Source organism: Astatotilapia calliptera, chromosome 13, assembly GCF_900246225.1.
Source record: "Astatotilapia calliptera chromosome 13, fAstCal1.2, whole genome shotgun sequence".
NCBI lineage: Eukaryota > Metazoa > Chordata > Actinopteri > Cichliformes > Cichlidae > Astatotilapia > Astatotilapia calliptera.
Genome location: NC_039314.1, coordinates 22,196,015 through 22,455,872, shown reverse-complemented (window position 1 = coordinate 22,455,872; position 259,858 = coordinate 22,196,015). Strand labels below are relative to the sequence as shown.

General features: G+C 38.1%; 6 protein-coding genes and 1 long non-coding RNA gene across 13 annotated transcripts; 4 read left to right on the top strand and 3 right to left on the bottom strand.

The window, feature by feature from the left end:
* Positions 1–2,133: 2,133 nt before the first annotated feature.
* Positions 2,134–12,319, bottom strand: LOC113034853 (myelin and lymphocyte protein-like). Of its 2 annotated transcripts, none has more exons than XM_026189958.1 (4): positions 9,695–12,319; positions 5,016–5,180; positions 3,306–3,467; positions 2,134–2,664 (listed from the first exon to the last, which is right to left on the bottom strand). In XM_026189958.1, exons 1-4 carry the CDS (start codon positions 9,779–9,781, stop codon positions 2,590–2,592), a joined length of 489 nt encoding a protein of 162 aa, XP_026045743.1. In that variant the 5' UTR covers positions 9,782–12,319; the 3' UTR covers positions 2,134–2,589. The 2 variants fall into 2 exon arrangements, with proteins under 2 accessions (XP_026045743.1, XP_026045744.1); XM_026189959.1 differs by having other exon boundaries at positions 5,112–5,180.
* Positions 12,320–18,480: 6,161 nt separating this feature from the next.
* nphp1 (nephronophthisis 1) lies at positions 18,481–31,690 on the bottom strand. Of its 2 annotated transcripts, XM_026189956.1 has the most exons (21): positions 31,527–31,690; positions 31,140–31,201; positions 30,734–30,794; positions 30,343–30,476; positions 29,898–30,105; positions 29,242–29,343; positions 28,881–29,017; positions 28,634–28,679; positions 28,409–28,496; positions 27,451–27,545; positions 27,240–27,368; positions 25,766–25,840; positions 25,511–25,621; positions 25,354–25,436; positions 25,097–25,173; positions 24,879–24,978; positions 24,586–24,698; positions 24,432–24,505; positions 24,139–24,183; positions 22,889–23,195; positions 18,481–18,510 (listed from the first exon to the last, which is right to left on the bottom strand). In XM_026189956.1, exons 1-20 carry the CDS (start codon positions 31,590–31,592, stop codon positions 22,917–22,919), a joined length of 2,085 nt encoding a protein of 694 aa, XP_026045741.1. In that variant the 5' UTR covers positions 31,593–31,690; the 3' UTR covers positions 18,481–18,510; positions 22,889–22,916. The 2 variants fall into 2 exon arrangements, with proteins under 2 accessions (XP_026045741.1, XP_026045739.1); XM_026189954.1 differs by lacking the exon at positions 18,481–18,510 and having other exon boundaries at positions 22,377–23,195.
* Positions 31,691–32,657: 967 nt separating this feature from the next.
* On the top strand, positions 32,658–35,549 carry LOC113034852 (C-factor). Its single transcript, XM_026189957.1, has 4 exons — positions 32,658–33,094; positions 33,414–33,591; positions 34,218–34,312; positions 34,963–35,549. The coding sequence occupies exons 1-4, from the start codon at positions 32,768–32,770 to the stop codon at positions 35,152–35,154; spliced, it is 792 nt and encodes a 263-aa protein (XP_026045742.1). The 5' UTR covers positions 32,658–32,767; the 3' UTR covers positions 35,155–35,549.
* A 10,771-nt stretch (positions 35,550–46,320) lies between these two features.
* Positions 46,321–73,739, top strand: pank1a (pantothenate kinase 1a). 2 transcript variants are annotated; one of them, XM_026190318.1, is made up of 8 exons: positions 46,321–47,252; positions 61,013–61,159; positions 62,382–62,587; positions 64,233–64,486; positions 66,185–66,361; positions 68,641–68,764; positions 70,996–71,121; positions 71,277–73,739. In XM_026190318.1, exons 1-8 carry the CDS (start codon positions 46,964–46,966, stop codon positions 71,334–71,336), a joined length of 1,383 nt encoding a protein of 460 aa, XP_026046103.1. In that variant the 5' UTR covers positions 46,321–46,963; the 3' UTR covers positions 71,337–73,739. The 2 variants fall into 2 exon arrangements, with proteins under 2 accessions (XP_026046103.1, XP_026046104.1); XM_026190319.1 differs by lacking the exon at positions 46,321–47,252 and adding an exon at positions 47,321–47,946.
* Positions 73,740–79,620: 5,881 nt separating this feature from the next.
* LOC113035482 (monocarboxylate transporter 12-B-like) lies at positions 79,621–88,836 on the top strand. Of its 3 annotated transcripts, none has more exons than XM_026191082.1 (10): positions 79,621–79,702; positions 81,081–81,157; positions 81,281–81,514; positions 83,126–83,229; positions 83,777–83,920; positions 85,913–86,008; positions 86,233–86,389; positions 86,727–87,446; positions 87,541–87,602; positions 88,161–88,836. In XM_026191082.1, exons 3-10 carry the CDS (start codon positions 81,366–81,368, stop codon positions 88,346–88,348), a joined length of 1,620 nt encoding a protein of 539 aa, XP_026046867.1. In that variant the 5' UTR covers positions 79,621–79,702; positions 81,081–81,157; positions 81,281–81,365; the 3' UTR covers positions 88,349–88,836. The 3 variants fall into 3 exon arrangements, with proteins under 3 accessions (XP_026046867.1, XP_026046866.1, XP_026046868.1); XM_026191081.1 differs by having other exon boundaries at positions 87,541–87,800; XM_026191083.1 differs by lacking the exon at positions 87,541–87,602 and having other exon boundaries at positions 88,161–88,233.
* Positions 88,837–116,321: 27,485 nt separating this feature from the next.
* On the top strand, positions 116,322–147,892 carry LOC113034972 (uncharacterized). The gene is made up of 4 exons (XM_026190183.1): positions 116,322–116,473; positions 118,922–119,307; positions 125,929–126,050; positions 142,239–147,892. The coding sequence occupies exons 1-4, from the start codon at positions 116,463–116,465 to the stop codon at positions 142,389–142,391; spliced, it is 672 nt and encodes a 223-aa protein (XP_026045968.1). The 5' UTR covers positions 116,322–116,462; the 3' UTR covers positions 142,392–147,892.
* A 36-nt stretch (positions 147,893–147,928) lies between these two features.
* LOC113034562 (uncharacterized) lies at positions 147,929–258,662 on the bottom strand. Of its 2 annotated transcripts, none has more exons than XR_003274196.1 (5): positions 258,405–258,662; positions 233,815–233,861; positions 203,224–203,268; positions 194,257–194,369; positions 147,929–148,018 (listed from the first exon to the last, which is right to left on the bottom strand). It is a non-coding gene; the product is annotated as an uncharacterized LOC113034562 (long non-coding RNA). The 2 variants fall into 2 exon arrangements; XR_003274195.1 differs by lacking the exon at positions 147,929–148,018 and adding an exon at positions 182,606–183,889.
* Positions 258,663–259,858: the final 1,196 nt, after the last annotated feature.

Here is a 259,858-nt window from a genome sequence, read left to right as displayed (position 1 = left end):
GTGAGGGCTGACAGGCCTCGCATCTCCCTTTAGCATTTATAGCAACATGTTTCTAGTTGCTGTTTTGGCTTATGAGCTCAAAGTGTTAGTGTTCTACATCATTACCTCCCCTGGTATCAGTTTCCAGCAACAGTAGGCAAACAAAAAACTTTGTTTGCAACTAGCTGGTGGTGGAGCATTTAACTGCTAACATTGGATATTTTTCTAGGAAATGAGTTTCTGTTACATCAGCTCAAAGCAGTCTGGTTGTTCTTCTCTGACCTCTGGAAAATCCCAACAGATCAGCAGTTTCTGAGATACTCAGACCAAGCCATCTGGCACCAACAGCTCTCAAATTCAGTTAAATAAACTTTTGTCCCCATTTCTGATGCTCAGTGTGAACTTTAGCAGGTCGTTGCCTATAGATACGATCCTGAATGCACTGAGATGCTGCCATGTGACAGATTGATTGGTTATTTATGTTCACCCACAGTTGAACATGTTTACCTAACAAAGTGGTGAATAATGTTATAACAGTCCCACGCAAGGGACCATTTTTAAGTAGAGTAAAATGTAATATTGGATTACAGTGTTAGTTAAATTACAACATCCAGTGTCTCTTTATCAGGCATCAGTTTACTGCTAACTTCAAAAGCATATTTCCTGATGCTGCGTATTACTAAAACAACTCGCCTTACTCTATTTTATTATGTAGGTGAGTGATAAAGGGAGAACAATAAACCAATGGGATGGTTCACTGACTCCTTGTTCTATTTTATAAAGGGTACGACTGGTATAAATGTTCTTGGAACATTTACATCTGTATTAAAGCTGTATTTTACACCATTTGATTGGACAATCTTCACCAGCCTGTAGTTTTAATCAGTCAAGTCAAATGGGGATTGTATAAGTTTTTGTTGTCTTTTTTATCTCTGTGCAATTAGAAGATTTACCTGACAGCTCAGGTCTGTTGTTACATAGTATTTCATTGTTCGAAACAATGAAAACAATGAAATTGACGCTGTTTGTTTTCTCCCACAACATGTGATCTCTGACTCATTGCATGACATGCTGTCAGTCTTTGCTAATGTTGACACCCTCAACAAACAAAACACATAATATTCCAATGTCCAATTCTTTTATTTCACAATGGAGATTCCAAGACAAAAGTGTGAAGTGAATCATCTAGACATTTACATCATCAAATTTCAAATCGCCAGCCATGCCATGCATAAACACCAAGCCTTTGAAAAAGGCACAAAATCTAGTGTATTGAAGTTGGTTTAAAAGGCTGTCAGCAGGAAGCATTATCTCCTTTACAGAAATGAAGCTCTAATAGTGGTTACACTGCAACACTACACTGCAGGTAACTGCTACATCACTCTATGATTGAAAGAAATAAGATGAGAGCAAAGAAACAATGAAACAAATTAATATATCTATATAAATAAAACTCAAGTGTTGCTAATCCAAGACAATTTAACATTGTAAACACAGTCACTGCGGAACTATAGACAACAACACATGCATCTGACAATGCCTCTAGTGTCAGTCCAATCATACCCTTGTAGCGGCTCTCATTTTAGCTGAATAAATGGGTAGATCACCATCAAAGTGATCATTATTTTAGCTTGGGCCATCAAGTTGCAACAGATGAAATATAGAGCCCATTCCATTTATCGTTGGCCTTGTCTTCTGTAGGAACTAAAGTCACAATCGTCCTGCTTTTCCTGCTTCAGTTTTATAAATGTTTTTTGTGAGAGCAAACTAAAAGTCTAACTGTGTTAAGCTGTAGAAGTAAGTTGTGTGACAAATGTTGGAAATATTTAAATGCTGTGGTGCTGGTTTAGCTCACACGATGAACAGGTGACTGTATGCCACAAGGTTAGATGCAATTCTGTTAAACTCTAGCCTAAGGCTGTATGTCTTTCCCTTTTTGTCCCTTCTTCTCTCCACTATCTAATTCAGGCAAAACAGATATATAGCAAATATTGAAATTTCAGCTATCATATTAGGTCATGTTACTAGTATGGTAGATGCAGAAAGATTTGTCTTTAAGCCAACATCATTGACGTGGTTTACTTACAGAAATTGAAGGAAACATCTTTTTTTTTTTAAATGTCTCAGAAATATATTTAAAGAAAATTAGGACAGATCTTGAGTTTTAAAAAATGCATTTGTGTTTTTTTGTGTGTGGGTGTAAAATTTGTGAACTGAGCTTTTAAATTGTATACTATTGAAAGTTACAGTGAAAAATCAAAGAAATCAAAAGTTATGATAATATCATTCCTGCTTCTGTTTAGATTAGTAATTTCATTAGTTATTTACACTCATCCATCTTCTTTAAACAACATTTAATTCTGAAAACTTGTAATTCTCACTTCACATGGATGGATTCTAAAAAACAACATTGAAAATTGTGAGGTAGGCTAATGTGATAATGTAATTTTTGTTTGAGTGTGTTTTCCACTTTTTCATCAATTTGATGTTTGGGCATATTGATTCAAAATAAATGCATAAAAATAATTTTCTTCTCAATGTATTTGTGAAAGCTATGTGATTATTCGTTTTTTTGTTGTTGTTGTTTTCCTCTTGAGTTGGTGACTTGTTTTAGGACCTCTTCCATCGAATGGCAGAGAATATGGCATGGAGGAAGTAGAGAAGAGTGGCCACATAGGACATCACCTAAAAAACAGACAGAAACACAGATGGATGATGGAGATGGTCACTTTGAGGTACAAGACTTTAAAGATTTTAACTTAACTTATAACTTTGATTTGATAACTTTCCTTGTTTTAGCAATTACAATTTGAGACACATATACTTTACTTGCATATTTTCAGTATCTTCCATAATTACATTTTCAATTCCTTGACATTAGAGAAATGTTTACACATCTACATTTGTACTGCTCAACAAATTACATTGTTAAAACATTTTAAAGCTGTGTTCTTTTACAACTACTTTAAAAATTACCAAAAGAGTTGGATAATTTCAGTATGTTGTGCTAAAATTGTCCAGAATAAAGTGAATTTGTCAGAAATACAAGTACAAGATTCGTTATTTCCACTTGTTTTAGTAAATAATGATATAATATTACCATCAAGCGGTTCATTTATTATATAAGAACTTATCTTATTTCATATGCTGCTCAAAAAATCATAAATAAATAAACAAATTAGGGAACAGCAGTCATTGTAGAACTGACATATTTTTAATCCAATTTCAAAATATGTCAGTACATACTTTTAATTTGGATATCTCATTCTTCAAGATCTGAGAGTTCCCTTAATGTTTTGAACAATAAATTTATGTGTTTTACGTACCACTGCAGAAATGTACAGTCGGTATATTTTGAGCAGTTCAGCTGGTAGTAATGCTAGAACTTGTGCAAGTTTAACTCCTTGTCCAATCCCATAGGTAACATAGGCCAGATCCACTGATGCACTGAGGAAGAAAACCACCGCCACAAAATGATAGCCTGCATCCTGCAAATTGAAATATAGAGAAAAAATAAGAAGAAGGAAATTTAAAAAAATAATAATGATAATAATAATAAATGGAGAAGATACTATAGGGCCTTCGCACTCTCAAAAAGAGGAAGGGGAGCAAAAGGGAAAATTTTCAAATAAAGTGGGGACAGGTTGATGGACTGTGTAAAACTTGTGGGAAAGTATCCCCCAAAACCCCAATTGCCACCCTGTGGTACCTCATTTTTAAGAATATTGCCAGGTAATAACCCTTCTTTAAGATAGGCCCTAAAAAATGTCCTTAATTGTCAGGTTTTCTGCTTATCGCTGCATTTTTAATAGCAACATTCAACAACAGTGTCCATTTTTCCTTAGTGGCAACAACAAACACCAAAGGTTAACTAAGACTGTTTATTGTTTACACTGAGTAAAGACAGTTCAAATTCTCAAATGCAAGTACCAATTTTACTTTAGTAATAAATTAAATTTTCTTCTTTTTGTTGTGGTATTTTTTCAGTGTTTGATGTCTAATATATTGGTGCACATTTCTCAATGTCTACACTACAGTCACATGAGAAATGGAATTACACCTTTTATTATTTATTTATTATGTCTAAGTTTTTATGTAACAAGACATAAAAGAAATCTGGTCCTGAGCAGGTTCTAAAATAATTTAAATATAATCTCAGATGAACAACAACATATTTATTTATCAAAAATTAAGCCTACTTTTAGCCCCAGTAACTAGAAGTCATCGTTTTCTGTATGACTTTATCAGTCTTTCATATCATTGTGGCGGAATTTTGTCCCACTGTTCTTTTACAACAGCTAATTGTAAAGAACAGTGGGCATTCATTGAGACTGGTATGCATTCCTTTGTCTAAAGTCCAACACATTTCAGTCAGATTAAGGTCTGAACTTTAACTGGTGATTCCAACTCTTGGATTTTTTTGTAGATTTACTAATGTGTTTGGGATCATTGTCCTGTTATGTGACTCGTTTTCAGCCAAGCCCTAGGGGTTGGACAGATGGCCTAACATTTGACTCTAGAATACTGGTATACAGAGAAATTCACAGTTGGCTCAATGACTGCAGGATACCCAGCTTCTGTGGCTGTAAAATAATCCCAAATCATCATTCTTTCACCACACATAAAGTGTTTGTTAATGTTGTGTTTGGTTTTTACCAAACACTTCATATCCCGCTAACACATAACAATGCTCCGGACCAGTACACTTCCAAAATGTCTCTTTTTCCAGAGGTGGCCACACTTGCTGATGATCAATCGATCAACGAATTTTCATTACTACTTGCTCTCTTAATTCCTATAAAAGCATTGCTTTAGAGGAGCATACATTGCCTCTGCATTTTTGCTTAAGTTCTGTTAAATTAAAAAAAATACTTTTTAATATGTCAAGCATTGTTCTTCATGTGTGGTTTGATTTACATAACTGTAAGATCTGCTGAGCACAAGATGATTTGGAATTTAAAGAAGGTTTACTTCATCGATCCATTATTAACTGCTTATCTAATTAGGCTATTAAGCAGTCAGTGGGAGTGTCTAACCAGTGCTGGCCAGATGCTGCTCTGATTGCCTCCGCAGAGGAAGATGAAGAACCAGAGTGTTGTCATTACGAAGCAGAAGATAGACACAAACATCACCCAGCCCAGAGGATTAGCCGGATCAACTTTAGCCGATGCCACCAGGATCCACACCAAACCACCAAACACCTGCAGGGTCACACAGAGGAGGGGAAAAGAGACAATGATTGATGATATTGCAATTCAGTGGCTTGGTTTCCACAGAGAGGGAATTCTACACACCCACTTTGTAAAGTTTTTTATTAGAAATTTATAGTGTTGAGTGTAAGCTTTAAGCTATTTTCCAGCCCTCTGAAAGGTTATTCAGAGCTTCATGTAAATTGGTACAGTGCCCTTTAAACTAAGGCTTGGTCACACAAACACACACATAATGGCCATGTTGTCACTCTTGGGTGTATTGCCTCAGCCTTTACATCTCCTCCTTTGGCAAACATTATGCTTGAAAGAGTCTTTGGTATTTAGATGGAGCATGAACCTTCCACCGTTTGTTCCTTGATAAGAGGCACATTAAAATGCTTTACCATAGGTCACAGATAGTGTGCGCAGGAAAAACATTTTTATTCATTGTCATTCCTTATTTTTAAATAAGCAACAGAAATTTTTGACTGTTTCATGTTAGGCCATCTTCACAGAGAGACGCCAATGTAGGAAAGCTCAGGTGTAAATAATAACATTTCTACATTTTATTTAGCACATTCAGTTTCGAGGTCCTAAAGGCTTTCTGAGACACACTCTAAGACTAAACTTGTGCTTTCACACTAAAACAAGTGAACATGTCTGCTATGAAAAAGATCTGTTTTTATCCTGTCTTTATATTAAAGGCTTCATCCAGACACTCTTCAAGCCAATCAGCTTCGAACCTTCAAGTATCAGGTGCGCAGGAGCTGAGCAAGAGGAAACAGCAGCTGAGGCTCATTCAGTCGAAACTGGCATCTTGGTGTTCCAGTGAGGACATTTTACACAAGCGCCAAAAACAAAAAAGCCCTTCTGCTTCTCAATAGCTCAGTAGTATATCATATCTTCTGGGAGATAAAACAAAAGCCTTTTTCAGTTTTATACTTTTTCTCAGATGAGTATTTTGGGAGGATATCTGTAATAATTTTTATTATTTTATTAATAGTATATACCCAAGAGAACTTTAGTCAATTTATTTTAGGTGAAGATCTAAAATGAACATTCTCCATCACTTATTTAATCTTCTGATTTTTCAGTTGCTACTTAAGGAACCTGAAACAGGTCTGTTTGTATTCAGAACTGCTCGAGTCTCCTCAATCAATTTGTCTAGCAATCATTTTTATAAATTTAGCTGGACTCAAGTCTAGTTAGGTTAGTTCGGTATAACGTAATAAAAATAATAAGAACTAAAATAATAATCCTTCCCATAAAAACAACAAAATCATGTTCAGTCAGCTGTGCAAACACAGAGAGCTCAAATTATGAACAGCCTATTCCTAATCTATGTATTTTTTTTTTTCAGTGCCCATGAAGAACATGCAATGTCCTGGATTAAACACTGTGAAAGACAAACATTGCTCTACTCTGCTTATTCATCTCAAATGGTATATTTAAAGTGAGACATGTCTCCTCCAAGTAAAATAAATAAAAATAACTGCATTTACTTCCATTTATGTAGTGCTTTTCTGGTCTTGGTGGCCACTTGAGGTATGTTAGAATGCTTCTTAGCTGTCATTGTCAATTGTTGTTTAAACAATCCACATCACAAAAAAGAGTAAAAAGATGAATAAAGAATACACAATATTCATGATATCATTTTTTAAATGCAAAGAAGTTTTGGTTTATTCACTACTTGTGAATCTTATTTGTACAATGTCAGAATATTTTTTTAATTGTCAAAATGTGAAGTAACAACTGCCTGTTTTTTTCTTTAAACCTTTAATAGGCGAAACTCTGGCGAAATTTCTGACAGTGAATCATGAAGGAAATGGAGAACAGAGTAGTAAACAATAGGTGCTTCTACATACAAAAATTGTTTTAATATATGGACAAATATTACACAAGCCTTATCGCAACTTATCTCATCTAAAACCACACAGGTGAAACATATCCATTTTATATCCATTCCAGGTAAAAGGGAACGCACCGTGAATATACAAATTTATACAAAAATATATGCAAAAAAAAAGGTGGGTGGGGCTTCTGTACTCGCAGTCAAAGCTTGACTGTTTACTCTGACTGAAAACAACAGGAAAAATGTTTATAATGGAGCATTTAAGTCAGTGTGAAGACTTAATCTATGACTCAATATTTTTATCAACCTTTTTCCATCTTTAATGTGATAAAATTGCTTGTTCGCACAGAGGTAGGTTTGGATAGATTTAATTCCTTAATAAATGAAATCATTATTTTAAAACTTTGACCAATATTAAAATTTGTTTGATGATCTGAAGCCTTTAAGTGTGAAAAATGCTTTTTTCACACAACAGTATGCACACCTGAATGGGTGGCTGGCTAAACCTAAATTAGGTATACTAGTATTTTTTAGCATCTATATCTGTTGTGGCAAATTTGTTGCCGTGACTGAATCACAGCTGAAATCCACTGTTGTCAGTCTAGACTGAATATAACTGCTGTTTCCATGCCAACAGGGGGTGGTGAAAGCGTTTGAGTGGAGTATACCTTTAAATCAGCTGGGCGTGGATCCTACAGCCATGTGGTCTGAGTTTATGGTCTCGGTGATTATTTGAAATAACTAAGCTTCAAGCTGAAAACTAGTGTTGAATATGTTTGTGTGTGATGGTAAGTTAGCTTTGAGGCACAATTCATTTGAATTTCAGTAGTGGGACCACACCTCACACACTCCCCTTCCACTCATATATCGTGAAATGTCCTCCTGCCCTACTTGCAGTTTGTTCTTATTTCTGTGCCCCACCCTCCCAGCTCTTGTCTTATTTCTCACGTCTCACGTAGATACCAAGAGTGCTTTCTGCCCAGAGGGCCCTGAGGCCCTCACCAAATCGACAACTTTGCTGACTCTGTCCGCCATTTTCTGTCAATAAACACTGTCCAGTGAAGTCTGATCCCTGCTAGTGAATTGTAGGTTTAAGGACAGTTTCAATTAAAAAATGTTAAAAACATCAAGCATCTTAACTGTTGAGGAGATTTTCAATTCATTCCTTCACTTTATTGCCATTGCTTGCCTTGTGCAGGTGTTTTTGTTCTCTAGCGTTTCCTTTTTTTTCCTCACAGTCCTTCACAGTACACAGTAATTCCAGGAAAATGACTTGGTTGCCAAAAACTAAGCCAAACTCACCCACATTTTGCCTTTTTTTATCCGTTATCAGTTAAATTTACACTGACAACAAGAGTAGGTAAACTTTATCAGTAGATTTCCATTCTTGTGCAGCAGCAAATAATTCTGGCACAACAATGCAGGAGCTCCAGCAACACTTAAAAGGAAATAGGAACAACTTTATTAACTGACCAACGCGTTTTGGCTTGTGGCCTTCATCAGGCTGGTGCAGCATAATGTTTCATGAAAAGTGAAAGCCATCCAGTGATCCATGAGGGTTTATGACTACTTTGATATATACTTTACTGCACTTAAATCTAAGGGTTACTGGTGCCTTTCCACGTGTTATGCAGATTTAATCTGTGTGTTGCATGCATCAAAAGAAAACGTAAAGATAAAGCTTGGGTTTGGTATTTACAGCTTTAGTGCCATTTTAATGAGGGGCATGCATGCCAAAAAAGGTGACAACTTGTTTGCTTTAATTCTAAAATGTCACAGAATACAAGGTTTTTTCTTTGTGGTTTGAGCAATACAGAGAATGTATTAGATAACAAAATGTCTCTATATGACATTATAAACAAATAAGAAGTACTAATACCTATCCCCGCACTCTCACATTTAAAGTAATAGCTGTTATGCAGGTTTAAAGATATTGCACAAACTTTTTTCAGGATAAGTTTATGAAATATATATTTTTAAAAGTCAGTCCTTCTTCATTAACAGCTCAAAGTTAATACTTTTTTCATCCTATTATTTTCTGGATTGAAAAACTAAACAAAGCCTAATAATCTTCACTTTTCAATATAATACAGTTCAGTCCATCACCACCTGTTACATCCATGATTGTGAGCATAGAGGAAAATCATGGTGAAAGTGAAAGTGAGGATGCCAGTGACAACATAAGTATTGTGCAAATTGCACAAATATTTTTTTTATTCATTTTGAGGGTATAAAAGTAGAACTAATGGCTGATTAGTGCAGATACTGCATCACAGATGTTTTCTGACAAATAAAATGTGTGTTTTTTTGATATTTAGGGTTTTTCTGTTGCTATGGAAACAAATTATTTTCAACAAAAAGGCTGCATTTTATTAACTCCAATTATCAAACAGTGGTTCCAGCTGACCAGCAAAACAAGATGAGAAAAATCTTATCAGAATGGAGACCTGCTCCAACAGAGAAATGAGAAGAAGAAGATGCTACTTTAAATAATGTTGGCCTGGTTGAATAAGGAATGAAATAAGGAAAATGTGTTAAACAAACATATGAAAGAGAATAAAAGAAAAGGCTGTGCAAAAATAAGACATGTCTGAACCACAAAAGAGGGTAAAACTCAACATGGAAAAGTAACACATCCCTTCTAACAACACAAATTACAAAACAAGAAACTCACAAACTCGGGGATGAAGAATATGTCAGGAAAGCTGGTGAAGATCCTTCCGCCTGATGGCAGAGCATCACCTGAGGTGGTGGAAGCCATAGTCCAAAACAGTGTGCAAACACGTATGAGGTGTCTTAGAGAATGAGATGTGTAACCTGTTTCAAGGTGCCTTTAAAAACTGTCTTTCTGTCTCGTTTTCCCTCCTGCACCTCCCTCTATTCGTCCTCTACTCCACCTCCCCATCCATTCCTACTGTTCAAACTACCAGTTTGACAGGTGGGTTTCTTTTTGTTTGTGCAACAGGATGATGTATCATGACCCTCTTTGCATGTATGTGGTTCTCCGTACAGTTTTTATGTGTGAGCCTCCATTTCTGTGGTATTTGTTGATGGTTCTCTATTAATAATATCAACCTGTTTACATGCACACAAAAAGGAATAGTGAAGCAACTCTAAGCACTGTTAATTCTGGATATAAAAGGAGTTTCAGCTGAATGTTAGAGTAATGCCGGCTTTACTCCAGCTCTCACTGAAATATGATCACTTCATTTAAAAAGAAAAAACACACACACAGTGGAAGCCAAATGCAAATGCTGAGGCTTCCCAAGCCAGTTGGTGACATGGTTGCTGCTTCCATCTATAATCACTTTACACTTCTAATAACATTTTTAACTGTTGTAGGTAATATTAAAATAAACTCTTATCCAGCTAGTCGTCATCTGATCAGCCTCAAACCATCAAATGGGTTCCAAAATTTATTCTGCAGTGTCACAACAACACCAAACATACAAACAAGAGAATTCACTGCTTAAGAAGAAAAAGCTGTTCTGACCGCCACACAGTATAGGTGGAGGTCAAAATCTTGCAGCCAGACTGGGATTACAGAATATACATAAGCATGGTGGCAGTAGCATAGTATATGGGCATGATGCTTGGAAGCTCATTGTCAAGTACATTAAACATGAAAGTCAATTTACATGTGATTTGAGGATTTTTTTAAGGCTCTGATACCATTTTATATGACTGACCTGTTAATCATAATAGTCACTGACATCTGAGTTAATGTTTGCTTTTGACTTTATGTCTTAATGTGTTTGTGTAGGATCTGACTGAAGTGCATTCCTCTTAAACTAGTGTCTTTTATTAGCTGTCTGCTGAAACTGCAGAAGTTTAGGTCTAAAAGACTGGGCGAGGGATGCATAGACTGAAGTTTTGTTTGGTTTGTTAACATAAAGTGCACATGAGTCTGAACAGGAAAAAGTAGAGACTTAAAGGATCAAACGCGCAGATAGATAAAGAGGTCTGAAATGAAACAAGAGAACAAACGTGAGAATAACCAGCGAGAAACAGGGAAGTTGGGAGTGGCAGGAGTTAAATTGATCAATTGTTACATCATATGTTTCCACTTGGCAACATTTCAGCACTTTGGAGTACAGCACGTTTGTTCCTCTTCCTCTATTTCTTTTTTCCTTCTAAAACAAAGTAATAGTTGCTGATGGTTCTCTATTAATAATATCAACCTGTTTACATGCACACAAAAAGGAATAGTGAAGCAACTCTAAGCACTGTTAATTCTGGATATAAAAGGAGTTTCAGCTGAATGTTAGAGTAATGCCGGCTTTACTCCAGCTCTCACTGAAATATGATCACTTCATTTAAAAAGAAAAAACACACACAGTGGAAGCCAAATGCAAATGCTGAGGCTTCCCAAGCCAGTTGGTGACATGGTTGCTGCTTCCATCTATAATCACTTTACACTTCTAATAACATTTTTAACTGTTGTAGGTAATATTAAAATAAACTCTTATCCAGCTAGTCGTCATCTGATCAGCCTCAAACCATCAAATGGGTTCCAAAATTTATTCTGCAGTGTCACAACAACACCAAACATACAAACAAGAGAATTCACTGCTTAAGAAGAAAAAGCTGTTCTGACCGCCACACAGTATAGGTGGAGGTCAAAATCTTGCAGCCAGACTGGGATTACAGAATATACATAAGCATGGTGGCAGTAGCATAGTATATGGGCATGATGCTTGGAAGCTCATTGTCAAGTACATTAAACATGAAAGTCAATTTACATGTGATTTGAGGATTTTTTTAAGGCTCTGATACCATTTTATATGACTGACCTGTTAATCATATAGTCACTGACATCTGAGTTAATGTTTGCTTTTGACTTTATGTCTTAATGTGTTTGTGTAGGATCTGACTGAAGTGCATTCCTCTTAAACTAGTGTCTTTTATTAGCTGTCTGCTGAAACTGCAGAAGTTTAGGTCTAAAAGACTGGGCGAGGGATGCATAGACTGAAGTTTTGTTTGGTTTGTTAACATAAAGTGCACATGAGTCTGAACAGGAAAAAGTAGAGACTTAAAGGATCAAACGCGCAGATAGATAAAGAGGTCTGAAATGAAACAAGAGAACAAACGTGAGAATAACCAGCGAGAAACAGGGAAGTTGGGAGTGGCAGGAGTTAAATTGATCAATTGTTACATCATATGTTTCCACTTGGCAACATTTCAGCACTTTGGAGTACAGCACGTTTGTTCCTCTTCCTCTATTTCTTTTTTCCTTCTAAAACAAAGTAATAGTTGCTGTAGGTTAAGCCTTAGAGGTTCTAGCAGGTGAATTTCATCACCTTTAACTCTTTAAAGTCACTAAACTTATATGAATCCTTTCAACTAAATCAAGTGACAACCCCAAACTGTGAAGTTACAATATATTGAGAACAAATAGGTCTCTTTGTGCTTTCATTTCCAAGTCAAACTGTCAAGCACAGTGTGACGGTTTCCAGGATGAGGGATTAAAACCCTTTACCATATGCAAAACATCTTGTGTGAGACAAGCTCAAGACCCTTCCACCTTTTTTAATCATTGTCTGTAGTCACCAAACCTGTTTTGTTACCACAAAATAAATAACATAAACAGCATATGAATTTAAATTATTACTGCTACACATGCATCACATGGGTGATCCATGAATTTTACTTCCTATCATAGATACATTGATTAACGGTGAATAATTGTTTTGAGTTGTAAAATCTGAAGCCTAAATATATCTGAAGAATTTTAAAAGAATTCTGATACACTGTGTTAGTGATAATTCAGATCAGGGTTGCAGGTGGGCTGGAGCCTAAGCCAGCTACCATAGAGCAAGAGGCAGGGCATACCCTGAACAGATCAGTCTGCCGCAGGGGTAAGCAACAGACAACCATTCACATATACATTCTCACCTATGGACTATTTAGAATGACAAATTAAGATAACCTGACTAACAGCATGTGTCATTCGACTGTTGCAGGAAGTTGGCAAGAACCCACACAAGCACAGGGAGAACATGCAAATGCAAAAAGCCCCCGGCCAGATGTTGGATTCAAACCTAGGACCTTCTTGCTATGAGGTAACAGTGCTGCCTCTTCAGTGCATTCCATTACTGGTAATATGAGTTGTGAAACAACTCTCTGCCTAAGATTATGTGTAAAAAAAAAAATGTGTGGAGCATTAAAAAAAATTGGCATTTTTAAAAAATATAATCAATATGTGATTTGAAGGTGAGTTCAAATCAATCCACACATGAAGTACATGCCAAATTTCAAATTTCTGATCTTCCCAGCTGTCATTACATATTAGAGGCAAATGATAACTTAAGATTGACATTCAACTTCGCATTTTAATATTTGGATAATTAAGCAAAGTTTGGGTACTCCGGCTTCCTCCCACTGTCCAAAGACATGCACTTAGTGGGGATAGGTTAATTGGTTAATCCAAATTGCCCATAGGTGTGAATGTGCGAGTGAATGTGAGTGCGAATGGTTGTCTGTCTCTGTGTGTTGGCCCTGCGACAGACTGGCGACCTGTCCAGGGTGTACCCCGCCTCTCGCCCTATGACAGCTGGGATAGGCTCCAGCGCCCCCCGCGACCCTGAACAGGATAAGCGGACGCGAATGGATGGATGGATTAAGCAAAGTTTGCAAAGGATGTACATTTTTGTATCTAAATCCATCTGACTTATTTATAAACTTGTAAAAGAGAAGCTTTTGATGATAGCATCATATTGGTGTAGGCAATCACATGAAAAGAGCAGTAAATGATTATTAAAAAGAAGCGGTCCTTAGATGCAACCCTGAGGTACCCCTCTGTGCTGACTAATCATACTTCACACCCTATTGCACAAATAGCAATGAAAACATATCAATTTATTCTAGGAAAGGTTTGTACAAAAAAAGATCATGATTGACCAAATCAAAAGCGTTTTTTATATGAATAAACACTGGTCCTCATACCTATACATTTGAAGTTAGCAACATGCAAGAAAAGGACAGGTTTAAAATAGTGCCATCAGCATTAATCTCGTTAAAATGACGTTAATGCCATAAAATCTCCGTTAGTGAGTTAGCATGGATTGCCCCAATAAGTTTGATGTGTCACATGGCCCTCTTCCTATTGAAAAAACTAAAGTTGTATCCAAGATGGCCGACTTCTAAATGGCCACCATGGTCACCACCCATCTTGAGGAGTTTGCCCCCTCACATATACTAATGTGCCACAAACAGGACTTTAATATCACCAACCATTCCCATGTTATTACGGTGTATCCATATAAATGGCCCACCCTGTAGATTAATGCTGACAGCACTAGTTTAAAATAGAAATAAATGTTTTCATAACTTGGCTCTAAAATGAACCAATACTGCTTCTCAAAACAAGGAGACCTTTCTGAGTACAGCTAGTGGTTCTGTCATGATCCTGGGCCATGTTGGCCCAGCATTCTTAGTTTTCGTATGTTTTGTATTTTGTTCTTTATTTATGCCTTGGTTCCTAGGTGGTTCTGTTAAGATGTTCCCTATTTGTTTTCCCCATGTGACTTTACCCCCTGTGTGCCCATCTGTGTATCGGTGAGTCCTCGTCTCCCCTCCTTGTGTTTTATTCCATGTTTCCCCAGCCCATTATGTCTGTGCCCTCCCCGTGCTCTCTCTCTCTCCTCCTGTCTGCACCTCTTGGTACTTCCTGTTTTACTTTGACAGTCTCCCGTCAGTGTTGTGTTTACTCCTGCCGTGTCTCGTTATGATTATCAGTGTCACCTGTGTCCCCCGTGTGCTCCTACTTCCCTCGTTAACCCTCTGTGTATTTATGTCCACGTCTCCCTCAGCTCAGTGTCGCGTTCTCCGTCATTCAGGGCCCTGTGTTTCTCTGTGTAATACGTTATAGTTTCCAGTTTAGTTTGTATGCTTTTTCTTTCCAGCAATAAAGCTGTGTTTTGAGTTCATGCCTGCCTCCGTGAGCTTGCGTTTGGGTCCAATTCCTGCCTGCCACACAGCCCAATCATGACAGGTTCAGGGTCTTGCTGAGCACAGATGATCTTGTATTATTTAATAGATCTTTGTTTTAATTGGAAACTGACAGCCTACAAATTTTCACAAAAACAGTAATGTGCCTAATATGCTTTGGAACTTTGTAAGATGAATTTCTGAGTTAAAGATTAGAAATTACTGGGAAAAAAACATGGGTACAATTTCTAATTTCATGTAATCTTAACAGCATACATTTCTCTCACCTCAATAACACATTTTACTTGAGTATACTTTGATTTACTACTTTCAAAACTAGTTGTATAACAATGAATTAGAAAAAAAAAGCTTTGAAATTAATGTCTGTTTTCCTGTTTAGTATATTCTGTGATTCCTGTTTAACATGCAATTTCAATATTGGACTGTGAGTCACTCTGAAAGAGTAGCTTTCAAACCTTCCACATGCATGTTCCCTCTTTCAGTGACAAATACTTGTTTTGTTCTGCTGATGCTGACACACCCTCTGTCAACCCATTTGTCTGTTAAAGCTAATACGTATAAGGACATGTTCCTGTTTAACGACAAAACATGCGTCAGGTACACTATTCAAGTGAAACTGAAGCAAGGATTTTGTTTGCCATGGTAATGTGATCACCATGGCAAACATTTCTTCATTTATAGAAAATGTATTTTATTTAGTTTTATTTGCACAAATAATCCTGCTGAGGGTTAAATAATAACAATAATATTAAATAATATATTAAGTATATGACTAGTATTAAAGTATACGTATTAGTATTATTCACAGAAATGCACCATTATTTAAAGTTTTCTAAATAAATCACTCAAGCCTGAAACACACTTCACTCAAGGATAAACTAGTGTTGTGTTTACACATAACAATAAACCAAATTTTCAAATTGTCACTTTGCTACTAGCTGCCCATCATAAAAACATATCATTGGTTCCCATTTCTTTCTTGAATTAGAAAAAACTAGAATATAAATATGCTGTTTGACAAGCATAAAATTGTATTTTGACACCAAGGTGATTCCCAAAACACTATTAGCTCATAAACCTAGCCTCTCATGGCACAGTGTGTCACATGTCCTCATAAAAACTGAGGAAACTGAGCAAGTGGAGGACAAAAGAAGAAGTGGCAACATGAGAAGCTTGAGAAAAACCAAGGACAACACTACCATATTCAGAACAATAGGTAGGATTTTAAATCCCAACCAAGGGCATGCATCCAGTAAGGGCTCCAGTCTAGGTCCCCCCATGTTACCCAGGCCTACCTCAAAATATGATTAACAGACACATAACTGAAGCCATGCTGCCCTTTGCCCATAAGCTGAGGAACCAGGGCACACTGATGAGAAGTGGGCTACTGGAATAAGCTAGTGGACAAGGCATGAGAATAGGGAATTGTTGAAGTGCTACTACGCATCTAACCCCAGCAAAAGGTGATACGTGAAAGAGATATGGAACCTATGGATTTTTTGACACCCAACATCTACACTAACATTGAAACGACTAGTACCTCAGTGTTCGAACATTCGGAATAAGCAAGTGCTGTCACAACTAGAGATTCTCCAGGTACAACACAAATGTTACGGGAGGGCAGAGGTATAATTATCCTCACACTCTGAGATTGGGTACCAAGCCCTAAAGAACAACTGGCGGTCCCTTTTAACAGCAAGAAACCTCCAGCAGAATCACGCTCAGGGAGGGGCGGCTATCTGCTGCGACTGGTTTAAGGTGAGGGGAGAGGGATAGTAACACAGAGAATGAAAAATGTGAGTGAACGAGAAACAGTCAGTGCATCATGGCTGTAACAGCCCAAACTTATTGTAGTGTAACCAATGCAGGATTCAGGTTATCCTATATGCTTGCTCAAAAAGGACTGGTATATGAAGAGAAGGATTTTAAATTTGATCCTGGATTTAACAGGGAGCTAATGAATAGAAGCCAACATGAAATATGCTCTCTCTTTCTAGTCCCTGTCAGTACTTTTGCTGCAGCATTTTGTATCCACTGAAGGCTTTTCAGGGAGTTTTAGGACAGTCTGATAATAATGAATTACAGTAGCTCAGCCTAAAAGTAATTAATGCATGAATTAGCTTTCAACATCACTCTGAGACAGGATATTTCTAAATTTAGAGATATTGCACAAATGCAAGAAAGCAGTCCTACATATCTGTTCAATACATGAGCAGGTCTTGGCCGAAACACCAGAGGGGCAAAACACCAGCTGCTGGTATATATCCAACCGTCATCGGGGTAAAAGCACATTAAAGAACTTAAAACCGCAATCCTTTTCATCTTTGTGCAAATTCATTTAGTCCTCATCTGATTAGTTTGATTTTAACTTGCACAAATAATGCATTTTAGATGTGACTTTGTGGCAAACACAATCTTAGAATAACTGTTGATGTTGTAGCTATCATATTGCAATATAAAACCCCCTCAGTCATTACCACCAGACAAACACACAAGACAGAATAAGCAGACATGAGACAGACACACCTTGCACTAGATCCTCTATTCTGGATCTAGTTACAGGATACACGTGCACACACACTCACATACACAAATACACACAAAGACAATGACAGAAAATGCATTATATTTTGTGTCCTAAGCCTGGACAACAAACCCATTGCACGTCCAGGGACTCAGGACTCCCCCAATGCTGTGAACTGTAACCTCGAGGTAACCTCGAGCTGCACCTATATATAGTAAACTTAGCCTGTTTTTTAATTTACACGTTTGCTCTACTAAGCTTCATAGGATTTATTCTATAGCTGTCAAATGACCTATACCCTCAAACATCATTGAATGCATTACAAACATGTTTTAATCAAAACTGGATGTTAAGATCTAATAACTAGATATGTAGTAAACACTGTGTTCCTGAAAATGTCTGAAGCATTTTAATATCTTTCAGCTCTTTTAGTTGGCTTACTCTCCGTTTGGTTAATGGTCCAAACATCTAAAACTTTTCAGCTGTGTCAAGTTCTTACAAAATGTCCACTGAATGTTACTTGAAACAAAATTAGCAAGAAAGAAAGAAAGAAAGAAAGAAAGAAAGAAAGAAAGAAAGAAAGAAAGAAAGAAAGAAAGAAAGAAAGAAAGAAAGAAAGAAAACTACAGTAAAGATGCAAAACACAAAGGCACACATTGTAACCCATTCACCTAGCAATTTTGTGCACAAGCTCTAATTTCAAACAAAAAGCTGTTTAAGCCATTAAAAGATAGTTAGTCTCCATTTAAATTAAGGGAAAACTCTTTGAAAACATGAGATAGACACCAAATAATTATTCCAGCACATCATAAGGTAACACAAAGTTTCCGTTTCCCAAACTGAATCTGTGATCATGATAATTCTAGATCCTCCACTATGAATCTATTTTTTTTCTTTTAATAACACTGATAGGACATTAAATCTGTGTGTGCATATTCTAGCATTTAACTACTTACTGTGTGAAATCCCCACCACTATCACCTCTTCTACTTCTTCCTCCTTAGACAATAGTCCACCTGGGGCACAAAGAGAACTGGGTGAGAACGTCTCAGTTTTTCCATGTGATAACAATCAGGTCTACAGTTTTACAGTTTTTTCAGTCTGCAGTCCAGTATCATTTATATCTACACAATGATGGTCCGTGTTGAGTGATCTGCAGTGGAGTTAATACATTATCTTCACCTCTATAGTTAGCAAAGTGAGCTCGATATGGCACAGATAAGATTTTTCTTTCCTGTTGACCACAATTTGAAAAAAGGAGCATCTGACAATACACCACTGCTTTCAAATAAAGTCACATTTTACTCTCTTTTTAAACAAACTCTTAGTACCATGAGATTTAATAGTGATGCAGCCATTCAGAGCCAGCCTCTACTAATCGGTGTATTCAGTCTATTGGTGTCTCTGACACTGCTCCCCCAGCCGAGTATCCTACACTTAACACAATTGAGTGATGGATAATCTTAATCACTGCGCTGCAGACTTGAAAAGATCCAAAAGAACCCTTTTCGTATAAAGCCTCTGTGTTGGTTTTCTAGTTTAGCCAGTTGTCCGTGTGGACATCCCAATACTTTTACTCCTCCGCCACATCAAAATCCTGTCCCAGCACAGCTACAGGTCGTGTAGCCATCTTCTTCCATCTGAAGTCAATCATCATCTCTTTGGTTTTACTCCCATTCAGAAGCATATGATTTATTCCAGACCATTAGTCCCCTGTATTCCTCCTCCTGCTCATCACTTATATATCCAATCACTGAAGAATCATCAAAGTATTTCTGTAGGTAGCATGAATCAGAAGTACGAGGTTACAAGGTGATAAGGAATGGAGATGGCACAGACCCCCCTCTACTGCCCACATACTGCCTTATATACCTGTCCACCACCACGTTTACTGACATTGCCTGTAGTTTCTCTCTCAGTAGCAGCATTTACCAATGTCTAGAATGTCTGTTATTATGAAACCATCATATAACAAGAAGAAACATTTGAGCAAACCCAGAAGCTAGATCATTTTTGGCTCACACCCCTGTCAAGCAATTTTCATATATGGAAAAAAGTAGTATATAGCAGTCAGCAAAGAGGCACAGAAAAGAAGACCAGACACCAGCGAAGGAGGATAAGAAGGACAGACGCAACAACATTGTCATCCCCTATGTAGCCGGTGTATCAGAAAAACTCAGGAGAGTTTTCTCCAAGCATGACATCCCATTGTATTTCAGACCCAGCAACACGCTCAGACAGAAACTGGTTCACCCGAAAGACAAAACGCCAAAACACAAACTTAACAACGTGGTGTATGCTGTACAGTGCAGCGAGGAATGCTCAGACCTCTACATTGGAGAGACCAAACAGCCACTTCACAAGCGCATGGCACAACACAGAAGAGCCACCTCCACAGGACAAGACTCAGCAGTCCATCTGCATCTTAAGGATAAAGGACACTCTTTCGAGGATGCCAATGTTCACATTTTGGACAGAGAGGACAGATGGTTTGAAAGAGGAGTGAAAGAAGCCATCTATGTCCACTGTGAGCGACCGTCTTTGAACACAGGCGGTGGTTTACCACACCAACTGTCTGCCATCTATAATCCAGTTTTGAGATCCCTCCCCAGACGCCTTAACGCCCACTCACATCCTGGGCCATCTGACCTCAGGAATTCGCATGATAAGGTGGGGCCAGGTTTCACAATGAACTCACCCGAAACTCTGGCTGATTGGATCCCACACCCAATTTCACACCTTGGCTCAGGCGATTAGAGGATCATCAGGGGGTCCTTTTGTCCCTCTGTGGGGGGTCACTCCCACTAGGTTTATATCTGGGACTCTCCACCATTTGACCTTAGAACTGAAGAAGCTTCTCGGATGAGAGGTGAAACGTCTTCAAGCAACTTAAAGAAGTCCAGACGCTTTTCTTTGCAAGCTCCTTTGACTACGATGACCTGGATGACTGTGAACCTTCACAGACAGTATATAGCAGCTAGTGACAATTAATTAACACATACAAAGTGTCCACAATAGTTCAATATTGTTTCTCCCCCTGGTACTGTCCTCTTTTCTCTTTGAAGCTAGTGGAATTCTACACAGGTGACCTCATCACACAGCGAGCACTGGAACGATACTGTACAAACTGGGAATAGAAGCTGGCAAGGCACAGTGGGCGAGTTTAGCAGTGGTTAGTACTTTGCTGTTGTGTTGTGTGTACATATTTAAGAAAATCACTTTCCCAAGTGCAATATAATATTTTAATAGATAATTTCTTGACTAATCTCAAATAACATTGTCTCATCAACCCTGGAAATTTACTCAAACACATGTTAGATGATCAGACCCATGCTGACTAACTGTATGATATGAGGTTTCGGAAACACCATTAAATGCCACTCTGGATTCTGTTTTCTTTACAGTGTAGCCTCACTACCTCTCTATAGGTACATAGTAAAAGTATTTTCTGTTTAATCTGTAAGACTTAAATTTCATTAATTATTATTTTATTTTATTATTTTACCGTCTAGATACCATGGGAAAAGCACATCTTGCTCATTGCTACTGTCAATCAAGGGATAATCTAAAACCTGTAAATATAATTCAGGACCAAACGCTTCTCTGTCCCTTCTGGGCTTCACAAAGAGTTTCTTTTCCCTTTGTTTGACACAGCCCTGGGATATCTTACTACTATTACCCTGATGGTAATCCAGTTTTGTTTTGTTTTTTCCAAAGCTTATCAACGCTCCGGTCATCAGGGACAGCATACAGCAACCGCAGCAACTGCACTGGAATGTGGAAATACAGGATGTGGAATATGAGTCGCCTGCAAACAGTGCACCAACAAAAGGCTTGGTATGTTTATACACATTCAGAAAGACCACTTTAGGTATTGGGCTGGGGACTTGGAATATCACTTTGGGGGGGATAAAGGCTTTATAGTCAGTGTTCAGTTAAACAAGACAGTTTGAAGTTCAAACAGAAGGTTAAATGTGTGTTAGTTTCAAGGTTAAGATCATGTTAGACGATGAGGGGATGTAATAGGAATTACTAACATGCTAATAGGTGTTTGCACTCTTTGTCATTTTGGAAATATTCTTACTGGCTTTGTTGCTTTTCTTGAGTAGCATGACCTGGCAGATATATTCATGCCTTTAGGGTACAATTAAATTACTGTAGTCAGTTGTCAAATACACATGGGGAAATAAAATATGCCCTTAAGCATTTCTACTCACCAATTAACAGGCTACATCTTATTCCTTTCTTTTTTATTCAGAATGTGTTGGGGGATATATGTGAAGAGTTTAAAGAAACATTTACTAACATCTTCATATTACAAAACCAACAGTGTAAATAATATGGATTTTTTTTAAAGGTCTTATCTCATAAATTAAATTACAGAAGCCTTAAATGCCTTTCAAACATCTTTTTCAGATTTTATTCCCAAAGAAATATGTTTAGTGTGACAATATACAATTTATCATAAAAAAGTATGTTGAATTGCTGTAATAAATGTTGCTTTGGACGTGAAGCCGTAACCGACAGCACCCAAACTGACCCAACCTCCTAGTGCTCCTTAGCTTTTATACCAGGCTATAAAAAGAACACAGCGGGCCAATTATTAACTCCTGTAACCCTACACTACAGACCCTCCCAAACAAGCACATACACACAATGATGTTGAAATAATGGGTGGGGCTCAGTACCCAGTGAGATGACAGGGCTGAAAAAGCACCTTTGTGGATGTAAATAAGTGATAAGAACACAATTTCTATCATAAAATTTAAATTAAAACATGCCAATAATGTTACCATTACTGGCATCAGTGGCACTCATTGTCCCTTTTTTAATCCTGTAACACATTTTTTTATCTTTAAGAGGAAGGACGTTGATTCTGTGATTAAATACAAAATAAATAAAATATTTTATTTCACAGCTACACAGACTACGATCAGTGCCTTTGGTAAACATAAGGTTCGCAAAGACGTGTATGCTCAGTAGTTTAGCAGAAGCAGAAAGGAAGTAAAGCGTGTTGGACATGTGAGTTTTGTCTTGTTTTCAACAAATTCAGTGAAAAACCAATGAAGAATCGCCCTATCTTGTCACATGTTTTATCTTAAGTGTATCTAAAATATGACATATTATATATCATCTGTGCCATGGACCAAAACTAAAACTATAATAACTACATGAAAGACTAACTAGGTTATAGTATGTGATATATTGTAATGAAAAACAGCTACTAAAGAGGAAGCCCGGTCTTTCATTCAAATTTCAACCACTGCTGGTTTTGGTCTTCTTCATTAAAATTTACTAAAAATAATAAACATATAGAATATTGTGAGTTTTAACCTTTAATTATTTTCAAAATATACGTGAAAATTAGGATAATTAACTTCAACCAAATAGCACCTTCAGCCAGAGGGAGATGACGCTATTGTCACCACGCCACACGGAGAAGGTCAAAAGTCAACTCGGTAACATCAAAAGCGAGATGCGTGTGAGCGCCATCAACAAAGACCTCAGGAACTCCTGACTGGCCGGTGTTGTTGCGTTGGTTTTTCAGCATTTCCAGCATTGCGTAGATGACTCTTGCGCGTTGTTCCTCAGAGAGCGGGTCCGCCCAACGATAACAGGGCAGCGATGGAGAGTGGAGCAGGAAATACACAGATGACATGTAGACTTTAACAAACTCCAGTTTTAGATAGGAGAGGTCCCTCTGTAAACACACAGGGAGAAAGCTTTAGTTCATATTCACATCTCAGTGTAAGCCACCCAATCTATTATACTGACAGCATCCTCTACAGGTCTGAGCTGATATTACGCATCCAAAGATGCAGACTGTTACTGTAATAATGTGTAATGTATTAATGTGTATGCGATAGTCCCCGTAGGGAAATTGCTCCTCTGCATTTAACCCATTCACCCAGTGAAGCAGTGGGCAGCCACCAATGCAGCGCCCAGGGAGCAGTGTGTAGGGACGGTACCTCAGGGTAACCGTTCAGTGGAGTCGAACCCCCCAACCTTCCGATCATGGGGCCACCACTCTACCTACTGAGCTATCCCTACCCCACTGAGCTATCCCTAAACTCAGTAGCTATCCCTACTGAGTTTAATTAATTAAACCAGGCAATCAATACTTCTTCAAAGCTACCTTTTACCTAACCAAAACATCCTATTTCCTCTTTGTTCCCAAAAAGAAAGCAGATCCCCAACATATCACTTTGTAATGGGATCTGTGTCCCAAAACCCTGTTTCCAAAAGAGTTGTAATAATGCATAAAATGTAAATAAATCCAGAATGTCTGGCCTGCAAATCATACAATCCCTTATATTTGATTAAACATGACAAAAAGACATATTAAAAACCTGGAAGGAAAAAATAATTAAAATTTTTACGTTTCAAAATAGTTGGTACAGGCCCGATTAATATATTTACAGGTTTGCATATGCTTCCATCCAGACACAGGGGACGCTAGACCACCGAGACAACTACACTTAAACTCAAACTCAGCAGTTTTTCAGTCGTTTTATAATGACTGCCATTATACTATTTAAGCAAATATGTAGTTCAAATAATTTGCATTCCATTTTTTATATTTGCACCGGGCAAAAATGTGTTTGGACACAGAGTTGTATAACTACACACCTACACGCACGCACCTTTTGTGCTCTGTTCATGTTAGTCTCAGCATCCAGCCAGGCACTCTGGAAGAAACACAGTTATTTGAATATTCAGTTGTCCTTACCATCAAACAAATGTGATGGGTCATACCACTTAACAAGCTTTAAACTCTCTCTATATATAATCACACATTATTTTTACTATGAGAATATTAAAAATAATCTCACAGAAATCATCTTCAACAAGCAGAATTTCAGCTGTGTTGATAAAGCAACAAAACAAAGGAGCAGTTGTTGAATCTTATTTGAATGACAAATGTGACTTTTCTCACCCTGAGAGCATCTAACAGGTCTGGCTGGTCCAACAACACAGGGAAGGTTGAAAGTATAGGACTGCATATTAGATCTGAAAGAGAGATAATGGTATTAAACCCAGAGCTGTGAATGTGATCGGTTTGGATAAGAACCACTGACAGTGCGAGCTACCTGCATTCTGCATTGTGGGCCTGTCCATCAGCAGTGCGTCTGCAAGCAGATGCCTGTGCAGAACCAGCAGATGGATGCAGTTTAGGCAGTGGAGGAGAGTATCTGGAAGGACACTGAAGAGAAAAAATGTACTTATTACAAACATATACATGCACGCACATACATACACACAGGGATATATCTGAGATGAGTCAGGAATGAGTCCAAATAAACAGAGGAAGGCTTTATGGATAAGATATTCTACTGCAGGTGTTCAAGCACAGTGGCAGTCTTTTTTTCACTGATCTTCTAACCCGAGCTGTGTTTGCGTCCGGCTGTTGGCTGATTTCAGCTTAACAACAAGTTTGGGCTGCCGCCTGGCTTGGAGCATCTGCTGGAAAACACCACTTGGAGCTGAAAGGAGAGGAGATACACTGATTAATATAACATAAAAACTATTATTTTGTTTCTATTGTTTTTTCCTTATATTATTTTAAGATCAAAATGTACTGAGTCTGCCATTTCTCCTTACATCCTCTAGTGGGTGACGCCTCCACTGCTACATCCTTCTCATATGGAGTGCCACCATTCACAGGCAGTTCATAGGTCCTGTACACAGTAGATAATTCAATTTTGTGCGCGCTTAATAATGTCAGTGGTTTTGCGCTAGGTGTCATTTTACTTTGTTAATCTTTTCACTACTGTAGGTGTCTAAAGAAAAGATATTCTGATATATTTTCGCAGCTTTTTCTGCATATGTCTGGATGAATGTAAAAAAAACACATGTACCTGTTCGGCACAGGATTTCCTGCATCATCGGTCAATTTGAGGAAAGCCCAACCACAGCTTAGGTCTCCTCTCTCCCCAGTAGACTAAAACAGAGACACTTTTTCTTTTCTTTCCTTATATACATTTTTGTAATTCGCAAAATTGTATGCACCCTTACATTTCGTATAAAAGTGACTCCTAATTCAAAGAGGATCCCGAGGTTAGGAGACGCAGAGTTGCAGCGCAGAAAACAGTCTCCATCCAAGAGGGTGGGCAAGATACCGGTCACCTTGAACAGGCACACACATGAACACATGCTAAATTTCACATTTCTCACAATTTCTTTTTTTGTCTTCTTTTGCAGAGCCTCAGTACAAAGAGTCTGCAAATCAGTTTGTGTTGTAAGGTTACAAACATAGCAACCTCCACATACCCTTGGAGAGAAGCTCCAGGTCTTTGGGCTCTTGGCGTTGTAGGCTGCCCTTATTATGTGGATGTTACTCAAAACCTGAAACACAGTGAAACTCATGTTGAAAAAAGCAAGAGACCAAGGGAATTAGATACAAAGAGTTAAATCTGAAAAAAACCCTGCATAAAAATCTTCCTGTTTTATGGCAGAAACGTGTTCTTTGTTGTCTGAGTTGAGCTGAAATGTGACTGTTTCATAAGCTTACACACTTAAAGAGACCAATACATGATTCCTGCCACTAAAGTAATCAAGGATATGAATTACTACATCCACACTAGCCCGGTTAAATTTGAAAACGGCATTTTGGTCTGAAAACGCTCCGCGTCACACTATCGTTTTCAGTTGTTTTCACAGAGTTGTTGATCCATGGCCGAAAACGATTACGTTCCAGTCCTGCGCATGCATGAAACGCAAGACGATTCGACCTGCCTCATTTCTGTCTGCTGCTTATTTACTTTCCGGCTCTCTGAAATGTTGTGACAAAATGTTGAGGAAAAGCACCAAGTTTTTTAAATGGACTAACAATGAGGTGAGTTGTTGCTGCGAGTAACACAAAAGTACAAAGTTGCAAAGCAAGTGAGAATTAAAGAATTTGAAGAAAAGCTATCTGGAGCATGTGCAAACTGATCTTTAATAGGGCTGTCAAAATTGAGAACAAACAAAACAACTGCTGTATAATGCCCTCCGCTATCATAGTTTAATTGGTCACATGACTGCATCACATGACAAAATGTATCATCAACTTCGAAAAAGTTCCGGGTTCGCTGTTCACACTGCTACGCAAAAACGGCGTTTTCGAATGTATCCGCTTTGAAAAGCGTTTTCAGAACGCTGCGCTTTCCTTGACCTGTATGCACCCTTACATTTCGGTCTCAGTGTGGACGGAAGGCCAAAACGGAGAGACAACGATGCCCTAGCCGTAATGTTTGACACCTGTTTTACCTAATACACCAAAAGTATTAATAAAATTCATTATACTCTGAAGACATTTGGAGAAATTAAAGAAGTGCAGTAAAACATTACAGTACAAAAGAACGTAATAATGATCGCTCCAACCAAGGAAGAATGGAAGCAAATGTTCCCCTGATTCTGTTTGTAATAACGACAGTGGTATAAGCTTTCTGCACAAGCAAATATGCTAAGCCATAAATTCTAGATGTGCAGATAAGGTTGAAATAGCTCTTTTTGCAGACGACTGTACACCACTTTATACAGCACATTTGAGTCTATTTAGAGTGACGCAAAAAAAAAAAACTTCATATAATGAAGCGTTCAGGATCTTTCTCAGTTCTCTAAATGTTTGTGACTTAGTACCTTTCTTGGTGTGTGGCATAAATTTATGTTGTAAATATCTCATAATGGTTTTAAATGATTTCTTTTTCATTTTTTGTCATGGACTAGTGTCTAAAATAAAAGTATACAGAGACAACCATGATACCTGAGTTCCGTCAAAGGCGCAGAGGCGGACGTGCCGGCTGAGGACTTGAACACCGACCCCAGGAGTAGGAATCATCCTGCAGCTCCACAAACTGAAACAAACACTCGTGCTGACCTGCCGAGGACGAACCTACACCACAGGAGAATCACACAGTAGGCAGGTTTATGACTATAGTTGCTGGTAAGTGTCAGAAACACAGGGACAAGCTCACCTTGCCAGTGTCTGGGTCCAGGAAGAGGTCTTTAAAGGAGAGCTGTGATTGGCTGAGCTGAGGCTGAATGTAATGACTTCCTCTGTATGTTACACCTAATAAAGGACACAAAGGGTTACAGCTTTGCCCTGAAAGTCATGTAGCATTGGCTTGTTAGATAAATATTACTATTTACAGTGACAGCTGCTTCTATCAATACGGTAACAATAGGGTAAAAATTGTGCATCTAACTCACCATTCAACCTACTGTACCAAAACAACTACAGTAATAAAAATAACATCCAGTATAACTCACCCAGTATAAACTCTTAATTGTTGAAGCCTGTGCAGTTATGAACTTGAATAAATTAAAATGTCTTTTAAACCAGCTCCTTTATCTCACAGTGTAAGCTGTTCAAGCTGTTTTAAGTTTTGGGTGTCATCTTAGTTTAAATCCAAATTTCCATTAAGATGCAACAATTTGTAGAATTGTTGATTTTTCCAAATATAAATGTGACACATCCTGTGATTTCTGCTTCACTGATGCAAGGATTTGTTACTACCTTGGAATACATTACTTAGAATTGGGGAAATGTAATCCACATATTTTGCTGCTTTATAGAAAAATTATACATTGACAAAGTAATTGGCAGAAGTTGAGTAACTGGCAATGAAAACAGTTTTCCCCTAGCCTTATAACAGCCACTTAACCTGTAGGATGATGTCAGGCAGCACTAAGGGAGGCAGGTCTGTTCACCACCAGTGGACCAGCAAGCTCTAGGATTTACTGAATTCTGCCAGTGCTTCCAAAACTGCACAGATCCCCCATTGTGGGCAGAGTTTACTTCATATTAATTTGTGAGTTTATCCAGTCTCTCTCTCTCTCTCACTCACACACTCACACTCTCACACTCACACACTCACACTCTCACACTCTCACACTCACACACACACACACACACACATGCTGCATAATGACCTTCCTCCACCAGTAATTTATTGAGAGTTGATGGTCTGAATCCTGAAGGTATAGCACCCATGGCGGAGAGCACATCTGTTGCATCAATCTGTCACAGACACACGATAAAACCATAAAACGTATTTAACACAGCGCTAAAGATTGTGAATGCAGTATTTGTTTTTGGGAAAATTAATAGCAGTTTCAGTTCTTGTAGTTATAACTGTAGAGTATAGAAAGTCGCACCTCACTCAGAGCCTTTTTGACTGTAGACCAGTTAGAATGTGAAGCACTGTCAACAAAAACAAAAGAAACCAAGAATAATTATGTTATTCATTCACACCAGTAAGTAATATTTTTATGTTGCCATTAATCTGGATAAATGTAGTTTTCAAAATTATCTTCCTTTTAAACAAAGTCTCTCAAGTGTAGGGAAACACAGACCCTGGAAGCTTAATGCCATTAAATAAAAATTAAATAAAAAACTTTCAACCTCCATTTGTCTGGATCATCAGTTAATTCTTCACTATCTTGATTTTCCTCCTCTTCCGACTCCTCCTTGTCATCATCATCTTCTTTTGAATCATTGTCATCATCATCATCATCTTCCTCATCAACACTAGAGCCAATCTAACACATTATGGTTACATTTAAAATATAATCAGAAATCATATCCTGTTATGGTCTTGATCTTTTTTGTCAGTCTATACTAATATTAAAAACACAATGAATAAAGAAAACTGCTGCAGGCTGCATTTTAATGTTCTCAGTAATGTTTTATAATTCCTTCAGCTAAACACTTGTCTAAATGAAAATTCATAATGTTGGACTTGCTATCATTGCAGATTTTGTACCTTCAGGAAGGTTTTTGGAACCACTCCTCTGCTGCCTTTAGTGTTCTGAGCCAGCCACCATCCATCTGCTGCCTTCCTGATAATCCTCAACACCTCCCCCTTCTGAAACAACAGGCCACAGAACACCATGTAAGTTCACATAACTCACACATTTATAACAAACAGATGAGATCAAATGCAGTTCATCACAGACATGTCTAAAATTCAGATGTGAGGATAAACCTATCTTCCTAATCGGTTAAGTACTTGATTAAAAATTAACCGGCAATGGAATAAGATTCATTAACACAAAGGGATATCAAATTGGATAAGTGGAGATGGATGGATGGATGGATGGATGGATGGATGGATGGACATAACGATTAATAAAGCTTATAAATTACACTACAGTGCACTAGACTACATGCCAATATCTACCAGACACATCATAGAAATGTTTAAAATTAAAAAGGTAAATAGTTTTCAGAAATATGTAAATTACATTTGTTACTTAATTCAGGCCTGCAAGACTTGAAGAAGAAGATTTGGATGGCTAGAGCGCCCTCTTCTGTTGAAACTAAATATTATACAATATCGCTTTTAACATGCAAGGGGAAAGAATCCAAGCTCTAAACGTCCTAAATATATTGCTGACATCAAGGCTGTTTGTGTTTTACCCGAACAGACAGATCTCCTTCCTGCTCTCCTTTGAAATCACTGAGGACCATGTAGATGCGAGCATCTGACTGAGATGGCGGTTTCAAATCTCGCCTCTCATCACCGGCAATGTTGTTAACAATTTCTACATGCTCTTCTTCATTGTCGTTACTGTCTTCGTCATCGTCTTCTTCAGCACTATTTTCACTATCTTCCTTTGAAACATTACTGTGGACCAGGGAATAATTCAGTGAAAAAAGGTATTCTTGGGTCAGATTTGTCAATCAATTGTCATTGAATCTGTCAGATAAACTGATGCTTTGCAATGAAGCATGCAGGTTAAATTGTTGTGGGGAAGTCAAGCCCCCTGCAGCATGGACTATAAAGTACATACACAGATCAACAACAAAAAAAACTCTACCGTCCCAGTTTTCCTTCTTTGCACTTAACACACATTTCACTAACCCTGCTTCAGTGCTAGGTCCTGGTGGCGACAGCTCCAGAGAGAGAGTTTTTAGACGCTCCATGATGTTTTGCACTCGTCGCTCCTCTTCCTGTTTCCTCTGATCATAATTGCCCACTGGAGCCAGCTCATCACCCTGAAAGATCAAGCGTTAGCTTATGATGGCTAATTAGCTACACTGCTGTCAACCATGCAACATTTTCCACAAAGATAAATTAATATATCGATTTGCTGCCGTAAGTAATGACAACTGCTTTAATAAAAACAACTAATATTAGTCAAGTAATATCACTGATTGCTTCCAATTGTTGGCATCGAAAGATTATATTAAATCTGTGTACAATAATAGTATTTGAAAAGGTTGAAAAGTTTCTTAAAGATTAGAAAACTAACCTTGCTCAGTTTCTTCAGTGTCCTTAGTGTCTCCTCTGCTGACATTTGCAGTTTTTGGCATCTGTTTGCAAGTAGATATCAAATTTTCAAGCATTCCATAAAGTAGGTGATCAGGGCATGTGGTAGAGAGGGTCATCATGCTGAAATATCCTTGGGCAGACTGATAGCGAACTCACTGATGGACCCATTGCAGTCTGAGTACGTGTGTAATTGTTAGAAAATGTTTATAGATACAATCCTGTATGGATTTGTGCGTGACTGGGTGAGTGACACTTTTAGCAGAAAACCCTTTGAGTGCTCAACTGACTACTAACTACACACAAGGATTTCAATGTTAAAACAGGTGAGGGTGCTCATCTTAAGGACTAAGGAAGGGCACTGCTGGTGCTCTACCACAGTTGGTTACCTTCGAAAGGCCTCTTCAGTGGATCCAGCCTGGCTCTGGACATCCTTCTCCAGACTGTCAACCTGTGAAAGTGTTTAAATCAATGTACAGTTCAGCGTTTATATTGATGATTATGTCGGTTTTTATTCTGGTTTACATTGCTAACTCACAGCAGTGCATCATAATGAATTGTTACGAACAGATGCTAATCAATATTTATGCTAGCGCATGCCACGTCGGTAAAGGGCTTATAAGACAAAAGTGTTTAGAGAAACAGTCGAGTTCAAGCCTCGGGATCACATCATTTCGAAAAAGCTCTGGTGGTACATGTGCAACAACTGTATAACGTTCAGTCCGAACAGTTTGGTGCAGTCGCACCTAAGTTTAAAGCGTCGTTCTTGAACTGACCTGTTTTTTTATTTCATCCACTTCTCTCTGGGCTAGCTGCAAAGGTCCTCTTCTTTTTAGTGGCATTTATACACTTTTTAGGGTCACACGGTACGTGTGTTAGCTGATCTTCTAGCTTGCTAACTGACGCTGGGCTTCCAACAGTTGCTAAGCAACTGACTTCTTCTTCTTCTGTATAAGGTTTATTGGCGGTTGGCAAACAGCAAAATGGTGCATTACCGCCACCAACTGGTGTGGAGTGTGGACCGAAAAAGCAACTGACTTCTTCGATTTTTTTTAAATTGTCAATGTAATTTCCGTGCTCATTGTGGGTTTGTTTTAGTCAGCATATTTCGCTTATGTAATATATTTTTATATATTCGTAAATGAATGAACGCGATATTAATACAAAGACTATGTTTTCTGGGGGGTTTTTTGCAATTATTGGCAGTTTACAAGCTTACATCAAGCTACCGCCGCCTACTGGTCTGGATATTTTCTCACGATTCCTTGAAAAATTACTGACGTTACTGCGACTTCATAATGTTGGAGTTGTTTGTGTTTAATGCGCATTTAATTCAGATTCAATGCCATAAGCGTAAAAATTGATCGGTCTAAAGCCAAATATTGGATCAAAAGGCAAAACTACCATTATTGATTGTAATCATATATGAATCCAAATACCCTCCAAATTATGATGTAATGCATTTCCATTTCCTCTAATACTAGTTTTTAAATCCTAGATGTTTGATGCTTTTACAGGTTTTATGTCCAAAAAAGATAACATAAAATATTACTGATATTTTTACTTCTCTTCCGAATCAAGCGTGAATTCCCCCCCAATAATCCTCAGCTTTTGACTGATCGAACCCATCCAGCACCACATCTACAATACAATACAATCTTGGTCAATACGCCCTGTAAAATTATATCACTCTTTCAAAGGACACTTGCAATGCACAGTTGTGTAAGTGCTTTCAGAAAGACCTATAGGGGGCGTACGTTACGTCCTTTGCCTTTCGTGTTACCTTCACTGTCACTTTTCTTTTCCCCAAATTTCAAATGTATAATTTCAAAACATACCACCACTGTAACAGCGTTGGGGGTTTTTTATATAAAAAAAAGTTTAAAGGTCGCTTATGAGCCCATTTAAGATGTCGTTCGGCAAGCGTCCTCGCTAAATTGCCCCCGATTTTCTAAGTTACGACCCTTTGAGTGGCAGTGAAGGCAGCAAACACTGTTAGTTATGTCATTTATCAACCATGGCTGCACCCGTCGCTCTTATTCAAGGTGCGAGCAGAGGACTGGGCTTTGGATTCTGCAAATATATACTTAAAAATAAATCACTCGCTACTGTTGTAGCAACATGTCGAAACCCGGACGGGGCTGCAGAATTGCGGAGCCTGGCCGGCCAACACCCGGGCCGACTGATGGTCCTCAGACTGGACGTGAACCACGAGGAGGACATCCGCGGAGCTGCAGAGAGGGTTAAGGAGAGTTTCGGTCGGCTGGATCTAGTCGTCAACTCCTCGGCAATGCTTCACCCTTCGGGGAAAGGAGAGACCAGCTTGAGGGATGTTTCTGCACAGGTAGACCTTTGTTTTAGTGTGAGAAGCCACATTTCCGTAAAAACTGGAGTAAAAGTTAGTTTAACTCACTGTCGTGAGTCAAACCGTTGCCTGTGTAGAAAATACATGCACAGAAGTAGTGCAAAAAACTTGGTGAGACACCATCATCATAGAGGCATTTGGATTTCCCCCTGTAATGGTACATACATTGGACTTTTTCTAACAATCTTTGGTGGTCCTTAAACTGTGCTGGTGATGTCTGTGTCCAGCAAGAGAGTCTGAAATCGGCAACACCAAATTCATTAAATCCTTAATTAAGTAACTTTTTTCCCATTTTCAGGGTATCATTTCCACCTTAACGACTAATACAGTGGGTCCTTTGGTCATGGCCAAGTATTTCTCCCCCCTCCTTCTTAAGGGCAGTGGTGGATTTGGTCAGCAGCCTGCAGAGAAAGCCAAACAGCACAGCGGGATCATTGTTAACATCACAGCGAAAGTGGGATCAATTGGAGACAATGGTATCTGGTGGTTCCAAAACACTTTGTGCATACATGTCATGTAGGCAGTGGCACTTCCAGACCAGATTTATCAGTGGGACCAGTGTTTTGTTTTGTTTTTTTAATCGGGGCACAGAACAAAACAAAAAAGTTTTTTTTTTTAATGTATTAAGCACATACTGTACAGGATTGACAGTCTCTGTTTCTGATCTCTCGTTCTTTGCATCCTCTCCAGCTAACTCCTCTTTCTCTCTTTCATCCCCTCATGATCTTCATCCTCTCTCTCTACACTGTTCTTTGTTAACAGGAGAAAAACCCACCAGCTAAACGGCTCCAAATTTAAAAGAGCAAGTGTGCAGCACCCTAAACGGTCCACGTTGAACACCTCAGCAATTTAATTCCAGTTACCGTGCCACTGCATATCACCATAAGAAATCAATTAATTATTATCTCTTGAGCACAGAGGCCAGAGCTAGTTCTACGGGGGCGTTGGCCCCTGTCTAAAACCACCTATGCACGTAGGCAGCACCACTTTTGTTACTTAGCTGAAGGACAGAGCATAGTTACAAAGCAGATATTTATCTTTTGTTATAATGTGCATGCATGCACAGTGGTAAAATGTTCATCTCTAACACTTTTTTTCTCAGGTCTTGGAGGTTGGTACAGCTACAGAATGTCTAAAGCAGCTCTTAACATGGCCACTAGGAATTTGTCTATAGAGCTGGGCCGCAGTCGACCCAAGGTAAGTGTTTTCATACATGCTGCATTAATGTCTTGATGCATGCTCAATCATCAAGTTAAGGAAATCCCAAAGTTGAGTCTATTCATGTGGTTGTTTGTTTGGTTGGCGTTTTCAGTGGGAGAAACATTTCGTCATTCGTCCAAGTGACTTCCACCCTTATGTGTCGGGATTATCAGAACAACTGAGACGCATTTTCTCTTAAGACTGGGTCTCTGTTGGTTTCAAACCCCAAGACACACTGTGCCAAAAATTGGTCCACCCAAAAGATATGTCACAAATAGAGTAATATAGTGTACGCTGTTAAGTGCCAGGAGGATTGCCAGGATTTATACATCGGGGAAACCAAACAACCTCTGGCTAAACGGATGGCACAGCACACAAGAGCTAACTTGTCAGGCCAGGACTCCGCAGTCTGTTCACACCTACAGGCCATGAGATACTGTTTCAATGATGAGGATGTACACATCCTGGACAGGGAGGAACTCTGGTTTGAGCAGGGAGTCAAGGATTTACATGAAAAGGGAAAAACATCTCTGAGCTTAAGGTCTAAGATGCTTGTTACTGGTGTTTGTATCTTTCTTTTAGAGCATGGATTAGGGCATGCCCTTGTACATAGATCCCATAGCCCATAATGATGTTTTTTTCCCCAGGTTGTTTGTGTGTCCCTACATCCAGGAACAGTGAACACAGACCTCTCCAGGCCTTATCACCGGAATGTGCCACAAGACAAGCTGTTCAGCGCTGAACACTCTGTGAACTGTCTAATGAGCATCGTTGACACGCTAAATATAGAAAAGACTGGAAAAGCGTACAGCTGGGATGGAACCGAACTTCCGTGGTAGAATTTCTAAGAGATGAATTTCACCACTTCTGGTCTTAATGGTGAATTTCTGAGCAGTGTTGAGACAATGTGGAGATGAGCTGGACTTCATGCTATTGCTGTACAAGACATTTGTGCTCAAGTGACAGTTCAGATGGTCAATGAAAAAACTCTTTTACTACCTCATAATTATCCAAAGTGCTTAAATCATCTGTAGCACATACAGCTTTTGTGTGAAGCCATTATTGACAATGTATCTGGTTTCAATATTTCATACAACTCTCATATAATTTAGTACTGCTCATTTTAATGGTAAAAATCATGTAATATCTCACTAATCTTGACGTCTTTCCCCAATTCAGTAATATCATCAGGTGGTTTGTATTAAAGGTGAATAAATTATCTGACTGTTTAAAATTTGTGGTTGCATTACACACACAAGCAGTCATTTTGGAAACAAGTGCTGTGGACATACAGTATGTTTTAAGAAAAAAAGATTGCATGGCTGGAGTTAATCTGCTAGTACATTCTACATGCAAATGTTGCACAAAGACTAACTCCTAAAGATAAAATAATAAAATCCTTTACATAGGATCTGTAAGATTTTTTTTTCATCCACATCAAGTCTGAAACTGATTGTGATAAAAGTTAATCCCAAAGAATCTGACTCTTTATGAGATATAAAGATGAAGCTATTTGGCAACTGGAAAAACACTGGACTGCAGCAGTCATGGCTCAGTCTGTTGCAATCTTCCACCAGAGGTGTAGTCACAAAACAATTAGTGCTTTCACTACCTCGTATATTCAGAAAAAGTTAATTTAATATGTAATTATAATAATGGATTGCATTTATATAGCGCTTTTCTAGGCACCCAAAGCGCTTTACAATTCCACTATTCATTCACTCTCACAAACTGGTGGAGTTGTAGCCACAGCTGCCCTGGGGCAGACTGACAGAACATTCCGGTTACAGATGAGCTTCCCAATCCCCTGAGCCACGGTCGCCCCGTAATCATAAGAAAATGAATACAACTCCAATAATGTAAATAGATTACTGCATTTGTAGGCTTTTGGTTTTGTAAGTTGCTTTTTAAAACAAGATTTACACTTTAAATTAGAGATGGCACGATACCACTTTTTTATGTCCGATACTGATACCGATATCATAAATTTGGATATCTGCCGATACCGATATGAATCCGATATAGTGTTTTTTGATCAACAAAACTGTTTTTTAAATATCTTGCTGCATTTTGTATAAGTTCATACTCAAGTTTAAAACAACAACTACACTAAAGCTATTCTGTTATACCTGTATGCAAAAAAAAATATTTCATAGTTCAGCAATACTGTTCAATCTAATAAACTTAAACCTACACCATCCTCCCTATTCTGGTATTTTAAAGAGTACTTAGCATAAATATTAAGCAACCTAACTAATAGGGTTCCAACTCCCAGCAACAACAAAAATAAATAAATAAAAAATAGGGAACCACCCCTTAGACTTGTAGTCAAGACCGCCTAATCCGAGACCAAGACAAGACCAAGACCAGAGGGTATCGAGACCAAGACAAGACCAAGACCAAGACCAAGTTGAGACGAGACCGAGTCGAGACGAGACCAAGACCAAGACCGAGACAAAAAAAGTCTTTAAACTGCAGCCAGATGCTATTCTATATACATATGCAGGACACCTTAAACTAGTTTTTTAATTAAGCAGCAAGGCAGAACAAAGTCGGGCCTGTATCAAGACACAGGGACTAAACCCCAATTCAACCAGACCCAGAACTGATCCGGAATTAAAACAGGACTACAACAGTAACCAAGACAGAACCAGAATCAGAACTAGATGATAGTAGCACTAAAAAATCATCATAGACCTGCACTACACTTATTTTTTAATTCTACCAAAGTACAATATTTAGATTGAGAAAAGTTTATATAATTATTTAGCCTTGTTGTGCAAACAAGCCTGCAGAACTTAATAAATATAGAATTTGAAAAGGAACAAATGGTATCTAAAAAGAAACACTAGGTACATGTTCTGATGAGTTTTGGCAAACAACCATTTGACTAACATGTGTGTCTCACCTGCTCTTGTTCCATCTCTGTTCTGTCCTCATTCTCTCTCTCCCTCTCTGTTCCTCTCTCTCCCTCTCTGCTCCTCTCTCTCCCTCTCTGCTCCTCTCTCTCCCTCTTTGTGCTGACAATCAAGCCAAACACCAACATCATCAAATACAGTGGAAACCAGATATTTACACACTCTTCAGATAAAAACACAAACACTTTTTAATTGTAACATCAAATCAGACTAAATGTTTATTTTTTTAGATTGATAAATATAAAAAACATATTTGTTAACTTTGAGAGTAAAGAGAGAAACTATCTGTATTTCTTAATTGCAAATGGAACCAAATTGTATTCAAAATTGAGCCACACTTATGGAGCTCCACAGTTCTTTTCCTGGTCTTTTGGTTGACATCTCTTGATGTTCCCATGTCACAGAAACAGGCTCTGTGTTTTGCCTTATATGCATCCACAGCTGTGCCACCAGTTTACTCACATGGACTCTACTAACCTATCAGAAACTTCTTCAGCTCAGAATCGAATCGTCTGGAGTTTCTTATTAATTAACAATAAACTTAGTGTATATGTACTCCTAAATTTGATGAAAGTGATTAAAATAGACAGCTCCCTCTTTTTATTCTGACATTCAACTAATTCAAAAGATATTTCAACATTTATTTATCTAAAACAAAAGTTTACTTTAAATTGATGTTTAGCAGTAAAAAAAATTTATGTTTTCTCCCTAAAGTGTATGTAAATATCTGGTTTCAACTGTGAATATACTGCTGTGTATTGAAATTCCTCTTGTTTTGCATAGATATACTAAACAACATCCAAAGCATAATATATAAAATAACATCTACCTGAGTTTTTTCTTTGAAAGAAGCTCCTTATGTCCATTGTTGTGTTCATCAGTACACAATTGAAACCGATTTAGAGAGTTTGTTTAGCCGTGGAGGGTAACAACTGAAAATATGAAATGTAAGCTAAGACTCTCTAAAAAATCAGCATTGCTGTTCGGCTTTTTATTTATCCATTTTTTGATTCACTCGAAGAGCAAGTAACGCACGCAACCAAGTGATCAGTTTGATATCAATCTTTTGTGATACACCGTCATATTTACATTATTAGTTCAGTACGAATGATTTGCTTTGGTACCTGGTCAAACTTAAGCTCTCCTCTGTCTGCAGCAAACTCGCAGGCAGCAGCTTCTCCCCCCTCGCTCACATGGGTGCTGTGCTCAGTCGCCTAGTGCCTGAGCTCGGATCATACCAAAATTAGGGGGAATTTACGACGGTGCGCTCTGTGCTTCGTGTGTTGTTTTTGTTTTATACAGTTGTCAGTCAGGCATCTAACTAAAAAATTACACTCCAAAAGACCCCATGCTTCTGAAAAAATGACCCGGGCTTAAGCCCAGTAAGCCACCCCCCCCGCTCCGCTGATGGTTGACTCCAAATCTCCCGAACACTATGTCGATTTGAGAACGCAGGACCGAAACAGCGAGACCAAGACCGAGACCAAGACAAAAGTCCGTCGAGACCAAGACAAGACCAAGACAAAAGTCCGTCGAGACCAAGACCGAGACCAAGACAAAAGTCCGTCGAGACCAAGACGAGACCAAGACCACGTAAAAGTGGTCTCGAGACCGGTCTCGAGACCAAGACCGGTCTCGAGACATCCAACTCTACCACCCCTCACGCTCCACCTCATGATGCTTAATCGACGTAATCAACCTTAATTTGATGCAGTGTGAAAAAAAATGCACAGAAATCAATTCTTTTTCAAGAAATATTAAATAGATTCAACATCTTTCAGTGTTCCGCGACCAGGACGAAAACCGCATTGTTCCTCCTGTATCCGAGGTTCGACTAACGGACGAACTCTCCTTTCCAGCACCCTGGCATAGACTTTCCCAGGGAGGCTGAGGAGTGTGATCCCCCTGTAGTTGGAACACACCCTCCGGTCCCCTTTCTTAAAGATGGGGACCACCACCCCGGTCTGCCAGTCCACAGGTACTGCCCCTGATCTCCACGCAACATTGCAGAGGCGTGTCAACCAGGACAGCCCTACAACGTCCAGAGCCTTCAGGAACTCGGGGCGGACCTCATCAACACCAGGGGCTCTGCCACCAAGGAGTTGTTTAACTGCCTCAGTGACCTCGCCCCCGGAAATTGGCGGGTCATTCCCCTCATCCCCAGACTCTGCTTCCTCCTCGGAAGACATGTCAGTGGGATTAAGGAGGTCCTCGAAGTATTCCTTCCACCGCCTGACAATTTTCTCAGTCGATGTCAGCAGCGCTCCGCCAGCACTATACACAGTGCAGGTAGAGCACCGCTTTCCCCTCCTGAGACGTCTGACGGTTTGCCAGAATCTCTTCGAGGCAGTCCGAAAGTCTTTTTCCATGGCCTCTCCGAACTCCTCCCACACCCGAGTTTTTGCTTCAGCCACTGCCCGAGCCGCATTCCGCCTGGCTTGTTGATACCTGTCGGCTGCCTCCGGAGTCCCACAGGCTAACCAAGCCCGATAGGACTCCTTCTTCAGCCTGGTGGCTCCCTTCACCTCTGGTGTCCACCATTTGGTTCGGGGATTACCACCACGGCAGGCACCCACCACCTTGCGGCCGCAGCTCAATGCAGCAGCTTCGGCAATGGAGACTCTGAACATGGTCCATTCGGACTCAATGTCCCCAGTCTCCCTCGGAATGCTGTCGAAGCTCTGCCGGAGGTGTGCGTTGAAGATCTCGCGGACTGGGGCCTCTGCTAGACGTTCCCAGCACACCCTCACTACGCGTTTAGGTACAACCGTTGCAAGAGCTTGGTTCGCATTGCCGGCAATAAGTCGGACTCGTTCCCGGTGGGTAATGGGCTTCGCCAGGGCTGCCCTTTGTCTCCGGTTCTGTTCATAATTTTTATGGACAGGATTTCTAGGCGCAGCCAAGTGGCGGAGGGCTTTCGCTTTGGTGGCCTCAGAATCTCATCTCTGATTTTTGCAGATGATGTGGTTCTGTTGGCTTCATCGGGTGAAGGCCTCCAGCTCGCACTGGAACGGTTCGCAGCCGAGTGTGAAGCAGCGGGAATGAGGATCAGCACCTCCAAATCTGAGGCCATGGTTCTCAGCCGGAAAAGGGTGGAGTGCCCACTCCGGGTCGGGGATGAGTTCCTGCCACACGTGGAGGAGTTCAAGTATCTCGGGGTCTTGTTCGCGAGTGATGGGAGAAGGGAGCCGGAGATCGACAGACGGATTGGGGCTGCAGCTGCAGTAATGCGGACGCTGCACCGGTCCGTCGTGGTGAAGAGGGAGCTGAGTGTAAAAGCGAAGCTCTCAATTTACCGGTCGATCTATGTCCCTACCCTCACCTATGGCCACGAGCTGTGGGTAGTGACCGAAAGAACGAGATCGCGGATACAAGCGGCAGAAATGAGCTTCCTCCGAAGGGTGGCTGGCCTCTCCCTTAGAGATAGGGTGAGAAGTTCGGCCATCCGGGAGGGGCTCAGAGTAGAGCAGCTGCTGCTCCACATCGAAAGGAGCCAGCTGAGGTGTTTCGGGCATCTGACAAGGATGCCCCCTGGGCGCCTCCTGGGTGAGGTGTTCCAGGCATGTCCCACCGGGAGGAGGCCCCGGGGCAGACCCAGGACACGCTGGAGAGATTATATCTCTCGGCTGGCCTGGGAACGCCTTGGTATTCCCCCGGATAAGCTGGAGGAGGTGGCTGGGGAGAGGGAGGTCTGGGCCTCTTTGCTTAGGCTGCTGCCCCCGCGACCCGGCCCCGGACAAAGCGGATGAAGATGGATGGATGGATGGATGGATGGATCTTTCTTCAACAAAATTGCAGACTGCACAGATTAGGGCTGCTCGATTATGGCAAAAATGATAATCACGATTATTTTCACTGAAATTGAGATCACGATTATTTGACGATATTTATTTAACCCTTTAAGACCTACCATAGAACCAAGTCCACCAGAGCTTATATTATTTATTTTTTTACATGTTGTAGTGCCATTTGTGGGAGCATTTCAAGTTGCTATACATCAATACAACTGTTATAGCCCATATTTTAATAATATGTATGCATTAAGTCCATAGTAATTACATAAATTGCAAAAAAGTGCAATAAACTACAAAAAAAATTGAAAATCGCTTTTGTTTTGTTTACATATATTTCTACTTGGAGAAATTTAAGAGGTTTATCCCTCAAAACTTTAAATACAATAAAGTTGCAAAAAAATAGTTTCCCACCACAGGAAATTTATTTTGAGTGTCTTCATAGTTTTATTTTGGAGATACAGCAATTTTTATATACTGCAGGAAAAACAAAAAACAATCCTATGATGCAAATTTGCAAAGAAAACAGCATGTGCATCATTTTACTATGGGAAGTGTTACGAACAGCTGATAGGAACGGCAAAGCGTGTTTCTGGAATATTATGTTTTTGTTCCTGCAAGCACTTTTTATGCAATTTTTGCAAAGCTATATGTGGAACGAAACCGTGACCTAGGACAAGCTGATGGCATCAGATGTAAGTACAACTCCTCCGGTTTCATATGCAAAACAAATTATTGCGCTAGCTTACACGGTTCAGATTCTACAGGGATTTAAAAATAGTTACGCAAAACGGAGCGTGCTGCTCTGACCGGCTTTAAAGGGTTAACAATAACTTTAAAAAAATAATATAAAATGATGTGCAACACCACTGAAGTTTTTTTTTTTTTAAACTCTCTTTTCAACCAACGGCAGTCACTCTCCAAATAACTTCTGCTTAGCTTTCCGAGCTTCCCTCAGGTCCTCTTAATCAGCGGTCTCCACCCTTTTTTGCGCCACAGATTTATGCCCGACAATATTTTCACAGACGGCCTTTAAGGTGTCGCGGATAAATGAGGGAGGGGCTAATAATCGGCTCAGTCATTTTTAATGATCGTTGAAAGCCCAGATCGTAATCGTGATTAAAATTCGATTAATTGAGCAGCCCTAGCACAGATGGTACCTTCCCAAAGGAAAAAGTACTATAGCTTACTAGGGTATATATATTAGACTTAATAGTTACTATATACAGTAATTGACTTCTATTCATTTTACATCAAATTAAAACTTTGGGTGTCAGATAATTATTCATTAAAAGCTAGACATTTTAAATGAGAATAAGAAAGAAAAGTATGTCTTTGTGCCCCCTTTTCCCTGTTAATGCCCTATCGGCCCCCCTGGCTAAACTTTGCTAGATCCGCCCCTGCACAGTTACCAGCGTCAGCTACGTAGAAAAAGATCCTGGAGTAGAAAGTAATATTAAATACATTCTAACAATAGCTGATCAAGCTTAAACGTGCTGCTGTTGTTCAGCCGCTGGTTTCCTCTTTCTGGTGCAAAGTGGGCCAAAAGCAAACTAGAGACACGGACTGCGACAGAAAAGCCGATCAGCTGATCGTTAAGCAGTTTCATGATTGAAGTAGCAGCCGGAGAGGCAGTCGCTCCATATATCGCTTGTTAAGATTAACGCAGGAATGCTTTACAAACATTCAGAGATGGACTTACACACTTGCTTTACTTCTCTCGGGGATAACTTTGTCGGAGATGAAATGCCGGGTTGCTAGCGAAGCTCCAAATGCTATCCATACCACCGACAGGTCCCGCATGCCACAGCTGCTCTATCACGTGATGCATACTGCTCCGACGTGCTAACATTCTGAGGTGAGTTACGGCGTGTTGCAAGTTTTGTGAGGTGCTTTCGTGATATTTAATGGATCGGATTACATTTTTTATTTTTCTCCGATATCCGATCCAGTAATTTAGGTCAGTATCGGACCGATACCGATACGTAATATCGGATCTCTACTTTAAATAAAAGATTTCACTACATATAAGATAATATTCATAGTTACACGGTTACTTCTATGACTAGGTGGGTCGGTTTTGCTGTCAATTATAAAGCATGTGTCTTTTTGTTTAATTGTTGTTGGTCAATAATTGTTAGTCAACCTATGTTTCACAAGTAGTAATAAAGTCAACCACACCTCATCACTGTGTTTTTGCACGGAGGATGGTTTTTATTTAGAGCATGTAAAATTACATTAAGGATCAGCTCGGAGCCTCTTCTTGTTTACAGTGGTGATGGACAGGTTGACAGATGAGGTCAGGCTGGCGTCTCCATGAACTGTAATGTTTGTAGACAATGTCAGAGTAGGGAGCAGGTGAACAGGAAGATGAGAGATGAGATAGCCTTTATTTGTCAGTTGCAGGTCTTTTGCCCACAACCGAGATGACAGACCTTGCCTACCGTACATACAATACACAAACATCACATTGGGGAGACAGGTCAGGCTACGTAGCAAGGGGGGGGGAAAAAAACATCGAAATGTGTAACACAAAAGGATAATACAGGAATGCACAGATATCAACACACCATAACACAATAAAACACAGAAAAGTAACATGGGAGAATATTCCAGTGTGTACAGCTGATCTGGGACCGCTGCAATCTTCGATTGCGCCTCCAGTTGATCCGGTGTCCACATCTGTCCGCTTCTTGTTCTTCGATAAGCCAGGTCCAAGCCAGCTCCAATCAGCCTGAACTCTGTTATCGTGGTTCCAAATTGGTAGATGTCGTTCAATGTCCTTCATCGAGAGCGTTGCCAGACACACGACGCAACCGACCATCAAGTATCCGGCAGCAAACGTCTCTGCAGGACAATTGGGCTCTCCCAAGCCCAGCAGGGTGTCAATTCCATTACAGGACCAGTTGATCAAATCCATAATTCTTTAGGTTTTAGAGAACAAGACTGAGAAACTCTTTGAGGGTAAGAGTTAGACGAGACGAGACAAACACAGAAGCACCAGCAGGGAAGATAAGGGAGGGAGAGGGGGAAAGATGCGTCCGCCTCCTCCGAGAGCCAAAGAAGAGCCAAAGAACAGGAACCTGGAGAGGTGAAGGTATGCTCTGCAGAGAAGATGAATGAAAGCCAGTAGAACACAAAACAGATGTGTGAATGAGAGAGAGAGACAGGTGTAACAATGATCGTGGATGAGTTTACAAGATGGCAGTGATACTTGCTATGATGCGTGGTTTTGTGGACAGCGGCACTGAAAAAAAGACAGGTGGCAGAATTGAAGATGTTGAGGTTTTCACTGGGTTTGACCCAATGACTGTATAAAAGATCTTTTATACAGTCATTGGTTTGACCAGAGTGGACACGATTAGAAAGGAACATATCAGAGGGACAGCTCGGGTTGAGTGGTTTGGAGACAAAGTTGGAGATACAAGGCTGAGATGGTTTGGACATGTGCAGAGGAGGGTTGTGGCACCTTTGCACAAGCCAAAACTACTTTGAGAAATAAAATAACTATTTAAAAAATTAATCACATTTTAATCCTGTTAACACAGATTTGTGTTTGCTGTAGAGGAATTTAAGTAGGGGCCCAAAACATTTCTGTAAAGCTGCAACTTTCCAGTTTCTACATAAACCTGGCAGATTTCTTCAGATTTAGAACTTTTGCTTAAGTGCCGATTTAAAATATTTTTTTCTTTGCTAAATGAATCCTGTTTTATAATAAGATTATAGGCAGTTAAATTACTATATTTGTTAAGCTAGTGTGATTTCAACAGAAATTTTGAAACAACACTGAATCTTTGCCAAAGGCTACATTCAGACAGCATATATTTTTGTTTATGTAACTTTGTGGGTTAGAGGTCCACCACAGTCAGAGGAAAAAACCCAGATTTATAAACTGTATAACAGGGAGCATGACACCAACGGGAACAGTTTTGATATTTTAAATAGACTACCTTAGTAGATAAAACTGATTGTTTCCCTTTTCTGTGAACATTTACTGTGAGGGAAAAAATCTGATAAACCACATTCAGGTCAGTATGTTATGGACACATGGACATAAGAAGAGTAGAGAAGAGCCTTAAGGCATAGTGAGCTTCAACTAATTGGCTGGGTAATGACTGAACTCAACCCTGTTAAGAGATTTTTATATAAGGTTGACCGGATTCCTACCAAGTCTTGGTTACCCGGATGTCTTTTAAACCTATACTACAACAATATGGTGCAGCCAGTAAAATAATATACCTAACAGTTACTGCATGGTATATGGTGTTTTTTTGTTTGTTTCCTTTTGTTTTTGGTCCATATCAGTCCATGTTACATTATGTCACTTGTAGTTTCAACAGTGGGTTTGCTCATTTTATTTTTGCTTTTGTTGTTTACAAATGTGTAATTTTACGTTAGTTTGTATTTTTGGCGTTAGTTTTCTTCTTTTTGGTTATTATAATTTGTTTCGTTTTAATTAATCATTGTAAGCTCAGTATAACCAAAGCACCATTTAACCAGAAGATGGCAGCAGTACAAGACTCCATCAATTTGGGGGGGTAAGATAGTTTGGCTTTATCTTAAACTAGCTGGCCACATAATGGGAATTTTGAGATATGCTTGTTTATTGTGGCATGGTGGTCTCAATTATAGTGTAACTATAGTATTTCAAAGAGTGAAAGAGGGACTGCTATAACTTGTATCAATATATACACGTGACTGAGACTGTTCTAAATGCTCTGTGTATGGCTTCTAAAATTATAGGGAGTCCAATTGTAGCATATTTTATTTATGTATTTTAAACCTTTCATTGTATTTATCACGTAATGATATCAGTTTGTGGTGATGTGTCTGTAATGGGATATTTTATGCATTTCTTTTAAGACCTTTACAAACCGTCTTTCTGGTTTGCCGTCCGTATTAGTTGCTCTAGTCTGTAGTTTCTTTTTTCAAGCTGATATTGCTGTTTGACCTTTGTATCTTATCTGAACCGTGCTCATTATATAATGTTCTGTCCATTGTTTTCTCTTTGCCCCAATGTCTTACGTAAATGATTTTTTCTGGCTATTTATTATAGATTATTTTTTAAAATAAAGTTTGTAGGAAATGGATTATAAGAGGGGCATAATAATAAAAAATATCAGATACTGATTTTAAATTATTCTGCGGCAAAAAATAAACAAACAAATAAACAAACAAAAAACACTGCTCAAAAGACAGATTTTTCAGTTGGATGTGCGTTTTTTTGCATGCAACTTCAGGGTCACTACGGTTCATTTTCATGACTGATACATTGACTGGCAGCTTTGTGCGCGCATCACGCGTGGAGAGGACTACGGGGAATGAGGATGACGGCCAACGGCGACGCTTATAAATAAAGCGCCCACCGCTGCACGGAGTGGTACTGTAGACTTTAGTGAAGAGTAAACCAGCAGGGAGCGGCCGCAGTTCATTGTTGCATCGAAGGCGACGGGGAATGAGTCCATTCTTGCATGTCTCTGTGTTAAAGCGAAGAATTGCGGTGCATCTCCTGCAAAAAGCAGAGGAAACCGGTTAGAGGAGGTGAACAGGTTCAGGCCTTGACTGGAGGAGCTGATGTGACGTAGCAGTCCACCGACACACACGCGCGCGCCGGCTGCTGCTGCCTGCCAGGATCTCAGTTTAGGGAAATGACCGCGAGTGACCTCAAGGGAAACACTGTATTTTAGCAGCTGTTCGCAGTTTTGTTTTTACGGACATTATAGTAAAATATACGACACAATTTAGCCACATACTTTAGATTAAAATACGTTATATTTAGACGCTAGCTGGTCGCTAGACTGCCTCATTACGTTGGAAGACGGGCTAGTATTAGCTGGCTAAGCTAAAGTAGCCGGGATAGACACTGCTAGCGGCTGGGGCTCTTACGTTTTGTTTCCCTCACAGATGCTAAGCTACGTTCGGCTAGGGTAGCTGCTGCCATGGATAAAGCCAAGTCAATGGTGGATAAGAAAGGAGCTTCGGGACCCTTTCATGTTAACAATGGGCAGAGCCAGAAGGTTTTTCACAGTCATGTCATGGTGGCCACTAACGGCAGCTGTTGCAGCAGCAGCAGCAATGCATTCGGCTCAAGCACCGTACCCAGCGGCAGCGGCACTTTTGAAAACATGCATCATCTGCACCGCGGGGATGATGCAGAGTGCAGCGGGTCCCCGGCCAAGAGGTGCAGACTACGGAGGAGGACCGAGTCGGTGCGAAAACACAGACCCCGTAAGTTGATTTTTTTTTTCGTTCTGACATGATTTTTCTGTATCTGCTGTCATTTGTGCCAAACATGAGCCGGGTAAATGCAATACCAACCGGCCGGTGTTTGCACAATCGTGCAGTGTTGCAATGACAGGAATGGAAACGCTGTCACTCAGCACGAGTTCTGCCTCATTGTTAACGATTAATAATTTTTATAACTGTGTTATCTGCTTCAGATCATACTGGTGTCCGATCAGAATGCGTTTCGAACTGTTCTGTCCAATCTTCAAGCCCTGCCGTCGCCAGGGAGACCCCCTTTTGTTTTTAATGAACCCTCAGGTTGCATTTGGAACGCTGTGATTGGTCGGTTTCCGGTGGTGAAAAAGCTCCTGATAAGTGGGCCTGGTTTACCGCAGCCAATAAGCACTGGACTCTTGTCTACAAGAGTCAGGGCGAATGAGCAGCAGTCCCGCCCCATTATTTACCGAGTATGTTCTGATGATGGGAGTAGGTTCATCCGGGTAAAGTTGGAAGTTTTAACAGAGAATGTGTGAAAGTCTCGTTTTATTCAACGAGCTAAGTATTTTCTGATCTCCGGGACTGAAGACTTTCTGCGGAGATACAGTTTTTAACGTTTTTCAGTTGTTATTATTATTTTGTTCACACCGTGAGACGATATATTATACCATTATGAAACTCATAAATGAGAAGAAGCCTGGTAAGTTTTAGTTTAATTTTATTTGTTGGTACTGAGGATATCTAGGCATTACAATATATGTAGAATTACTCTTAATTACATGGACATAGCAGTCAGTAATGCTGTCGTGCACAGCTGATTCCCAGCCATACTTAAGCATTCAGTGAAAGCCACTGGGTTTGTTATGGCTGAGTGTGGCTGTCATGGTAAATCTCGTTACTGCTCTGTGGAGATGCTTGCGGAGTGACCACATGGACTTTTGAATGCCTTTGTTTATAAGTAAGCATGACAGCATTGCGTGAGTCTGTTAGAGACTATTTGGGAGAGACAAAGGCTGATGACATAATTCTTGGTTTTCAGTGGATTTTTTGTCACTTTAACCTGTTACAAGCTTGTTCTATATTAATCTCCTCCCTTATGAGATCTCAAATACACTATATGTACACATATTTTTAATAAGTGCTTGGTTTTGTTTGCTTACTAAGAAAACTGTTACATGTTGTTCTAATGCATTGCAATCTTTTTAAAAAGTGATGTGAGTATTGAAATATATTTAATTATGCTCTGATATTTAAAGTTCTTTCATTGTTACTTTGTCACAATATTTTTATAGTACTGCTACACTTTACTCACTGATGGACAGAAATCAACCCATAAAAAAGTTTTTATTATTATAGAATGACATTGCAATCTGTTTGAACGACTTATCAGAGAATAAATATTATCAGTTGTTATTCTGTAGGATGAAAAATCAAGTTCAAAAAGATAAGACAGAATAACTTCTTTTGGTTAGATGTACCCCTGCAGATGTATAGTATGTATTGAGGTTTGTATCTGTGAGTGATATGAGAAAAACTAATCAGAAATTCTGAAAATGACCATGATAAAATGTTACTGTAGAATAATATAACATACTTTTTATATTTCACATCTTGATCTGGCTTTCTGTGATAACTGGTGCATAAGTCATAAGAGAAGTGGTGCCACTGGAAAGAAGAACCTACACCAGAATTAGCCCGGATTACAACATTAAGGACTATTTCATCTGTAAACTTTGAAATGTCCAGTCAGAGCTGCTCTGCTTAATGGTTGAGTTATCCTTGGATGCAGGCCAGCCATTCTGTCAAACGGATAACTTTCTAAGCTTTTCTTCAGTGAGGGCTGAACCTGGAATGTGTTTCCCTCGGGGGTGTGATTTTTGAAGTGGTTTAAGGTTGGGGTTACTTTCGGGTAACACTGCCTGTAGTACCCTTTATTTGCACCAAAAGCAACTTGGCAGCAGTTAGCACATGCAGTTAACAACAAAGCAGAAACTTGTCTTCACAGTTTTATATTAGTTAATGTTTCAATTTGACCTTTTAGTTTTAAACCAGCACATACGATTTTATCCTGTTTGTTCAAAACAGGTATTTGTATAAGTTATATAAGTTGAAGACAATGTTTCAATACAGTACAAATATACAGTAATTACATCCATTACTGAAGTGCACTGTCGCTCTCACCCCAACCAGGTGTGGCAGATAGTTGTCCCTCCCTAAGCCCAGTTCTACTGGAGAATTCTTTCTATTAAAAGTGAGGTTTTCTTTCCCACTGTCACCAAGTGCTTACTCAGAAGGCCATCTGATTGTTGGGGGTTTCCTCTGTATTATTGTAGGGTTTACACTGTAAAGCACCTTGAGGTGACTTTTATTGTGAATTGACAATTCAATAAAATTGAATTTAATATGTTTTAAGCTTAGTTAAATTAGTGTGAGGATCTCATACCAAAGTTTTCCTGAAACTGTTTTGGCATTTGTGTGTATGTCCCTTAATTAAGGGTGTACTAATTGTCATTTTTATTTTATTTTTGCCACTTTAGTAACAGAAAACATATATATCTTATATATAGAAGTGTCTCAAAAGCATTCTCACAAGTGAAACCCTTGATAGTTTTTGGATATATTCAGGTTGTGACTTTTTCATTTAATGTCAGAAACAAACAGACAGACAGAAAAAGTAACAGTGTCATACCCAGTTTCAATCTCATTTGAGTCAGCCTGTTCAACCTGAGCATAATTTAGTAACATAGTTGCAGTGATAAAGAGATACAGGTTCATCCAGGTGTGCCACAGGTTCAGTCAGTGTTCTACTATTGCCTTATTTAATGGATTGTGACTAAGACATGATGACGAGTTTCAGTAAACGTTTAGGAAATTTGGGAAGGTGTTTCAGAGATAATGTAAATTCAGATGACGGGAAGTGCTTGACCTATGAAACCCAAAAACCAACCAAAACTTCTTTTCCAGACTGAAACTTCTCCTCCACGCTGAAACTATGTGGAGTCCTACAAGTCTTCTGATTTCCATTTCTAAAGAGTAGAAAAGTGCTATTTGCCTATATATGTCCCCATTGTCCCAGCGCACTTGAAGGGGTTTTCACCCAATGAAAACTTGCTCCCATGCAGTCCCCCAAAATCCCAACTGCAAATTGCTGGTTTTTGATGATGTTGTGCAGTGGTTGAAAGCGGATTGGTTGACAAGTGTTCCAGAATAGAGAATGGTGTTTGACAGGAATGGGACAAGTGAGGGGAAAAAAAGAGATATAATATAAAAAACATTAGGTATGAAAATTACACACAGTGGCTGCAGTGGACACACTTGGCCTCACTTCAGCTCTTTTATGCTATTACTTTACTCTTCTCTTTAGCTGGCTGACACCAGCAACAGCTCAAGGAAGAGTAGCCCACAGACCGGTTGTACCACATAATTTGTACACTGCCTCCATCAACAACATACAGGTAGAAAGTGGTCTGCAGCTGGTTTAAAATAGAAATAAGTTGTTTCCAGGGTGTGTGTGTGTGTGTGTGTGTATTTTATATTTGTGGTATACAAAATAAATTGCTCAAAGAATAGTCTGCAATGAAAAAAGTAATTTCCTGTGATATCACAAATTGATACTTACAGTACAGAATCTGGAACAAGGGAATACTTGAGATTTAAATCCAGGATTTTTCTTTTATTTAAAAAAATTTGGTGGTCAACCATGAGATTTTTAACATACATTTTTGTTGAGAACATAACAAAAAAATACTCAGGCTTTTGTTTATTGAGGTAAGACAGACTCAAGGCCAGCCTGCCCATGAGGAAACATGAAACCAGACGGACCAGACTATGTGGTAACAGCAGATGATGCTTCAAATAATGACAAAGATTTCTCAGTAATAAATTGATTGTGTTGTTGTATTGGATATAAAAATACACATCTAAGTAAAGTTCAAGTGTGAGAAATGATGGATGTAATTAAGTGTTAGCAGTAACAGTGAAGGTGATGGCGGTACTTCTCTAATTGTAACTATAATAATATGTAGGTAATAGGTAATAGTAAAAGTAAAGTGGATGCAAAAAGAGATGAAGATAATGGTGAAACTCTTAATCTTAAGACTTTAGAATATCCAGAACAAAACATCCTTATTATCGTCGTACGGCTGTTTACATCATCCCAGAATATAAAAAAGGCAACCTCTGGTTAGCATTGTAACGTGTTAAAATCTTTTAAATGAAAAAAGATGTAATCTGTGACCTGAAGTAATGCCCTGTCATTACTAACAGTAAATATATTGTCTAGGGTATGCAATAGTGTACCTTTTTAGTCTCTCTCACTCATTTTTGTCATGCAGGGCAAAAGCAATACTTTTGTGTCATTCCCTCTTCTTTTTACACAATTTGCTTCCACACACATACAAACACCAAACCCTTCTTTGAAACCTGAGCTTAAAGGTGAAGCAATGAGAAATGTTATATGTATGTTAGTGTGTGTGTATGTGAAATCTGTGTATGAAATCTGTGTATGTCATGGGGACATGCAGTGCAATATTGGTGTTTGTTAGGCCAAGGACCTTTTACCTACATCTACACAAATCAGTCTTCATGCCCCAACCTTGCTCTTTGGTGGGCAAAGTGTGTTTGTGTTATATGGCTCTGTATGCTCTTTGAAGCCTTGAATAAGTCAGGTGTTCCTGACTACTTGTTTTTTTGATGACACTGAAATTGCTAAAGAGCAACTCGTAGAGAGATTTAAATGCTTTGGATACCTTACATTTCAACATTTTCAGCAATCACTCACAATCCTGGCACTGCCATGGTATCTGTAGTCTGCATTTACCTTGGCTTGGCTTCCTGATCAATTGTCCACTACCAAAAGGAAGCCAAGCCCTGTGATCACACCTTGTTTTGTTGTAAAGGGTGGCAGGGCTTGGCTTCCTTTTGGTAGTGGAGCATTGATCAGTCGTCCATTGTGGCATCAATGTGATCACACCTTGTTTTGTTGTAAAGGGTGGCAGGGCTTGGCTTCCTTTTGGTAGTGGAGCATTGATCAGTCGTCCATTGTGGCATCAATGTGATCACACCTTGTTTTGTTGTAAAGGGTGGCAGGGCTTGGCTTCCTTTTGGTAGTGGACAATTGATCAGGAAGCCAAGCCAAGGTAAATGCAGACTACAGATACCATGGCAGTGCCAGGATTGTGAGTGATTGCTGAAAATGTTGAAATGTACTCACTCACTTTTTATAATTATTTGTAAAAATGTGTACAAATGTATAGGGGCGATATATCGAGTTTTTAAAACATATCGATATATTTTTATACGAGATATAAGATGTTACAATGTCCTTTGTATCGATATAGTCTATGTTACGTTATAATTATAGTTGTGGAGCCGCAAGTTTGCCTCTCTTTCGTCCACTTTTGTCTCTACGCAACGTTACTCCGCCTCACCTTCACTGAAGACAACTCCCCCTCCTCCCCCATCGCTTCACGTGCAGGCAGCGACAAGACGGACACGGCAAATCTCCGTTAACGAGTTACTGCGCATCGCCCCATGCGTGGGGCTGGACGGCGTCAACGTGCTAACGAGCTAAACATGCTAACGAGCTAACCGCACTAACAGCGCTAACCCTAAAATCCTTTCATTCTCTCAAAAGTTGATAGTGCACCTTATGTATGAATTCTGGTTGTGCTTGATGGCCGCGAACCGATTTTATGTGGTACACGGCGCTCAGCAATCTGTCAAAAATGTTTGAGTACGACTTTGGTAAGCTACGGAGCTGCACCGCTTGATAGATTGTCGGCGCATTACGGCTACCGAGGAGCTTCGCGGAGTGATACGTACTGTGCATCAACGTAATATTACCATATTGTGTGTGTATAAGGACCATAAATGGCACCTGTAAGAGACGTGGTTATGAAGCGGATTTCAAACTCCAGGCTATCAGTCACACAGTAAAACTTGGGAACAGAGCAGCTGTGAAATCTGTCTGTCTTTGTTATTACGCTCAGCGTCTTTTAGTTTACATTTTGACTGCACAATTGTGAGCTCTTTGTTTAGCACAAAAACAACCTTGTTTTCTTTTATTTATGGAGCATTATTATTTAATGAATGCTCATAATTTAATTTTGAGTAATTTTTCATGTACATCTGTGCTGTATGTTAATAAAAGTGCCTGTGTGACATCTGGGACATAGCTTTGACTAAGAACTCTCTTTTTGTTCTTACTTTATGGCTTAAAAAAAATATCGAGATATATATCTTATATCGCCATCCAGCTAAAAAATATCGAGATATGAATTTTGGGTCATATCGCCCAGCGCTACCTTAAATAACTTTCTACATAATAGTAAAAGAGTGATGGAAACAGCTAACAGTAGTTTTCCTATTTGCCTTGCAGTGAATCAAGTTTCAGTATGTAATGAAATCCATCCACTCAACCATCCATTTTCTTCAACTTATCAAATTCAGGGTTCTGGTGGTGCTGGAGCCTATCTCATCTATCATAGTGTGAGGGGGCAGGGTACAACCTGGACAGACTGCCAGTCTATCACAGGCATGTCCATGAAATTCAACAATAACAAAAAAAGTTCTCAAATGACTAGGCTATATATTCATATTTGCTAATAGAGCAGGGCGATATGACCAAAAATATTTATCACGATATACATTTGAAAAGTTGCGATAACTATATAACTGATGATATAATTGACACTAGACAAAATACTTTACAACTCCACAACTTAAACAAGCAGCTGTTTTTTATGTGCATTAAAGTTATATAAAAATTTAACAGTGCAAATGCAAATTCCTTGCTGAAAGTTTAACCAAAAGGCATTTCCAGTGGAAATTGGCCTGCCTACGGTAGCCGTAATGCTCCGACAATCCATCAAGTGGTGCGGGTTCGTAGCTTAGCAAAGTCGTACTAAAATATTTGACAGATTTTTGAGTGCCGTGTACCACATAAAATCGTTTCGAGGTCAGTAAACACAACCAGAATTCATACATAAGGCACACCGGATTATAAGGGGCTCTGTCGAGTTTCAGAAAAAATCAAAGGATTGATTTTAAGTGTGCCGTATTTTCCAAAAAACACTGCAATAACGACGGCCCGCTAGCATGCTCTACCAAAAATAGTGCTTTGTTGTGTATCTGACGGACGAAAGCCAAACCAGTGCCACACCACTGAAGTTGCAGCATTTTTACAAACCAATTCTGATTCGTGTGTTTCATTCAACGTTCCGCTTTCGCCCTTCTCATTCTCGGTCACCGCCATGCTTTTTCCGCCATGTGCGTATGAAAACAAAGGCACTGTGCATGCGCGTTTTACCCATATTCTATCGCGGGATTTCATTTTCTTATCGTTGCCCAACATTATACCGGTATTACCGTGAAAGGTATGATATGGCCCAGCCCTATTTGCTAATAACATCTCTCCCAGGAAAGCATCCTCGCAAGTTGGAGATAAAGACACCCTCAGGACAAAACGGTGACATATCAGTCAGGAAATGCATTTTTCATGAAGTGGAAACTTTGTCCCAACACAGCCAATGTTAACATGTTAGAAAAAGTTGGTGGTAGTCTGTCTTGACCTATTGTGCCAAGCTGGCAGAAGGGAGCATTTGTATAAACAGTATTTTTTGCGTTTAGTTAACTTCATATCTCTTTGATATTCTTTATTTTTTATTTATGCTTTATTTAGTTACAAAGTTCCTGAAGACATACCAGGTCTCTTCTTTTAAGAAGTCCAAGTCAAATAGGCAGTGCAAAAGGTTACTGAAAGAACACAAAAGTAACAAAGAGAAATGGTAAAACAAGAGGGGCTTTACAAACCTTAATGCATTTACTAACAACTTTAATCTCTGCTATCTATTGTCCCCAAACTTTGGATTTACAGTCTTTTTAGCCTCTGATTTCCACACACAAAATTGATGGTGATTGATGACTACCTGTGCTCTATTAGTTCTGTTTCCCATTGATGTAGTGGCCTTGTTGAATAAAATGTAGCATCCCTCATTGAAATCCAAAGAGGTCCCTTTGTTGCTCTTTCCTCGTTTTCCCCTGTCCACTAAGCCCTAAAAGCCCACTTTTAGACACAACCTCAGAAGAACTGTAAAGCTTAATTTTTTAATTTTTATCCTCTCTAAGATTGAGTACATTTATGATAGACTGAGGTGGTATGGAAACTGTCCGGGTGGTCTGTCAAATTAAAAAGGGATTTATTTATTTTTTGCTTTTTAAAAAAAAAAATCATGGATGCTGTGTTTTTTGGGCCAGGGGTAGAGGGACCTTTCCTACTTGTGATCAGCTTGAAGTTGAAAAGCTAGTACTTCTGACTGAATGAGGCGTCATATAGTACGGATAATTTGCACATTTGTGAAGGCTTCATTAATGCTGAACAATATGTAAATATTTTATGGAACAGTGTCTTCTTCAAGAAAGGGCTTATTTAGAAGAATAATGCCACACTAAATTCTCCATGTAATACAACAGCATGGATCTTTCATAAAAGACTGCGACTGGAAATGTAGACCTGTCACTTATTGAAAGCATTACAAAATAAAAAGTATAACTGAACTGCTGAGCAGCTCATATCCTTTATTAAGAAAAAAAATTGGTCAAATCAGTTCCCAAATAGTTAGTTTTGTTAAATAAATGCAATGCAGTATCAATCAAATGGAAGCCACAACTTCTCATTTTCAACATTTAATATCTTGTCTTAATGACAAAGTCATTTTCAATTATTGCATTTTGGCATTACATTTTGTACATTATCGCCAACAGGCTTCAAAACAGGGTTACAGTTTTCTCTTACAATGTATTTGTGATTTTTGCCTCTTGTTCAAGGCAAACACCAGTGTTGCAGGCGCTGTGCCTGATACTTGGATGCCCATGTAATGGGCCAAGCAATTTCAGTGCTTCAGGTTCCGGACATATGACATCAGCAGAAGGGGCTGGAGCTTGAAACACCAAGCTTGCAATTAGTGGACACTCTGCTGTACCATCTGAACCATAACTGACATCTTCCTTACTAACATTATTATTGTGGCTTAAATGTAGTTTAAAGAATTTCCACAATGACAACATAAAACCCTAAAAAGGGAAACAAGAAGTTTGTAGTTTTCACACAGATCATTAAAAAGTCACAGCAGTGATGTTAACATAGTTAGAGTCTCCAAGCAGCTCAAAATTGATAAAATTAAAATCCTTAGATTATTTATGTTTATCTCAGGGAGGAATTCATGATTTTTACAGTGTAATGTTAAATAAATATGTTTGTTTGTATAAATTTAAATTCTGAATTTGAATAATGTCATGTACTGCTTGTGAGTTTGTTTTTTGGCTGGGATTATGGAGAAAAACATGACTGTCACTTGAGACAGACCCTGTCATCTACCCTGGCTGGCTGGCTTTTGTTCCTTTTGCTTGCAGTGTTGCCTTTCATTTTGTCAGAGTGGGTTCATTTCTTTGAAGGTGGAAGGCAGAAATGCTAGTAACAATCCATAATACTTGTGCAATTTTACTTTCTCTTTTAAACCATTAATCTTGATCTCAGTGGTGAGAGCTGCTGTCTCTATTATAAGCATGTATTTCCTTTATTAAAAAACCAGAAAAAGGAAAAAAAATTCTCTTTGTTTGGCAGGATAAAATGATAGTAATGAATCTAAGAATCATTAGTGTCACACTCAACAAGAGGGATGTTTGAGTTAAAAATCTAGCAGGTGAGATTTCCACAGCAGGCATTGGAAAATCAATGTCTGTCAGTTCTTATTTACAGACATGAGAGAAGGTCACTGGGTAAGAGGGCACAGTGGCAAAAAAGTGCACTAGACAATGTGGTGGGTGACTGAAAGGCATTAGCCACTGTAGTGGAGTTGGAGCAGGTGTAGCGTTGGGTTATCAACAGATAACCTTAAAAGGGCTAAAAGTCATAGAGTTGGTTTTGGTTCCTATTAGTTAGCTCAGTTTTCAATAGACAAAGGTGTAAAAGTATTGCACGAGTTTACATTGTTCTGTGCAAATCATTTTATAGATATTAAAAATAATGTGAAACCTGAGTAACCTTTGGTTATGACAGTTTGCTGACATTAAAAGCAATATTAGTGGTATATCATTTACAAAGCCTATCCTTTATGTGTTCAAAAGAAAGTAGATTTTAGTAGGTGTAAAAGTGGAGACTGTGACGTAGTTTCATCAAAAGTGAGATGTTATACTAAAGAGATTAATACTGAAGTTACTGTTGCGCATTCACTTTTCTGACAAACCGTAAACAGTATCGTATAAGGACACATCCCCCTACAGGATCTGCTTGGCCAAAACCATTCCACGAAGTCTTGGTGCACAGTTTTTGTGCTGATGTTTACTCTGAGAGGGTGGTTTGGAACCCTGTAGTTATTGAGTCAGCAGAGCACTCGTGACTTTTACACACTAAGATCCTCAGCTCACAGCAACCCTGTTCTGTAAGTCTTTATGGTCTGCCATTTTGTGGCTGAGTTGCTGTGGTTCCTAAACCCTAGCACTTTGCAATAATACCACTTACAGTTGATTGTGGAATTTTTACAAGGGAGGACATGCAGCAAACTTAGTTTTTGCAATCTTGGCATCCTGTTACAGTACCACACTCGAATTCAGTGAGCTCTTTAGAACGACACATTCTTTCTCAAACATTTTTAAAGGCAGACTACGTTGTTAGGTGCCTAATTTTATACACCTGTGTATAAAACCTGTGGATTTAAAACACCGGAATTCAAAGATTAAGATATTTGGCCCAATACTTTTGTCTGTATAGTATGTCAGTTTGACATAATTTACCATAAACATTAGATCAAGGGTCACATGTGCATATGCTTGTGTTGCTAACACTAATTGCTAACAAATCATAAAGTATGTGTTTACAAGTGATCATCCTCTGAAGTGGAATCCTCAGCTTAGCTGAAAGTGGACTTTGCCTCAGTAAGCCAGACATTCAGTCTGTTCCCTTCACTGGTCAGTTGTGAAATAGTCACTTTGATCATCATGCAAGGGCCACAGTAAAGGCGCAGAGAGGGCAGTGAACAGTCACGTGCTGACCTTTTTAAGTCCAAATGGTGGTAAATTAGTTCAGTGTTTAACTACTACTGTCATGAAGGTAAAGAGTCAAATATATCAATGTTCTAAGTCTGATTTACTTGGATTTGAAACAGTTAATTAATGAATTATTTATGAATGTTGTATTTACTATTTATTCTTTGTGTTATTATTGAGAGTTTTTGAAATTGATAGGAAACTGATGACTGCAGGGACACACTCTTTTTACAGTTAAGTGATTAATCATATGCTGAACTTCTATTCAGAGGTAGCTGCTTCAGTAGAGAAGCTTACTGATCAACATTTACTCTCATTGAAGGTTTAAAATAAAATGTGTTCTTAGCATCTAACAGTATTCAGTGAACCAAATCCAAGTTTATACGCCTGGAGTCTTGAATTGCTTATTCTATATTTACAGGGAAATATATATTGCTCAGAATGGAAATCAAGCTGATGTATAAAGTAAGGACACATCACAAGTGTCAGTGTTTGGGTCCCATAATAAACTGATCAGCCGAGGGGTTATAGAAGCATGCTTCATTTGTTTATCATCTGTGTTTCTGTAGGATTTTGTTTACATGTGAAAGACATTATATATTGTCTCAGTGTGCTGTTTACCAGTTATGTACTAAATGGTTGGCTTCAACACATTCTTTTGTTCAATGCTGCCTTCCACAGCAACACAGTTTAAGTGAGCATGGTTGTCTTGAACACTAGCACATGGTTTCCATTGTACCCAACTACACACTAAATGATACAGCCAGTATTAAATGTCATGTGCGAAACCTTCCTTTTCATATTTGTCTTGCCTCTCTACAGCGCAGCAAAACCTTAAAACTAAACTTGAGGTATGCCGAGTGTTTTTCCTCTCATTTAGCTCTGTGTAACCTCATTTTGTTATCAAACCATTCTTACCAAAATTTCAACCAGAACTTTTCTCTTTGCTGAAGTGCCAATGCAGTTAGCTTCTAAAAATAGAAATACATTTTGTATGTCTTGAGAAAAATCAATAAGAATACAATTTGATGTATTGTTTTTGGAGGCAAATATCCGTTGCTTTGTGGTGAATTAAAAACATCCTGCAGTATCACTTATGTCATCCTGGCCATGTAAATGTTAATTTAATTAAAGTGACTGACAGATGAGATACAAGGGAAAGCTATAAGGAGGAGTGGAAGAGAATGAAGCTGGAAGAAGATGGTGTTCACTAAAATAAAAAGCTGAAAAGACAAAAGGGAAAAATGTGTGGTGAAAGGCAAGAAACTCCAAATGAGAGAATGCTGATGGAGATGGAGGAGGGGAGGAAGTGGGAAAGGTCGAGAAAGGAAGATGGATGGTGTGTATGAGACTGTGATAAAGGCTGAGAGGTGGAGAGGAGAGGAGAAGCTAAGGGAAAGAGAAAATAGGAGGCTGAACAGTGTATGAGATACCGAGCGAACAGGAGATGATGGGGAGTGGTAACTGTTTCTATGGCAATCTTGTTGTGCTGTGGTAGCTTTTTTTCCTAGCCAGTGGTGCTGGAAGATTTTCATTTTTTTGTGCTGAACTCAGCTATAGTTACTATAGCTATAGTACTTTTTCCTTTGGGAAGGTACCATCTGTGCAGTCTGCAATTTTGTTGAAGAAAGATGTTGAATCTATTTAATATTTCTTGAAAAAAAATTGATTTCTGTGCATTTTTTTTTCACACTGCATCAAATTAAGGTTGATTACGTCGATTAAGCATCATGAGGTGGAGCGTGAGGGGTGGTTCCCTATTTTTTATTTATTTATTTTTATTGTTGCTGGGAGTTGGAACCCTATTAGTTAGGTTACTTAATATATATGCTAAGTACTCTTTAAAATACCAGAATAGGGAGGATGGTGTAGGTTTAAGTTTATTAGATTGATCAGTATTGCTGAACTATGAAATATTTTTTTTGCATACAGGTATAACAGAATAGCTTTAGTGTAGTTGTTGTTTTAAACTTGAGTATGAACTTATACAAAATGCAGCAAGATATTTAAAAAACAGTTTTGTTGATTAAAAAACACTATATCGGATTCATATCGGTATCGGCAGATATCCAAATTTATGATATCGGTATCGGTATCGGACATAAAAAAGTGGTATCGTGCCATCTCTAGTTCCTACTAAAACCATCCTGGAAGCAAGATTACTGTCTTGGCAATTTGTACATCGTAACTGCCTTTGGGCAGTTATTTTGCAACTCCTATCTAAATGAACGGGGAGACATTAGTAATAAACTCCATTGATTGAATTACTGGAATTTGCTTCATTTCCTTTATTCATTCCTTTATTATGATATCCATAGACTTGGATAATAATGAGCAGATGTGCCTGTCACATCACAGTTGAAAGTGTGTTATGATTCATGTATCTGTGCAGCAACACAGTTGGCTCATATGTTTCCTGCTTTAGCTTTTAATTGGCTTTTGGCAAAGGGATTGGGGGATAAATGCCTTGCCGTTATTGAGTTCTTCCATAGATTTCTATTAAGGATTATTACTCTGAGTCTCTGGTGCTTATTTCATGCAACTTTGGTCTAGAGCACATCATGGTTCAGGGGTATGTCCTTATCATTTGCAAAGGAAATAGGCCTGTATTTATTTTTTATTAGCATAACAACCAGAATTCAATATGTTATGCAAAAATGTCTGCATGTCTTGTTTTCCTTTTTAAAGTAACAGTTTACTTGTTTTTCCATTACCTTCTCCAGCCTTCCCCTGGTTTGGTATGGACATTGGTGGAACTTTGGTCAAGTTGGTGTACTTTGAGCCAGTCGATATAACTGCAGAGGAAGAACAGGAGGAAGTGGAAAACCTCAAGTCAATCCGCCGCTACCTCACCTCAAACGTTGCCTATGGTATGACTATTTACACATGCAGATTAGGGCTGCCACGATTTGTCGACTAGTCACGATTACGTCAACTATCAAAATCGTCGACGACTGATTTAATAGTCGACGCGTCGTTTGAAGCTTTGTAAGATCACAAAAGACGCAGGAATAAGTGGCAGGATTTAAGAGTGTAATAACGGACTGAAACAGAAGATGGCAGCATTGCATGTACAAGGATGTCAGCTACCGTTAAACCCTGAAGAAGAAGAAGAAGAAGCAGCTGTGTCCCAGAATTCATAGCGCGGCCCAGCGCAGTTTCCAACAATGGCGGCAGCTAGTTAGTTTTAATGTTACTCTTATTATTCTTTCTGGGTCACAAAATAAACGTTTAACATATTTTCAGGCGAGAATGTAGCTGTGTAAACCTCAAATATCTGCTCAGTTTATCAGGACACCACATATTTTCAAAAGCGCTCCAACGTTTTCGGAGACATCTGTTACCCACTAGCTCGTTAGCGAGCCGGGGGCTAGGCTCACTAGCGCCGTGAGAACACCGGACTCCCCGCAAATCGTTTTCAAACCCACCGCCGTCTTTCGCTACTCAGGTTAAATATATATGAGTCACTTAGATAACTTAAAATGTTATTGTTTGGCTTTTTTTTTAGTATTTTATTTGTTCCTGAGTAAATCAGTTTGTCTGAGATTAAAGTTATAGTTTTTACACAGCTGAATAAACGTCAAGCAGACAACTGATTATCAGAAGTGTGAGATGCTCCAGAATATACTCCAGTGTCCTGTTATATTTTAGATAGCAAGGAGTTTATTAAACTTCACCAAAACAATCTGCAAATTTCATTAAAATTTAATAAACTATCTTGTCTTTATTTTTAGTTAGCACAGACCTTAAACACTTAAAGCTGTAAGCTAATGATAGTTATATAAGAGCAGATGCTGCTGGTGCAATAAGCTGTAGTTTTACGTCCAATGGATGATGATCTGATTAGTCGACTAATCGCAAAAATAATCGGTGACTAGTCGACTATCAAAATAATTGTTTGTGGCAGCCCTAATGCAGATGGATATAGGTATCTCTCACTGATATATTTTACAGTTTTACAATTTATGAGATGAATTTTGTTATCAGCTTCAAATTCAGCTTTTGGGTCACTTGAGTGTTCAAACGAAATTAAAAGCATAACACAAATCAGGAGGCAATGCCATATGGTAAAATTATTCTTTCCTTATTCAGGTAAAACAGGTGTCCGTGACGTTCACCTGGAGCTGAGGAATCTGACCATGTGCGGCAGGACAGGAAACCTGCACTTCATTCGCTTCCCAACACAGGCCATGCCCCGCTTTATTCAGATGGGACGGGATAAGAACTTCTCTAGCTTGCACACAACACTCTGTGCCACTGGAGGCGGGGCTTACAAGTTTGAGAATGAGTTCAGAATGGTGAGTGTGCAGTATATACAGAGATAACATCTCAGTATCAGTGGTACTGATTAAACATTGTGACATAATTACAGTGAATAGTTGATTAATCAAATACTTAGTTGATTGAAAATAGATATGTGGTGTAGTGGTTACCACATTCGCCTAACATGTTAAAGTTCCCCAGTGCAAGATTGGGAGGAGACACAAATCCTTCATGTCTGAAAATCTGTGTCAATTCAAATATGCAGATTAATTCACGGTGGTTAACCTTTGCAAATAACGGCAGATTTAGAGTTTTGTGCAGTGACTCTTTATACAGCCCACGACGTAACCAATGCAAGCAACCAGCACTATTGCAAGGATTCATACTTTGCGTGGTGCAATAAGTGTTAATTACATTTTGGTCATGTCCTAGTATTTTACAGTATTTGGGTTTTTTTTTTAACCTCCTAGGACCTGGCGTCCACATATGTGGACGTCACGTTTTTGGTTGTCAAGACCAAAATACTAAATTTTGCTCTACAAGGGCCTGATATCCACTTACGAGGACATTATACTGCCACTGTTCTATCAAAATTTAAAACGAATGCCCTCTTATGTGGATCTCATTTTTCTTAGAAACAAAAATCAGGTTAAAAAGAAAAAATCAGGTAATTCTTTGTTTTTACATTCATCAGGTCCCAATCAGCCCAAATAGCAAAGAGAAATTGAAAATGCATGCCATTTTTCTACATCTTTGTCCATTCTGATAGTTTCAGCAGTCTCTCTCCAGGAGTTTGCTGGTAGTCGTGACTACTTTTATTGAGGTTTTGATTATTTCTTATATTGAGGTGACTTTTAGTCTCTCACTGATCCATTCAAAAGTTGCAGTGAAAAAGTAGCTGGAAATACACAGGAGTAACCACCTGTACAGAACAAGCAAAGGGAATTTACATTTCTAGGGAGGTCAATATCAGTTTGTGGCATATAGGGTTTCAGAAGGGGCCTTTTTTTTTTTTTTTTTTTTGTCTTTGGTGCCCATTTTTGATATGTTAATTCAAACTCTAGATAAACAATCAAGAAAATGGTTAATAGATGAATAAATGGGACAAAAAGTGCAAAAAATCTAGGTCATTTGTTTACAGAATCGTGTTTCAATGTAATTTCATCAGAAATTCTTGCCTTCCCTCACAGTACCTTTTTACCTAGGTTCATTGACCATGTCTGCACTTCAGCAGGATCAGTGAAATCTCTGACACTGCACAAACTGTGCTAAATGTCATCAATTCAACCCCAATGTGTTTTAAAATATTTTAATGTCTCACGTCTACACTCATGTTTTTTTTCTTTATCTCTAAAAGTCATAGCCCATAGTTCTTGGGCTCTACTATTTTCTACAAGCAACCAGTTTTCTTCTTAATTTTTACGCCGTTACCATCATGCCAATTTACAGTAATCCACATTGTATACTTTTATAGGAATGTTGATAGTCTAGTCTGCATTTGGATAAGGAACTTTTTAATTTTTAAAGACCATTTTCAGTGAGGTTTTGAAAGTCATTTTAATACTATACAACTGACAAATCAAGGGTTTCAAGGAATGTTTTACTTTAAATAATCAGGAACAATTTAGCAGATAAAGTAGTGCCTTATCAATGTTTTAAACCTCCTACATTTGTGAGCAGATGGCTGACCTGGAGCTGCTTAAGCTGGACGAGCTAGACTGCTTGATTCGTGGTCTGCTGTTTGTCGATCGGGTAGGCTTCAACGGACACCCTGAGTGCTACTACTTCCAGAACCCATCAGACACCCAGAGCTGTGTGAAGAAGCCCTGCACTTTGGACAACCCCTTTCCTATGTTGCTGGTCAACATTGGCTCAGGAGTCTCCATACTGGCTGTGTACTCAGAGAACAACTACAAACGGGTGACTGGTACCAGGTGAGGAGAATGGGAACCTCTTTAATGGTGCACACAGAATATTTATAAGCAGAGTGGAAGAATATAATAATAAGAATATAATTTTTGAAAATTCAAATTAGATAAGTTTTAAGATAATTAAAAAAAACTGATCAAGAGATTAATGATGCAGTGTGGCTACTGTCACAGGCAAGTGATGGTGTGTAGAACAGTCCATGTCAGTAGAAGACAATACCAATAAGTTATTAACAGAAGTATTAATTAAGTACAGAGAAACTATATTGGAGTTCAGCTCCAATAATAATTTAAGAAAAGTAAAAAATTATATATATAGATAAACTATAACTAAACTATAAACTATAGACAAGTGTTTATTTTTATTTTTCACTCAATAATAGAATATACACATTATTCTTCACATTAACAAACTTGTTAAAAAAATGTTTCTATAACCCGGCTGTGAAATAAACTCATTGTTTGAAGCAAAATTTATGGAAGAAAAAGTGCCAGTGATAGAAAATAGGTGCTGTTTCAACCAAGTGATTTCCAACCTAATAAACAACAGAAGGATTACAGCTGTTTGTTGTTGTGGTGAACTCCTCTTAAGCCCTACATCCGTGTTCTTTGAACATGAAGTTCTGCATGAGAAGTATTTTTCAAGAGTATGTGCAAAAGGTGAAGGTGGCACTTTTATGGCTCTAGTAGATCTGGCAGATATGCCAGACTCAGTTGCTTTAGTTGCGACAGTCATATTCATTATCACCTTGTGTACCTTAGTACTTACAAAGTTGTAGAACTAGATATGATCATAGAATGAACTGTAAATATTTGTAAGAAATTGAAGTTACTTCTACCCATTATGAGTTGTACAAAGAGTTTTTCCTTTGATGATATTAGGATTTACTCAGCCTCCTGAGTATTCTGTAATACAGTGAAATCATATTTGACCTTATAAACAAATTTTTTCAACTATGGCCAGTCGCTGTTGTCGCAGTGTACCTCTGGTCATTCTTTACTTCCTTGTTCTGTAAATGGCAAGTGTGTCTTATTGCAGCTACTCACCGTGACATCAGTGTTTATGTGTGCATGTACAGCCTCCATCTGAATCTATTGCACTGTTCCAGGAAGAGAAACATGATCAAACAGAACTCACTTGTTGTGGGTGTGAGTAGTGTGGGCTAGTTGAGGCACAAAGGCTTTATACATTAATGTTGTATAAAGTATTTTATTTCAAAACAGCTGTCTCATGTTGGCTCTGTTTCTCCTCACTTATTCTGGCACCAACTAGGTGTTTATTTTGTAGCATATTTTAATCGAATGTATTTATATAGCCAGTTTAAAAATATTCTCTAGCATATGCAAAGATACAAAGAAAAATAAAATGAATAATATGGAGTTTAAATAAAGACATAAAAGTATAAAAACATAGTAAACTAAATCTTGAATACTAAAATGACAAGTCACCCAAAAGCCATAAAAACCATAGATGTGTTAAGATTTGTATTATGAGCTTTATTTTACAGTTGAAGCATAATGTGTGAGACATTTTGTTGGCCTAGGACTTAACATTTGTTCCAAGGTTGGAGTTGATATGGACATTTTTTGTGTACTGTCAGTGTTAAAGTGTTCACACCGTTTCAATTGCTTCATTAAACTTCAGTAGCATTTTTCTCCCTTCTTTTTCTTTGATCTATAATTTATGTTGTTTACACCCTTCAGTCTGGGAGGTGGTACATTCCTGGGGCTTTGCTGTCTGCTCACTGGTTGCGAGACGTTTGAGGAGGCTTTGGAAATGGCTAGCAAAGGTGACTCTACAAATGTGGACAAACTGGTGAAAGATATCTATGGGGGAGACTACGAGCGATTTGGTCTACAGGGCTCTGCTGTAGCATCCAGGTAACATCTCTTTTTTTTCTTTCTATATTTAAAGCTTCTTGTTTTTGTTTTTTAGCGGTACAATGAAATACAGACTGATCCCAGGAGTGTTTGTATACATACTATAAAATAGACAATAAATAGAACAGTGTGATGCAATGAACAGAGCTGTGTTTGGTTTGTATTACTGAACTTTGACCAGGATGCACATCTTGTATTTGTCTGGTTGTCCGGTGTCTTCGCTTCTGACATGATAATGAAAACCAGTGAATTCATGTGAAACTGAACATTTTAGTTAAGTGCATTTCATGATTTAGTAGCTTGGAGAACCAGCTTTAGAAGCACTAACTTGAAGTAAGCATTATCTCTGACTATCTGCTTGACATTAAGAGGCCTGTCCCACCAAGTCTGGACTTTGACTGGGCCGTTGCAACAGCTTGATTGTTTTATTTCTCAGGTGTTCTGTTTGCTTGGGATCATTGTCCAGTTGCATGTCCAAATTGGGGCCACGTTTTAAATGTTAGACGGATGTCCTCACATTTGACCTACTTGTTCAGTCTTTTTCTTATTGTAGTGAATTTTAACATGCTAACTGAGGCCTGTAAAATCTGAGATGTAGCTCTTAGGTTTCTAGCATGTCCACTCCTAGGAATATTGTGGCAGTGTGTTAAAACTAACTTGAACACTCCAGAACAGCAAACTGGCAAACCATCTGCTTTTATATAGGTGATCACAGCTGCAGATGATTTATAAAAAATTAATCTGTTGCATTTGATTAGGAGAGTCTGTCTGCTCTTTATTTCTGTGGAAGCAATAAGAGTGTACTGTAGTTTTCACAATGTTATGCTGTTTCACATGACACTGTTTATGTAACACTTGTAATTTTTGTAGATGTCACAGGAGATGTTATAGGAGCTTATTTCAGCTGGCTGCACTGCATCTGTGGTGGACTGCATTGTTTACTGTTAAAATACTATTTGGTTATTGTAACTAGGGCTGTGCGATATGACCAAAATCTCATATTCCAATATAAGACATCTATCGTCCGATAACGATATAAATCACAAAAATTCAAAATTTTCTGAAAATTCTGTGAATCTCGGGCAGCTCGACTTGCGTGAAGTGTTTCAAGCTGGGCGTTGTGTACCTGGAGTCGAATGTTTTAACCGATGCATGATACTATACATTTTTAGACATAAGTTGTAACGGCTGCGGTTTTCTTTGTGAGTATTTATTACACGGCGTGCTGCGGGGAAAAGCCTGTTCTAACGTTTGAGTCAAAGGTTTATTTTTTAGCACCTGACGGCTCTTTTTTGCTTCTCATCCGTAAATACTCTGCATACTCTTTCACGTGATTTAGTTTATTTTGAAAAGTCTCAACAGGATCTTGAGCTTTATTGTGAAAGGTTTATGTGGAAAATAAATAAGCAGACATGGAGTGTTTTACCATCGTCGTTGTTAACGACAACGCATAAAAAACAGGCACTTGTCCATCGGTAGCGTGGTTATATTAAATATAGGAGAAAGAGAGAACTTTAAGAAATTAATATAGCCACTACAGTGACAAAACGATGAAAAAATATTGCCGTAAACAGTTTATTTTGTGACACCACAAAACAAACGATAGCAATGTTTTTATATCGTCATCCGATATATATCGTTATATTGAGCAGCCCTAATTTTAACTATAAAAGATTAATAAAATGGGGAAAAAACACGTTGTAGATGCAGATACAACACTAGAGTAAATCTTAATCTGTGTCTCTGATTAAAAGCTGGAAAACCTAAACTGATATTTACTCACTAAAATGCACACCTGATTAATCAATAATCTAATTGTGTAAAGTGGATGAAATTGCCTTGGAACTTGATGAGTGAGCTAAAAGCTCTGATTTATGTGCTCACATAAATTGCTCATTTAGCACAATGAGATAAGAGGATAAATTATCCAAAATTGTGTGGACATTGTTTAATTGCAAAAAAAAGCAAAAACATACCAATAAATGAACAGTTAGTTATAAATATTTTACACAGAGACACACTGTGCTCATGTTAAACTGAATTTACCATGTATACAGTAAACCTGCAGCTCTGGGTCCAAAGTTGATCCATAAAGCATTGTAAAAACACATGTAACACCCAGTGACAGTTGCTTCAAAAGGTTTTTAAATAATTTATGGGTTCACTTTTTTTTTTTGTTTCCGTTTTTTGTTTGTTTGGTTTTTTTAATGTGAAGAGTTAATCAGACTTTGAGGAAAATGTCTTTTACATGTTGGGTTTTTTTATGGTCTCTTTTATAGTTTTGGTCACATGATGAGCAAAGAGAAGCGAGACAGCATCAGTAAGGAAGACCTGGCCAGAGCCACTCTGGTCACCATCACTAATAACATAGGATCCATAGCACGCATGTGTGCAGTCAACGAGGTACACACACACACACACACACATGCTGAATCAGTCAACTATACCCAGCTAATCATAATAGCCATATAAAGGTTATGTAATACAGATACTTGCATGAGTTTATCTACTGTTTCATAAACCTCTAAGATAGTTTCTTTGAGTTCTTAGAAACAGACACCCAGACCAGAATTTAGTCATTGCATCACCCATCGACACTCCTACACCTAAACTACTCTTTACTGGCTACTCAGGATTACCAAAAACATAAAATCAACTAATTGTTCTTTACAAACACATTCAAAAGTTACATCTTATGGCTTGCTATAGATATTTAACAATAGAAAAGAAAAGTTCTTTGTTGTTGTGTGTGTCCATGGTGGTGGGTATGGAAGCCCGTTTCCGCCACTTAAAAAAAAAAAAAAAGGATCCATAACTCAAAATTTCGAGTTATTTTCTCGAAATTTCGACATATTAACTCAAAATTTTGAGAAAAGCAACTCGAAATTTCGAGTTAGCGCTGCCAATCAGTAATCTACGTGAATGACGTCATTTCCATGTTACCCGGAAGCTGAAGCCCTCAGCTACAAATGCTACAGCTAAGCTACCGGTATTACATCCAGTCGTGAATGCACAGATTGCTGAGTGTTTTCAGCCTGGCTTCACAAATGATGAAATCCCTGTGTTATTAGCAGAATCACATGGTGTTACTATCAGCAAACATACTTTAATTTGTTGGGATCCGTTTTTGAGTGCGCGGTATTGCGCCATATGCTTCCGGGTAACAAGAAAGCGACCTCATTCACGTATATTTTTGATTGGCAGAGCTAACTCGAAATTTTGAGAAAATAACTCGAAATTTCGAGAAAATAACTCGAAATTTCGAGTTATGGATACTAGCTTTTTTTGTTTTTTAGTGGCGGAAACGGGCTTCCATAGGTGGGGGGTGGAACTTTTTTTTTTTTTGTTTAGTTTTTTTGTTTTTGTATTTTTAGAAGTCCAAATATATTCCTTAATTTTAAGTTTTGTTTTTTTTTTTTTGGTAAGGTTGCTGGATTTGTTTATATTTTAAATCATGCTTATGTTTTGGGGGGTTTTTTGCTGGCAAAAACAAAATCACCAGATTTCACACTTATGTTGTAATATTTTGTAAATAGCCAGCTGTAAGCTATAAAACAATTCTGGGATTGGGGTTACTCGTACTATGTGACAACAATTTATTAGTTTTAATAGGCAACTGTAAAATTAATTTAAAAACCAAAACCATAGCAGCTAAAGCTGAAGTAAAGGATCAGTCTGGAGTATTTCTACATGCTGTGAGCTTCTTTACAGTGTTGCCTTGTGGCATGGCGATCAAGCAGCATTGTACAGGGCTATCACTGCATGCAGAGCTGCAGCGAAGAAAAACGTGCATATATAGGGTTATGGAGGGTTTCTTTTAAATGACTTCTGAAAGCCTTAGTAATAAAATTAAGACCCGCATTTTATCATAAACAAAAATCTTGATAACTGGATTTTAGTCCTGTATTTGACCATTATATTGGCAAAGAATTGTGCTGTTTAAGCTACATCGACAAACACAAAGTTACCCTGCTAAATTTTCAGGAGGAATTACATACTTGCATACACCACAGCAGGATGTTTTTCAAGATTTTTGTGTCTTTGGTATTCTACCAGATTTCATCAGTGTTTGTTTATTGGTTCTCTAGCACCACCATGTGGTGGTGCTAGAGAACCTTTATTTTATTTATATTTTCTTTATTACTATATTTGCAGATTATATGCCTTTTATTATAGTCAGTTTTTAATCAAATTTGCATGGCATGGATTAACTGTCAATGTCATAAGAAACATTTACCTTTAAAATATTTTATTTCACCAAATGAAAGACCTGGGATTTAGTATCACTTTGGTGACCGTGTCCAGGGACAGAGCGGAGAAAAATAAGAACTCTGCAGTTCATTATTCCTTGTTAGGTTATATGTAAGAATTTTAGTGTCACACTAATAAAGGATTTTCAAAGCCTATAAAAATATTAGATCTAAAAATTAAGTATATTGGCTGAACTCTTGATAAAGAGAACATAACCTAACATTTTTTATGTGTAGCTATTTATGAGTCATTACTAAGATGACAGGAGCGTTTAGAAATGACCTTTCTTCATTATCAGAACAATTTGTGAATTACTTGTTTAAACTCTTGTTTGTTGGGTCTCAGTTTCTCTAAAATTATTTTTTTCTTCTTTTTCTCATAAGAAAATTGAGCGTGTGGTGTTTGTTGGGAACTTCCTCCGTATCAACACAGTGTCCACCAAGCTGCTAGCTTATGCCATGGACTACTGGTCCAAAGGCCAACTAAGAGCTCTCTTCCTTGAACACGAGGTGAGCAAACGGCTGTCCTTTTATTAAATTAAAGCGATTGCTTAATGTGTTTATAATAATTATAATCATTATATTTACCCTCAGAAACAAACCACTGGTTGGTTACATGATAAAAGCCTATAAGATATATTTATGTGCTTGTCTTTTTGCTCCAGGGTTACTTTGGAGCTGTGGGAGCACTGATGGAGCTGCTCAAGACAACAGAGGACCCCTGAAGGAAATTCTGTCAGGACAACATCAACTCTTGACAAGACGATGTCACCTGCCCTTGAAGGCCGTGATGTCTTAATGCTGTGACATCATCAACTTTTGAAGCTGCTGAAAGGTCCCATTCGTCGAGGCCACAAAAGGAACACTAAGAGAGAACACAGAAACTGATAAAAGCCATTTTTAATAATTTAACACCTGTAAATAACAATGACCTCTAATATTCATCTCTTAAATTTCCCATCATCCCCCTATCATAGACGTTTAATATTGTAATCTTTTATTTATGGTTTCCGTTAATGGGGTCTGCTGATTCGTGTAATCAGCCCTATGTCAGGAAGCAGAAACAAAAAGTATTTTGGTGTATTTTGTTATTGTGTTTGTGTGAATAGCTACTGTAGCATTACATCCTGGGGACAGTAGTGCGCCGGGAAACAATTTGTGCAACAGTTCTTTAAAATGGGATACCTTTGCAGAAGAGTTAACTGCTGAATGAGGGATTTGTACCACCAGCAACTCAAGGAAACATCACCTTTGGGCAGCTGTGGTTGCCGGTTTGTTGCACAAAAAGTAGCCCATTGCTCTACTGTTTCTGCAGAGTGCACTGAAGCCAAAACCTGTTGAGATTCATACTTTACCTGCCTCCTTCAGCTCCAATGGGAAGCAAAAAAACAAACAAACAAAAAACGGTCTTTATTTTGCTCTACTGCATATGGCCTTTGCTTTTTGTTTGTCTCTCCTTTGTCTGCCTATATGTAAGCAAAACTAGCACCACCAGATTGCCATGCATGCATACTCAACCTGCTGAGTTTAGTGTTAGGTGATGGGACCAAGACGTTGTCTTCCAACAGATTGCAGTGCATCATTGATTTCTGTTCTGTTCTGTTCTGATTGGCATCGCCAGAACTACTGTTGAGGACCCAGTCTGACTCGGCTGCTTATGTTTGTGATGTATGAAATACTTGATCTGATCTTTATATTTATTTCTGTTTTTCTTTAACTTCCCTGTTTTCTGTCAGTGTCAGGAAGATGGAAGCTTCATTCATCCTTTTCTGGCTTTTCTGCCACGCTGATGCCTTGTTTGGGGATTTGTAGTGTGAGTTTAATAAATGTTCAGACTCAGAATCCCAACATAAAAAATAGTTAGCTGATGATGCAAAGGTAAAGTGTCAGTTTGGGGGAGACAGCTAGAAGTCATCCCAACATGTTAGACTGTTTACCATTCTGGTGCCGACACTGTTGGTAGCTGTTTTAGGTTTGGACCATTAATTGTATTTTCCCCCAAACCCCAATTACTCATCTCTAAAAACAAGCACTTACAGAATTTTAAGAGTTGCCCAACATTCCCAAGAATTTTAAACAGGTACTTTATGCTTGCTGTGAAACAACCATAAAAACCTGGAAAATATCCAAATCCAAATTGTCTAAATTGAAATAATTGGTGAGTATTAGCCACAATTATGTGGTAGACTTTAAACAGAGAATGGGCTTCATATGCTATTGCTGCCTGTTTGCACTGATCTAAGTCTATATTGACACTAGAACTATAAACAAGTCTATTTTTAACACTTAGGGTAATACCCATAGGATCAGAGACTCAGACCCTTTGAACCGAGAGCCAGTCCAGATTTCTGCACTGAGGTAACCGGGGCTGAAATAACACACTTGTATATTTATCATATACTTGAAAATGGCACATAGAGCTTTAATATGTAATAATTTAGCATTGCCATTTTTTTAAAGGAAACATAGCGTGATCTGCGATTATTTGAGAATGCTGAAACTTAGTTAACATGAGCGCATGTTTGCATGGACACAGGAAAGGTTTGTGTTATTTACTAAGCTTAGAAACAACAGTTGTAGGGAGTCCCACTACTAGTAAGTTTTCCATTTGCTATAAGAATTGTATAGTGTTTTTCGAGAAACAGACCACAAGTGTATTACGCTGTTATGTCCCACCCATCTTCACTTCCTAGCCTGAACCTTTCCAGCCTTTCTTTTTATCATAAAAGCAGCTGAGCTATAAAGCTGGGCAAAGCAGGAAATACTGTCCACTGTTTTATATTAGGCGTAACTGTCTACCTGCCTTTACTCTCCCGAATAGGAACTATGCGCTTTACGCAATCTTGAGTTAGTCGTCGCTTAATTCGCCTTCAATCATTAGACTTTTTATCAACACTCACACTTCCAGCTGTGTTCAGTATTGCGGATTTTTGTGAAAATCTTACCTACAGTACCTGAATAACACAGATATAAACTTAAAATTACAAGGGTAAAATCCTAAGGATCTAGCTTAATGTAGCCTACTAAAGTATTCTGAACATTTTATTGACAAATATTGTCCCCACTTCACCATCTAACACAGCGGTCCCCAACCTTTTTTGCGCCACGGACCGGTTTATGCCCGACAATATTTTCATGGACCGGCCTTTAAGGTGTCGCGGATAAATACAACAAAATAAAACCAGTACCGGTACCGAAAAAAAGAAAATTTATTCATAACGCGTGAAAAGACCCAGGAAAACCAAGTAAACGATAACAAAATAACGCTGAAAACCGATAAAACCCCTGAAAACGATACATTTCACACCTGAGCCTCAACTCTCGCGGCCCGGTACCAAACGACTCACAGACCGGTCCGAGGCCCAGGGGTTGGGGACGCTGATCTAACATACACACTGACTACACTTTGACCCTGACCCTTAAGCTGCTTTTCTGATCTGTTTGTGTTTAACACATAGGAGGGTAGGATCATAGACCACTTTTTAAACGTTTATTTTAAACTGACACCCATAGTGCAATAACATCTAAAAAGATTTTCTTGTGAATTGAAAATGCATCATTGTTTCCCATTTGGTGATTGAACAGAATCAAAATAGATAATTATACTTTTTTTGTGACAAATGGTTTGGGTTATCTGTCTCATTGTAGTCCAGCCAGTGTGATTCATACTAAAAGTTTGTATTCAATTTCTGCTGAAAGGTTAACAGGCTTTATAAGCTTTGTAATGGCTTGAACAATGTAAATGCCGTCACTTATGCAAGTGTTTTGAGTAACAGTGTAGTGAAATAATGGAGGCATAATATTGTGAAGAGAGGTTTTGCAATTGCTTCCTCAAAAATGATCAAGGTTTCCTGATGTTTTCTTTTAGCTGTGATGACACTGCAAACTGTGACACAAGCTATGCTTTCTTCTCTGTGTGTTTTTCTTTTTCTGTTTTCCCCCCTTTGCCTTGTACCAACTGATGTTTGGATGTTAATTAGTGACCTCAATCTGTCAGGTGCCACTCTGCTTTAAAATCAGGCTGGAGTTTGATAACTTGTGCCACCACTTCATTTAATCTAAAAAACCAAATCATTTGCCTTTTAACATGTGTTAGCCTGGTTGCACCGTGTTTGTGTCCTTCAGTTCCCTGCTACTTCACCTCATTTTTACAAGTTTTAAGTTTTACTCTTGCTTTTTTTTTCTCCTTTTCATTTGTACTGTAACAGAAGATTCATTGCAGTTAATACCCATTCAGAGTCTGAATATCAAAGTGTCCACCTGCAGTCCCAAGTGGATCTTGGTACATAAACAACATTAACCTTCAGTGCTAGCTTTGGTTTCCTTTGTTTTTTATTTTATTTTGGTAGAGGTTGTGACTGTCTTTTGTTTTTAATCCTTATTTTTTGTGGCCAGTAAGAAGTGATAATGTGAGTTGGCATCTTTTTGTGTGTGTGTGATTTCAAAATGTCTAAAATGCCTGTTTTGTTTTTTTTGTTTTTGTTTTGTTTTTTGTTTTGTTCTCTATTGATGTTTCCATTGATTTCAGTTGGCACAACAGACCAGTGTAATTGCTTCCAGCCGTCATAATCTGTCAATGTGCAGAAATCTGTGGGAAAGCGTTGAAAGTTTTACTTTTTGAACACATATCACCACTGTCTGCAGAACATTGTTTCGCAGCACAGGGGAACATCTTTTTATGGAAACCAGTGGTTGTATCTTTTTACTTGGTGTTAGGGGAAGCATTTTGAGATGATACATAATCACTGTAGAACATAAATGATATGTTGTTAATTTTACTGTTTACCCCTATATCCCCACTAACAATTGCAAGCTATTACATAATTTTCATACTCCAGAAATTTGAAGCTGGTGTTATAGACTGTTGTGGGATTATGGGATTATATTGAGTTTAGATACGTTTAGTATTGTTGAAACTAACTGGTGTACTTGCATACTGTTGTAGCTTCACTGTTTCTAATGAGAACACTTGCTGGGTTTTAAATTCTTCAGATAAAATGTTTATGGAACTGCATCATGCTGTAGATAAAATGTGAAACAAGAATTAAGTCCTTTTAAGGAAATGAACTACTAAGTGGTGGGTTTTTCTGTTATCATAAGTGATCAGTGTGGGTCTCTGTCTGCTTTCACAGCAGTCTGAATTTAGAGTTTGCTGTTTGAACATCACTAACACTTTTTTGGTGTTTTATTTCCCATAGGAAGGGACCATCTGTATTCAGACCAGTATGTATTTCTATGTACTGTACAGAGTCTTGGCCTACAGCAGGAGTACCCAATCTCAGTCTATGAGGGCCGGTGTCCCTGCAGGTTTTAGATCTCACCCTGGGTCAACACACCTGAATCACATGATTAGTTCATTACCAGGCCTCTGGAGAACTGAAGACATGTTGAGAAAGTAATTTATCCATGTAAATCAGCTGTGATGGATCAAGGACACATCTAAAACCTGCAGGGACACTGGCCCTCGTGGACTGGGATTGGGGACCCCTGGCTTACAGTGTCCACTGAACTGCAAATCTTATGTAATCATAGTGAAATCTAACCAACAAGCTATGCAGTATCTCGTCTGTTGATATCTTTATCCCCACGTCTCTTCTTCAATACCTACCAGAGTTGATTTGACTTGATGTTACTCTAAAAGATATGCAACCCTGTTAGCTTTTCCTTCTGAGAAATCCTGTTTGAATCTTGACAGAGAGTGAGTTTCTCCTCCTGAAGTTTCTGTCCTGCTAATTTAGTTAACACTAATCAAGGTGGATGCTCGTAATCAGGATGTTTCAGACCCAATTATGCAGCAGAAGAAGCTCTTTTTCTTTTCTTTTTTTTCCAGATGTGTGTGACAGTTATTTTTGAATGGTGCCAGGTGTTCTTCTAATCCAGTCTATCATGTTGGATGGATGTTTGAGGGGGAAAAGTATTTTAAATGTCCTGGAGCTCTGTAGTGTTAGTGAAACCTAATATTAAATACAAGCCACTGTGATGACATGTTCCTCTGACCTTTTGCTTGTCTAATATCTTTCACACCATTTTCCTAACATTTCCTCAGAGGTTGTTAATCTGGTCGAACATCCTGGTACGAGAAGACATCCAGCCTTTTAACTGTTTTCTGGAATGCTTGACTGGCGGGGCAGATATTGTGTATTTGATTGTACAGAGATTTTGTAAATATTAATATGATATATTCTACACCAGCAATCTGTCCGTTGATAAAGTTGTTTTAACTGTTCAGAGCCAGGTTTCCCAAGCACGACTCACAATCCCAATGCAGACAGAAAATGCATCATGACAAGACAGAGTTATTACCTTTGCTAATAATTCTATTGGGGCTGTAATTTAAAACTGTTGGCTAATTGTGCTGTGACTGATTAGATTAACTAGATACTAAGTTTTGTGACATTAACATGTAATTGTGTTAAATTTGCTAATTGGATATAGAATTAATATATATATACATTTTACATTTATTACCACTTGTTTGTATACATTTCCCCATTGAATTCAAATCCATTTTACTTCTTTACCAAGGTTATTTCTTAATCTAAGTTCAACTTAACATTAGGTGGCGATGAAAGATGTAGTTGTTGAATCAAAGCTTGTTTGGATGCTCTTTGGTGGCCTCAGTGGGGGGGGGTTGCCTGTTTTCTGTCTGCTGGATTTCAGTGCTGGTTGTTCACCTTGGCTCGCCTGCATTTGGGAAGTTTTGGGAATCCCAGTGCTGGTTGTCAGCGTCAGTTCTGCTGCTGCTTTTAACTCTGATTTGGGGGGGAAATGGTTTTTAAAAAGTCAGTTTAAAAAAATGGCTCCCTGCCTTGTGCAATGTGTATGTACTGAAGTGAAGAGATTTTTTTTTTCTAAAGAGAAATAAAACTAAAACTGGATGAGATTTTTTCTGGATATTTCTTTATTGACCTCGAATGAAAGGTACACTGCAATCTATACAGAAAAAAGATGAAAAGCATGAAGTAGTTAGGAAAAAAACGCTAATAAACTATAGCTAGTTTAAAGGTGAAAGCTACAATTAGAGTCCGTAACTATTTATTTATTTGTTATTTTTTATTTTTAAAAAAAAAATTTTTTTTCAAGCTGACTGGATGAGATCTCATCCCGTGGGGTCAAAATGATCATGAGAACGGTGAGCAAAGATCCCAGAACCACACGGGGGGACCTGGTGAATGACCTGCAGAGAGCTGGGACCAAAGTAACAAAGGTCACCATCAGTAACACACTACAACGGCAGGGAATCAAATCCCGCAGTGCCAGACGTGTTCCGCTGCTGAAGCCAGTGCATGTCCAGGCCCGTCTGAAGTTTGCCAGAGAGCACATGGATGATACAACAGAGGATTGGGAGAATGTCATGTGGTCAGATGAAACCAAAGTAGAACTTTTTGGTATAAACTCAACTCGTCGTGTTTGGAGGAAGAAGAATACTGAGTTGCATCCCAAGAACACCATACCTACTGTGAAGCATGGGGGTGGAAACATCATGCTATGGGGCTGTTTTTCTGCCAAGGGGACAGGACGACTGATCCGTGTTAAGGACAGAATGAATGGGGCCATGTATCGTGAGATTTTGAGCCAAAACCCCCTTCCATCAGTGAGAACTTTGAAGATGAAACGAGGCTGGGTCTTCCAACATGACAATGATCCAAAACACACCGCCCGGGCAACGAAGGAGTGGCTCCGTAAGAAGCATTTGAAAGTCCTGGAGTGGCCTAGCCAGTCTCCAGACCTCAACCCCATAGAAAATCTGTGGCGGGAGTTGAAAGTCCGTGTTGCTCGGCGACAGCCCCAAAACATCACTGCTCTCGAGAAGATCTGCATGGAGGAATGGGCCAAAATACCAGCTACTGTGTGTGCAAACCTGGTAAAGACCTATAGTAAACGTTTGACCTCTGTTATTGCCAACAAAGGTTATGTTACAAAGTATTGAGTTGTATTTTGTTATTGACCAAATACTTATTTTCCACCCTGATTTACGAATAAATTCTTTACAAATCCTACCATGTGGATTCATGGATTTTTTTTTCACATTCTGTCTCTCACAGTTGAAGTGTACCTCTGGTGCAAATTACTGACCTCTGTCATCATTTTAGGTGGGGGAACTTGCACAATCGGTGGCTGACTAAATACTTTTTTGCCCCACTGTACATAAAATGAGATGCTGAGCTTCTTTAGAATAAAATCTGCAAAAATACTGCACTTTGCCAGAGGGGGTGCTGCAGATTCATACAGGTTAATGAGTTTCTGAACATAAATTTCTGAACATATTTCTGAACATAAAACATATATAAATAGATACAGATCTGTATGCACTGGGACTGAATATTAAAGTGGGCGTCCAGTGTATCTCCACTAAAATATTTCGGCAGGCATTCATTGGTAAGTCAGGGCGAAAATTGGCAAAACAATCCACCTCTGGGAGAAAACATTTTAAAATCAATTGCAAGACAGATTTGAAAAAACAAATTTTGAACATTTTTAAATATGGCACTGCAAAAAAGTGAAAATAAAAAAATACATATATTTTTTCATTATTATAAAAACCCAGCGGTATATTAGCTGGCAGATATTATTACAATTGTTTGCCGACCACTATCGGCAAACAATTGTAATTTACGTGCCAATAAATACAAATTTTACAAGTAAAAAGTCGGTGGAAGAAACGCCTTTCGGCCATGTTAAAAGAGTTGACTTTGCATACACAAAACATAGATCTGAGCAGAGTTGGGTAACGAGAAAAAGACTCATTTACGTGTTGTTGTGACATTAAAAAACGTTTAGGGTCGTTGTAAGTACTCATAACTAAATACACACAACAAATGCTTGGGAATCTGCTGGTTTCGTGTACCTGAAAAAACAATATTATTTTTACTGTTATCACTATTTTTGCGTGCATAGCGTTTTGTGTAAGTCTAAAAAAACTCATCTTCAGTCCTCCAATGGCGGAAGCGTAGCTCCACTGCAGCGTGCTGATGCGTCGAAGGATCAGCCAATTAGCTTCCACTTCTTATCAATGGAAGTTCTCTGTGTTACTGATGAACACTTGAGTCATGGAACGGTGACGGAGGGGAGCGGAGATTATCTGGAGGCTGTAAGCAAACACCCGTACTTCTCACTTGTTTTGTGTTTTAGTCTTGTTCAGTACTGCTCTGCTGTTTCTGTTCCTGCTCGTTTTTCTTTCCAGTTCCATTCCTTGACCCTCTAACCCACATAGGCTATGTGTTGATGTTTACTCTGTTTTGACTTGTACTGCAAAAGGCTGCTGCGAAAAACAGCAGAAAAAATGCATTTACCTGAAAAAACAAAGCATGCTTTTAGATGACAGTCATAATAAATGAATTGTACTAATTTACATTTCTTATGGATGCTTTCCCCTTTTTGTTTTCAAATGAATATAAAGTGAAATCAAATATTCTGTGGCCACATTTTACAACAAATTACAGTCTTCAATGACTTAATGTAAACTTTTTAGTGTTTCAGAGCCAAAAGGTTTGCATTTTACTGCAGGGTGGAATTTCTGTGTTTCATACGTTTGCTGGTAGCACAGGCATGCAGACTAACAACCTGTTATTTTGTCAAGATAACATTTTGAGCAACATATGACATAACAAAAGAAGCTGCACACAAACCTTTGGACAAACACATGAGTGGAGTTGCAAAAGCACAGATAGGCCAAGTGCAATACTTTACATTTTAGTCTCTTGTTAAGGTTTTAATTGTCTGTTTTTTTTTCTGGTGTTTTATTTTGAAGGTTTGCTGTTCTACTGGCTATTCTGTTGTATTTGTCACCACACATAAAGCTAAGACCCAGGAGCTGATTTGTAAACACAAATTTAGCTAATGTGAAACCTGGAGCTTAAGAAATGGAAAATACACATTTTGCATATCAACACAATCTGACATCGCACAGACTTTGTACTCAGGAGCTGGCAGGTTAAAGACTGGCTAATGTTCTCAGCTGATCCTCGCCTGTGAATCGAGTTGGCTAATCATATATAGGGTTCACTATTTAAGCTGTTTGAACCTGCCCATATCTCTTGCACTGCTGCAAGCTGTTTTGCAACCCACTTCGACCCCATCCCTTGCTTTCATGCAATATTTAAATAAATAAATATCATATTGGTATCTTTCTACCTGCCTACAACAGAGCCATAACAACACATATAAATTACTTCAGGTAGAAATGACAGTCCCATACTAAAAATATACAAAAGTTTTAACTTAAAGGATCTAAGTGAACTACATATGCACCGTTTGTGGCATTTGCATGGTCAGTGTTTACAATAAATGTACTTTGTTTGAGTTTCTTGACCTACTTTTCAACCATGAAATCTGTGAAGTCGGTAACTAAAACAACTGACTCTAAACTCTAAAGGCCATTATGGTGTCCAAAAAGACTACATCATCTTTCTTTGTTTTTTGTTATTAAAATGTTCAGTAATTGCTTCTTTTGACTGCTCCCATATTAGGAAGGGGTTGGCACAGACTTTTACGCTGCAGCCATCCTTCCTGACACAACCCTCCCAGGGATTTGTGTCTCCTACTGGTATATGAATGTGTAATAAAAAAGTTTTACACTGTGTATTTATGTGACATAACAATAACAAATACATAGGAAAATAGGTTTAATGTTATACTTATTGATAATGTAATTTCTACAATTTCTCAGGAGGTGGCAGAAGGCACACCGACAAATGAGGGTGATTTAAGAGACATGTAACAGACAGGTTTGCTGACATCAGCTGGTTCTGTAAATGGCTGGAGGGATGGCAGTTACCAAGCAGGAGACACTTGAAGGAGGCAAAAGTGCATCTGGAGTCCAGACCGAGCCTGAAGGAGGCTGGGGTTGGATGATTGTCGCTGGTTGTTTTCTCGCTACCATCTGCACCCGAGCAGTAACCAGGTACCAGTCCTCACTTTGAAGCTAATTATGCTTAAAAACTACAAAATCGCTTATCCATAGATTTTGCTGTGATTTTCCCATTGTCACTACTGGGCACACTCTTTATATGCTTGTGATACAGCTTCCATTTAGTATTTCACTGTATGATTTAATCTGTTATTAATTTAAGAGCACCAGGCCAACAGCAAATTATTTCCACTCGTTGGTGCACTTAAATCTTTATTCTCCACAAACTACTCAACATGACTTCACCTCCAGGTGTACAAAGCTCCAGCTTAGCCTTTTGTAGCAGGTGTTGGATTATTACTATGCAATATGCAGTTTTGACATGTAGCTGTACTTAGCAAGACTTTATGTTCTTAGATTATTAACACCTCAAAGTTATTACTTGGCAATAATCCATTCTGACTCACTTCCAAGGTTTAAGCGTCTCAGCAGCCATATTTTTTTTTCTACTAAGACTTTGAAATCCTGCAGAGATGTTTCCACATTTACGTCACTGTACATTACTTTCACAGGTCTGCCACAATCTGGTGTTTGGCTTTAATTGAAGGTTATCTCTAGATTTACACTATAGAAACTGACTGGGTGAACAAACTGGGTGAAATGTGTAATTTTTAAAAAAAGTGACCTGTATAGTTTACAGCATGTGCTGGGAAGAAGACGTTTGGTGAAGTGTTGTGTTTTTCCATGTAATTTACTAACATGTTCTTTATAATACTCAGTATTTCCCAACCACCCCAGCTCACGCAGGACATAATGTCACTTGCCATATATCTCAATAGATAATATAATCTTTCAACCCTGTGAGGTCACCCCTATAGTTTACATTTGATTTTGAAACCGTAGATTTTCCTGGGGGGAAAAAATATGTTTTTTTGTTTTGTTTTTTAACACCTAACAGAATGTTAGAGAAAACGTCTTAGCTTGTAAAATTGAAGAACAAAGCCATTCATCCTCTAGTTTGTTTCTCTGCCTGAAATAAAAGCTAACATTGCTAAAGCTTTTGTAGTACTGGCAAACAAAGTACAAGAAATGAAAAAGTGTGTAATGATGAAAATAATAATGCATCGAATTCTGTTTTAATGTGAATTTTATCAAGGCGGTGAGTGATTTACAGCACTGTTCTTGTCTGAGGCTTCAAGAACAAGAAGTCCTGCCTGGTGTTAAGTAACAGACAGCAAGGGTGAATAAAAATACAGGTCATGGAGTGCAGAGCCCTCCAACTGTTTGATATAAATGCCTGTCATAACCTGATAAACATTATATTGGTTGCCAAGTCTGACAGACTAGGATTTGGCAAGTATTAAATAGTCTAATTAATATTGCATTTGGCCCAAATCATCACCCAAAGTTAATATATACATGATATAGATAGTGGATGTAAGATCCCATCTTAAACTGACCTGAAGATACGGTGTTAGCCCAACTGACAGACTAATTATGTTTTATCTGTTCTTCGATATGAAGACTTTCTCTTTTCTTATTGACTTAATGTAATAAACCTCTTTGAAGTTGTTATTGAGGAAAGCTACTAATCCTATTATCATCAGTTTATTGCTTTATTTCACTCTTCCTTATTCATGTCACAAACAATCTCTCTGTATGCAGATGTGTCTCCATGTTCTTTGTTGAGTTTCAAATGCACTTTGAGAAGGATTACTCCAACACGGCCTGGATCCACAGCCTGATAGACTCCACCACTATGCTTTGTGGTAAGATGATCATTTGCACCAGTTATCAAAAGCACTTCAAAGGCTAACAGTGTATATTGGGCGATCGTGGCTCAAGAGTCGGGAGTTCGCCTTGTAATCGGAAGGTTGCCGGTTCGAGCCCCGGCTTGGACAGTCTCGGTCGTTGTGTCCTACACTTCACCCGTTGCCTACTGGTGGTGGTCAGAGGGCCCAGTGGCGCCAGTGTCCGGCAGCCTCGCCTCTGTCAGTGCGCCCCAGGGTGGCTGTGGCTACGATGTAGCTTGCCATCACCAGTGTGTGAATGGGTGGATGACTGGTTGTGTAAAGTGCTTTGGGGTCCTTAGGGACTAGAAAAGCGCTATACAAATACAGGTCATTTTTTAAAATTTTTATATTCTTATCAAACCATACACAAGTTAGGAGGGTATAGTTTGGCCAGAAGGGGAAGAAACAAATCTTGTTGCGATTAACAGGCGTCTACACAAACTTGCTTTCCTTTTGAAAATGAGGCATTAATTGGAAAGAAAATCTTATGAATAAAACAAATCTACTGAAACTGTCTCTGCAGCTCCTCTGGGCAGCTTTCTTGGGAACCGTCTGTCCTGCAGAGCTACAGTGATTCTCGGAGGCATGCTGTCATCTGCTGGTCTGATTATCAGCTCCTTCGCTAACAGCCTGGAGTATCTTTATATGTCTCTGGGTGTCCTCACAGGTACATGTTCATGATACTCGGCTGTTATCTGTTATCTGTTGTGTACTGCAGATAACAGTTAACAGCCGCATGGGGGACTGCAGCAGTACTCCATGTGCACACGATCCTGTACACACATATCTAACATACACAGCATGATCTTAAATGTAAGCACAGAAGATTAAATGGTAACAGCCATGCGTCAACAGGGAACCTGCCTGGTTGTTGGAGATCTTGTCAAAATCATCTGGAAGGCTCCTGATTGTCATGGAGGGACAATGATGCCACCCACATTGCCAATGCATTAAAAGCATACCTGGATAGAAAAACACGCAGTGTAACATAAGTCATGGACAGAGCCCAAACCTCAACATTATTGAAGCATTGTGGGATCATCTTTATAGTGAATTAGGGCTGCCACGATTAGTCGACTAGTCACGAGTACGTCGACTATCAAAATCGTCGACGACTGATTTAATAGTCGACGCGTCGTTTGAAGCTTTGAAAGATCACAAAAGATGCAGGAATAAGTAGTAGGATTTAAGCGTGTAATAACGGACTGAAACAGAAGATGGCAGCACTGCATGTACAAGGATGCCAGCTGCCGTTAAGCTGTTAGTTTTAATATTAGTCTTATTATTCTTTCTGTGTCACAAAAAACATATTTTCAGGCGAGAATGTAGCTGTGTAAACCTCAAATATCTGCTCAGTTTATCAAGACACCACATATTTTCAAAAGCGCTCTGACGTTTTCGGAGACGTCTGTTACCCACTAGCTCGATAGCTAGCCGGGGTTACAGGCTCACTAGAGCCCGTGAGAACACCGGACTCCCGGCAAATCGTTTTCAAACCCACTGCCGTCTTTCGCTACTCAGGTTAAACATATATAAGTCACTTAGATAACTTAAAAATTTTATTGTTTGGCCTTTTTTTAGTATTTTATTTGTTCCTGAGTAAATCGGTTTGGCTGAGATTAAAGTTATAGTTTTTACACAGCTGAATAAACATCAAGCAGACAACTGATCATCAGAAGTGTGAGATGCTCGAGAATATACTCCGGTGTGCTGTTATATTTTAGATAGCAAGGAATTTGTTAAACTTCACCGAAACAATCTGCAAATTTCATTAAAATTTAATAAACACTATCATCTTGTCTTTACTTTTAGTTAGCACATACCTTAAACACTTAAAGCTGTAAGCTAATGATAGTTATATAAGAGCAGATGCATGCTGGTGCAATAAGCTGTACGTTTTACGTCCAATGGATGATGATCTGATTAGTCGACTAATCGCAAAAATAATCGGTGACTAGTCGACTATCAAAATAGTCGTTTGTGGCAGCCCTATAGTGAATGAAACAAAAGGTGGCCAAAGAAGAACTTCAAAAGTCCTTCAAGAAGCCTGGAGAACTATTCTTGAAGATTACTTAAAAGAAATGACAAGAAAGCTTGCCTAAGAGAGTTCAGAATGTGTTGTACATATTCTGCTACTTATATACTGCATTTCCACACATGTCTGTACATTTGATGTGTGGCTCAAGACTTTGACACAGTACTGTACAAACATCTATATACAAAGACACAAGCTACTTTTGACTGGTCGCTACAGCGGGTAGCTACACATGTTTGATTTGGCACATTTTTACTACAGATGGCCTTCAAAGGGTTTGTGGGTTAAACCATTTAACAGAAAGATACCACCGACAGAACCTCAGGGAGCCTCGACCTAAATTGTGACCACTTGAAGGGAAAGGGAAACAGTTTTTTTTCACTTGTTAAAAAGGAGAAAAAAACAGAAGCATTTTTACAGGGGAAAATATAATGATATGAGCCGTGAACGTTAATGATGATCTTACTGTGGCGTTTAAATATTGTTATACCAAGTTGCTTTGGGGGAAATATTTGCTAAGTAAATAGCAGATTGTAGAATGGCACATATGAGAGCTTCTGATGAGATTTGGCAACATATGGCAGATCTCCCAAACTACAAAAACCCTTTATTCATTCTCTGCAGGTCTTGGCTTTGCTCTCAGCTACACACCAGCCATAGCGATGGTTGGGAAGTACTTCAGTGAGAGGAAAGCTCTGGCTTATGGCATTGCTCTGTCTGGTAGTGACATCTTTACTTGTCTTCATTTTTCTTTCTTTTCACTGATACTTTATTTTTCTCACCTCACCTGTTCATTCTTCCTTTCACCGTTTCCACCTGTATGTATTTACTGTGTTCCTCTGTGCTTTTTTCAGTCTGCTTTTAAGTTCCTCATCCCATATTCCCCCTTCACTCTTTTCGTGTTTTATTTCATTCCATCAAATCCAATGTTACCTCATCTTTAGGCAGTGGCATTGGGACCTTCCTCCTGGCTCCTGCAGTGCAGCTCCTTATAGAGTATTATTCCTGGAGAGGAGCGCTGCTCATTCTTGGAGCATTTGTGTCCAACTTGTGTGTCTGTGGTGCCCTGATGAGGCCGCTGGAACCAAGAGGAAGTCAAAGGTAAGTTCTTGGGTATTTTGGTGTATTTTACTTGGATATGAAAGAAATATGTTGCCAAAGTAAAACTACTGACAGGTAAAATGGATAACATTATTCATCTCATTACAATGAAATGTTCTTCTGGTAAATGTTACCCAAATGGCAGCTCATGACGCAAAAACTGCTCAAAGAGCCACAGTTGTTTACCCCCAAATTCCAAATATCCCAATTCGATTAACTACCTAAAGGATACACTAGGAAAAAAACCTGATCCATCTTGCCACAGATTTAAAAGATCACCTAATCCTTAAAAAATTGAAATCTAATTATTTTCTTATCTTTCTCACTCTATCTGAAGGACATGGGAGAGCAAGCTGACAAAATTTGGGAAAAACTGCATGAAGACAGTGCTGGATTTTAAAGTCCCTGAACAAATATCTGCTGATTGTATCCAAGTGGACCACAAGCAGCTGGATGTAAAGAACTTAAAGGGTCCTCAGGGGCTCCTCATACCAAACGGAACATTGAAAAACTTTGGACTTGAAAAGGGCAAACTAGGTAACATAGCATTTCTTCCAACCCTGGAGCCATCTGATCAGAAGTTAATAGATCTGAAGATAGGGAAATGCTTTTTATTTAGCAACTCACTAACAGACACAATGCTAGGCAACATTGAATTCTCAGATCTTAAGCTACCCAACACGACCGAGGACTTGATATTGGTGGAAAGCATTAGCTTGAGCAAAAACTTGGCAGACATGGATGGAAAGATAGAAGACTCAAAATTTAATGAAGCCAAACAAAGTGACAATAATCCTTTAGTAAACCCTTCATCCAGAGCTCAGTGCTTTTGTTTCGAGTCCAGGGAGGAGTTTGGCTTCCTTTTGATACCCAGCTTCCTGATTTTGTCCATGTCATTCCTGTTTATGGCGTATGGTTGCAGCCCTCCAATAGTTTACCTGGTTCCTTATGCCCTCAGTTTGGGGGTGCAGCCTCAGCATGCTGCTTTACTCATGTCTGTATTTGGAGTCTGTGGAATTGTTGGCAATATCACATTTGGATGGATCACAGATAGGGGGTAAGTATTAACCTGGAGTGTATTTTTGTTAGTTAATAATTAGTTTGTTGTATTAAATTCAAAGTTCAGTGGTGATGGATTTCCTTCGTTCTAGGTGTGTTAGGAGGTTTCGCATGCTGAGCTACACGGTGGCGATGGCCATGGAAGGCCTCTGCTGTATGTTCATGCCTTTCCTTAGCTCCTTCTCCCTTCTCGTGCCTTTTTCCATACTCTATGGGTACTTTGATGGTGCATATGTAGCACTAATACCAGTGGTGACTTCTGACACTGTGGGCTCCACCTATCTCACCTCAGCTTTGGGTGTGGTTTACTTCCTTCATGCCATACCCTACCTGCTCAGCCCTCCCATTGGAGGTAAGGATTCATGAATATACTACAGCAGAGTTAAGAGTCAAACTTTGTTTGTTCATCCTAATTATTCCCCCATGCATGTTCTAGCCTCTATACCAACCTTTTTAGGTCTTTTTTGCCTTCTAGAATCTGCTGTTTGCAAAGAACGAGCAGCTCTCTCCACTTGTTTTTGTTTCATAAGCCATAAGGCACCACCTAATTTTCATTCTTCATGCTTTTACATCCATATTTTCAGAAATAACTGTGCAGAAGTTTGAGCATAAACTCTGTAAAACAATGCCATTTTGGAGGAAAAATAAGTCCTACTTTAAAATATGGATTAAAAAAAAAAGTGTTTATCTTTTTTCTTTCCTATTTCTCCAGGTTGGTTAGTTGATCGGACGGGAAACTATGCAGCAACTTTCTTCCTCAGTGGGGCTTCCTTTATCTTCAGCTCTGCAGTCCTAGCAGCAGCCATGTTAGTCAGACACTGCCAGAGGTCCAAGTTGAACTCAGCTGCACATTTAAACCCCAGTCACACGGCCGCTGCAGCTCTGCAGAGCATCCTATGACATGTCAACCTTGCTTCTTATTCACTGTCTGCACAGGTGCCGCTGGTCTGTGGGTGTACTAAGATAATAATAATAATGTGTGACTGGGCTAAAGATCAAGAAGCAAGTGGCCAGGAAGGAAAAAATATAGAGTTTTAGTTATTTCACAGTGACATTTTCCTGTTTGTTTGTTTTTTGTTGTTGTTTTGTTTTTTTAATGACTGGATAAATATTTTCTATAGTAATTAACAGTATAGTCTACTAACTGTCTGAAGTAATTTTGCTTTTTAAAAGATGATACTTGAGAAGTGCCTTCCAACATAATTTAAAAATGAAAGTTCCTCATGTCTCTTTATTTCTGTTTTTATATTGAAGACCCGCTGAATGTGAAAATGTAAGCTAATCCTAATTGTTGTTGTTTTTTTTTGTGTGATTCTACAACTTCACCTCCAAAAAATGTTGGCACGCTGTGAAAAATGTGAATAAAACAGGATTGCATTCATTTGCAACCCACATTTCATTCACAATAGAAAATAGAAAACATATCAAATGTTTAAAGTGACATATTTTACTGTTTCATGAAAAATAGCTCCTTATATTCAATTTGAAGACACAAAAAAATTGTGAAGACTTTAAATACTTGATGTCATATCTTTTCGAATCTGGAAAACCAGTATTGGATGTCTGTTGTCTTTAGGCTCTGAGACAGCACTGCATTGCAAACAGGCATGATTCTGGCATAGAAATCACTACATGGGGTCAGGAAAACTTACAGAAATCATTGTCTGTGAGCACAGTTCACTTTGGCATCCACAAATAGAGGTTAAATATCATGAAAAGTGGAGTCCAGAAAAACTGCTGTCATCTCTGGGTCAAAACTCATTTAAAATTCACTTAAGCAAATGGAAGCCTGTTCTGTGGTCAGATTCATCAAAATTTGAAATGTATGTTTTTTGGAAACCATGAATGCTGCCTCCTCTGAACAGAAGAAGACTGGGACCATCCGGCTAGCTGCCAGCACTCAATTCAAAAACCAGTCCAGTGTCTATAATGGCCATTTGCAATATAGAAAGACACCATCAAGCTTGAAAGGTATGTGCAGATTTTAGAGCATATTTTCCTATCCAGGTGCTGTTATTTCACCTCATCTTTAGGCAGTATTTTCTGCATATTTCAGCAAGACAATGTTAAACTGCATACTCCAGTTATTAGAACAGCATAGCTTCTCAGTAGAAAAGTCAGGGTGCTGAATTTCCCTACTTCAATTCAGCCCTTTTACCGACTAAAAAGATTGGGAACATAAAGAAATGAAAAAGACTTTATTTATACAGCATCAAATCACAACAACTGTCACCAAGGCGCTTTATATTGTAAGGGAAAGACCTTAGAATACTACATTCAGAGAAAAATGCATCAATCATATGACCCCCTATGAGCAAGCACTTTGGCGACAGTGGGAATGAAAAACTCGCTTTTAACAGGAAGGAACCTCTGGCAGAACCAGGCTCAGGGAGGGGCGGCCGTCTGCTGCGACGGTTGGGGTGACAACACTGCTCTCCTAGAAGTCGAGCAACAGCTCAATTCCCAGACATTTTTCGATTAATGTTAAAACACGAGGGGAAGCTACACAGTGGTAAGCACAGCCCAGTCTCAACTTACTTGACACACATTGCTGCCATCAAAATTAACAATTTTTTTAAAATGATGCATCATATTGATATGTAAAAAAATTTGGAATGTTCTGTTGTGAATAAAAAACGGGTTCACTGCATTCTGTTTCTATTTGCAATTTACGCAGCATCCAAACTTTTCTTGGAAAATTACATCAAGGTTAAGGGGGTTGTTTTTAGCCACCAGGGGGCAGTAGGCCCATGTGTGCACTGTTCACCCTCTGTCACTAAATCATTTAATGCATTTCAAAAAGTTCATTCAAAACAGATGTTCTTGCAGAGACTGCTTATTGATGTGGGGAAGTGTAAATTCAGCTTGAGGAAACCAAAACAACAAAGCAAAATAAATGAAAGTTTACAACCGAAATTCCCTTGTCACCAACAATTATGAAGTCTATGCTGTTTTAGAATGAATCTAAACTAGGACCGTATTTGTGCTGAATGTGCATTGTTTGATCCCTTTATTGGAAAAATAAAGAATACAGAATAGCTATCTTTACAAAAGTGGAAGTCAAATTTAATGTTAGTACAAACTGTAAAAATGGTGACAATTTAAACAGGTTTAAATTTGGACCTTTATGTGTAATAAATAATTCTGTGTGAAAGCAAAATGTCCAGTTAGGGCTTTTGTGAATCATCTGAATGCTGGACATACACTGAATTTGTTTATGATTTGTGGTGTGTTATCTATGGATTTAGAAATGTGCATCGTGTGAGTTGATGCCTGTGCATTCAGGTGTGTGTTTGTTGGTAGGGGTGGTGTGGGGTGGGGGATGTTCACTAAAGAGAACATCCCGTTCTGGGTGTATCCGCCCACACACGGGGAGCCCTGCATTGTTCCGCTGCTGAAACCACCATTTGTGTGTGTGTGTGTCTGTGTGTGTGTGTGTCTGCTGGGTATTTTTTTTCTTCTTTCTTTTCTGCATTCTGAACAGTGACTTTTGTGTGTCTGTCTGTGTGTGTTTACCTATCACACAGTAAATGCATGTGTCTGGCTTTTTAAAAAATTATCAGCACCCTAATATCTTCAGTTATTCTTTGTCATTTTTGTGTTTGTTAAGCCAGAACCAAGTCGTCACACAGAAATGACAATAAATTAAGCATTTTTACGACAAAATACTACACAACTATACTTTTAGATCAAAGGAAAACATCAGTTTATCAATCAATTAAAAATGGTAAATGGCCTGTATTTATATAGCGCTTTACTAGTCCCTAAGGACCCCAAAGCGCTTTACATATCCAGTCATCCATCCATTCACACACACATTCACACACAGGTGATGGCAAGCTACATTGTAGCCACAGCCACTCTGGGGCGCACTGACAGAGGCGAGGCTGCCGGACACTGGCGCCACCAGACCCTCTGACCACCACCAGTAGGCAACGGGTGAAGTGTCTTGCCCAAGGACACAACGACTGAGACTGTCCAAGCCGGGGCTCGAACCGGCAACCTTCCGATTACAAGGCGAACTCCCAACTCTTGAGCCACGATCGACCCAATTATATCAGTATCCGTCAAAAAAAGAATGCCGTCCATAAAAGTATTTTACCTCTACATTTTCACAATGAGCCCACCCGAAACCTTGGCTGATTGTGACCTACATTGTGACATGTTTTCACACCTTGGCAGTGTGATTAGGTAGAGGATCATTAGGGGGTCCATTATCCCTCTGGGGGGGACACTCCCACAGGGCTTAAATCTGGGACTCTCCACCATTTGACCCTAGAACCGAAAAAGCTTCTCGGATGAGAGGTGAAACATCTTCAAACAACTTAAAGAAGTCCAGCGCTTTTCTTTCTGAGCTCCTTAGACCTCTACTTGCAACATAGATTTTGTTGATCTGTCACAAACATCTTTTAACCTTCAGTGTGTGAATGGGTGGATGACTGGATGTGTAAAGCGCTTAGGGGTCCTTAGGGACTAGTAAAGCATTATACAAATACAGGCCATTTACCATTTACCGAGATGACTTCATACGATGCAGTGTGCTGTGAAAAACGATTGATAGCACCCAGTCTAGAAAAGGGTGAGCTATTCAACAAAGGTTGTTGTGGTCTGTCTGTAGCTGTATACAGACGTGTGATGTTTTCTGTGAAGCTAGAAATCTGATAAGGTAGTTCTGTTTCCAGTAAGCAGTTTTGTGTTAAACTATGCTGTAATCCAAAATATACAGTTGCATACATTAGGTGCTCATGAAGGTGAGCCACTGCATTTGGCTATATGGTTATAGTTTCTCACTTTTAGTCTGAAGTGTGTGAAAGAGAATCCACCTCATTGATTCACTTGTTTTTTAAAGCAGCTGGTGAATGTTGTTAGTAGCACACAATTGCTGTCAGATAAATGGTGGCATAAAAAATACACAAGTTCTTACTTCTGTAATTGTTTTGTTAAGTAGGAATGCTAAAGTAAAATACAGATACCTCAAATCTGTAACTGGGTACATGACTTCTGTTAGATCATCTGAAAGCCTTTACAGGTGGCCTTGGTGATTAAACCTTGTGTGTGTGTGTTTGTTTGTGTGTGTGTGTGTGTGTGTGTACTTTTTAGTTAGAAGTTTCCAATGTGTAGGTGGATGCGTGGGAGGCAAGCAGAGGAGGGGTTTCCTCTGAGGTTGGCATCCCCGAAGACACCAAAAAAAAAGAGAAAAAATACAGAAAAAAGGACTTCCCCTGTAATAACTCAAACACACACACACACACACACACACACACACACACACACACACACACACACACACACACACATTTCTCCTTCCTGTTTCATGTTCGTGCTTGCATAAATTTAACTGATTAGGCCCACATTAGAACTCTTCATACATTTGCCTGGTTGCTTGTACAAGAGTTTTTTTTAGTCTCATTGCATTAGCAGATTTTCACGTATTAAATATAACACATTTGTTATGTCATCATGATATTCTTTCTTCTTAATGTACTTCTTACGTTTGCTCCAGGATTCAATTAGATTACTAATCCACATGAGTGGGCAAAAACCATAATGATGTTTCAAAGTGTCCTTTGATACTTTCTTTGATATTCTGGGAGAATTTCAGAATATTAAAGAACAAGTCCTCTGCAATACATTCAAGCACTTTTCAACTTGTCCTTTAATGTGTTTTTCTCTTGTTTTGCATATATTCCTCTTGTTTGTTATTGATTCCTGGTGTCTTACTATTTATATTTTTTGCACTGTTGATGTGAAGCAACCACAACTTTATTGTACATGTTTAATGACAATAAAGGGCTATTCTATTCTAATTTGCAACCATCCCCATTAATGTTATGCTGCTTTGACCCCTGCAAGTAATACAACTGTGGCTGGCTGTGGAGAAGCTTATCTTTCTTGCAGATATTTAAACCAGTGTCTGCTTAATATTTCATTCCAAGAACTCAGTGTGGGTTGTGGCTAACAGAAACCAATATCACACGTTCACAGGAGGCCAGCACATGCAGATTTACTGGGTGCTTACTTACTGCTTTACTGCCTTAAAACAAGATTTTACCTTAGGATTGATCTGCCTTTAAATTCAATAAAGTGAATTATTGTAATTTAGATTTAAATAATATCTTTTTGCTGTTTTAAAGACCGATACTGTCTAACTACAGAACAGCACTGCTGCTGTGCATGGGGAGAGGTGATGTCACACATACGCACACATAGACAGCACCTGCGTTGTTGGTTTACACTAGATTCACTCTCTGATAAACTTTTGTCATGCAGCAGCCAGGTGCATAATGCCACTGTATGTCTCTGTGTGTGTGTGCTTTACCACATCACTCACACACACTTCTCTGTGGGAAGACAAACACTGTGAAAAAACAGAAGATGCTCCTGAGGAAACACAGGTGAGAAGGACAAATGTAGACACGCATGCATGCAGACAGATACTGTATGTTCCCTCAGTTGTTATGTTTACTCTGGAATAGCAACCCGGCTTGGTTATTTTGTAACATTCTGTCTGCCATGTTTGCTCTAAAATAGTGACCTATCCACTGTGTGCCTTGTCTCTTAACCATAGTTAGCTGAGATAGGGTTTAGCCCACGTGGAAAGGGTTTAAAAATATGCATGTATGACATGATCATTTTTCATTAGATGTCTTCATCTTTATTTTCATATTGTTTTGTGTTAGGGTTAAACTTTTAATACAATCTTTCTGTTTCTAGTCCTGTGGCTGGCTGTTTGTGTTTGTTTTGTTTGTGGCCTCAGGTCTTGGGTGTTTTTGGAGGGTTTGGTTCACAGGGTTGTGTTTTATGTGCTTTTGCAGATAAAATGCTCTTGGTTGGCTTCCTCAGCTGTGGTACAGCAATTTTTTCCTTGGCTATTTGTTGTAATTTTAACTGTGACTGATCTGTCCTCTTCACTGAAGTCCTGTATTTGGATTCACGTTTGCTACAGATGTTAAAGGCACCAGTGTGCATAATATGTCCTTATATAAGATAATCAAGCATGTAGGAAACTATCTAGTCCTCATTTAATGCAGTGTCTGCATATCTATTAATTGTATGCATGTATGTTTTAAAATATGATTGCATACCACCTGAACTGATAACAAGCCGGATAAACCTTTTCCTTTTCAGTTCAGAGGACGTGGCAACAGTTCTCCACTTTGCCTCAATCCATTTTATGCTGCTGAGAAGACGGCAGCGTTTTTGGATTGATTTCACATATGGGTTTTAACTTGCATTTGTGAATGGTACAATGAACTGTGTTCACAGGCAGTGATTTCTGGAAGTTGTCCTGAGCCCATGCAGTGATTTCCATATCAGAATCATGCCTGTTTTTAATGCAGTGGCGCCCGAGGGACCGAAGATTGATTTTCGGCTTTCTCCGTGCACACAGAGATTTCTCCACAGTCAAGGAATCTTCTGATGATATTATGTGCTGTAGATGTTGAGATATTCGATGTCTTTACAGTTCACGGGTGATCCGAAGGGCCAGCTCTGTTCTAGGATGCCCTCTGGACCCAGTGGAGGTGGTGAGTGACAGGAGAACGGCGGCTAAGCTGTCATCCCTGTTGGACAACATTTCCCACCCCATACAGCAGACTGTGACAGCACTGAGCAGCTCCTTCAGTGGGAGACTGCGGCACCCACGGTGTGGGACGGAGAGATTTCGCAGGTCTTTCCTCCCCACTGCTGTCAGACTCCATAATAAAGACTTTAACTGATCAAGCACACACATCCATACATATGCAATAATACTAAGTGCAATAATCCTTTCTGTCATCGTTGTATTTTTACTCAGTTGTATATAGTATTTGTATTTGTATTCTATTTTTATCTTATTGTATATTTATTTTATTTTATTCTACTGTATATAGTATTTTATTCTATTCTGTACAGTTGTGTACTGTATTTATTCTTATTGTATTCTAATTTTTGCCTCATAACTTTTGCACTGTCCACTTCCTGCTGTGACAAAACAAATTTCCCACGTGTGGGACTAATAAAGGTTATCTTATCTTATCTTATCTTATCTTATCTTATTTTATTGAGGACCATAATTCTGTATTTGTTCCACAATTTGTGGATGTAGCTTTTTGCAGAGTGGTGAGCCGCTGCCCATCTTTTCTTCAAAGAAACTCTGCCTTTGTAAAATGCTCTGTCATGCTGCTGACTCATTGCCAATTCCAGATCTAATGACTTGCAAAGTTCCTCCAGAAGTTTCATGCCAATATTTCTGACACACATATTTGTTTAGATGTTACACAGCATTCTAACGTTTTTGGAACTGGGATTACAATAATAAGGCTTTCTCTTTAGAGCATTGTAAATAATCAAAGTTTTCTTGGATTCATGTTTCAGAAGTTGCTATTTCTCACTATAAATAACTACATATATCATTTCTGTAATATTTGGAATATAAATGTACTTCTTAACATGCATATTTTGGCTGAGGACTAGCTTAGAAAAGATATGGCTGGACTTTACTCTCTTTGCCTTTTAAAATAGGATTTTAACAAGCCAGAACTCTAAACGGAACTCTTTGTCCTTATGTGCAGCAGGCCACTCTTCACATTCAGTCACAAGGCTTCAGCTCCACTCAACATTTGAAAGCAACTTTTGTCAACTGCTGAAGCCAGAATGCATTAAGTGACCTCTCCCAGTGCAGAAAATCAGATTTTCCTTGCTCTGATGACAAGCAAGAAATTCAGCAGGCTCACTTAGGGTGATGGCTGATCTGTGGAGACATGGCCTTGTAATTATATTAACCCATCACTTTGTACATCTCACTAAAAACCACATAAGACATGCAACTTGCATTTTCAGACCAAATTACAGAACCAGAAAGATGCTTGTTTCTGTAAACAAAAACAGCAGATCTTCATGGGCAGTCCTAAAACAGTTCTCATCAATCCAAGGATAAGGAACAAGCAGATGTGATCCGCTCTTCTTCGACATCAGGGACTGAGTTGTGGTTCATATAGGGCTACTAACACATTGAATAATGATTAAGGTAAAGCTCCACGGAGTGAATAGCTACTGACTCGCTTTCAACCAAGTAACTCAATATATATATAATAATAATAATGGATTGGATTTATATAGCGCTTTTCAAGGCACCCAAAGCGCTTTACAATGCCACTATTCATTCACTCTCGCATTCACACACTGGTGGAATGGTGGAATATATACTACATGCACTTTATATACACTCGTCGACCACTTCATTAGCCACACCTGTTCAGCTGCTCGTTAACACAATCACATAGCAGCAACTCTGAGCATTTAAGCTTGTAGACATTGGTCAATATGACCTGCTGTAATTCAAACCAAGCATAAGAATGGGGAAGAAATGTGATTTAATTGTATTTGGTGCCAGCCAGGCTGATCTGAGTATTTCAGAAACTGCTGATCTGGGTTTTCCCTACACAACCATGTTTACAGGCAATGGGTGGAAAAAAGATAATATCCAGTGAGTGGTAGTTCTTGCTGGAGGAAAATTGTCAAACTGCTTAAGGCTGTTAGGAAGACAACAGAAACTCATCTCAACTCATCTTTGAATGCATAACAGGTGCACATCATACTCCAAAGCAGATGAGTTAGAGCAGCAGAAAACAACCCCGGGTGCCACCCCTGTCAACTAAGTACAGGAGACTGGTTACAATTTACATGTACTCCCCAAAATTGGTCATTGGAACATTGGAAAGACATTGTCTCAGTCTCAATTTCTCTTCTGCAACATTTGTTGCAAGGGTCAAAATTAGGTGCCATCCCACCTTCTATCAACATTTCAGGCTGCTGGTGGTGTAATTATGTGGGGAACAGTTTTTTCCCCTTCGTAACAGCTAGCCATCATGTCAGTTCCTTTATGACTTCAGTGTACCCATCTTGTGATGGCTGCTTCCTGCAGGATAATGTTCCTTGTCACAAAGCTCAGATCATCTGAACATGACAGTAAGTTCACTGTACTCAAATGGCCTCCTCAGTTACTAGATCTCAATCCAACAGAGCCCTTTTGGGATGTGGTGGAATGGGAGATTGATTTCATGGATGTAAAGCCGACAAATCTGCAGCAACTGTGTGATGTTATCATGTTGAATTCCTGATGAATGTTTCCAGCACCTTGTTGAATCTGTGCCACCTAGAATTAAAGCAATTCTGAAGGATAAAGATGGTCCAAGTGGTTGGTGAGGGTAGCATACCATTATAGTGATCATTTAATGAAGTTTTAAAGTCTCTCTCTCTCTCTCTCTCTCTCTCTCTCTCTCTCTCTCTCTCTCTCTCTCTCTCACACACACACACACACACACACACACACACACACACACACACACACACACACACACAGAGAGAGAGAGAGAGAGAGAATAGTCTAAATGGCTAAAAGCAAATGAATTAACCATAATTCTCTCCCCAAACTCACCATCAGTGATTTACCATCTGAGAAACTCTCAAATACTCTAAAAGAGAGTGTTTATTATTTTTGGCCCTATTTTGTTGAATTTTCAACAAATAATATGGATTTGAAGATCTAATGCTTTTCAATGTAGAGAGCACTGGGGATCTAAATAAATAAATTGCACTTAATAACCTTTGAGAGGCGCTGTTTATTTAGTTTAGTGTGCTTGTGTGCTGTAACATGACACCTTACTGAATTGTGTTGCCAAATTTACAAACTAGAATGTGTGATCTGTGAGCGGGAACAATGGCTACTACTACTACTACTACTGCAGTTGAATGTACCACAACTAGTGGCTTAGACACCGTCACATGATATTAATGAAACATAAAGGGGGAAAAAGTGGACAGACTTGCTTAAGATGTGACTCTTCATGGTGTCAAGTGTTCCTGGAGCTGAAGTATACACACAAACACGTATAAAGAGCTGGTAATACTTAAGTTGGTGAACAGCCAGTGTGATACTGCTGGCTACTGATTGTTCGACTAGTTTGTGTGGATTTGGATTGTAAAACTGATGCACTATTAATCTGTAAAAATTAGAATGTGATGTTCAAAATATCAGAATTTTGTCAGCCAGCTTCACACACACATTAAAGCATGATGCTATTATCTCCCGTGCCAGTATCAGTGGTAGTCATGTGTTTCTTTTACCTAAAATTTTGGCAGGGTGTGCAGTAGACACAAAGTTAGATTGTGATTAACTTTATGCACACTGCTTCAGGCGGTCGAGGTAAAGTAAACCACACTTTTTCACACCCCAAAGGCTATAATCTTTCCAGTCCCCTTTCTTTACCCTCCCACACAAAAATGCGCACACCTTTAGAGAGTTGCAAGAGGTTAAAAGAGAAGAGGAAATAAAGAATAAGGAGAGCGCTGATGAGAGTGACAGAGACAGAAAGAGACAAAGAGAGGCAGAGATAGCGAGTAAAAAAGGGATTTGCGTCTAAATTTTAAAAACCTCACAGCGTGCAAGCAACAACACAGATGAAAAACAAACAAGGTTAGAAAAGAGACACAAAAAGAAAAGTTAAAGGTGTGCTGCTTTGTTGTGGGAGATTTCTCTGCCTTGCCGGTTGTTGCCGATTCTCACCTGCTGTTTTATGTTCACCACAAGAGTTTTGATTACAGTATTGCAGTCTTACAGACTGCAATACTGTATGATAGCAACTCAAATTAAAACTTACAAGGCATACAGTGAAGAAGGTTTTACCTGAATGCTTGTGTTAATCTTTAATTACAACTAACACTACACAGTATTTTTTGCCATAATGTATATTTATGTATTTAATATTTTGTACATAATTTGTCCTTTTTTACTCTTTTCTGTCTGCTGTTTAATCTTCAAAAGACGCAGATGGGCAGACCCACCTGCTGAGTGGTTATCACACATAATACAAGTATACATACAAAGTTCTGCGTCTCCTTGGATGATCTAAGGATGTAATACAAGCTAGCCTGGATAATAGTATGATTATGTTCAGAATCAACAAAAAAATAAAGCAATAGATCTTACAGAATATTTATGGAAAAATAATCTTATTATTCCCATTTTGCAAATCTTGCATTGGAAAGCATTTTTATGAGTCTCAAAGGAAGTAAATAAAGATATAAGTCATCTAGAACGGCTATTTTTCTATTACGTAAGGATAACAGAGTATAGATGACAGTTGTTCCATCCATGTGTCATCCCAGAGTCATCCCATTATGTGCTCACGGGCGAGCGTTATCTCTGTCGACATGTCGGGATTTTGCAAGTGTAGCATGAGCAGGTTTTACTCTTTGCAGCAATAGCTCTCCAGCGCAGGGATACTGGTTTCTGGATGGTGTCGTTCAAGTTGATACAGCTGTCTTTCTGCCGCTTCTTTAGTCTTTAGTCCATTTTCCTCGTTTGTGCATCCACCATCAAACTAAAACGTCAGCTTGATTCAGACAAACAAACATACAGCAACCAAAAAGTCAACTCACATAAATTTGGGGCCAAATTCAAAACTGAATACCATCCATGTAAAGTCACATGTCTTGGAAAGCTTACATGAGTTGACACTTTGCTGCAACTCAATTGCAGTAATCTCTACAATGGAGGTGGTGAGAACAACATTAGCATGAACCACAAAGCCACAATAGCCACATTAATGGGAAATACACCAGGGAGAAATGAATAGAAATGATCTGTTAAGACTAACGTTTATGTAAACAAACAAATTGACATTCTTTCAGATTTTAAAATAATGTAAATTCAGCTCCCTCTTTAGACATCTGATCTCTTCTGATGAGTATGTTGGTATTTTAGTTGCTCTAATTTCTACAAAGACAACACTGTGTTTGCCTCGGCTGTTTAATGGTGTGTGATGTTACTGCATGTCGGTTTCACATTACAATATTCATGTGTCAATGTCAGTGTCACTGTGCTTTGGATTCTTTCATTTTTAGTGCATAATCTTTGCATTATTGAATATTGCATGTGTGCATGTCTGTGTGAAACCAGTTTTCCACTCATCTTCTGTCTCAAAGGCTTGTAGAGGAAACAATGAGTTTTCATTTTGAGTCAGCCCACTGTTCTCAATGGAAACTTCACACACAATCACACACAAACAAAGAGATATGGTATATGATGGAACATGCTGCTAACATGTGTGTATCTGTCTGGTTTGTTACCAATAAAACCCTGATATTTTGATATGAACAATACAAACAAGTAATAAGCATGCTAAAGAGTACTGGCTATATTATTCCACATTCAGAGTATGCTGTGTTGTCCTTAAACCTCAAACAAAAACCTTATTTCTTGCATATTGTGTTCCTTTGTACTAATCTGCCCATTTGCAAGCAAAATGAGGCATGTGAAGAGGAATCACATGCCTCACAACAGTTGCAGCAACCTGTATTCAAATTGACCTAACTTTCCATCAGCTTCATAGGAAGCTTTTCTCTTCTTCTCTCGTGCAGACACCATTAGAATTGAGGAAGACAGTTGTTTCATGTATGTTCTTTTTACAGAGTATCAGTTCACAGCTTAATGCAGATTCATTGTTGGGCAGAGAGGTGTATCGGGGGAGATTCTTGTGTATTCCTGAGGCTTATTTTGTGGTTAACCAGTCAGCAGTACTTCAGAGGAGCAGGGAGATGTATTTTACTGCTCATACTGAGAGGATGTAGTGTTAGGGAGTGTCAGTACTTGGCTGATAACATTTCTGCAGGCCAGTGTTAGTTCGCAGCAAAGCTGCTGTAAATCAGTGACATGCAATGACATCTAATCCACTCACAATTTACGCAAAACAATTCCACATAACTGCAGACCATAATCATGATACAGAGAAAACATTTTGCTCATGTCCAGACTGGTTCTGTGGCTTGGACTGCAGCTCACTTGCACACTGCTTTTAATGAAATGCTAAAGCAATAAATGGAAATGGCATCTAGCAGTTAGGCTCACTACCTTTTGGCAAAATGGCAATGAGTTTCCTTTGATCGTAACTGTTTTTTCTAAGTCTGTCATTCATTGAAAGTCAAGATATGATACATTACTTGTGAGAAATCTATCATGACTTTGTGACTGCTTGCAAACTCAAATTGTGTTGCCTTCAGAAGAGTCCAGGTCTATTTAAGGGGAAGTCCACCTCATATTGAGTTATTGTTTCAGACGGTTAGCAATGGCGGTCATCTCCCCCTACACAAAATCCAGCATTTTGGTTTTATGTCTTCTGCTTGTTAGAAATTACATTTGGTTTTTATTTTTCCTTTAATAAACCAAACTGCAGGTTCCCTGTTAAAAATATTACATCTCTTTCAAAAACTTTTGAGCATGCTTATTTTATTTATTTATGTATTTATGTCATAAAAATGCTAATATTATAAACATAAAATCGAATCGCAATTTTAGCTCCAATGTATTAACGTCACTGAAAATACAGAAACTTGCCTCTTATCTCACAATCTCATTAGTTTCCTAATAATAAAAACAAACAAACAACATTTTTAGTATTATAGCACAATGACATTGATATTTTTTGCTCTATACCCCAATGTGGGACTAAAATGACACCAGCCCTCTGCGGGGGGAAACACCGAGTGCATATTCTGTTTCTACTTCTTTCATCTAAATATGCATACCGTCTCAGAATATCACCTTTTGGGTTTTTAGGGGAGTTTGTGGTGGGTTTATTTTTCACATGTGCTGTGCACGTGTGCTGCACAAGACAGAAATTTTAAACACACACGTACACGCACACACAGAGGAAAATTCAGGTAAGAAAATGTTATGAGGTCATGTTGTTGAAATTAGATGGCTCCAAGGTAGACCGCTTTGACATTTCAGCAATCCTTTCTTTGGCAACATGCTTTCGCATTATGTTTTGAAACTAAAACAAAAGCTTTTTTTGGTTGTTGGCATGTTAAATGCCATGTCTTTTTGTGCAAATAACTTTTACAGCAGTAAAAGGGGATGTGTGACTGATCTTTCACATGCAGGTGTATAATGTGTGCTTGCCCTTTTGTTACATTGCCTCATCTCAAAATTTCAAAATACCTGCTTTGAACAAGGCCTGTGGAATGAAATTGTGGTGTAGTGACAACGTGTATCTGCCACCAATTTACCACAAGAAGGCTAAAATGTTGCTAAAATGAAATTTTTGTAAGAAAATTTACTAACGTTATGCTGCTATCTGTATCTACACAAACCCATTTTAAGCCCTGACAAAAGTAATTTTTATTAACCAAACTCGTTTGCTTAGAACAAACAAACATCCTGACACGATGAAACGAAAGACTGAAATGTGCATAGAGAGATGAGCTCAGAACATTTTTTTTCCAATTATTGGGTCAAATGTGATAACAGCACAAAGGTGTGTGTTTTTTCCACTCTTTGATTTGACCACATGTGGCAGTTAAGATACACAAACACAAACATACACAGGCACTGTAGAGACCATCTATTAGAGCAACCATGTCTATTTTTCCATTTCCTCTGTTCACACTAAGCTGTTGAGGTACCTCTCTAACCACGTGCTTTTCTTTTCCAAAAACGAAATTGACTTTCACCTCACAAAACGCAGCTCATTTTCTTTGTTTTGCACCTTTGTGTGAAGCTGTGCACGTGCACTGCTCAGCACCTGACGGTTTTAATAAATGTGCTTTTTGTTTGCTTTGCTGCTTCGTAAACCCGCCGTGGCCCTTCAGATGCAACAGTCCCCAGGTTCAGCAACTGCTAAGGCAAAATTCGCCCACACAAAGTTGCAGCGTTAAAAACAGCCGTGTTCAATATATATAAAATCAAAATAACCATACAAGACTTCGGTTGGAAAGATCTCATGCATAATCACAGGGACAGACAAATTCAGCAGCTGAAGGACTCAAAATCAGTCAATTAAAATACTACTGCAAATACTTCAAAGGTCAGCCTGGAGGCCACAAAAGGAAGCAACAAAGCCATCAGCTTGAACTTGAAGTTTGTAGAATTCACGTCATGGAATAGTAAATGTTCGCATTTTTATTTAATCTACTCAACGCAGATTCTACTCAAGGACCCCTTTGCTATATTAATGTTTAACTTGACCTAAGGTTTACTTAGCAGGAGTTCAGTTAAAAACTGTTAAACTACATGTAGATATGTAGTAAAATATAGGAAGTAGATATGATAAATATATACACTAGTGTTTATGGGTATGCAGTGTGAGTAAAACATGGTCTTTATGATGGCTAACAGTGAGCTGGATTAATAAAAAAATAAAAATAAAAAAAAGACCATATCTGAAATGAACCACTTTGCATGTGCACATCATGAATCTGAAAAAAGCACTAAGATTCTTTGATATTTTGATTTCGATGGTTTCTCTCTGACTTTTCCCTGCAGTCCATGTTGTTGTTGCACTTCTCTTTCAATACCATGAGGGTTCTTTAAAGCTAAGAATTACAGCATGTGTTTAACAATCAAACCAACATGTTGCTTTGAATGTATGTTATTAGTATAAAATCCACTTTGTTGTTGAATGTGAGGAACTGGTAATTTCCCCCAGTCAGCGTCTTTCTGTCTTTTTTCTTCTTCTGCCGCAAGAAAAGAAGCTTAATTTTTTAATTGTATTACAAATAACACATGCAACACTTCTGACAGGATAGTTACAAGAATTACAGAGGCATTTTTTGCGTTGCTTCATGTTGGGCACTTTGTGTTCTTTCATTGTATTTTAGAATGGTTCATTCCTTTAATGGAGGCACAGAACACTTGAACGTATGCTGCCCATCAGTTTACATCTTTGTGGCGTACTAAAAGTGCAAATTTCAGCAGAAATTGCAAACCAGTATTTCTGTTGGTCTTTTATCTGTTAGCCTTTGAGGTTTGTTTGGTGTGTCATGGCCTGAAGGATAAACAATATGCCGAAAGGGGTTCCAACCCAACGTGACAACAGAGTAAAGTATTTAATTAGAATGATCCACGACACAAGGTGTGTGTGTGTGTGTGTGTGTGTGTGTGTGTGTGTGTGTGTGTGTGTGTGTGTGTGTGTGTGTGTGTGTGTGTGTGTGTGTGTGTGCACATGAGTGTGTCTGTCACTAGTGTTTGATCACAGCAAAGTGAGAACAACTGTATTACTGGACTGCTGGAGCAAAACAAGAGTATAAAGGATTATAAGCAGAACTGCGAGATGAGGGTAGAGACAGAAAAAAAGGCAAACAGGGAGCGGTTACTTTGGTCATTGTGCTATACAGCTTCCTGTATTTGTGTCTTGCAAATCAGTAAACAAATTTATGTAGAGTGAGCTTCTTTTACAGGTTAGTTAGGCTTCCAGTGAGGTTAACGAGTGTGGTCATGAAGCAACAGACTGCAACTGACAGTTTCTCATCAAAGCAGAAGATCTCCTACAGATTTTCCAGGTAACAGATAGAGTCTTTTGTCCCTCTGGGGGTAGAATTGCATAATAAATAAGCTTATTCAATTCCCAAGACAAGATGCGTAGATGTATGATCTTAAGCTGCCTCGACTGGATCTAGATTCTTTTGCGTGTTAGTGCATTTTGGGGAATAATTGAACCCTAAATCTTTAAAAGTAAATATGAGTGTAGCAAAGTTTTAAAACATTTTAAATGATTTTGTTCTATTTTTATGGCTTGTTTATTTATTTATTTATTTATTTTTAATCAACATTTTCTGTGCTGGCATAGATTTACCAAATGAACTGGACCATTGAGACGAGACAGTACAGAAGACTCACTATTTGGATATGTTTGAAAACATATTTGGATGAGCTAGTGGACAGACATAATTAGTCCACCAACATACTACGAGCATACTGAGGTGAGCCTAGAATTTCATTCACCAAAAATGGATCACAGATTCTTTAAACACAGTCTTATGTGGCGTTAAACAGAAGACTGCATAATCACTGCACATGAACAAAACCTCAGGAATGCACCAACACCACAAAGTCTTCTGTATCAGCATTTACCCGTCATTCGAAGTGGCCACACCCCTAATTTTAAGCTTTACTTTCATTTAAAAGGCTGAATTAAGAAAAAAAACATACCTTTTTCACTCATCTTTTTCAGCAGACAGGACAGAGGCTACTGGATCACCTGGTATCTGATTATAATCTAAATTTAAACAGATGTCATGGGCAATCACCACAAGTACATGAGCTGGATTCAGATGTTGCATGTGTTTTTTTTATATTTATAAAATGATCTACTGTGCAAGTGCAGGGTATTATATTACTAATGTAACAGCCTCTCAACCTTTATGTACCAATTTAAAAGTATCTCTGTAGCATTGTTTGTTTTTTGTATTTATCTTTAAAGACTTATTAACAGAATTATGGGAAAAAAATGAACCCTTTTACACAAAAATGCTTTGTGTGTCAGGCTGTAAACATTCTTGCTTCTGCTTTGATGCTAGTGATTTTCTCAAGAGTCTAATGGGACTGACTTGCTTTGGAGCCAGCCTCAAGTGGCCACTGGAAGAATTGCAGTTTCCCTTTTTTAGTTGTCCCTAAGACAACTAAATCCTGTTTGAGCAACAAATCTTAAAAGTTACATTATCGTGATATTTTGGAAAATATTCAGCTTCTATTAACAACTTACATTTTTCACATAAGCAAACACGCTGTTTGTTTAGTCTTTTTTGTAGGATAAAAGAAACAGTTCAGCCTCTTTCGCATAAAGTGCCCAACTCTTGATGTTCAGAAGTAAATAGTAAAAGTAAACTGTCCTTTTTTTCTTCTCTTTTCATCATTTTGATATAAGGTGAGTGTCCTGAGTTGCTTCTTTCACAGCGTGTCTTCATCTTGTCTTCCTCCTCTCACCCCAATTGGTCACCCGTCCTTGAGCCTGGTTCTGCTGGAGTTTTCTTCCTGTTAAGAGGGAGTTTCTCCTTCCCACTTTCGCCAAAGTGCTTTCTCAGTGGGTGTCATATGATTATTGGGATTTTCTCTCTTTTCTTTGTATTATTGTATAACTGTTGTAGTGATTTAGAGTTATACAGATAAAAATGAACTGAAAAAACTAAAGTCCAGAGTACTTTGTTGCAAAGCTTAAATAGTTTCAATTGTTTTATGAACGGAAATCTTTTTCATTTTGAAATTTGGTAGAGCTCCACATCCTGTGCTGAATTTTCTGAGGTTAAACCTTGATTATTAACATGGACACATATTTGTGGATTTCCAGTGTAGAGTCCAGAAAAGCAATGTATTACACATTATTGGTAGCATGTTAGTCAACTACTAACTGGAGAAAGTAGCTGCTTACAGTATATTTCTTTTACACTGTTTTCTTGTTAGTCTGAAAAATGAACTGAAACACATTATCTCTTAATGCAATCTGAGACAATATCCATCTTAGACTAAAGTCCCACATAAAACACAAATTCCTATCCTAATGAGGACAATCTTTCTTTTGTTTTTTTTTATGTATGATCAGAAAGCTGACAGCTGCATAGCAGCCTTAATTCAAATCAATTTTATTTATATAGCGCCAAATCACAACAAAAGTCGCCTCAAGGCGCTTTATATTGTACAGTAGATACAGAGAAAAACCCAACAATCATATGACCATAAGAAACTTTAAAGTGATTCTGTTTTAGAAACACAAAGAGGCAGAAATGTCCTGCTCATCACTACTTCTGTTACCTGATCAACATCAGGTTCTGGCTGCTGGACTTAGCTTTGAAATCACTCTAGGTTCTTGGCTAGCTTTGTGTTAGCATGCTGTCTTTGCAAATGTTTGCAAAGAGCCAAAATTTTGTTAGCAGTGTAATAGTTGTTTATGTCCTGCATGAAGTTTCCACTTCACCACTGCGCTCTTGTCCTTTTGGTGCAATAAAAACAAAAGTAATGTCCACGTCTTCACTCTTCAAAAGCTGTGTGGCTGTATTGCTCCACCATTTTCCTCCTCCCACACACAAACTGAAATTAGCTGATGATAGTGTAAGTGCTAGAATACGGCATGTCTGATGTTTTTTCTTTCTTTCTATGTGCCCAGAGAACAGACAACAGAAGAAACTTTGTAATGCAGAAAGAATGAATAAAAGAATGTTCTTAAGAAATGCATTAGTACAGTAATGCGTTACAAAGTGTGTTACTCAAAAAAGGGAAAGTGACTACAGTAATGCGTTCCTTTGTAACATTACTTTACATTACAATATGTTACTTTGTAACGACCCAACATTGCTGATGTCCTGAAGGACACTGTGACTTGCTGCGTTTTCTTTGCCATGCAATCCACAAATCTTATGTTCTTCTCATCATTAAGTGTGGTTTAAATAACAAGAAACAATACACAAGGAGCTAAGAAACATTTAAGAATCAACCAATCAGTTACTTTTGATTCCTTTTTCTGTCTCACATAAAATTCTGTCTGTGTTGCAAATCCGGTAAGCCAAAGTTTATAAATTATTTTTTTTAAAGTCCATGATTTTACTTCAAGGAGAGTGTGTAGAGGCACAATGCCTAATGAAAAAATAGAAAAAAAAAGAAAAAAAAAGTAAATGTGTGTGCACATGTGTATGCGTGTATGCGTGAGTGTGTATGTGTGAGTGTGTATGCGTATGCGTGAGTATGTGTGTGTGTGTGTGTGTGTGTGTATGTGTGAGTATGTGTGTGTGCTTGGAGGTGGGGGTGGTTATCACATAGATGTGACCTCTCTCAGCATGGTGTTAGGTCTTCAGAGTCACAGTGCTATTGTGTCCTGACCTCTCACATTACAGCCGGTCAACACTAAGTATTATGGAAATACTTGCATGCTTGGACACTCACAAACGCACACTCATACACACACTGTTGGTCCAGGTGGTCAGTATTGTCTTCTTGGGGGAGGGGGATGCTTTGCTTCAATGCTTGAGCACTAGCTGGTAGTTTCCATTACCACTCAATAGCCTGGTAATCACACTTTTTTAAAACTCAGACTTAAATATATGCCCGTTGCTCCGCTTCCTTTTTAAATAATTTGTTTTAACTCAGAATGCCTCTAATAATGGTTTACATTATTAATGTATTTTTCAACTAATTAATCATTAATCACATTGTCTAGAAAAGTGCTTGAAAAGTAAAAGAATGTTCAGTGTGAGAAATAGTAATCAAAACTTTTCAGCACCCAAGATGATTTCTTGTGTAACCTGAAGGGACTCAAAGCGTTAATTATCATTTTGCATTGCAGAAAACTCATTTTCTGTCAATCACTGAATCACCAAATAGTTTCAGCTCTAATATTTATTATTTGAATAAATAGGCAGCAGGTGGCAGTAAAGTTGAACTTAGACTGTATAGTTTCCAGTATAAAAAGTGTTGCATGTTATTCTTTCTGATTTCTTCGTTTACAATGTTTGGCAGAAGTGATTTTTTTTGTATCTCTGTAACAGCTGAGAACAGGGCAGGACCAAGTGGGCAGTGTTTGGTAGAGCTTAGGTAATGGGTGATACACAGGACACTAGTTACTTTCTCTCTAAACTGGTTTAGGCAGTGAGTAAAGCTTGGATGGATATTTTATGACGCACGTGGCCCTCTTCCCACACACACACACACACACACACACACACACACACACACACACACACACACACACACACACACACACACACACACACATACAAGTTAAAACTACAATTCCAGCTTTGAGTTCATTTGCAGTATTGATGTCCACAGAGGGAGAAACTGATTCTTCAGTGACCGTTCGGTGAACGTTTGCTTCCTGATTGGGCCTTCTCACTCAGTTACTGTCCTTCCTTGATTCATTGCGCTGAAACAAAGCAACAGAGCCTCTACTTCCTGTTTAGACTGGCACATGCATACCCAGTGAATGTGAATTGTCATGTAACATTGTGTAATAGTCCTTATTTCTCAAATGGTGCCGAAGCATTTTGTAACCTGAGATCGTTTTTGTTCTGCAATGCAGTTTTGAAATGAAAGTGCGTTATCATTTTCTGCCTCTGATGCTGCGATGTCCGTGTACGCCGTACAGATGGAGGTTCAAAGAGCTGGTTACAAGGCTTGCTAGGCGTAACAGTTTGCTGCTGCAACCTCATCTATTGCTAAACAGCTCTGATGCATATGTTCATGTGAATCTTAATGTGTTTCAGAGAATGTGGTGTATCACTGTATATTATTGAACATAGCTCTTTTTTTCTATTTAATGCTCTAACGTTCTGCCTGTGTGTTGTTAAATTTGTTTTTGACTATTTCTAAAGTATATTTGCTTAATGTTTACTTTCTTGACTGATTAAAAAAAGAAAAAAAGCTTCTATGTACATATATTTAAATAGAATATATAGGTTTTCAAGGCCAAAAGAGTCCTGTCTGTACACTATAAGTTGTGTCTTTCTTGCTGAGTAAACAGCGAGAAGCCTGACTCAAATTTTCAATGCTTCATTGACTAACACCTGGGTCGATAAGCTGTAATGAAGCCTGTCCTGAGGCAACATATTTAGTGCAGTGACAATAATCACAGCAGTAAAATAAGCTTTAATTTGTTTATTACCAACATTACCAGCAACTACTGAGGGTGCAGCTGTTAATATCTCCTGTTTCTCAATAGGGAACTGATGCCTGGGGGAGTGGACTGCCATAATAACTGTTATAACACTGATAGAGTTTGTGGACAAACTGTGAAATATTTGTCACCCCCAACCTACTATTTATCAGGTCATATAGACAGGCGACCTATGGCCATCATTTTGTTAGTATGACAGAATTGCTGAGTTGGCACTGCAGTAGAATTAACAGCTATTTGTGTGTATATTGTGTCGACTGTAGTGAATAATCTGTAATTACTGTTAAATTCCCTGGGGGCAGCTGAAAGTTTCAGTGTTCCTGCAGTGTTGAGCTCCAACAATGATTTGCCTGTTTAAACCGATTTGCTGAGGAGAGCGCAGGCAGCCACAAACATCATTGTAAAGCGGGAAGCACTTTAACAGCCGTGAAATCAGCCATGCGTGAACGTCTCTCTTTCTTATCTCGCCCCTCTGTTAACTCAGCAGAAGTGATAGCGTGACAAAGGCCACGTGTATTTCAATTACCTTGATGGCATGTTAATTCCACCCAGCTTCTATGACCACCTTAAAAAATGTCATCATGCTATCATGCTGTTCCTTGAAAGCACATTACTTATCGAGGTGCTTATCTAAGTTTAGCTTGTTAGCATGGTGACACCTGTAAGTACAGGTGAGGTTGTATAATAAAACTTAGTAAGTTTTATTCTCCCTTTCTGATTTCTCATTTTTGTCGCACTTACATCCAAAGCTACCTAGCCCTATTTTAATAAAGTAATTGTGCTCATTGTTAAATCATGAATGAAGAAACCATCGTTTTTAGAAAGCTGAGATCAATTTTACTGGCAACACCCAGGCCTGGTTACTGCCAGACCTGTGGAATTAAGAAATCACTTAAGTAGAACCTGTCTGGCAAAATGAAGCAGGCTAAAAGATCTCTAAAAGCAACATACCATGCCATCAGTTTTAAAAGAAACTCAAGAATAGCTGAGAAACAAAGTCATTTATCAGTCTGAAAGGGTTACAAAGCCATTTCTAAGGCTTTGAGGCTCAAACTGCAACAGTGGTGCAGTGGTGATGATTTCCAGGATTGACCAGCCTACCAAAATTAGTCCAAGAGCACAACAATGGCTCATCCATGAGGTCACAAAAGAACCCAAAACAACAACTAAAGAACTGCAGATATCACGTGTCTCAGTTAGGATCAGAGTTCATAATTCAACAATAAGAAAGAGGCTGAGGAAAAATGGGAGCGTTCCAAAGTGAAAACCACTGCTAACTAAAAACAAGACAATGGCTCAGCTCACATTTGGCAAGAATGCCATACCTGCAGTCAAAGATGTTGGTGTTGGTCTGATGGTCTGGGGCTCCTTTCCTGCTTCAGGACCTGAATGACTTGCTGTAAGTGATGGAACCATTAGTTCTGCTTTCTAACAGAGAATCCTGACAGTTATGCAACAGGACATCGAAAACAAACCAGTAAGTCCACCTCTGAATGGCTCAGAAAAATGAAGTGGAGAGGCCCAGTCAAACATCAGACTTAAATCCAACCGAAATGCTTTTCACAACCTTAAACAGGCTCTTTGTGCTCAAAAACCCTCTAGTGTGGCTGAACTAAAGCAATTCTGCAAAGAAGAGTCCTCTACGGAGATGTGAAACACTCATTTCCAGATATCACAAATGCTTGATTGCATTTCTTGCTGCAAAGTTGTTAGATTAAAGAGTCACTCGTTTTTTTCACACAGGGTAGGTCTGGGTTTAGATATATTTTTTTCCATTGGTAAATGAAATCATGATTTAAAATGTTTTTATTTACTGGGGTTCTCTGTAACATTGTAATGTAACAAATATATATAAACTAAGAAATCAGAGAGAAAAAAATTTTTCTGCTCATTTGCTAAAAGAAACATAATGATGGTGTGTTTTCAGGGTCATGGCTGTTCATTGCTTTCAGCAGACATGAGTATATGTAACATGAGCCAGAATAAAAATACATAGGCCTTTGGGGAATGGATTCCAGTCTGTAGAAATTCCTTTGTCAATTTAAGAAATCTAGACATGTTTCTAATACGGTCTGAAGAATCCAAGACTGTACTTATTGAACCATTCAAAAGTAGCCAATGGAAATAATTAGTGTGTTTTAATATCAAACAAAATCAGGGACACACACATTTTATTTTAACTTTCTTTTATTCAGGCGTTACTGCCCGTGGCATTGTTGAAGTAATAAAACCATTTTAAATTATAATCAAGGAATTGTTAAAGTTATTACACGAAATTAAAGTATTTACCTAATTTCATGCTCATTAGCCAGTGTGTATTTAGTGGTTCCATTGTGTAGTGATTTGTACATTTGCCTAACAAGCAAAGGTTTCCTGGTTTGATCCCCAGAGGACACACAAATCCCTTTGGGGTTGTGTCAAAAAAGGCATCTGGTATAAAAATCTAACATGTGGTGACCCCCTGTGATTAAGGGACCAGATGAAAGCAGCTTATTTAGATAAAGCTCCCATATTCACCACACCCGGTAGCTCCTCATGTTTTGGCAAAGTTTTTCTGGTGAATGCCCTTCCTGACACAACTCCAAAGGGATTTGTGACTAAACCAACAAATTATAAATTCTGTAGCACTACATAAATGGTAATTATATTAGACCATAGTGCTGAAAACCACTGATATAAGATATTCATAAATATATTCTTATCGATATATTTTTTTTATCTTGCTCAATTTGACTTATAACCAGTTATCAGCAGGTGGGTTTTGTAAAACACTTGATGAAGATGAAGGTTATTATGTTGTTTACCACTCTTGCTATTTTGGTCTCGTAGTTCTTTATATTATCTTTCTCATCACTGGCACCATCGACAATATCACCTGCATCATCATCATCACAATAAACAGAGTTGTAAGCCTCCCAATGAACACAAAAAGGCAGAGTTGTAGAGCAGTTCACACACATTTTTCCCACACTCTGAGCAACTGATTGGTATTGATTACATGCAAATGGTACTGAGTGTCTCACTCTTGTCTGTTCATACTGATTTGTCTGTGTGTGTTTGTGCATACGTGTGTGCAACTTTTCCCTTAGTCCTTTATCACTGCAGGTGCTGAAGTTGTGTAGATTGGGCCTCCCTTATTGTTTCTTGGCAGTTGATACTGTAAAGCAACTTTTCCATTTTGCAGCAAAACTCCTCCGCGCCTCACTGTGCACAATACAGAGCAGGCGCTCGCAACGAGATGGGAGACTTGTCTGAATGCAGTAGAAATGTGTAAATGTCAAATGTCTGCTCATATACGGTGTGAACCTTAGCTGAAGAAGGAATACAATACAAACTTATGGTTACCTGTTTGATTAAATTATATGTATATATGTGATCAGAGGTTTCTGAGAACAAGTCTATAAAAACTGAAAGTTTTAACAAGATCTAAACAAATTCTTACAACTCAGGGTCATCGCCTCATGCCCCTTAGGACCATTATCTGTGCTGCTATTTGATGATTTCTCAGTTAAAGTCTTGCTATATTCTCTTGCATGTGCTTCTGTGATGGGCACTTGATCTCTTCCAGTGCGTCGAAATGCTGGTCCTTCGACATGACATTTTTTTTTTTTTTTTTTAAGAAATTGACAAAGGTTGATATAGAGAAATGGATAAAACTGCTAGATTTTTAAAGCCTACTGTGGCAGCATATGCTAGTAAGCACACCACAGTTCCTAAAATGTCTTCTGAATCTCTTTCAATAGAAATCAAAGGATGTTAGAAACTGTGTGCTGACAAACTCACTCTTGTATGCAAAATAGTGATGAGAATGATGAGATTTCTTTCGGTCTTTCATCTCACCTGATTTGAAAGTGTAAGTGTAAGCTCTCATTAATATATTTCATATCACATTTGCTTTCTGCCCAAGTTTGAACTCTCAAAGTAAATTGCGGATTATACAGCAGCCATGCTAGAAGCTGCTTGGTCAAACCTGAGAAGATAAACTTGAGTATGAGACTGGATAACTTTTACAGGTACACTTTTGGACTTTTATGGATCTTTCACAATAAAATCATTAAGCGGTCACGTGGTGAAGGAATATATTATATATTAATTAGAGAATGGCACACCAGAATTTAAGCTTTTCTTACCTGTGTATGAATCATTCCATTATCTTACTGTATGTTGTTAATCAGAATCAGATATATGAACTTCCTGCAGTGCAGATATAAACTGTAAAATCCATGTTTTGTTGCATCCCCAACTAACTTCTTTAGGTGTTTTTTTTTTTTTTAAATATCTATCTTAAGGAATACAGTTATGGTACTAAGACGGCCTTAACGATGATTCATAACAGCAGTCCTATCTCATGTGTACTTTCACGCTAGCAGTCATATGTGTAGGTGTCAGTTTCATCCAGATTGTGAATGTCTCAATTTCAAATGCAGAAGATGCATGAGGCCAAATGGCAGTTAAAAGGAAAAAGTAGTAGTAATTTCAGTTTATGAATTTCTTGAAGAAGTGTGTGGGGGTTGGGTGCACAGGGGCAGGTGTTAATTTTGCAAATCATTCTGTAGTTTTAACTAGACCGAGTGCGAAAGCCTTGAGAGACCAATCAGTTCTTTATATTTTGCTTCCAAGGTGTCAGATGTTCTTCTTTTTTAAAGTGCTCTTCAGCAATATTTCTTTAAGTTTCCTGAATGTCTTTTAGAGTTTTTCTTTGAGAATTGGCTGCTTTTTCATTCATTTTTAATCCAGACCTTATACCTGACAAGGTACTTAACACTACTACAAATCATTCAAGGCACCTAACTCAAGGGATGAACCACTGGACTGTCTACACATACCAGACAACTTAGCAATGAATAAGTTTTAAATGGTATCTTTAAGCACTTTGTAACTAGTAGCGTGTTGCAAAAAGAGATACTTTGTTCCAGTTTCTTTAGTCAAATCTAATAACAGGCCGAAGATATCAAGATGTGAGCATTCTCAGGTTATGTGTCAGATACCTGACACATAACCTGAGAACGCATCTGGGCTTTCAGATGACCCATCTACTGTTAGCTGAAGCCTCATCAGAAATGGTCTCAGTGAAAGTGACTGTCTTATGGAAGGGAAACAGCGAGAAAAAGATTAGGTATTCCAAATTACACAAAAACTGAACTGAAAATCAGTGGTAATCGATCTCATGAAGCGATGAATCCAAAGTTACAATTTTTAGTTCAAATTATCAATATGCAGGGAGGGAGTCAGGAGAGAAATATAACAGTGAGTGACCACAGCCATCTGAAAAACACAATGGAGGCTCTTTGGTACTGATCTTCTCATAATTGATGGAATTATGAATGCAGGCGGTGTCATCAGATTTTGTTCCACTATGTAATATCATCTGAAGAGCTCAATTTCTCTGCATGATAATGATCCCAAGCACACTGCCAATGTGCTAAAAGCATACCTGGACAGAAAAACACACAATAGAATATTATCATTCATGGACTGTCCTCCTCAGAGCCCAGACCTCAGCATTATTAAAGCAGTGTGCAACAAATGCATCCAAAGAAGCTTTAGAATGTCCTCCACAAAGACTGGAGAACTATTCCTGGAGACCATGTAAAGAAATTAAAAGAAAGCTTACCTATGAGAGTTTAGACTGTAGTGAAGAATTATGGCATAGCATTTCAAGCTCATTGTGGTTGCAGAAACTTTGTTTTTGCCTTATATACTGCACTTCCATTTATGTTTCGATGTTTCATGAAAAACTGCTGCACAGATTTCCCATTTTCCTAGCAAAATACAAAGAAATGATGGGTACTGTAATTTTGTATACAAATCCTTACATCTGGACTGTGCCAGTGCACTTTACCAGATTTATGAAACTTGGATGAGCAAACTTGTACTTGCACCTTTTAAAAAGGGTGCAAAAAGAAGAAGGTAAAGTATTATACCATTTATTTTTCATCTTGTTAATGTCCTGCAGTGGAAAAAGGGAAAACCAAAAAATCCAGCAATAGGCTTAAATCTTATAATACTGAATAATGTGTATAAATGTAGGCAGATGTAAAAGTGCCAGAGAGATCACAGAGTGCCCCCTCCCTGTTTTCAGTCATTGTTCCAGCGTGCATACAGCACTTGTTTAAAATTTGGGAATCAATCATTTGCCTTTGCCAAGTTATAAACACAAACAATTGGGGCCAGATAGCCTGTGGCATAATGAGTGCAATGACAATTTTGGTTTAACAAAACTTTTTGTAATTACATTGCAAATTTTGTTTCTGTAACTTTTAATAATTGGTGTCCTTACATTGAGCACAAAGAAAGCCTCATGGGTAGCCACTGGAAATGCTCCTCTTGACATACAGAGGTCGTTCAAGAGCTGTAATAGGCTTTAAAGCATTGGTCCCTCCCAGGGGCGGACCGACTGTTGGAGTAGATAGTGTACTGTTACGCACAGTTTGCCTTATTGACGCGACATAGAGAAAGGGAGAGGAAGCAAACAAAGGGTTGAGTTTGTTTACAGGTTTGCAGACTGATTAAAACACTTCATTCTTTTTTGTTGTGTTTTCATGTTACTTTTTTAAGCTCTACTTGGATTATGTACTCAGAGGCACGATCCTGAAATGCATTCAAGGTGAGTTTTAAGGACGGGCTCCAAAAAATATGTGTGTTACTTAAAAAAAATACACAAATCTTTACAAACGTGCTCTTTAGATGTTTCAGTCGCTGAGTCAGGTGTCACGTTGCAAACAGCCGACACCTGCCTAGTATATTGGTAGATTTGTGGAAAAATCTAGAAATCAGTAGATCTAAATTTGAATTATTCATATTATTGTGAAATGTCACTGCAATCACCATGAAGACATTTTTGTTTAAAAGGTGTTTTAAACAAAGGTGCTCTTCCCACGCATGTCTACTAAGTGGTTACTAAAGCAATTAACAAAGTAGTGCAGTGGGTGTTTGAAACGACCGTCCCGTGTTTGATGGGACTTTCTTCTTTTACATTAATCTGGATTTGGGTGTGAATTTTGCAGCGACCCTCTGACTCCGCCGGTATATTTGGCAACGCGGCGCGCTGGCTCGAGTTCAGCTTATTAATCTGCTAACTCTGTAGACGGGTGAACGTCTGGTTTCACCCGACATCGGTTGTGTTGACTGTAAAGGAGATGCTGTCAATGCCGGTGTCCCCAGGGATGCAGAGAGGGGAAAAACATGCGTTTTATTTGCTCGATAGAGTGACGACAGCTTCTTTCAAGAAATAAGCACACGCTCAGTGGGTTGAGGATTTAAGCGACAATTCTCCATTTAAACTCCTCAGAAGAGCTGATTTTTTTTGTTTGTTTTTTTGTTTCATCTTTCCCTTGTTAAGGGAGGTTAAAGAGTTCGTCCGCGTTTCTACTTAACGGCTACTGTCAGGCGATGACGCCCGCGTGGGAGATTTTTATCCACTCCGGCTAGTTGGCTTGAACTTTTCTCCCATTAATTCTTGTGATAATGGGCAATTACGGACACTAATGGATATGTTTGGGCACGCTACTATGAGACTCCCAGGACTGGAGATGGCGCACGACACCACTTGGTTTTGCAGATAACCATGCGAGGGATAGCGAGTAAAGCCGTACGCACACACGGCCGCTCAGCTATTTTGCTGTTTGTGTTTTAATAGTTAAGTGAAACCTAATATGTTAACCGAGAGGTCACTTTCTTCTATCCGATGATAATGTCAGCCGTCACCCACGAAGACACGGAAACCTCTTTGTGTTCATAAAGTTTCGGTGCAGACGTGTCGCCGAGCGAATTTTCTTACATCTTCTGCCCTGTTGCACCTACATAAAACACACCGAGTTAGTGTTCTCGTACCGGCTTTGCGGATTTTTCTTCCTTCCCACTGTGTTGTTTCCCTCTTGGCGTAGTAGCCGCACGAACGTGTCACTGTTATTTCTCTAGTGCGCAAACTGTCTCCGGAGGCGCTCGGATCGGTACTGAAACCCACAAGGAAAGTAAAAATTTTCATATGGTTGAAGTACGGCCATCGCGCCCGGTTCACACAGTTGTCGCTCCTCCTCTGCTCCTCTAAAAGCAACGCTATGATGAATATTTACATTAGAGATGTGCGAAATAAAAGCGCGAATACCGGCGAATAAAAAAAATGTCTGCCTAGAATTTCATTTTGGCAGACGCCTTGCACTACAGGTCATTACAGCGGGGGATTCGTGGGCCGAGGAAGCTGCAGTTTATTCTGGACAAACAGGAAGTGCCGCAACAAAACATCATTTTCATGATTTTGTTTTGTAAGACTGTCACATTGAGAGTCTGAAGCTCAGTAATCCAAACGGAAAATGGCACATGTGTAAATCGTTGTTATCTCAGCGCAAATCACCTTAAATAAACTGACTTTGCAGAAACCAGTAGACTACTTGAGTGAACTTGATTTCACAAATCCCTTTATTAACTGCTAATAAGCACCGATGTGAGAAATTCAAGATTGTTATATTTTACTTATTTGAAAATGCTGATATGCAGGCTGATTGCGGTCTGTTGCGGCGCATTTATTTCTGGCTGTTTCTCTGTGACGCAGCTGAAGTCACTCTGGGGCTTCCTCATGCTTTTCCTATCAGGCAAACAGAGATGTGCCGCAATCAGCAAATTTATTTTCAAACAATGGAAGCGCACCGGGCAGCCAGTTGGACAGGAAACCTGGGCCACAGAGCAGGAACACGCTCAGCGCACAGCCAAACACTCGCTCCTGAACTCCCTGTGCTTATCTGAGTTTCAGCTACACAGAGAAGTAAGTTACAATACAGTACCGTTTCATAAAAGTCACTTATTGTTAGCACGTTACATCTGCTATGATTTGGCAAAAAAAGGAGAGAAAAAAAGTTGGCGCGTGTGTAAAATTAAGTTAAGTGACAGAAGTCCCGCAGTTCTGATGGGATATTTGGAAACAGAGTCACGTCCTGCCAGCGGATCGCTGGAATACGTGCGCCTGAAACTCCAGACGAAACAACAGCGAGAGGCTGTTGGCTGTTTGAGCACAGGGATGACCAGCCAAACTGACGGTGCCGCTCTGTTCATTCAACAGACCACCAAATTCGTCCGATGGCTCGACCGCAGTAACAGCATCGGAGGCCAGCGGAGGAGATCTACCACCTGTCGGTGCCACAGGAGCGCAAACGTCCCGTTTAAACCGCGGCTCTACCGGAGGAGGAGAACCGGATTCGCCTTCCTGGTGCAGAACCCCGAAGAGCTTTGACGTTTTTCAGAGCCGGACGATATTCCGCTTCCCTCGCCGTTCCTCCAGTGGATATTTTTCCTCTGACTGCGACTCATTGCCAAGCTCCCCGCTCTCCCCGAAGCCAGTGATGTCTGACAAAGCGATACAGACCCCGAGCCTCACCGGACAGGTGCTAATACACGCCCTGCAGCGCATGGGTGAGGTGCACGGTGAAGGACCGGGCACGCAACACGGTGAGCACAGACTCTTCATGTATAACTCCCGCATTAATGTGAGTGCACGCACGTGGAAGATGTTCAGGTGTCTTTTTGTAAAGTCGTTTCCCAAGTGATGGAGTGACAAACCGAGATGCAGGAACTCCATTTGGTAATGTAAGGTGGCTGTACTTCACATTACGGTAAAGGTGTTTCTCGCCTTGCGCCTTTCGTCATGATGTTGCTGTTGTTGTAGATGGTAAAAGAGGACATGCACACAGTACAATTTTCATGCTCACAATAAAGAATGCAAATTAAAGTGTAGGAATTTGTCTAAATGCCTAAACGCACTGCTAATACTGGTATAGGTGTGGGTGAAAGTTTGACCTGACTCAGTCAATAAAGACTACCCTGGACGTAAGACGGCTGTGTGGGTATGCAGCTTAATAGGAAACTAGATAGGAGTCTACAACTAGTTCCCTCACGTTTCCTCTATCAAAGATTTGGGGCTTTGGGCGGTCGGTGGTGTTGAGTGTTACCAATGATAGTGAAAAGATGAACAAAAACATACTTAGGATGTTTTTATATCTAGTTTCATACTTAAGATGTGTTTGTTTTCACCTCTTTCTCACTCTAGAGCTTAGTCATGAAAGAGAGCCGTTTTTCCACTACCTTGATGTGCTATGCTTGCTATTCTCACATGAGTAAGGCTGTTGCTTTTTTGTTTTTGAGATTCTGGTTTATTGACTAATACTCTGCATGTGCTACTCTGTTTGCCCTTGAAGAGAAATCCAACAAATCCAGGTGGAAACATGCTTATATAAAACACACTAATGACTCCTCCATGCTGCTAAATCCACTTCTGCTGCTTCTCTGTTTTCATTCCACTGTAGTAGTACTTTGTTTTTCTGGCGAGTAATGCCTGCTGCCTTCGAGTGTGTAAAACCTTTCTAAAACCTGCAGGATACATTTGAATAACATTCTCAGGTTTAATTTAAAAGGAAACTGTTGACTTGTTTATACAAAGGGTGAGTGATAGTTATAACATTGTGGACAAAGGTGGATCCAATAGGTTGGATGTGTGATTTTGTTTTGCAAAAAACAAAACAAAAAAACCCATAAAAAAAAAGCAGAAACGGTGACAACTTGTATTCACATTAGTTTTCAAAGTCTTAATCCCACCCTTACTCTGTAAGGGTTTGTCATTTTCATCTTCACATTGGTGGTTTGAGGGAGACAAACACATAATGGTGTAATGCGTGATGACCATTCTGTACCATGTTTCTGTTAGGAGTTGTTAATCCTGCTGATGTTGGTTTGTTTCAGACGTTGTCCTGACTCATGGCTAGACTAACAGGGCCATGCCCAGGAATGTGTGCATGTGTGTACTATTCCACACACAATGTAGGAACCTGTCAGTGAACCTAAAGAAACACATTTCTACTGACATCATCGTTACTGCCACGCGTAATGGATGTCAGATTTATATACACTTTTATTAGTCAAACTTAAAATGATGTGAAAGAGTCATAATGTATCAGTATTTCATAATGATAATTGAGTCTGTACTCTTAAAGACTCTTGACTCCTCAAAGTAAGCATTATTTAGCGTTCGCTAAGTATCACTTAGCAAACTTGCAGGTGAAATGCAGATGTGAAACACACAAACATTGAGCAATGGCTGAGCATGATATTTGGTAATGGAATCTTTCTGGTTTCAGTTTGTAGTCCAAGTAGTATTGGTTGGTCACATTTAAGTGGGCTGTGTTTGCATGCTTTAACAGTATTAAAGATGGCTGAAGTTTCCTGCTTTGAAAAGTGACAACACAGAAGTACCTTAAAGCTGCATTCTGTTTAATGGCCAGTAGGGGTGCAACTGAAGGTTGGCAATAAACTTGTAGTTGTAAAGTATAAAAGCCTATGTGGGAAAATAGGCCTCAGCTCTTTTGCTCTTCAACCTCAGAAGAGACTTACCCAATGGGGTAATTGCTGGTTTAGGACACATTTATAAAAAATAAAGTTAGTTTTTGTAAACTGTCATTACTGGAGTAAAAAAGAAAAGTGTTCATCCTGGATAATCTTATTGATTATAAATAATAAGTCAATCATAAGTGTGGATGACAGTGAGCATGTGGTGTCCCCGGGTTTCACAGTCAGATCCACCTCTCACCCATTATATTGCAGAAGTTGACAAAGAACATGCTCAGTTCTAGGATTCATAAACTAAGGTTAAGGTCAGGTTGTGTTTTAGATAGTCTAGGGTTGCATTCGGCTAAAAAAAAATGTGTATAAGCTGAACTACATGTTGATTCTCCAAACTGCACCAATTTCGTGTCATACTTTAGCCTCCATCAGCATTGATGCAGACTCAGGTTATACCATTCCACAGTGTGAAATACTGTTGCTCCTCAGATGCTGCTGTTGTTGCAGAAAAGGTGTCCATTTGGTGTTGGACTCTTGTTGGTTAGGTTTAGGCATCAAAAGTACTCGGTTACACTGAGTTAAAGATGAAGAACTTTGTCCCTTCTCAACATTAATTTAGTATGCTGAAACATAAGGCTTACCGAGTGTGTTTAAATGTGACACTAAAAGTATTGGACCACACCTCTTAATCTTTGAATCCAGGTGTTTTCTGTCTCATTGGTACAGGTGCACAAAAGCATGCACCTAACCAAACCATGTAGCCTGCTTTTACAAACATTTGTGAAAGAATGAATCGTTTTAAAGAGCTTACGTTGATGCCACCTCTACAAGTCAGTTTGAAATGTCTTCCCTCCTAGATATTGCATGATCAGCTGTAAGTGGTATTATTGCAAAGTGAAAGCGTGCAGGAACCACAGCAATTCAGCCACATAAAGTTACATAGCAGGGTCACCAAAGGCAGTGGTGCATAGTGTGTAAAAGTCACCAACTCTTTGCTGACTCAATAACTGCAGAGCTTCACGGCATGGGTTTCCATGGCCGAGCAGCTCCAGCAGGTGTACTGAGTAGGTGGCCTGGTACTTTTGTTCATATAGCATATCTGATGAGTGTGGATTGAGGCCCTTATTGCTAGTACCTTTATCCATATGTCCTCTGCAAACATACCGGTAACAGCAGTATTTGAGGCCTTCAGGATGCTAGCAGGTTGTTACTAAGAATTTATGTATTTCCCTTTTTATGGAATTAATATATCGATTGAGGTGTAAAGTAACTAAATACATGTCAGTTAGCTGTTAATTAGAATGTTCAGTTGATACTAAAGTAGAAGTAGAAGCTGTTTAACTTATCCAAAGAGCTTAAAATGAAATTCAAATTGCCATAATAAAAGATGAAAGCAGATAAAGTTTTAAATATTATAAAACAGGAAGTGCAAGTTATGAGCTTAGATTATATCATCATATAAACACATTTTCAAATGTGGACATTAAAATGTTGTGCCAATATTATTTTTTAATCTCTATACCACAAACTCATTACAAATCATTCGTGCCACCGTTGTATTTAGATGCTCATTAAACGTTAAATATTTAGTGTATACTCCCACAGCAATTTTATGACCAACGGTTTTGAGCATACATTGAGGGATTCCCCAAAATGTTTTTATCGGTTATCACAGCCTGGATCCTATTTTTATTGTTTTCTGTTTATTTCAATCCCAAACAGAAATGAAAGAACTGCCACCTCCAGCATCACTGGTCTAAAATAGTGCTCCAGTTGTCTTGTTTACATCAGCACAGCTTAAAAACAGAAGGCTCATACTTTTAGCTGTGATGCTGTTGGCTAAAGTTGCCCATCCTGTTGCTTGGTAACAAACAAAATTTTGCCAGGAGGTTAAAACTTGGCAAAAAAAAAAAAAAAAAACAGATAAAAGTACTAACAGAGTAAATGCCTTCACAGTGTTGCTGCAGTGGAAGGCAAATAAATCTTCTATGGAATAATGCTGTTCTGTCATCTTAATGAGAATAAACCTATTTGTTTCGCTCAGACTGGTAAAATTGTGCGGTTACGTTACATTACAGTCTAACCCTCTCTGTTTACATCTCAGCTTTAATCCTTCAATTTGTTTTTCTAAACACAATGGGGTTTTATTTTTTTGTAAATATCAAAGTAATCTCCTAAGGCTGAAATAAAACTTCTGAAAACCTGAGCATATTCTCTGCTTTGTATGTGTCGCTATTCTTTTTCATAATAGCAGCGAGTAGCTTTGCTGATTGCCTTGTGTCTCTTTTATTCTCTTTCACTGAAGCCAGACAGACAAGATAGCAGTCAAAACAGAACAGTCCATGTGTGTGGTTACGTGTTGTTTATTAAGTAAGCCACTCAAAAAAGGACTCAGTATGTGTGTTTAGTAGCCAAAATAGGCTTCAGGTCTTTTGTAAGATGCAGACAGTAACTTGCATCTCAATCAGTCCACTGCATTTGCAAGATAGGACCAATAAACACAAACTGACTTGTGCAATAAGTTACACATTGTCCCCCCAATCACACACAAAAGTCTCACTTATCAAGATTGCTAACTTGTTTGTGTGTTAGATATGGTGCAGGGGCTTAAGGAAGATCTGTTTATCTTGTTGTTGCTGCTCGACATCGCAGTACTTCCTCCTGCAGCAGCAGGAAGATCACACTCGCAGTGCAGTCAGGTTTCTTCAGTTTTAGAGCAAAACAGATGCCTCTTGTGAGTTTTTGTCCTTAACACAGTCTAATTATAATACAACCTCAGGGCTGGATGGAACAAAGATAGATTTTGCCTGAGGCTTTGATCTTACAAATAAACTTTAGCTGAAATTCAAGTTACTGAGCTGCACAAAGCCGACTTACTGTCTGTTAGAGGAATTCATTATTTATTCAGGTTACTCTAGTACTCTTTTGACCTAAGATGCGACTGTTTGCTGGCATTTGTTTTTTGCTTTTTAACTGAATGCCCTTCGGCATGAGCAAACTGTGGATTATGAGCCAAAATCGGTTGTCAGCAGATTGCATTACAGCAGCCAGGTTGATGTCTTAGAACTGCTCCTATACAAAATCAGTATCATCATGTATACTATGTATAACTGTCGTTTTGGTTATTGTGGTCATTGTCAAAGGAACATCCTGATAAAGTAAGTCCTCGTGCATGATACAGTATTTAACCCACTAAGTACATGCAGTGTTACTTAAAAGCATCTTGGACGTCAGTACAGAAATCTTTGAAAGGAGGAAACAAGTAACATATGCAAAACTTCATAGGAGTTCTTGTTTTGTGTTTTAAAATTCATTATTTGATGTCTTGAGCATCCTGGCATCGCCTACCTGCACCGTTCGTAGCTTCCAAACCCGAATAAATCAGTGAGATTCAGTGATTACTCAGCATTTATTACACTTTGAGGCATTGTAGCGTAGCTCCTTGCCCATATCGCCATTAAAATCCCTCTTGCTGATGCTGCAGTCAGCAGCTTGATGGATTGATTGCTGTATTGGTCTCGTCAATATCAGAGGATGTGAGAAATATTAAGTCTGGGTTTCATAATGGCGTGCATGAGTCATAAGCGGAGATCGGTAAGAGGTCAGAGCCTTTCATAATCGTATTGTAGTTCAGACTGAAAATCTAACAGATTAACCACGAAAACACACATTCACGCGCACTGACACATGAACGCACTCGCACTTTTCCTCATCCTGGTCAGCTGGCAACTGTAACACCATGAAGCACTCAAAGTGCACTAAATGTGTCTGATAACCTTCTCTACTGTTAATAATTAACAAATATGTTTGTCATTTACCTATTCTGTCTCACCTCGTTGAATAAGTACCCTGATTTACATCTCCTCTGGGGTTTTTATTATGTCACTGTGAGCATGCATCGATTATAACATCAAATAAACTGAACTGGGTCAAAACCAAAGGAGTCTCACTTTATGAATCACACTCTGATTGTTTTTCTTCTTTGTCTGTCGTATAGTTTCTTCAAAATTTTACCATTAAAAGGAGTTTATTGGTGTGTTTTTTTGATAAAAGCAGTCATGGATTGGCGGGAAAGCCGAACATGCACATCACATATGATTTTCTCCAAAACAACAACAACAACAACAAAAAAAAAACGATGAAGGTTTGAGTTACAGTGCTTTTCTGTTACATCTGTTCATGTTTTTTTTTTAAAGATTCAATATCAACAAGTGAATCAAGTTCAAAGGAACTTAGCTTGGCTGCAGTGAATTTGGTGTAACCACAGTCTGAGCCATGTGCCCGGTGATGCCCAAAAGGACTTTATTTTCTTTCTGGGCAACCTATTGTTAACATAAGTTACGATCAGAGAGCCGCCATTTTGAAACACCTCGTATGTAAAGCTATGTAAATACATGCGCTCGGTTTCTGTGTTCCTTTGTGGTTTCTCTTAATCTTACAAGTCATATTTCAAATATCTTTGTGCTGAAGTTTCACAGTGTTTTCAAGTCTGAACCCCTAACCACAAATAAAGCTCCAAATACTTTTTGGTTATGCTTCACTTATATGAAGCATAAATAAACACATATTTTGTCTCGGTGGATAAGTTTTGAGCATTTAACCTCTTCAGAAATGTAATGAAAGATCATGTGAGTTAATGCTGTTGCACCCTGGAACTGACACGCAGGATGTATAACAGTTGTTTACCTGATCATCATATGCAAAGATGGCATGTTTTCTTTTTACTTTGTGTTGCAGATCCGTCACCCAGCCCCTCTAGGACGTGGCAGCAAAACGCAGCAGGGGACATGCAGGCAGAGACATTCGGACAACAGCTCAGACGAATAGGAGACGAGTATAATCATCTCCTATTGCAAAGGGTTAGTGATCACTGACACTATTTCTGTGTGTGCGTGAGAGAGAGAAAGAAGTCATATGTGTGTTAAAACCAGCCTGCAGCAGGATACATTTTTACATCTCTTGACCAGAAGGCTGAACACCCTGCAGCTGTGGTAGTGAAGCTGATCAGCTGACAGACAAGACTGCCATTAACTAAAGGATATAAACGACTTTTGCCAAATCATCTCATCTCAGCAACTCAAAAATATATAGGCTGTTGGAAAATTGCCTTTTTCATTCAGTGTTTCTCTGTGAATCCAGATTTGCAGCTGGATGCTGCTGAAATGAACCACATGTTCAGCAGGGCAGGAAACAAGAAAGGAAAAAAAAAACAGGACAAAATGTGTGTGTGTGTGTGTGATCAGAGTCTCTTAGCAGCTGGTCATTTCCACTCTGCTTTGGTTGATAAAAATAAAAAGACCTGTGATCAAAGTATTACACGAACAGACAGCCTGAATCTGCAGAAAATCCAGATGCCACAGTTACCACTGTAGTTAAAAAACATACCAAAAAACAGGAAAACAGCCTAATGATAGAAAAACCTCAACAGTGCAGGAGCAGGTGATGGATAGGTTAAGCGTAGAGAGAGGAAAGCAATGTTTACAGAAGTTGAAAAGAAACAAAAATAAACCTTGTGATACAAATTGACCTTTTAATGTGGGGAGAGTGAAAGAAGTTCATTATGCAGCACACGAAAACACATATGTTACATAGATGTATTTGTAAATGCCGAAGGTGAAATTCATCAGAGCTTTTTCAGTTTATTAATATATATCGCATTTGAGATGTTAAATATTTTCTGCATGCTATGCTGCTCTAGCCTCTCAGTTACAGTATTCTTGAAACTTCCTACTATATACCCTTTAGGCCAAATCACACACAAAAAATACAGGTTTAAGAAAATTCCTATCACCTTGCTTGCTTCGGTACTTGTTCCATGAGATTGCAGTTGCAGTATTCTGACTATTGCTCTGCTAAAGAGACGTTCATATTATTCTTGGGAGTATAAATCCTGTGAATGGTGCAGTTGTGAAGTTGTAATCAGACTTAATTTCCTCTTGGCTTCTTTTCCTTGGCAATATTTCGGCATATTGCATCACTCCGGCTTTATTTACTCCTCTATCAAAGAGCTGACTGGAGCTTTGGGAAGACAGAGAGGAAGCGAGAAGAAAACATGATCTAGTTTAAATTCACTTTAATCTCATCACAGAAATGGGTTAAAAAATAGAAGTCAAGAAAAATGCATGACAGGCCTATTATATCTCAGTAAGGAGCTTAAAACACTCCCTCAGTGTCAAAAGCTTAACAGTTACAAAGCTGCAAGTCTCCATTCGAGTCTTTTGATGCATGAGAAATCTGCTTCACTCACTGAGTGTTTTTTTTGTCTGTGTAACTAATGAGCTGCAAACAGGAATAGAGTGAACCTTTTCTGCAACTTTGCTTCTGCATTTTTTCCTAACCAACTCATATATCTGATCTCTAGTGACCCTGTGCTTACGTATTAGAGATTCAGCCGTGTAAACTGCTAATGCATTAGTAATATAAACAAGCACAAATGTAGAAATCAATGATTAAAAAATTATTTTTCAACATTTGTTAATATTTCTCAGCATTCTAATGTTTAGGTTTCCTCCCCCACACACTAAACAAACCTAAATTAGCCAGTGCTGTAATCACTGACCATACAGTTACTCAGCTACGGGAGTCATGATTTTGGAATGTTTTCAGTAAAAAAGCAGTAAAAAAGCTGGTGTTTCTCACATCCTCTGTGAGCAATTTCCATTATTCAGTGCTGAAGATGGTGAGGAAAGCAGAGTACAGGCTCTGACTCAGCACCTTGTCACACAAGTTTGGAACGTGTGTGTATTTTAGTGCCTCCGTTATCTTGATTGCAGAACCAACCAGAAAGTGAGCGCATGTGTGTTAGGTAACTTAACAAACTTACAAAGAAATAGGCTGGGGATGTTATCCACTGTCCTGACATTGTGATCGTTCACCCTAATCTGCTCGGCTAACTGGCAGTTGCACTGAAGCACTGAAGCTTACGTAGCTTGCACAGGAAGGTCAAACGTTAAACGTAAGGCACTGTGACTGATTAAAGGCCCAAACAAAGGAGCTCAGGATGCGATACCCAATGAGGCAGAATATAGTTTACTTTTACATATATGTAAGTGACATAAAGTTGCATTTTTTAATGTTAAAAAAAGTAAAGGCTATGTTAGTTCTATTGCATGTAGATACCTTTATGATATAACTATCAGTTTGGGAGGGGTTTTTTTGCTCTTAAAGAAATAAACACACTGACTTTTCGATCAGTCAGTTTAATCAACATTTTAAATTACTGATGTTAAAGTGACCTGTAGTTTGTGGGACTGATTCTATATGTTCCTCAAAAGTATTAGCTTACTATAGCCCACTTTAGTAAGACTGATCGGTTCATTAAGTCATATATTAATGCCACACATGTGTGGAGATTTATAGTTGAATGAAGGAATATGCAGTGCTTGTGGTAAAAGACAGACTGTATATAGCCTTGACACACCCATGTTGTAGTTTTTGTTTCATAACATCTGAAACAAGGCAGCACGGTGGCACAGTGGGTAGCCACACAGCAAGAAGGTCCTGAGTTCAATTCCACCATCAGGCTGGGGTCTTTCTGTGTGGAGTTTGCATGTTCTCCCCGTGTTTGCGTGGGTTCCCTCCGGGTACTCCGGCTTCCTCCCACCGTCCAAAGACATGCAGCTTGTGGGGATAGGTTAATTGGATAATCCAAATTGCCACTAGCTGTGAATGTGGGAGTGAATGTGAATGCGAATGGTTGTCTGTCCCTATGTGTTAGCCCTGCGACAGACTGGCGACCTGTCCAGGGTGTACCCCGCCTCTCGCCCTATGACAGCTGGGATAGGCTCCAGCACCCCCCGCGACCCTGAAAAGGATAAGCGGAAGCGAATGGATGGATAAACATCTGAAACATACATAATACAAAAAGTACTTCCTCATGAACAGTGGCCTCCAGCCCCTTTAGTTTTATAGCCAGCATCACCAAACAATATGTCAGCACCCAGCCTGTAATGTAAGTGCTAACGAGATAAAGTGAAAGCCTTCATTTACCTTTATTTGTTTTTTTTTTTGATGAATTAACTCCATCTGCCTTAATAAAATATAATGTCACTATGCTGTTTTCACTAAGGTAGGTGAGACTGGTTGAACTCAAGAGCTTAACAGATTACAGTATTACAACTCAGTGCACTAACGTCGGGGAAAGTATTTAATTTAGTCCATATGTGAACAGTCCCACGAGCTGGGATTTAGTACGTGATAAGCGTCAGTGGCGTGAGCCTGCCATGGCCTCAACGGCTTCGAAACAAACTTAAACACAAAGAGGCTGGATACATGTGAGAACAAAATGAGTTAAGGCTGTGACTCAACACCTTGTCACACAATCGCACTGCTGTGGAAGACAGGAAGAGATAGGTGTGTGCGTGTGTGTTTTTTTTCCAGTGTGTCTTAGTGGGAAATCATCTGTGAACGTGGTTGCAGAATCATCCAGAAAGTAAGTGCAGGTGTGTTTGTTCTTGCTGTAGAACAATAATGAGACGGAGAAAAGAGGAACGTGGAGACTTGTTCCTTGTTCTCTTGCCAGGTGTTGATGCTGCAGTGTATAAATGCACATGTGTGGTTACACATAAGGTTGACCAGGTTTCTCACTTTATGGGTGATTGCACAGTTTTAATCCCTCGCCTTTCATCCCACATATTGAGACAACAGTGCGCATTTTGATTAGCTCTAGTTTCCAAAAACCAGGACTGCGACACAGGCACACTTCTGATGTCTGGATTTTATCCACTAAAGAAAGCATACAAGGAGGTCATCGTGAGTGAAGTGCTGTTTAATCTACTTGAGCTATAGCTAATTTAAAAAATTGCATGCAATTACAAAACCTCAGGTCATACAGATTTCAGTGTAATATGATGGTAACTACAAAAAGGAAAAGGAAATTCAGCTGTAATAAACAGTGAAAGAGAAACTGCTCAAGTTTCAGTGAAACTGGTGAGAAATGATTGTCAGAGATCTTTTTTCCAGTTTTTAATCATAGTTATCTTGCAGTTTTGCAAGGATGAGAGTATGAAAGCAGTCTTACAAGAAATATGCGGTTTACAAAAAGATCGGGCTATCTGTCGATGCATCTTTATGAAACAGAACAGTAGCTGAAATAAGAGTACACTGATCAACCTTAAAAGCATTAAGTTTCAACATTAGAAATAAACATCTGAGTGCACCAAGAAGTAAAATAAACATATGAACTCATGTTGATATATTTTTCTACCACTGTGAGTTTGTGATGACAATTAATTCATAAAATTAATGATTTTCTGCAGCGTAATTCTCTTGTCTACTTTGCAGCTGCAGGGTTGTATTTTACTGTTATATTATTTCTGTTCTTTATAGATATCTATCACCCGTTCCTCTTGTAGCACCTCGTGCTCAGTTGATCTATTTTGCGCAGAAGAGTCAAATGACCCATCAGAAGCTTTGCTTTATGTGAGTGCACTAAGAGCCTAAAGCAGAAAGCCCGAGTTAACAAACAAATCCGATAACCACCATTGTGATACCAGTTTTCTCTGACTAGATTTTAGACTTTTTCAAGCCAGCTGATACAAAGAAATCCTGGCTATGTTGAGCATGCTTCATAGTACGTCCTACTGGTCACTCAAAATACTTACATTTTCAGAAGGTCAGCAACAAGACATTTTTTAAAGATAATTAAATCCATCTATCTGAATAATGTGGATTATTACCACTTCAAATATTGAAGTTTTACATTTAGCATTCTTTTTATGGTTTTTTTAAAGCCTTTATTATGACAGGAAAGCTGGGAGAGAGCAGGGGGAAGACATGCAGGCTCTAAAATAGCCTTATTGCATTATGAGTCACCTGTTCAACCCGGTGAACTCAAATGGCACTCCATTCTCGTGTAATTCAGAAAGCAAATTCTCAACAGATGTTCTCTCACATCCCTCAGGTTTCTTATGTCTTATCTGAGTGTTTGTGAGTGGCTGTGTCTGCGTTGAGATATCCTGGTGGGACTGCATCCTTGAAGTGACCTGGAGAGTTGAACTTTAGGAAGATTTCTGAATACAAGAAAATATAAGAAGTCTTCAGCACTGCCACGAACTTTACACCGTAATCAAACCGACACAGCAGTAAATGATGAATCATCTGGCTCCAGTACAGCCGGGCTAGACAAGGGTTGAACTGAGGTGATTAAAGCATGTGGTGTGACTGCCTGCAACCCTACACCCTTTTGACCTGTTGCTCCTTAAAACTAAAACAGTTTTCACTTCCAGCTTCCTTAACTCAAAAATGCCAAGCCAGCTGTGAGCATTTCTTCAAGTTGCATTATTTCACATACATTTTTGGATCTCTACTGATCCAATAAAACCATCTAAAAATATAAGATCAAATTATCAGTCTTCTTTTCTGCACATTTACGTGCTCCACAGAGAATGATTTCTACTAATGTTGATGGGCCTCTAACTTTTCTTCCAGCGGATCTAAAATGCTGACATTTTGTTTGTTTTTTTACCAAAATTTCCAAACAGTTTTTAATTACAATGCCACAAAATTTGGTACACGGATTGTCACATTTGGTAAATCACGGTTCCAAGATGATCTATCCTTATGTGACTTTGCTGATATGCTCTTTTCTTCTATAGTTATTAGAATTACGTTTCTGGTCGTGTGTGAAACATTATAACAGTTATAAGAAAGATTAGAATGAACTTAAACTCTTACCACCAGGTCAACAGTTGAGCTTGAAGCTGTCCAGACCTCTGGGTTATGATCAGGAAAACTAATGACACATCCAACCACCCTGTTTAGATTCATCTCGCAACCCTGCTTCTTTGGCACTCCTCAATTTAGGATTGCGAGTCACTGATCCAAAGGTGTCTTGAAATATCTATGAAAACAGGATCCAGTTAACAAAATTTTATACTTAATAGGGGAATTTATTATGTTTTTAGCTTCAAAATGAAAAACATTATTATCAGCCCGTATCACATTACTTTTGAACACTTAGCTGCCAGCATTGCTAAGGTTGACAGAAGAGCTTTATTCGACTTCATTGCCTGAAGCCTAAGAGATGCCTGAAGGATAAGAAACAGTCTGCCTCACTTCAGACTGCAGAGTGACTCACAGAGACGCTACACTGACACAGACTCTGGGTTTAGTTCACTTTACTGCCTGAGAAGTTTGAAAAGCACTTACTACTGTAACATACCATGCAACCATACTATATTATAGTGGTTAATTATTTTGCTGGAAAACATATGCAGCAGTGTATAATCTCAAATGTAATGAGTAAGCATTTGTTTTTTTAGTAATCTTCCACACACTTAGCTTTTTCTCCTTTGCCCTCAGTTAATCCATCCAATCTCTCTCTCTCTTCCTCCCTGTCTTTATATCTGTCTCTCTCTCTCTGTCAAACATTTACACAATGTGTGCATGTTTGTTTTCAGACTTCTGTGAACATGCCCAAAATGGTGTCCATGCCCATGTGTGTTTGTGTGTGTGTGTGTGTGGTGCGACAGCCCAGTGTCCGTGACAGTGTAGATTCATTATGGCTCAAACCTGCGGTTACAGAACTCTAAGGGAGCAAAGCACAAGGTCTAATTATCCTGTCCAAACACACACACACACACACACACACACACACACACACACACACACACACACACGCTTACAGAAACTCCCAACACACACTGTCTTTCAGTAAGAGGTACAAGCCTTTGTCCTGAAGACAGAAATAACTCTGAGGAACACTCTGGACCAGTTGGGTGTCACTGGCTGGCTGCTTGTATTTGTGTGTGTGTGAGAGAGTGATTGAGTGTGTATGAAAGACAAAGGGCAGGACAATATTTTTAACCCTTGCTTAACCATCTAGGTTTGCCTGTTTCTGTGACTACACAGTGCCTGCCGTAGGTTCTGCCTGTTTATGGCCTGCTAGCTGAACAGTTGTTTTGTTAAAGGCGTTTTCTGAACTTAAACACCATTATCAATTTCTGCTGTCAGCTATTGTAACGGAAGGAACTTTGATGTCTCAAAGTTTCAAAGAAACTAGGACAGTAGTCACTGAGAGAGGAAAGTTATTTCAGCATCAATACATTTTTTTTCTATTTGGGGGCTTCAAATATTTCACTATTGACTCATTTGAAATATTGACTAATTTCAGGTTTCTAATATAAATCTTTATAAATGCATAATCACCTATTTCTCTCAGTCATGGCAGTCAACACCACACCTCAGTTTACTTTATTACTGCACGATTTGGCAACTTATCATGGCCTTTTATCAATATTTACCCCACTCAGGATAACATAAAATCTCTAGGTCAATGCTAGCACAGCTTTCCCTCCGTTTCTCGAGTGAGATAGCAGAGAACTGCATCACTGTGATGTTCACCCAATCTGGTGCTTCGAGCTTTCTCTCAGAGGAATAATTTTACTTGTAAATATAGCGACAATGGTGAATTAATGTTATGGTAACTATTTGTTTCTGAATACCACCACCTCTCTAAAGCCCTCAAAAGAATGGTATTCAGAACACCCCAACCTTTCACCCATTATTCAAGTACACACAGAAAAAGTACACAGAAAAAAAATTAAATCTTTCAACTCAGTAGCAAGAGTTGGGCATTGTTATGCAAGTATTTGTAGCCGTTATTATGCATATTTCCCAGTGCAACTCTATGAATGTCAGTTTGGACAGATTGTGCAAGATCAATGAGTAGATGTTCAAGCTGACAGTAAAGACATCTTTTACAGGAACAGGAACTTGTTAATACTTGGTTGCAGTACTTTTGCATTCAGAACTTAAATTTTACATTTATTTTAGCAATGGTATGTGATTAAGTGAAGCTATAGCATGCATGTAAGACCCATGGCATATTTTTGTTTTAAAGCTTTTTTTAAAAAAAAAAAGAGAGACAACTGAAAAAGAAAAGAAAAACACTTTAATTCAAAGTGGCACAGACACCACAGAGATGGTAATAGTAGATAGAAAAATAATGTAGCAAAACCTGAGTCATTTTGCATTGTGTGCATCAGTGTGTGTATGTGTGTGGTTGAAAGTGTAGCCTTGTTTTGAAAGCTATTTTTGAGAAGCAGCATAGTAAGTTGTGGTAACCAAATAAAATCACACGAGCTCTTTGGAAGTGGCTGACTCAATGTTTCCACTGTGAAAGGAACGAGGCAAGAAGAAGAGCAAGATAGAAAGATGAGAAACTTAAAAACCCTTGCATCAGAGATGTCTGTCTTCAAAGACTTTGGGCAGAAACAATCACTTGCAGAATGCGCACAACTTGGCTGTCTTTTCATTCGCATCACCTTTTGCATCCACAATTTTTAGATTCCTGGATCCAAAGTGCATCTTGTCAACTTTTAATATTTCTCAGTGTCATGGTAACACTGCAAAGGTTTTTAAATATGCTGCATTCAAAAGCCAGTGGGGAATCTTCGACTTCAAATCTCCTTTAGTGCTCTAAAACTGGCAGAAAGGCACGATGTTAACAGTAAAGGATTCATTTACCTGTGGCTTCCCAAAACAAACAGACCAAAATAATTCACTGTGCAAACATGAAAGAATCTGCAGTAATTGTGATAAACTGTTTTATCTCTAAGTAGATGAATTGTATCATCTTGTTTGACTGATGGGCTGAATTCTGTTTTTTTACTGATTAAATGCCTGACTGGTGAATTGCCGATGATTGGCTGACTTCCTGCCTTTCTGAATCTGTTTTTGTGAAAGTTTGGCTTTTCGTCCTTTGGCATCTTTGTCACACTTTGCCTGCTGTTACATCCCGCTAGCAATTACTGTGGGTGTGTGCGGGAAAATGCATGCACTGTACACGGTACCTTCGTGTGTTTGCACGTGCTGTTTGAATTACTTGTTAGGAGCCTGCAGAGTTGCAGTGACAGCAGGAAAATGATTTGTGGCAGCAGGTTTTCTATTCTCAGATGAAGGATGAGGTTATTTGAGGTAAGAGTTCAAATGAGGAAACTATTAGAGAATTACCAATGTGTGTCTGGGTGTGCATGTGCGTGTTTCCTTTCTGTAATCCTGAGGTATACAGTAAGCTTGAAAATGAAACGTTTTTTGGGAAACTGGTTTTGGCTTCATGTCAGTCTCTCGGCCCGCAGTTTGTCAGCTAAAGGAATACATCTGCTTCTGATTGCAGTGCAATTCAAACCTCTTATACTGACTGTGAAATACAACCAATCGTCCAGAGTAACAGATCAACCCTATACACAGTGTTTCTGATTTAAGATGTTTATTGGTTTATCCCTGGATTTACAGTAATGTTAAAACAGCAAAAGAAAGTAGTTAAAACATGTTAATGTGTGATATTGTAAAGCACTGTTTGCTGTTCTTTATCATAAGCAAAGCTAAAAACGTTCTGCTCTCATACTCAAAGCATGGACATGACACTGAGATCTTCTCATCAAACTGCCAGCAAGAAAGCAAACAAGTCTGTTTGCCGAAACGGCAGACTATTTCTTTGAAATCTATGAAGTAAAGAAACTTCCAGCATGCATGTTATCAAATAAAGTATTATTAGTCCAGTTCTAATTATAGCTTAGATGCAGTTAATTTGATAACAATGAGAGGTGGTTTTAGATAGTCTGCATACAGGCTCCTCTCAGGTACACCACATCCTCCTGTTATGTTGTCATTCATAGTTTCTCAGCTTTCATTTGCAGCCAAGCATGACTATAGATCAGCACATACTGTGATTTGGAAGGTCATTCAGAAGTGGCATTTTGGCCTTTTTGATCAGGATATGAAATTAATCCAAATCCTTAATTTGGAATAAATTCACATGCTGTGAATCCAAGCAGTTCCTATTGAGCTTCCCTGTTTTTCATTGCACTGGTTTTGATAAACCACATAACCCATGTTCTTCAGTGTACCAAAAACAGCTAATATATTATAATAGTATCTAGACATCAATGGACCATTAAATAAAACGTTATAATGAAAAAAGCTTTCAGTAAGATTGCTTTGCGTCATGAGACCCATACATCTGCCAACAGGAGCCCTTCCCTTACTCTGCAAGCTGAAGACCATCATGACAGTCAAATCATTACAGTGGTTGGTGAGGTGACGAAAGAGCGCAGAAACGCTGCCAACTAAAGCAAAAAAAACAAAACAAAAACCCACAAACCTTGTGTCTGTGTTCCAACGCTGCTTTGAGGAGAGACAAGTCTCTAATGTGCAACATGATAAACATTGCTGCAAGCAAATTAACAATAATAATAATAATCTCACTGTTTCCATAACAAGAAGGTATAATAACATCTCTGAAGGCCTAGAGAAAATAAGCTGCCGAAGGAAAATTGCAACTCTTTATTGCTTTTACAAAAGTTCTTATTCGGGTTGAAATCCAGTGTAATATTCTACTATAAACAAAGGCAAAGCTCTAATGGTAATGTGTGATGTGAGACGCCAATTTTTGATGCCAAATGAAAGGGGAGGCTGAATTAATGGGTATTAACTTCACTCAAGACAAGAGTCTTGATATATAGTAATGGCAGACGTTCAGGTTGCGGAGATGAAACTAAATTGCCAAAAAAATCAACATGTGGAGAATTTACTCTTCACTTTGCTGCCAAATACAACAGTCCCCTGATGACATTCAGGGAAACTGAGCCTTAGAGAAATCAGTCTTACTGTATTGACTCTCTGCCGGTGATCGGCTACTTCCTACACTGGTGTAGCTGAATTGTTGATTTAAAGTTAAAAAGTTCATAAAGTGATGATTACTGGAGGAAAAATCCACAAAGGAAGAAAAAGTATCACATGTCCTGTCAGAATAAGATGTTTTTCCAGATGTGCAATTTTTTTCCCCCTCTGTCATGGTGAATTTGATTTAAACCACTGACAGATAATAAAACTTAGTCTTCAGTCCCACCAGCTCTGTGAAGCTATTCACAAGGGTACTTGAACCCAAATGCTAGCACCACAATGCTAACAGGATAATATTTAACAGATATAATGTTAACACCTTCCAAGCGATTGTCTCCAGATTGCCGTTACCATTTGAGAGCATTTCTGTCAGGAGATGTTAGTAAAGTGGGATTGTTATTTCCATCTACAGCAATTTATATTTGGCACCACTGCTATGTTCTGTGGCCTTCCCACCCTTCTATACCCACACAGGGAAAGCCTCAAGTGGGGAGAGCATTAGCTGGGATGTAAGTGGCAAATGGATCAGTTCTTTTATAGCACTTTTCTACAGTACCTAAGGGGTCAAAGCACTTGATATAACTTGTCTCATTCGCATAAGCACCTTTTTCTATACACGTGCTTCCTATCTAAGAAACATTCACAAAGGATGCATTGGATGGAGAGCAACTTGGGTGTTCCAACAATCCAGGCTCTTAATATCTTGTCGGATATTTGGCACACAAACTAGAGCAACCAGGGATTAAACTAGCAACCTTCCGATTAGCAGATTACCTGCTGAGCTACAGCCACCCCAACTACAGAAACTATATGCATAGATATCTTAAATGGCACACCAACCTGTATGAGATTAGCTCTAGGAATGTTATCAGCTGGTACCCGTGATTTGCCTGCCAGAACTAACCCTACGGTTGACAAGCTATACCCCATTACCTTCACCTGCCATAACTGTTTCAGTGTAAAAAATCAGGGTCATGTCTTCTTCAAATAAGCATTCTGCTAGCTCTTTGGTCATCTAACTTGCTTCTTTGTTTAGTCAGATGTGGAATTAGAAGCACATTGTGATTCATTTCAGGGTTAACTAGTGTTCCCCTCACCTGTTTCCTCCTCTGGCATTAGAGGCTTCTGTGGCTTTTGGCTCACTTTTCAAATTAAACCACACAGCTTTTATATCCCTGTTGCATCTGTAAAGATCCTGTTTTTCAGAGTACAGTGTGGCCTGGGGCAGGCAGCATTATTTTGTGCCAGCGGATATCTGGATGATGTTGCACAGTCTGTCCATCCGGGCTAAATCTGAAAGGCTTAATGCCACAACGTGAGGGAAAAGAAAAAAAGATTCTTCCTACCCTTGTAAATTCCTTAGCTGCTCTTTAAATTATTCATGTATGGCAGTTTAAGCAAACATTTTGTACGGAACTCATTAAAACTCACACCTGAAAGCTGCATTTCAACCAAAACCATCCACTGTTAGCTACTCCGGGTAGTTGTGGCTGTAATTTCCAGCTGTTAATTATATAAGAGAGGATTCAGTTACTCAGGTGTTTTATTCTTAAAATAGGTTTAAAGTGGGTGAAGAAAATACATTCAGTAACTTGCACAACATTGTGTCTGAGTGAAGTAGCTAAAGTCTCTGTTGTTGTTGTCTAAAATGGCTTTCTGTGTACACAAGTTACTACATAATTTTCATTGTGGGGATCCCCTTCCACAGTAACAGGAACCTTGTTGTTTCTGGAGAGAGGTTTTTTTTGAGCATCCACCCTGAGGATGTGTTCCTGTTCTACTGACCAGGGAGATTATTACTGAAAAGTTACTCTTCCTGCTGCTGAAGAAATGGACTGAGGCCAAGACACTGAGCGATCAGCTGCAGGGTTACTGTACAGAAAAGAAAACACCTGTTTCAGTCAACAGCCTGCCAAGTGTATCTAGATGACTGAGGCAAGGAGTTACAAATAGACACAGCTGAGGGGCACAGTGTGAAACAAGGCAGGTGATTTCTGTTATAACATGCAGACAAGAGGACTGGGCACCCAAAATCCAACCAGACTCAGCTTTCAGCTTGTTTGCTTCAACTTTTATTTTTTAATGATTTGAAAAAGAAAATTTGAGCAAATTCAGCTTGACATTGTGATAATGCTTGAATGTGTCACTGGAGCTACAGCAAGTATGGGGATCAATAAAGTATCCATTATTATTATTATTATTATTATTATTATTATTATTATTATTATTATTATTAAAATAAGTATTGAACACATCACCAGTTTCCTAAGGAAATGTATTTCTAAAAGGTGTCATAATTACCATGTAACAGCATTAACCTGAGGCTACAGCCCTACACACCAGCACAAATCTCTATCCAAATGAAGACACGTGTGAGCTTACGTGTGGCTGATTTCACCACAAATGATGGCTCACTTTATCACGGTGCTGTGCAGGGGTCCGCATTTACTCAGCTTTAACATCACCCTGGGCTCTTGGCTAGCTTAGCGTTAGCATGCCGTCTGTACAGGTGCCTGCAAAGAGCCAAACTTATGTTAAAAGTATAATGCAGTTGTTTCTGTCCTGGAGCGGTTTCCACTTTACCATCACACTCTCATCCTTGTGCAATAAAAAAAAAAAGAAAAAGTAATGTCTATATCTATGCTGCAGACTGCAACACTATTTTCCTCCTACACACAAACTAAAATCAGCTAAATGTAACGAGACTGCAAGAACCGATAAGCGGGATCAATAGGCAGGCAAAATAACGATTCCAAGGAATTGGACTACTGTGAGCCATTCCCTGGGAATCCCTGATAACAACTGAGAGTTTCCCTGGCAGTGTGTTTGGGACGATCTTCCTTCTAAAAAGGTCCACCCTCATTTCAACATCATCATCATCATCATCATCATCATCATCATCATCATCCTGGTAGATTGCTGCAGATTTTTTTTAATCACAATATCCTGATACATTTTTCCATTCCACCTTCCTTCAATTACGTGCCAGTGCCGTATGCTGAAAAACAGCCCCACACCATGGTGCTCCCACCTCTAAACTTCAGTTATGTGAAATTGTTTTGGGGTTGATATCCAGTGCCCTATTTTCTCCAAACGTGGTGTGTATTACGGCATCCAAAGAGTTTAATGTTGGTTTCATCTGACCAGACTACATTCTCCCAGTATTTCACAGGCTTGTCTTAATGTTGTTCAGCAAACTTTAAACATGCTTCAACATGCTTATTCTTCAGCAATAGAGTCTCGCGTGGTGTACGAGCACACAGGCCATGGCGGCTGAATGCATTACTTATTGTTTTGTCTTTGAAACAATTGTACCTGCTGATTTCAGATCTTCCTGTAGCTCCCCACATATGTTCCTTAGCTCTTAAATAACACTTCTGATAACTCTTTTCATTCTTCTTGCTGGGAGCACCTGGTTGTGGTCGTCACAGTGAAATTATGTTCTTTCCAACTCCACATTATGGCCCCAACAGTGCTCACTGGACCCTTCAGTAGTTTAGAAATTCTTTTGTAACCAGCACCATCAAGGCTACAACGGTCTGCTCAGTAACTTTATCAATCACAAGCAGTTTCTTGTGTAACACCTGGGAATGCGACCTTTTTATAGGCCAATCAGTTGGGACTGAAGCAGCTGATTTTAATTTGCAAAAATTGGCAGGATTGCTTTCTAATTACCGGTACTAATAGATTTCAGCTGGTGTCATGACTTTGCATGCTTTGTTACGCCTCCCTTTCTTCATGTGTTCAACAGCACATTTAGAAATACATAGAAAATTGGTGACATGTTCAGTACTTAATTTCGCATTTCGGCACTTGCTGTATCAGGCATTTCCTAAGCTTAACCTTAGAGGTTTTCCTGTTTCACATCTTTGTATCTTGCTTGGTTTTCCACCACTGTATGGAAGTGCAACATTAAATTACCATTTTAATACATTCTTGTACTGAACCATTTCATTGTCACTGTAGAATACATACAGCATTAATGTTTGACATCTGCTGTGGGCTTTTCTCAAATGGTAACATGAAGTTTATCAGGCAGCATTGGGCAGTAGATGGGGCTTTTGAAGTGCTGCTAATATCGGCTGCAGCAAACTTTCAGGTTAGCTACTGTTAATTAAAAGTGTGCTGGAGTGAAAGGACTGTGACAGCTTTTGTTACAGTACCACATTCCTTGTTCTGGGAATGTGTATGTATGCTCTCATGTAAAGGTAGTTAATATTCTCAGAGTGTGATCAACTGTATAAATTCTGCTGTCATGCAACATATAAAACAAGATTTTAAAAAAGTCAGAACTTGAAAGATCAGAAGCTTTCATACGAACCCAAAATATAAGAAGACATATACATATATGGGGTGACCGTGGCTCAGGGGGTTGGGAAGCGTATCTGTAACCGGAAGGTCGCCGGTTCGATCCCCGGGCTCTCTGTCCTGGTCGTTGTGTCCTTGGGCAAGACACTTTACCCTACCGCCTACTGGTGTTGGCCGGAGGGGCCGATGGCGCGATATGGCAGCCTCGCCTCTGTCAGTCTGCCCAAGGGCAGCTGTGGCTACAACTGTAGCTTCCTCCACCAGTGTGTGAATGTGAGAGTGAATGAATAGTGGCATTGTAAAGCGCTTTGGGTGCCTTGAAAAGCGCTATATAAATCCAATCCATTATTATTATTATTATTATTATATAAACACGTACATTCAAAAATGCACTCACACCGGGAGATGGAGAGAGTAAAAAGAGAGTTGTGGCAGGATGTTGAGAACTATACTTACATGCTTCCTGTAGACGTAAACATACAGTAGGTGTCTGCCCCTTTGATTTAAAACGTCAAGTGATCACAGGGTGTTTACATGAGCTTTAGATCTACATCACTGCACACTCAGAACATTTTGCGATATGGCAACACACTATGCAAATGCTAATGCAAATTCTTCATGTAGATATAATTTTTTTTTTACTGTACATGTTGTTAAATAAAACAGTTTAACCGTTTTATTAAGTTTAGGCATATAAAACTGCATACAATAAATACTTTCTTGGTAATTACTTGCACAAGGATTAGCATCAAGCACCCTCACCCTAAAATACTTACCTTTTTGTCTTGATTAGACAATGATTAGTCTATAGTTCCACATCAAGAAGCTCTCAAGTGAATATTTAAGACATGTCAAACAGAGTTGTTGTTGTCAAATAACTCAGTAAGAAGCAAAGTTAAGTAACACCAGACTTGTTAACCAACTCATGGAGCATTGGGTTGATTTTATATAAGCCCACATATATACAACAAGATATTCTAGTAAGAACAAGGAGTTAGCTTTTGTTTCAATAACTGGGTTTTTGTTACATTTTAATGCAGTCACACGTGTATTCTATGAAGCATAACTGTCATTAACTAAAATATCTCTTCTTCTCTCTGTTCTTTCTGTTCCAGAGGGCACCTAGACCGGTTGTTCTCCTGCCGAACATAGTGCCTCATATCCACCAGGAGCCTGTCACCCTTATCTGTGTAGGCCTACTGCTGATACTGATTGGGCGATGGATTTGGATACAAGGCAATACAAACACCCAGGACACCCAGGTTTAAAATGAGAGTGGTAGACCTAGAAACCCGGCAGATGTAGCATTTTTTTACTAACTGTTTTTGGATCTACGTTTTTTGGGGGGGGAACTCGTTTTTAGCCTCTACTCTCTGCTTTTCCATTTGCAAAAAAGACTGCTTTTGTCTCCTGGAACTCTAATCCTTTTTTGTGTTTGCACCAATGTTTTTCCGTCATGGCCTCAAAGATTTTGTGATGCTACCAAAGAGGCAAGATTTTGCAATTCTTTGTGGGCAGGGGCAGTCGCAATACCTTAATATGCCTCTGCAAAATGACGCCTATGGAAATTCAAATGTGCCTTGAACAGTTTCTCGTTTACTTCGCTAGCTTTCCATACAATTTTTTTTTTGTACAAAGATTATGTTCTCCCCAGGTCAAAATATCTGTCAAAATGGATGACTTTGGTTTGGAATTGCACCTGCATCACATTCATTGCCATCATGCAGCAGACTCAGGACCTCTGTAGGAATCAGCCGGACCAGACTTGCATCAGTATCCAACATGTTTTTAAAAATACTTGTGGCAGATTGACAGCACACCAGCATTTTAGAACTCAAATGAATTGGGTATTATGTTTTTCTTGAATCTATAATCTGGATTATTATCCCTTAAAAGGTACTTTTAAGTTACTGATATATAGCAGGAGACATCTGTATGAATCTTCATTTGTTTTCTAAACATATATAGCATAGAAATTTGTTGTCTTCTAAAACTGCAAAATTGATGTTTTATCACTGTGTTTCATGACTACTTTAACAACAATTGGTACATAATACACAGCACAACCTGATAATGAACTGAGCCCACCCAAGTAGATTTTACCATCTGCATCTTTTAGACTTTATCAAAAAACCCTTAATCATAACACAAGATGATATTGAACCAACTTCCTGCAGTAGTAGATACAAGTCTTCCAATCTCCACTAGAGAACTCAAAAATGGGTTATACCACCAAATACTATCTGTGTACATGGCTTCCTACAAGATGACATCAAAATGCAATAACAGTTTTCTTCTTTGGTCATTTTGTATTCAGCATTAAAGCAAAGAAAAAGAGTGTGTTAATAACCAAAATCTGAATGTGAGTGTTCCATTTTTGTTTAATAACAAAATTGGAGGAATTGTTACTAAGTTGAAATCCAGTTAGCAGAGTGGTGTTGATGAACAAAGTGAACAACAAAACTATTAAATAGTGTCATTTCACAGTGTCTTGTTTATGCATTATGCAACCTTTAAATTTAAACTAATCAACCATTACTGTCTTCCACCTTCTTCGTTAAGCATCTGGTTTTACCATTAGCAGGCAGAGTGCAATGGTTTCTTGACAAGGTCACGATATCCGTATATTAGCACAGTGATTCAGACCTGGCCAAGTCTCCATACGCTTGCCAGGTCATTAAATAGTTCGTTTGAGTTTTGGACAAACACCAAACATTGAATAGTGCAAGTCAAAGACTCTTAAATAACTAAGTGATTAGCGAACAGCGGAAATAGAGGCTTCAGATTAAAAACATGTATTTGTATCTTTGAACTCTTGATGCCAATGAAAACCTTTGTTGTGTTATAATGTAAGAATTCATGATCCTTAAAAAAATAGATATTGGGTTATGTTACGAAAAAATAAATGTTACCACTTAATCCTGATTAAATCTGAAGTAAATACAAACAACTGAGTACACTTGTCTGTGTTTACAAATATCAGAATTTACTCCCATTTGAATGTTGAGGGTAAATATAAATCAGTCCATTTTCTTGACTTTGAACATTGTTTGCTATCTGAATATAATGTGGTGTCAATGGATTATGCAAAAATACATTTAACCGAAGCACTTTATAATACCAAAAGTGCATGCTTCTACTAGGAAAGTTGAAGGAATCAACTGTGCACTACAGTTTATTGGAGGTGCGAAACCAAATCAACCAATACTTCTTATGTTCTGATTCATGAAAATTAGAGAAAAAGACACAAAGATAGAATTCCCGCTCTGTTTAACTGGCTTTTTTGAGAATAATCACAACATCCCTACCTCCTTTAAAGCATGGTGCACAGCCAACTCCTTGAACTTTTCTGACAAACTTTACCAAGCAAGCAGACTGACTAGGTTTGGTTGGAGTAGTAAGCATTAAACACTGTATTTCAAAGGTCCAATGTGAACACTGACCAATTATATTTGTGTACAACTCGTGTTTTCCATGTTGGTTTGAATGGTACAAGTTGAATATTCCCAAATTCATTGACATAATATACGTTAACTTGATCGGTACCAATAATAATAAAATGACATTGCCTAGTGTGCATGTTTGTTTAAGCATGGCACAAACAAAAATAGGGAAGTATCTTTTATGCCCCCGTGAGCAACCTTGGAGATGTACTGTGCTATTATGTGTGATACATGTGTTTGATTTAAAACTTCAGAATTAACGTAGTTCAATCACTGTTGACGACTCCCTGTGAGGTTAGCCCAAAAGTTTGTTGTAACACAGCAATAATCAAATGTACGTTTGCACAGTTGTGTCAACACCACTGAAAATCACTGATACATTAATGTGCTGGTATTTATCACTGCTACATAAGAATTTCAGCTACTCTGTCAGCTGTGTAATCTTACATTTTAATAGCTATTCATCAGCTATAAGTAATCATTTTCAAGCTTTCTCCTATGATATGATGAGATGGTTTAGGACTGGTCACTAATTGAAGGTTTTGCAGGCGTTATCTAAAGATATTTAGCATTACTTGTAGTGGATAAAGTCATTAGAATAATCTGTACTTGTATTGTTAAAAATCCACTTCTGACAGCAGTGTCATATAGATTATATTTGTCATATAAACATCACCGTACACATCTGGCTTATTGGTACAAGATTAAAATAAAAAATCGCAACAAAGAGACATTAATGGCCATAAAAAATACATTAAAAGATACAAAGAGATGTAACATAACCACAGAAAACCACAAAGAGCTCTTACCAATGTATTGTTTATTTCCGAGAACCACATTTGTCCACTTATGTTAGCAAAACTGCCACAGCGCAACCTAAACAGAAAACGCAAAAGCTGTTTTACACTACTTTCTGTTTCTGGTTGTATTTCCTCTTTGTTCTATCTTTTCCTGTTGGAGTAATGTATTGCATACCATGTAACCTTTCTGATTTGTCTCTGTTTGGAATTGAACACGTTCCAGGTGTGTGTTCATGTGCACCAAACCTAAGTGCTTTTGCTTTTGTCTCTGCTGTGACACTGAGATCGCTGTAACTGCGTGTTGATTTTTGATATCGTGCCATGTGAAACCTACAACCTCATTTTGAAGTACTGTATTACAGCTGGAGTGTGAGAGAAGAGCATGGCAGGGAGGAAACTGAAAGATGAATTAACGGCTTATGAAACTGATATGGAAACCTGGCAATGTGCAGATTCTCCGCCTATCATTTGTAGGTGTTAGAGCACAGAAACACTTGTATTACATTCAGGGTTTTACTGACTCGCTTTAACCCTGCTCAGGCTGCGTTCGCATATTGTGCTGTGCTCTTTGGGGCTTTAAGATAACAGCTATTATCTACATACAGTTATGTGAAAAAGCAAGTTGCAAGTTGTTAGCTTTTTTGGCATATCTTCAGTGCTGACTGATAAAGGTGGTCGACATGACAAGAATTTTTCAATCATGAATTTGACAAAAGCATGAACAGATGTAATGATGTGTGGAGAAAGAGAGTCACCGTTGGTCTTGGTCCCCTTCGGCAGAAATCATTTTTAGCAGGTGTTTTGTATAATTGTTATAACTGTCCTTGCTAAATGTCTAAAGTTGCAAAAGTTTTTAAGGGTTTTACTGATATTGCTGCACTTTTCTAATCCCCCCCATAACTTTTAAATGGGATCATATTTGGGTTGTTTTATATGACCTTTCATGGTTAATCAAATCCATAACCCTCAACATGTTCTTTTTGAGGCATTCCTTAGTAGACTGGCATAATTTATGGCACGTTTGGGCTGCTGAAAGGTAAACATATTTGCAGCTGAATCAAAGACTAGACGGGCAGGCTAGACAATAACCTAGGTGGGAAATCAACAGCAAAATTATTATCCACTATACTCCAGAATTGAAATTGCATAGGCTGAGAAGTTAAAATCTCCCCTGTTTCTGTTTGTTGTCTTGAGTTTTGTTTTGTTTGGGAATAGCAAAGGCTTTTTTATGAATGAATAAATACAGTTGAGGTCCAGTGATGCATACATGTTGATGCCAACAATTATAGGCGATACCTTCAGAGTTTGTGATTACAACTTTTAGATTTATGAAAACTTCAGTTTGCATCAGTCTGCCTTTGTTTGGAATTTAAGGTGGTTCTAAACCCTGGTTGAAATGTTCTGGTTTTTGAAGGTGTGACGAACACCTTTTCCACTCATATTATTTACATGGAAAAATTACATAGTACATTTATCCATAGGCATTTTATGAAATGTTTAACAGATATGCCAAAAGAAGCCAGACTATTAAGACTATTCTCATGACAGGAAAATAAGATAAAAATAAAAAAATCAGTGGAATTGTTAAAAAGATAAAACACACAGTATAGTGGACCCAGAGACATAGCGGTTTATTTTGCTTTTGCTGAAAGTGCTGTACAGAAATGCATCTCTTGGATGGAGGTTGTTTGTGCAAGAACTGAGACAAACAATTCCAAATGACCCAGTAAAATTGTAGCAAATTTGTCTTTTGTTAATATTGTAACTGTACACTGAACATGTAATTATTGCTTCAATTTAAAATAAAGCTTTTTACATTCAATTTAATCAAAAAATCAGAGCAGTGTGATTATTTGTCAATACAAACCATCTTTTTATTCTAATTTGCATATGTTTGGTTATAGAAAGTTGTTTATTTAAATAAAATTTAGTTGTTAATATGAACAACTGTGAATGTGTAACCAATGTAAAGGTCAGACTTTGTTTGAGGCAGTCATGTGTACATTTTCTTTTTTAAAAGAAAACAGAATCCCCCTATTTTTCCCCAGTAGCCCATTTGCAGCTGAATTTTATGCATAAAGACTATGACTTTGAGAGATACTTGTTTGCCATACTCAGCTGAAGGCTTTTATATCACATCCACACACATCCAATATGCTCACTTTATTTGGAAGTATTAGTGAAACATCTAAGTGAAGCATATAAAATCTCTTTATGTACATCTTTCAGAAAAGAAATTATAGAAGTAAAATATATTTTACTAGCAAATATATTTTATTTTTATGAGATCTGTATTTGATCAAACATCAGTTTGTTTATTGGCATAAAATCTCAAAAAAAAGAAAGAAATAAAGTTGTTTCCCTTTCCTTTTGTGTTTGTGTGCGTGCGTGTGTTCGTGTGCTCATCTGCAGTACACGGAAAGTACGGTGCCTTCCAGAACTTGGCAAAAGCACATGCTCAGATAATTATATGTCTTCCACATTCAGACTCACATACACAACTCATTAACACACGCACACTTGGTCACACACACAAATGGTTTCTACACGCCTGCAGGCACACACACACACAGACACACAGACACCAACACAAACACATTCATACACATGTGTGAGTCAGAACTGTAGTCCAGCCGGGGTGGATTCCTCCATCTGTAGAGAAAGAGAGAAGTAACAGTTTTAACTCTTAGTGGTTTGAAGGTAAGAGAACAAAAGGTGTCTAAAATGACTTTCATATAGCAGGTTTGTGTTGCTCAAAGTTCAACTAAAATGAAAATGTATGACTGTTTTCTGACACAGCATACAGATCTGCTTTGTAAACATAATTCAGTATTATATGGTGTGCACTCTTTAGAAGTTCAACATGCACTTCAGTTGCACTAATGTCCTATGTACAGGTCAATGAATTGTCGTATATTTAGTGTTTAGTCTGTTTCGTAATCAGTACTACAGACTTTTGTTCTTTTGAGAAATTATTTTCCCTCAATGTTTTACATAGACCAGGAGTCCCCAATCCCAGCCCCACGAGGGCCGGTGTCCCTGCACGTTTTAGATGGGTCAACACACCTGAATCATGTGATTAGTTCATTACCAAGCCTCTGGAGAACTTAAAGATGGTTATTTATCCATTTAAATCAGCTGTGATGGATCAAGGACACACTTAAAACCTGCAGGGACACTGGCCCTCGTGGACTGGGATTGGGGAACCCTGACATAGACCCTTAAAGCCTAATCCACAACCATGACACATGTTGATTCTATTGCATCTACTATTCCCTAAGAACACCACTGCCCTTTTCAGGATCAGGACAGGTAAGATAAGATAAGATAAAACTTTATTAATCCCTTGGGTGGGTTCCTCTGGGAAATTCGGTTTCCAAAAGCACAGCACCGACAGAAGTTACAGAGTCAGACTTAACTTATCAACAAAGTCTTGATTGTATTTTTTGTTTCTAAAAGAAGAGAATGAATTAGCTCTTCGGAGTGTAATGTGGTAAAGGAATGCTTCACTTTTTGTAACGCTGGTTTCAGTAGTTTTAACAAGGAAGTAGCATTTTGTGTATTGCACCTGACCTGATAAAAGTGCTATCACTTACCTTCAGTATGAAGGTACAGTGTCTGAAGATAATTATTTAGACTGCGCCAACAGTGATTCAGGACAGTCACTTTAATGGTTCAAGTAGCAACTGGTTTGTGGGAAAACAAGTGTGCTCTTGTTTTTAAAATTTGGATTATGCACCACTAAAGTCCAAGTATCAACTGCCATGATTCATTATCTCTTTATGCCTCATCTCAGTTTTATAAGGCAGGTCAAGGACTTCATCGTTACATGACGTATTCTTAAAAATGTTTGTGTAATCAAAGAACCATACTGCAATTTTGGCGCTTTTGCAGTCATTCAACCAACAGTTTGTTGACATTTCTTAAGTATTTAGGGCCAATTGTCAGAAATTCCTGCTAATAAGAAGCAGTTTTAACAATAAAAATTTAACACTAAATTTGAAAAAGTATTTTGATTATGATTTTTGGCAACAGTGGCACTCATGCTGGGCACACTATGATTATATAGGAAGTACTTATAAAAATGGTTTGTGGTTTGACTCCTTCAGACTACACTACCTACTGTGTAAAACACAGCAGGAACCAGGTGTGCGCATAGTTTCCTCACTGCTGCTTTTCACACATACAACTAGTGTAACAGAGTTCTTTCTGTATTAGGGCCAAGAGGAGACATATTCAGGATGCTGTGGTCAGAGACCTCCAGTCTATTCTCTTCCTGTATTGAGTGCTGTTTGTGTGAAAAGTGAACCACAGGAAAAAAAAAAAGTCCTGCATTTAAGGGGCAAGTATATAAGTGTTATCGACAAAGAGCATACATAAAAGTATTCACATCTAATTGATGTAAAACTTTGGCTAGCCTATAATAAGTTTTTATATTAAGTATAGAGTACAAAATAACTACATTTCCACAAGTGCAAAACAATGTATACACTCAAGTAGAACAAAAATGGAAACTACTTGCAGTTGTCAGTATATAAAAACAGATGTTCCTGTAAATCATAACTTAAAAAGAAAAAGTGAACTTGTTAAGTCTGGTGAATTTCTGCTGAATTTGACACTCAGGTTTTCACAACAGCACCTGCATGTGTAAATAATGTACACATATGACTCCAGCAGCACTTTTAGTGAACTTCATGTCTCTGAGCAAAATCTAGATCTTGAAATGTATTTGAACAAGGACATGTAAACATGTTGTTTAGTGCTTTTTTAGCAAACTAATAAAATGCTGGAATTTCTTCATTCACCAAAACAAACCTAAACTCTTGGTTGGGATGTTTTTTTTTTTAAATTTGTCTTCTATTTGGCAAAAGTTGAATCTGATAAGTTCAAAAAAATAACCTTAATATTTGAATAGAAAGTAATCTTTTAAAAACATAAAATAAAGTATCTCATTATGTGGCCTTTACTGAGCAAAATGAAGTAGAGGGTGCAGAAAAGCCACAATGCAATGTCCCTATATAAGTATCAAGGGTCTCATGGTGCAACATGTCAGTTAAAACAGCCACACCACTAATAATGGAAATTTTAAGTCTTCATTTGAACTGGTAGACAGAAATAAGCTATAGTATGTCTGTGATTCTGTACATAAGTTAATGTTCTTATGGAAATGTGGGCATGGAGAGGGACTTGCTTTGCCTATAGTCTCTATTTCAGGAGCTGTGATTTTTGGCACTTTCACACAGGCTTTTATTTTTTGTTTGTTTAGCCATAAAAGTTGCTGCTTTATTATAATATAGATTTAAATTACACCCACTAGTAGAGTATCCTGCTGACCCTTGGCTACTATTTTATGCATCATCCCACCCCTCCACATACTATACAGATCTTTCAGAAACTGTATTATGTTCAAATATATGATAACTTTTTCTTTTTGTTTCACCACATTGTACTCACAAATTGCAAAGTACATCTGGAAAACCTTTTTAAGCATAAGTACTTAATAAGAAAAAAACAACAAAAACAAAATAAGAAAAGCATTTTCTGGTGTTTCTCTATTCATTTATTGTGTGTTGTCACACACACAGACACACACAGACACCATACATGGATGGTTAAAACATTACATACAAGAAAGCTTTCTGTAAAAGGCGATATGTCACAATAACAAATTTCCCCACAAAGACTCTGACTTCCGTGTGCCTCACAATGCACAGTACAGCTATAGGGACAAACAGATTAGCCATCTTTTCATAACAGAACTCATAATCAGTATCTCCTAGTGGATATTCTCTTTTTACATAAGATAGCTGTACACAAAGCTTGTGGGTTCAGTCGGGATTAGTCAGTGGCAGCTAACCCTCTAAATGAGTGAGGATCACAGAGATATCAGAACACATCTGTTTCCTAGTTTTGACTGCTGACGCACACAACCATGTGCATGTAGGAAGAGTAAAATGCAAAAACCGATTCATGCTTGTGGCAGAATTTAACTTCATGAAAATCTGCCTGATTCTGACTGATGATACTGCTGATGAAAGTGGAATAAGTATTAAAGTACTTGTTGTTGTAATGTAATGTCACTAATATATTACACACACACACACACACACACACACACACACACACACACACACACACACACACACACACACACACACACACACACACACACACATATAGCTTCAGGGGCAAATACTTTGCATGCAAAACCTTTAAAGGATATGGCCAGCTTTCCTCTAAATACAACAAACCTTTGGCTATAAAGAGATTCTTCTTAGTCTTTACTGTTGGGTTTTCTAGCACGACAATAACTTCTATTTTTTTTTCACTTCCATCATCAAAATGTTATCAGGCTTTGATTCTTTTTTTACACCTTTGAATTTTGAGAAAATGCTAGCTTTATAGGTATTTACAGCAAACCACTCATTTGTACTTGCAGCACACCTCAAACTAGAGAGACATGCGATGCAACACGTCGAGTTGAGATAAAAACAAAATGCAGCATTTTTAAAATTTCAGACCCAGCTACAAATAGTCATGAACCAAATATTGATGAGTGAAAAATACTTCTTATGTGTTAAATTTGAATTCAGTGCCAGCAGCACAAAAAATACTGCGTACATATAATTATACTTACACATACTTTATATATTAGTCTAATAAACAATATAGGCATGAAAAGAGCATGACAAGCATGGTAAAACTGAAGATGAGCATGGGTGATTGTAAGTTAGGTCTTCAATTTTAACGATGTGTCCTGTAATCGTCTGTTACTTGAGGTCAAAACAGAGCAGAAAACATGATGAAGAGGTTTGTTTATGTGTGGTAGTCTCAGTTTGTCATAAACTGCTGAGTCCTCAAAGCAGAAGTGGGTACAACAGTGCTCTTGGGAAAAGGAAACACAATGGCCTTGCTAGTCCCAGCTTCAGACAGCTGCAGAGAAACTACGTACGTAATGCTTAGAGCATTATACATCTAATGTCTTATCTTAATGTTCAGTACTTAAAAGAGATAAGCAACAATGACACAATATGTGCTCAGCTTTGACTCTGGAATGCTTTTGATACATTTTATGATAAAACAATGTAAATATGCTGTGTAAAAATATTTCCACAGACAATGCCGAGAATGTATGCACGTTTACTAGACTATTTAATAGATATACCTGGATATTTATTCTCATAACAACGTTAATTTTAGTTAGCATTAGGCTGCGATGCTGCTGCTTAATGCAATAATCTTCATTTTTTTGTGATGCATCTACACACTTTAGTAACTGCAGTTGAAAAAAATAAAGTAAATGACTCAGTCCTGCTTGCAATACACGATGTCAGTGAGCAAGATTTCCAACAACCTGAACTCTAGCCAGCTGATGAATGCAGTAACATTAAACATTAATTTTTATGTTCGGTCTGGTTTTGCTTTCCATCATCTCTGGAAGGAAATATCTAGTTATCTATCTGCTAAAGCTTCTGCTGTTCAGTGGTTAAGTATTCCTTGTTGCTTGGCAGCATTAGCATAAAGGTTTCATCAAAGCCTTTTCTGTCTGAAGGAGAACAGTAAAGCTGCTGTTCTCCAACAGAGCTAGGGAAGAGAACTGCAGATGTGAGTTTGGTTAAGCCCTATTCACACAGGCCTAGAGAGCAGTCGGTGACCTCCTGGCAACTATTGGTCACAAGAGAAAAATGTGTATTCCCCGACAACAACCACCTATCAAATCAATATTTTCATTTTAGTTTTTCAATAATTGCTGGAAGTGGTAAGGGATTAGGGTTCCTGGGAAGTCACTAGGCCTATGTGACTGCTGTTTTGTTTAGCAAATTCTAATGAATATTCCTATGGTGCCTACTAGCATAGCATGTTTTGTTTTGTGTGCTTGAAATAATTTATTTTAAACTTAAGTTTATCTTTGCCTGAATGGTTTTGAAGAATCGCAGCAAAATATATGATGAGTGCAATTAGAATTATGCATTAGTCAAAAGAACAGGACAAGAAGACTTGAATTTGTCTTTAACCCTGTTTGTATATGCATCCCATCCAATATGCACACAATCAATCGCGTATTTGCTTGTGACTTTGACATGTCGGATACAAAATTTAGAAAGAAATGGGCATATGACTTTTGATTTGTGGTTGTATTTGCCATATGGGAAAAAGAAATATAAGAAGAATACACTGCTACACTGGTTAGTCATATCTAGCATCAGGACAGAAATTCAGAGAGAACAAAAGGAAGATTTTTTTTCATCTCTGTAAGGGTGAGTGAGGGCAAGTCCACTTTAAGGAAGTTGTTCTCTTGGGCCCCAATATACACACGGTATCAGTGGAAATACCCCACAGTGTGTACAACATTCAAGAGAAGAATGTGGCTAAAAACAGTGAGTTGTAGGGAAGCTGTTGTTTCCTGTTATATTCTATTCATGGCATGTTTCCTTGTGCAGAGTTTTACTTTTTAACATCATATTCATGTTTCCTCATTAAAATGTAGAGTGCTTCCTATTATACAAGCTCTCCCTTTGATGACTGCAGAAAAAAAAGACTTTGCTCTTCAGAAGGATGTGGCTTTCTAAGAGAATCTCTTGCTGTCTCAGTGTATGTCTACGCACATACAGCATATGAGCTGTTTTAGTCATGTATCAAAGCATCTTTACATGTGAGCAGCGCAGTGTCAGGCACACTGTTGCAGCTATTTGGCTCAGTGTTACATCAGCTTCACTCCGGCAGATATGCCACTCTAGAATAGTCCAAGCCAGCATGTACCACCAGATTCACTGAGGCAAATCAAGCTAGCCACTCCAGAGTCAAACTCACAAATCCAAGCTAAAGAGGGGACAAACCACAAGTGAACCCAAGTGAAGGAAATAAAACCAACTTAAACAACCCACAGCAAAGAAGAACAGTGACATGTAAGAGGGCAAACAGAAACATGCAGTTGGTACGCATGAGTGATAATGCTGGGTAATGAGACTAATTACAAGAGTCTGACATACTCCAGCCCAGGACAAAACATGTCAGAGTAAATCAAACCAAAAGCAGCCCCGGCGAGTCCACAAACAGGATCCAGATCAAAACACCCAAATCAAACAAAGGCTACACAACCTGGACACAAAAAACCCCATGGAAATACAGGCAGACCAAATAGATCATATCAGTTACCAAATCAACTAGCCTGCAGCTAGCTAGCCAATCAGCCAAAACACTGTAATGGTTTAGATTTTCTGCTGTGCTTTGTTTCCTGTTTTTATTTTGTAACAACTCCCTTGAGTTTCTTATTGTTTACCCTTCTGCTGTGCCCGTTGTGCATTCTTGGGACTAGTAAAAACAGTACAAAGCTTAAAGTAGATTAAGTGAGGATATTCGTACTATTCTGGCAGACATGGAAATTGAGAGTTAGCCTGCTTCAGACCAGACAAACAATCATTTTTTGTTCTCAGGCCTGCATTATAAAGCAGGCTTTCACCGTATCCAGGTTGCTTCAGAGTTAACTGAGTGCTTTTTGTTGGTTCACTTTATATTGGGGTAAGTCGCCAGAGTAACTTCTGTTGCAAACCCAACCTGCTCAGGCGATTAGATTCCAGATTTAAATCCATTCCTACTATCCAGTTCTATGGAAAAGAGCATTGCCACTCCTGGAAGATTCCTCAGACGTCTGTGCATGAATAGCTGGTTCCTACAAGGTTTTTCAATAGTATCTAAAGTCTTTGTGTTTCCCTGATAAGTATGACAATTTTATTACTTGACTTTTTTCCTGTTGGCAACAAACAATTTAACAACAATTTTACTGTTCAGAAAATGTTGACCTTGTATCAAAGTTGTGCAGAGCCCATGATTGTATTCTGTTCCAAAAAAAGTCAAAAATGTAACTAAAATCACATTAAAAAAAAAAAAAAATCACAAATCAGATTAACCCACATTTTTTCCACAATAAAGCATAGAAAGAATTCCTACTATTTAATGGCAAAGATTAGCTCATCTTCAATTGTCCTGGCAGCAATACACCTCAAAAAAGTTAGGAAGGAGGCAACAAAAGGTTGGAAAAGTAACAGCTAGACAAATCTTTGCTCTACCAATTTGTTTAACTCACAGCAGGTCAGCAGCATGACAGAGCAACTTAGACTGGCAAAGGTTCTCAGAAGTAAACTACAAATTGCAGTTGCAGTGTAACAATTACAGACTAATGTTTCTCAGTGAAAAGCTGAATTTGAATATCTCATCATCTGCAGCACATAATATCATCAAAAGAGCCCTTGAGCTCGGAAAAATCTCTGTGCACAAGGGATGAGACCAAAATTCAGTAATGCATATCCATTATCTTCGGGCCCTCGGGCGCCACTGCATTAAGACTAGGCGTGATTCTGTCATGGATTCAGTACATGGGTTTAGGAACACTTCCAGAAATGAGTGTCTGTGAACACAGTTTGTGTCCACAAATATAGGTTAAAGCTCCATCATGCAAAGAAAGGGCTATATGTTGACATGATCCAGAAACTGTGCAGTCTTCTCAGCAGCATAATACAGCAAAATGGATAACTGGTCAGATTAATCAAATTTGAAATTCTTTTTGGAAAGCATAGACATCATCATCAAACTTAAGAGGAGAGGGTCAATCCAGCTTATTATCAGGCCTCAGTTTAAGAACCTTCATATATGATGGTATGGGGTACATTACTACCTGTGCAACTGGCAGCAACTGGCAGCTTGTACAAGCAGTTGTTCAAGCAACTTAAAGAAGTCCAGACGCTTTTCATTCCAAGCACCTTAGACTACGATGACCTGGATCACTGAGAATCTTCACAGACATGACAACAAATACTTAATAAAACAAATATCTGGCCTACAAAGTGAATTGATTTTCAGTATTTAGATCATGGCCTGCTGGGAGCTCAACAACAGAAAGATTAATGGTTTCCACTGTTGCTTCCTATCAAGCAGGTTCTGGGTTTGATTCCATGCACGGTCTTTCAGTGTAGAGTTCACGGTTCTTCCTGCTTAGGTTAATGATGTGCAGCAGGAAATCTCTTCAGGACTTCTGCAGCACTCAAACTTTAAAAAAAAAAACCCCAAATACATGAAAATACATAAATATATAAATACAAATCAAAATAAATAAAGAGTCAAGCATAATTCATAGATGTATGGTAAATTCAATAGAATAAAGCAAATATAAGGCTTCCAAATGAAAAGAGATGTACAGATGTACAAATATGACCAACATTTTATTAATCCATTTTGGACTAATAAATAGCATGCCTCTAGTCATAACCTCTCCCCCTGTTTCCCCCATTTTCCCTTTCCTTTTGTCACTTGTTTTCTTTTTGTTTCATGTGTGAGTCACGGGAGAGCCACGCCCTTCTCCGTCTGAGTGCCTGTCAGCACAAACACCTGTGGCTTATCGCCTCATTACCAGCAGAATATCCATTCCTGCTCGCCATTCTCATATTCTCAACTTTCATATGGTTGTGTTAATTACTGTGGTAGAGACACTTAGTCCTTTGTGCTTTGTTTTGCTACATTTGCATGCAGTGTTTTCACCTGTATGGATCCTTTTCTGCTGTGCTTTGGTAACCTTTACCCCTCCAAACATACCACTTGTCATTGTGGCCACGGAGCTCAATCTTTGCCTTTACTAACCATAAATTTTTCTCCAGAAGACATTTGAATTGTCCTGCAGCTGTACATTTCAGTTGAACTTAAAGGTGAAGCGAATAAGTAATATACCACTTTGTACAGAAAAAGAAGAAAATTAAAAAGTGAATAAAAAAAGACCATGGCAGAGACAATTTCATGCTGTTCTATATATAACAACCATGATTACTGCAGCTTGTTTGTATTCAGTGCCAAGTACAGTATATTGTGTAATAGCTATTATGGTAATCTATCTATGTCTACTAAAACTTGCAAGGCTGATATAAATGTCTGTGCATATTAAAGAAAATTCTGTGGACTTTGGACTTATATGAAAATATTGAATGATGGGAATGATGAACTCATGTTGTGAATTTGATGTTTTCAAGGGTAACGTTTACAGGAAAAACAAACACTAACTAGAAATGACTCAAAGCACTCATCATACCATTTATATATCCACTGAAATATACACAAGTTGACTACTATATTTGTTTGCATAACACAGAGGCGCACACACACACACACACACACACACACACACACACACACACACACACACACACACACACCTACCTATCTATCTATCTATCTATCTATCTATCTATCTATCTATCTATCTATCTATCTATCTATAAATGATAAGATAGGTTTAGGGAGTGTCACTGACACTTTATATGGATAAATAAAGAATTACAAAAATTCTATCATTAGTTGTGGCTGGGAGACTAAATCTGCATTTATCAGATTTGCCCTCTATGCGTGACAAACACAGAGACCTGTGTGACAAGGCACAAGAGAAAGGACATTTTCTTCACAGTCTAATAGTAGGTATTGTTTATATCGCTATATTTGTTACTTACTGTAACAGGTAACAAACTGAAGTGAGTTATTGGAAATGATAAATTCTTTCTGACAGATGCACTTCCTGTACTGGCTCTCTTGCTCATTTTTAACTTCCTGTTTACAGCTCCAACATCCCACAAACCCCTGCTCCTCTAATATAGGAAATGCTAGACAGAGGCCCTCACACAGGCCCAAAGTCTGCAGCTACCTGAGTGTGACTAAGCCATTTAGAGATTATTGTAATTTCATTTCTGCTTTACTGTGAACTTTGTGACGCACGCGAGTGGGTTTAAAAGGCCAACAATAGGTATACTTGCATGTCTGTAGTTCAGTATTTGCAATATTTTGCTAAAAACTACTGTCGGTGCAGCACCATTCTCATATAACACTTTTCGGAAGAAGAAACAACACTATTTATCTTCCATTTGTTGCACTTTTAGTCTCCTTTGTACTTGTATGGGGTCCTTGATTTGGATCTTATTACTGCCAAAAAGGTCCCCACTTCCCTTACTTTTTATGAAAGAGGAATACTTTTGTGAATGTGGAATCCTTCTTTTTTGACAGAAACAAACAGGAAATTTGCACTTTGGTAAGATTATAGTTTTACTTACCACTACAATTGTTTTGCATCACTATTTGCTCTCACGCCATATCAGTCTGTGCAAAACTGCTTTTACTTGCCAATGGGAAGCATTACAAATGCTTCCTGTGCAGGGGACTTGGACTAATGACTGACATGTACAGTTTTCACACATTTATATGCACAAAAGAATCATAGCTATAAGGTTGGATTTCCAGCTACACCTTGGACTCCAATGTTCTTTTTTTTTTTACTTTTTGTGTGTAGTATTTTGGGTAGTAAGCTTTTGTCTCTGATGTGACATGTAAGTGTGACAAATGTGAATGTGTGAATTTGCAAAATGTCAAGAAGTCATTCAGTTTTCTCACCAAATCCTGAGAAAACAACGTGCCTGTTTTTAACCATTTTAACTTTGCTCAGGAGGAGTTTGTTGCTCAGCCCATGCTGCTGTGCCCTGAGGTTAATGACAGGTTTGTCTCACACAACATATAATCGCTGGCAGTTAGCAGAGCAAACACGTCATTCAGTGACTCACAGCAGAATTCAGTGTTTCTCTGTCTCCTGATATCACACTAACAAAAGAGCTGTAACAAGCCTTTAGTTTAAGAAAAACTACACAACTTTACATCGTTACTGTATCAGATTTTGTTTCAAATTTTATTATGTTTTAAGATCTAGACAGAGAATTAAACTTGGCTAAAAGATGGATTCAATTACTTACATGGAAATAATGTCAGGCTGCGCAGTAACTGATAGAGTAAGAGCTGCATATTTCATAAAAACATGATACTGAATGTAGCCAAGGTAGTGATGCTTTTTTAAGTTAACCCTAATAGAGAGGTAAATTCCAGGATTTTTCCATTAGAGTTTGGTGATTTTGACAATGATCCTGCAAAACTTCCACATTTTTGGCTTATTTTGGGAGGAGGAACTCATTCTCTGCAGTTAATCTATTCCAAGGATTGGTATCATACAATGGACGGCCACTGTGCAATGCCTAGGGACCAACTCCATTAATCCAAAAAAGCTAAAGTATGCAGAGTTAGTTATTTACCATTTAATGAAGGAGAGCTGCACAATCATATCCAGCTAACGTGCACTTAGCAGTTTATATGAAACTGCTTTTAAAATGTAATTATTAAAATTTAACTATGTAAAATGAAATAAAACCCGTCAGGGTTCTGTAAAAGTCATTGTGATATGGAGTGTTCTGGGTAAATGAGCATATAGGGATGCTTTACTGAGCACTTTGAAATGTAAACAGTGGGAAAGATTAACAGTCTACATGCATGTGTGAAGCTCTAGTTTAACTGCAACACATGTTCTGGTTTTCCATCACAGGATTTCCTCCCCTCCTGTCATGTGCCTCATTACACCACACTGTAATATTTCATCAGCCATTTGACTCAGTGTATACCTCTAAAGCAAACACAAACACATCTAATCTCTGTGAAGCTGGCAAAAAACCCTTTAAACCCCACTTAGGGATAAAAACTCAGGTGCTGCCTGTTGCAGAAACTCTACCACAGGTTTCAGAATCAAAAGGTTTCACATCTTCAAAAACAAAGGTATCAAAGCTAGTACATTACCCCAGGCAACTAAACAGCCTCACAATCCTGGAATGGCTGAACTCCGGGGAAAATAACGTGAGGAGCTTCACCTGACTAAAGTGAAAAGTTGAAAGGCTTGTGCAACGTTCTTGTTAAGGTGTTCATTTAGGGCCTTTTTATTTTTATTTTAGATATGCGGTGCTTCTTTGAGGTTCTGTGTTGCATTGTGTTGCATGTCATTGTTGTTGTGTTGTTTTGGTTTTGTGTTTTTGCATCGTGTCAGGTTGCTCTCTGTTGCGTTATATTGTTTTCTGCTGTTTTTAAAAATGCACAAAAGTGAGCTGAAAATTTACCTGAAAATCTCTGCAAATTAAAGAGATGCCAATGGTTCTCTAAACAGGGTTTGGTGCACTTGTCACAACTCTGCTGTGTGTCGGAAGAGTTAGAGTCATCAAATACCGTTAGTGATAAAATGGAGTGCTGGTAAAACCCAGCTATTACTAAATGTGATGAAATATCCTACTTTGTGGAAGTGAAATAATAAATTCTCGTTAGAACAGAATAAGTGGCTCAGATAGTTCACTTAGATTGGAAATACTTTTATAAATATGCTGACTCATATCAAACAGTATATGCAGGATAATCCTGCATACTGTTTGATATGAGTCAGCACTAATATGAACCTCTGGAAAGTTCCCTCTCAAAGTTATTGGAAATCAGATGCTCAGAGATTAGTTTCCTGCGTATGAGAAACATTTTGAAGTAATTTGCAAGTGTAGGTACAACTTTGAAAGCAAAAGAGGAAATGATGTTGTACAGCACTGCAATCCACAGAGGGACAAGGTCTTGGTGGTTGGTTGTAGAACATTGTACAATGAGACCACTATTTGCTTCCTATTTTTTCTTAAAAAAAAAAAATCTAATACAGTCAGTGATTTTTTTTTTAATTCAAAGTTGCTACAAATGAAGGCGCCATAGAATAAAGATTTAAGCACAGGCCAGAACATTCTTCATCAAGTCATTTGAGTGTCTGATTCTAACCACCTCAAATAAATATGTTTTCTACTTTACTAAATGTCTGTCGTGGGTGATAATATTTATAAATTGTATAAAATGCACACTGAACTGACATCTGAAATTTAAACTCTATAGTGAAAAAGCATATTGTGTATTTTCTGATGCCTGACTGTGCCCAAAAAGATACCTTGGTTTCCCAGAAATGGAAACTAAGATATTCCAAAAGAGGAAGTGACGTTTATCACACTGTAAAGTGCAGTAAACTCATACATCAGAATTTTGCTCATGACTTACAGTCAGCTACAAACTGGTAAAATGTAATTAGGCTACTGTAAACGTGTGGATACTTGTCGGAGAAAAAAAAAGGTGACATACAAACAATAGAGAGAAACATCTGTAACATAATAGTGCTGGCAACCAGAGTTTTTCCTGTTCTATATTTCTATACCATGGTGGTTGCGATGCAGAAAAGTGAAGTATGTTGTTACAGTCCAGGAATGTGCACGTCCCTATAATTGCCTCATATTCACTGACAGCTGAACCGTCGCAGCTTCGGTAGCTGTAAAAATGAACAGATAATTTTTAATCTAACTACAGCATATCTTTTCCTAGAAATATTTTCTTATTGATATTTCGCCAGTCTCCGATTTCCTTTAGTAAATTCAGTGCTTGAACGTAGCGTCATTGTCTAGACACTCCTATGAAAGTGTTTATATTTAGGATGACAGCTCCCGAGAACAAAAATTAATGTTAAGGCTCCTTGTTTATGAGGTGGCTACTATTTCAACAAGTTAAAACTAAAATATGTCATAAATGTACATGTAAATATAGTTAAAGCACACTTATACTGTTTAAATATTTATACAGCAGGTACATTTAGTTTTCACTGCATGTTCTAATGTCACTATTATTTATCAGATTAATATTTTCTGCATTATTTTTGAACTGGATTAATTATATCCCCATTTTTAACTTTTAGTTGTTGAGGTGGAGTTGATCTTGTGCTCCTGTCTTATTTTTTTTAATGCTATGACTTTTATGTGCAGCAGCCAATATTATATATAAACTTTAGCTGCATTGTTTTACTTTGTAAAGTGAAATGAAAACATTTCACTTTAAGTGCCTACTGGATGGTGACAGAAGAGAGGATGTCAGTGAGGTAAAACAAACAATGTATAGCTGCACTAACATGAGGGCAGCTTATTTGTTTGTGTCTGTCCATTGCCCTATTTCCCCGAATAGGTCTATGAACTTATGATGAAAAAAGCTCTCAACTTCCTTGTGTACTAAAAATAATAATTGTGTGTAACTGTATTTGGGGTGGCATTTCTGTGTGTGTGCTGGGGATTTACATAGTGTGTCATGCAAAATGCACATCTGTTGATTTTTGTTAGACTCTATTCACAATAAAAAACAAATATTCAGAATGGCTTGAGTATGAATATTAGTCAATTTGAATCCTGCTATCTTCTGTTCAAATCAGTGAGATTTATTTTAATAGTGATGGTCCCCTCACTTCAGAGGACATTAATATAAAAAACCCTTAACCCTTAACCTAATCTTAACCCAAGAAATTAGCCTGAAATACAATGATTTATATGGTTAAAAATAAACAAACAAAACAAACAAAAAATGACTTGCATTTTGTCCCACAAAGGAAGTCAGTGACAAAACATAAGCCTGACAAATTTATGTCCTCACAAAATCAGTAATGCATGTAGAAACACAGAGTTGACTACACTTGACCCCGTGTTTACTCCTGTCCTGTCTGAAATCTCCAGGTACTTTCCATATGGATGGGTCCTCACTTACTGGTAATCACACCACACAGAAAGCTCCGCCTTTTTTGTTCTCAAGGAACCAATCAGAGAGGATTGTGTCTCACAGCCTGAGGTTAATCTGATCTCTTCTGAGAGTGCAAGCTGGTGTAGCTGGTTCTTGAAAAACTTCCCTTCTCTGACTTTCACAAGGTCTTTGAGTAAGATCTAACTCACAATATTCAGACAAATGTTATATGACAAAGTAAAACAAAACAAAAAATAATTGTATATATAGAGACCTGCACCTGCATTCCAGAGCACATTACAGAGGCATGGCAATGTAATGAAAATGAGAAATTAGCTGTATGAGGTAGCATGTGGGAAGACTTATTATCTCACCAGCATACACAGTTGACCCAGATTTGCCACCATAGCATAGCATAGAGCCTGCCTCAGAGTTATGGAGTTATATGACTTTAAATACAAATATCTGATTTTAAATTCTTAACTTTTTCCTTCTGCTAAGCTCAATGGCTCATGCTAGCATCAGAGTGTATAAAGCTATGACTCATACTTCTTCTGTAGTGCATTCTTTCATGGGAATTTTCACTTCACTTCTTGTGTGCAGTTAACACCATTTTTAGGATTTTAGAGGAGTTTAATTTGACACAGTGTGTACTGTGTCTTCACAGTCTGGCTTTAAAAATATAGAGTCATAAAATAAACACCAGACAATTCATCAAGAATACTTTGTTAGTTTGAGGATGGACCCCCTTCTGCCTTCGGGACTGCTTTACTTATTTGTGGCATAGATTCAACAAGGCGCTAGAAATATTTTTGAGATTTTGGTCCATACTGACATGACAGCATCATGCAATTTCTGCAGGTTTGTCAGCTCCCACCCCCATGATGGGAATCTCCAGTTCCACTACATTCCAAAGATGCTCTGTAGGATTGAGATTCAGTGACTGTGGAGGACTTTGGAGTACTCTGAACTCACCATCATGTTGACCTTAGTGACAATGTTGGTTATTCTATTGGAATTAGCCAAACGTTGAAGGATCAGCCTGCAGCCTGAGCAGTTGATACAAGGCAGAATGGTTCCATGCTTTAATATTGTTTATACCAAATTCTGACCTTACCATCCAAATGTCACAGGAAAAATTCTTCTAGAATTTAGATTGGATCCTTTAGACCAGGCAATCCACAACAAAGACTTTTGCAGCTGATCAAACCCTCACACGTGCAATAAGACTGCTATATGTGCAATTCTTGTACAGTTCTTCTTCTGACGAAGTTGTACTTTTGTATTTTCTTACTCAGTTGTATATAGCATTTGTATCTCTATTTTATTCTATTGTATATATTATTCTATTCTATTTTATTCTATTGTATATAGTATTTTATTTTATTTTATTGCATTCCAGTGTTTTCTAATTTCTGCTACATAACTTTGCACTTTTGCTGTAACAAAACCAATTTCCCACCTGTGGGACAAATAAAGGTCATCTTATCTTATCTTATTAGTTTTCAGTCGTCTGTTGTCCAATTTTGATGAGCCTGTGTGAATTATAGCCTCAGTTTCCTGTTTTTAGTTGGCAGGAGTGGTACCCAGTGTTGTCTTCTGCTCCTTGAGCCCATCTGCTTCAAGGTTTCACTTGCTGTACATTCAGAGATGTCCTTACTATTGCCTTCCTATTAGCACAAAGCTCATAACTCGGAGCAGCTAAAAACCATGCTATAGTAAAAGTCACTTAAATGTCTTTCTGTCCCTTTCTGATCCTCAGTCTAAACAGCCATCTAGCCCATGTCTGTGTGCATAGAGCTGCTGCCACGCGATTGGTCAATTAGACATTTGCAAGTAGTTGAACTAGTGTACCTAATGAAGTGTCCGGTTAGTGTACAAGATTCCTTTTAGATACTTAGCATTGCATTCTGTAAAATGGCTTTCTCTCAACTAGACTACCAAAAATACCAGCACTTACAGCAGCAGCCTCCTTGGAGAAATGATGACTCAGAATGGTAATTTTATAGTAGTCATTAGCCTGACTTACATTAGAAGTCTATTAATTTAATTGGGTGCAATCTGAACTTGACATCCGAGTTTCATGAATGCAGTCACCCTCTTATAAAGCAGAGCTTAGTCAAAGGTTTAATACCAAGACACACAGAGGGATGATGATTTTTTTTAGAAAAGCACAAATTAAGTATTTTTTATTTGTAGAGGTGAATGGTTCTTGAGCTGAAAGTATCTGGCAGAGAAAAATATCTCTGCAAAGAAAGTAAATATCAAGCTTTCCCGAAGTTGTTATCACTGATGCCTAATGAATGAAAGCATTGTGCTTCATTATTTTTTTTTACCAAGGTGAACTCTTGTCCCATATGAAAGTACCTGGCAGCAAAGCTAGCTCTGATTCTCATTCAAACAACAATAAAAAACCCACCTGCACAGAAGCATGCATAAACCTGTATGCACTCAACTGAATGTACCTTAAAGTAAAAAACAAAACAAAAAAAGAACCTCTTACTTTCTCTGCCCTCTGCACTGAGTTTCCCCTAAAATTTCTCCTCATAATCACATTACTGTATTGAATGTGATACTGTCTATGACACATCACATGATTTTCCTTGCTTACTTTTCTACTTATAGTGAGAATAGAAACTGCCAATCCAAAGACTGGGCTAAACTTTGAAATCTGACAAAATCGTGGCTTCTTTCACATTCTAAATGGAGAGCTTCATACTATCACTGAACAAAATTACTTGTGCATGAGCTGGTTAAAATAACAACACCAGGTTTAATTGGAAAAGCTTTTTTTTTATTATTATTGTAGGGTCTTTTATCTTACATATAATGTGCCTTGAGGCAGCTGTTGTTGTCATTTGGTGCTATATAAATGGAATTGAACAGAAATGAAAACTGAATCGTAATGCCAATGGATGTTGTCACTGAGCTTCCTACTATTGAATGACAGACAGTTGTGAAGACTTTCAGTTTCATTTACCCAACCCATAACCTCTGCAAAACAAACAAAAACCAAAAGAGCCTTTAAGACACAATAGATAGCATTAGATATCATTATGACAATTTTACAGTAGGAATGTGGGGGGGAGCAAAACGACTTCTATGTTACAATGGGGAATGCTTATATCAGGCAGGGCCAATGATTCAAATTATGAGGTTATTCCTGTGATCCAAGGGCTTGAGTTGAGGAGCTGCACAAAGGACTAGTTAAAAAAATAATATTATTGAACTACAAATCATATAAAGCTACACCAGTGTTTAAAAAATTAAAAATATCACTTCAACAAATACATGAAGCAGTAATTTTTGTGGTTTTGTCACAAAGGTAAGCAAACTAATGTGATGCATGCCTACACTCTACTTTGTCTTGGTTATTTGTTTTGTCTGTAAACACTCTATAGTGAAATGTTTATCAGGATATGTTTAGAGCTGAAAATTCCCGAGATATTAACACAGAACATTCCTGCTGAGCATTTTGTAGCATTTGCCACTGACTCTGGAGTGAGTATACATGTTATCTTTTGTTCCACCAAGGCGAGACCTCAAACACAAAGAACTGACAGAAGCACGCCGTTTCTGCTGCCTAATAAAAATCCTCTTAACAAAACACCATGGAACAATATTTTCTATTATTTATTTTTAGATAAATAAATTCCTCCACAAGTGATAAATGACGAGTCTCGAGTAAAATAAACTATACCCATCAAGTAGTTTAAAACAAAACACGAGGTTCGCATAGATCCTTACACTTGCAGCTGTGTGTGTGGGTGCAGGGGAATCCCTGTATGAAGCCGCAGAATATTTAGAACCAGATAAACTGTTTATCACTGGTTAATGGTGGACATTTTATGGTAGATTATGAACCAAAATAAATAAGATTGTTGTCATTGTTCAGTCAATTTTACAGCTGCTCCCTTCCAGCTGTTTCCAGTCTTTGTGTACATTTTACTTCTCAGTGATTTTGTTATTTATTGACATGATGCTCATAGAGTCGTCAACAAAGGCAGATTCATGTCAAAATTTGCCCGAACAACTTTAATATATGAGGCAAGAATGCTTAAGATAACAAAGATGAAGTGGATGCTTCATTGTATCATTTTTGTACCATATTTTCCTGGTATCATGTAGTGGTCCAATATTTAATGTCTTACCCATATACTGTATTCCTGCACTGCGAGTTCCTATAAACTCACAATATATTGTGTTCAGGCAGCAGCTGAAATTTGTTTTGCTTACTTTTTATCTGCACTGTTTTTGTATCAAAATAGTCAGTGTAGCGCGATATTTAACAATTGGTAAACTTCAATATACCTACTCTTTTTTATTGGACATTTATTTGGACTTTCAATCTGTGTTCCTCTAGTGGCACACAGGGAGAGAGAGGAAAGCCTGCAGCACTTTATATTCTAAGTTAAAGATCCTACAATGTTAGAAAGAAACCCCAACAATCACACAACTCTCTGTGAGCAAGTAGTTGGTGACAGTGGGAAGATAAAACTCCCTTTTACCGGAAGAAACCTTTAGCTGAACCAGGCTAAGTGAGACGCAGCCATCCACTATGACTGGTTGGGGATGAAGGGAGTGCAGAAAGCTGCTCTTACAAAAATGTGCGAGCATTGATGGAAAACACTTTGGTTGATATTGTGGTTGTCTGACAAAGCTAAAGCTACTGTTTGATTTGCATTGACTATTTTGAAGTTTGAACTGCATCTAGTAGTTTTTTCTCTAAGTTAACATTCAGTTAAGGTGACAGAACACGTAAGAAGAAATGTGAAGAAAACAGGAAAAACATTTAAAACGTTACAATAAACAGGAATGGTAAGACAGCTTTATTATAATGTACAAAAGTAATCCTTTGTCACTGGATGAAATTACAAATCATATTTCATTTCTGTATTCAGACTGTAACAACTGTAAGACTCTTGAAAATAGTCAGTATACAGCTTATTAGTTAATAGCTAAAGTTAAAACTGCTCTACTTTCATTAACTATGACACAGTCATTCATTTTCTTCTTTTCTATGGTGTTTCTCAGGAACATAAACATTCACACTTGTCATTGGTTGTCATGTCCACCAATGAGACACTGTTGCCTGGTGATTCAGATACTTCTCACCAGTCAGCTGTCTACTTTTATTTATTCACTGTGACTCATCTCCCTAGCATTAATGTGGCTGCTGATTGGGGGATTCAAAATACCTGTCTCTGTTTGTGATTGGTTGGGCTATTCTTGTAGAGCTATATAAACAGAGCTGAGATTTTGTGACCATGCTCAGAGTGAAGTAAGCATACCCACTGCATGTGCAAGCTGAATAAAAGTGAAGAGATTGGAAAGTGATTCTTTGGCACATATAGTCACATCTTGATTTCCATTCTGATAATTAGATAATGTTTTATCCATCCAGAAAAAAAAAAAAAAAAAAACTACTCCCAAATTAAGCTTACTAGTTTTTAGAGGGAGGTAAACCTGCTTAAAAAGAAACATAAAGACACCCAAATTAAGGGAAATTTTTTTATTTCTTAATGGCTTCATACACACATAGTCACCTGAATACATTTCTTGACAAAGTTTAAGTTGCAGATGAAATAAAGTTCATAATATAAAGTCTAAAAGCCAGCCTTGCCCAATTTTATGAGCACCCAAAATTATGCTTGTGGACACAATACGGTCATTGTGGCCCAGTCCTATAGAAGCTCTCTGACACTTTTTATTTTTGCATATTTGTCACAATTACATGATCAAACAAAAAAACAAACAAAACAAAAAAATCAGTTTTTAAATTAAGATTTATTATATTAAGAGGAAAAACGTATCCAAACCTGTCTGGCCAAGTGTGAAAAACTAATTTACCCTTTGTTAAAACATGATTTAACTTTGAGTCATCATATGTTTTTTTGAGAAGCTGATTTCAGTTTCACTATCCACAGGCTAAAAGATCTCAAAAAACAATGTAGCATGCTACGATCTAATGAAACAGCTGGGCAACATGTCATTAACATCTATTAGTCTGGAAAGGGTTACTATCTAAGGTTTTGGGACACCAGTAAATGGCAGTAAGAGCCATTATCCATAAATGGCAAAAAGCTGGAATTGGTGAACTTTCCCAAGAGTGGCTGGCTTACCAACATTACTCCAAGAGCACATCTCATCTAATAGGTCACTAAAGAATTCTAAACAGCATCTAAAGAGCAGTAGGTCTTACTTGCCTTAGTTAAGGTCAGTGTATCCATGAGAAAGTTAAAAGGTGAAACCACTGCTGACCAAAAGAAACAAAAGAATTAATTTAACATTTGCTAAAAGATACCTTGATGAGTCTCAAGATTTTTGGGAAGTTTTTCTGTGGACAAATGAGACACTTGGAGTTGCATTATATCTGACGTAAAACTAACAGCATTTCACAAAAAGAATATCGTACCAACAGTCAAATATGGTGGTGATAGTATAATGCTTTGCTGCTTTATGACCTGGATGACTTGCTGTAACTGATGGAACCATGAATTCTGCTCTCTACCTGAAAATCCTAAAGGAGAATGTCCAATCATCAGTTCATGCCTTGAAGCTCAACCATACTTGGCTTATGCAGCAGGACAATGATAAGAAAATACACCAGCAAGTCCACCTCTGAATGGCTCAGAAATAAATAAATAAATAATGGAGTGGCCTAGTCAAAGACCAGACTCATATCCAATCAGGCTGTTCACACCTGTAAGTTTGATAGATTTTTCCCTTAATGAATCATCATTAAAATACGGATGAACTTTTGCGCGATCTCGCAAAAGTCCGTCTTAATTTTTTTTCCTCCCGTGTCCCCTGCGGGGCTCCGTATAATATTACTCTTTCTGGGTCACAAAATAAACTTTTAAGATATTTTGAGGCGTGAATGTAGTTGTGTAAACGTCAAATATCTGCTCGGTTTACAAGACATCACATATTTGCAAAAGTGCTCCGACGTTTTCGGAGATCTGACACCCACTATCTCGAAGCTAACGGGAGGTTGAGACCTACTACAGCCGGGAGGAACACCGCTCTCCCGGCACATCGTGCATCGACCTCCCGGTTGGCTTTGAGCTGGCGGCCTCCGAAGAATGCGGCTAAAAGTTTTGCGAGATCCCGAGTTTGTTTTGCGAGATCTTGTTTTGCGAGATCTCGCAAAAGTCCGTCTTAATTTTTTTTTCTCCCATGTCCCTTGCGGGGCTCCGTATTAAAAAAATGCATGTTGTATTTACTCAGGTTATCTTTGTTACAGTACCCAGTGTTTGTCTTTGGATTCTAGTTTATTTGAGATTTAGTGTATATTCTTGGTTCTGGCTCTTTTAGTTGTTTTTCTGCTTTGTCTAATATTTTTAGTTTCTGGTCTTGGTTTTGTCATCTGGTCCTTTGGTTCTGTTTCCTCTGTGTTCCACGGTCCTTGTTTTGTCAGCCTTGTCATCATGTTTGTTTGAGTCTTGTCTCCACCTTTGTTGTTCCCTTTCTATCTCCCCAGTCAGCATTGTTCCTCCGGTCCCATTGTCAAGCCCGTCATAGTCTTTGTCTCCGTGGTTATTTGTACTTCCTGTTTTATTTTGAGAGTTGCCTGTGTTCAGCATGTTCAGTTTTGCTTTCCCTGTCCTGTTAGTCTGTATTAGTTCCAGGTCCTGTTTCCTATCCTGTCATTAACCTGTGTATATTTAAGCCCCCTGTTTTTCTCTGCTCATTGTAGCATCATCCCCACGTTTGCTTCATCTCCCTTGTTAATTTTATTTATTTATTTTTTTAAAGAAATCCATAAGGGGGTAAATACTTTTCACAGCACTGTGCATTTGCACTCTGAAGCTTGATGTTGCCATCGCTGAAAGCATCTAAAGTAGGCACCTGAATCTGAAAACACATTAGAATCAGATTATGCCTATAGGTATATGTCATAATATAGTAATAAAATTATAATAAAGAAAAAATTGTATTAATAAAATAATATACCTACCATAAAACTGTTTTTAACAACACATTCGCTTCATCCCTGTTTAACCTTATTTTTTCCTTTTGAAAAGCAGCTCAACAAGTAGCGATATATTTATGCCATGCTCTTTGAAATTATGTCATGGTGGATTGTATTGTCCACTGAAAGGTTGATAATGGTCTTGGCATTCATGTGAATGTTCATTTGTAATGTACCACCTATCTAAACACTGTTCCACAGCCTTGAATGGCAGTGGTATTCCCTGATGGCACTATGGCCTCTTTCAGCAGGAGCATCCTGCCTTTGAGGTAGGCGTTTTGACCTGGAGGTGTTCATTCTATTTAGTCACAATGACTCATCCTTCTCACACTGCCAACCCAGCAGTTCATCTTCTACACACTGAATAGCAATTCTTGTACAGCTATACAAACACAGCAGAGATTTTGCAGATTTATTTACAGAAAGAGAGCAGGGCAGAGAGAGGCTTTTTTAAATTCAGATTTGCTAAAGAGAAAATCTTGTAAATTTTCTAATGATAGCCATTGTTCCCACATTCAGCCTATAAACCAGGGGTGGGCAATGAATTTTACCATGGGGATAAATGAGAAACTGGGACTTTTGTAGAGGCCTAGACCAACAAGTTCACTAAATTCTGCTCAATATTAATTTTAGCTCTTTATAAGTTTATTGGTGTGGTCTCCAACAACAGTCCAAGTTTTTTCATGTGGCCCTTTGGGAAAATTAATTGACCACCCCTGCTCTAAACTACTCCAGGTTACAGAGGAATATAAAACATCATTAAATTATAAACACAAACACACACACTGTCGTGTTTCCATATCCTTGTGGGGACATCTAACTGACATAATGCTTTCCCTAGCTGCCTACCCTAACCACCAAAAATGAAAGCATAACCCTAACATAACTAAATTGTAACCCTGACTCTAAAACCACCTTTTGAGTCTCCCTATGTGCCCTATGTACTCAAACAAATGAATGCTAAATCCTGATGCATCTTTTAACTGGCAAAAAGATGGCAGAAGATCTCAGATCAATCTGTGTTTTGCTAAAAAAAAATTAGTATGAGGGCAAATCTCCTAGCTTACCAATTTTAATTTTATTTAGCTTATAGAGCACATAAATACTTCTAGGTTACAAAGGATTTCCTGCCCAGCTTTAGAGGTCTTGTTGAATTCATGGCTCATCTAGCAAGTGTCTGTTTTTGCAAATGCAGTGAGTTTACTATACTCAGTTTACTCAGTTTACTATCCTGAGTATAGTTTACTATCCTTTACTATAACATATGATCCAGGGGTAAAGTGCTCCATGCTACCTTCTCTGTCTCATTTCTCTATCCTTGCCAGCTTTGCAGTGCATAGTCATTGCAGGAGCCCATAAATTCAAGAAACCTGCATATGCCCCCTCTATAATGAGCACCTCTTGCCCAGTCATAGCTCTTCTGACTGTGTACTTGAAGTTTTCAAAAGCACATCTGTTGTTATATATCACACTTTTTTCTGTCCCTTGTTACAGGTTTTGTTGCTTAATGGATTTGGGCTCTTTTTATAGCTCATTCTTGCATGTTAGTTTTCTTGGTTCGGATTTTTTATTTGACTTGAAACTTCTTCATGGGTGCCCTAAGTGGTTTTCATATGTGCAAAACTCTCCAAATGCCCAAAGCTGATTTGTTAAATCTTAATTACTGAAGGCTACTACAAAATACAAAATCAGACTGAAAACAATAAACTATTTCAATATGGACTTTTGACACAGCCCTTTAACAAACAAAATTTATCTAGTCCTTGCTGAAGTTTTTAACTGCAGGGCATGGTTTGGAATGTAAATACATGTAATAGCCACTAAATAAATAAGGACAGGTACAGAAAGCACTTCTCATCTTATATCCCTGACACGAAAAAGGAATTGCTACACTTCCGGATGACATCACACATGACTACGTCAGTGTGAGTATGACTGTGCAGTTTCAGATTTCAACATGTCCGCCTGATGTCCGGTTTGTTAAAAAACAAAAAGAAAAGAAAGTCAGCACCTTCCCTAAACTCACCAGCAGCCTTACTACACCATATTGGGGGATGTATACGTGTGTGTCTTCATGCCTCCTCCGCTACACCATTTTAACCAGAGTCTTCATTTTCATGTGTATGTGGGTTGCAAAAGACTTTTTATGCCAATGGTTATTTTTTGCAAAATGCAAGGGAAAAAACATTTTCTTTACTCTGAACAGAAGAAAACCAGTGACCGCATGTCTTTTTCATGACAGGAAAGCACTAGTTTGTGTCTCGTTTTGTTCCAAGTGAGTAAACAATTTTTAGACAGATCATAATTCACTAAATTCCTTTTTTTAAATTTAGATGTTGTAAATGTAGACACGTTTTCATCTTTTCTCATTTGACTTTGATATCACAAAAACACAGAGTGCAAAGCAACAAACTAACAAACATAGATCTGACATTTAACGTTTGCAATGGCCACACCATATGCCCCACACCACTGATGCAAATCTTATCTACTCAACAACTTTCAAAATAGCACATTGTGTCACATTTGTATGTGTGTATCTGTGTGTGGTTTCACATGTCAGGACTGGATTCTAATCACTTTGTTTCAAATTAGTGTGACCATTGGCGCTCAACTACGAAGAGTTCCAACTTTACACATTTTAACCTTGACAGTTAACGAAAGTGGTCACGAAATATGAAATATGAACTCTTTATTAGTCACAGATGCATGAGATGCATTTCTGTTTATGCTGAGTGAGCTCTCTGAACACATTTCAAAAGCTTTCCCTTATGATTCAGCAGCCACTTTTGCTTGTAAACCAGCTATTATTTGGAGCTGTAACTTCATTCCAGAGGAAAAATAAAATAAAATGTTTAAGTAAAACTGTAAACTGTGGGCACCATTACAAACCCTTCTGACCAAATCCAGTTTTCCTTTCAGGCAAAGATGCCATATGGAGTGCCAGTGGTTAGATCTATGCCTCAGCTCTTCCTCTTTGATAAACATATTTCACTGAACTACTAGCGTCAACAATGACAAGGGAAAAAAAGAATGTCTTCAGAGATAAGGCTTGATTAGTTGACAACTACTTTATAAAACGAATGACTTGTTTCTGACACATTACACAGTAATTCACCTTTAAATGGAAGTTCTAATTTGTTACAACTTGCATGTATTTCTCTTTGTGGTGTTCAAAGTAAAAAGTCCCTTTTGCAACATTATTTTGCTTTGATTGTGTTTATTACTGATCATGATGAGAACATGTTGTTATTGACGGGTCATAACATGTTAATCCTAAATGTATCTGAAATATATGTATTGCAAAAATATTAACATGTTGCCTTATAATGTCTACTGTTTCAATGCAATATCTACTCATAGTTGAACTGTACTCTACATAGTTTCTAAGCATGATTAAGTATGAAGGTTAGGAAAAGTTTTGTATTTTCTAATCTCATGTTAGCATTATTTTCATGCATAAAAGGACATTGGGATATTGTCCAGAGTTGTTCTCTTTCACATGTACTGGAGCACATGGTGAGAGATGGTCTCTCTTCTGGAAATATTACATTTGGTTTTGATAAGAGTGCTAGCTGGATAGTGTGCAGTAGGCAGGACACATAATGTGCATAATAATGCAAATTCTTCAGACTGCTGTTTTTGCTAAGAGATGCCAATTAGATGCCACATGGGCTAGCCCTGGTTGTATCTGATGATTGTGTCAGATCCTTGTCAAATGCAGATGCATCACAAAAGTGTTGAGAAGACTTCAGGACTACAGTGCATGTGGGAAAATGACTTGAGAAATTACATTGCTATTCAGAATAAACTTGTCAATAATTGAAACACTACATTTTTGAACCGTAGTAGAGTTTGCATAAGGTTAGGCTGGATGATAGAGTGTACAAAGTGTGTGACTCAGTCCCATTTGTGGCTAGTAATAAGCAAAAACTTGTGTCATGTCGGGAGTCACAATCTTTACCTAAATTTAAAATGAAATGCTGTGCGTGCTTAAAAAGGTTTAATAAAGCTGTAATCACTGCAAATGGAAAGTTTTTGGTGGTGGACTTGCCAAATATTGTAATTTTTATCTTATTAATCAGAAACTGATTGCACTATGCTTCTCTTGAAACACATTTGCTGTTGCAATTTATTTGCATAAGGAAGTTGTAGAAAATGGCACAAGTTTGTCTTGTGACAGTGGAAGTGGATGTTTGATATAAAATACTCCTGATCCTTAGTCTGGCTTTTCTACAGAAAGGAGAACTTCGAGAGGATTACATTGTAGAATAAAGTAGTGTCCTAAGCTAAACTAACTCCACTCCATTTACCCTTAAATATACTTAACTGTGCAACCACAAATGAAGCACCTGAAAGCCCTTGGTTTTTCCATTAAATGTTGTTGCTGAATGAAATCATGAGTCTTTATTTACTGTACTGTTAAGTGTGACAGCACTTGAAATGATTGCTCAGAACAAATTCATCTGCTGTGTTGCCTTCCTTGAGCTGTGGGATCGAGGCCAGACGATGTGTCAGCTAGGCAGGAGTTTCAGAAAACTGAGTCAAACAGAAAGAGAAACTAAATCAAAAATATTTCTCACATGAATCTTTCCATCCCTGTCTTAAAGTCTGCAAAAACGCCTTCCTTCCTTCCTGTCTTCTTCCTCCTTCTGTCTTTTGTGTCTTAGCTGATGACATTTAAGCCTGAAAGGTCTTCATCATACTTCAACCCTAATGCAAATATTTTGTTTTAGACAGACAAATTATGTAAAAAAAACCAAAAAAAAAAAAAAACCCACCACCACCAACAACAACAAAAAGAGTACTACTTTGGTAATAATAGGTCAAATACTGGCAAACATTTTAGCCAAATTATAGAAAACCAGACCTCACAGAGTTACAGTTGCAGATTTGTTTTGAAATAACATGCACCACCCCAAAGTCAGTTTGTAGAATGTGATAGAATGTCAATTAGTCCAAATATGTGTCTTTTAAATATAATTTTTCTGTATAAATTTTAACTGTATACATTTTTGTCACAGCGTAAACTTATATCAGAGTATAAATCTAATTCTGAACCGTTCAAAACATAGTTTAAGGTTCCTTTCACATCATGTTGTAGATCTCATTTTATATACCCATGATTGTGAGTAAACCCTTCTTTGGCATTACTCCTTCCTTCAGCTGACTCTGACTGGCTGGTTTTACTCATGTCCTAGGTGCTTAAAAAAAAGAACAAAAAGAAAAGCATCACATTGCAAATATGCTTCTTCGGAAAGATGACCATGAATGCATCAGAACCTTGTCATTTAGTAAATGACTGAAACTTACCCGAATCATCAATACTGTTTGCCAAGCACAGTGTCTGCTGGTTTGTTTTATGAACACCATGGCATGCTGGAGGCTGCTAACTGTTGCTAAATAAAATTGGCTGCAAAGAAGATACTGATTTGTCTGCAAACACTTGCCAACTACTTCCAGAACAGAAGTAAACCTAAGAGAAACTGCACCACAAACACAAAATTAACAATGTTGACCGTCAATGCAGGACCATACCTCTGTGCACCAGATTAAGCCTGGTGACTCCCATCTCCAACTGGTTGGGAAACACACACTTTTCATACTCCACCTGTTGTTGCCAAGGGGTTAGTGACCAGTCTCTGTGCCTGCATGATTGCAGGACTGTGTGACTGTGTGACTGGAGCCCAACCTTTACCACATTTAGCAAAAAATATGAAAGTCAACAATGTACAGTGATTTCTCATAGTTTGAGTGATAGTTATGACAGGGAAGGTTGTGTTGTCTGCTAACACTGAAGTCAGATCAGATATTGTATCTTTTTTTTTTTTCTAGAGCAGATTTTCAACATTTTGATGACCAAGTCCTGCTTTAAGGAACCAGCACATAGCTAAAAGCTGTACAGGTAAAATCCACTTTAATATAGTATTTATGATTTGTTTGTTGGTGTTTTATGTTGGTTTAGCTGTTTTATATTTTTTAACCATTAGTGAGGTGGCTGTTGGATTCCTTGACACCAACTGTAGTCTGTTTTCAAAGTCCGTGTATGAAAACTCAAAAGATTTGAAATGGTCTCATTCTGCCCTGCTGTTTTATAGTATGATATGAACTGTAGATGACTTAAACGTACAGCAGTACACTTTCTTTTCTCTCCGTTCCCTCACAAGCCAAATAAATTGTTGGCACCACTGGCACTCAGGCTGTATTTTGGAAGCACAGGAAAGTGAGTGTTTCTCATCTTCTGCGATAGATAGATTCAACTTTGAAAAGCTCACATAGTTATTAGGAGGAAGTATAGTATTTTGGTTAATTGATTTTCTTATTTGAAAACAATCAATTCTAAACAATAAAAATCCAAAAAGTATTTACTACATTATGAGACTAAGAAAAGCTGCACATTTTCACATTTATCTATCAAATCAGCCATCGCATGAATCATCTCTGCAGCTCCGATGTTGATCATAGTTAAGAAATTTAATTTAATTACTAGAAATATACAAAATGTTTGACATTTTGATGTTTAGCCACCATGACTTCCTCCATAAAAGGGTTGCTGGTACTCAAATGTCCTACTTCTGCATTTAGTTCTGAGACATTATAAACATGATTGGCACAACCCAAAGAGGTCATTTATCAGTAAAATATAAGCATATATAACATAATAAAACACACCATATTTATTTTTCCCAAGCAACATTTCCTCATATTTAATGTGGGTAAATTTAACAATATTCTATAAAAAGATTTCTGTGGAAGCACCCTTGGGCTTTGCTTGCTTTCTCTTTCTTATTGTCAAAAAAAAACCCATTAGCTTATAGGTATATGTATATATATATATATATATATATATATATATATATATATTAATATATACGTTCCACTTTTTAAAGTTATTTCTCCTTTTCTTATTATGGTACTTCCCTTTTACATGATTTATCTAGAGTTACATGTAGCTGGCAGCTCTAACCAGAGTACAGATTTTTTTTTCTTTTGACAGTACAGATGAGCTAGTAACTGCATGTTTAATGTTCTCTTATGTTCTGCTATCTGTTGTTACAGATGTCTTGCTGCTGCTTTTCATGCCTGATGCATTCTTAACACATGCAGAAGGGCAGAGAGGTCATTAGTGCTACATAAGATGATTAATTTATGCAGTTTTAGGCTATACTGCAAATAATTATAATCATATATATGGCGAAAAGACCTAATGAAAAAGTGACTGCATTTATATTATTGGCTGAGACTGTTTTCACATTCATGATGACACTGATAACTCTAGTATCACAAATTACTGTTAAGCTGTTTGCTTCATTAATATACTGGCCTACATATGCAGTTACATGATTACCTAATTTATTACGTGTTGTGAAGGCGGTTCATAACAAGCCCATAAATTCTGGAGGTTGTCCTATATCCTGCTGAGGATGACTATTTCTTCATAGATAAGAATATTTGCTACCATGGAAAACCCCACTGTCAAGGGTGGAGGAAACAATAAGGGGATGTACTCCATATTCAGTATCTGAGTTTATGAAGGAGTGTTAGTTTGCTGCATTTTGTTGAATTAACATCAGATCAAAGAACTGCACCTGATTCCCCTGATCTTTCTTATTTTATCTTTTCAATTTCCTGATGGTAAAGATGATATGTAGATGGATTTACAGGGAAACATTTTTTTCTTTGTCATCAATATTGCAAAATTGTCTCAAAAAAATTTAATAATAAAGCAGCCAAGTACAAATGGGTCTCGTGAATATTTCCTGTCTTCAGTAAACAGTTCCCAAACCAGGAGTATAATTAGATATGACTACAAATGTGTCATTGCCATTTCATTTGTACTTTGGATAGAACAGCACATTAAAGAGGGCAGCTTGTACATTTAGGATTTTTCTAACTGGCTGTTTGAGGTCAGCGGTTGTTGTTGAGTTTACTAGTAAGTGAATCCATGGTGTGAGAGTGGGATTGGACTGCCTTATCTGGGCTGTAAACCAGCTGAGCAGCTGGTTTAACCACAGTCCATGGCTCTGTGTGCGTATGTGTTGCACCTAAGTGTGTGTGTGTGTGTGTGTGTGTGTGTGTGTGTGTGTGTGTGTGTGTGTGTGTGTGTGTGTGTGTGTGTGTGTGTACGCACGCGCGTGCTTGTATCTCTGCAGTGTGCGCATGTGTGCGTGTGCCTGTGGTAATTTTGTTCTTGGACATGTCTGGGCGTATTCTCAGTAAGTGCCGCACAGAGGCCTAAGGCAGTACAATGAGTGAGGTACACACAGACAGATGAGCTGTCATATAGTTTTTTAACATTCAGTACATGGAAATCTTATCCAAATCTAATCTAAGCCAAAAGAAAACACACTAAACACACCTTAGTAAAAGGAACCCCAAAAAAGTACACAAATACAAATCCTTCCCTTTACTATGCGGTTTTCAGTCTTTAGCCACGTTTTATAATTTTGTGTGTGTTTCTTTAGTTTGTTGTCATGACTGTGTGTAAAACAACTTGACAGATTATTTGTTTTCTTTATTTATGTAACACTGTCCTTGTGATCAACACTGCAGTCGGGTTCAGTGTAATGTGATGAAATCTTTGTCATCTTGACACATTAACGTCAAAACTGGTCAGCTCACTGGCAGCTCAAAGTTACATCCAAGCATAAAACATGTAGGGACAAAATTAACAACCTTATGAAATACTAGAGAGAGAAATTTTGAAGTAGAGAAAAAAATCTGCCTCAAAATCTGAAAGACTGGGTTTCTATACTTACTTGGAGCCTTAAAAACAATGCTAGAGCTTTCACTAGTTTTCACTCCCTTGTCCAAATAAAATGATTTTACAGTCAATAACATTTGTAACCATGCAGCCACATTTCCTTTAGATACACCAGCCTTGTTTCATCTCCCATTTATTCCCGATAATTGTCTCCCAGTCAAGATAAAGCATTTATAGGCAGATGAATGGGATAAACTGACACTGTGTACTGGCATTCATCCATCTGTTGGTGTATCTTGTGTGCATCACTGCACATGACCTGATCAAAATGTCAGTATTACAGCCAGTCCTTTTTAGTTTCTATTGTTGTCTGTCACATCTAATCTCTGTTTAGATCAACTGATCAAACCAAAGCCACAGACACACCAAACTTTCCAGTCTGCTCTTTGCTCTGCAAGGATGCATAACAATAAGCTGTCCAATTTGTGGACTCATTTATTAACATTTTTTATTTTCAATCTCAGTTTACTGGGAACAAAGTACTTTACAACACTGCATTTTCTTAGAGTCTGCAAGCTAAGAGGTTGAATGTGATGATTACTGAAACTGTTATTGGAATTGACAAATTAGTAACTTTGTTGAAATCAAAAGAACAGTTTCAAAGAAACACAGAAGACACCCTCTGACATGTGTAGAATCAGCAACCAGTGCCTGTTTATGCATATCTGTGACCTTATCCAACCTCAGCTTAAAAAAATGAACCTCCCATTTGTGAAACCAGTGAATTTGATTAATGATAGATTCAAATTGAAACTTTTACTCATAAGAGGTGTATCTGTTTCAGACTAAACTTATTCAAGAAATCTCCACTGCCTTTCCCCCCCACACCAATAGTGTAAACTGCTGACAAACCATCATCACCACCAACTGACAACTATCACTGGATTACTTTTGTTCTTAAGAAAGTTCTCATGTTATACAGAGCTTAATTTAATTTGTATTTTCTAAATAAGTATCTGTGGTCATTTGTCCAATATAGATTTTATGTATGCATATTAAGTAGAAGTTGCGTTGAATCTAAAATTACATGTATCATGACTGCTTAATGTACCTAAACGTCAGTGTGTATGTGTCACAGCTGCTGTTGCCTCTGGTGATTTAAAGCTGTAGCTACGGAAATGGCATGATGCCATTCTCATGCATTTAGAATAGTACTGGTTGCACACAATTAGCACCTTGTAAAAACTTGAAGTGAAATAAGTAGCAGGCAGATGTTAGCTACACATCACTGAGCTAAATGACCTTTGAACTACTGAGGTGAAGTACCTTCAAACCATTTAGTGATCTGACCTTTTAAGCAGTTTTGTATGATCTCAACAGCTTTGAAGAACACTGAAGAGCAAATGAACACTATAGAATAAAGGGGCACTCAGGTGTGAGTTTTTCCAGGACTCCAGAGGAGATAGCTGAAAGATTTTTCAGGAAATAATGCTTTATACTGAGATTTCGAAAGTTTATGGATGCATATTTGGCTCAAACTAATCATATTAGCCTCACTTGCAGTTCACTGGTAATGGTAAAACTGTTGTGTGATTGTTTTGGCATGTCCGACGTCCCACCTCATTTTTATAGTTTTTATTAAATACTTTAAAAGTCAGCACAGGAGGTGGTGATGACAAAAATAGCTAATAATAATAATAACGAAAATGATCGTCACAATCTATCTGTAAAATAATCTGTACAAAAACAAAAACAACACTTTATTTGTTTATTTTCACAAGTCAGTTCATGGTCCAGGAAAAGAATTGAGATAATCATGTCACTTGTAGTTCAATTGATCTAAGTGCCAATGCTGTAAAAAAAAAAAAGGTCTATATTTGGGAGCCAAAGTGTCCATCTAAAAGTGTGAGAACACAGTTTACATTTGAAGCTATCAACAATTGCACTCTATGTCCTAGCCAAGAGGAAGCAACACTCCCTGAATAACACTGATATTCACCTATCCATTTGAAGCTTTGTCATCATAAATATTTTAATAGATCAGGAAAGAGATACCCAATTTGTAGTAAACATCTCAGTTATTCTTTCCTTTCCAGTTATACTTGCCAGTCCAGTTAAAACAAACTGAAAAAGGAATGTGAACTGAATGAACTAAACCAAATGTACAGAATGTGAACATCTTTTATTGAAATGTGAACTGTGGCTCCTTAAAGTGTACCAACAAACACAACAGACAAGTTCCTCAGTTTGAGATGCTTTATTAGTGTATTGTCATCATTTCTTACAGCCAGGATTCACTTCTGCCTAAAATGAGAAGCACGCAGAGCTTTATAGGCAGCTAAAGATATACGCCCTCTCTCACCACTTTGTCTTTCTCTTTTTCACATGCACTCTTCCTTCTTTGGTCTTTGTCCCTCTTTTAAGTTTACACGGTTCCTTTTACAATACACAAACACACACACACACACACACACACACACACACACACACACTGCAAATGTATTTTTTTCGTCTGCATTACCCATATGAACAAACTGAGCTCTTTTCCTGTCCACTCTCTTGTATGTACCATACTGATCGGCATATTGTGCGAGAAATTACACCTGAACCTGAATGTCCATGCCACATTAAACTCCTCAGTTCACCGATCAATCACCCACTTGCTTTAAAAAGTGTCACTTCACTGAAGCATTTCCTAAACATGATACCTGAAAACTCCATGACTCTTAAGAAAAACTGCATTTTATTACATTTTTTTATTTCATAGCAAAATTTCCTTGGTACTTCATACATTACAATCTTACATTCTGTGCCACCATTTTCAACATGGGGAAAAAGACAGGGCTATGAGAACCTGCTTCCTGCTCAGCACTCAAATATCACTGCCTCAATGTAACAGCGGTCAAACTAAACCAAGTCACGTTTTCATGTTTTTTTTCTATGTGTGTGTGTGTGTGCGTGTGTGTGTGTGTGTGTGTGTGTGTGGTGTGTGTGTGTGTGTGTGTGTGTGTGTGTGTGTGCAGGGGTGTGGGGTCATATATTGACTATTAATTGACTATTAAAAGTGTTGATTTGTCAAAGCTTCTTTTAGATTATTGATTGGCCCATAAGAATAGTGTATGCTTCTTTTTTAATAATTAACAGCCAAATGTATCAATTCCATAGGCTAGATAATTAGTTTATTAATTAATGGTAATGTTAGAGCAAAACAAGTACAGGGAAAAAGTAGGTGAGACAAGCATCCACATCAGGCCTTGAAATTCAAGATTGTAGGTACAAGACTACATGTAGTCTTCCCACTGCATGTTGTAGAATGGAAATGTTACATGTTACAAATCTTACACATACAGAAAAAAAAATTCAGGCACCAATCTTTATATAGTTAAGGGAATAAATGGTAAATGGTAAATGGCCTGCATTTGTATAGCGCTTTTCTAGTCCCTAAGGACCCCAAAGCACATAAATTAGTGTATATCAACATTTTCTAAGGTCAGGGTTTTCTAGGCATGACTCATTTTTCACGTAGTTTCTATCCACTCGTGTTAATGCCAATTCCTATGAATGCCAGAGTATGGATACATTTAAAAAGTAGAAAAGAGAGGAGTATGTCTTTCTCTTAAAACACAGAAAAGAGGAGCTCTTTAGATCTGGGGTTTCTCCAAACAGAAGCGGAGTCATTACATTCCAACAAGGAGGCGCCTGTTAAGCTCTTTAACACCATCTAAAGAAGTTCCCTAACATTGCTGAAGTCATACCTATGACTCAGGACGGATTAGTGGAAAATTTTTCAAAACCCTGCTCAAAACATGCGAATTTTAGGGTAAAAACCTTTTTTTTCCTGATGTAGTATATTTCAGGAGAAGTGGGGAAAAAACAGTTCCTATCATGTAAAATGTGTGCACATTTCTGATGAATGACATGTTCTCAGCAATAACAACTTTTTAAAATTTTACTACGTGGTTGTAATGTGTGACAATAGCCATGAAGCCCACTCACCCCATGAATGGCAGCCTGTTAATGGTTTTAAAACACTGTAGTGTTACTCAGCAGTGTCAGTCAACCAGACCAGTTAGTCCTTAAACTGTGGAACTTAATCGCTGGTGTAAAAAGATATTTCTGATTAAAAATAATAAATAAATATTTTTTTAAAAACAGTTTCTCCATCGATTACGAAATTTGATCTGAGATACATCTAAGTCACAACTACAGACAAACACAGTCTGAATCACAAATACCTCTTGAATTCCTTTTTTTGTTCATCCTTTCAACCTTTGAGCAAATAATTCCCTGAGGCATCTCCACAGTGCAATTTATTTTGCCAAGAACCAGCAGCTGCAAACCACAACACAGCACCACCTCTTCTGTAGCTGCCTGCAGTCACCAGCCTTTCCATCTCATGATGATGAGGTCATAACCACAAAGTGCCTCAGCAACATCTCAACTGGAACAAACCCAGAGAAAAATATTGTTAGGATGCAGGGCAAGACATGGAAAACATGGAAATGATGAAGTGTAGGAAAAGACATAAAGAAACTGTTAAAACATAAGGAGACGCTGCATTAAGCGGTCATCTGATATTATTAGGCATCATTAGTACTGTAGTTAGAAAAGCACACAATGCAACACAATCACAATCACAATACGTTTTCCAACATCAAAAAAAATGTTTTAGAATAAACCCTTATAAGTTAGCTACAGCACTTGTTGTAGTTGGCACCACGCGTGCATTCTCGTTATATGCAGCACAACCTGAGCTGCATTTGCTGAGTTCAATTACAATTACACATTTTCAGTTATGTTCATGCTCAACGTCTGATTATTTTCTAAAAGCCTTTGGAAATTTTCCTTTGAAGGATCAAATGTCTTAGTTAGACTTACACTCCTAGGAGATGAGGGCATGTCTCCCTCTCAACTGATACCACACTGACAACATTTCTAAACTCATCAAAAATCAATCTATTTATAAAGCGCTACTAGATTTATTTACTACCACTTCACAACTGTTGTTGTGAAAAGAACTTCATCAAACAATTCACAGGACTGCTTAAATAGCAGCATCTTTTTTTATAACTCTGAGCTCTTTCTCGGGCTACTACACACTGCATTACTGATGAAGGTTGGTGCATAGTAATGTATGTATCAGGCTGACATTCAAATCAAATTCATATCAAAGCTGTAAGTGTCTCCAACATCTGAACGCAGAAGCCTACTCCCTTTTAACCAGAGTGGCGGCTGAATCATCTCTTCAATTTGCGACTCAACAGCAGGAGGAATATTACTAACCAGTTTAAGTTTTACTTGCCATTTCATTTTGTTTTCTGGCCACATTTAATCATTAGAACTAGTTAGATTTATGTTGAATATTTTATGAGTATGTTTACTCCATATTCTTTAGTTAATCAGTGTATTTTGTTAAAAGGTGTAAATAAAACACGAAAGGAAGGTATCTCATTGTGTCAAGCACAAGAATCTTGGTCACAGCGATTGCTATTTTAGAAATGTTGCATTTATCTCACACGGAGCGTTTCAAATTCGAGCGAATAGAATCCGTCTCAGGCGAACGGTGTGCTTGTGTGTGCGTGTGATGATATTACACAAGAGTAATCCACATACAGCTCTGAACACAGTGGCAGACAGAGCACCTGCACCCTCAGGCTTTCCTCATGGGCTATTGACGCATAGCATCGCGAGGCCTCATAAGGAGACTTATCAGTGTTTGAGCCACATAAGGAAGTAGTAGTAGGAAGTAAGGGAGAGAACTGGAAGGTATCTGAATATCTGCCGCCGAGGAACCCAGGGCTGCTCCGTTTCTGATTCTGTTCAGTCTGCGCTTTATGACACATATCCTTTGGCAATATTCTGTAGACTGTTGTTTTAGCATATTAACCTACTATAATGCCAAAATTAATTTCAATTACAAAACTATAAAAAGATCTAATATACACCTATTCAAAATTTTTCACCCAAAAATATACTTGAAAGCAACTTCTCCTGCCCTGCATGCTAAAAATTGATTCCAAGCCCAGTGCAGTAAACTGTGACTGTATCTGAAACGTTGGGAGTGACGCTCTGCTCATATTTCCTTTTTAGATACTAGAACTGAACAGCATAAAGACATGCAAAGTTCTTTATCAGAAAGTATACAGCTACAGTTTAAAGTTTGTAGGTTTTTAATCTTTAGACATGTCTGTAGAGTTCACAAAAGTTTATGAAATGTATCATTTTATGAGCTATGTATAAAGCTAAATTATGCCACTGAAACGTAGGCTACCGCACAATTTGATCTCTAAAATGTTTCGGTTCTCAACTGTTCATATGTAGTCATTAGCAAAGTTAGGAGACTTAACTTTTTCAAACTTTAGGAAAAGTGAGCTTCTGTGCACTTAGAGTAGATAAGTACCCCCTTTGCAAACACAAACACAAGTCTAGACAAAAAAAACAACTGGACTGCAAATGTAGTGGATGTTATTTCTTTACTACAACCTAGTGTTTATAAATTCACCGAAACATCTGTGTCAAATTGTCCAACATCTCTGTAGCTTCCCACTTTGGCTCCACACACACACACACACACACACACACACACACACACACACACACACACACACACGGCAACGATCATCAAAACAAAGGAAAAATTGGGCTGTGATCATGACTAAAAATACAATGTAATTCACAATCCAGAGATGATTCTCCACTCTTATTAAACTTATTGGTGTATGTCGTTTCTTTTCCCTTCCTTTTTCCACAGACAAAGCCACAGCAATTAGAGAAGTAAGTTAGGTTTGGACATGAAAATAATTAAAAAGACACTCACTTTTCAAAGATATCCTCCCATCATCTATTCATTTTCTTGTTTACACCAGTTTGTCCAGACTACTAGGCATAATACGTTGGCAATCTGTTTATAGGTGAATATGTACCATGCTACAGTAGCTTGTGCGTGTGTGTATTCCACTAATAATTGGAACCTGGAGAAAAGTTTGGATAGCTACCTTTACCCTGACCATTTAATCTAACAGATTAGCTTGTTCATCCTTAATTTATCTGAGACTTCTCACAAGCATTACCAGCTCTGAAGCAGGTGAGATTCTGTGAGCTTCTAAGTTAAAGGCATTAACCAATTATAAATTGGTGGTTATTTCTTCTGTTACACAATCTTATAACACCCCATAGAGCATACAAGTATAATCTCTGCCAAGAAATACAGTTAAATTATAGTCAGTAAAATATTACAGGCCTGATATTATTTACTTTCCATTGAATGTCACGCTCTAACTTTGGAGTTGTTAAAATAATGAGTACTTTTTCATAATTAAAAACAAAGTTTAATGCATGTGGGGTCAAGGTTAAAGTTTTTGAAACTTGTACTTGCTTAAACAGAATTTACCATATGAGATTTCGTTTTAAGGCTAATTATTAGGATGACGGTTGCTGTGCTAAGTCACAATGGACCCTGTCTGCACAGTCTAAACAGACTAAAACAAAGTGTTTCTGTGGCTCTGTCTGAAGAAAGAGCCTTACAGTTTTGGCTACACAACAGACAATAGAAACCCTAGCTTTGTGGATCGGTGGAAAAGATGGAAAAAGATGAAAGCTGTTAGCAGACATTTACGCTTAAGGCCTTTAGCAGATGAATTTTTTGGAAACCTTATGCTTAGTTGCAAGTGTTTTAACTGAGGATGAACCATATGTTTTCCGTTTGATTGAGGTTACTTTTTAACACAACATGCTGATCATTAAGACTCGTCATTCATGTTTCCAGTCTCCAGTTCATTTATTATTTTTACTATTTTTGTTAATTTATGTCTTATTTCAGCAAGAAATACATGTTTTCTAATACAGATCCACTTGCAGCAAGGAATTTCTAAAATCACCTGGGGGGTTTTTTCACAAATAATGTAATAATTTGTATTTCCTGCTCGTCTCTGCACACTATGTTTAAAGAGCAGCTGCCACTAGCATTTTACACAACTATAAATGTTCTGCTCTTGGCTTTTATTTAAAATTAGTTTTGGGAGAAACGACACAGCTAAAATCCCCGGAAACTGAGCTCTCTTATGTAAGTTTGCACAATATAAAACAGACACAGTATACAAAGTGTACACAACCACATTATTAAGACAAATTTCTACAGTTGTCCCCTAACTGACAGGATCTCCTCCTGAGGATGAATGTCTTTAGCCATCTTAAAGTACCATAGGTGAACACTGTGATTAAAGACTTTGTAAGACGTGCAACAAGATAAATTACAGTCTTCCATTTATAACCCACCCTTTCTCCTCACACTGCACCTATTACAGGCCGGACGGCTAAAAATTTTTTTGCTTTGGTGATGCTGTTAATCATTCTGCTAAGAGCTAAGGAGATAAATTAGTCTGTTGCCCTTTTAAAGTGGAGGCCCACTTAGTTTCAGACTCGGTATTGCTGTGAAAGACATTTCAGCATGCAGCTTAAGCTACATTTTTAGGGTTTGAGATTATTGTCAAAAGCATAGCTGCATAAGGTCGGATCTCAGGACACTGAGAAAAAACATAGTGTTTTATATCCGTTATATAAATACCCTTACTAATTTGTACAATAGCCCCAGAGCTCAAACTGCTCACACTCGCAGCACTTTTACCACAATCTGCTTCTCCTCAAAAGTAAACAACTTTTTGAAGAAAGCGGTATACAACGGGAGTGCCCGTTCACTCCAGTGATTCTTTTCTCTCAGGACAAAAACACAAGTTTGATGAATAATTTACTGAAGGTACAGGACTAGATTAACCAGTCTGATGGATGAGTGGGTGCTTTGTCTTCCCTGTTTGCTTTAGTGGATCTGCATTTAGCTCCTACCGAGTGCATTTATCAAAATAAAACTGAATGTGTTAAGATATTTAACATTATCGCATCTCTGTATGAATAAATAAATAAATATTAATCAGTTCATTTAATGGCATCATCGCTGTGCTTTCTAACTTTTAAATATGAAAGGTTTCGGTTTTGACAGATTGCCAAATGAATCATTAAGAAAATTAAGTTTAGTATTCATCTTGACACTTTTTTTTGATGCGATAACAACCAAAGGCACTCCTTTTAAATTAAGAATTTGTATCTTTAAATTGATGCCGTTTGTGTGTTTGTGACAGCAGAATGAATTTATCACGATATGCGTTAGGCAGATTTAGTACCCAGTATGCAGAGTAAAGGTAAACTCATGAGACTGGGACTCAAGGAAATGCAAAACAAAACTAAGCTGGAGCTAGAAGTGCAATCTTGGAGTCAAAAGGGAAACCACAGAAGGAAGGCGCACAGAGCATGTAGGAGAACACGACAAGGAACTGAGGAAAACTGAAGGCTTAAAAACACACAAAGTATCTGAGGAGAGGACACGGCTGTGGAAAATGAGGCACAGGTGAAGAGAATCTAACTAACAAGACAAGAAACCACAAAACTGAAGATGAGGGACTGGCAAAATAAGGAAACAATGAAACATTAGAACTCCTACACTGAGGGAAGGCTACGAAAAATAACAAGACACTATACCAAATTACCCAAAGCAGAATGCTAATAAAAAAAACATCACCTCAAATTTTGGTAACTATTGTCCATGATGTGAATATGTAAACATTGTGTTTCTATTCTGTGTCCTGTTCTGTTTGTATATGTGTGTTTTTGCTGCTGATACACCAAATTTCCTCTTGTGGGACAATTAAAGGATTATTCTATTCTATTCTATTCTATTCTGTTCTATTCTATTCTATTCTATTCTGTTCTATTCTATTCAGGAAACTAGAACTCAAGCACAAAATCCAAACATAATTATAAGCACACTGGATATCATAGATAAGAAAAATCTTAACTGAAATAAGAGAACAATCTCAAAATACTGAGTCAATGACCCAGGAGCCATGACAGAATTTTCTTAGGATACAAGTTATTTTGCTTTTAAAGAACAATGTCAGTGCTCGATTAAGCCGAAATGCACTGAAGCTGTTCTTTATATTAAAAGCACTGCTGGAGCTTTAACCTCTTCAGACTTTGTGCTCTTTTCCATGCACCTTGTATGGAGCTGTAGCTCTTTCTCTTTCAAGGAAGATGAATTTTAGCAAAGCTTAAAGCTTTTTTTTGTGTTTTTGTAAAGACAAAAAGAGCAGGAAATTTGTGCAGTTTTGTTGCATATGAAGACTAAGTTCCATTTACAGTGAGAGCTGAAGTGCAACAGCTTTTCTCTGCCTATTAGTCATGATCTTGGAAGATAAAAAGAAATGTATCTGTACTAATTTAGTCTTTGCTTTTAAACCAAGATAGCCAAAGAAAAGTAAACTGCAAAGAAATAACAAAAATAAATAAATAAATCCTGTGAAAGGAAGAAAAAAAAATCACTGGCTCCAAAAACAGATCAAATACAAGATGAGAACAGAAATCTAGGGACACATGCTCTAAATCCAGAAATGCAAAATAAAAAAAATGTGTCATGAGAGCTCCTGAGCGATTCCATTTCTGGGGCTGTTTTTTAAAAGAGCTGTTCCAGACAGACATGCGTAATTGTTCTAATTCTAACCTCATTAGGTTTTGATATATTTCATGAAAGAAAAGTAACATCCGTTGTATCTCTCAATATAGGGAGTGGTTTCCTTTAAGCACTTTCTAACTATCATGCTTACCTACACTCAGACAGATGTAGGGGGCAATTTTGGGGTTCAGTATTTTGCCCAAGGACACTTCAGCGCTAACCTTCTCATTAGCATACAGTCCCATCTGCCTCCCAAGACACGGCCGACATTCACTGGTGGCCATAACTGGCTGCATACTGTCAATGTAAATGATAAGTTCTTTTTAGACTTTTTTTTTTGTTAAAGTCAGAAAGAGTCAGGGTCCAAAAACTGTAAACAAAAAACAAAAAACAAAAAACAAAATGATGCAAGGACATAATGTTGCAAAGAGGAGTCCACATAATTTTCCAATATGCAGCACCATCTGCAGTACTGCTATGGCAGCTAGGTGTTTACAGTGTAACAAATATACTGTGTTTTTTCTGTGAGGGCTGACACACTAAAGGAAGAAGGGATTTTCTTGCACTTTCAGATTTGGATTGAAGGTTGGGCAACTGAAGGTAACTGATGTTCACTTTTAATTTATTATGTGCAGCCTGTGAGTGTTAACACAAATTGCTTACTGGTTAAAGATCAAAGGTTATACCATGGGATTTCTCAGTTAAATCACTCTATTCATTATCGGTGGAAGGAGATGAAGCAGCTTGATGGATGAATGGATTTATTCTCTTATTGTCACTTTTGATAAATTGGAAACCTGCATCAGCGATAAGCAGGTTTCAGAGTACTTAGCACCAGATGTATGAATTGGCTGGAGATCAAAGGTGAAAACAAGGAACTTGTGCAGTGGATAAGTTATCCTCCTGTCAGTCCTCTCTGGCAAATTGTTTTCCTTTTTTGTCTGTATCTCTCAATTTTACTTCCCAATAAATGTGTCTAATTTGGCTAAGAACACACACCATAGGCAGTTAATAAAGTAAGGTATATATATGCAAACACTGGAAAGCACATGAAGAAAAACGACTATTAATATTCAAACTAGCAATGAGGCAAGCTTTCAGAGCTCAGAGATGCCCATCGTCATAGAGCATGCAGCAAAACAAATCAACATTTTAAGTTGGCTTACTGATCCCTTGTGATCAAATGAAGCAAAAGCCGCCTACAACAGTGCAGAGAAACCACATAACATTTAACACAGCTCAAAGCTTTGAAAACAACAATCCTGTCAAAAAAAGCCTGTTTGCTTGGTTGATTTACAACACACACATGAGCACAGTCCTTGATGTTCACTTTTATTTTGTATTGATTGAAAACATAACAAAAAAACATAATTTCTATGATTTTATTTGCATTAAACTAGTCCTGGTTTTATTTCACAATATGTTTCTTCAGTGCTGAGAGTCAGTTACATTTTGTTTGAGTTAATAAGTATATTTTAATATCTACACAAAGGGCTAGTGAGATACTGCAATGACACTGTGCACTTGTGCATGGTGACTGTAAATGTCCTATTTCATAATTTTCCAGTTGAAACTACAAAAATAATACAATTGCTTAATTACTGTATGTCTATGTGAGTCTATAAGTACTCTGCTAATAGAGCAGGAGTGAGTGATTTATTTTCCACTGGACTTGCTTTCCGCTTACATTTTTACAGAAAAAGGAGTTCACTTGCTGACTCGAGAGATGGATGTGGAGATAAATGGCTCAGCCAGAGACCAGAACGAGAGAGTTGGGACATTTACCACAAATTGTGATATGGTCATGCACACACACACACATGCACGCAGCTGTCAAAACAAGTGAAGGAATAGAGGTTGTTTTGCACAAGAGGGAAAATCTATAACATCTGCTACTTTTTTGCTTATTGGGTGCATGTATACTTGCATTAGTCATTTTGTAGAGTCATAAAATCAGTTTATCACAATGTAGGGAGTCCGCTAACTATTAGTAAGGAAAAATAAGTCTCCTGTAGATGTAAATTAATTTCGGGGAGAAGGCTTGGTTTAAGGTAAGTAGTGGTTATGGTTGGGGCGAGTCTCCAGGAAGTGTGCCAGTGTCCTCTTAAGTGATGCAAACACAGCCATGTTTGCACATCTGTGCGTGTGGAAGAGTGAAGACTGGAAACCATCATACTACACTTGCTCTCACGCACTCACCCTGAAGAGAGTTGGCTAATTAAATTATGTGGCTGTCAGAATAAGGCTTTGCAGGTCTGCATTCAATTTTCACTTTTCATTTAAAAGAATTAAAAACACAATACTGACCAAACCCCAGGGACTGGTCTCTGTGTAGTGTACTTTATTCTAACTATTGGGACTAAAGCAACACTTCTAACTTAATGCTGATCTCACTACAACTGTGCAGTTGAATCAAATCTGTTAAAATAATGCAAATTATGTTAACAGAATGTAACATCATTTACAGGCTATTTCACATTAATATTCAGGGAAGACAATTATTGTACAGCTGCACCATGTCTGGCACCTGTTTTCCATTGTTAGACCTCCGATTAACAGTACAGTTAAACTTATGTTATACTATAACTTTGGACACAATAACACTGTTCCCCCAAATGCGACAGCCTAATTACTACTTGACGTAGTTGCAAAGCAATCTTGTTTATATTTCCTTCCTTGTCTTGTATTTCTGTCTTTATGATCCAAGGTGAGTGAAGTGAGCACAAGGCAGGGTCTCCATCCAACAGAAAGTTATCCGGCTATCATGGAATGGTTTGCAAAACTAAGGACATTTATCTCGTGGTCACAAAACTGGACTTCTCTCTAGATCTTTACCTTAATATGTAAAGGGCCCTTTATTCATTTTCAGATGTGATTATCTATTTTTCCATTTGTTTTTGACTGCAGTAACCGATTTAGCAGTTTTGCCAACAGTCTTTGTAAGAGACATGAGATTAAAATCTACAAGCAAGCCTCTTATACTTGATATGTTATTCTTGCAATCCTTCCAACAAACTGTCAGGAAAAAATGAGCTGCTATTGTCACACACTCCCCACTTAATCACACTTAAAATTACTGTGATAAAGGTGCAAACATGTTGTGGCTGGTGGGTCAAATCGCAGTAATCCAGCACAAATAATCACAGTTTTATAATCAGTTGTGTTTGTGGGAGTTCCAGAAAGACATTTTTTCCCTTTCTTTGACAAATAGGTTTACTTACATTTGGCACTACAAAGAAACGTGTCATACGATCTCAAATAAATTTGTAGTTTTTCTTACTTGCTGCTCTTTTTTTTTTGATTCAACCTTCACCTTTTTTGGAAATATTCCTAAAATTATTACCAGTTTCATATTTATTCTGTTTATATGTCACAGAGACTGCCTCGGTTTCCAGATAGTCTCTATGAAAACACACATTTAGATGTATTTTACACACATACTTTACAGTATGAGCTTCACCTCGTGAGAGTTGCATTTTTTTTGTCCCTCCATCTGACACCTTGACGTTTACAATATTGACCATTAACACGCTGATGAATGAACAGAGTCCACTTTAGTTAATTAATCTGAGCTGCTGCAGTCCCACTAACAGTCCACCAGCAACGTAGAATTGACTAAAATACAGATGGAGTAACATCATTTCTTTAATGTTTCTCCATACATTTAATTTTTCCTATTATACACAGTACTGGATGTGTTTTGTCCCTTTGCTTAGTGTGAAGAAAGCAGATTTATGTTGGTCGTACTATAATTTTTTTCAGCCAGTCTTGAAGAAGGCGCACAGGCTCCACACTGTATTTGCACTATTTTAAACTCTATGCAGGAGTTTGTTGAAATAGAATATCAGCAGGCACTAGACAGAAGGAATCACTGCATTGCCCTGCTGTAATCTGCATACAGAAACTGAGAGACATTGTTGGAGGACTTTTGATACCCTAAATGACTAATGAACTACAGCTTTTACTAATTTAGGCAAAATATAACAATATCACAGAACTGGTGAGATGAAATGAAATTACTCCTAGCTCTAGTGCTCACATTGTCTGCAACTGCGAGCTGGAGATGAGCAGACTTCGACAAAATAGGGTAATGTCAGGTAGGTGTATAAATCACTTTAACTTCGGGTCAGGGGTTTCCCATGTTTGATCTTGACTACACTCGCAACTATATAATCCATGTGTGTAATATGCACTGCCGACACACAGTAGGAATAGCGAAGGATTAAAATCAGATAAACATATTTGATATCTTCAACAAGGCACCAATCAGACTGCCAAGTACAGTAGTTTACAAATGTGTGCACTCCTACCAGATGAGCTTTGCTGGGGTGGTTTCCCCACCGCTTGTCAGGATGGGTGAATGTGGTGGAAACCAGTCTGATAGTCCTGTGGTGAAACTGTTTCTCAATCCTGCGTCTTAGACCTGCAAAATAAAAAAATCCCCACTTTAGCATATCACCTCAAAGAATTGAGTCCTGGAAACACGGCTTTCAAAACAAGCAGATATATTATCTAAAGAGTCTCAAACTGTAAGACAAAGACATCAGTATGTTTCATTTTTAATGATGTTTAAATAAAAAACAAATGTCTTAATTTAGTTTTCTCATTTGTTTTTTCCAAGTTCTTAGGAATTCTGGAATCTCGGTGCCGCTAGGTTTTCTTCTAAAGTGTGCATTTGCTGTGACACATATGCTTTTTAATGTAAATACACCGAATATAATTGTCTGGACAAAAATTAGGTCAGTTTTGTCCTTAATCTAGCATAGGTAATATACCATAGCAACACTAAACCATCCAAGAAGCCAATATACCACCATTATGCACAATTATACAATCATACTAACAGAATTGTTATAAAAAATATCTAGTCTGTTACGTGTTTACAACGTGATTTATTTTGCAACATTTAAAATATTACTATAAAAATGTCTGTTAAAGCTTAAATAATATGTTGCCCAAATTCTTTGATGTTATCGTTTTGTAGGGTGCAATATGATATCACAGTCCTTTCAGCTGACTCATAAACGTCTCTGTATGAATGGTGCAAAGTTTATGCGGAGGTATACGCACACACACGGCACAGTTTTAATTCAGAAACACAGTTTCCGTACAGAAAGAGCCGCGTGCATTTGTCATGTGCAAAGCACCCATTATTTACGCGCAAATTTCTCACGGAAAACTGAAATGACGCTGTCTTCATTGCTACGCGCAATTAAAAATTTTCTGGAGTGACGCCAGGATGCCTTCACTGCTGGAATTTATCGTCTCTCACATTTTAACCACTGAAAGATGCCGGATGAGTACACATCGTTTCATAATTAGGTGAAGTATGCATGTTCCAATAACACTGTACATGGGTGATGGGTGCAGTAACTGATGACAGAGTACCGAAAAAAATATACGTATAAAATCTTTCTAAAAAATAATTTCCAGAAAACCACGTACACTTGGATCCGACTATCTGACTTTCTCTGAAAATAGTACACAGGTTTTAGAGATATTCCAGTAACTCACACACCAAATCACACAAAGGTTTTTTTCATTTAAAACAAACAACAATCTCTAACCACTTAACCTTCCTACATGGGTCAGAGAGAAAGTGATAGGAACCCGGGTTTAACATTTTGTGCCAACAGTCTTCTGACTTAGTTTCTCACCATTCACATGTCAGTGCATTGTTTGACACATGAGACCATGTCTGAAAAGTCATCCCACACACAGCAGACAGATGCAAAAAGCCCTTTTTGTGTGGGTGTGTTTTAACTAAACATGAAGCCTGCTTATGTGTGAGAGACAAAGAGAAGGTGAAAGAAGCTCAGATGTGGGCGGTCAACTTTTAATATTCATATCTTCCTATCTTTCATTTATAAAGGAATTATTTAAAAACTTTGGAGCGCTATTTATATCCTTTTGTATCCTGTTCCTCCTTTGTTTTGGCCTTACGTGTTGAAATTTTCAACAGTAGGACACAGTTTTCCCTCGAGAATTCATAGCAGAAATACTGCACTGAATCACTGATGAATTCTTTTTGTACTTAGAGATTTAAAATGACCAGTTGCAGAATATGCAGAACACTAGATGATGAGTGGTTGTTAGGATTTTTTTAATTTGTTTTTTTACACACACTCACACACACCAGAGCTCCTCTAGCTACACTGCAGCAGTACACCCCCAGCAAATCTGACTCCTTATTCTGAATTCACAGGACCACTGAGGTTTTTATTTGATGCTTTTGCAGAAAATCTGACCCAAAAAAGTTGGATTAAATCATATTTACAGGGATGAAACATCTGTGTTTTCAGTGCTGGAAGGCCATGACTGTAGAAACAAGCATGCTATTATTTACAAAGCTAGGCTGTCTATTTACAGATGACAATTGACAAAACCTAAATGAATAAAATGTAATCTATGGGGTAATGGGATAGCAGAGAGGTTTGAGCAGGTAACCCATATGCTCAAAGACTAATGCAGGGGCCTGGATTCAATTCTGCCCTGGACTATTTCTTGCGTTACATTCCTCTGCTCTCCTTCTCCCACTTTTTCCTGTCTGCCCTGTCCAAAATAAAGGCTAAATGCCCCAAAATAAAGCTTTAAATATCTAATCTGCATTATTAGTTTCCTTTCAATATCATCAGCTGAATCGCTGCTAATAGTGTTCTATATACATTTTAACACTGAGCCTGGTTCTGCCGGAGGTTTCTTCCTGTTAAAAGGGAGTTTTTCCTTCCCACGATCGCCAAAGTGCTTGCTCATAGGGGCTCATATGATTATTGGGTTTTTCTCTGTATGTATTATTGTAGGGTCTAACTTACAATATAAAGTGCCTTGAGGCGACTGTTGTTGTTATTTGGTGCTAAATTAAAAAAAATGAAGTCAATAGAGGAATAAACTTTTTACAATGTGTGCTTTACTCATCACCAGCACACATTGTAAAAAATGTAACTCATGATGCAGAAAAAATATTCCATTACTTATTAGCTTTGTCATGGTCCTGGGCCATGTGGGCCCAGTATTCTTAGTTTTCATGTATTTTTGTATTTTGTTCTTTATTTAGGCCATGCTTCCTGGGTTGATCTGTTACGTTGTTCCTTATGTGTTTTCCCGTTGTGACTCTCACCCCCTGTGTGCCCCTCTGTGTATCTGAGCCCTCGTCTCTCCTTATGTTTTATTCCATGTTTCCCCAGCCCGTTATGTCTGTGTTTTCCCCGTGCTCTCTCTCCTCCTGTCTGAACCTCTGTGCACTTCCTGTTTACTTTGTGACTCTCACGCCTGTACATGTCATGTTCAGTTCACCCCGCCCTGTCTCGTTATGATTATCAGCGTCACCTGTGTTCCCCGTGTGTTCAAACTTTCCTCGTTTACCCTCTGTGTATTTCTGTCTGCGTCTCCCTCTGTTCGGCGTCGCGTTCTCCCTCATGCCGTGTGTGGTTCTCCCCGTGTCTTCCGGTATATGTTACTTTAGCTTTTCCCAGTTTAGTGTAGTTTTGCATTGCTTTTGTATCATCGTTATTGTTTATCACCTGTCAGCAATAAAGCTGCATTTTGAGTTTATCCCCCGTGTCTGTGAGTTTGCAATTTGGGTCCTCATCCTGCCTGCCACACGGCCGAATCATGACAAGCTTACATACTGAGACCCCTTTCAGCCCTTCAAATCGTCCACACCCACAGCTTAAATAGTCCACATTTAACACCGAAAGTAACAGAAAAACAACACATTGTGGTTTAACGATATCAACTGCACCCAAGAGGACTCCTGTCCAGCCCTCACACCAAATGTGAAGAGTTCTCATGCCCTCCTACTCTAACATGAGCAGATCATTTTTATATGCAGGCAAAGCAGTAGCTAAAGTTAGCACAACAGATTGGAACACTCAACAAATATAAAAACTTCAAATTTCCAAAAGGCTCTGAGCTTGGCGAGTTCAGCTGCTCCACATTTGTATGCTATACCTCCACCAGTATCTCTTTAAAACAATAAACCAACTCCCATTGATCTGAAGCTGCAATTACAATAATAAACAGAGGTGAAAATAGTTATAACTACAAGATACCAGCTCATGAAAGTCTTTCCAAATATTATCTGATGCTTTATGGAATGAAAAATAAAGGATAGGATAAATAATCGACACATTAGCTGATTATAAACTTCTGAATTTTAAGTTTTAACTCCCCCACATCAAAAACACACTTAGTCATCCATCAGTAAAAATGTTATCCAAGATAATGAACCAAAGTTGGTGGCATTCACTATGCAGCTAAATGAGTCACTAAGCACAATCTACAGATCTGTACGATCAAAGTCTTTCACTGACCTTTCACAAACAAATTTTTTGCAAGCATAACAGTAATGCTCATCTTGTCAAACCTGTTTTGGTGGATAATACCATCACGGAGATCTAACCCGGTCTCCAAGAAATTTGTGAACTCAACCAGAGTTGGCCGGAGGTGTTTTTTTGTCAACGGCACAAACACCTTCCACTATAGTGTAGAATGGTGGATCCAAAGCAGATATCAGTGAAATGCTGAGCAAATCGAATGTACATAATAACAGCTATTTTAAGCCAAAAAGCAGAAAGGTGGGAATTCATCCTGATTTCACAGAAGTGAATGAGAGGCATCAGACATGATCCTTTCCATTGCTTTGCTTTGTAATCACAAGACTTACAGTAAACGTATCAACAATATTTCACTTTTAGCTCCCAGGCCAAATTTAAATATAATATTTTTGCTGTTAAAATAAGCCAGCCACAGGGGGACCTCAAGTCAGTGTATTCCTAGTATCGATCCCAAGCCTGGACAAATGGGGAGAGTTTTGTCAGGAAGGGCATCCAGGATCAAATCTTTGCCAAATCAAAGACCCCTAAAAAGAATAGCTGAAAGAAGAAGATGAGAGCTCATTTTTGAACCAGTACAGGTCGAGTATTGTGAAAATATCTAATCAAATGCAGAAGGCCCTTCTAATATTTCACTACAGAAAGCTACCAGTGGTTTGTAATAATTTCTTGGTCCATAGTTGAGTCAGAGGTGAAATAAACATGTAGGCAAAATGAATAAATTTGAAAAAGGCCTCAGAGTTTCTCCTTAAATTTAATTAGCTTCATTAAAATGTTCAAAAGTGCAGTAGTTAGCATTATCTCATCATTCCTTTTTTTAGTTTGTCAAGGTAGCACTAACATTTATCGACTCTATCATTTAACATTTATCACACCGTTTGTTAATCCTTGTTTGTGTTTTTCCCCAGAGTGTTTTTGTGATCTCTCTATGCCCTCCTTCTTCTCTCTTCTTTCCCCTTCACCCCCCAACAAGTTACAGCAGATGGCCGCCACTCCCTGAGCTTGGTTCTGCAAGAGGCCTCTTCCCGTTAAAAGAGCTCTTTTTTTCCCATTGTGGGCAAGTGCTTGCGCATATGGGAATCACCTGATTCCTGGGGATTCTCCTCAATCTTTAGGCTTGAGGTGACTATAGTTGTGAATTTCGCACTAAATAAATCTAACTGAACTGAAATCTAATAATTAAAAAATATTTTTAAGACTGTGTTTTTAAAGTGTATCTAATACTAATGCTTCCTTTCCATGAAGAGAGAACTGCTGAATGATTCATGTTACCAGTGACCTCTGTCTTGACCAAAAATGCAGCACATCCTTTTTTTCTGGAAGTTTGACTTTTAAAATGACACACAGTGCATGATGGTACTTGGGTATAGCCATCAGCATCTGAAAAAATATGTAATGTCTGGTTTCACTTGCATTTAGAACTATTTACTCAGAAAACTGTTAGTTGTAGATGGTAACAAGCAGTGGCTGACTGCCTACTGGGACATTTCCCCGTAGCTCGAGGGTCATTTTGTCCCGCTGTGAACAGCGGTAATAAAACAAGCAGGAATGAGTCTCAGAACACACCGAGATAAACTCTGTGCTCTTGCCACAGTATCCACAGGACAAATACACCCATAAATACCTTCCAGTCAGTCCCATATATTTTCTATTTACTAATTGGAATAACATTCCTGGCATATGTACATAGTGGACAAATAAATTGCACCTCACTACTAAGGGTGTTGCTAACAAATGATTGTATTGTGAATAATCATTTTACCTCTAAATGAGTTACTGATAACTTTATAAACACACATAAAATCATAATTACTTCAGTAATGCTTCTATTGACCTACTTTCAAATAGTTATGGCAACTAACTTTTCTTGTTCACTCACGTGTTGAATTAAATGTTAATTAATTACCGACTGATTATTATTGTTTTGTTTTTCTCATTTTCTATAGATTCTGAAGCAATATAGCCAAACTGAATTTTTTTGTGAGCAATACCCGCCTCAATTTTGTTTGGTTGGTTGTTTTTGTGCTAACAGAGTGGCCCGGGATTAAGTAGAGTTTTCAGCCTTAATTACTGCTTCAAGTACATCTTTCCGCAGATGCACTTCTAGTATAAGATGAGAGGTTACAATGATATTTGTGCTGTTCTAAACAAAATACGCACTTAAGAGAACACATTGTTTTCAATAGTAAACCGATTCTGTGAGCAAACAGAGGCCTCCTGTAAAAATAGCATGTTGGCTGGTAAACAAAGCGGCTTCAAAAAGGAAGTGAGAGGTTTAATATCAGTGAGTGACTCAGGCAGCGGAGCACAGGGAAAATCCAGAATCAATACGTTTCAGTTCTCAGTATATGCTGTACTGTGGCATATTTACATTTATCTGAGGTTCCTATGCAGGTCACCGACTATGTTGACAATAGCAAAGTGGTTCCTAGAACTAAAGCCTTTCATGGCGATAACAGCACGCAATGATGAGCCACTGAGAATAAGCAAAAGTTAGGACTAATATTCAAGGGAATCTTTAACTTTCCACAACAAAACTTCAAAGAGTGCAGTGGTTCCAAACTTTCTGCTGCTAATGTTTTTGTTTGCACCTTAGCTCCCTACCTGCAGATTTGCTGCCAACATTATCTTCACGGAACTGTGGACTCAGAGAGCTGGTTTAGAGTTACAGAGGACTGAAGCCGAGAGTAGAAGTGATAGTGAATGCTGATCTATTTTTATAGCTCAATATATGGTACGTCAGCAAATACCCTTTGATTCATATTACTGTAGAGAAATGATCAGTACGTCAGCTAGTAACTAATATAATGAATTCCTTAATAAAAATGATACTATGGTGATGGGTAATGAACACTGAGGTAGTTACTGGTGGTTTGCATTTAGCTGTTAGTGATACACACATAAAACACTTATTTAACCTCCTAGGACCTGGCGTCCACATATGTGGACATCCCATTTTGGATTGTCAAGACCAAAATACTAACTTTTGCTCTACAATGGTCTGACATCCACTCACGAGGACATTATACTGCCACTGCTCTATCAAAATTTTAAACAAATAACTTCATATGTGGATCTCATTTTTCTCAGAAACAAAAAACTGGTAATTCTTTGTTTTTACATTCATCGGGTCCCAATATGCCCAAATATCAAAGAGAAATTAAAAGTGCATGCCATGGAAGAGTTCGGGTCTTAGGAGGTTAAGGAAAATAGAAGTGAAATAAGTATTGATTTTACTATGACAGCTATTTACTTTACCAGAATGAAGGTGCAGGTAATTGTTCCTACATTTATAGTGTTAGCTGAATAGGATGCAATTTGATTAAAAAAACAAACTCTGCAGTTCCTACATCATTGCTGGGTCCCAAGATTTCTTTTAGGTTTAATGGTCTGCACTTATAGACAAGTGGGTCATACAGGTGCCGTGTATCAGTTAGGACGGTGTAAGGGCTTTGAAATACTAAAAAACGTTGACACCCACTATTCAAATGATACAGATATCATAGTGCTACAACCGAATGAACCCAACGTAAACACAGCCGTAGTGAAAATGGTACTATGGTACTCTGACAAACAAAACTAGATCATGCTGCTATAATCAGTATCAGTACAGCCAGCCTGAAGTATACCACTGAAAACTTGAAACTGCAAGAGTGTCATGTAGATGTTTGCTATATTGTGAACAGGAGTTAAAATCCAGACATGAAAAGATAACTATCTGAGAGTGTCATTTGAATTTCAGTTTCAAGAGGCTGAACTTGTCCAAAGACACACCTATACAGATTACACAATAAAGGCTTGGAAACAGATAATATTGTATGTGAATTTTTTATATCCTTCATATAGTCATTTTTTAAAAACAAGTGGCAGTTGTGCAGACTACTTCATCAAAGTGAAAGAACATTTGACTTATTCATAATAACTGGCAAAGTCAATTTCAGCCAGCTGAAATTGGCAATAGCTGAATAGATATCATTGTTTAATATATCAACACAGGCCTTTGTCATAGTGTTTACCTCAGGATGTGAAGTGTTGATGCCTTAAGACTCAGCGATCTGCGGCATATTTTGGTCATAAAATGTTGATATAAAAATAAAAATCTTTATTTTATCACACACAAAACTTTCAAAGCCCTCACAAAGAGCATCTAAACAAGGTCTTCATATAAAATGCTGACAGCCAGCATCCTTGCATATTATAGGAAATACAATATCAAAAAAGTGTTGAAAATGCCATTTTCAAAATATTGTGTAAGTCTTGTGTTTTGTTGACACAGATACAATTTCCTCCTCATCAGCCTCATCAAATCCCTCCTCTTGCAACAAAATGTATATGAAAAGTAAAGGCAGAAATCTGAAATACGTTTCTAATTCAAAGGTATTTGCGAGATAGTCTTGCATGTGCAGTTAAGAGGACCTTGCCTCTGCAGGACCCAAATAGAACAAAAAGAAATAAAAAAAATCATAATAAAAACCACACATACACAACATGAAGTAACTTTAAAGAGCTATAAAAAACACGAGTTTGATAGTTAAAAAAAAAAGACTCAACAACATGGTGGTGAAGCTAAAAACAATTCTCTCTTAGTTCCTGAAAAGTTCTGGCAGATGTGAAGCCTTTGTTTGACGTCAGCATCTCTTAAGTAGATCTTACAGTAAGAGACCGAGTCTTTACATAAAGCGACTCTAGTGATTATCTAAAACAAAACATGAAATCTTCTCATGGCCCTCAAACAACGATAAACAGTCTCTGATTTGAATGTTTAAATGTCAGCTGGGCCAAATGATGAGCAGCGAGAAGAGGGAACAAACCCTTTCACACGTCCACGTGCATGCAAATATATACGTGCACTCTGCAGCCCACACACGCAGGCCACTGTACACATTGAAACTGCTAATACTCACACATGCATTAATACTCACACAGAGTAAAGGATCAACTGACCTAAAAGATGTGTAAGTAAGCTGACCCCAGACCTCATGGACAGTCCTGCATGACAAAGAGACAAATTAAAATTAGTCAGGAAGTAATGTTGAACCACCAGATCCTGCTACAAGAGCTTCAATGGATTTACCAACTATTTGGAACTCTACTGGAGGGCTGAACATCATTTTTCCAACCTATTGCCTTATTTGATGTTTTTATGATGTTGTTCAGTCCGAAAATCTTACCCAGTTGTTCAAATGAAGGCCAAACCATATGATTCAAATCTATTGCTGAAACCATTCAGTGACCCCCTAGAGGCCTATGAGTTGGAGTATAATGGGAAAGATCGCACCCATCAGGCTTTGATAATTTCAGTTGATAGGGCTGTGCAATACAGCAGCTTTAAATCTGACTGTAGAGGGAGTAATGTGGTTCACAGCATTTTTGACACTATATCTATCGATATATCGATAGATATATAAGAATCTTCATTTGACACGTGTTACAGACTGATAATCCTTTAACAGCATTGAAAGTCTAATAAAAATATTATTTTGTTGCCAGGTGTACTGACACAGTTTGTAATGTTAAGAACTGTGTCCAAATCCACTGATTTTAGTGTGTTTGTTGTCTCCATTACTTTCTGCAGGCTTTTCTATTAAAATATTATTAATCCTTATCTGCAAAAAGCCAGAAGTAACACATGTTATCATTATATTTTCCTAAAATCATGTACTCTAGAAACTTATGGATGATAGCAAGTGCCACATATAAACACACACGGACAAAAACATGGGCACCTAACATAACAAAAAGAAACTGTCGTATGTCCACATAGACCACAGTATAATTATTATTAGTATACTTGCTTACTATACTGTGCATGCAAACATATTGAGAAAGCTACAAAACCTGTTAAATTAACACAAACACAGCTGCTCTACAATCAGCCAACATACACATTCACAAATGCATATACACAGAAAGCCTACTATTGTCTGCTGTTGTTGCTGTTATGATTTTCATTTTTATAATGACAGTTTGTAAAAAGTACACACACACACACACACACACTTGCAACAGCACATCAATGTCTTAGGTATAGCAGGAGTACTAATTTTACATAAGTTGTAATGTACGCACATGTAGTGCACATATAGACAGACATGATAATATGCGCACACCATATGTGTAGGCTAAAAATATAAACACTGAAAAAATCTGAAGCACATGCTTAGAGCAACACACAGTGGCATATTAACATAGATAACTGCCTTTATATGAAGGCACATGCATACTTAGAAACACATATAGATGTATGTGCTTCTAAGTATGTCGTACAACAAATATGCACAAATACTGCACGTAGCTTTACAATGGCACAAAACAAAAATGTGTGGATGCACTCACACACCCTTCAGTATTATATGTGCACTGAGCAATGAAAACAGACAAACATGCAGAAAATAGAAAAAAAATATATGCACACAGCTATGCACACACTATGTTGACATAAACAAAAACAACTACACATGCTGTCAGAAATAAAACTACATATTTGCCCAGTCACGGTGCAAATATGTAGTTTTATACAATATGTAGTTAGAAATAATTAGCACAGACTTTAAGTGCATTCAATTACAACAATTACTTCACACACAGATGCAAATGTATATTAATCTTGGCAAGGACAGATACTAAGAGACATAAAAAGACAAAAGAATTAGAGAAATTACTGTGTATACAAAACAAAACACACACACTGTATTTAAAAAGTCATAATAAATACCAGAGAGCTGGTGTACACTAATTCAGAGACCCCAGTCCCATCCCCCACCCTCCACAAAAAAACAAAAAAAACAAACAAAAAAGAAAAAACCAGCCACAAACGCACAAACAGTATAAACACAGATCTGCAGATATATTAACAAAGGAGGAGTGTACTGTGCACATACACGTAAATATTCACTGCTAATGTATACGACCTCAGATATGCACTAATCGGTGTATGTCTACCGATCATGTGTGCACAGAGATCAATACATATGGTAGCTGTGCAAACAGACACACACACTCACACACACAACACATACACGGAACAAATTAGCGACTGATTAGTCAAACAGTTACTGATGGCAACAAAGTGATGCCACCCACGGACACTGAGCATGCAACACTGCTTGTCTGAAACCATAAACATGTTTATATTTACTTATTGTCTCATTTTAGACCAGAGAAACTTTTCATACAGACTCTGACATTTAATATCTTAAACTAACCACTGTGTGGGAGCACTATAAGAAAACTCCCTGCAGCAAACTCTGCAGCAAATGATTAAGGTTATAATTAAGATAAGAGATTAAAGTCAGCAAAAGGAACAACTAACTCACCAGCTGTCAGAAGTAATCAACAACCTGACAGTTGTCAAATATTTTTTTTTCATCTTAAAAACTACATCACAATACTGAAGGATACAATTTAAGCACAAAAGGGTTATATGGAAAAGGTGGATATTTATGATAAATATAAAACAAATTTTCATAAAACGATTAAAATGTTTTTTTCTGCATTTGAGTAATCAGCACAGGCAAATATAACCAGCACGAGCAGTCAATTCAAACTTAAACTACTCTAGAGGGACAAAGAAATTCTGAATTGTTGTTCCAATGAAACTGCAGTTAACAACTGGGTCGCTAGTAAAATTAAATATGATCAAAATTGTATGTACAGAACGTGCCATAAAACGGTCTCATTTTGAAACTACTTGTCTCAGTCATAAACCAGAAAGAAATAATCAGACATGGGTGACATGAGACGTGTAATAAAAAATATATTTAAAAATGGGGAAAAACACAAAGAGAAAGGTGAAAAATAGTGAGTCAAACTGACTCTGGCACGAGTCATAATTCTGCTGGATCATCACCAGCAGGATTTTTACTGATCTGATTGTCAACAGTCCAAAAAAAAAAAAAGAAGAAGCTAAACACAACTGACAATATTCAGCCTCCCTCATTTTCACTCTTTTTTTTCTTTTTCTCTTCTTTTTTTAAGCATGCATTTGTTGTTGCTGAAAAGGTTAAAAGATTTTTTTTTTGTTTCCAGTCGAAACTGAGTGGGCAGGCAGCGAACCGAACATTCACAAGGCAAATTTCCCCTGATGCTCTGGTAATATTATCACTCCAAAGCATCATAGTTTCAGAATGACTTATGGATTTATTTATAAGAAGAAAACAAGTGTGACACCAATTAACTCACAATCAGTCACAGGTTACGGCTCACATGTTAGTTTTGACCATTTTGAAACTGACATAGATATACTCGAAAAACATATTCGACATAAATAAAAGGTCACGTTAGTGTCTCAATATCTGCTTCACTTTCAATATGACCTATCATTTTAGAGATACGAGTGTGGCAGTGCTCATATTGTATAATTTATATTGTTCAATTTGTTCATAACCAATGATTTAAATGTCAAAACTGGAATTTAATAGTTACATAAACACTCGATAAAATACTGACTGTTTCAGCACATGAACCCTTTGTTTCCTAGTGACAGATGAAACATCCCTCAGTGGAGGCACACTTTCATAAATGTAGTTTGGACCTAACAAAAAAAAAGAACCGTTTGCCAACATTTAACACCACTCCACCCACAGTTCAAGAGTTTATATGTCACCTTTAAAGAATCATCGATCAAAGTAATCTCATTCTGATTCAGAGTTTCACTATTACTGGTCGTTTTATTTATTAAAAAACACAAACATGAAGCAAATAAACCACACGCTGTGCTCACGTCCAGATTTATATAATTACTTAGCATACTCTTGTACAACAACATTGACAATTTAACTTGCTTTTCACACTCAGGGACACGGAGTAGCATTCAGGGGCCTATGACAAAAAGAGCAGCCAGCCTTCGACTACAATTTTCTAGCGTCAGACTAAAACCGTGAACACACAGTCAAATCAGATTTGAGGTGGACAATTTTTCCCCAGACAACAGAGACCAAGTTTGCCTTCGTGCGATGTAAATAGCTATTGCTGGAGACGATCATCCCCCCGACCTATTTCACAAAAGACACCTGATAAACATGACATAATCCAGCATGACTACGTCGCCTAAAAATATAAAGGAGAGACAGACCAGCTTTACGCTGCATCATTTACTATCAAAATTAGTCAGAGAGCAAAAGAGAAGACGTTGAGGCTAAGCTTTGAAGCGATCAGGCGCGGTGTGTGTTTCAAAAACTCAAAAGGAAGCTGCGAGGATGAGACAACAGTCGCTGAAATCTGCTTTTCCTCTCTCTCTCTGTCGCAGATGTTTTGAAAGAGGGGAAAAGTATACGAGAAAAAAAATACAAAAAAGAAGCAGAAAGGGAGTTGTGACCAAAATAAAGAGCTTCCATAAATAAGAGCAATCTAATAATTTCTGCCTTTAAATAAACAAATTAAATTTAGCAAAAATGCATTTTTGCCTCTAGGAACTTTACTTCCCTACATTCGAGTGTCACTGATATTTTAGCCTGCCATGATACACAGAAAAAAAAGAGAAACAAAAACGAAAGTAAAAAAGACTGGTGACTTAACAATTTGAAACAGGTAAAATTATATTCAAAAGAAATGTGGGAAGCTTTTGATCTATCTATTAAAGAAAAAAAAAGGTTTGTCATAAATTCTGCAACACATTTACTAGTCATACTTTACATTTCACTATGAAGCATTAGTTTCTAAAACGTGGGTTCAGTCTGAATCATGTCACCTTTAATGCCTCACCGATCAAAGTAGTTCTCTTTTTGATTCAGTTTCACTGCAGGCGGAGGAAAAGAGAAAAATCTACTTTTCACCCTTTGGTGTGCAAAGAGTGTTTGCACACATCATGTTTCTTTAAACCAGAAACATGAGAAAAGTGAAAGAAAATAAAACGGTATGAAAGAGGGAAAAAAAACAAGAAAAAAGTAACACAGAAAGACACGTGGGTTACATTGTGGTGCGTGTATACCTATCTCTCAGTTGACAGAGCAGGGATGTGGGAGGTTGCACACAGAACAGAGCCTGGGAGAGCTATGGCCTCAAAACAGCCATCTCCATTTTGAAATGAGATGTCAAAACGACACACCGCCATCTGCTGAAAGTACTGTGAAGTGGTGAGGAGAAAAACCCTATGACTAGGCCTCACACACCTCCACACTAACTGTTTCAAGAACAAACATCCTGCTGCATGAACATATAGGCTACATTATTTCTATATTAATAAACTGCGTTTGTTACCCTGTTCGTTTTGAACGATACCAATTCATTCTTTAAATTCGCTCGCAGTGAAGCTTGGTATTAAGGGATTAAATCAAGCGGTTTGAATTTTACTCACTGTGACTAATAACACAACCTGCCTGCCTGCAGCTGGCGTAAAATACGACGTAGAGAAAGTCAAGCTCGGAAAAACTATGTGGAGAAAGTGAATGAGTAAAACTCTCCCCCGGCTCAAAAACTACCACTATGAGCGTGTGTGCTCTGTATGTTTAAACACAGATGGTCTGAGGTTGACCTGGGCAACTACCAATGACTGAATAAATGTATGAATGACTGTCAAAATGTGACGTACCTAAAATTATTCGCTGAACTGTTCCACACAGAAGTGACAACAAAACTTGTGACCCCCCCGATTTTAGCAACACCTCAGGCCTCCTGTAAGTCTCCATTAGCATTCTCCAATAGTATTCAAGTGTAAAATGGTTTATAAAACAATAATATAATTGCAGGCACAATTGCATATTTTATATTAAAGCATTTGCCAACATCTGTAACCTCTCCTGCAGGGAAAACATAGCAGCAGCGGGACATATTTAGATAATTATTCATGTTTTACTTTAGCACAGTTGTTAATAACATTAATAATGTCTCTGTTCTTTTGAACGGTTCCCATGAGCCACGCTAGAGCTAGCATGAACAACACCACATAAAGCAGTTAAATGGATTTATAAAATAAGCCAGATTAATTTCAGACACAGTATATAGTGAGTGCATAATGTAAGAATAAATGTACGAATCAAGGGAAACACATTGCATTTATTTGCTTTGTGCTGCAGCTGTGCTGACTAATAATTCCCCACTACACTCTATAATCGAGTAACTAGCAACCAGGTGGTCTGCTGGCAGCAGAAGATTCAGAATTAAACGCCCTTCCCTTGCACTTTAAGAGCCCATATGCTGTGTTTAGGGTCCTCTGCTCCACTGAGCATGATGATTGACTACTTAAAATAATTCACAAGAAAGAAACCCACGAAGCTGAAGACTTCTTTTCTGGGGTTTTTTTTATTAATTTTGACTGTGCCGACAAAATGATGAGTGATTACAATGGACTGTGTCTCCCTTAACATTCAGTCTCTTACTATCATGCTGATGACTAACACAGATATCTGTTTGAGTTATGGAAGGTCACTTAAGTATCCCACATTGAGGGGAAGTGAATCAGGGGAAGTCGACGCAAGTTTATTAAACCACTATCATGTGTGCAAATATGAATAAAGAATTTTACATAGCATACTGGGGTTTTCAAGGATGCTGAACTTTCAGTGTGATGCAGCAACCTTTGAACGGGCCACACAAGAAATGCATGACAACCTGTACGTTTAAGCACCTGCTTGCTGAACTCTGAACGAGCAGTTTAACACGTCACTGGTCATTCTACTGGGAAGTGCTCCCCAGCAACAAGCAACAATGGGACATAACAAGCATAGCAAAACTCCATTCAAATGTCTGCTGACCATGTGATCGGCACAATAAGTAATATCCTGTTTTGTTCTACGCTGTTGCCAGTTCATGAGAGAAAGCTGAAACGGACACCTTTAGAGAAATGATGTAAAAGACACACGTCCATTAAATGGATCACATGCATAGTTGACTGGATTTTTTAAGACTTCATATCTATTCATTGGTTTTAAATCAGCTTTGTGTAGATTCATGCATTAAAACTCAGTTTAACCTCAGTTTAAACTCAGTCTAACTGAAGTGTTTAGTTAGCATGTAAGGACTCATATGTAATCAGAAAGACTCACAAATTATTGTTCAGTAATGAACTCTGACCACTGCAGGAAACAAAACAATGTCTCGTGTCTTTCAGTAGAGCAATTAAACATCTTTCTGGTAGTTTTAGTGATGCAAAACAATCTGCACTTTAAGCTTTGGTCTTTTGAGTAGATAAACCAACAACTGCCTGTCTGCAGACTGCCGGAGTAGATAAACCAGTAGCCGTCTGGAGTAACCAAACCCACCTGTCTGACTGGCACGTAAGGCTGACGTCAAACATAGGTCACGTCTGCCACTATCAGCTGAGGCATACTCCATCCTAGCAAGAATTTGAGAAATCTAACTTCCTATCACATTTAATCAATCATATGACAGTGACGGGGGAAAAAAGAATTATCCGAGCAGCTAACATTAGATGCTGTGTAAATGTGCTTCTTTGCTTTGTCTTAAGAATATGAAAATTGACTAATCAGCGGTTTAGGATGGTTGGTCAATCAAACAAATGGTTAAAATGTGTTTTATAACAAAACTTTATGTTCTTTCTTACGAGTACAAACTTAGTTTTGACATATGACAAGCGATACAATCCTTAGTGAAACCTAAAATTCACTTGTATTTCATTAAAATGCAAAAAATTAAAAAAAAATCCAAGAGAAAACAAAACTACCTGCTGTTTCCAAGTGCAATGAAGCCTAAAGTCTTGTGCACCACTGACTCCCACTCTCTTCCTAAATGCAAAGTTTAAATGTTCTGAAACAATGAGGCCGGTCTGTTTAATTCTCCTTCGTTTATTTAGAGTTATAACAAATTTCATAAGGTGCGAGAGCCTAATATACCCAACTCTATTAAATCTCCCACAACATCATTGCCAAGAACTCTTTGCTCAAAGTGCAGAACTTCATCTCAAGAAATTCTCTGACTCAGCGCTCACAAACAATCAGGAACTGATTAACTACACTCAGGTCTCTCCCATCTCCAGAACCCTCTGTCTACTTTTAACTAAGCTATATTTGTATTTTTAAGGACAAAAACCAAACAACCAGATGTTTTCTATTATAGAAGTTACAAAACATGGTCAGCAACAAATCTGACAAGCCAGAAAGTGGAAGCAATCTACATTTAATGTAAAAAGATCAAGTACAGATTTTCTCTCAATCTATTTGATGGCTTGCCAAGAATTTTGATCAGTACATTGTACAAGATAAATTATAATAATTTTCCCACCTTTGCTTCATATTTAACTACTCTTCCACACAGGGATAGAAATGGAACCATGCTTAAAAAAAACAACTAAAAACAACAAGCCAGCATCCTGATAATTATAGTAATAAATAATAAAGTGTTTAGATCAAAGCTAGTACGGAGCCCAGGCAATGTAGTTTAAAGCCTTTGCAATAATCAAACCAGTGACACTTTATGTGGGTTTATGCATTGTTGTTTTGTTTGAGTGTGTGGGGGCTTTTTTAAACATATATAACTTGCATGTGTCTCCTTTATGGTAGTCTACCTGCCTCTCTGTACACCACATTAGGACTTTAAGCAAATTTATGTATAAAAGTGCAAAATGCTACATCATCTACAAAACTGCTACTGCAGAAACATTAAATCTGTGCACAGCAGGTTTCCCCCCTCAAACATCCCTTCAGTATTTACACTTTAAACATGTTGCTGCATCTTTTAACAGCAACAAGCTGATTTTATCTGGGCAGGTGGGAGGTAAACTGACTATTTGACTTATAGTGTGCCCTTACATCAACTTTTTTTTCTCCTCTTGTCTGTTTATCAGACTGTACATCACAGAACAGTGTGTATGTGTGTGTGTGTGTGTGTGTGTGTGTGTGTGTGTGTGTGTGTGTGTGTGTGTGTGTGTGTGTGTGTGTGTGTGTGTGTGTGTGTGTACACAAGTGTGTCTCTGTGTGTTGGTGGCATGCAGACGTCTAGCTGTCCTGATGTGAAAGACTGCAGGCCTCCTACGGTCTAGGAGAGAAGGCAACCACAAGTGGGAAAGGTCTCACGCACACAGAGTCACACACAAACAAACAATGGTTGGGACCTAATGTTGATAAGACAGTGACTAGTCTTTTAAAAATGTTTTGCTTATCTGTCTCTATTCAGTATGAAGCCCATACAGTAAAACAAGTGACAGACTTTGTCACCATAACAATGTTACTTAACAGGCCAAACATTTAAGTTGAGTTCTAAGAATAATTTAAAGTTAATCTAAAAGCTTGAGGTGAAAATCTGACTACAATGAAGATTTTGTCAAATAGTATTTAAGGACAAAAGCAAACAAAACAAAAAAACACCGTGTTAAGCTTATTTTTGTTGCATGTTTATGTGTTAATACATATTTAGTCAGATTTTGTGTGATTTGCTGGTTTCCTACAATTTGCAAATATGACATAGCCCATTGACAGTTTTCTGTGGTTGTAATACAACTGCGGCAGTCCAAGAAACGTAGTCGAGCTGTCAGAACTGAAAAAACAATCTTACATTTGCTTCATTTTATCTGACAACTGAGAATGAGTTCAAAGCAATACTGACACATCAGTGCACTTTAGAGGTTTTGATATTCCTACAGAAGAGCTTCTCAACCTTTCAGTGCAAGCCTTAAAACTTTTTTTTGTCAACATGGTGTTGGGTAACAGCAACATCAGCTTTAAGTAAGATAGCACGGCTAAAATTGGACTCAAACATTTATAGATAGCTCAGGTTTTTCGTGCATCCATGCTTAAATTCCACCTGTCTTATCTTCTGGGTGATACATTATCTAAGGTAAAGCAGCATCTTAGTAGTGGAGTTACTCACCAGGGAATTACAATTAGACATTAGCAACAAATGAATCAACTAAAACAAATGCAAATGTTTGTCGTACTCATGCAAAATGAGAACCATGAAAATTTGTCACAATCAGCTGCATGATTTTGCACTTTTGTATCAAACACACTCTGTTTTTTCCCATTTGAGTAGTGCGGGTGTACCCCAGTGATTTCCCAATTCACAGCTTATAGTAGTTGGGAAATACTAACAAGCTACTTTTCACATAGGTCAGCCTGTCAGCTGTCACATCAAAAACTTTGCTAGCTTTTAATCTGACCATTAAAATAAAATGATCCACTTAACGCTATGAGGAGCAATTAACTCAGATGTGGAGGAAAAGTAAGACAATGACTACTCAGACGTTATGTACAAGACAAGTCATTGTGAGACATTTATTAATAGACAGGTAGTTTTCCTGTCAGCAGTAAACCCACCCTCGCTATGACATGTTGAGTCATCGTTTCACAACATCCTTTTTTGAGGAAAACTTATCTGACTAGTAAATGTAGATAAACTCATGATTGTGAAATGATGCCAAACCAGCCTGAAGCATTTTGTGAATATAATGCTTCATTGTGCAAACATGCAAAAGTGAATGTGGATGGCATCAAAAAATAATGAGAATGTTTTCTTGGACAAAAGCTCCTTGTCAGGAGCATGGACTTTTTTGTGGCCATCTTTCACCTTTCATCTTTCTTGCAGGCTTAAAATTGACACAACCAACTTTGCAAAGTGTTTCTTACTAAAGCTTTGAGATCACTAAGTGAATGTCAATTTATCTAATGACAGTATAATGATATGTTGGACCCTTGTCCAACAAACCAGTTTATTCAGATGAAAACTGCTGAGCGCTAGGCAGGTCTGGCTTTAATCAGTAGGCTTTTGAAAGAGTTTCTTCAGCCTTAAAGGCAGGGGAGTTTGCTCATTCTAGCCTTACTTGAAAACCAACCTAAAAAGCAAACAGTGGTGGCTTTGTAGTAACTTTCAGACATGAATAATTGGCTGACTTAGTAAGAAAAAGACTGATTTATTGTATAGTAAGTGTCTTCTCTGCCAGACTGTAGCCCTCCATTAGAATCTTTACACGAGATTTACATTACGTTAAATCATTTAAAAAATAATCCAGTCATAGCTTTCTAGACTTGTTGATTAGATCTTTACCGTATTTTGCTATTGTAAGTGGTGGGTACAATTAACATTACATTATGTTTTGATCCTGTGGTGAATTTTATAGTCTCTTCTTTTTTTCCCCACCTTTTTTACCGCGGCTTCAACACACTCCCGAGCTGCACGTTTGGCTTCATTCATCAACACACTATTGAGTCAGCCAAGTAATACCTGCTGCCTGGCTTTAATCTTCTGAGAGACTGCCTTTCTATTTTGCTCTGAGGCTATAGGCCACCATCAAGTTTTTCTGTGATTTATAGGCCACAGGTGCAAGCAGGTTTGTTAAAGCTTCTTACGCACGGTTTGTTCAGCATCTTTAATGAATCGAAGATATATATAGATATTTATATATGTATATATATATATATATATATACATATATATGTAGAGAGAGAGAGAGAGGTAGACGTATTTTGTTTTTTTCCGATGACACCCTCGTCTGTCTTTACAGAAGACAGAAGAACAGTCCCTTTTGGCTGCAGTAAGAAATTAATGGTTGGCAAAGTTTGAGAAAATTAATATCATTTTATGGACTTGTGCTACTGCTAACAGCATCATCTGTGCTACTGTCTCACTTACATGCTTTTCGCTACAAGTGTGATGCAATCACATTTTAACATCCACTTGAACCTTTTTTAATACATGTTTGAAGTTGCTTTTACTCTCATGTCATGGTATCACCATTTCTTGACGCACCCAAAAGGGTATTTCTATACCCAAAAGAAAATGTCTTATTTCTACCTGTGCTATTTTCTACCTTCCCACCCTTTCGTACGCATGCATGAAAGCTGGAGGTGGAGAGCAACTAGATTCAGCACTGCTCAGAATGGTGGCAACACACATGACACTGATTAAATTAAACACAGAAAGAAAAGGAGTTTGGGTGGGGGTGGGTTGCAAAGTGACTTGCACAAGCACAGAAACTGTGGGTTGCTAAAATGGCACACTATATATGAGACAACTGGCTACACACTCCCAGTTACCTATTGGCAAATCTTAAGCTGACGTGGGCCAGATCAGCATATCTGCTGGGATTGCAGCTTACTTACACACTTTGTGAGATCGTATGTAAGTAAGCTCCAATCGTAAGAACTCTACTTTGTGGCCTGCTTGAAGTAATGCCATGGTCAATATTTGCCAGTTGTGCACTACAGGTCCATTGCACTAGCAGCCAACTTGCACACTATGAAATAGTGTTTTTCCAAAAACCTCCAATACATTAAAAAAATTCCCTTCCAGAAAACAAGAACAAGAAAAAAATTTTCTTAGGTTGCATAAATACTTAAAACACAGATGCTTAGATGCTTTTTTGACACCTTGCTGTAGAGCTACACCCAGCCAGGTCAGCACGTCACCAGAGAAGAAATATGCAGTTTCCTTGCATCTGAAACGGTTGTAGTCAGATGTGATAAAGGATTGAAAATACTGGGAAAGTCCAGTTCAGGCAGATGAGGCAGAGTTCTGCTTTAATGATGACACAGCTTTAGATCAGTGAGAGACAGATCAGATAAGGGCAGACAGTAAGCAGGTCGCCTGTGATCGCTCGGCACATGATTTCTCTCTACCTCAAATTAGCAGATCATTTCCTTGCACCGCGCAGTGTGACTGGTAGACAGGAACAAGCAGGCTGTGAAAGGGGAATCCATCACAAACCAACTGTTTCTGATAAATAAACAGGTGAGTTGTGGCAATGATTCTTCATGTGTTCCAGGAATGTGAACAATTCTTGGCGCAAAACATTTTAGTCAGTGTCAAGGTGAACCAAGGCTTTTTTTTATTTTTTTGACAACTTCTGAAAAACAAAACTGAGAAAAGGTTTGTGGGTTTCAGACAAGGCTTTACTATTCAAGGAGATGTCATGATGACATTTAACATTTTCTGTATATGTGTGTACCATCTGTGGCACCAAATAAAGCCCACGCACTCCCCTCACCTGAACTCTCCACACTTCATCTGGCTTATTTTTTTTTTCAGTTTCTTTCATCTTTCCCCACATCTCTTTTTCTGTGGATTTTTATACCAGTTGTAATTAATCACTTTAAAGAACATTACACAATTACCCCTAATCGCTTCTTAACTGTAAAAGCGTTTTTAAACAAAACTACTAAAACTAGGCTTCAGCTCTGGTTCCAGATATTGAGCCAATAGATTGACAAGCCAGTATATAGAACTAGTATGCAACGGCACACAGTAGCATCTGGATAATTTTTTTTTTTTTTAGATTTCAACAAATCAAAGAAACAAAATAGTAAAATTAAAAGTTAAAAGAAATAATCTACCTCATTCACTTGGAGTGCATCAGGTACAACAGATTTCTCATCATTTGTTCCATCATTGTGTGCACAATGATTAATATATAATGTGAAGTCACACACTCCTGCAGAATTCTGCATATTTTTAGATATATAACAGGATGATGTACCTGCTATTTACAGCTGTGTGCAAGATTCAAATGAGTTTTTCTCTCGATGTTAACGTTCAAAGGTCACGCTCATCTGCTCTAAATGCCATGCTAACAATGTGTGGAACATCAGGAAATGCATCAAATTGCAGAGAGAAAAGTGACATTTTGAGCCAGGTGGTTAATTTTACTGAATATACTGCACAAAAAAGGAAAACATCCACTACTGCATGTGGTTACAGCTGAAGAAAACTCTGTGAAGAACCACCCTCGCCAATTAGTGGATCGTTGTTGTTGCCTTGTTGGCTCATTTCTGGTGGGTGTCAACCGAAATTTAAGTAAGCTATTTTTTTTTCTATTCTATTTAAATGAGGCCTCTTTGTAAGGGAAATTCCCCTGAAAATCACCAATAAAAGTCTTAATCTATTATATATATATATCCATTTTCTATGCAATTGGAGCCAAATTACAGGTTTACAATAAAATTTACAAGACCATAAAATTAAGGATTACAATTTTATGCCCCAAGGTTAAAGTCTGCATGCTCTTTCAGAGGTTTCTCTTTACAGTTATGGCAGGGAGAAACAGAACCCCATATTTATTCATTAAATCTAACATTTCTTGAGACAAAAATCTGTCAGACTTAAACATATTGAGTGTACTACCACAATTATGGTATATGTTACTGCACAGAAGTAGGCTAGTTCTACGGTAAAGTCAATAATGAATGATCTACGTGTGCTCACAGTGCAGAGACCACCAAAGTCAGTAACCCTGTTTTGGGAATAACAGTCAAACTGGTCAATCTGGCCGGTTTCCTTAGCCAGCGGTGGACGGTTCAGTTTGGTTGACCAGGTTGGTCAAAGCAACTAGACATGAAATCCATGGCCTTTGGTAACTAGTTTTATCACCAAGATCCCAAAATCAGAGAGTCACTGATAGTTAAGATAATACTTTCTGAATTGAAAGGAACATGTTGGGACATAACACAAAAAGGAAAGTTTCACTTTCCTTTCTGGAACAATAGTTGACTGTTAGCTGTCTAAATATCTAAAAGGTGTCATTTTTACCCCCCAATGGCAGGCTGCAACCAGCAGAAGGGGCGTTACCTGAGGTTATCTCGCCTAAATCAGTAGCACTTAATGGAAACCTCGAAAAAGACCCATGTGTCATCAACACATGGGTCCCTGTCCTATTCTTTCCCAAGACTCCCCCAAAAAATCTGTGCTATCTGTAACATTTAAATTAATTGAAGGATTTAATAGTGACTTTAAGACGGACATTTTGCAGTAATTAATTTGGAGTTAAGAATTATATGATCCACGGACACCTGGAAGCAGAGACTATCATTTTATACAAGTGCCAAAAACAAAAAAACTCTTATGGACACACAGCAGGTTCATAATATATCAAGGTGACTCATGAGGTTTTCACTGTGCCAAAGACTTTTATAGTCTTCGCAAACATTACGATAAAATGTCAATGGAGAAAGCCATGATGATGGATTCAGTGCTAAATGTGAAAGAGACAAAGTGAGAATGTAAGTTTGTGAGATTTTTGTGAACCTGCATGCGATGTGCGAGGGTGTTAGCAGCTCTGGTTGTGTAGGTGTATGAGGGACGGGATGACTTAAATGATAATGATCTCTCATTTCCCTAGCTCGCCTTGCCTCACTGCAGGATCCCTGTCTGATTTCCTTATGAAGCTTAGGTGGACACAAACATTAGGTTTTAGTGCACACCGACTGCTGCACACTAAAAAAAACAAAAAACAAAAAAAAAACAATGAGTCCTTCTATAAAAATAGAAACTGTGCTAAAAGTTTTATTACAATAGGCTCTAATTTAAATAAGACCTTTACATTAAACTGTCCTTTGGCAATCAACAACACTAGGTGATCCAGTTATTTTAGGACATCTCTGACAGAGGCAAATACTGGATCAGTGATGTGTTTTTAATGCTGTTATTGATTCAACATTGGCCTTACATAACCTGAGCATGTACACTGGACAAACATTACTTCAGCTCCAATCTTCTCTTCAATATAGCCAAACTAATAGCATTTAGTTTAATTTTGATTCATGATTTTACCTTAAATTGTCCTCTCAAATATATATGTTTTAAAAACTGAAGCTGTATATTGAAATGCTAAACTACAAACACAGCCATATTCAAGTTTCCAAGCACTGGAAAGATTAATAAACAGGATTTGCTTAGAGTTCTGTGACTGAGAAACAATATTTGCTTTGCAACATGCCTTTATCCAACTCAACCAAACGCATGAGGAAATAAATTCTCTGCCTTTTTCTTTGCTGCATCAGTAGTGTAAAACAGTCAGGGGCTTAATAGCTTGTTTGTATTTGTTTGGTCCCTAAGACTGCATGCATGCTGTTTTATTGTATTAAATCAAATATATGTGTATTAAATGAAAAGCTGACTAGGAGAACCTTAGTTCAAACTATTCACTTTTTGGTTTTTCTTCTTTTCTGATTGTAAACTTTTTAATTAAAATGAATAATTTCTCATATTTTCTGTGACAGAAACTGCTGCAAATCTTTCCAATTAAAGTAAATAGATCCTAAAGACTTTCACTTCCTAAATAGGAACAGCAATTACATCTTTTGCTAAGTATAAATCAGATGGAGGGTCAGCACCTGCAGAGTGAAGTGGTGCATTTAATTTCATATCAGTACAATTTTAATGAAACTACAGAGAATGTGTTTCTGTTCAACAACAGGAAAACAGTTATCAAAGCAAAATCAGGGATGCAGACAGTTGAGTCCTCTATCCCTGTATAGACAGGCAATGTATAACTAAACGGGGTACAACAGGGGTAAACAAACAAACAAAAAACAATAAAATACAATTTCTTTTTTTTTTAAAACTACAAAACTATCACTTCTTAATTGAAAATGGACAGTAAAATAACCTCAAAGCTAGAAGTCCTCCTTTAAATTATTTCATTAAGTTATTAGGAAATGCTTGAAAGTCAACAATCGCTTTGACAAAAACAGGCAGTTGTATTATCATTAACGCACAGCAGCTCGAAACCAGAAGAGTACAACACATGGTGCTTTGATGCCCACATATTTTGCAGAAGGTATCGCCCCAGATCAGATGAATACGATTTGAAAAAAATGCACCATTGTGCAGTTTTATTTGATACATGTGGGAATTCGAGTCCTTTCCCCCCTACATCTATGGAAGCATCCGCTCAAGACAATTGTGTTCAAGGAGAGAGAGGGTGGAAAAAATAGAACAAAAAAACCCAACCAAACCAAAAAAAAAAAAGCATGCAATTAATTCACTCAGAGCACTTTTGTAAATAAAAAGTCCTCTGAGTCAAAGATTTTTTTTTTAAAAAATCTTCACTGTGCAGAGATAAAAAGCCTGCAGTCTGTCGATACAGTCATCTGATGAAGGAGGAAGCACTTCGGTGATCACCTTGAATGTGTTTGCACAAGAGTGCTTCTGCCACACACAACCTTGAAAAAGCTATTCTTTGGTCTAAAATGCAGCTTAGTCAAGTGTTAAGGTGGTTACTACAAATATCAAAGTCACAGAGAACGTCTTGCACAACGAAGGAGGAGAAACAACTATAGCTGCAATTTTTAGTTGATCTTTTTTCCACTACAAAAATTGAGACCTTTAAAGCAACATTGCCTCAATTATAGTTTCAGCGAAAACCAAATTAAACCTAAGAAGGAAACATTTATTAACTAGTTTACTGTCAGTGTGCTTTCCCTAAATCACGATGTAAAACAACATAAAAAAGTCACATGAATTTAATTAAATGTACTAAAGCAAGTACATTTTACTTAATTTGAATAATTCTATTAAAAAATTAATACATATAAGCCAACTCAGAAAATTATTCACAGTTCTTAGATCTTACATAAAGAAATAAGTGATGTGATATGTCTCATTTTTGTTATTGCATCCTCACAGCAACAGGAACACTGCTTTAATTAACATTTGACTAACAAAGTCGCACTAGTCACTTCAGCAGTCTCAGCCATGCTGGCCTGTTTTAACACACAAACACTGGAAACCACAAATCCACAACAATCGGCGTCTAAGTACAAGATAAGTGAAATGAGGATCAAGACTGCTAGATCTGGACTTAAACATTAACAGTCTTGGTTCTTGCACTTGCTGGTGCAGAACTGTCCATACTCAGAAAACCGTAAATTCACATTGAGAAACCAGACGAGTGTTCGGGTAAAAAGTGGTGAAAATTCAATGTAAACAAGTAAGAAGAAATATTTTATTTTAAAAGTAAAATTAGCAAGGGCAGTAAAGCAGTGACAGCAATTTACAATGAGCAAAATATTGAACACATTTTATACCAAAAATCCAGCGTATCCAAGTCTGAATAAAATCTAATTTCAACATAACAGCAATAGCAATTTATACATTTCATATAACATACATGTTTTTATCCATTTAAATTGTACTGACTGGGGTGTTAATCTTTAAACTGTAAGTGTTCTCATTTTAAAGCAGTGCAAGGGGACAAAATGGAAATATCTTTTGCAGGAGCAAGGCATAAAATAATGTTCCCCTAAAATTATTGCCAAACTATCAGTTTGTTTCCTGGGGTAGTTCAATTATTTTCTATTTTTCAGTACACCCTTTACTATTATTTTGTGTGGTTCACAGTTATAGCAGCTTAAAGCTCGGTTTCCTAAGCAAAAGCAAAGCTACAACGTGAAATACAAGTAAACACGGTCCAAATCCTACACCCACGTGAAACGCCTCAAACGTATGCCCTGCACAGAGCTACCATTCAACCTTTAACATTTCTAATATCCATTTTACGCTGACTTAAAGTGAGAGACATCAGTGGGGTGAATATTATCTTCCTCACAACCGCAGGTGACTCAGAAACACACAAACACACTCACGCGAGAATAAAGATCTGAAACTTTATATATTCAAAGTTCAAAGAAAATGAAATTCAAACTCTGAAGTTGATTTCACAGTTGGGTGCTTGTTTAAGCTGCTTCAAATCTGGTTTTGAATTTTCCTGTCGTATTTTTCTGATTCTGTGCAGAAGCATGACTCGGATGTTAAATAACTGAAATTTACTTAAAGCTCTTTTGTCTTTAGTCTTGTCCATTTCTTTCCTTTCATGAATTTTGTCTTTCAAAGCTCAAAATTAAGCTTACAGAAAAAAAAATGCAAGGATTCATGTCTGTGTGTTTTGCACAGAATTTCATAATTAATCGAGATAAATTGTACAAAAGATTGATATTTTTTCTAAGTATTTATGCTGCAAGACAGAAACTATTTCACTTATTTTTAGTGCTTTTGTCAGGTTTAAAATTAAATGAAGATGAAAGACTACAGTTACTAGCTATAAATGCTACACATTCCAAGAAATTGAATAAAATATCCATTGCAAAAGCTAAATATTTAAAGCAACTTTTATTTACACCCCTTTTGTATTTTGCATGTAGCCTCTATGTTTTTAAAACAGATTCATCGTGAATTCCTACGCATCTGAATGTAACTTAATTTCCTTCTGTGTGTAAGAAAGTGAGAGAAGGAAAAACAAACCCAAAATGTCAAATGTCTGCCTTCACATCACACAGGAAGCTTATCAGGCTGTGACCTTTTGATAATTGGTTCTTGTTGTTTTTGTTGTTTACAGGGTGAATGTATGCCGGTACACTAAACTGACGTGGGAATTTTAGTGCATATTTGCAAAGAGAAATATACCTCAATGTATTGTTACATTATATTCACGTGACGATCTTGATTTTTTCGTCACTATGAAGCCATTTTTGATTATGAAAGATGTCTTGAGTGCCGTTTTTATTTCGAGCACGGACAATATGAACGCAGTGGCAGATCACCGGAACTCCTTTGTATTTTATAGACGTATAACATCAGCTTCGGTCGATCTTTTTATGCGTCATTTTAATATTCCAAGTTCAGTAATGGGCTGTTGTGAGAAAACACTAAGCAGCCTGATAACATAACACGTTCATAGAGTCGGTGGAAAATATGGTGTTAAAAGCAGGGACGCGTCGAAACCTCAGACACCCACTATGTCTTCCTTTACGAATCAAAGAGAAGTAAGACAAGACGTGAAGTGACCAAACGGTGGTCACATTAACATTTCATTTCGTCCACGCCTTTGTCCCTTTATTTCCCTTTAGGTGAATAATTGTTCTGCGCCTCAAAGCAGAAGCACACCGGACATGTTTTGAGTTTTGCAGGCCATCGACTCTTTCTGCAGAAACCAAAGTCCGAAGAGCCCAGAGACGATCGAGGCATCTCAAGTAATCAATCAAGAAAATAAGGCTGAGTTACACATGCACACGTTCAAAGAAAAATCACATTTCCATGTCGAATTATTTATCACACCGAGGAATAAAATCCATTCCTGCAAATGCAGCTTACTGAAACTGAATCGACTCTTCATGCGCCTACTTATCATTAAACATTTAACTGCGTACTCTGCTCCTGTCTTTCATAAAATCTTCGAGACTCTTACATTAGGACTTATAACGAAGTCATTCTTTTATTATTTAAAGTTTCATCGTGGTACACACATTTTTCTTGGAGGGGAAAAGGCACGCAAAGGTAACATGCAGAAAATTTCATTACGACGATAAATTTAAAACCAGGGTGTGTGTGGTTCTCCCCCATAGGTCACGGGGAAGAATCGCAGTATTTTATTTTGGCAAATTTGATTTTTGACATTTGCTGGTGTTGAAATCTTGGAAGGAAAAAAGTACAAAATGACCGCATTTTAATGCGAATTCTGTGGGCTAAGACCGGACACAAGAGGAAGTCTGTTGTAAATAATTTCACAGCAGAACTGCTCAATATTAACAGGTGATGTCGACTATGTGATTTTGATTAAACACAATTATAGGAGGAATGAAAGATGTCAAAAGCAACACAGGGTTGTTTCCTTTAGAAAATATAACAACAGGAAAGAAACATAGAATAAAACTCATATATATCTATTTTCCCCCCAAGTTTAAACTCACCACTGACCGCCACAACTACCCAGAAGTTAATCGGGAAAAACTGGATGAAAACTACGACATACTGTCCGAGAAAAGGTGGATAAACTTTTTTCTAAGATGTGACAATAGCCTGGACCATCTGTCACGCAAATTTGGTATTAATGTTGTGAAACAGCCCCTGGTCGGATGTTAGGCTGATATTTAATCGAATTTTTCATATATATATATATATATATTTTTTTTTAAAGCGTCGAAAACAGTGTTTTAATTTGCCTGAAATGTATTTTAGGCGAATACATATGAGAGAACTGCAGAAGAAGAAAAACAAAGAAGAGAGACTTGGCTTTTTTCAGTGGGAAGGAGTCTCCCTCTAGTGGTTAAAAAAATAAACTACACCAATTTATCGCCTCTTCCCTTTTTCTGGCTTTCACATTGACATTTAGCGAGTGTAGCATGACCTCATCTTACTGACAGTCACCTAGGTTTCAGTTTCTGAAACACCCCTGCAGTGAGATCTACTCCGACCAGGTAAAGTCCGCATATGGTGACTTACTGAGGCAGTGACGAAGGGGGGAAACAGTGTTTCCTGAAAAGCTGATGAGCACAGGCTAAAACCACAACAAATCTAATGCACTGATGAAGTTTGACCAGAGCAAATGGAATATTAAAATACTCTCTAGATTTAAATGGATACTTAACAAGCTTATATATTGAAACAAATGTAACTAAACATAACTGCAATGTGCAGTTATGCTATAACCTGTCAAATTAGTTAAAAATGTTTTTAAAGACATGCAAAGAAAATAAACTATATTAGCTTTCCAGAACTTTTATGAATGCTTGTGTGACTGGCAGCCTGTCCACGGTGTACCCTGCTCTTGACCTAAGACAGCTGTGATAGGCTCCAGCCCCCCCCCAATTTGGATAAGTGAAAGAGAATGGATGGATGGAAGCTAACTTATTCAATGAGGAATTCATTCATGCATTCATTTTTTCCCCACTTTTCCACTTGAGGTTTGCAGAAGTATAGTAGCCCATCCTAGACATCAGAGTGAAAGGCAGGGAATACTGTGGACAAGCTGCCAGTTTATTACAGAGCCACACAGAAACAGACAACCACTCATGTTCAAATTTATACCTAAGGACAATTTAGAATTATCAAGTAACCCAACATGCATGTCTTTAGACTAAAGCTGGAGTGTGTGGAGAGGACTCACACAGGTACACAAAACCCAGCCACTGGGTCAAAACCCTTCTTGCTGCAAGCAAGTGTGAACTTAGTTTGTTGTCTAAGTTAATGGTGTCCAATTAGTTTTCTGCTTTAAGTTTATTTGGTATAGTTTCATTTTCTTAGCCTTCCCCTCATATCTTACTATGTGAAGTTGTATGTTAAGAGTCTTTGTCAAGGCGTTGAGTTACTGAGTCATTTCCTGTTTTATTTTGGTAGTCTTTTATGTTTAGTCTCTTGTTTTGTCTTCCATGATTAGTTTCATCTGTCTTCTCTATCCCTTTCCTCTTCCCTCATTATCTCTTGTATTTATTGTCTCAGTCTCCTCTTGTCATTTGTGGAGTTGTCCTTAGTTGTCAATCACCTAGAATCAAGTCCCCCTCTGTCTTTGTTAGTCCTTTAAAATTCTTAGTATTCTCTGATTTTTGAATTTCTTCTCCACTGGCTTTTTGGATTTGGGATTTATGTTTATTGCCAGTGCAATCAGCATTAAAGCTTGCACTGAGCCCCAGTCCTGCCTACTATGTTCAGATCTGGGATTAACTTGACAATCCAAGTTTCTGTTTAAGATTTGTGTTGGCGTTTGTTTTGCAAAATAGTCCTGTTTTTATTTTTTATGTTTTATTCTTTATTTAAACAGAAGGAGATTTAGCAGAAAATAAAACAGGTCAACTCTGGCCTCTAGTCTAAGATCTCCTCTGCTTCTTTACTTTTCTTTGTCTACCTGGAAAGGTTGTAATAATGCTAACACTCACACCACCACCACAACTACTACTTATTATTATTATTATCATTATTATTAGAATATTAGAAGAAGAAGGAAATACAAAAGTCCATCCATCCATGGATCCGTCCTCTTCAACGTATCCGTTTCAAGGCTGCAGGGGGGCTGGAGCCTATGTCATCTGTCACAGGGTGAGAGGACAGGTCGCAAGTCCATCACAGTGGCAAGTGTTTACCTTTAAGGTGTGCTGCTGAACTGAGAAAATATTCATTGATCATGTAGCAATGAAAGTAAATATACATATATAAATATATGTATATCTCTTTTGACTTATTTGAGCTCCCCTATTAAGTACAGATGTACAAATAATAGAACAACCTGGGCTTTCTATTGATATCTCATTTGTTTGGGTGGCCTCTTTTATCTTCAAAGAGGAAGGAAATCACAAAAAAAGTTCAAGGGGAAGATCCTCTTTTCCCCAGTTCTCATGAGGATATAAACAAATATAAAAAATGTATTATTTTATATGCATTTTTTGCAAAGTGAAGACCTGCAGGCTGCTGTGGAGTCAGGTGCATTCAGAAACATTAGCCATGTTGCACCATAAAACACTGACTATGCTGTTGATCCCTCTATATATAGCTTTTATAAACAACTGTTTCCATGGGGGGAGATGATTTGTATCCTATAACTGGTACAATTGTTTCTGATATTGATTCCCAGAACAAAGACTTAACAATGATATACCTTTATACCTTTATTAGTCCCACAAGGGGAAATTTGTTTCCCACACGGCTGTTCTCTCTACATGTCCTGTTCTTCGCCCTGGCATAACTCTGTTTGGTTTACAGATCACGAAGAAGAATAGAAAGAGCCAAAAACAGTCATCTAACATTTAAACCAGGTAACCTGACACGAAGTCGAAACCGTGTGGTTTAACCGGGGAATGAGAGGGTGACTTTGGAGGCGGCAAAGTTATAGTTTCTTTAGTTTGGTACCAAAAAACGAAACAGATACGCACACCTTCTGAATTCAAGTAAAATACTGCAAACTCTTTATAGGCATACAAATGCACTGTTAACCAGCTATTGTCATTTTACAGGCTCTTTATTCATGATTATAAAGCAGTAACTAATAACTTAAACTGCATGACAATATTCTCCAAGTATTTTTTAAGTATACTAATAGTTTTCCCTGAATAACCCATTCATTACTGATAGTTAACAAATACGATTTTGTTTGTGAATTACAATCTTAATATACTTTGCACAGTATGAATGTCATAAGGTGATTATACTACAAAAATAATGTATTATTGTATTGATATATGTAACAAAAACAAAAGTATCTCTTTTGCATCTCTAATTAAGAGGTTATTGACACAAATCCCTTATAGTTAATAATCTTGTCATTGCAGAAAACAATCATACAGAATAACTTATTAATTACCACTTTATAACGACCAATAAAGCGTTCCTATTCTGCTTGTTATTACAATGTCCTATATGATGTCATTATGCCCTAATTTTCCAATGCAACTTGCATATATTTATTAAGGTTAATCCCTCCTGATATACAATGATTTTCATTAACTAATCATCATTTTTATTTGAAAGGAAGCCATCTGTAATGTTTTGCACAACCTCGGAGCATTAAAGATATATTAAACACTTTGGTTTGCCTCTCAGTTCTTGAGCATAAGCTCTTTTTCTAAATAATTCTGTCCCATTACATTTTATGCAAAAGTATTTTAGTTAGTTTACCATCATCTATGACAAATTGCTACACAGAACCTAAACCTGCATAATGTTTGATAGTTCTGACAAAACGGAGATTTGATCCTATTAAAACGGCAGATTGAGAAAAAATTAGTACATCAATCCTTGCAGCTATAGTATTCAATATCTTTTATTTTACATTTGGTTGAAAGCATGATCAATTTTTTTCATAGCTTTGCATTTTTCTTTCTATACAGAAGGCAGATGACTTTAAAAAAACATGAACTTATAAACGAGAAATGCACTGTTGTTAAAATGGAAAAATGAAGCACAGACAAGAAACACCACTAGAGGCTGACAGCACTTGTACTTTATTTACAGTAACTGTCCTGACTTCTTTAACTGAATATGGCCATAGTATAGCATCAAAAGGTAACACAAAGCAATTTCAAACTGAGGCGAGTTCATTTTAAAGGATCATTTGAACCCTGTAACCTCCATATTTCACCAAGTGCTGTTTCTAACAGGACAGTCATTTTTCTCTGAGAGTTACCAAGAATAAAAGCCTACAAATGAGACAGCTAACCGTAGAATATGAGCTTCTGAAAACTTCTTTGTCATTTGTCTCTTACAACCCTGAGTAATGAGCAGAGTGATGTTTGTGCCGTTCTTAGTCATTTACTGTATCTTGAAGCGTAATTCATGATGAGTAAAGGTGCAACAGAACACACACGCCCACGAACTAGTGACCTACTACTGTTTTCACCTTGACAGGATATTCAGTTTTAACATTTATTGATCTCAAGCCTGACATCTGACTCACACACCCTTATCCTGACTGTTGTGAAGGGTTTATCGTCATTTAGGGACACAGAAATCTCACTCAGAACCTGGCCTACAGCGCACACGCCCATGCGATACCACGTGCACACACACACACACACACACACACACACACACACACACACACACACACACACACACACACACACACACACACACACACACACATCAAAAGTCACTTGACTTTTTTTTAGGAGGAGACTTTCTGGAGCTCAGCAGTTAGATTTTCATGTGAAATAAAAACAAACATGTGGGAGGCTCAGTTCTACAGAAAATCATCAATCTATTGTCGCACTATTTTAACTGTAACACAATACTTATTTCTACTAAGTCCACAAGTCATGTGGCACCTTGACCCCATGACTGGAAAAGTGTACAATACTGACTCATGAATTTCTACAATGAAAGGTTTTTTAAGGACAATGTCATAGTTTCATGTTAAGACAAAACAAAACCTGTTTGATTCAAACCAATACTAAACTTACGTGCACACACTTGCTCACATGCATACAAAAGCATTTTGCTAGTTCTTGCTTATGTTGTTTTTTCATCATCTTTATATAGTCACTTGTTTTGGTCTGTTCTCATTTTCTGGATTTACTGTAAAGCACGTACGAGATAAAAATATATTCGACTCACTAGTTTCTAGTGAACCTGAGTCAAAACTACTCTGATTTCATATACAGTCTTCTGCAGCTTTGGGCCTTTTCATGCCTATCAGAGTAAAAACAGCATGGCTGAAATATTTAAACTAGATAAAACATTTTGAATAGTAAATAAACCCTAAGCATACTGTAAATAGTAGAATTAGGATTTATTGTGCAGCTCACGTACTAAAGTTATTCCTGATCGTTGGAGCCAATTTTTTAAAAAGTCACTTGTTCTGTCGTCTTCTACTTTCAAACAAATTCTCTTAATTTTTAAGGAAAGAGAAGTAAACTGAAAATTTTTTTTTTTTTTATGGGAAAATATTACTGGGCACAGACCAAGTTGGGAACCCAATTCATTAATCGGTTACATCAGGACAGTATTAACAGTCCTTTATCTAACTTGCAGTATATTGACAAATCAGTTTTAATATATGTATTCATGGGCATGTGAGTGAAATACTATCAAACATTTAAATACGGCGTATTCTCAGACTGAGAACACAGCGGATCACTGTCGAGGGAGACGTGATGCAGAGTCATTTTCTGTTCTTCGGTTTCTACTTTAATTTTCTGGATGACACATAGCAGGTTCTCACTTCTTCTATAGCTGCTCTTATCTGTCAAAGGCAAACCTTTAAATAAATAATTGTAACCCTGTCAAGTAAGTTGAAAAAAAATATCTGCAGCTGTCCTTATGAAGTCCCTATGTATGCATCTCAAGGTGCTTTGATGTGTAACATTTTAAGCCCAACTGAAAACGCTTAAAACTCGTATTTTTAGTGGGTGAAGCTAAATTTGAGCTAATCTCTAACTGTACCTTTACCATTTTAATAATCACTATGAGTGTCACTTAAGCTGCAGTAATTAAATCAACAAAATTCAAAAAAGAAGAAGATATGCTAAGTGCTTCACGGCTAATGTTCAGAGTGGGAATTTTCTGATAAAGTAAATTGTATCAGCACACATCCTTGTCTACTAAGTTAGACTTAGACAAAAAGACTTCAAAAACACTTCACAGCGTGCCGTAAAAAATGTAATCCCTCTATAAGATTCACCAAACTTTTTTCAAATGCATGTTATGAGCTGTCTAACCAAATCACAGGCTGAATTATGCTCTGAACGGATTAAGGACTGCATTTATTATACCACACTTCAGAGTTAGGGTGCACGTTCAGAAAAAAAAACAGAGGTATGGAGAAAAAAAGTGATCTCAACCTTATCCCAACTATATTCTCCAAATAACCTGTCATATAATTAACTTTATATAAAAAGCTTACCGCTCTCAGCGCAGTCTGCTCTCACCATCTGTTACTATTTGTATTTTTTAAGTTAGGATTAGATTGTTGGTGGATGTCTAGAAATATTAAGCGCTAGCTGCGCAAGAGGCTGTTTCCACCAATAGAAATATGCAAGGCAGCTAATTAATTAATGTGAAGTGAACAATGTATTTCAGAGGACTCCTTCACATGACTGATGAACGGTTTAGATGGGTGTTTACCAAAGGATGAGGCATGAATGACAACTACCTTAAAAACAGTAAATTTTAAATGTATGGGAGTGGGAGTGTGTTTGGCGTTTCTCTACCCGGCAACAGAGAGCTGAGTCATCTCTGTCACAGCACTCCCACGCCTACCCACGCTGCACTGCTCTCAGTCTCTCTTGGCGGTGGAGATGCATGGCCACGGACACGATACCAAAACTAACTGCATCACTTCATTCTGGCCCACAGGTGACAAAAACATACATTTACCGTAAACGGGGGGAGCCTTGGCGGAACAGGGCTGGCATAGGTGGGTGTGAGTGCATTGTGTGTATGTGTCGTGTGTGAGTGAGTGTGCCATCTGACAATACATGGAAACTGATACCACTTATCAAACATTACGAAAAGTGCGTGGACCGAAAGAAGTGTTTGAAAGAGCAGAGAGCAAGAAAGAGAGTGAAAGAGTTGTGTTTCTATGTACATATTTTGACCTTAATTTCATACAGCCCAAAGTGCTTCATAAAGCATGATTAGTATTGCGCAGACCAAGCATGGCCTAACAGTTAGAACTTAATGAAGCTCAAGGTCAAATACATCATTCCAGTGTGAGTAGAGAAATGGCACTGCTGATGCATTTTTGGCATGTTAACAGTTTAAAAGGGATTTACATGTAAAAAGGGAAATCTTTCATCTTAAATGATGATTTAAGCCTAAACATGAGGCAGATGTAAGGCTTCCCAGAAGTCCACATTAACACACTCCCATAATATTTGTCTGATTAAATAACCCCATGTGACCTAACTACCTCCGGGCATTTTGTTTAGCTTGCACAGCTGTTCACTTTATCATGTTTTAATTAGTCGTTCGACTCCTGTTTTCAGCATGAATGTTTTTGTGCATAGGACATAAATGACAGGTTTGTAACTTCTTGAGCCCAAATTATACTTTCCATGTCCAATGAGCCACAAGGAACTGAACACTGGCAATAAATTCTCCAGCTGCATATCTCAGAGGTTTTGAGCCATGTCACGACATCCACAGGCTGTATACGCGAACAAGACTCAGCATATCTCCTGTGTTTCTGTCTCAGCATATTACTGGACAGAAACATAGAGCAACTGTCTGCATTTGTCCAAGTGACAACTTTGTACAAAAATACACATCTATGTAGTTAATAAGTTTAAAAAAAAGGCTTTTGTAGAACGTTATGTAAAATATTGACTTTGACACTATCACATCAATCATTGGTTAATGAAAAATGCAGTAAGAAACTTTAAGCTGAGCATTTTTGTTGTTGCTATTTTGTTATTTGTATGTGACAAAAGCAGTGAATCTGACTAAGAAACTGAGGGAAACTCATACTGAAGCGATCCATCGATTACAAGCGAAGCCCACCCTAAAGCATACTGTACTTTAACGTCCTTTGGACAAATGAAAGCCATCATTTACAAAATGAACATCATGTTGTCTCAATTACACCTTGGAATTAACAACTGAAACCCTAAACTCATAAGGCTAGTGTTTACTGGCATCATAGATTGAGGGAGCTGAGGGTTATCTTCCCGTTAAAATCTATTAAACTGGGCCTCTACTTGCAAAAGGAAGAGTTGCCCCTTGCTGATCATTGGAAACCATGAAAGTTTAAGGCACTTGCACACTGGCTTCACGTTCCAGAGCTGAAAGATTTTTAGCAAGCACAAAGCTAGAAATGCTCACTGTCCAGCTATCACGTTTTTCACGACATGCAAGACTGTGCCCGCAGCTACAATGATAAATGCAACTGGATAAAATGACCCTTTTTACTGATGCAGTTTGAGCCATTTTGTCTAAAACCTTCCTTATTTATTCAACTTTCATTGCAAAAATGCTCCTCCGTGTGAAAACATGATTTTAGGTGTCTTAGTGGGTTAGAACCATTAAGTTGGTGACTCATACAAAGAAGTGGCTAAAAATATCACTGCTGCTAATAGATTTAATAGACAAAGTACAATATGAATCTCTACATTTTTATAGCCGACTTAATCTACACCAAAGAGCTGAGCTCCATTTGCTATACCTGCTAGATAAATAATTTAAACGTCACCTGTCACGAAAATGGCAAACTGGGGTAAAGGCTGTGTGGTGCAAAGTTGAATTAGATCATGAACAAATCTCTCACTTTTTTGGAAGCAATGTACCACACAGAGTACCAGCTAGAATCCCAGTAGCTAGTTCTCCAGTAGCTTACCCAGTTTAGTTTTATATTCGTCCATTTTTCTCACTCAAGAATTTAAATATGCAAGTTTCCATTTGCCACTGAATGCAGCATTAACATGAACTACAGCTGATATAGCTCGATTTTGTGATTTTGGTCAGATAAACAGATACAATTCAACATTTGGTGTGTATATGTTTGTTGTTTCTCTCACTGCAGATCAAACAGCAAAGCAATGCTCAGTTAGCGCTTGATGAAAATAACCTTCTAGTAATCTTCCAGCCTTTATTTACCAAGTGATAGTCTAATTACTTTTATTTATTTATTTACTTTTGCAATCTATGCCTCACTATATGTCTGGCACGTTATAATAACGCTGCAACCTGTGAGGCAATAAAGCCCTCACTTCTAGCTAGCCTACTCAAAAAGGCCTTTCTGTTCATTCAAAATGTGAATCTGGAGCGCAGCATAATGTTTGTGTTTTTGATTTTCCTCCTCATAAGCATGACTTTACACAGCTTACAGATCTTTGCGTCAGTGCAGGCTGTGAAACTCCCACTAACGTCACTAAAATACTCATTCTTGTACACAGACTGATCAAAGTGATTAACGTGCTCCTGATCTGGAACTCTTTGATCCCCTTGTTCCATCTGCAGACAGCTGCTTCAATATCACCAGGAGATATAATACCGCCACTTTCACTTTAGCCCTTTAGAGGTGCGGTCAGTGCGTCACACTATGATTAAATGACTAAGTTTAGAGTTATTGTACATGCCAAGTGCTGAATATAGCCAATATCTGCCACAACCTGTCCGACTGCCAACTAACTCAAAACATTTTTCTTCACAGTGCTATTTACCATCTCTTTCATTCTCCACTGTCCGATTATTCATTACGTTTCCTATTTTTAACCCATCTCAGCAAAAGGCGAACCTGTGTTTTGCATGCTGTGCTATTTTGTGCTGTAGGAAAATATTGTGTGCTCTATTTTTAAAAAAGCAGCTTATTAACGTCTTTTTCTTTACTTAAGAGGGATAAAACGAACTCAAATGGCCCCGCAATCAAATTCACAAGGTTCCGAAACATTTGTAACATCTTCAGGCTAGTACCTGATTCCTTCCTGCTCTATAAGATTGTATTTTCTCTACTTTTATAAATACACAATGTGTGATCTTTCCTTTACTTTGATCTATTTTACCAAATGTCTTAAAGAAGCAAAGCTTTTCTACAACATCTGCAGAAATTACTACCGAGCGGCACACAGATTAAAATATGAAAGAAGAGAGTTTCCTAGAACTGTGTTTCTTCTAAGTCTGATAAACATCAGTCAGTGCTAAAAAACAAAGCTAAAGTCCAGCTTGAGGTTTACTTACCAGTTTGTCTCTCCTCATCCTCATCTTCATCAGAAAGTCAATGAGAACTAAAAGGGTAGAGAAAGAAAGAGAGAGAGGATAAAGAAGAAGGAATGTTTTAATCACTCTGAAGGAAGCCAGTTATCTTCCCACTCACATTGCTGAATATCCTAGTAAGGCAGACACACAGCACATGCACACTCTCTCATACACACACACACACACACACACACATACACACAAAAATACACACTCAGAGATGTCTCCAAAGGTCAAGATGAATCAGGGGGAAGAGAGAAAAGGTGGTGGACAGAGACAGAAAGGGTGAGAGTAAAATAGAAAATAAAGATCCAGAATAGAAAAGAAGAATGAATAGAATGTAAAGAGCAAAGCAAATGACAGAGGAAGGAGAGAGCACAGAGAGACTGGAGAGAGAAAGAATGAAATGCATGGCTCGGCTGAGTCATCAGTAACCACCACTTCCTCCAACGCACAGAGCTCTACTAATGACTGGCCAACTTCTGAGTGCACACACACACACACACACACACACACACACACACACACACACACACACACACACACACACACACACACACACACACACACACACACACACACACACACACTTAACCTGCCATCTATCTACTTTCCACTTCAAACTCTTTTCCTTTAAAGCAGGAAAAGAGTGTGTCTGTCCATCTTTGTGAGAACTAATTTAAATCAAAAACAAAAAACCACTGAAACTGAGGCTGTTTACGCTTGTCCTAACTCTGAGACAGCACACTGAGACAGACCTTCAGTGTGCTGTCCAAGGGTTCAGGTGGGGGTTAGGAATTTAGTTGTTATAATTGAAGTTTCTCCAATGTGCTTTGTAATTCCTTTTCTCACTGAGAGTCCTCACAAGCCTTAAAGTGCAAACATGTGTATGTGTATTTAGGAAAAAGCCTGAGAAGGCATGTCATGAGCCGACCCCACAGTGTGTGTCATGAGAAAATGGCACAACAACCAGACAGTTTTCCCTTTTCCCAGAATTCCCAGGGGCATGGTCTCTTAGCTTTCATGTGTTGGGGGAGTTGCTTTCCTTCACACCCACAAGCTAAAGGGCTGGAGAAACCAGGCTAAGTGCCTTGGTTAAAGAAATAGCTCAACAGTTGCATGTTTGAAGCTTATTGGTCTGATATCCACCAGTTCAAAACTAGGTCTATAACTTTTTTCATAAAAGAATGACGTTTTTTAAATGAACTGACAGATTTGCTGGCAATAAAAGACAATCTTCCCAACTTCAGTAGATTGTACACCATTACTTGTTCTGACCAGCAGGCTTTACTACACAGGCTAGCTTTAAAGGTAGCACTAGACTGAGCACATGTTTAGTGTAGCTGAACTGTACTGAAAGTACTGTAGCAGGACAAAAGCCCACTGACAACTCTAAACCTCACTTATTAACCACAAAGAATCTTGCTGTGTTCTTAAGGAGAATTGTAAAAAAGTAACTAATTGGGTCTCTAGTAAACAAAGTTCTACCAAATTGTTCTACAAAGGAACAATTTCCTGATTACACTAGATAATTATCTTATGCACAACAGGTTGCCTAACATGCTATAATTTTTACTTTTGGTTTAGAACACCGTTAACCCTTTATAGGACACTAACTGAAATACTTGAAAATTCCAATTTTCAACCCTACACTTTTTTTAAACGTTTGTATTTCTAGAAAACTGGTCTACCGAGATTTTCCTGAACAACCATCTCTAGGATTTAGACAGAAGTGTCTGAAAAGGAAAAAATATCCAGTTCCCACAGTTCTCTGAGCAAATATGTCTTGTTGATGTCAGAGGTCAGAGGAGAATGGCCAGACTGCTTTGAACTGACAGGAAGGCAACAGTAACTCAAATAACCACTCATTACAAAAGTATGCAGTATACAGCAACAGAAGACACCACCTGGTGCCACAACTGTCAGCTAAAAACAGAACACTGGGGGTACAATTTGCATGAAAGCATGGCTCCATTGTGCCTGTATCAGTGGTTTGGGCTGATGGCGATGGGGTAATGGTGTAGGGATATTTTACTGGCACACTTTGGCCTCTTTAGTACAAACTGAACATCATTAAATGCCACAACCAACATGAGTATTGCTGCTGAAAATGTCTGTTCCTTTATGATCACAGCATACCCATCTGTGGTTATGCTGCGATCATAAAGGGTATACCAATCATCTCAAACTGGTTTCCTGAGTATGATCATGAGTTCACTAGACTCAAATGGCCTCCACAGTCTCCAGATCTCATTCTGATAGAGCATATTTGGACTGTGGCAGAAAAGAAGATCTGCATCATGCATGTGAAGCTGAACAATCTGCAGAAACTGTGTGAGGGTATGAAGTCAATATGGATCTAAAATCTCAGATCAATGTCTCCAGCACCTTTTTAAATCTATGCCAGGAAGAATTAAGGTAATCCTGAAGGCAAAAAGTGATCAAATTCAGTAGTAGCAATGTGTAACTAATTAAGTGGCCGGTGAGTGTATGTAGTCACCAACAACCATATTTTTATGTCTTATAAACATGTAAAACTTGTTAACTTCAAAGTTATTTATAGGCTTTTTCTTCAGGTTCGACAAAGTGACAAGATTAGAGCATTTCTCAAAAATGTTTAATCCTTAAATGCCCAGTTACCACTTGTGATTTAGGAAGTGTCTGCAAGTGCAGCATCAATGTACAAGCTATATATAATTGCACAAGTGAAACTCGGTAGATCTCTGAGGTCAAAACTGGGAATAAGACTGATGGTGAAAGTGCAACTTTAGGACAATAAGTCTGATGAACTGTAATGACCGATGAATCACAATAGCAATAACCTCAGAGGAAACAAACAAGGCTGGGCACAAGCTTTAAGCCACTTGGTGTGATTTCTTTTAAATCCTCCATCATTGCTTTTAAGGAAATGGCTTTATTTCACGTGAATGTGTTTTATTTATCAGAGCCCTTAAGCATTTGCATTTTTATCTTGACCAGCACTTTTGGTGACATTTAGAAACTTGTCACCTTGCCTGGCATTAATACATATTAACAGAGCATTAATACAACATATAAAGTGGGAAAAAATTACTGGATCATTCTGAAAGTGTATCACCCTATTGCTAATTCTTTGTTTTTTATATCCATACGCATCTACAGTAACTTTTCACCTGACATACTCCATTACAGTTTGCACTGACATTATGAATCAGTTTGCCTCTGGGGTAATTGTAATACAACCCCCCACGTCCAGCTCCATCTCCTATCCAGAGGAATTCATGGGAACTTTGAGCCAACTTCGTAAATACACGTTTCCTCCTCTGCAGTTCCCACACTTTTCCCAACACACTTACACACTTACACACACACACACACGCACACACACTCACACATACCCCTATTATATACCCATAGACAGAGACAAGTATAGACTTGGGCATGATGTCTCATGCAAATTGTGCATAGTCATACTGGCAGTAGCAGAAGATTACACCGGATGCTACTGTAGTTCAGGCTGGTTAATTACTGTATATTGCTGATGAACAGGATATGACAGTTTTGCAGCATTACCGCTACAATGCAGGCTCTATATGGTAATCTCTGGTAGAAGACCATTCGGCATGCATTAGCACATGCTTCAGTTACGGCAGTTTATTAAAAGGGAGATAGGAAACTTAGCTGCTCTGTGAAACTTGAATCGTTTTCTGTTTATTACAAATGAAGCAACAGAACCATATCGTCTCAGTACTCCCATTTCAATTGATGAGCGAAACGTGCTACAGTCGTAAGGCCTAAGACCATATAGCCATGTAGCATTTAGCTAAAAGCTAGGCTACATGTCAACTTCATCTTGTTAGTGCTTAATACAACAGTGCTGGTGTATGTACAATGCTAATAATCTTAAATTAAGACAGTGTGTGTAAAAGTGTATATCACGTCCAATTAGTGGGGAATAAAGCCACTGCAAGTGGGGTGTGAATGACCAGGGAAAATAAAAGAGTGAACGTAAACTGAAATAATATCATTTTTATGTGGAAAATAGACGAAGAAAAAAGAATATGCTTATGCTCGTGCTGCTCTGTGTTTAGATCTGTTTATTTTGTGTCCATACCTATAAATGTGGGGGCATGAACTGGTTTTTGAAGTTAGGCTTACTAGAAGAACAATAAAGTGTTAAAACCATGTTTATAGCGCTTTAAGGATTGGTCATCAAATAACATTTCAAATATATGAACTGGGAAAGCCGTAACCCGAGTAAGCACCCTACAGATTTCCCCAAATTGCCAACCCCTTGACTTTCTGCCATGCCACTGTAAATCACATTTACAAAGGCAGCTGAAGAAATGAGTCATGTGAGGTTAAATGGGCAGTGTGTGTCAGCATAAGTGGAAATCAGTCATCATTTTTGTGAGTTAAAGTAAAATAAGCCCACCAGTTGCTACCTGACTGGCTATTGTTTCATTTGAGAAGTCAGCAAAATACATAATGTAAGCTGTCCAAACAGAAACCATGTGGAGCCCAACAGAAAATCAAAGTATCACCTTTCTTATAATGACTTAGAGTTATACATGCTCTTATCATGACATGACTAGATTATTGTAATCCTTTCTATGTAGGTTTACCACAGTCATCACTTCGTTAGCTTCAGCTAGTAGAAAACGCTCTTTGACGTTTAACTGGGACGGGAAAACATGAACATATTACGCTAGTTTTAGCTGCACTCATTAGCTCCTTGCTAATTTTAGGATTAATATTAAGGTTTATTGATCGTTTCTCTTGATTGGCTTATTAATGAACACACTCCTGTAAGAGCCATGAGGTATGGTAATCAGCTGATCCTCAATATTCTAAGATCTAGACTTAAAAACCGAGGTGTCCGAGCTTTTTAAGTTGTTGCCCCGTGTCGTTGGAATACCTTACCATTTGATAATAGAACTGTTTCTATTTTTAAGTCTTTGCTCAAGACTCCATTCTGCCTCTGGCCTTTAATTCAAGCTAAGCTAAGCTAAGCTAAGCCTTGATATCGTATAGTTATCATTCTTGTCATTAATATTAATATCATTTTATACTGGCTGCCTGTGAAGCACTTTGGTCAGCCTTGGTAAAAGTGCTTTACAAATAAACTTGACCAAGAATTCAAGCCATTTCAAATTGCCAAGGCATTCTAGTATGAATAAAAGTAGATCAACTAATTGGGAACCACTCTTAAACCTTGCCATACCAAATAATCTCACAACCCAGAAGAAGCTGGGAAGCTATTACCCTGTAAAAATCTACAGACTCCTCTCAGTTAACAAAGACGTGCAATGAGCTATGACTTTCTAACAAACTCCAAATAATGTGATCATCATTAAACTTACAGAGAAAGACTTTCCCTACGTGCCAACTGTCTCTGGGGTAAAATTCACCCTGAAAATGGTGGATTTAAAAAAAAGAAATAACCAGGCAGTCAATATGAACAGCTGCCACAGATAAACATGCAAAGAAAACAAAAATCCACAGAAAGTGAAACTTTATCTGCTTTATCAAGAAAGTTCAAGACGTCACAGTACAGCACACAAACACACGTACACAGAGAATAAGGATTAAAAATAAATTTTATATATATATATATATATATATATATATATATATATATATATATATATATATATATATATATATTTTTTTTTTTTTTTTTTTTTTTTTTGTTAATTAGGTTGTTTTCAACAGTTTTAATAAAACAGTTACCAAGAAATTAGCTTAGGTGTTCCAAAACAGAAAAACAAGCCTGTTTACTTGACTGCCACGTAGCTCTGCTGAGTACATGCACAGAAATCAAGAGAGAAAGTAAGACGTTGAGAAATGCTGGCTCAGCAGAGTGCTCATTGTGGGAGGATTGTGGGAGATTGAGTCTATAGATGAGTCAAGGAGCCATTACACATATTATCAGAATGAATAGCATGGCAGTCTATCTTTAGTGTCCGTGTGGGAATCAAATATGTGTTGTACAGCTGGGATATGGCACTAAACATTCTACCACACCATAAAGACAATGGGAGTTTTTCACATTTCCTGCTACTCTTTGAATGTTATAGTTTAAAAAAAAGCAAGTCTTTATGAATTATCACCTGAAGACATGTAGTATGGTACTGTCATCTTTGTCTACAGTTTATGTTGTAGCTGTGTACTGACACCTTTAACATTATTATACTTTGCTGATTTGGAGTAATTAGCAAACAAACTCTTCCAATCCACCAGTGAATAGGCCTGTTTTCCAGTACCTGAAAAGCTCCCAATCTCTGGCTTGATCAGTTGAAATGTCCCATGACTTTCCTAAACAAATCTGAGACAGTGAAATAGAACACAAATCCATCTTTTCCCATTTTCTTTCCTTTAAAAGGCACCAGTGTTGTGCCTTTCAAATAGCCCATAGTGAAATTTACAACCAAATTATGACCTATGCTGTTTATATGCTCAGATGGGCTTTTTGACTGCGTTGCTGTTGTAGTATTTCTGAATGTTCAAGGCATTTTATCTTCATTTTTATCAGTGGCTTGGTGGGCCTGAAATGCATGAAACCAGTATTGCAGATTGCATCTTGTGCAAACATGACTGTGTAACACCGTAATTTTCAGTTTTGATGGCTGTTGCATTACTTGCCTTCTCATAAATCTAAAGCAGGATGAAATCTTGATTGTTAGCGGTTTACTGACCAAGTGTTTAGTTGCTTTAACCCTATATGTATAAATATTTAGCTGCCTTAACCGTATAAGAACAATTAATTGATCTAAAAAAAAAAAGGCAGGATGTCATTCTCTGTGTTCTCTTGACAGCAGTACATTAACTGTGTCACCAACTCCTATTTAAATGAAAGGTTGCTATCCTAACACATTTTTTAATCTAAAAAAAACTTAATAGTATATCTTAAATGTTAGTAAACAACCTTTAAACTGGTGCCACGCACTTATACTCCAGTTTTTTTCCACCTAGTCAGCTTTTTTAATGTTGCTAAAACAACCACTAACACAACAAACTGAAGTATGTTTGTATAAAGTATTTAAAAATTCACACGACAGCTTAACTTTAAGGAGTGCAGGTAGCATGTGAAAAAAAATCTGTTGAATATTGGGGATGCGTTTAATGCTCAGTGGTACGTGGAGCAATAACCAACAGTGAGACCTGCTCATGAGGCTGAAGATGAAGTTGGTGAAGTCAGATTTCTTCTGACTGGATGCTCCTGGCACTTGAGGTTTGAACCACAAGTTGGTGGTGCTTCTGTGCCAACAGCCAGAGCTGTGTGCGTGAGATGGCCAAATAAAAGATATCCACTTTCTGTGACATCACAGAGAGTAAAGAATAGAAAAAAAGGAGTGTTTAGAGCCTGAGCTTTGCACATACATTAATATTCATGTGGCTGTGTGTAATACGACCATCCACTACTGTAACAATGGCTTTCCTTAACAGAAAAACCTAATGGGATCCCTTTAATGGCACTTTCTATTTGACTTGGCCTTTAAGAGCCAATAAAAGTTGAAATGTTGTTGCACTTACTTAAACTATGTGAAAAAAAGATATTTGACCTCACCTTAGGATTTCTATCATGTTATCTCTCTGCCAATACTTTTCCATCTTGTCAAAAAAAACACTCCCTCCTCTGTCCTCTAAACCATGAATTTGCCATTATTGGTCGCTGCAGTGGCAGCGCTGACGTAAGTGGAACAATTTGTCTGGTAATGTTTTGCATGGAAACACTGTTAGGCAGAAGGACTCAGAGATTTTACAAGTGGGAATAATCCAGCACCCACACAGCCATTTACTGTATCTCACTTTTTCTGTTACTGTCACGCTGCGTTCATTTATCATAAGTATGAACAGAATCAAATAAACACTATGTATCAGTATGGTAGTCACTTGTTTTGTTTGTTTAAAATTCAGATTTTATGGGACTCCTTGGGTAAGGCATACCGATTCTTTTAGCTTTCACCATCACTACGAAATACAGTAAATCACTGTTACACCTACGCACATTAGTCACATGAAGTTAAACGTGCATTATGTCAAGTAGAAATCTTATCATATAAGGAAAAAAGCTTGCACATCACAGAACTCCAGTTTTAATGGATGGATTTATGGACGGATGGATTTATGGACGGATGGATTTATGGACGGATGTTCCTTGTGCAAGCAAAATACTTACTGCCAGACTGACTGCTAAAAGCGCAGCAACAATTCACTGTTGTAAGTGGACCAAACCTCCAGTATGACAATGATCTCAGCAATTTAAGAATATGTGAATTTAGCAACACAGACCCACGAGAGCCTCAAAAATGACCACCAAGACAAAAACATGTGATTGCCTTGGATTTATGTTTAATTTAAAATAATAAATAAATTAATTCCCTGTCTCCCTTTAATTTTCTCTCCTTATACAATTCCCACAATCTCACCCCCAGCCTTTGGTCTCATCTCCTGCTTATTCAGACTGGGCCAGTCCAGGGTTATGACTCAGAGGGAACAGGGCTATGACTCAACCCCACTATTAGTTTCCAGGTGGTCTTAGATCCCATTGTGCTCTTGATTAGCATTCAAAGACATATGAACAGGCATAGAAGTGTTAGGAGGCACAATTCCCTCACAAACACTGCAGACTATTTGTCTGTAAGGGAGTCAATGTGGAGTCCCAATGTCTGCATCCTAAGATTTTGCATGTGATTGTGGGAAGTAATGTGCATATCCCTGGATGTTGTGTGTGTGTGTGTGTGTGTGTGTGTGTGTGTGTGTGTGTGTGTGGTCCAATGGATTGAGCATCTGTGGCAGTGAGACAAAGAAAATGTGTCTGCTCTGAGTGAGACCACCAAGGCTATGTCTGTGTCTATATCACAGGTCCATTAGTGACTCAGTCCCATAAAAACTCATTTAAACACATTTATCTAATACTTGACATGTCCCAGACGTTTAACATTTGGCAGCTGATTAATGTATGTACTACTATAAACTTACAGATTTTATCAGTTTAGCAAGAAAAAAATCATAAACAAATAACAATTACAAATTAGGTAAGTTATTTAGGAACTGGGACTTACCAAGTGTAACTCTTCAGTTAAAATTGTGGACAATTATTGGTTATTAAAGGTAGCCCATGTCAAAGGAAAGAAGCAAAAGACCACACTATAATGTTTCATCAACATCTGGCTATAGGCCTATTCACTTTCTGTTCTCACTCAAAGGTATGAGTACAAGCCATCCAGACAACACTGGAGGCGTCATCTATGTTCCATTTTCTGACTGGAAACAAATGAAAGCCAAAGTTTCCAGGTCACTCTGTGTCTGACTTTCACATTTGTCTCCAAAATAAGACTAAGACAGGCTGTGTCTCCAAATCACCGCCCAGTCAAACCAAAACATAAACTAAATCCAGACTCCTCCGCCTGCCACAGTGTGGAAAGTTATACGTAAACAGAAGCTGCTCCTTTATATAAAGTGATATCTTTCTAATTAATGGCAATTAAAACGTAATTTGTTTTGAAATGTTAAAATTAGATACAATAGCATGCATGTGAAGAAAATGTGCCACCTCTGATCTTAGACTACTTTACTGTATGCAATAGACACATGACAATGAAAACTAGTGACATGGAGTCAAAAATGGAAATGTTTTAAAGTACAGGTGTGGTCAGAATTGGTTCATTTTGGTGACCAATGATTTTTGTTATGTTTTCGTCACTGAACGTCATTTTCGCCCTGATGAAAACAAGATGATAACGAAATCAAATTTAATGCACAAGGACAATAACGAGGATGAAATGTACTGACAATTTAATGTGTCAGATCCAATCAGACCCTAGATGCACACATATCAGCTGCCCCTGACAAACAGTATGGTGATGGGGTGGGAGGGCTTCAACCTGCTCCCAGTATCCCTGCATCTCGTGATGCGTTTTCACGTTTCAAATATCAACGCCTGGGACATACGCACACATTTTGGATTTGACGTAAAAAAAAAAACAAAACACTTTGAAAACTGCGTGGCACAACTTTCACCGTTAAAAACACAAACTTTTACAGAACAAACTTTTTTTAAACTAGATCTAAATTTGCTGTCAAAATTAACACTGTTAAGAAGATTAGACACACTTAGTCCAAAGTTACCATGACATGCACCCCCATGATGAATGTACTTATAACTTCTGCCACCTGTAATTCAACTAGTCACTTTGTTGTAGCATTTGCCCCCAAATCCCTACTGTATTCTTCTCCTTAGGTAAGTGCCAAAAATTATAGTTAGTTTAGACTTAATTTTAAAATTTAGGACCATTAAGCATTTTGTGTCTGCAGACTTAACACGATTTTTTAAATTCCTGCTTTCTAAGAACAGCCACAGCTGCTGTCTGCTTCAGTTCATGTTATTTCCAATGAGAGTTTCGCACAGTTTGAAAGTGCCTTCCGGTGCAGTTTCAACATTTGACTTTTGACAATTTGGACATAAAAAATTCACTCTTTTTTTTTTTCATTTTGATGTATCTGTGTGAAATTTGGTCAAATTTAGTCTATGAAAAGAGACAAAAAGAGCTTTGGCAAGATCACAGTGAAGAAGCGAGTTAATGTACGTGCCAAAGAAGAAGAAAAAAAAAAGAGACAAATTGTATCAGATGTGAAAACGTTATTGTGGTCACTAGAGGCTATCAGATATAAAACCCAAGAATATAATGGCTCCACCCAAGTGCTGCATAGAAACATAAGATCTTCTGCCAGTCTGTGGTTGCCAGTGTCATTTATTTTGCTGTTGTCTGCTGGGGGTGGGCATCATCAACTTCTTGCCCGGAAGCATCATTACTCAGAATTTGATGGCATTTTGAGTCAGTGAGGTACATGAGGTCAATGAACAAACTGCTCTCCATCGTGGACAACATCATCACACCCTCTCCACTCCACACTTCCACACCACTTCCTCTCCCTCAGACTCAACCCCACAAAGAACGCTTCAGGAAACCCTTCCTACTGTTCTCTATGCTCTTCATACTGTGATAGGTGATGCACACCTGCCAGGGATAAGATCCCAAACATATTTTTGTGTTTGGGATCTTCATGCAGCTGCTTTTCTAGGATTTATAGCATACTTGTTATTTGTTAATGTAATTTACATTTCTCTCTTATGCGCTGTCAGTCTTACTTTTACAGTTTTTTTGTCACTGTTACTACCTCATCATATAAGGTGCCTGTGGCATTTGTAATGTTAACTGTGTTGTTTTTTTGTTGTTTATTATAGACAGCCCTATTTTTATCCATCTATAAAAAATGTGAAAAGGTTATCGAGTGACTCCTTTTTGCTAAAGGCTATGCCTAGTATAATGCTGTTTTCAATGGAAATATGTCTAAATGCATAACCTTTGTGAAACAGTTCATCCTATTCTGAAACTGCTTTTTGGTTTTTCAAATATTCCAGGCAGTCCAGAAGTCCTGAGTGTTGTCACAGGACCATAAAAAGTTGAGTAGGTTGCCTTTGATATTGTTTTACATGTTCCTACATATCTGTCACAGTCTTTTCATCCCATGTCAGGCTTAAAATCACTTTCCCGTGTCTTCTTGAAAGTCTGGTTGTAAGTCTAATTATAAAAACAACACACACATGCTTAATGGTCTTTGCTAGTTAGAAAAAATTGCAGCAATAATAGCATTTCAGTCTAGTTTTGGGAGTTTGTAAGCTACAGTAGTTTGCAGATACTGAAAGAATTGAGGCCTGGGTATTCAAAAGTGTTATACACAATTTATGGTACATTCAGAGCGGTCGAGACAAAAACATCCCAGAAGATTTAGGAGACCAAGTCAAGGCATCCCAGTTTACTATTTACTATTGTTTATTCTATTTCTGTGTGAAGTGTAGTACTGTGGGAATCGATTTCATGTGAATGGAAGTTACATATAGATTATAGTCCTGCATATAAGGAGAGTTTGTCACTTTTTTGTTTAGGTAGAGGTCGGTTTCCTTTACAGAGTGGATTAAGAAATGAATGAAGAACTAAAGATGTGCAGTTGCCTCTTTGTCCAATGCAAACTTCAACTGCAGCCCAATCAATATTCATTAAAAAGGATCCACACATATCCACACACACATGGAATTAGTCTAACACATCGTCACAGCTCCCTCAATTGACCCGATCCACTCTGTGAACCAGAACACGACTGTTTCTCACTGCTCTCCTCTATTGTTGCCTTTAAGTATGCCAATCAATACCTCCAGCTGACACTCGCCAACCACTCAGTCTCTTCATCCCCCAGGGGGTGTGGTTTCAGTGTGTAATCTCTGGAGATACCAGAGCTTCAAAGAACGCAGGGTTGCTGTGCTGGAGGGCACAAATCCACCCCGCCTGAAGTCCAACACACAGATGCTCAGTTGATTGGGATGATGTGGAAAACACTGCCCTCTGCTGATACTAACCCCACATTAACTAGGATCTACAAGTCATTTCTGTCTCTGGTATTTCATGTGTGTCAACTGTAGTTGTTTGTGAGATATTCACAATTAACAGTAATTACAAACTGACAATGCCTCTTTGCAGATATTAAATATAGAATTATTAAAAAGAAATTAATAGCAGCTTCAATATGGCATGGATATATACACTCACCAGCCACTTCATTATGTACACCTATTAAATTGCTCATTAACAAAAAATTCTAATCAGTCAAACATATAGCAGCCACGCTGTGCATCTAGCCATGTAGACATGGTCAAGATGACCTGCTGAAGTTCAAATGAAATATCAGAATGGGGAAGAAATGTGATTTAAGTGACTTTAAAAGTCACACCGTTGTTGATGCTAGACAGGCTGGTTTCAGAAACTCATTTTCCCACACAACCATCTCTGGGTTTACAGTGAATAGTCTGAAAGAGGCATCCTGAAAGTATCCAGAGTGCAGCAGTTCTCTGGGTGAAAATGCACAGTTGATGGCAGAGTTCAGAAGAGAATGGCCTGACTGCTTTGAGTCAAAAAGAAGACAACAGTACCTTGAAGCAGATACTCGTCAGAAGCAGAACACCACTGCAGGTGATTCTCCTGTTAGCTAAGAACTGAAAACCGATGCTACAATTCACATAGTCTCACCAAAATTGGACAATAGGAGACTGGAAAAATGTTACCTGACCTGATGAGTCTTGGTTTGTACTGTGGCATTTAGATTGCAGGTTAAGAATTTGGAATTTTGGAAAAATTGGACCCCCTTAGTACCAATTGGGCATCATTTAAACACCACAGCCTACTTGAGTAACATTGCTGACCATGTCCATCTCTTAAGTAATCACAGTGTACCCTCTCCTGACAGCTGACTCCAGCAGGATAACATACCATGACACAAAACTCAAATCACCTTAAACTCACCTCTGGGATGTGGTGGCACAAGAGATCTGCATTATAGATGTACAGATGACAAATCTGCAGCAAGTGTGTAATTTCATCATGTTAATATAAACCAAAATCTCAGAGGAATATTTCCAACATTTTGATGAATCCATGCCACGAAGATTTCAGGTAAATGGTTTCCAACGTAGCATTAGGAAGGTGTAACTAATGAAGTGGGCCTTTACAAGCGGGTTCTGGAGTAAACATGAAACTGTGTCATAAAGGCAAAGAAATAAGGTGTTGTGCAATGTGTTGTTAGATGTGTCATAAACCAAGATTTCTGTTAGTCATGGTTTCATACTCTTGCTGTCGTTGGAGCCCACAGTGCCCCCTCTGGTGTAAAAAATTTTAAAGGTCACCAGGCTTTCTCTGTTCTTGCTGCACGGCTCGTAAATAACCTGCAACATCAGATAAGAACCTGGTGACCAGTGACGGACATTAGACCAACTGTAAAACTGGATGCAGTTTGTTCGCACTAACCAAAACAGCTACTATCTTCATCTCATGCAGCCTCCCTGGCGCCAGCTGGATGCTCAAGGCAAAAGCTGACGGGAATAACAATTCTACATTAGATAACAAGACTGTGTTGTGACTTTATCCCTCTTCCTTCAAGGTTACCCGCGTCGACCGAAGACTGTTGACTTTTGCCTAACTGGGTGAAGGGACACTTTCTCTCGGCGGAACACGGAACACACACACACATGCATGTGCACTGACACAGACTCACCCCCCCCCCCCCCTCCAAACGCCTTCGAAGCTTATGTCTTCTATGTAGTGAGATGTGCGGATTCATGTGCTGAGGTGTGTTTTTTTTTCTGTTCTCAAACTGATCTCCCTGTTGGAGCTCAGTCTGGGGGGAGTTATTTTTTCTCCTCGTCTTTCCTCATGTTGTGCATTTTCCATTGTTATACCTCTCTGACCAGTCTTCCCCATATGATGTTGTAATGTATGTATGGTCGGAAGGGTAAGATGGCGCTGGCAAAGGTCGGCAGCCTTAACCCAACAAATTTCCTACGCGTGGGACTAATAAAGGTTATCTTATCTTATCCAAAAATCGGTCAATTCTGCAATGTCTCAGGGTTGTTGTCAGTTAGACTGAGTGTTTTCTTACTACCTGTCCATCCATTCTCTTCTGTTTGTCACAGAGGGACTGGAGGCTATTCCAGCTACCACAGGGCGAGAGGCGGGGTACACCCTGGACAGGTCGGCAATTCCTAAGTATTAAGTTGAAATCAGTGAAATATTGAGGTAGAAGTGCTGAATACATATTTCCTTAAAAGACTGCAAGTTAGTAAACAGCAGTAAAACACATAAATTAAAGAATGCTGTTTGCCTCCAACTCTACCAGCAGGTGGAGACAGAGTGGTGGTGTAGTTGTATGCCTAAAGATGAAGGTTTGACAGACCCTGAAGGCTCAGAAAAGATGATGATTATTTTTAATGGTTTTTTTTTCTTTTTTTTAAATTTTGGTGTGAAAAATGACCTAGTGTACAACAATAAAATCACTTCTGTTTTAGCAAACTTATTATGTTCACAATTTGATGGTGTGTACATTTTTAATTTCCATCAGCCACTTCCCGGCATTAAACAGAATGCTGGAAATGTGTCTTTCTTAATATTTCTATATAAACTATATAAATATTCGCATATTAACATCCTGAAAACCCCGAGAACTACAGTGTACAGACAGTAAGCTGATTTATATGTTGGGTATCATGTCAGTGCTTTTCCACTAGGTGGCGATATAACTCTGTGTATAACTCTTGATTCAACGCTCCACCTCCATTCAAAAAGTAAAACGTCGTGTGCTGTAGACACTTCCTAGTGTCTAAATCGTAAAACTATCAGGTTTACTGTTAAAAACAATCTTCAACCACTTCAACACAAACCACCAACAAACAAATACAGTATAAATACAGTATACCACCTCAGTTTTTAAGCATGACACACGAGAAGTAAGTCAGCAAGTGCACATGCACGTGTCCTCTTCATTGCAGTGCTATGGCTTTGACCTTTGACCCTTTTTCACTCCGTTCCCATTTCAGGAATCTGCAGTATCATCAGCTCAATGAAATAAAAGACAAATATGTAAATGCACATTCTGCAAAAATTTTGCATGAAAAGATAAGTAACCGACAAGTGAAGACTGTTTTCATCCTTTTCTGAATGCACGTTCAGGCTCTGCCACTACCACTTCCTCTCCTGTAAAGCCACTAGGTGCAGTTCTTTACTGGAAACCAGTAGCTCTGACTAAAAACACCACAGTAGTAGTGAACAGTGCACTTGTGGCAACGGTTAGTTATCAATAAGTTGCACAGTGTGAGACAGTTAAACCCTCAGTGCCGACTACCCAAGAACTGTCACACATTCTCCATCTTCTCAGCTTCATAGAGCAGCAGCTTACTGGAAACCCTGTAACTGTAAACTAGCGTGGCCAACCAAAAATACCTGCCTACTATGGGTTTGAGAGACCACTCTTACAAGAACAATTCTTAGTTGAGGAAGAGAATTTGCTTGTAAGTACAAGTGCTGATATCAGACATGGGAGTGTTTCCTGTTAAGATATGCAAATGAATTCTGTTGCTAGGGCTAAAGTTACTGCAGATTCTTAGGCAGGATGAAAACATTAAGTTTAAAAGTTACAGGTGGTCCAGCTATTATACAGAACTGCAGGTCTAGAAGCATGCGCCCTTCACACGCATTGCTCGGTCTTCCCTAAAATTAGTTAAACAATCAGACTCAACATTTCAGTGTCAATATCAAACTATTAATAAATGTTAAAAATCTGCATACATTGCAATCTGCTTCCTTCTGCTCTTTTTTTCTTTTCCCTGCTTCCACTAAAACCTGCAAAGTCCTTCTTTTATAACTACTGTGCGTACTTCCAGAAACATCAACTTAACACAACCCTGGCCCTTTGAATGCTCTGCGAGAGATTTCTTCTGTGTAATCAATACAATACAATATAATATCTTGAAATGCTTGACACTAATCCCCCCCAAAAAAGCCATAAAAAACATAAACTACTGGTTGAAATTCTAGCTGTCACTCAGTGACAAAATCACAGTGTGATTTCTGCACGGGGGAAGCTCTGTGCAGCCATATCTGAAACTTTCTGAGAAACAGAAAGGAATGAAAACAGCCTACCCACCCTGCTTAGAGGTAAAGTAAGGCAACTATCAAAGAATATATTTCAGGTTCTGAGTTTGTAAGATTGGACAGAATAAGACAGAACTGCTGCTCACATGTTAGGCTGTCTCCAAAGCAACTGTACTTTCACTTTTAGCTAAGAAAGGATAAAAGGTTAAATCTGGCCACAGGAGCAACAGGTATGCACATACAGTGCACCCACTCACTCACAGTGTGCACAAACACCTTCACAAAAGTCTTAACACTTTTACACGTGAATCAGTGGATAAAGAAAAGCTTTATTTTAAGCTCTCCAAGGCAGGATATCTCGTTCGCATCATGAGAATTTTCCATGAAACAAAATTTGTGGTTTTCCTTGTTTAAAAAGGTGTTCTTTTTCAACATCTCACATGGTCAAAGCCCATTGGTTAATCAGAAATGTGCAAAACAACTCCCATCAAGCTGCAAACAAGGCTTCTTTTTTAGTTCCTGAAAAGCTGAGATGAGAGAGATAAGAGTGTTTTAGGCCGCCTGAGGCCATTATTTCAAAATCGAGGCTTGATGGTGACAGAAGAGGAAGTGCTGCTGTCCCATGGCTGTGACTTACGTGAGTGACTGCGAATGTGTTTGCATTACCAGGCTGTGGTGAAGAACAAAATTCACACAATTACCAGGTACAAAGGCTTAAAGTAAAAAGAGACTCCAATGACACAGAAGACTCAAGTATCGTCTCAGCCAGCCTCTTCACAGCATAGCAAGAATCACTAATGCTGCAGACTTGAAAATCTGGTGCCAAACAGCTCGGAGAGCTTTTAGCACATTTCATTTCATTTGAAAGAAAAAAATGTTTGTTATTCTGTATCTTTAAATTCATCTACTTCATCAGTGCTCAAACATATTTGCATAGCTTTCTTATTGTACAGAAAAGTAAAGACATAACTTTTTTTGTTTAACTTTATTAACTTTCTTGCTACTATTTCAAAAAGAACATCCAGCATTAAAGAAGAAGAAGTTGATAGACCTGGTACCTGCAACAAGGGAGTTAGGGGGTGGTGGGCGGGATTCAGTCCTATGTTTGTCACCAGAGCTAATGCTTTTGATATCTTTTGATTGTGAAAATCCAATGATATTTGGGATTTTTGTGGTTGGGTTTACAGGTAGACTCCATATGTACCAAGGCCTGCTGTTCTTCCAGGACTAACAGGTGCAGCTAGCACACCTACAGGTGTCCTATCTTCAATCTTCACATGCCAAAGAAGGACACTCACAAGCACAGCAAAAACTACACATGGAAGATTGCAATTGGTGCAGCTCCAATTCATTGATAAGGCAGTGAGCCGCAGGTATGGAAGTACCTGTTTGCATTCAAAGAGATTACAATAGAATGACAGCTCAATATGGAAATTATGTTATCGCCCTTTTCAGATGAAGAGAGAAAAGACTTCCAATTTAGAGAAGGTCCTTAAAGATTTGGCTTAACACACTGTATACTGTAATAGCTACACCCTTTTTGCACACGCCCTTCTTCTTACTCAGCTATTTATCAATAGTGACTTATATGTATATAAGTCATGTATATATTGTATCTATTTCTTACTTAGTGTATTGTCTGTCTTTGTTAGTTTTTATACTGGAGCACTGTAACAAAAATAATTTCCCCTAGGGATCAATAAAGTATCCTGATTCTGATTAAACTAGCATAAGCTAGCAAGATGAGAATGTCCACCCTCACCATCTTGGATGAAAAAAGAAAAAAATATCACCAGTCATGATAGGTGGCTACCCTGAAATGGAGTTAGTTCCTGTTTAAAGGGAGTTTTTCCTTCCCACTGTCCCGAAGTATTTGCTCATAGGGGGATGTGTGACTGTTGGGCTTTCTAATATTGTCACGTCTTTACCGTACAATATAAAGCACCTTGAGTTGACTGTTGTTGTGAATTGGTGCCATATAAATAAAGCTGAAAATTAATTGTGTCGCAGAGAGGCTACTGTGTCTATGAAAAAACTCACGCTCTTTGGCTAACGAGTTGTCAATCACAAGTTGATCCTTCACATTGAAATGTAGTATTTCGAAACAAAACAGACTTTAACTTTTGTTTCTTCTTTGGTTTGTTTGTTTGTTATTCAGTATGACACAAAATGAGCCCATAAACATAACCATCAACAGGAACGCCTTTACAGAGGTCAAATCAGAAAGTTGTTTTCTTGTAGACTTCTATAGGCCAAGAAGATCTACAGCTATCGCCAACTAGTGGCCTCCAGATAAACTGCCGTATCGGCTTTATTTTTCCGACCCAGAAGCTACGTCCATGTTTTATACTGCATATGGTAGTAACATTAGCTACTCAGCCACCACCCTAACATCTTAGCTTGCGTCACGTTAACATTTTTGTTCCACACTGTCCCTGCTTGTATTTACAGAAATGTGATTTTTATAAATGTTCATGTTTCTGAATAAACATGAGTAAAAACCTACAGTACGGGTGGTTTTTCCAAGCCTGCAGCACTTCCTCACTCCGTACTTAGTAATGAATCCAACAAAATTCCATCGCAGATACAAATTTTGTGACCGCACAGGCAGTTGTGCAATGGTTGATAATCACCTACCATGGTCGTCGCAGTAACAGGCCTCTCTAAATCTTGGTGGTTAATATCAAAACGCTGCATCTTTGTAATTTTTGTGGTTTTAAATTTCTGACAAATACACCCTGGAGATTCTCTACTGCTTGACTGTAACTAAATTTGGGCAGCAGGAACCTAGCCGTTCCACGCCACTTAGTCATTATGATATGTACAGATATGAGGCTGGTATATTCCACTGTAATTTTTAGGAAGTTTAAAAAAAAAATCCAAAATGTCATACTGCGCCTTTTAGACCATTTTGAGACCCTAAAACTCTTCACTGAAACTGCTACAGCTGGAAATGAAAGTGGCTGCTGAGGGAAAATCCACTGTTAAAGTGTCAAGAAAAGCCGCTTTACATCTGTGAATCGATCCACTGCGGTTGTGAGAAGGTTTCATCAAGACCGAAGGTGGTAAAAGAAGAGGAACAAGATACTACTACAGCTGAAGTGAGAGCTTTAAAATAATAAGTATAAGTACAAGATTTTTGAATGACACGGACAATTACAGAATACAGACTTGTGTGGAATCTAATCTTTCCCTCCTAATATAAATAATACCTAATAAATACAGGTTAACAAGTGTTTGTTTTTTGTAATATTAATCTATGTGAAATTTAAAGTCCTTTCATTTCTAACCCGAGTAATGAGACACAATTATTCAGGCTCACTTAGGAGCCAGTAAAAATTACACATGTGACAGCAAGATGACTCGAGTGAAATTTCAGTATGTCTGCGGTGTGTGATGTAAAAGCTGCCTACTCATTTGCTTTTGGTCGGTGCACAAATAGACACATGGTTTACTTTCATTTGAATGAGCCATCTGTGGTTTGCATCTCTCAATGCAACATGAAGAGCAGAAGTAGCCTTTACAGTCCTCTGCTGACTGCATGCTCAAAGAAGTGAAGCAACCTAGCCGCAACCCAGTACAGGCGAGGGTAACAGCTCCTGAAGTGAACCGAGTCGTACATGTGGATGTTTTGCTCGTATGCTACGATGCTCTAATCTCAGTAAACTGGTCAATGCATAAAGGTGCTAGTACCAAATCTAAGGAAAATTGTCACCAGATTCTTCAGTTCTCCTCATCTCTACAGAGTATGTCAGAGTGCTGCAGCTCACTGTTTCGATTTTCCCAAGTGTGAATACATTCTTCTTAGAGTTGGACACAGAAGCATAAATCTTATCTTATTAACTCATTCACTGCCAGCCATTGGCAGTGAATGAGTTAAACCCATTGACTCATTCACTGCAATTGACGGCTATAGACGTCAATGGCAGTGAATGAGTTAAGTTATTCTGTATCTGCTAGAAATGTAAATTTGTCTACTGAATTCTTGCAATAGTTTCAAAGTTGCTATTTAAGCTTCTTTCCGCGGCCCTAAAGTGACCAAAAATGAATTCATGGATTAAAATGAAAACAAAAAAAACAACCAGATACAGACTTAGTGTCTGTGTTTGTTTGTTTTTTCCTTCTTGCCGTCCTGGGTATGAATCCACCAGTTGAGGCCTTTCTGTGCAGTTGATTGTTCTCCCTGTGCCTCAGGGAACTCCAGTTTCATCTCATGCTCCAAAGCATGTATGCTAGGTTAGTTGGTGGTTCTAAATTGGCCGCAGTTATGAATGTGAATGTGAATGAGTGTCTTTCTTGGTGTGTTGACTGAACAATAAACTGGCAACATGTCCAGGATGGATGACTGAATGACACGCAGTTCACTACACAATCTTATTTTTAACATTCTTTTTTTTAGAACCTACTGTGTGGTGGATTCTTTGAATTCTTCTGGTTTTGACCTCAATGAATTATGATGCTGTTGAAAAGAAGTCTCAGCATGAACATGGGTTAGACTGATTTGCCCGCCTGTGGCTTTCAGTAGGGTTTCACTTTGCATCAGTCATTTGGATCCCGTCTCTTTCTTGGTTCTGTATTTTCCTTCAACACACAAACAGATTTTAAATTCAGCTGAATCTCACCTGCCTTTAAGAATGTAGTTGAACTTAAATGACCCTCACAACTTGAACTCTTGCCTTTCTCTACTTTTGCCTGTGTTTCTATAGCAACTTTGCATTTATATTTCCCCTAATTTGTCTAGATGAAGGCAGAGCACACACATAGCAACCTGTAATCAGTCAGTTCCTGCTTTGACTTCATTTCCATGCTTACCTACTCACAACACAGCTATACACAAGAGCGGCCTTTCTTGTCATTATGAACACAACAATGTGACTTCTCTGTGATTCAGTCATTCCTAGAGGGCAAAAGAAAGTTTATTGCATCAAGTCACACTTTTCTTTGTCACATTGTGAACAGATTCACAGTAAAATATACTGTAGAGACTCTTTACTTCATTGAAAACCACTGTGTGGCTGCTGTTGTGAGAATTGTAATTAAAAGTACGTGACCACTTGCTGAGTTGCAGAATTTCTCACACAGAGGCGAGAGAGGTGCACAAGCTCTATTCTTCACATCTTGAGAAACCTGCTTCCCCTACAGCCCTTTGACTTGCTCAGCATTCAGTATTACAACATCAGCAGATAAATAATGACATGACTTTAAATTATCGCTATTACAGGAACACATTTAAATTTTAAATGTTTTAAATATAATCTTTCACATTTGTCTCAGTTTTTGACTTGAATATATAAAGTGCACAAGTTTGAGCTCTGCTACTTCCTCCTGCTAAGCTTCCAATTTAGGTACTGTGGATGCAAAATGGTGCAAGTGACAAGAGGAAGTTTCTACAATACAGCAGGTCACTAGGCAACACAAAGAAGAAATGCATGATTGTGTTTGTTACAAAGAGTGCTGAACAAACACACCGATCATAATAGGTATAAATAAAATATTCAAATAGGCTTCCTCCTATTGTCTGCCTCTCACACACATACACACATACGTTTTCATGCTCACTCTCACAAATGTGCAGCTTCCCTTCCTCTCTCTCCTTCAAACGCACTCACTCAATATTCAGCTCATATCCGGGATGGTAACTCTATACTTCTCTGACTCCAGCCACATGAATGAAGAAAATAGGGACAGGGAAACCCCATGTCACTCATTATGAAACTCACACACGCTTTACACCAGAGTTAGTCTACATCTTTACTCTTAATGAGTCCAAAAAGCAGAGAAACGAGGGGGTGCTAGGATAACTGCCAAAAGAAAATCTGAAAAAGAAAGTTAGTAGAAAGCTGAGTGCTGTTTCTTTAGCTCTGTAAGCTGAATATGAAGGAAAATCAAGTGGAAATATGAGAAAAGCGAGAGAAGGGAAAAACAAAGCTTGGAAAATATTTGTTCCAATTTCACATCAATGCAGAACATGTGGTGAAACTTCAGCCAACAAATTGCTTATTTGTTTAAGCTGTCACTGGAGCGCCCCCTTTAAGAGCAAAAAACAAATTAACCCTACCTAATTTGAAAGCAAAGATGCAAAAAAGAGCATCAAAATAACCACAAATATGAGACTGATCTTGTTTTTTTATACAATAACTTCTGCTCAGCTATTAATTATGAGGTCCCTGGCCAGAGGTTTTTGGAAATAAGTGTGTTCAAACCGCATGAAAAATGACATAAAGTAATTATTTGATTTCAAACAACCTCAATAACTCTATAATAAAAAAAGAAGAAAAAAATGGAAAGAGCCACCATTTAGTGTTAGTGTACCTCTTTTGGTCAATATTGTTTTAAGGTAGACCATAAAATTAACATCATGCTGTATTAGGAAATAAATGAGAAACCAGCAATCAAGACCATTAAATCAATTGGAAAATGTTTACAGAGGTCATAAATGGAGAAGTAGGGTCGTTTTCCCACTTGATTTTTATTTTTGGGATGACCTAAACACAAGATCCATCAGAGTCACGGAGAGCATATACAAGTAAAATAAATAACTGCATATAATAAAAGTGTAGTTTTGTTTAAAAAAAAAAATCCTACATTGGTCGGATTATTATAATTATTTTGATGGTGAAGCACAAAATACTTGTATGTCAGAGCTGTCTTTTTAATCATTTAGAACTGCAAAATTACTTCTTATATTCTGTGTATTTATTTATTCATTCTGGTAGGGGTAAGGTGTAGAGGTGGGAATCACCATACATCCCACGATACGATATTATCACAATACTTAACGTACGATATGATATTATTGCAATTTTTTTTGTAATATTTTGCGATATTCAGATTCTGTACATAAAGGTAAACTTTATCAATATTCATTTTATCTAATATCAAAGTCTCGCACTCAGTCATTCTCTCATTTCAGTCAGTTTTATTGTTGACAAACTGAACGGTTTGTATTACAGTCTAGTCCAACTTAACTGAATGCAACCATCTGGTACAATTATAGCTATTCTGAACTATGCAATTTATGAAAACTATGCAGCCCATTCAGCAACTGAAGAATTTGAAAGTAAATTAAAACAAAATATAATTTTACATTAGATAAAAAAGTTTTAAACTTAATTAAAATAAAACATGTCTTAAATTAAAATAAGTAAACTGTCATGTTTATTGCTGCCAAAAAAAGTTAAACACATTTGGACAGTGAAGGAACGTCAGGATTCTTGCTCAGAAAAAGGAGCTGATCAACATGCTCTGAAGTCAGAGCACAAAAACCTTTTTTGTAACAAAATATCGATTTCTGCTGTCTCTGTATCGATACATTATTAGCAAACAAAATATCACGATACTACACAGTATCGATTTTTTTTTCCCCACCCCTAGTAAGGTGGGTGTTCTCAGGTTTTCAAATCCGAATAGCTTTACTCGTTTCCGACAGCACCTGAACGCACCTCTCCCAGTTGCTTCCTTCGCTACGGCAGTTTTGGTTCATAATGAAGAGACGCTCACTGCGCTCTGGTTTGCTTTTTTCCAGGAGGTGACGCTCGCCAACCACACACTGATAAGACTGAGCTATAAAAAGGATCGGCGGAGTTCACATAAGTCACATGGATTTTTTTTTTTCTTTCTTTGCAGGTTTCGCACGATAATAATAACCGGGCGCAGCTCGCGTGACGCGCTTGGATACGGAACACACAAAAAATGCGGACAGGGTGCAGCCCTGTCAAGAAAACCGTTTCAGGTCCAGTCATTCAATAACGTTTTTAAAAAATACAAAAAGGAAGAGGAAGGCCGGGTTACTATCTCTGTCTGACACCGCATACTTCCTTTTATCTTTGTGCAAACCGCCCATTACGCATGAGTGAGCGTTGCACGGCCCTCAAAACTCCCTGAACCTCTTAAAACGGATAGCATCTCTAATGTGTCTAGGTCTGTGCAAAAAGTACTGAAATACTGCAGTGAATCTGCAAAAAGAAAATCAGCTTTAGTGAATGCAAAGTTCCATCAAAGTCATAATCTGCTTCCTCGTTTGGGCTTTGAAGGGAGCACAGCTGTGAAGTGGTGAATTTATTTGATTTATATGCGTGTAATTCATAAAATAATATGAACTGACAGACTTACCCCCACATCACTGGCGGTCAGGCGCAAACGTTGCACTTCTGTTTCTTTTTTAAATTCAGCCAACATTTGCGAGGCGCGCTTTTGCACCAATATGACCTGACACATTTTCTTTCACTTTCAGACTTTTGCAGTACGGTGCAAAAGTCATCCTCTAACACACAGCAACGCACTTGAGCGCTTTCCATCTTTCTCTCACCTCTCACTAGCTTTCTTAATTGCTGAAACAAACTTGTCCGCTCTAGCTCCACCATTCATACTGAAGTGTCTGCCAGACTTGCAGTGTAATACATTTTCGTATTTTTGGTCACACCCACTGTTTTCAGTTCGCCCAGCCCTCTATGTCGCGCCAGGGGAAGCCTCATGAATGGAGTCCTCTGGTCATCAACGCTGGATTTAATCACATGGAGACTAAATTTACCTGAACACTCTTAACAGTGGTTCACGGTACAAAATTCCACTTAGCGTTATGAACAATGGGTTCAAGTTAACCCAGTGCATGAGTCTTAATGCAGAATACAAGCGTTGAAGCAGAATCCCTGGAACCAGAGATTAGGAAGTGCATAAAAACGCATTAAAACATGTTGGATGTGTGCAGTATGATTGCACTTATATAACACCTAATAAGTAGGAGTAGAAACAAAATAATTTAGTACAAAGTCCAGTTTCACAGCTCTTATGTGCATAAGAAGAGAATGTTACAGCAAACCATCTTTGAGATTTATGCAGGCATTTCACACATTTCAAAGTTTACTTTATTCATCCAAAGCGTCAACCCCCATAGCAACTCTCTGAGGCTGTAATTAGCTTAGTGAGCCACAAAAATGCTTGCAGGTACCTGTAAACGCTCATCAAATGCACATTCGCTTATTAACAAAAAATCATAAACTATACAAAATATAGTTTATGGGCGTGGCTTCCAAGTGAAACCGGTGCATTCTTTCTGAGGACCCTCTGTGACCTCAGGAAACACTTTCATGATCTCAGCTGCTAACTTATAGTTGTACTGAATACAACTGTGTAAATGTTTTAGATTAGGGTTGTTACTAGATTAAAAAAGGATGATATAGCAGAGTATGCTTTATAGCAGGCCTAAATTGTGATGTTACTAGTTACTGATCCACAGTTTCTTAGTCAAAGTCCAATTAGAAAACGTCAAGATGACAACAGCAAAAACAGAGGCCAACAGGCTAACATTATGTTGACTAGGTCCATCTTTTATTTACATTCTATGGTGTGAACAAAATTCACTATAAATGAGCCATGAGAACTAACCTGTAAGAAGTACACATAAAATGAAAGTTGCAATGTGATAAGGAAACCCATGATATACGCTATTCATCTGCCACGCTTCACAGTGTGGGGCATTATGCAGATATATTAAAAGCAATCAAGCATTAAAAGACAGGGAAATAAAGCACATTTTCATGAACACACACAGGAAGCAAAAGCAGAAG

Coding starts and splice junctions, on each gene's coding strand:
- LOC113034853 (XM_026189958.1), bottom strand. CDS start 9,781: ATGGCTTCCACCACCTCAGGTGATGCTCTGCCATCAGGCGGAAGGATC. Junction 5,181..9,694: donor TATTCTTCATCCCCGAGTTT/GTGAGTTTCTTG, acceptor GTGACCCTGCAG/GTGTTTGGTGGTTTGGTGTG. Junction 2,665..3,305: donor GACTGTACATTTCTGCAGTG/GTACGTAAAACA, acceptor TCTGTTTTTTAG/GTGATGTCCTATGTGGCCAC.
- nphp1 (XM_026189956.1), bottom strand. CDS start 31,592: ATGCCACTAAAAAGAAGAGGACCTTTGCAGCTAGCCCAGAGAGAAGTG. Junction 30,477..30,733: donor CACTGAAGAAACTGAGCAAG/GTTAGTTTTCTA, acceptor TTGATCTTTCAG/GGTGATGAGCTGGCTCCAGT. Junction 23,196..24,138: donor ACATGAACAGAGCACAAAAG/GTGCGTGCGTGT, acceptor GTGTGTTTACAG/AGGGACCTCTCCTATCTAAA.
- LOC113034852 (XM_026189957.1), top strand. CDS start 32,768: ATGGCTGCACCCGTCGCTCTTATTCAAGGTGCGAGCAGAGGACTGGGC. Junction 33,592..34,217: donor GGGATCAATTGGAGACAATG/GTATCTGGTGGT, acceptor TTTTTTTCTCAG/GTCTTGGAGGTTGGTACAGC. Junction 34,313..34,962: donor TGGGCCGCAGTCGACCCAAG/GTAAGTGTTTTC, acceptor TTTTTTCCCCAG/GTTGTTTGTGTGTCCCTACA.
- pank1a (XM_026190318.1), top strand. CDS start 46,964: ATGGATAAAGCCAAGTCAATGGTGGATAAGAAAGGAGCTTCGGGACCC. Junction 61,160..62,381: donor CACCTCAAACGTTGCCTATG/GTATGACTATTT, acceptor TTCCTTATTCAG/GTAAAACAGGTGTCCGTGAC. Junction 64,487..66,184: donor AAACGGGTGACTGGTACCAG/GTGAGGAGAATG, acceptor TACACCCTTCAG/TCTGGGAGGTGGTACATTCC.
- LOC113035482 (XM_026191081.1), top strand. CDS start 81,366: ATGGCTGGAGGGATGGCAGTTACCAAGCAGGAGACACTTGAAGGAGGC. Junction 81,515..83,125: donor TGCACCCGAGCAGTAACCAG/GTACCAGTCCTC, acceptor CTCTGTATGCAG/ATGTGTCTCCATGTTCTTTG. Junction 83,921..85,912: donor GTCTCTGGGTGTCCTCACAG/GTACATGTTCAT, acceptor CATTCTCTGCAG/GTCTTGGCTTTGCTCTCAGC.
- LOC113034972 (XM_026190183.1), top strand. Junction 119,308..125,928: donor AGGACCGGGCACGCAACACG/GTGAGCACAGAC, acceptor TTTGTGTTGCAG/ATCCGTCACCCAGCCCCTCT. Junction 126,051..142,238: donor ATCATCTCCTATTGCAAAGG/GTTAGTGATCAC, acceptor TTTCTGTTCCAG/AGGGCACCTAGACCGGTTGT.